This window comes from Dromiciops gliroides, chromosome 2 (assembly GCF_019393635.1).
Source record: "Dromiciops gliroides isolate mDroGli1 chromosome 2, mDroGli1.pri, whole genome shotgun sequence".
NCBI classification, from domain to species: domain Eukaryota; kingdom Metazoa; phylum Chordata; class Mammalia; order Microbiotheria; family Microbiotheriidae; genus Dromiciops; species Dromiciops gliroides.
Window position 1 is genome coordinate 354,926,184 of NC_057862.1, and position 288,358 is coordinate 355,214,541.

At 40.7% G+C, this 288,358-nt stretch overlaps 3 protein-coding genes and 1 pseudogene across 6 annotated transcripts; 3 read left to right on the plus strand and 1 right to left on the minus strand.

Moving 5' to 3' along the window:
- Window positions 1-8,279: 8,279 nt before the first annotated feature.
- UIMC1 (ubiquitin interaction motif containing 1) lies at window positions 8,280-149,139 on the minus strand. Of its 3 annotated transcripts, XM_043981649.1 has the most exons (14): window positions 148,967-149,139; window positions 124,582-124,709; window positions 104,888-104,975; window positions 89,891-90,015; window positions 87,805-88,920; window positions 84,754-84,818; window positions 69,068-69,153; window positions 65,731-65,807; window positions 61,455-61,620; window positions 20,305-20,383; window positions 18,495-18,663; window positions 13,099-13,162; window positions 12,245-12,284; window positions 8,280-11,041 (listed from the first exon to the last, which is right to left on the minus strand). In XM_043981649.1, the coding sequence occupies exons 2-14, from the start codon at window positions 124,699-124,701 to the stop codon at window positions 10,840-10,842; spliced, it is 2,397 nt and encodes a 798-aa protein (XP_043837584.1). In that variant the 5' UTR covers window positions 124,702-124,709; window positions 148,967-149,139; the 3' UTR covers window positions 8,280-10,839. The 3 variants fall into 3 exon arrangements, with proteins under 3 accessions (XP_043837584.1, XP_043837586.1, XP_043837585.1); XM_043981651.1 differs by lacking the exon at window positions 87,805-88,920; XM_043981650.1 differs by lacking the exons at window positions 124,582-124,709; window positions 148,967-149,139 and adding an exon at window positions 107,943-108,047.
- LOC122739922 lies at window positions 73,450-73,719 on the plus strand (annotated as a pseudogene).
- Window positions 149,140-179,287: 30,148 nt separating the features above from the next.
- Window positions 179,288-208,041, plus strand: ZNF346 (zinc finger protein 346). Its single transcript, XM_043981087.1, has 7 exons — window positions 179,288-179,428; window positions 184,716-184,819; window positions 187,023-187,118; window positions 188,545-188,689; window positions 195,763-195,987; window positions 203,247-203,340; window positions 204,787-208,041. Exons 1-7 carry the CDS (start codon window positions 179,371-179,373, stop codon window positions 204,890-204,892), a joined length of 828 nt encoding a protein of 275 aa, XP_043837022.1. The 5' UTR covers window positions 179,288-179,370; the 3' UTR covers window positions 204,893-208,041.
- Window positions 208,042-208,102: 61 nt separating this feature from the next.
- Window positions 208,103-245,165, plus strand: FGFR4 (fibroblast growth factor receptor 4). 2 transcript variants are annotated; one of them, XM_043983545.1, is made up of 18 exons: window positions 208,103-210,399; window positions 231,913-232,062; window positions 233,744-234,007; window positions 234,146-234,229; window positions 235,106-235,272; window positions 236,541-236,664; window positions 236,963-237,153; window positions 237,548-237,686; window positions 237,995-238,188; window positions 238,430-238,575; window positions 238,944-239,065; window positions 239,937-240,047; window positions 240,260-240,450; window positions 241,558-241,680; window positions 243,056-243,126; window positions 243,608-243,745; window positions 243,936-244,041; window positions 244,575-245,165. In XM_043983545.1, the coding sequence occupies exons 2-18, from the start codon at window positions 231,972-231,974 to the stop codon at window positions 244,728-244,730; spliced, it is 2,418 nt and encodes an 805-aa protein (XP_043839480.1). In that variant the 5' UTR covers window positions 208,103-210,399; window positions 231,913-231,971; the 3' UTR covers window positions 244,731-245,165. The 2 variants fall into 2 exon arrangements, with proteins under 2 accessions (XP_043839480.1, XP_043839479.1); XM_043983544.1 differs by lacking the exon at window positions 208,103-210,399 and adding an exon at window positions 224,851-225,212.
- Window positions 245,166-288,358: the final 43,193 nt, after the last annotated feature.

Below are 288,358 nucleotides of genomic sequence, written 5' to 3' on the forward strand. Positions count from 1 at the left end.
GCTGTAAGACTTGCAAAGTACTTTACAAATATTATCTCATTTTATCCTCAAAAGAACCCTGGGAGGGGGCAGCTAGGTGGCGCAGAGGATAAAGCACTGGCCTTGGATTCACGAGTACCTGAGTTCAAATCCAGCCTCAGACACTTGACAGTGACTAGCTGTGTGACCCTGTGCAAGTCACTTAACCCTCATTGCCCTCCAGAAGAGAAAAAAAAAACCCTGGGAGGTGGGCACCATTTTATAGATTATTGAGACAAACAGACTTGCTCAGGGCCATATTGCTATTAAGTGTTTGAGGCTAGGTTTGAACTCAGGTCTTCCTGACTCCAAGTCCAGTACGCATTTATTTGCCCTTTTCTAGACTTTAGATCTATAAAATCAAGGGCTGAATGAGGTGGTCGCTAAGGTCCCTTAAAACCCTATTTCAAGGGGCAGCTAGGTGGTGCAGTGGATAGAGCACCGGCCCTGGAGTCAGGAGTACCCGAGTTCAAATCCAGCTTCAGACACTTGACACTTACTAGCTGTGTGACCCTGGGCAAGTCACTTAACCCCAGTTGCCTCACTAAAAAACAAAACAACAACAACAAAAAACCCTATTTCAAGATAGACTCATTATTTTCATTGATTCACTCAACATTAAGTGCCTATTGTATTCTATTCTGAAAATACTGTTCTAAGAATTGGGAAAGCACATGGGACTGGGACTGAAAAGACCTGAATTTGGATCCCACCTCAAACTAGCTGTGGGGCCTTATATAAATCATTTAATGTCTCTGTTTCCTCTTGTGTAAAATAAGGCAGTTGGATTTGATGGCCTGTATGCTTCCTTCCAGCTCTAAATATTAGACCTTCAAGTGCTAAAAAAATGTGACATCGCTTAGGAGAGGCACTGGGAGGAGCCATGGACTCAAGAATTAGGAAACCAAGGTCCAAAAGCTGACTCCATTACTCACCAACTTTAACCCTTCTCTGCCTCTTTCTGTAATAGGTATGATGCCTTTACTCTTCTGTACAAAAATCCTATGTTTGTGGTGAGAGTGGCCGGCAAACTTAAAGTATGTACTACAGAAATGTGAATTGTTACCACAAATGATGCAACAGAAAAGAGAAGTAAATTATCTGAAGTCACACCGATAGTGTATGAGGGAAAGAGCTAGGACTAAAGTACAGCTCTCTTGGCTCTCAGTCCTATGCCCTTCCCCTACCAACTTCCCTCAAACCCTTTCCCCTTTTCAAGGTGATTTACTATTGGCTTAGCCCAAGGTATGCAGGGAAAAGCTTAATGCCACTGATGGCAGTTTTAATTGCAATTTCTGTTGGAGAAGGTGACAGAGATCCATGGACATCCATTCTTCAGGGATAAAAGCAGAATTTGGAAAGACTATCAATATGATGAGCACACAAGAGAGTGTGGCCGAACAGGTAGTCACCCCTATCTTGTTGTTTCTTTCATTCTCAAAGAGGACCATGACACTGAGGTGATGTCATGACTTGCAATGAATTGGATTTAAGTGAAGGAGGGATGTATAAGGTCACCAACCTCGCTCTCTCCTCCAGAGCCATCTGCGTCCAATGGAATGGTATACATCAGGATGAATGGAGATGGCTCCTGATGTTTAAGGCAATGGGGTTAAGTGACTTGCCCAAGGTCACACAGCTAGTAAGTGTCTGAGGTGAGATTTGAACTCAGGTCCTCCCAACATCAGGGCCAGTGTTCTATCCACTGAACCACTTAGCTGTCCCCTCTCTATCTTTTTTTGGGGGAGGGGGTGAGGCAATTGGGGTTAAGTGACTTGCCCAGGGTCACACAGCTAGTAAGTGTCAAGTGTCTGAGGCCGGATTTGAACTCAGGTTCTCCTGACTCCAGGGCTGGGGCTCTATCCACTTTGCCACCTCGCTGCCCTGCCCTCTACCTATCTTACAAGCTGAGGAAAGTTGGTTTTAAAAATTGGGCCATCCAAAGCTTCAAAGAAAAATATGAATTAGTCTCAGGCCATAGAGGCACTCAAAAAGGACTTTGAAGATAAAGAGAGGTAGAGGAAAAAATGGAAAGAAAAATGAGAGTGATGCAGGAGGGTCATGGAAAAAAAGTCAACATCTTGAAAAGCCAAATTGGCCAATTTGAAAAGGAGGTACAAAAGCTCTCTGAAGAAAATCATTGCTTAAAAGTTAGGATTGATGGCCTCAGACACTTGACACTTACTAGCTGTGTGACCCTGGGCAAGTCGCTTAACCCCAATTGTCCTGCAAAAAAAAAGTTAGGATTGAGCAAATAGAAGCTAATGACTTTTTGAGAAATCAAGACACAATAAAACAAATCCGAATGAATAAAAAAAATAGAGGGCAATGTGAAATAGCTCCTTGGAAAAACAGCTGACCTGGAAAATAGATCCAGGAGAGATCATTTGAAAATTATTGGACTACCTGAAAACCATAATCAAGTAAAGAGCTCAGACATCATCTTGCAGGAAACTGTCAGGGAAAATTGCCCTGATATTCTAGAAGTAGAAGGTAAAATAGAAATTGAAAGAATCCACCGATCACCTCCTGAAAGAGATCCCCAAATGAAAACTCCTAGGAATATTATAGCCAAATTCCAGAGCTCCCAAGTCAAGGAGAAAATACTGCAAGCAGCCAAAAAGTCGGGGCACTAGGTGGCACAATGGACAGAGCATCGGACCTGAAGGCAAAAAGACCCTAGTCCAAATTTAGTCTCAGACATTACTTCATAACCCTGGGCAAGTCATTTGTCTGCCTTAGTTTCTTTATCTGTAAAATGAAGATAATAGCACTTTACATGAATAATCAAAGGAGATATTTGGTTTGTTGGGGTTTTTTGTGTGTTTTTTTTGGTGGGGTAATGAGGGTTAAGTGACTTGCCCAGGGTCACACACCTAGTAAGTGTCAAGTGTCTGAAGCCAGATTTGAACTCAGGTACTCCTGAATCCAGAGCTGGTGCTTTATCCACTTTGCCACCTAGCTTCCCCAAAGGAGATATTTGTAAAGAGCTGTGTAAGCCTTTGTTATGGTGGAAAATGGGGTTTGGGTTAGGGGTTCTTAGGAATTCCTCTTTAAAGAATTACACCCTTTTGCACACAAAAGCAGTGAAATTTAAATGGTAGTTTATTTAGGGGCAAGGGAGGGGAAGGGAAACCATGAAAGAAATCCTTGGACTTCTCATGGGGAGAGAGGTATGGAACAAAGCACGTGGCTCTGAGGTACCAATCTCCTCAAGCAGGAGGCTGGTAGGTACTTTTATAGGGGACTGATGGGGGTGACCATCTGCCTGTGGAAAGTTCCTTTAGTGAGGGAGGACCATCCCCCACTGGTAGTGGCTAGAGGAATTGGGTGAGGAGTGGAGGACCATCCCCCACTGGTAGTGACTAGAGGAATTGGGTGAGGGGTGGCTATGGATCTCTCAAGCCATCTCTCTCTTCAGGACACAAAGGCCACAGCCACACCCAAACTTATCTCCCCAGGGGTAAGGGAGATCAGAATGAAGGGTGGAGGTCTCTAGGTGATTCTGTCCTCTGGTTTAGTTTCTCAAGGAGAAGATTCCTTGATGTGCCCCAGAAAACTTCTGGGGTGCTCTGGGCCCACAACACCTTATAATTATTATTGCTTCCTATCCTTTGGGTAACTCTTAGACAAATGTCCTTCTGTGAGCAGTGGCCTGAACTAGCCAAGTACCTGCATAGGATGACACACATAAGCCTCAGAGCTCATCAGCTGGGTAGGCATTGGATGAGTGCCAAGTCTGAAAGGTGGAGAGCCCCTTTCTTTCTGCACCAGGGAAACCCCTTGAGTTTTTTTTTTTTCAAAACAATGGGGCACATCACTTTTTGTCCTGAACAGTTTTCATTTATTATTTCTTGAATATTAGCTCTGAAAAAACCAAGCTTTTAGAAAGCCCACTGAAGAGGCAGCTAGGTGGCACAATAGATAAAGCACTAGTCCTGGAGTCAGGAGTACCTGAGTTCAAATCCAGCCTCAGATACTTGACACTTATTAGCTGTGTGACCCTGGGCAAGTCACTTAACCCTCATAGCCCCACAAAAACAAAAACAAAAAAAGAAAGCCCACTGTGTTTTAAATGGAACTACTTGACTACACCTTTAAACACAAATCACTCAGGCATTCATTGAATGGCCAGTAATAGCCCCCAATCTGAGCCTCATAGGTTAGGTTTTGATGGCTTAGAATGAGTGCAAAATAGCAATCGTTTTCTGTTCAGGCCAGAAACTCTAAGGTGCTTTGCCTCCCAGATTGAAATTTTTGAGGATAAATTGGGCCATCTTTTGTCTCAATTCTTACCTAGCCCTTGGTCACTGAATGGGTGTGGCCTCAGACAAACTGAGAGCTAGTAAAGGCCTTAATTTAGAAAGGCCAAGTCCAGTCACTCCATCCTGGACCATGTCCAATCTTCTTGACTTTTGTCTTGCCACTGGACTTCGATGACTGCACATCAGAGTGAGGCTGACAACTTTATGCAACTCTGTCTCACTTAAATCCAACTCAGGAACATGTCAAAACATCTCTGTAATGATATCCTTGTTCTTCTTCGAAAATGAAGGATGGGGGCAAGCTAGGTGACACAGTGGATAGAGCACCAGCCCTGGATTCAGGAGGACCTGAGTTCAAATCCGGCCTCAGACACTTAACGCTTACTAGCTGTGTGACCCTGGGCAAGTCACCTAGTCCCAATTGCCTCATACACACAAACAAAAAAAAAAGGGGGCAGCTAGGTGGTGCAGTGGATAAAACACTGGCCTTGGATTCAGGAGGACCTGAGTTCAAATCCAACCTCAGACACTTGACACTTACTAGCTCTGTGACCCTGGGAAAGTCACTTAACCCCCATTGCCCCACAAAAAAAAAAGAAGAAAAAGAAAGAAAATGAAGGATGAAAAAACAACAGAGAGCCAATCTTCAATGACTTCAGTCACATACTGACCAATGGTGCACTGAGTAATTGATTCAAAAAGGCAGTGAGTCTTTGGAGAACCTCAAGAGTGAGGCACTGAGGGACAGCTAGGTGGTGCAGTGGATAGAGCAGTCTGGAGTCAGAAGGACATGAGTTCAAATCTGGCCTCAATCACTTGACACTAGCTGTGTGACCCTGGGCAAGTCACTTAACCCCCATTGCCTCACCAAAAAAAAAAAAAAAAAGAGTGAGGCACTGAATTCCACACTGAGCTAAAGGCCTGAAGTAGCAGCCTTACCTCATCTTCTACCAAGTCAAAGCAGGATCCACTCGAATACATTACCTTTGCTGCTCTCCTAAGGTTTGTGACAACACCAGACTTTTTCTTCTCTTCTCCACAGATCCTAGTTCAATACAAATTCACTCTCTCACATTTGCATCTCTCTACTTTGTCTGAGATGGGTATGGACAGACACATCATCTCTCTGTTTCTGATTTTGGATTCAGTCTTCCTGTACACAAAATCGTCCAAAGTTAGGTGAGTAACAAAAGAAAAAGCCCAGGCTAGAGAATATGAAGAGGCAGTAGGGAACAAGGGGAGTCAGACTCAAAAACTTGGGTACAAATTCTGGTTTTGCTACTTTTTTTTTGTTTGTTTGTTTTTGCAGGGCAATGGGGGTTAAGTGACTTGCCCAGGGTCACACAGCTAGTAAGTGTCAAGTGTCTGAGGTCGGATTTGAACTCAGGTACTCCTGAATCCAAGGCCGGTGCTTTATCCACTGCGCCACCTAGCCGCCCCTGGTTTTGCTACTTTTCTTAAGCAAATTACTTCTCTATGAATATCAATTTCTCCATCTACAAAATTAGGGGGTTTGACTTGAAAGAACTGAGGGAAGAATGCCTCCAATGACCTCCTGGAGAAAGATGGGCTCCAGTCCAGTGTTTTTTCTTGAGGGAACACATTGAGAAGAGGGGGTCCCAAAGACTCCCTTTAGAGCAGAGGGCAACAAAACAAGGTGTCAGTAGCTCATTCCTAGCATCAAAGGTTAGTGACCAACAAGAGGAAGAACAAATCCTGACATAGCTCAAAGTTGTTCATTTAACTTCCAACTCTAGCTGGTAAGGAAGACTGAAGTATAAAGGAGGAGGACACTAAGACCTACCATTGTCAAGTCTGGGGCCAAATCTGATAGTTCTGGGACTTGTTCTTGACACTTACTAGCTATGTGACCCTAGGCAAGTCACTTAACCCCAATTGCCTCAAAAAACAAAACAAAACAAAAAAAATCCCAAAACCCCCAAACCCCAAATCTGACAGTTCTATCATCACATCATCCATGATTTCTGAATCTTCTAGCTCGGAACCTGTCCTGTGGGCAGAACTTAATCTAACCAGATGTTGTAAGGCTTTAAAAACAAAGAGACAAGGGGCAGCTAGGTGAAGCAGTGGATAAAGCACTGGCCCTGGATTCAGGATGACTTGAGTTCAAATTTGATCTCAGACACTTGTCACTTACTAGCTGTGTGACCCTGGGTAAGTCACTTAACCCTCATTGCCCTGCAAAAAAAAATTAAACAAATAAAAATAAAAACAAGGAGACAATTTTATAAATAGTATCTTTTTGCTAAGTGTGGTTAATTGGTCCCCTTCCAAAGCTAAGATTCTTTACTCTTCTTTGTATTTCCCATGGCTAACATGCACTCAAGGTAACTTAAATCTAGTGTATTTTCAATAAATCCTTAGCTCGATGAATTGTGCAGAACTAGGAGGGGCCTCAGAATGCACATCTATAGTTGTTATTCTGAGTTTCAGAGCAGTTATATGATTTGTCCAAGGTCAAACAGTGACAGAGGGGGCAGCTAGGTGGCGCAATGGATAGCGCACCAGCCCTGGATTCAGGAGTACCTGAGTTCAAATCCAGCCTCAGACACTTAACACTTACTAGCTGTGTGACCCTGGGCAAGTCACTTAACCCCAATTGCCTCACTAAAAAAAAAAAAAAAAGTGACAGAAGTGAGAGTGGAACCCCAATCCTCTGGTCTTAAATCCAGTGCTCCTGATACTACATAAGGACAGTGAAGCCTGGAGGCAAGGCTCTCCCTCCCAGTTCCTCATTTCTCCACTGTTCTTCAACTGTTCCAAGAGCTCAGAAAATATGAGGTTGGGGGAAGTAACTCACTCAAATCTAGGAACCAGAAGAATAAGGAAGCATGATGCTGGGAAAAACACAGGACACAGGGACCTAGGTTCAAGTCTCTGCTCCCACACGTGGCAACTTTGGACTGATCACTTCATTGATAACTGTTTCTTCTTCTAAAAGATGTCTCCTACTTTCCATGAACCCTTCCAAACACCAACATCCTATCTTTTCATCCTTACACTACATACCTCACAGGGTTGTACCAAAGAATGTCATAAATAAGTGGGTTGTTACAGGGAGGTACATTTTGGCTTCATTCAACACAAGTACTGGTTTTTATACTAGCTGTGTAATCTTAGGAAAATCACTTAAGGTCTCTAAGTTCTAGTCTCCTCATTTGCAAAATGGGTATAACTGTTATATTATCTACTTCAGGATTACTATAAGGAAAACACTTTGTAAGTCCCAAAGTTTTATATAGACAGCTGGGTGGCACAGTGGATAGAGAGCACTGAACCTGGAGTCAGGAAGACCAGAGTTTGAATCTGGCCTCAGACACTTACTAGTGGTGTACCCTGAGAAAGGCACTTCACCTCAATTGCTTCAGTTTCCTCATCTGTAAAATGAGGATCATAGCGGGTGGCTAGGTGGCACAGTGGATAAAGCACTGGCCCTGGATTCAGGAGTTACTAAGTTCAAATCCGGCCTCAGACACTTGACACTTACTAGCTGTGTGACCTTGGGCAAGTCACTTAACCCCCACTGCCCTGCAAAAAAAAAAAAAAAATGAGGATCATAATAGCACCTACCTCCAAGGGTTGTTGTGAAGATCAAATGAGATCATTGTAAAGTAATTAGCCTAGTATCTGGCACATAGTTAAGTGCTATTATACCAGTGTAGTTGATTGTATTTTAAGGTCCCTTTTGGCTCTGACAACAGATGTTCGAAGGTTCTTTGAGTCATCAAAGATCCCTTCCAGTTCTACCATTCTAGATCCTTTGTGGTAGTACAAATAATAAAAAAAAATCTTTTAGTACTTACAAGTTCAACTAAATTGTAAAGTAGTCATTTCTATTGGTAGCTTCCCCATCTAACAAATAGGAACCTCCTGAGTTGAGATCCCTAAGGCAAGAAAAACCCAAGAGGACAGTTTGACTTCATTACTAACACTGGTAAGGCAAGGCAAAGCAAGGAAACAAGAATTTATTAGGCATTCATTATGTGTTAGGCACTAGGCTAAACTCTGGGGATACAAATAAATATAAGCAAGAAGACAGACCTTGCCCTCAGGGAGCTTACAATCTTATGGGAGAAGACAACATACAAAAGAAAGCTGGAACAGTCGAGGAGAGATGAAAGGACCTGGCACAGGCATATGGTGTTTAGGTCTGGAAAGTCAGAAGCCTCAGATTCCCCCCCCCCCAAACAGAAGCACCGGGAGGAACTTGCCGATGAGATGTTCTAGGGTGAGAAGGCCCCAGGTGCTGTGGGAGATTCTAGAGTAAGACTGAAGCTGATGTACGGTGTTGGTGAAAGATTTAAATTATTCTCTACCCCTAAAAAGTAAATATTAAGAGGAACCCTGCCCCCCCAAAACCCCCAAATTCCTGTTTGTGAATTCGTGATATAACTGCCACTCTTTGGTTTCCATTTTCTTAATCCATATCCTCCTTCAATTGACCCAAACTTGCATGGTGACTACTCAACCTTAAGGAAAAGTAATTCATTTTCCGGGACCAGCTCTTTGTTTCCTTTATCTTCAAAGAAATAAACACTACATCCCCTGTTTATGGAGATCTACCTTCAATAAATTGCCATTTAATGAGAGAGAAAACTAGCATGAGTTGAGCTGATGGTGCATAACTGATAAACTGCTTTTCGTTATGAGGAAAAACAGGGCAAGAATCAATACCACAGTCAAAATGCAACATTTTTCTTAGAACCAAAGAGAAGTAGAGGGGTCTCCCTCTCATGAGTACAGAATGACTGCTTGGTACAGGTCACAATACCCCCAGTGAATGGTGCCATTGTCACACTGCTACCCCTTGGGGACACGAGGGAGCACTTTGGAAGAAGCAAGAGTGACAGCATACATTTAGGTTGCCCCACAGTCTTGCCTTCTTTCACCAAAAAAGAACCCAGGCTTTTGTGTTTCCTTATTTCCCATCTTTCCAAAAGAGTAAAAACTAAATGGCAGCACCCCACACCCTGAAACAATATGGGGGTAGTTTCAGTCAGAACTTAGACCTGAATTGTGTCTTTTAACCCACATGCCTTTGGAAATCTAGACCAAATCTTCCCAGACCCAATAAAAATTGCAGTCCACTTCTCAAAAACAAAAATTTTGGACTTCAAAAGTAGAAGTCAGAGGAAACCAAGTCTGGCTGAGGCTTCCCTGGTCAAAGGTCCATTCTCAGTCAGGTGCCACTTCCTTTACCTTCCTGGTGTGCCTTCAAAGAGGCTTTGACCAAACCTAGCTCTCTGTCAATATCTCTTATCAGCTGAATTTGGGGATTTATTGCCACAAAGAATCTTACAGAACAATCACAGGATTTAGTACTGGAAGGAACCGTAGAGATTATGTAGTCCAAACCTCCATGTTAAAGGTGAGGAAACTGAGGCCTAACGTTAATGACTTCTCCAAGGTCACCTCGGTATTAAGGAGAGCCAGGATTCAAAACTGCCCCCACCCCACCCCCATTCCAAGGACCAGAGTTTGAATCTGGCCTCAGACACTAATGGTGTAGCCTGGGAAAGGCACTTAACCTTGCTTCAGTTTCCTCATCTGTAAAATGGGGATAATCCTGGCTCCATTACACCCAGCTTCCTCTTTCATATACCTTGCACACCTTTTCCTATTATGTTTTATCATCTTTAGATTTAAATCCTGCTAGGATATTAGATAAAGTTTGGGCCACATCTCTGCTCTACACTGGAAGCATCCAATGGTGCAACTCACCAGGAAATCAAGAGATGCTCTCTGCTGCCTCTGTTACCTCTGATATTAAGCAGAGCTGAGCTAATTTCTAACTGAGAACATTAGACCTAACATTCCCACTGGCTATGCTGTGAAGGGGAAATGGCTACATCTAACAGGAGTCTAGTAAGACTGGACAAATGACTGATTTCAAAGTACTCTCTTATTTTAGGAAGAAATGCTGCTAGGAATGGCCAACTATAATTTTGTCTGGTGTGTAGACTATAGAATGATGCCAGGAAACATCAAGCAGATGAAGAATGTTGCAGACAGATGGAGCTTCTTGGAATGAAACTCAGGGGGAGAGCGCTAAAAAGTTCAAGGGAGTGACCACAGAAAGGGCTTGGGAATATACAATGCACACTGACTTAAGATCAAGAAGAATATTGGTGACACATCCAAAGCCAATGCTGCATTTAATTCTGAAATACATGATCTGTAATATTCCCTATCTCCAAAACTAGTACATCTGACATTAGGAACCAAAGACAAAGACAAGAAAGGAAAACCTTACTGCCTCAGAGTTTCATAGAAACATACATAAATATATTTAAATTTTCTTTGAACTATAAGCAATTTCAAACAAGCAATTAGAAAACACAAATTCTATACATCATTTCCCTATACAGATCATAGAAAATATTTTTTTTAAAGACTGTGTAATTGTGCTAGCAATGACAGGCGGTATGGAGTGACCCTAACCAACAGGAAAAAAAAGAATAGTGGAGGGCCTGCTGAAAAGAAGTCCAGCCATATATTTCTTCTCAGAATTTGTCAATCCTCCATTCTGAGAGGTTCAAGATTTTCTCCTCTTTCCTCTGCTCGCTTTGGTCCGTTTCCGATTGCCTGGTCGAATGGAAAGTTGCTTTTTAAAGTCCACCAGGCAATCCTTGGCTTCCGAAATAGAAACAAAAGACTTGATAGGAGAGTCATTTAAGTTAAAGGAGCTCTGGTCTCCTCTGCTACCATCTGCCTTCTCCATCTCTGAGGGAAGAGACCTGATGAGGAGGAGAAAATGAACAGAAGTTCAAAGGGGTCCAAGGAACCACCAGCACATTTTCTCAGCTAATCTCTATCCCAATTTTATGGTCAACCAAGTTTTAGAAATCTTTTTTTCCTGTGCTAACCCTGAGGCTTATGATACAGGCTCACAAGACTAGATAATACAGGTTAAGTTGTAAAATAACTTCACACAAAGAGTTTCCTAAAAGACCCTTTGGAAACAAGTACTGGGCACCTTTAGGGAATGAAACAGGATTATTTTTTAAATGCTTTCTCTGTTACCTATTTATGATGTGGAACTGCTGTCTGCTTGCTTTTTCTGCAATCACTATTCAGAGAATCCGGAAAAGGTAGGGAAGCCTAAGCTGTCATAGTCTGCCTCTGGATACACAAAGCAGTTCCAAATGCCAATCCACATATTTACAGGGAAAACTCGAGCCCCCCATTTTCTAAAGAAAAAGCCTCCAAAGATGGGTATTGATACCACAGCAGAATAGCCCTGGGTACCCTGCCCACCTAAGAAGCCCATTGTCTTCCTGTTCATACTGTCCTCTTTGCCTGAAATACCTTCGCTCCCCTCTCTTCACCTAATCGATTTCTCCCTATCCTTTAAAATGCAACTCAAATGCCACCTCCTCAATGAAGCTTTAACCTCCATTGATGACCTTCTCTCAGTAACATTGCAAAGTACATTATTAGCAATTTTCTAATGTCGTTATCATGTAACATTGTACATTATGGTTATACATGTTTCTCTCTCTCTTCCTAGAATGTATGCTCCATGAGAGGATGGATGAACATATCTTCTCTAAGCTGCATATCTCTCCTAGTAGCTAGCACAGTGCTCTGCACCATCGGGTATTTAATAAATGTTTGTTCAATAACTGTCGCCTCAAGGGGTCTACTATATGAACCTCAGCCACCAAATCTCTGAAAGCTGCATCTCCTTTTGACTAAAATTCCCAGGCTCTGGTAACACTAGTCAGAAATCTAAGACTACATTCCAGCCTTGTCCACCTTCTTTTACTTGGATTATGAACTCTGTCCCAAACACACTTTGATCACAGAGACATATCCAGCTGTGTGGTGCTTTCTATATTACCAATTTACATAATGAGACAGATGTCACATCACATAAACAAGATAACCAGGTATGTCTTTCCCAGGTTCTCAAAGTATTACAGCAGTTCTGAATTCACCTGAAAGCTTCTCCTGATGACTCTGGCTTCATATTAATATCTGTGATAAGAGAAGAAAGAGAGAACTTGGTTTTTCATCATACTTTGCTTCAGATCACGTAATTCAGTATCACATACTCTGCTCTACACTTTTCCAATAAGGTTGGCAGTTCTCTGACTTCGGATTTGTTGGGTGGGAACAAATTAGGGAATCACTGGAGGAATCAGGTGATTCAGTAAATATTGATATTTGATCAAAAGTTCCTTGGCTCACCTGTATGTACCTACTCTATGAGAAAACTTCCTAGTAAGATTAGGATAGAGCTCTGATCTAATGTTCAACTACAGCATATATAAATTGAGCACAAGGTATTAGGAGAATCAATCAAAAATGTTTGAATGGGCAGCTGGTGGTGCAGTGGATAAAGCACTGGTCCTGGATTCAGGAGGACCTGAGTTCAAATCCGACCTCAGACACTTGACACTTACTAGCTTTGTGACCCTGGACAAGTCACTTAACTCCAATTGCCTCACCAAAAAAAAAAAAAAAAAAAGGTTGAGGGGTAAAGGAGACAGAGGTGTCTTCCTTACGGTAATACAAGATCTAAAGCTGGAACAGAGCTCAAAGATCAAGCCCAAACCATCATTTCACATTAGAAGAAACTGGATTAGCAACACAATTGGAATTCATACTCGAGAATTCTGAATCCAGTTCTTTTTCTTCTACACAGCACCAATGTGGAATGAATCTGAAGGATTAAATGGCTGAGCCAAATTGTCACCTAAATAACTCCCCAAAATGGCCAGGACTTCTACCTGATAGTCTTTATAAGAAAACACTTTGAGCTTGTTAGTGAAAGTGGTTCTATGCTCACCTGCAGACTTATGTTCTGACTGCTCCAACAAGCTGAGGAGTCGGCCTTCATTCCTATTGCCTTCCTGAAACAGAGAGACAGAACAGTTACCTTCTTGCAGAATAAGTCACCATGCTACTCAATTCCTAAAATATGACCCTATTACCTCAGATCACACTTTTCTCTGTAGGTAAAAAAAGCTGTAGGATAGTTCCAGAAATAATATTTTGCTTTCTAGCAAATGGGAACATACAGATAAGAAGGACAAACAATGAGTTGTAAGCAATGATGAATATGAAATATTCAAAGAAATATAAAGTGATGAATTGTGAAGAAAGCAGATTTTAAAAATAAAGTAAAAATAGAAAGTAAAGATCAACCTATGAACTGACTACAATTATGTGAGTTAAAGCATCACACAGAAATAATACCACAAACAATGTTGGTACTACTTTAAAGTTAAAGCATATAATTGTTTTCCTTTTAACAAATATATACATTATTACATATACTCTAGTAAATACTCTTGTACTGTTTTAATTAGCAATTTTCCAGAAGTATACTATATGGGGGCAGCTAGGTGGCACAGCGGATAAAGCACCAGTCCTGGATTCAGGAGGACCCGAGTTCAAATCCAACCTCAGACACTTGACACTTACTAGCTGTGACCCTGGGCAAGTTAACCCCAATTGCCTTGCCAAAAAAAGAGAACAAAACAGAAGTATACTATATGGCTTGACTCTTTGTTTTATATTTTTGAGCTGTATTAAAAACAACATTTATTTAAAAAAAAAAAAAGATAAGAAAAAGAAGGCAACCATGGACTATAGGGGATAGACTGGAATGGGTTAACAAAGACCATGTCAGGGTCACTATTTAACAGAGTCACAAATGAGAAGAGCAAGGGTCTCAAGTCATGCACAAGAGACAAAAATCAGTCACAGGATCCTGAATTTATATACACTCTCAGATTCCTGCAGCTTGTCAGTGTGCTTATGCCAGTGGAACAAACTTAATGTAACACAGAACTTTCACGATGATGAAGACAGGAACAAAATATTCTTTATGGGGAATAGATAGTTGTTGTTTTTGAAAATCATAAGTATTTTATTATTTTTAGTTACATTTAGAGATAGTTTTCAACATTTATTTTTATAAGATTTCTAGTTTCAAATTTTTCTCCCTCCCTCCTTTCCCTTCCCCCTCCCCAAGACAGCAGGTACTCTGATATAGATTATATATGTACAATCACATTAAACATGTTTCTGCATTAGTCATGTTATGAGAGAAGAATCAGAGCAAAAAGGAAAAACCTCAAAAAAGAAAAACAACAACAAAAAACAATAGAAATAGTATGTTTCAATCTGCATCTACATTCCACAGTTCTTTTTTATTCTGGATATGGAGAGCATTTTCTATCATGAGTCCTTTGGAACTATCTTGGACCATTGTATTGCTGAGAAGAATCAAGTCTATCACAGTTGATCAATACACAAAGTTGTTGATACTGTGCACAATGTTCTCCTGGTTCTGTTCATCTCATTCAGCTTCAGTTCATGTAAGTCCTTCCAGGTTTCTCTGAAATCTGCCTGCTCATCGTTTCTTACAGCACAATAGTATTCTATTACATTCATATACCACAACTTGTTCAGCCATTCCCCCAATTGATGGGCATCCCCTCAATTTCCAATTCCTTGCCACCACAAAAAGAGCAACTATAAATTTTGGTTTTTGTTTTTTGTTTTTGCAGGCAATGGGGGTTAAGTGACTTGCCCAGGGTCACATAGCTAGTAAGTGTCAAGTGTCTGAGGCTGAATTTGAACTCAGGTACTCCTGAATCCAGGGCCGGTGTTTTAACCACTGCGCCATCTAGCTGCCCCCTATAAATATTTTTGTACATGTGGGTCCTTTTCCCTTTTTTATGATCTCTTTGGGAAAAAGACCCAATAGTGGTATTGCTGACTCAAAGGGTATGCACAGCTTTATAGCCCTTTGGGCATAGTTCCAAACTGCTCTCCAGAATGTTGGATCAGTTCACAGCTCTACCAACAATGTATTAGTGTTCCAATTTTTCCACAGCTTCTCCCATTTATTATTTTCCTTTTTTGTCATATTAGCCAATCTGATCAGTGTAAGGTGGTACCTCAGAGTTGTTTTAATTTGCATTTCTCTAATCAGTAGTGATTTAGAGCATTTTTTCATATGGTAATAGATAGCTTTAATTTCTCCATCAGAAAACTGCCTGTTCATATCCTTTGACCATTTCTCAACTGGGAATGACTTGGATTCTTGTAAATTTGATTTAGTTCCCTATATATTTTAGAAATGAGGCCTTTATCAGAAATACTGGCTATAAAAATTGTTTCCTAGCTTTCTGACTCCCTTCTGATTTTGGATGCATTGCTTCTGTTTGTACAAAAGCTTTTTAATTTAATGTAATAAAAATCATCCATTTTGCATTTTATAATATTCCCTATCTCTTGTTTGGTCATAAACTGTTCTCCTTTCCGTAAATCTGAGAGGTAAACTATTCCTTCCTCTCCTAATTTACCTATGGTATCACCTTTTATGTCTAAATCATGTACCCATTTTGACCTTACTTTAGTATAAGGTGTAAGATGTTGGTCTATGCCTAATTTCTGCCATACTATCTTCCAGTTTTCCCAGCAGTTTTTGTCCAATACTGAGTTCCTATCCCAGAAGTTGGAGTCTTTGGGTTTATCAAACAGTACATTACTAAAATCATTTACTACTGTGTCTCCTGTGCCTAACCTATTCCATTGATCCACCACTCTATTTCTTAGTACCAAATAGTTTTGATGACTGCTGCTTTATAGTAAAGCTTCAAATTTGGTATAGCTAGCCCATCTTCCTGTGCATTTTTCCCATTATTTCCCTTGATACTCTTGACCTTTTGTTCTTCCAGATGAATTCTGTTATTATTTTTTCTAGCTCTATAAAATAATTTTTAGGTAGTCTGATTGGTATGGCACTGAATAAGTAAATTAATTTAGGTAGAACTGTCATTTTTATTATATTAGCTCGCCCTATCCATGAGCAATTGAAATTTTTCCAATTATTTAGATCTAATTTTATTTGTGTGGAAAGTGTTTTGTAATTGTATTCATATAGTTCCTGTGTTTGTCTTGGCAAGTAGACTCCCAAGTATTTTATATTGTCTACTGTTACTTTAAATGGAATTTCTCTCTCTTGCAGCTAGACTTAGTTATGCATAGAAATGCTGATGATTTATGTGGATTTATTTTATATCCTGCAACTTTGCTAAAGTTGTTCATTGTTTCAAGTAGTTTTTTTAGTTGATCCTCTAGGATTCTCTAACTATACCATCATATCATTTGCAAAGAGTGATAGTTTTGTTTCCTCCTTGCCTATTCTAATTCCTTTAATTCCTTTTTCTTCTCTTATTGCTAAAGCTAACATTTCTAGTACAATATTAAATAATAGAGGTGATAATGGACATCCCTGTTTCACCCCTGATCTTACCGGCAATGCCTCTAACTTATTCCCATTACATATAATGTTTACTGATGGTTTTAGGTAGATACTGCTTATTATTTTAAGGAAAGCTCCACCTATTCCTATGCTCCCTAGTGTTTTTATTAGGAATGATTGTTGTATTTTGTCAAAAGCTTTTTTTTGCATCTATTGAGATAATCATATGATTTTGGATAGTTTTCTTATTGATGTGGTTGGTTATGTTGATAGTTTTCCTAACCAGCTCTGCATTCCTGGTATAAATCCCGCGTGGTCATAGTGTATTATCCTGGTGATTACTTGCTGTAATCTCCTTGCTAATATCTTATTTGAGATTTTTGCATCAATATTCATTAGGGAAATTGGTCTATAATTTTCTTTCTCTGTTTTGGCTCTGCCTGGTTTTGTTAACAATGCCATATTTGTGTCATAAAAGGAATTTGGTAGAACTCCTTCTTCACTTATTTTTCCAAATGATTTGTATAGTATTGGAATTAATTATTCTTTAAATGTTTGGTAGAATTCACTTGTATACCCATCTGGCCCTGGAGATTTTTTTCCTAGGGAGTTGATTGATGGCTTGTTCAATTTCTTTTTCTAATATGGGCTTATTTAAGGATTTTATTTTCTCTTCAGTTAACCTGGGCAATTTGTATTTTTGTAAATATTTATCCAGGGAATGGATAGTTTTAACTGAAATACATTGTTCAGTGCATTTTATTTGGTTTATATGTTTGTTTATTTTGGGGGGGTTTTTTTAGGGAGGCAATTGGGGTTAAGTGACTTGTCCAGGGTCACACAGCTAGTAAGTGTTAAGTGTCTGAGGCCAGATTTGAACTCAGGTACTCCTGACTCCAGGGCCAGTGCTCTATCCACTGTGCCACCTAGCTGCCCTATATGTTTGTTAATAAGTATCCTGGCTACAGCCTTGGAGTCATGTTGCCAGTCTTCCAGATGGTGAACCCTGAGATCATTGCTCAGATAGAGTAATCATGCTATATTTTGTTAACCTACTACAATCTATCCCCTACACAATGGACAATTAGAGTACAGATGAGGCAAGAACAATATTATCCAAGGACAGAGACCCCATTCAGACTGGCAGCCATCTGATATTCATAATCAATGACCAGAGTTAAGTTTGTCCAGAATTAGCCCAACATGACTATCTCAAAGACCATAGGTCTGTGGTACACTTGGAAAGGTTAAGATACTAAGTAACACCAGTTCCAGGTAGTAAATGCATACCTTGAAACCAAAAGAACTAACTAGCCCCAAGGAATAAAAATTTTCCTTTAGAATTTGACCTACAATTGGCTGTATATCCCACCTTTGTGCAGTAATTTTCTTTTTTTTTTCTTTTTTTTTTTTTTGTGGGGTGAGGCAATTGGGGTTAAGTGACTTGCCCAGGGTTACACAGCTAGTAAGTGTCTGAGGCTGGATTTGAACTCAGGTACTCCTGAATCCAGGGCTGGTGCTTATCCGCTGCGCCATCTAGCTGCCCCGTGCAGTAATTTTCTTAAAGGGTCTCTTTTACCTCACATGCTAGATTAATGCCTACATTTTGCTCTCTGCTCTAAGATGGTATATTCAGTTAGAATTCAGTACTTGGAAAAGGTCTATGATTTAATCTTTAATCAAGGCTGCCTGCATACTCTCCCTAATTCCCAGTCAAGACACAGCCATCTTTGAGCCGGTGGGTCAGAAGCACCAGCACCTAGGCCTGGACCCCAAGCTGGCTAGCTATCTCCCTGTTCCTCTGAGGTATTCTGACTATTCTGCATGTTTCAGAGTTTCTAACTAGAGATATCAAGAATACAGATAATTCCAAGACAAAAAGAAAATGTGGCCTTAAGTAAGAAGTATAAATTAGTGAAATGAATGATGAACTAAATCCCATCTCAGCCAATCCAGCAACTTACCCTTGTGTTCCTCTGCCTCATGCTTTTTCTGTCACAACCTGAAGGCTCTCCATTGTCTCTTTCCAGTTTGTTTCCTTGGTCATCTGTTGCAATCTGAAGGCACAAGTCTACATGCCTTGGATACTCTTTGAAAGGAATCAGGGATTTGCAGAGGTAACATTTCTCAGTCCTATCCGACCAGGAGAAAAAGAAAGCAGTTTTAGTATTCTGTTGTGCCTCTGAGCTCTTGGCTATGTCTCAAATGGTGTTTTTACTTCTCCAAGTTATTCCACAGAGAAGACATGTCTAGCAATGCAGATTTGCTCAGCGGGATCACCAATAAAACTAACCCGACGCCAATCAAAAGGACTGAGTGATTAGCAGTTTTCCCTGGCTGTTCCTCTGTACCCTGCTGCTGCAGCAGTGGGATGGTAATGAAATCAGCTCTTCTAACTATCTCAAACAATGCTGATTGCTCTTCAGACATAAAACATTCTGTCAAACTCTGCTGAAATTAAGTGTTATGGTTTTTTTCAAAGGAGAGTTAAAATTTCGACAGAAAAAGGAGCAAGTACATTAAATCAAGATGACATTTTACTGGGGGTGGATGTACTCTTCTGATCAGTAAATCAACTCTATGTGCTTACTACATTTCACAACCTGCATCATCAAGTAAGAAGTTCCCCCAAACTCCTGGTTCTGATGGAGAGTTCTACATAATTTTAACATCTCCCATATATTTGTTTCTTTCTGTCTTACTCTAACCACCTGCAGCTTCCAAAGTAGTTAGGGCTAGAGACTGAGGAGAAAGCTGAGTCCATAAAATAATCTAACCAGGGTATCAAGGAGGAAGATGGTATATACCAAAAGAATCATATTAAAGATAAAGGAATGAGGGTCTTGTTTCTCTGGAGCCAAGGGGAAAATCCACATGTAGCAATGCTGTGAAACAATATGATGCCAAATAATTCCAAATAAAGCCTCTCTTGGGCATAATACCATGAGTTTTTCTTTCTGTTCACTTGTGTTTAATAACCATAGTAATATGAGACTGAGATACAGTAGAGAAATTTATATTACTAAGAAAGGTTGCAGACTCCCTTCAATGTACACATTTTTAAGAGATACTCAATTGCATAAACAGTGGACAGTGTCTTGAAAGAGACCCTTAAAGAAATGTTTGTTGAATGAATAAATGAATGCAATGGAGAGGATGCAAGTTTGGTTTTGCCTGAAATAAAAGATGGACCATTTGACCTCTCAAAAGTTCCTTCCGGTCCTAAGATTTGTGATCTAACATCCGTGTCTTGATGCTAAATATTTTTGCCTTTTAATTATCCACTCTAATTTAACATTAGTAGTATCTTAACTATTTCCATGGAAAGGCATTTGCAAACAGCCCCTTCTTCTTCAGGATTCTTTTAGTCAAATCTATATCAATGCATAGCTTTCTGAAACCCAGCCCTCAACTACCAAATGAGAAAATGGCCCACACTTTTCTGAGAGCTGCACAAGGTTCCACACAGGAATGTGATCTCCAAGGAAATGGAAGCCTAAAAGTGGTACGGGAGTGAGGCGAGTATCAGGTTTTATTATTATTATTAATCCTGATTTTTTGGTCTTTTTTTTTTTTTGAGTTTGGAGGAAGGACAATGGGGCCACCTACACTGATGCAAATTGGAATGTAGGAAAAGAAACACAGGCTATCCAAATAATACCATTACTGACGTATGCTGGAAAAGGACTGTTAGAAATAGGGATTGGATTCCTCACTCAGTACAAGCTATCTTGTAAGATACAAGAATGCCAAGAACGTAGCATACCTACTTACTTGTCAATGTCTAGGGAAGGCTGGATCTCTCTCCCATTGTCACTCTTATGCTTGTCCTGTTTCCTTTTCCGAGTTAACACTTCCAAAAGAAAAGAAACCTGTTAAGATTGCAGGAGGTTTTGCTCCTTTTTCCTGCAGTGCTTTGGTGTTTCACTGAATGCCTTGCAAGATGCCCAGGACAGAATTTGAAGGACATGCTGTATGTGCAGCTTTGTCCAAATTCCATTCCTCTAGGGAAGAACACCATATGCAAAGCCACCGTTTCCACTGTGTGGAGTGTAACATCTGTACCAAACACAATGAGGTGGCTCTGGGATTCCATGAAGAAACATTCCTCCTATCAACTCGGGAGATGTGAATAGTCAAATCAATCCACTCAAGTGGTCAGGCTGATATTTCTAGCCCTTCTGGGAAAGATCTTTTTGGTAACAGCCTACTTGAGGCAGATTTATTCAGGGAAAATAAACACTGGTGTTAACTTAAATCACTTAAAAGTTAACTCCTCCTGTCCCCTGCCCCCTCCCCCGTGACACTGAGTTGTTACAAATGCAAGCTAATGAGATAGTACTTTAGCATTTTTGTTCCATTTACTTATTCAACAGACTTCGATTACCTATAGTTTGAAAAGACCTGTGCTAGGTGCTGTGGAAGACGAAGAGTTCAGACTAAGTCAGTCCCTGCTATCAAGCAGCAAAGGGACACAAAAAACCACAAGACACAATATTAAGTGATGACTACACATTACAAAGGTGCAAACCAAAGGAGAAGGTTGTTACCGACCAGGAGACTCATGAAAAATGTTATGGAGGATATGGTATTTGAAATGGGTTTTAAAACAAAGCTTCTTAAACTATGGGTTGTAACCCCATATGGGGTTGCATAACTGAATAGGGGGGGGGTCATGAAAAATTTGGCAACAGTAAAAGATTACGTATACCTATTTTTATATCTATATACCTGGGGTCTTGTAAAAATTTCTCGGGCAAAAAAGGGGTGGCGAGAGGAAAAAGTTTAAGAAGCTTTGTTTTAAAAGATGGGTGGGAATTCAAGAGACAGAAGAGGTAGGGCATTCATTCCAGGGACAAGAAACAGCATGAACAAAGGCAGAGAGGCAGGGGAGTACATTATGTGTTGAGGGAAGAGGGATGTCTAAGTTTGGTTTGGGTACAGGGAATATGGAGACAAGTGATATGAAATGAGGCTGGAAAGAGGTGGGGATGGGAGGGTAGAAGGCATCAGAATACAGAATACCCTGAATGCCCAGATAAAGGAACATGAATTTGGAAAGGAAACAGGAAGCACTGAAGATTTCTGCACTAATATCACATGACTATATCAAGTGCTCATCCAACTTTGAGGACTCATCACCTTTCTAAGGGAGTTCATGGTTTTTGTTTTTTTGTTTTTAAATCTCAAGCACCTATCACCATACCTAAAAGAGTAGCTTAATAAATGTTCACTTTTTGACTGATTTTATTGATTAAAGGGGGAACAAGTCAAAGCAAAAAAACAAACAAAAAAACCCCACACACACATATGCACACAGGTTACTGCCAAAAGTCTAGGCAAGTAATATTTCAGGCCTTTACTAAGTTTATGGCATAAGGAAAGAGGGGGGAGGACAAAAGTTCAGCATCTATCACAGAGGTGGAATGGATAGGACTTAGTAACTTGAATATGAGAAGAAAGAATTAAAGATAAAACCAAAATTATGGATGGGGAGAGAGGGTAAATTATGGTGCCTTTGCTCAGACACATCTAGAGATGAAGAGCTTACTACTGCATGAAGGAGCTCATTCCATTTTTGGACAGTTGTATTAGGAACTTCAACCTTATATTTAGCTGAAAACGGCCTCCCTACAAATTCTACAAATCGATTCTAGTTGAATCCCACTGGAGTCATATAGAACAAATCTATTTCCTTTTTTTCATGACAGGCCTTCAGATATCTGAAGACAGCCCTCTAAATCTTTTCTTGTCCAGTTCCTTCATTTGCTGCTTGTGTGATATAGTTTCTAGATCTTTAACCACTTCAGTAGCCCTAGTCAGAAATAATCCAATCAGTCAGTCTTCTTCTTATAATGTGGTACCTAGAATCAAATGCAATACTCTAGACATGACTCTATCAGTGCAGAGGATTATTAGATAATTACCTTCCTTGATCTGGGCAACAGGATTCTACAGCTACATACTAAGTATCTTCACTATAGTTTTAGTTCACAATGAGCTACTACTTCCCCATATTGGAGCCAAACACCTGTGTGTGTGTGTGTGGGGGGGGGGGTGTTGTTGTTGCTGTTGTTGTTGTTGTGTGTGTTTTAACCTAAATGGAAGACTTTACCTTTGGCAATAGTTAAGTTTCAATTTGTTAGTTTGGACCCAGAATTCCAGCCTGTTAAAGTAATTTTGGTTTTGTTTTTGTTGTTTTTTTGCAGGCAATGGGGGTTAAGTGACTTGCCCAGGGTCACACAGCTAGTAAGTGTCAAGTGTCTGAGGCCAGATTTGAACTCAGGTCCTCCTGAATCCAGGGTCGGTGCTTTAACCACTGCGCCATCTAGCTGCCCCCTGTTAAAGTAATTTATAATCTTAATTCCATCAACTAACATTAGCTATCTCACCCTGGTTTGTGTTATCCAAAAGATAAGAAAAAAATATACAACAATGGATGTAAACAATTGCTGCAGAGTCTTAGTGATGCTTTATATGTGAAAAATGGCATAAAAGACAAAAGAACTTACACAACCAAAAAAGAAGGCAAGTTGGTCTTGTGACAAGAGTGAAGGACAACAATGAATGTTACACTGATTATCCATGAAATAAATGCCTCAAGCAGGCTGAGCATAGTAGGCATATAATAAATGTTAATTAATATGTATTATTTCCAGGAAAAAAATGGAAGGAAAAAGAAAATCATAAAAACTCAGAGGTCATCTGGTCAAATACATTTCTAGATGGGAATCCCCTTCACAAAATTCTTGAAAAGTGTTCATCCAATTTCTGTATGAAAATATCTAGTAACGGGGGCTTACCACCATCTTAGGCAGCTCATTCTATTTAGTTACTTGAAAGTATTTTCATTTATATCGAGCCCAAGTCTGCCTCTCCATACCACCTTACCTTGGGTTCAAGAAGAAAGAAAAAAGTTTGAAGTAGCTATTGAAGAAGGCTTCTTGATCTTCATCCAAATAATATATACAAAGTTTGAACAAGACAAGGCCAGGAAGAGAATCTACTGGCTACAACTAGAGACTTTATCCCAGGCTGACATGGATCCATGCATCAACATACTTTGGGCACGAATCAGCTTCAAATATATCAAAATTGTACTAACATTTGGCCCACACTTCACCACCTGCCTACAAGGATAACATAAGACTTTCAAATGTCTAGCTGAAATTAATCCTTTAAGATTGTACATTCTACAGGTACTAAGCATTCAAAAACTTTCCTGTCCTCAACCAGAAGCATTAAAGAAATATATATTCAGGACCCAATCTACAGGAAGAGTTGGAAGAACTCAGTATTTGCCCATTGGGATGTCTATCATGTGAATAATGCCAGATATTAAGGTAGTCAGTAAAGTTTTGCCTGATACTTTAACTGCTACTCTTCTCCTAAAGATATTGTCACAAGTTAGGAGCAGAGGCTAAAAAACACAGTGGCATTCTATGAAAACAAGGGGCTCTCTAGTTCTAGAAGCCATTCTGAAAATAATGATGCAGGCTCTGGTATAGAGGGAAATACAGACACAATCAGTCAGGGTTAGAGCATGGAGAGACTGCCGGTTATGATTAAGGTCTCTACTGCCAAACGTCCAGCCCTGCTGAACTGCTCTGCTTGGATAGAAACAGGAAAACCATGGTAGTGACTGCTGCTAATTATTATTCTTGAGTCAACCCTACTGCCTCACACATCCTTCCCTTCCAAACCTACAATCTTTCTGCTTGCAAAGGAGCTCTTTCTAGGGAAGCCTATACTTCTGGCAGTAGTCACATACTTCCTAGCATTTGGATCAAATTTCTTGGTTTCCAAGCTAAATCTACTCCTTTCTAGTCCCTAGCAACTTTGTTCCAGCTGGAAAGTCATAGGACACCTTCTTCTCTTGTATACCTGGATATTGTGTACACCTCCTTCTGTACACACACACAATTTATATATTTATATTTATATGTATGTATGTATGTATGTATAAATAAAAAGTGTATGTGTATGTATATATACATATGTGTTTACTGTAACGATTGGAATAACGCCACCTGCTGGATACTTACTGTAGAAGAGTTCTGCCCATGAAGGGAAGGTCTTTGAGGGCAAGACCAGGAGTCAGGAAGTGACGTGAGCTAGTGGGAGGAGGAAGGAAGAGACTGGCGCTGACTCTGGGGCTCTTTCCTTTGGACTCTGGTGGAGAGCGGAGCTAGAAATGTGCTCTCCCTTTAATAGATAGGAATCTAGGCCTTTCTCTCTCTCTTTACCAAATTCTTATTCTCCTTAATAAACGCTTAAAAGTCTAACTCTTGCTAAAGCTTATAATTTATTGGCGACCACTCATTAGATATTTTAGACAGTTTAGCTAGAATTTTATCCCTTAACATTACACACACACAAGCACAGTCCACTTGCCTAGAATTTATTATCTTCCTTTCCAAATTCTACCCATCCTTCAAGATCCACCTAAAGTTTCATACCTCCTATATGAAACTTTCTCCAAACATTCCAACTTCAATTGATATGACTCTCAGTATGGTAAGTAAGTAGAAAAATAGCCCTGAAGTCAGAAGAGCTGGGTTCATATTCCATCTTTAACATTTACTACAAGACAGCCTTTGACATCTCTTCCAACTATAAACCTATGATCTTTTTTGCTGAACTTCTATCTCAATTTAGCACTTGTTAGTTTCTCATTCACAACTATTAATTATAATCTCCTGACCTGTACTATAGGGACCTTGGAGGCAAGGGAACAAATCTAATATTTATTTGTATCCATTATAGTGCTTAAAAAAGTGTAGAGCACATAGAAGGAACTAAATAAATAACTATGTGTCTTTACTCACATACCAAGCAAACGTGCAAGAACCAGTAGAAGAATGGATAGAAAACAGTGACAAGTAGTTACTAGTTGATACTATTTAATATTAAATTTCAACTTACAAAAAAAGGGGTCAGGGGGTTGGCTAGGTGACACAGTAGATAAAGCACCAACCCTGGATTCAGGAGGATCTGAGTTCAAATCCAGCCTCAGACACTTGACACTTACTGTATGACCCTGGGCAAGTCACTTAACCCTCATTGCCCCGCCCCCCCCAAATAAATAAATTTCAACTTACACAGTAGAGTATATGGGGTAGCTCATCTGGAATTCCCATGGAACCCCACTGCCTTCTTATGATAAATGCTAATATAAATCCCTTCACAAAGACTATTATACTATTCTAAAACAGCACTTTGAATCAATTTGTAGGTAGATATCTCAACTTCTAACAAAAAAAAAGATCACTATATGCTCTTATCAGCCATTTCTGAGTTTGGTGAGCCAAGAAACAAAGTATTAGAACTTTTGTTGCCTTATTTCAGAGTTTCATCAACAAGACAAGAGGAAGAGGAGCAAAAGGGAGAAGAGGATGGTAATGTGAGCAAATCCTTTGAAGCTCTGCCTTTGGGACGTCTTGCCACTGGCAGCCCAGTTTTCCCCAGAAACCTTATCTGGTGGCTTGACACTCTGGAAAGCTTCTTGATCTCTTCCAAGAACTTAGCCTGACCTTGAATTCAGGAGCTTCAACAATTAAAACCCAACACATCAAATTTGTGCTGGACATCAATTTTAAAAGACAGATATAATATAAGTTTTAGCATGTAACTGTAAGTATAGATATTTATACAGATCACAGGAACAAATAGGTGATTTAAGAAACCTAGAAGAACTATTCACATTTTAAAGGAAGCAGTAGCTTAGCTTCCAGCCTCTTCCAACTGCACCCATCCCAGCCCCAGACAAGCAATAATAAAGTGACGTATGTAGTTAAATAACAAAGATACAGAACCATACAACTTTAGTAAGAGTATTATCAATTACTCAAATTGAGAGGAATCACAGGATAATAGCTTTTGAGCTGAAAGAGACCTTAAAGGTAATCTAATTCAATTTCTTCATGTTACAGATGAGGAAACTGAGGTGCAGACAAGGGAAGTTACCTACCATGGTCATACAGGTTGTGAGTGATATATCTGGGATTTGAACTCAAGTTCTAGGCCTCTCAATCCAAAACTCTTCTCTGATCCATGCTGTCTACATAGAGGAGTATCTGGAATAACCAATATTCAAACTTTTTCTTCATAATATAAATGTGGCTACAGCCCTTCAAGAAGGAATGTAAAGTAAATGGTGATGTTCTAAATTACACTATTTGGGGATGATTTGTCACAGTTGTTTCTAAATTTGCAGGTAAAACCACTAAGGGGAAAAAGTTGGGGCTTGAGTGAGACAGTAGAAATAGATTGGGAATACAGGATTACACAACAATTCTTGTGAAAATGGGTAAAAAATTAACAGAATCTTAAGAAGCATTAACAAAATACATCATCCAAAAGATAAAAAGTGATAATGGTTCCAATCTCCTCTGCCTTGGGCTGACCAAATCTACAATATTCCATCTAGCTTCTAAGTGTCACATTTTATTTAGCAAGAACACTGACAAACTGGAATACAAGTAGGAGAATGAATAGGATGGTGAAAGAACTTAAAAGCATAAGATAGAAGAACAGCTGGAATAACTAGAAATGTTTAGCCTACAGAAGAAAAAATTTAGGAGGCAAATTAGTACTTACCTATAAGAATTTAAGTTAACTGTCATAGGGAAGACAGATTCCTCATCTGTAAAATGAGGGGTTTGGCCTAAGATTGTCTGTGAAGTCTATTCTACCTTCAGGTGTATGACCCTATAAAGATAGAGGCTTGTTTTGCTTGGTTCCAAAGGACACAACTAGGAGCAATGGGTGGAAGTTTCAGAAAGGCAGATTTGGCTCTGGAAAAGCAAAAACCTCCCAGCAGTATTATCCAAGAGGGAAATGAGCTACTTTAGGAGGAGTGAATTCATAGATGGGGTCTTTTACGATTAGACTTGATGTCTACTAAAATTCCTTCTAACTCAAGTTTCTATAATTGTTGTTTCCTAGCTTTAAACTCAAAAGATCATTCTGTCAACCCAAATTAAATGTTTCCAAAGACTGAACTACAGAAAGTCCCAGAAAGGAGAAGTTCTTTCTGCCTTTTTAGTGTATAGTAACAGATTCTTCAAGATTTGCTACCACCTAAACTCCTAAGTACACTAGATTTTATCACTACTCCTCCAGAAAAATCTGGATTTCTAACACAAAAAAAGAGGATACTTTTGTCAGCACTCCAGAAAGAATAAGCAAGCCACAGGACAAAAACACAGTTCTCTTAACCCTGTTTTGGAGTTTCATTAACGGTACACTCTTGGGAGAAAGAGTTTATATAAATTTCATCATTGCTACTGTTTCAGAATATGCTTTTTTTTTTTTTTGGCAGGGCAATGGCAGGGGCGGGTTAAATGACTTGACCAGAGTCACACAGCTAGTGAGTGTCAAGTGGGGTAGGAGAATTTGAATAGGAACAAAAAAGGTCCCTAAACCCTTTGATCCCACTCAAACTGTAGGGATTATTTAGGATTCTGAAATAAACCAGATTTCTCCAGTGATGTAATTGAATGCTCTGCTCTCTAACTTAATCTCTAGTGTTGTTGAATCAGCCCTTCTAATACAAGTTTTACCATCAAACACACAGAGCTTCTGACACAATTACCCCCCAAAACAGCCAAAGACAGATTAAAGGGGGCCATGATGGACTGCAAGAAGAGTCCAACCCCATGACCGAGCTGACACAGACCCCAGGCACGTTGCACCAGAGAAACTTACCCCTGGGGCTCCGAATCAGCTGCAGCACCAGCGTTTTCTGGAACTAAGCTTACAGTAGAGTGAGAGGGTTGAATGGCTGGCCAGGGGGGTGGAAAATACAGGGCTGTCTGCAGGACCTGAAGAGGAATTTGGTTATCCCACCCCAGCAGCAAGCCAGGAAGAAATCTTGAGCAGTGGGAGGCCCAGGTGGGGGAGGGGCACAGGCTCATCGGAAGCTAAGAACCACCACAGCACACAGAGTTCTGCTGGCTGGTTAATTAGCAAATTGGCTTGAGGTTGTCTTTGGGCCAGAGAATAGGCCAGGCAAGAGAAAAACCTGCCATTCCTCAAACCAAAACACCTGGGACCCTCTGAAGCTTAGGACAGTGTAGCTTGGAAGTAGAGCTCCACTGTAAGAGGGAGTTAAAAGTCAAGTAAAAGACAGCAAGATGAGCAAGCAAAGAAAGTTGAGAACTATAGAAAGTTTCTTTAGTGACAAGGAAGATCAAGGTGCACCCTCAGAAGAGGATAGCAACCTCAGGACCCCTACATCCAAAGCTTCCAAGAAAAATATGAATTGGTGTCAGACCATGGAAGTGCTTAAAAGGGAAGAGAAAGTAGGAGAGATGGAAGAAAGATTTAGAGAGGTGGAGGAAAGAATGGAAAGAGGAATGAGAGCAATGCAGGAGAGTCATGAGAAAAAAGTCAACAGCTTGAAAAGCCAAATGGAAAAGGAGATACAAAAGCTCTCAGAAGAAAATAATTGCCTAAGAATTAGGATTGAACAAATGGAAGCTAGTGACTTTATGAGAAACCAAGACACAGTAAAGCAAATCCAAATGAATAAAAAAATAGAGGGTACTATGAAATATCTCCTCGTAAAAACAGCTGACCTGGAAAATAGATCCAGGAGAGCTAGTCTGAAAATCATCACCAAAATAAGAGTTTAGACATCATCTTCCAAGAAATTGTCAGGGAAAATTGTCCTGATATTCTAGAAGCAGAAGGTAAAACACACATTGAAAGAATCCACTGACCACCTCATGTGAGAGATCCCAAAAAGAAAACCTCCAGAAATATTATAGCCAAATTCCAGAGCTCCCAGGTCAAGGAGAAAATATTGCAAGCAGCTAGAAAAAAGGAATTCAAATACTGTGGGGCTGCAATAAGGATAAAACAAGATCTAGCAGCATCTACATTAAAGGATCAGAGGGCATGAAATATGATATTCTAGAGGGTAAAGGAACTGGGATTACAGCCCAAAATCACCTTTCCAGCAAAACTGAGTATAATCTTTCAGGGGGAAAAATGGGACTTCAATGGAAAAAAAGGACTTTTAGGCATTTGTGATGAAAAGACCTGAACTGAATAGAAAATTTGACTTTCAAATACAAGACCCTAGAGAAGCATAAAAAGGCAAACAGAGGGGCAGTTAGGTGGCGCAGTGGATAGAGCACTGGCCCTGGAGTCAGGAGGACCTGAGTTCAAACCCGGCCTCAGACACTTAACATTTACTTGGCTGTGTGACCCTGGGCAAGTCACTTAACCCCAATTGCCCCACCCCCCCCAAAAAAAAAGGCAAACAGGAAAAAGAAATCATGAGGGATATTAAAAGTTTTAGCTGTTTACATTCCTACATGGGAAGATAATACTTCTAACTCATAAGAACTTTCTCAGTATTAAGGCAGCTGAATACACTTAGAGAACACAGGTCTGAACTGAATATGAAGGGATGATATCTGTAAAGCATTTATGTTTTGTTTAACCTTGTTTTTTGTGGCGCAGGCAGGGTGGGATGGCTTATGTCTGGGGCCAGATTTGGGCTTGGGGCCTCCTGGGTCTAGAGCTGGTGCCTTGTCCTAGCTAACCCATGATGACATCTTTAAAATAAAGTTAAGGAGTAGGAGGAATGCACTGGAAGAAAGGGAAAGGGAGAGGTAGACTGGGGAAATGTAGCTCACATAAAACAAACAAGAAAAAGCTTACAGAAAGGAGGGGAAGAAGGGGGAGGAGTGGGGGAGGAGTGGGGGAGTGAGTAAACCTTACTATCATCAGAATTGGCTCAGAGAGGGAATAACATACATACTCAAATGAATATAGTAATATATTTTGCCCTGTAGGAAAGTGGGAGGGGAAGGAGATAAGGTGGGGGGGGGGGAGAGGGGAAGGAAGGAAGAGAAGATTGGGGGAAGGAGCAGTAAAAAGCAAAACACTTTCAAGGAGGGTGAAGATGTTCTGTGTAACTGCACATGTATGACTTATACTGAATTGCTTGATTTCATAGGGAGGGTTGAGGAGGGAGGGAGGAAGAAAATTTAGAACACAGAATTAGCTCAAAGACCTTAATCTCATCAGAGTTGGTTCAAGGAGGGAATAACATACACACCCAATTGGGAGGAGTAATCTATCTGACCCTGCAGGAAAGTAGGAGGGGAAGAGGGGAAGAAGGGAAGGCAGAGCAGGGGAGGGGGCAGTCAGAAGGAAAACACTTCTGAGGAGGAATAGGGTAAAAAAAGATAGAAAACAGAGTAAATATCATGGGAAGGGATTAGGATGGAGGGAAATAGTTATGATGATTGATTATAATGGCAAAATGTACGGTAGCTACTTTTGCTGGGCTATTATGAAGGAAATTCTTTGTCAAGTTTAAGGTACTATATAAAGGTTATAATGAACAGGATGCTAACAGAAAAACCTGGAAAGACCTACATGAACTGAAGCAGAGTGAAACACACTGTATACAAAAGAACAGCAATAGTGTAAGATGATCTTCTGGGAAGATGGTTATTTTCAGCAATGCAATGATCCAATATAACTCTCAAGGACTTATGTAAATTGCAATCCATCTACAGAGAAAGAACTTGTAAGAAAATAATGGGCTTTGCCAACTCCCAAAGGCCCCAGCTGGGATTGATTTGGACTGATTGGATTGACTGAGAATTGACTGACTTAGCTGATCAAAGTACTTGAAGTTGACTTGATTGAAACCACACCTGCCTACTCTGAAGAGGGTGTGTTCTCAGAGACTCTGGACTTTGACCTCAACATGGGACCACCCTGAAGTCCAGTGAATCAATGGACTTGAATGCTACCAGCCAATTAGCTTGGAGCAGTGTGTAGGCAGTCCCTCTCTTCTGGCCCCACAGGTAGCTTCCACTCTGACAGGCACAGGAACTTCCTCTTTTTGGTCTGAAACTCATAGGAAGGCAGCTCTTTTTCTCTTCTCTCTCCTGAAGATTCTAGCCAGGCTTTCCTAGCTTTCTGACCCCGGTGTTCTCTTTTTACTAATACCTGGTATGCTTTAATAAATGCTTAATGCCCAAAACTGGTGCTAAAGCTTCTAATTTATAAGTAAATCCTAGCTAATTTTCCCAACACTTGGGACAAAAGACGACCACACATTAGATTTTAAACATCACAAACTGATGGTATCTGAAAACACATTGAAGCATAATTTTTTCTGATAATTCCTTAATCTGAAGTTTTGCTTTTGTCTGGTTTCTTTCACAACCTGGCTAATGTGGAGATGTTTTCCATGACTACTCATGTATAACATATTGAGTTACTTGAGTTCTTGGGGGTGGGGGGGTGGGGGGGGTGGGAAGGGAGGGAGGGAGGAAGAGAAGTTGGAACACAAAGTTTTTAAAAATTGATGTCAAAATTTGGTTTTGCATGTAATTTGGAAAATAATATTCTAAACAGAAAAGAAAAAAATACTTACAGATCTTTTTTGAGGTCAGTGAAGAAAGAGTCTGCATGGGAAAAATCCAACTAAACCTAAAAGTCCCAGGAAACTCTAAGGAATTACTAAATTGTGAATCTTTGTATTTAATCAAACAGTGTGAAAGAAAGCCATTCTTTTTAGGTCTAAAAGACACTGCCAGGAATGTGCATCAACCACCTATTTAACTATGTAACTCACATATATATAGTGATCTACGGTTTAGAAACTATTTCCCTAACAAGTACCCTGTTAGAACAATTCTTGTCCACTTTACAGAAGAAGAAACTGAAGGTCAGAGAGATGAAGCAGTCTGTGCAATATCATACAGCTCAGAAGCAGAAGAACCTATTGAGTTCAGTACTCCCTGAGCTACTGCCTGGCCCTGCCAAAAGTCCCTGCTGGGAAGAAAGGGAGGTGAAGCACTCAAACCTAAGCCTTTTGCTTCCAAATGCAGTGTTCTTTTCACTATACCACATTATTGCTGGGACTTACAAAATAGGTTTATGATTTAAAATGGGTTATCATTCAATGTTGAATAATAATTTGGAGACATTTATCCCCTCTATAAGAGAAGCTAGGGAAATCAAACACTGAATGTTCTTGTATTAAGAAAAAGCATTAATCAAAAATAATTGACCATTTCACCTTTTGTAAAGGGAGGGTTATGAAAGAATGCTGTTGTTGTTGTCTGTCCTTCCTTCTCGAAGAAGACCATGACATCAATAGGAGATATTATGACTTGCATTGAATTGGATTTAAGTAAGGGAGGGCTGTGCAAAGTCACCAACCTCACTCTCTCCTCCAGAGCCATCTGGGTCCAGTGGAAAGATATACATCAGGATGAGTGGAGATGGCCCCAGATGTTTAAGGCAATTGGGATTAAGTGACTTGCCCAGGGTCACACAGCTAGTAAGTCTGAGGTGAGATTTGAACTCAAGTCCTCAACTCCAGGGTCAGCATTCTATCCATTCCACCACCTAGAGAACAGGATGGGAGTGGGATCATAGAGACAGCTGGTAGTGCAATGGATAAAGCACTGGACCTAGAGTCAAGAAGACCTATTCAAATCTGACCTCAAACAATTACTACCTGTGTGGGCAAGTTACCTGGGCAAGTCACTTAACCTATGTCTGTCTCAGTTTTAATTAACTGTAAAATGAGGAAAAATATCACCAGTCTTCCAGGGTTGTTGTGAAAATCAAATTAGAGACTACTTGTAAATCACTTGATATAAAAAGGCTAAGGGACTTGTCCTAATAAGTGTTTAGGACAGAGTTTGAACTCAATTCTTCCTGACTCAAAGTCTTACACTCTATCTACTGTACCACCTACCTACTAAGAAATTAAGTTCTCTTACTGTTGAATTCAGTTCTTTCATTTGGTAAATGGAGGAACAGAAGACCAGAGAAGGAAAATGACTTGCCCTAAAGTCATGCAACCATCTTTTTTCATCCTCTTTCCAGGAACCTATATTCTACTAAGTGGAACAACATGTCAGTCACAGAATGAACTTGATGATTTAAGGAGGGTGAGCACAAACAACCAGGGGCATCAGAAAAGGAAACAGCTTGGGAGGAAGCACATCCCACATTTATGGGACAGCCTGAGAGCAAAGGCAAAGTGAGGCACAGGGATTCCAGTCTTGGCTGACTTGGGTGGCTTAAAACCACAGTCTGTGATGAGGAGCTCTGTTTGGTGTAAGGACAGGCAGGCCAAGCTCAGCCTGTGATAGGCTTTCAACTCTGATCTGAGAGGTGTATGTTATCACAGAGACAATAGGAACTAGTATGGGAGGAAGAATAACCTCCAAAAGAAGAGTCAGAAAGATTATTTTGGCAGTGGTATGGAGTTTGGATCAGAGAAGGAAAGGACCAGAAACTGGAAAATATAACTGGGAGACAGTAGAAGCAGTACAGGCTACAGGGCCTCAGGGGCACTGACTAAAATGGGGGAGGAGAGAGTAGTGGGTGAATTCTATAAGCCTTTCCAACTAGCACTGTGCACCTGCCTGGAACATGCTCTCCCTCACGTCACCTCACGGAAAAACTGGTTCCCTCAAGACTTAGTTCCAAACACCACCTTCTACACCTGCTCCCTCAAAATATAAAAGCCTTCCCTCCCAAAATTACTTTATATTCGTTTTACAAATATATTCTATGTATGTGTATGTATACACATGATGTATCCACCACTAGAATGTAATGTCCTTGAAGTAGGGATTGTTTTTGTACTTCCAGTGCCTAGAACAATGTCACAGAGTCTTACTAAATGCTGGTTGGTTTGTTGACTGATTGATTGTGCTTCTAACCACCTTCAAATTTGAGCCTTAAAAGACCCTCCAGAATTCAGGCCCACAGTTAGCTTATCCCATTTATTCACTATGTGACCAAGACCAATTAAATTTAACTCAAAAAAATATTTATGAAACATTACATGAAAGACACTATGATAAATACTAAAGATATAAAGACAAAAGCAAAGAGTGCATGTCTTCAAAGAGTTACAATTGTACATACATTCTGTTTTCTAAAGTCTCTTCCAGCTCTTGTGAACTTTGGTCACTTTCAGCTTCTATGGTCTCAACTCCCTTCCAAAGGGGAAACAAAGTGATTTTGTTACTAACTTGTTAAATTCTCTTCCTCTGTATGTGCATGTGAAACATATAAGCAGCCACTTATATTTAAACACAAATAATAAGTGGCTGCTTATTATTATCCTAATTTCACAGATGAGAAAACAGAGATCAAAAGAAGTTAAGTGGCTTGCTCAGGCCCACACAGATACTTAAGTGTTGGAAGCAAAACTAGAACACAAGTCTTAATATTCTTTCCACCTCCAGACAGAGGGTTGATGACCTCAAGACTGAAGATTAAAGCACTTTTTGGGGAGGACAAGGCTATATATATAGAGAGAATATATGTGTGTGTGTGTGTGTGTGTGTGTGTGTGTATATATATATATATATATATATGTATGTATATTTATATATATATTTGAAAGGTAGTAACCAATTGAATAGACAGTGAAGACAAAATAACTTAATCCTAAAGAATTGGTAGGTCAAAGAATAAACCATGAAAATAATAGAGAATTTCATCAGAGAAAATAACAAAGATACAGTAAACCAGAACTTTTGGGATGAAGCCAAACTGTCCTCAGGGGAATTTTTTTTAATCTCTGAACAGTTTCATCAACAAAAAAGATAAATAGATTAGTGAATTTGGCATGGAACTAAAAAAGAAATCTAGAAAGCCAATACATTTTAAAAACTGAAACAGAAATTCTAAAAATCAGAGGAGAATAAAAAAACTGAAAGCAAAAAAAATTTACTGAACTGATAAGCATTTTTTCTCTCCATCCATTATCACCACTATTATTTGAGAATGCTAGAAATGACAGAATAAAACAAACAAAAAAGAAATGGAGGTGAATTAGCATAGACAAAGAGGAAACAAAATGATCACTTTTGCAGATCACATGATGACCTACATAGAAAATGTAAAGAATCAAGTAAAAATTAATTCAAACAATAACTTCATCAAAATAGCAGTCTAATAACAATTTAACTTTTATATAATGCAAACCATGAGAAAAAGAGAGCACCATGTATACACACACACACACACACACCACTTTTATATATAGGGTATCCCAAAAATCTTAGTTCAGTCTTAAGCTACTAAAGCTTGGGGACACCCTATTTTAACTCATTTGATCTTCATGTTAGCATTGTAAAGCAGCTGCTTTTTCTTGTCCTAATTACAGATAAGAAAACAGAGGCCACAAGAGATTAAGTGACTTGCTCAGGCTCACACAGCTAGTTAAGTGCTGAAGGCAAAATTGGAACACAGGTCTTAATATCCTACTGAAGGACATTTTTTGGGAGGACATGGCTAATGCAGTAATATGTTTTGTTTGATGATACATATTTGTAATAATTTTGTTTCTCTTGCTTTCTCAATATGTGGGGCAGAGGTAGGTAGGTAGAAAGGAGAGAATTGAGAACCAAAAATAAAACTGAATGAAAAAAGAATTCCATTCTTCCTTACTCCAAGCCTAACACTTTTATTCAATATACTACCTAAACATCCTATTCAAAATAACTGAGAAAATCATTAGCCTTTCTCTATATTACCAACAAAACCTAGCAGGAAGAAAGAAAGACAAATTCCATTAAAAACGGCCAAAGAATATATAAAATATTCAGAAGTCTATTCATGAAGACTCATACACAGAACCTAAATGAATACAACTATAAACACTTTTTATAAAAATATAAAACTAAATAATTAGTAAAATATTGATTACTCATGATTAAGATAAGTCAATATAAATAAAAATACTATCTAAATTATTTTATTTATTTAGTGCAATGCCAATGAAAGTACTAAGGGATTGTTTTCAAAAGATGAAAAAATAACCAAATTTATTTAGAAAAAAAAAGTCAAGAATTTAAGGGTAATAATGAAAAAAGAAATGGAGAAAAGGGGGCCTAGTAGTACCTCTCAAACTATACTATAAAGTAGTAACCACCAAAATAATTCAGCATTGGTTAAAAAATTGAAAGTTCAATCAGACAACAAAAGCGTTCATGACCAAATAAGGAATAAGAAAGATCATAGGAAACAAAAAGCATATAAAACAAAAAAGTTTTACACAAATAAAATTGAGGCAGTTAAAATTAGAAGGGAAACAGTAAACTGAAAAAAAAAATCAAGCAAGTTTCTCTCATAAAGGTCTCATTCCCAAGATATGTAAAGAACTGATTCAAATATATAAGAATAAGAGCCATTCCCCAAATAGCCATATTAAAAAATGTTCCAAACCACTAAGAAATAGAAACTGAAGTTCTACCTCACACTATCAGATGGGCAAAGATGACAGAGGAAAATAACAAGTATTGGAAGGGCACATTAGTGTACTGCTAGAGTTGTGTGAACTGGTCCAGCCATCCTGAAAAATAATTTGGAACTATGCCTGCAAAGTCACCAACCTATGTATATCCTTTGACCCAGCAATACTATTATTAGTCTAATATCCCGGGGGAAGGGGGGGGAATGAAAAAGGCAAATCATGGTATAGTAGGATTGTAATGGAATGAATAGAATGGAATATAACTGTACTATAAGAAATGGTTAAAATTTATTTAAAAAAAAAGGTTGTTTCAGGGAATCCTGGGTAGTTTGAACTCATGCATATTGAAGTGAACAGAACCGGGAGAAAAGAAATGTGTTGATGATGAATCATGATACCTACACTGCCTGACACAGTGAGTGACACGTTTCTGGACATGGTCAATGGTACAGATTTGTTTTATTTGATTATATGCTTATTTGTTACAAGGATTGTGATTAATTTCCCCCCTCACAGAGAGGAACTACAAGAAATAATAGGGTCATTTAAGGATTTTTTTTTTTAATGTGCAAAAGAAAACAGAAGATCAGAAGGAAACATAGACAAGCAGGACAGCTTTCAAAGTACCACAATGAATTTATCATATAATTTTTCTTAAAAGCAAATTGTAAGTAATAGAAACCAATGGTTCCACCTATAATCTTTACCCATTCTACTTTGTATATGGAATATTGGCTTTTTTGTGTATTTGTGAAATTTCGGTTAGGAAAGAAAATGTCCACCTGAAGTATAGGAGAAGAGAACATGGGATGAAGGTAGAACCTAAGAGTGGAGCTGGGACCAAGTCTCCTGACTTCTCTGTCAATGCTTTATCCATTATATCACCTTACTTTTGATGTGGCAATAGTTACGCCTCATTCAATCCAAAATTTAGAGAGGTGGTCAAAGATGTCTCTAGAGATGGGCTTACTGAACATTAGACCCCTTAGAGCCCACTGTAATCTAGCTGAACAAGTCTTTTCCTTCCCTATTCTCTATTTCTCTTCATCTCAAAATTCCTTGATTTTGCCCCTTCCACTCTCTTACCATCTGATAAGAAAATGGACCTTCTCCCTGCCAAAGCCAAGCCCCCCTACACGTGCTCCTTACCCCCATTCCCTCCCATCTTCTCCAACTGATTTCACCCTCAATTATTCCCCTCTTTCTAATATTCGATCTCTCCATAGATACTCCATATCCTTTCCTATATGTCCAAGTCTATCCTTTCTATAAAAACTTCCACTGTATCCTACCATTCCCTCACCCTCTGCCTTTCCTTTATTTCTCAGCAAAAGTCCTAGAAGAAAAGCTATTTATATTCACTGGCCTCCAATTCTCCTCTCACTCCTTAAACCTCTGCAGTTGGGCTTCTAAACTCATTATTTAATTTATATTGCTCTCTTTAAGTCACCAGTTACCTCTTACAATGGTCTTTTTTCCGCCAGTCCTCATCCTTCTTGACCTCTCTGCTACATCTGACGCAACTGCCCACCCTCTCCTTCTAGCTACTTTATCCTCTCTAGGTTTTTGATACTACCCAACCGGGTCCTATCCCTACCTATCTGACCATTTCTTTTCAGTCTCTTCAGCTGGTTTGCCCTTATTGTGCTCTATAAATGTATGTATACCCCCAAGGCTTCTTCCTGGACCCTTCTCTTCTCCGCGTTTTATCTCTTGAGGAATCTCATTAATTCTCATAGGTTTAATTATCATCTCTAGTCAGAGAAGATGACATATCTTTATATCTAGTTCTAGTCTCTTCTCCAAGTTGTTGTTGTTTTTTTAAAATAAACATTTTTATTTAAAATTTTGAGTTCCCAATTCCATCTCTCCCTCCCTTCCTCTCCTACCTGCCCAGGCAGTAAGCAATTAGATATAGGTTATACATGTTCTGCTCCAAGTATTAATCAAACATTAATTACCAATTGCCTAGACAATCAGACATTTCAAAATGGATGTCACAGAGATATCAAACTCAACATGTTCAAAAGAAAACTCACTATTTCCCCTCCAAAATCCACTCTATTTTCAAACATCTATTTCTGTCAAAGGCACCACCACACCACCATGCTTCCAGTATTCCAGGTTCATAACCTGAGCATTGTTTTCAATTCCTCACTCACCCTGCAAAATCAATCAGTTGCTAAATATTGCAACCTCTGAAATCCACCTCCACAGCATCTCTTTCCACCAAATCCTTCTCTGTACCCACTCAGTCACTATTCTAGTTTACCTCTTACTTAGACTGCTATGACGACCTCTGGTCTTTCTGCCGCTAGTTTTTCCCCATTCCTGTGCATCCTCCACACAGCTACTAAACAGACTTTAATTAAGTACAAATCTGATCATGTCTCCTAATTCAATAAACTCCAGTCCTCCTGTCTCTAAGATAAAATATAAACTTTTTTTTAGTTTTCAAAACCCTCTACAACCTAGCTCCAACCCATCTTACAGCCTCATTGCACATTATTCTTCTTCACAGGCACTGTAATCTAGCTGAATAGGCCTTTGCTCTGTTTGTCACATAGGGCCCAACATGTCTCATTCTCTGTGCTTTTGCACTAAATGTCCCTCATGCCTGGAATGTACTCCCTCCTAGAATTTCTCTCTTCCTTTAAGATACAGCTTAAGTAACACCTTCTATATAAAGCCTTTCCAGACCCTTCGTGCTTTTTCCCTAACTAGCTTTTAATTCTTTATATTTCTTCTATATAAATATCCACATGAACTGGTCCAGCCATCCTGAAAAGTAATTTGGAACTATGCCTGCAAAGTCACCAACCTATGTATATCCTTTGACCCAGCAATACTATTATTAGTCTAATATATACTGGGGGTGGGGGTGGGGGTGGGGGACCTTTTTTTATATGGTTATTCTTATATATGCACTCATGGGCTCCTCTAATAAAAATGTGAGCTCTCTAATAAGAAATCGTTTTTCTCACTTTTTATATCTTTATTCCAAGCATACAACATAGTGTCATACCTGGCACAGAGCAGGAACTTAATAATGTGTGCTAATTGGTTGAAATATAAAGCATTGTCCATTAGGAACAGGTCTAAACCCATCAAATTATTTCACTATGGCAAACGAAAGCTGGCCAGATTCAGATTTCAAGTTTATATTAAGATGCTAGCGACAGCAATAAAACAAGGAATTAAAGGAATAAAGATAGAGAAAGAGAAGATAATAAAACTATCCCTGTCTGCTGATGATGCAATGGTTTATTTAGAAAACCCCAGGGAATCAGCAAAGGTACTGAGACAATTAATGGCTTCAGTAAAATTGCAAGCTACAAAATAAAATCCTCAAACATCAACAGCATTTCTACATAATAACAAAACACAAGAAGCAATAATAGAAAGGGAAATCTTATTCTAAATAACTACAAAATTCATACACTATATGAGAATCAAATCTATATTCAGAGGTGAAATGCTCTAAGTTACAATGTTCTTAAAATTGTCTAAATGAAGGCTTCCATAGATATTCACCATCTTCCTAACTTTTTTTTTTTTAGTGAGGCAATTGGGGTTAAGTGACTTGCCCAGGGTCACACAGCTAGTTAAGTGTCTGAGGCTGGATTTGAACTCAGGTACTCCTGACTCCAGGGCCGGTGCTCTATCCACTGCGCCATCTAGCTGCCCCATCTTCCTAACTTTTTAAGTATGTGACACAGATATTATCCCAGGGATGCCCACTTTTTTTCTCCCATCTCTATTTAGGAATAGGGGATCTGACAAAAGAAAAAGCATCAATGAATTTTATATTTTCACACATATACTTCAAGGAGACATAATTTCAATGATATAAGCCCTTCACTAACAAAGATCACAATTTCTCCATACCTTTATGACTTTTATGAGTTATTTTAGTTTAAGAAAAAAAGTATCCCTTAGTGGCTAAACTGGTGGTGAGAAGCCGCCGAGCATTTAGCCAAGATGATCCTTAGTAGATAGAGCACCGGCCCTGGAGTCAGGAGTACCTGAGTTCAAATCCGGCCTCAGACACTTAACATTTACTAGCTGTGTGACCCTGGGCAAGTCACTTAACCCCAACTGCCTCACTTTAAAAAAACAACAACAACAACAAAAAAGATGATCCTTGGCAGACAACATACAAGGCATTACTGTCACATGCACAATGCTGGGTGCTAAGAACCTCTTTCCCAAGTATAAATACAATTAGTACAACTGAGAGAGGTAGCCCCAAGGAGGCTCTGAAACAGAGCTTCAGTATCATTTCTACAACCTAGAACAAACTAGTTTGGCTCTGAAGCAGCATAATTTTCAATCATGCCTCAATACAGATACATATTAATATCCTCCCACTTGCTATAATAAGAAAAAAGAAGAGATCCAAGACTAATGTGGTGACCACCTGCACACACATAAGCGACATTTTCTCTCTAGTTTAATAAATTATCAAGAATTAGAAGGGGCCTTGGAAATCATTTTGTCCAAACAACCCTCTTATCTTGATTTATAGAAGAGGAAATTAAATCTCAACTTGCCCAAGATTATACAGCTAGTGGCAGAACTAGGACTCAAATCCAGATATCCTGACTGCTAGTCTAGTATTCCTTCCAACATATGGCTTCTATACTGACAGTTACTACATCCATACTTAAGCATCTCTAAGCTTAGTAGGTTCTTCTAGACTTGCAAAGCCCTTAAGAATTCCAAGCTTCACTCCCACCATACAATAAAATACCCTGGGTAATGCTTGTGGTACCTAGTTCAAAGGTCTATTCTTAAGGATTGAATGAGATAATCCAAGTTTGGACTTGTTTGTTTTTTTAAAGACCTCAGGGATTACAATAATAAAACCGAAAAATGCCTGAGAATAGACTGCATGGGCTATTGATGTATGCAAATCATATACACAATTACATATGGGCTTATTTCAAAGTCCTGCTTGTAATTCCAGGAAAATTATAATGGAGATCATTGCTCTTATACTTAATACCATGAACTATCCAATTTCTTAAAATGTTCCGGGTACCTAAATAAAAATTGTGACTAGATATAGCACAGTGAGAGAACTTCTCCAAAATGGGTGCTTAGTTGTTAATATTCCTTCAACACATAATACTTTGGGTATTAACTCAAGTGTTAATCAGATCTATTTTTTCCAGAAAACAGTGAGCAAAGCACATCTGGCAGAAGGAACCTGTTAAAGAAATCTTGAGGACTGGCTATCTTTAGCAGCAAGTCAGAATGGGAAGGCCACCAGCTGGGGTGTCAGCAGTAATGATAAAGTCAAAGATAATAAGAGAAAGACAAAAGAATTTAAGACTCTGATGGGTTCAAGCAAACAAAGTTAAAGAGAAAGCCATTCCAAAAGTTCTATTATATAACCAATCTACTAATGCATTTTTATAAATTTTACATGATAAAATGATTCAGTAACTTGACAGTAAAGTATATATATATAAAACAAGCAGCAAAAGGGGGAAAAAGATAACACCTGAAATATTATCAAAAAGGTCAGAGTTCAGAAATAACATGTCTGGGATAGGATACTAATCATTAATTCTAAGATTTTCTGAAAGCTTTTCCAGTTGCAAAACGTCTTTGAATTTCTAAGCACCACAATACCTATCAACAAATTGTTTCATCACGAAATACCAAAAAAATAGCTATCAGAATATCTATCCTCTGTTCAAACCTCAAGCATCTCTGGGATACTAGCTAAAGTACCTACTTCAAAAGTTTATTCTATGAAGTAATGTTTATGAAGCCCTTTTTAACCCCAAAGTGTTATGAAAATATCAGCTGTTGTTATTGTTATTGTTAATCATCATCACTTCTGAAGATCATCATCTATCCTACCATATAGAGGTGCAACCTGCATTTATTCTTAGATATACTGATATATCAGTGCCCAGGTCTTTCCCTCTGGCTCCCCCCCACCCCACCCCCGCCTCAGGCTGCTTGGGACCTTTGGTTTTCCTTGTTACAAACATCCTCAGCAAATCTGCAGCTCTTTCCTAATGCCCCTAAATACATTGTTTGGGGCAAAAGACTTCCTGATGGCACTCTGCATGAAGTGGTCTTTTTTGATCTTTCACTGCAATGGCGAAGGTTTCTTCTAACTCCTTATAGCAATTGCCATCCTTACACATTACTCCTCTGTTTCTCTACATCAGTTCTCATATTCTTTCTCTTAGACAGTGCCACTCCTCTTCATAGTGATTGAGGTTTTTTGCAAAATCAGCTTCACCTCTGTCTCAAACACTGGAGGCTTTGTCAATTTCTATTCTAATCCACTTTAGGAGAAAATAAGGGGCTCCCTGACCCAGGGTTCTAGACTCAATCTGCAAAAGAGACTATTAGAGGGGCCTTAGAATAATCTTTCTAAAGTACCATTCTTTTTAAGCTTTTTCATGAATCTCTATTACGCACTGAATAAATTGCTGATCTTGACCCTTTAAAATTTGTCTCAAACCCACCAAATCCAAACATATCTCATTCTACCCCACTTCATAAACTCTATTTTCCCCTCATAATCTCCATCACCTATTCTTGTCCTGTCCTCTCCTAATTCTGAGTTAGGTGGCCAAGAGTATTGGACTTACAATCAAGGCCCACTTCCAATACTAACTGTGTGATTGTAGGCGAGTCACTGAGAGTCATAAAGCTCTCAGCCTTAATCTCCTCATCTGTAAAATAGGAAAAATAATAGCACCTACCCCACAGAGTATATTGTGAGAATCAAAGGAGAGAATATGTACAGTGTTTTGCAAACCTTAAACTGCTATATAAATCTGAGGTATTGTTATTTTTGTTGTCCATGTTCTTCCCAATGCCTGGAATCACTTCTTCCTCTCCCCTGCCATGTCCCAATTCTAAAGTCCCCCCCCACCTCATTTCAAGGCCCAAATCAAGTGCCAGCCTCCTTCAACAATCCTTGTCTGAAATTCTAGCTTTTCCCCATCACCCCCATTTCAGAGGAAAGTGATTTCCAACTCCTCACATGTCCCACAGAATCTTACCTGGCCATCGCCTCTGTTCTTACCTAACATACCTTGGCTCATAGCCAGTTATCTGGGTACAGGGCTTTTTCCCCCTTCTACCCCCATAAAGCTGAGTTCAGCCTGAAAAAAAAGGTCTACACTATAGACTTTTTTTATCCCCAGCACCAAGCAGAGTATTTGCATACATAGGCACTTAATGGATACTGGAATATTAGAGACAACTAGTTTGAAACCACTAAAATGCATCAAGTTAAGTCTTTAGCTCTTCATTCGGAATTTCTGGAAAGTACTCAGGACTGATGCATGGCACTGTACTAGGCTTCTGAGAAAACGTAATGTAAACTTCCAAGAAACCACACATTTCTCTACTGTACTGCAAATACATGGTATACAGCACTCTTTTTTATATCAACGAGACAAGTGAGGTTTGAAAAATTTTTAATGTAGAAATGGGAGGGGTTGTGAGGGAATGGGGATTAGGACAATATTTCATTTGAAACTTTACATTTTTATTCTATACAAGGAAAAGGGTTTGGTTGGTTTGATCAAAGAGGAAAATGAAGGCAGTACTCTTAGAAATTGTGCTCTTTGGGGGCAGCTAGGTGGAACAGTGGATAAAGCACTGGCCCTGGATTCAGGAGGACCTGAGTTCAAATCTGGCCTCAGACACTTGACACACTTACTAGCTGTGTGACCCTGGGCAAGTCACTTAACCTTAATTGCCCTGCAAAAAAAACAAAACAAAACAAAACAAAGAAATAGTGCTCTTTGATTTCTCCCTCATTTGTACCTTTACCACACTGTGAAGACTTATTCCTATTTGTATTAGTTATTTGGAACTATGGCTTAGCACCCCACTAAAATATCCAGAATAAGACAAGTAATGTTTTGGTTTTTTAAAGGAAGTATTGTATTCTTCCTCACTAGAGTCTTCCAAAAGAGGGTAGATGACTACTTGTTGGGGACACTGTAAAGGGGTTACTTAGACTAAGTTAACCAGATTGCCCCAGAGGCCCCAAATTTTGAGAATACATGATTCTAAAAACCTTAAATAACACTATCTTTTATAGTAGATAGACAGCTATAGCGCTTATTAAGTGGTTGCCATGTGCTAAATTATAGGAATACAGGTAAAAGCATGCTAGACATGGTAGAGAGGGCAGAGTATAGAACAATGTTCTTCCTTTTGAATTTCTGGAAAGCATATCACTTCATGAGGTCTCTGGGAGAAAATTGTGCTAACCCTCTAAACCCCAACAATTTCAAGAAACTTACATTCTAAAGGGGAAATACAACACATATAAGGAAACTAGGAAGAGAAAGGGAAAGGAGGTGGGGGGGGGTGGAGGGAGAAAGGTGGACAGTGGAGATGATGACCGAAGTAAAAAGGACACAAAGATGTCTAGAGAGTTCTGTGGAGTCACGAAACTAGACAGCAATACTAAACTCCTTTATCTGGCTTTCAAGACTCTTGATAACTTGGTCTCACTTACTGAACCTTCCTCACTGCTCCCAACATAAATCCTTTATTCATATAAAGCTGGCTGCCTCCTTATACTGCCAACACTTTAGAGAATCCTGGGTTGTATGAACTAATTCAGAGTGAAGTGAGGAGGAAGAAGTAACAATTTATACAAGGACAACAACATTTTAAAGAAAAATAACTTTGGAGCAAGCAGATTTCAGAAAAACTGGAAAGACTTACATGAACTGATGGGGAATAAAGTAAGCAGAACCAAGAGTACATAGTAACAGAAACACTGTGTGATGATCCAACTATGATTGACTTAGCTTGTCAGCAATACAATGATCCAAGACAATTGTGACAGACTCATGATGGAAAATGTTCTCCACATCCAGAGAAAGAACTATGGAACCTGCATTCAGGCCAAAGCATATTAATGTCACAGTTTTTTGTGGCTTTTCCTTTTTGTTGTTTCTTCTTTCATAACATGACTAAAGTGGAAATATGTTTACATGATTGTGCATGTATAACTTATATCAGATTGTTTGCCATCTTGGGGAGGGAAGATGGGAGAAAGGGAAGGAGAAAAAATGTGAAACTCAAAATCTAATAAAAATGAATGTTGAAAACTATCTTTATATGTAATTAATTTGAAAAAATTAAAATTCTATAACTTTGAAAGATCTAAGAATTATGATCAATGTAATGACCAATCAACTTATCCACAAATGATGGACACAAAGTACAAAAACAGATTTACATTTCTAGATATGGCCACTATGTAGATTCATTTTGCTTAACTATACTTCATTATAGCATAGGACTATTTGCCCTCCTTTCTCTCCATTAACAAGAAATGAGTATAGAACAGAGTATGACTAGCAGTAATGACGCCAAATAAAAAAAGGCCAATGAAACATGTTTTGTAACCAAGAAAATTCAAGAAGTAGCATAGAAAATCAGGGCAGTTTTGAAAAAATAGCATAGAATTTATCATATAACTTTTTTTAAGTAATAAACATTTTTCTACAGTTTTGGGTTCCAATTTTTATCCCTCCTTCTCTCCCCTCCACTCCTTCTCCCTGAGGCAGTAAGCAATCAGATATGAGTTATACATAATATACCTTTTTTTTTTTAAGGCAAGTGGTATGAAATGGTGAATCAATATATTTCATAGAGATTCCTCTTTGTATTCAGCTATGTACATGGAAATGCTTTTCTGGGGTAGTTATTTTAGGAATTTATGTTCAGACTAAAAAATTTTTTAAATTCAAACTTTTATTAAGTATTTAATATCTGCAAAGTACTATTCTAGATACTCGTTAAGATACAAAGATAAAAAGTTTCTTGGAAAAAGAAGTTCAAGAGATAAAACAGAATTTTAGAAAAGTTATATACATGACCGACCACTGGACAATACTGAATGGGAATAGAAAGTATATGATGCATGGCATCATCATAAAAAATTCACTGCGTATGAGGGTATGAAAACCTCAAAAACAAATGGAGAACAGCAAAAATAACAAATTAATCCTTTTCTGAGTATAATGTAATAAAAGTTACATTTAATAAAGGGCATTTCAAGTACAGATTAAAAATTAACTGGAATCTAAATAACCTAATCCTAAAGAAGTGGGTCCAAGAACAAATCATAGAAACAATCAATAATTGCGTTCAAGATAATGTTAACAATGAGACATATGAAATGTGATGCAACCAAGTAGTAATTAGGAGAAAATTTATATCATTAAACACATATCAATAAAAGAGTGAAAGAACATATCAACAAACTGGACACAGAAGTAAAAACAACAACAGACTAAGACACCTCTCTCCATTAAACAATAAAATTGAAACCCTGAAAATTATAGGAGAGATTAGCAAAACAAAGTTAAAAACCACTAATAAAATTAGGAGTTTGTTGGGTTTATTGGGGGGGGGGCAGGGCAATGAGGGTTAAGTGACTGGCCCAGGGTCACACAGCCAGTGTCAAGTGTTTGGGGCCGGATTTGAACTCAGGTCCTCCTGAATCCAGGGCCGGCCCCACTTGCCACCTAGCTGCCCCACTGTTGGGTTTATTTTTAAAACAAACTATGGGCTAATTTAATTTTTTTTAATTCACAAAAAAATGAAAAAAAAAGCAGTTGTTAGGAGCTATTTTGCCCAACTAAATGCCAATAAAAGTAACAATCTGAATAAAATGGATGAAAATTAACAAAAAATAAACTGCTCAGATTAACAGAACAGGAAATAAAATATATAAAACTGTCTTAGAAAAAGAAACTGAGCAAGCTATAAATGAGCTCCCTAAGGGGGAAAAAAAAAATCCCAGGATCAAATGGATCAAAAGCTCCGCCTTGAGGAGAAGGTGTCTGAGGACAAGCCATGGGGTCAGGTCCTTGGCGTCAGGAAGTGACGTTTGCTGGGGGGGGGGGGGGTGTTCTTGCTCTTTTGGTTCCTGACCTCGCCATGGCGGGTCAGATGATGGGGTCTCTTAGAAATAGTTAGATTTTTACCTTTCTCTCTGATCCTAAATACTTAGACACTTAAATACTCTTGCTAAAGCTTATAATTTATTGGCGACCACTCATTAGATTTTAGATAGTATAGCTAGAATTTTAGCCCCTTACACCAAGAAGAGATAAACCAGAGGAAAAAAATATATAAACTACTTTTCCTAATAAATACTGATGTAAAGCTTCTTTGAAATACTAACAAGGAAATTACAACAATATGTCAAAATTGGTTGTTGTCCTTCATACTTGAAGACTTCAAAGTGACATCACTCTATTGGGATCAATGTACAAGTGTGTCTGACCATGGCTGATCAGACCAAGCTCAAAAGGTTCTACCACAGGTCAGACACAAATAGTCCAAATGAACATTTGGAATTGGAGATACCTCTAAATTTGCACATCTCATGTTTCTTTTTAACTACTGCAATTCTGCTTTGTTCATAGAATTCAGCACCTTATTTGATCTGGGCACACTATGCTGGAAAGTAAGTATCTTTGCAGAAGTTTTTGTACTTTTTTTGTGTTTCAACTGCTGGGTATGATCCCTGCCTGCCCTGGTAAGCAGGCCAGGGTTAGGTTAGGTGAAGCAGACAATATTTAGGGCACCTTTTCTAGCACCTTCCTCACACTAGGAGTCAAGCAATGTGGTTCTTTTTATTTTTAAAACATTTCCCCCCCCCTTAATACTATCCCCCCAATTACATGTAAAGATAGTTTTCAACATTCATTTTTGTAATATTTTGAGTTCCAAGTTTTTCTTCCTCCCTTCCCTCCCCTCTCCCCAAGACAGCAAGCAATATTATATAGGTTACATATATACAATCATGTTAAACATATTTCCACATTAGTCATGTTATGAAAGAAGAATCAGGACAAAAGGGAAAACCACAAGAAAGAAAAAACAAAAAACGAAACAAAACAAAAACCCCAACAGATAAAGTGAAAATACTATGCTTTCATCTGCATTTAGACTCCACAGTTCTTTTTCTGGATGTGGAAAACATTTTCCATCATGAGTCTTTTAAAACTGCTGAGAAGGGCTAAGTCTTTCACAGTTGATCATCACACAATGTTGCTGTTACTATGTACAATGATCTCCTGGCTCTGTTCACTTCGTAAGTCTTTCTAGGTTTTTCTGAAATCTGGTAAGCAGTGTGGTTCTTTAAAAAGACTGCTCAGACACCCAGAGGGCTGCCAAATCTCACTGCTGCTTCATTCCAGTGAGATGACCCTATGATCTGGGCCACCTATGTGCAGGGTTGAGACTACAGCTCTCAGTATAACTGCACCTGCTGCTTTATCACTCGCCTTTCGCCACAGAACTTCAAGGTAGATAAAATAATAAATTATCAAAGTTTCAGAATACAAAACAAACTCATATTAAATCATCAGCATTTCTATATGTTAGCAACAAAACCAAACAGGAAGAAACAGAAAATATTCCACTTAAAATAACTTGTACAGGGGGCAGCTAGGTGGCGCAGTGGAAAAAGCACCAGCCCTGGATTCAGGAGACCCCGAGTTCAAATCCGGCCTCAGACACTTGACACTTACTAGCTGTGTGACCCTGGGCAAGTCACTTAACCCTCACTTCCCCGCAATAAATAAATGAACAAACAAATGAATGAATAAATGAATGAATGAATAGAATAGAATAGAATAGAATAGAATAGAATAGAATAGAATAGAACAGAATAGAACAGAATAGAACAGAATAGAACAGAATAGAACAGAATAGAACAGAATAGAACAGAATAGAACAGAATAGAATAGAATAGAATAGAATAGAATAGAATAGAATAGAATAGAATAGAATAGAATAGAATAGAATAGAATAGAATAGAATAGAATAGAATAGAATAGAATAGAATAGAATAGAATAGAATAACTGCACAGTATAAAATGCCTGGGAATCTACCTGCCACGACATAGACAGGAACTATATGAACACAATTTTCACACAAATACAGATTTAAACAACTGGAGAAATATGAATTGCTCATGGGTAGGGCAAGCCACTATAATAAAAATGACAATACTATTCAAGTTAATTTACTAATTCAGTGCCACACCACTCAAACTACTAAAAGATTATTTTATAGATCTAGAAAAAGTATTTAAAAAAAAATAAAGTAAGGAGGCCAAGAAGTACCAGAACTCAAATTATACTACAAAACAATAATCCTCAAAACAATCTGGTACTAGATAAGAAACAAAGTTTTTGACCAATAAATAGATTAGGTACACAATATATGGAAGTAAATGCCCACAGTAACCTACTGTTTGATAAATCCAAAGATTCATGCTATTGAGGTAAGAATTCACTACTCAACAAAAATTGCTGAGTAAACAGGAAAGACCACTGGCAGAAACTAAGCACAGACCAACATCTCATAACAATATAAGCTCAAAATGGGTACGTGACTTAGATACAAAGAGTGATATAAGCAAATTAGGAGAGTATGGGAAAAATTACCTGTCAGATCTATAGATAAGAGTTCACGACCAAACAAGTGATAGAGAGAATAACAGGAGGTAAAATGGATAATTTTGATTACTTGAAATTTTTTAAGTTTTTGTATAAACAAAACCAATGCAGCCAAAGTTAGAAGGAAAACAAGAAAGGGGGGGGGATTTTTTTCCAGAAAGCTTCTCTGATGAAGATCTCATTTCTCAAATATACTGGGAAACTGAGGCAAATATATGAAAATAAACCATTTCCCAATTGATAGTCAAAGGATGTGAACAAGCAGTTTTCAGAAGAAATCAAAGCTATCATTTGTCATTAAAAAATGTCCTAAATCACTAATAATTTGAGAAATGCAAATTAAAACAACTCTGAGGTGTCACCTCACATGTGTCAAGTAAGTTAATATGACAGAAGATAAAAATAACATGCTGGAGAGGATATAGGTACACTAATGCACTGTTGGTGAAACTATGAACCAGTCCAGCCATTTTGGAGAACAATCTGTTACTGTGTCCAAAGGTCTATACAACTATGCATGCTTTTGATCCAGCAATATCCACATGTACAAAAATATTTATAGCAGCTCTTATTGTGATAGCAAAGAATTGAAAACTGAGGGGATGTCCCTCAATTGGGAAATGGCTGAACAAGTTATTGTAAATAAATGTGATGGGATACTGTAAGAAATGATGAAGGGGACAGTCTAAGAAAAATCTGGGAAAACAAATGAACTGATACAAAGTGAAGTTAAAAAAAAACTAGGAGAACAATCTACACAGTAACAGCAATATTGTAAAGATCTTTAAAACCTTTGAACCTCTGAAAGACTTAGTAACTCTGATTACCAAAATGACCCACTACAATTCCAAAGGACTCATGATGAAACATGTTATCCAATTCTAAATAGAAAGCTGATGTATTCAAAACAGAGACCAAAATATTTTTTCCTTTATTTCTTTTTTTGTGGGAGGTATCTAATATAAAATTTTTTCCCATAATTATACACATTAGTAATAGGTTTTTTCTTTCCCTCTCATTGGAAGAGTGGAAGGGGAGGAAGAAAATGTGGAACTGAAAAAAATGAATAAAAAGTCTACTTTAAAATAAATAAAAGAAAAAGATCTCAGAGTTTTAGGAAACTGCAAGCACAATGTATGTCAATACAAGGACAAAAACTAATACTGCAACAAAATGGAAATAATAAAACAATCAAAACTGAATACTGTAAAATCATAATGACAAAACTTGTCCTGAAAGAAAAATGAGAAGGTACTCTAAACAGGGGTGTGCTAGAGCCAGCACAAACCAGCTCTTGAGAACAGATTGTTAAAATTAAAGTGTGAGCATTTCTCCTCAGAATTTGGTAAATGTGGTAAGTCAGGGCTTTATTTATTGTTTTGTTGATTTTCTGGACTTAAAATGATGGAAGAAATGTTAATAATTCATATTAACTTTAAAAATGAGTCAATGCATGAATCCCACCCTGCCCCCGCCGTCCCCCAGAGAGCCAAATGTTAAACATTTACCAGCACATCTCTGACTATAAGTTTGTGATGCTTCATATATTGCCAAGTTATTTTCATATGTTGGTTAATTTTGATGAACTGAGCTTTTCCCCCTTCTTATTCTTTGCTATAAGGAATTGCTCTCTAGGAGGGGAAGGAGATAGAATAAATTTAGAAATGTAGATAACATAAAAACAAAAGAGAGAACTAAAGTTTAAAAAAAAATCCAATACTATCCTGGGGAACACTAAAAAGAAATATAATGTCCAAAGCAAGGGAAGAATATTCCACTAAATTCTGCCCTGCTCAGGCCACATCTGGAACATTCAGTGAGAAGTATCGTTTTACTAAAGACACGGCCAATAATAATGAGAACAATAGCAATAACAATAATATCACCACTACTACCACCACCATCAGCAATAAAAGCTAACATTTACATAGAGTCTATTATGTGTCAGGTACTGTCCTAAGCACTTTACAAATATGATGTCATGTGATCCTCACAATAATCTAGGGAGGTAGGTGCTAATACCACTCCCCAGGCAACCTAGAACATGTCTAATAGAAGGTGACTTGGATAGTGAGGAGATTAGAGAATGTTCTATTTGAGGATGATGTGAAGGAACTAGGTTTGTTTAGCTTAGAGGAGATGAGATTTAAAGGGGCCATGATACCTACCAATAAGTATCTAAAAGTATAGGGATTAGACTTGATTAGCTTGGCTCAAGGGGCAATTTGTAGTTACAATGTGTAGAAAACTACACTGAGGTAGACCTAGGCTTAATGCAAAAAAAAGTATCCTAGCAACTAGAGATAAAGTGGAATGGGATGTCTTGGGGTAAAATTATTTCCTCTTAGTGAAGGTCATTATGAAGCAGCTAGACAATAATTTGTTAAAGATAAAAATTGTCCTCCCTTGTGTCCCCAGAGAACAATCATTTATAGCAAAGAATAATTTATTTTTTTTAATTAATAAAGTATTTTATTTTTTCCGTTACATGTAAAGATAGTTCTCAACTTTTGTTTATACAAGCTTTACAATTTCAGATTTTTCTCCCTCCCTCCCCTAGACAGCAGGTAATCTGATATAGGTTATATTTATATAACCTATTTATATTTATATATATATATATACACACACACACACACACACATAACAACATTAAACATATTTCTGCATTAGTCATGTTATAAGAGAAAAATCAGAGCAATGATGAAAAACCTTAAAATAGAAAAAAACAGCATCAAAAACAAAAGAAATAGTATGGTTCATTCAGCATCTATACTCCGCAGTTCTTTTTTTTTTTTGAATTTGGAGATCCTCTTCCATCACAAGTTCCCTGGAACTCTTCTGTGCCATTGCATTGGTGAGAAGAATATAGTCCATCACAGTAGATCAACACTCAATGTTGATGATACTGTGTACAATGTTCTTCTGGTTCTGCTCATCTCACTCATCATCAGCTCACGCAAGACCCTCCAGGTTTCTCTGAAATCCTCCTGCTCATCATTTCTTTTTTTTAGTGAGGCAATTGGGGTTAAGTGACTTGCCCAGGGTCACACAGCTAGTAAGTGTCAAGTGTCTGAGGCCGGATTTGAACTCAGGTACTCCTGACTCCAGGGCCAGTGCTCTATCCACTGCGCCACCTAGCTGCCCCTTCATCATTTCTTACAGCACAATAGTATTCCATTTTATTCATATACCACAACTTGTCCAGCCATTCCCCAATTGATGGGCACCCCCTCAACTTCCAATTCCTTGCCACCACGTAAAGAGCAGCTATAAATATTTTTGTACATGTGGGTCCCTTTCCCCTTGCCATGATTTCTTTGGGAAAAAGACCCAAAAGTGGCATTGCTGGGTCAAAGGGTATGCACAGCTTTATCGCCCTTTGGGCATAATTCCAAATTGCTCTCCAGAATGGTTGGATCAGTTCACAGCTCCACCAACAATGCATTAGTGTTCCAATTTTCCCACAGCTTCTCCAACATTTATTATTTTCCTTTTTTGTCATCTTAGCCAATCTGATAGGTGTCAGGTGGTACCTCAGAGTTGTTTTTATTTGCATCTCTCTAATCATTAGAGATTTAGAGCATTTTTTCATATGGGAATAGATAGCTTTGGTTTCTTCATCAGAAAACGAACAGGCAGTTTTCTGATGAAGAAATAAAAGCTATCTACTGCCATAGGAAAAAATGCTCTAAATCACTATTGATTAGGGAAATGCAAATTAAAACAACTCTGAGGTACCACTTCACACCTATCAGATTGGCTAATATGACAAAAAAGGAAAATAATAAATGTGGGAGCTGTGGAAAAATTGGAACACTAATACATTGTTGGTAGAGCTGTGAACTGATCCAACATTCTGGAGAGCAGTTTGGAACTATGCCCAAAGGGCTATAAAGCTGTGCATACCCTTTGAGTCAGCAATACCACTATTAGGTCTTTTTCCCAAAGAGATCATAAAAAAGGGAAAAGGACCCACATGTACAAAAGTATTTATAGCTGCTCTTTTTGTGGTGGCAAGGAATTGGAAATTGAGGGGATGCCCATCAACTGGGGAATGGCTGAACAAGTTGTGGTATATGAATGTAATAGAATACTATTGTGCTGTAAGAAACGATGAGCAGGCAGATTTCAGAGAAACCTGGAAGGACTTACATGAACTGATGCTGAATGAGATGAACAGAACCAGGAGAACATTGTGCACAGTATCAACAACTTTGTGTATTGATCAACTGTGATAGACTTGACTCTTCTCATCAATACAATGGTCCAAGAGAGTTCCAAAGGACTCCTGATGGAAAATGCTCTCCAAATCCAGAGAAAAAGAACTATGGAATCTAGATACAGATTGAACCATACTATTTCTATGTTTTTTGGTTTTCTTTTTTGAGGTTTTTTCTTTTTGCTCTGATTCTTCTTTCACAGAATGACTAATGTATAAATATGTTTAATGTGACTGTACGTATACGACCTATATCAGATTGCTTGCTGTCTTGGGGAGAAGGGAGGGAAAGGAGGGAGGGAGGGAGAAAAATTTGAAACGAGAAATCTTATAAAAATAAATGTTGAAAATTATTGCTACATGTAACTGGAAAATAATAAAATACTTTTATGAAAAAAATTACTTTCCATTTATTAGGACACATGTTTAGTGTATCAATAATGTGTATCATTATCAAAAACAATAAAAACAAATTCTTTTTTTTTTTTAAGTGAGGCAATTGGGGTTAAGTGACTTGCCCAGGGTCACACAGCTAGTAAGTGTTAAGTGTCTGAAGCCGGATTTGAACTCAGGTACTCCTGACTCCAGGGCCGGTGCTCTATACACTGCACCACCTAGCTGCCCCAACAAATTTTATCTTTAAAAAAAAAAGAAACAGAAACAAAGCAAATGTCCATCAACTGGGGAATGACTAAACAAACTATAAATGTAATGGAATATTACTGTATTGTAAGAAATGGATATAAAAAATACTGAGAAGCATGGGAAGACTTACAGGAATTGATACAAAATGAAGAAAACAGAACCAGGATGACAACATGCACAATGACAACATGCACAATGACAACAATGTGCAAATAGAACAAACAACAAAACAACTGAAACTGAATGCTGTGAGATTTTACCATCTAAGCCTATATCCAGAGAAGAAATAAGAGAATGAATCGCCCATCTTCGAAGAGGTGGAAGACTATGATTATGGAACACTGCATATAACATTGTACTTGGTTGAAGTATATTGGTAAATTTTGCTGAACTTCTTCCCCACCCTTTATTGTTTGTTATGAGGGATGGCTCTCTCAGAAAAGGATGTAAAAGAGAGAAATATATTAGGAAATGAAAGAGTTATAAACACAAAAATTACCAGCAAAAATTTGCATTTTAAAAAAATCTAAGAAAAACAAGTTGAAATCATTAAAAAACCCACCAATGCACCCAAACTTCCTTGCAAAGAAACTAGTGTTAATAGGGTATAGTGGGCTGCTTCTTCAGATGAAAGCCTCAGAGACTTAGTTCAAAGCTACTGAAGATACAGAATTAAAGACTTGAAGATTCCTATTATAAGGGGAAACACTGGAGTCTATAATGGTTTAAATGGTCCTTTAAACCTAGAGTAAATCCAATTAAAAAGCAGAGATTAGGTTACTGACCCTGGGCCCAGAGGAATAAGGAGAACCTGAAGCATTTTCCCTGAATGGATTATGAAGACACTCTGAACACATCACTTAGATTCTATTCTGTATTATGCTATCAATACACTGGATTCCTGCTGCTAAGGTTAGAGAGTTCAGAGGAAGTAAGATTTACATTTGGTTGAAAAAGATTCTGAAACAAAGATGCAAGCTCAAAGTCAATTTCAAGGTCAAGTATACGAAACTGCTGGGTTTTTCTTTATCTTGAGTGGGGGAGAACAAGATTAAGAACAAATTTCATACTGGTGAAAGGTAACTGACAGGCATGGAGAATAAAGTTTGATGCTGTGCCACAAGATAGCTGTTCAATGTAGAAGGGTGGTAGCTGGGTTAGTTTTTCCATATTAGCCCACATTTAATCAGCCTTAATCCTGATCTGAAAAAAACTAGCCCATGTAACTCCTGAAATTTAGTAATTTCTGGGCCTCTACCTTTATTTCGAGATCACCAAACAAGGTAACAATCTGCCTTTGTGAGTATGTCTGACAAGGTGTCCCCTCATCTTTCTGAGATTATCCCCCTAAAAGAGCTTTTTTTCTTCACTGCAATTCAGCAAACATTTATTAAACACCTACTATGTGTAAGGCATTAAACTAAGGGATGGAGAGACCAAAATGAAATTGATAGTCTCTGATATCAAAGGAATTTGTCATCTAATAGTTGGAATAAGGTAAAGAAAACATAACACAAGGCAGAATGTGCTAAGGTTTAAGAAGAGATCCAAACAAATTGCTCTAAGAAAATATGAGTAGAAAGATATTACTTTCAATGGGGGCTGGGGGACGGAGGGAGAAGCATGGATCAGAAAAGGCTTCATGGGGAAGGAGGTTCCTGAGCTGCGTTTTGAAGGAAGAGTTGAGGCAGCAATGAATAGGAACTGTGTTCTAGGTACAATAGGATTAATTTACAGGAATGCACGGTTAATAGGTTTTAACAGCCATCTAACAACTACTAGTCTAGACTGGTTAGAACATGATACATGTGAAAAGAATGGGTGATGCAAAATACAGTTGTAAAGAGAGATCAGCACAGATTGAGGAGGGCTTTAAATGAAGGATGTATTTTGTCCTATAAAAATTAAGACAAAATAACATTCATTTCTGTTTGTTCTACACTAAGTCCAAACTGAAGAGTCTTATCCAAAGAAGTTCCCATCTGTCCTGATTAAGTTCCTCAGATTTCACTGAGTAAAAGACTATATGTTTAGGCACTTCCTTATTTAATGAATAAGCAGTATTGCTTCAGCAGAAGTTGAGAACTCTGCCTTTCCTTCCTGGCAATTTAACTCACCCTTTTCAATTGCTTTATAATGACACAATTTGAGATGTTATCCTCTGCAAATTAGTGGCGGTCAAGCACGTTGAGAAATGCAGCAAACACTCTCAAGAGTCTATCATATAGACAGAATACATCATGTTTAGGTGGACTGATTTTTTTTTAGGGAGTGTGCTTATGTTCTTTTGGAGAGCACAAAGGGGAAACAACAAAGAAAGTGATGTCTCCAGGGTCAATAATCAAAGTTCACATCATTCAATACTCAGCAAACAATTAAACACCAATTCTGTACAGCATACTGGGCATGGTGCTGGGAGAGGTGAGATTCAAAGTTCTGATCACAGGATAAGCTGGAAGAAACTTTTTTAGATCATCAAGTACAACCTTCTTATTTTGACAAATGTTGCCTAAGGCCACATTTAATAAGAGGCAGAGGTAGGATTAGAATCCCAGTCTCCCCCCCCCCCATTAGCTTATAGAAACTCTGAATACATTTTGTATTCAAGAAGATATATATACATATATACACACACATACATATATGTGTATACATGTATATATGTGGGCGTGGGTGTGTATATGTATATGTATGTGTATGTGTATGTGTGTATATATATATTCCCCCCCCCCAAAGAATGTAAGTTACTTAAGGACAGGAGCTGCTTAATTTTTGTCTTGGTGTTCCCAGGGGCTACCACAGTATGTAGCATACAGCAGGCACTTAAATGTTTGTTGGTTGGTTGATACAAATCCAATTCTCTTTACACTGTACCATACTATCTCATGATACCACATGGATACCAGAGTCTGGTACAGGAATAAGAAACAGTTAAACAAAATAGATGGGTATATTAGAGAGGTACAAGCAAAATGGTGTATGAGATCCAACAAGCAAAGTAGGGGAGGCTATAAGGACAAAAACATCCAAAGCGCTAATGCAGGACAGCTTAAGATGTGTTTGGAGGAAGAAATAAGTTTGGCCAGAACACTCAGTATTTGAAAGAATAAAATGAAATAAAGCTTAAAAAAGTAGGATGGTGCCAGACTTAAGGTTTTGAATGACAAGCAAAAGATGTTTTACTCCACTCCAATCTAGCTTCTACATAGCTATCAGTGTAATTTTCCTTAAGCAAGTCTGACCATAACAATTCCCTGTTCAATAAAATCCCATGGCAGCCTATCACCTCTACGATCAAATACAAATATGTACATGTGTATAAATGTGGGTATATGAAATGTATGCATGTGACCACATAGATGTGCAGATTAAAATATAGATGTGTTAGTTAAAAAGCATTTATTGTTCATTATGTTCCAAACACTATGCTAAGTGCCAAGGATTCGAGATAGTCTCTGCTCTCAAGGAGCTTACATCCTAATGGGGGAATAGTACATATAAAGGATTTGGCTTCAGGGTAGATGGCAAGGGCTGGTGGTCTTTAAGATTCAGTGACAGATATAAGAAATGACAAGCAGAATGATTTCAGAAAGGCCTGGAAAGACTTGTATGAACTGATGTATAGTGAAGTGAGCAGAACTAGGAGAACATTGTGCACAGAGACAGCAACACCGTTCCATGAAGAACTGTGAATGACTGAACTATTCTCAGCAATACAATGATCCAAGACAATCCCAAAGGACTAATAATGAAGCATACTATCCACCTCCCAAAAAAGAACTGATACTGATTGAACAAAGACTAAAGCATGCTATTTTTCACTTTCTTTCATTTTTTTCTTTTATCCAAGTTTTCTTGTACAAAACAACTAATATAGTAATGTTTGACATAACCCATATCTGATTGCTTACCACCTATGGGAGAGGGGAGGAGGAAAAAAATTTAAACCCCCAAACTTTGAAAATGCTTGTTATTCTTTTTTTTTAAGTCTTTTTAAAAAATTTTTTATTTTTTTGGTGAGATAATTGGGGTTAAGTGACTTGCCCAGGGTCACACAAGCTAGTAAGTGTTAAGTGTCTGAGGTCAGATTTGAACTCAGGTCCTCCGGACTCCAGGGCTGGTGCTTTATCCACTGTGCCACCTAACTGCCCCCTGAAAATGTTTGTTATTCTTAAAAAAAAACTCAGTGGCAGAGTATATGGAAAGTGCTCGTAGCTTTAGAAAGCACTGGGAAGACCAGGGGTCAACAAACTATAGCTGCAGTCTGCTTTTGTACTGCCTGGGAGCTAATATGATTTTTTAAATAAAGTTTTACTATATTTAAAAATAGAAAAAAAAATTCTTAGAACTAAGAATGTGGAGGGCTAGATTTGGTCATTAAGCTATAATTTGAAAAACCCTGGGGAAGACTGATGTTTATGTATGTAAACACACACACACACACACACACACACAAATAAAGTTTGGCAGGTAAAACACCAGGAGCTAGAAGCTAAAGAGCTCAGGAAAGGTTAAAGTAAGGAGATGGTGCTGAGCTTGCCTTGAAAGAAACCAGGGATCTGGCTGGGTAGAAATGAGGAGAGAATATATTACAGGTGAGGGGGACATCTAGTGTGAAGGCACTGAGATGGGAAATACTGTGCATGAGGAACACTAAAAGAGCCAGTTAATCTAGACAACCATAGTGTGAATGAGAAGAAGTAACATATACTAAGGACTTAGAGGTAAATTGGGACTGGATTATGAAGGTAATAGAGAGCCAGTGGGTTTCTAAAGGAAGGAACAGTTTCACTTTTATTTGTGTCCCCAGAGCCTCATAGAGTGATTGGCATATAGTAGATGCTTATTGTTGGCAGGAAACAGGCAGCCACTGGAAATTTTTGAGCCTACAAGTGACATGGTCATCTGTATACAGAAAAAAGACTATTTGGGTAGAAATAAAAAAAACCTAGCCGTGTGGAGCTGGAAAAAAGGAGGAAGACAGGAAGAGTCTCCTGTGCTAGTTCAGATAGGCAGGCACAAGGGGAATGGACAAGTTGGTGGCAGTGGGAATAGAGAAGAGGGGAAGGATAAAAAAGATGGTGTCCCTTCCTAGGCTCCTCTGATAAGAAAAGGAGGAAATGTGTAGTAATTAAACATAAATTTTATTCACCTGCTAGCCTGTTTCAGTTTTAACCTTACTAAGTACAACCCAAAGGGTAATTTTTTTTTTTTTAGTGAGGCAATTGGGGTTAAGTGACTTGCCCAGGGTCACACAGCTAGTAAGTGTCAAGTGTCTGAGACCGGATTTGAACTCAGGTACTCCTGACTCCAGGGCCAGTGCTCTATCCACTGTGCCACCTAGCTGCCCCCAAAGGGTAATTTTTTGTTTTGTTTTGTTTGTGTTTTTTTTTGAGGGGCAATTGGGGTTAAGTGCTCTATCCACTGCGCCATCTAGCTGCCCCCAAAGGGTAATTTTTAAAGTCTGAATCTCTGCAATTATGTCCCCCATGTCCTAAAGAAGCTTCAAAAGGCTACTAAAGAGACAATCATTCCATTGCATTCGTCATTGGCAAAAGTTAAGCTGAGGGACAGCTAGGTGGCACAGTGGATAAAGCACTGGCCTTGGATTCAGGAGGACCTGAGTTCAAATCCAGCCTCAGACACCTGACACTAGCTGTGTGACCCTGGGCAAGTCACTTAACCTTCATTTCCCGGACAAAACAACAACAACAACAACAACAACAACGTTAAGCTGGGGCTCCCCATGTGCCAAAGTGCAAAAGAACACAGTAGGTGTGAGTGAAATTACCAGGAAAAACAACTTCTTCTACCTATACACATCCTGCTGATTTTCACATGTATTGCACTAGATTACAAAACAATCATACAGATATTATGAAGCAAAGATATCTTATAATGAATGGATCTGAGATATTTTATGAGGCAGTTCTGAAGATCTGGTCTGCTTGTACAAACTTCCTTAAGAAATAAAATCCCAAGAAGAATGGGAGAACACACATGCTAGAACTTGAACTTTGGAACAAATAAGTAAAAAGTTCTCTTTCACAAAGCTATTCAACAAAAGCAACTAGAGAGCAAAATGCCACAGTAAAAGCTTAAGCACTGGCATCTGCAAATCTGGTCACATATAGACCAAGGTTAAAGAAAATCTAGTCAGAAGTCATTTTTAACCACTCTTTTCACATAAAACACTATACTTACTGACTTTTCTCAGAAGTTTATAAAAGTAGCTAAGGACAAGAAGAGAAGAGTAAAGGAGATTCTGTGGCAGAAGCTCACAGAAATCAGGGTTTGGCTGACCTGGTGAGTGTCTGCTTTCCTCCCCCACTAAACCATTGCAATACATGGCATGCAGCTCAATTTCTGTGGGCGGGAAACCCTGGTCACACATTGGGCAGGACACCTGGATGTGAGCCGAGAAGATGGAGGCAGACATTTCCTTCTCAATATTTTCATTGACAGCAGCCTGAAGGACACAAAGAACATAATTATCACAAAAAAAGAATCATGATATCTTCAATTTATAAAGCAAGGAAGTCTAAGTGTTTCCCACTCATTCAATTCAATACACATTACACGCCACACATTGTGCTAGGTCCTTGGGACACAAAAATGGAAAACGATATAATCCCTGACCTAAAGGAGTTTACAACCTTTTGGGGGTGCCCCAGAAGGGGAGTTGGGAGGGAATGACATTCATATGAAAATTAAGCTATCTTTCCTTTTCAATCTAACTCATTTTTCACCAAGGCAGAAAAGTATGGTGGAAAGAGTAGGCTTGGAATAAGATGACTTAGGTTCAAATTCTGCTTTGTGCAAGTCATTTCACCTCACTAAGCCTCACTTTCTCCTTCTATTAAGTGTTGATAATAATACTTACACCACCTACCTTATGGTTTGCAAGGAAAGCATTTATAACCTTAAAGCACTAAAGAAATGTGAGCTCTTATTATCATCACTGTCATGCAGCTGTTATTCCTCCTATAATGCTTACATCTCACCTGTACAGTCAGAGCTGGGAGCTCTGCAGTTATTAACTCAGCAGCATGAATGAGCACTGCAGCACAACTACCTAATGCTTGTTTCCAAGGACAGCATGTCCCAGCCAATCAATATTGAGGCTGCCCTGGATATCCACTGTTTCCATTTAAAGCAAGGATCACCTGTGCTGCTACAATACCTCACAGGGGGGAAAAATTAAATCTCTCTCTGGTCTAGAAACAAAATGAGCTCAAAACTAAGATAGAATGAAAATTCAGACAAGCCAAATCACCATTTTGGGCTGTAAAATCAGGCCACCTTCAAAACAGGCTGCATTGTTTATGAACTGAAACTAAATAAAGCATAAAGGCCATGCAAAAAGATTAGTGAATTTGGAGTCAGAAGGCCTGGGTTCAAATCCTAGGCCAAATGAATACTTCTTGTGTGAGCCTGTACAAGTTAGTTATCTCCTCCCTACTCTTCTCCCTATCCCAACTTCCTTGTCTATAAACTGAGATGGTTCACATGGGTAATTAAAGTACTTTCTAGCTATAAGTCCAATATTCTTAAATAAAACCACTTTCAACAATCCTGAAAAAGTATCCCAATTTTTAAGGAACAGAATAACTTAACTGAGTAGGCAAGACCTCAAATCTCTTCCCAACAACGTTGGCTCATTAAGTGTCCTTTTCCCCTCATTGTGTTTAGAAAGGTCAATCAGAAATGGGCCACACATATGAAACTTCTGCCATAACAACATGCAGGCAGTTATGAATGCCTCAGAATTGGTGGCTATCTCCAACACTCACTTAGCATTCAAAGTTCACTAAACACGCTTGTGTTATGTGACATGCATCTCACTAAAACACACACCCCAGCACTATTCTCTTTGTATTCATAACCATCTCTGTAAAATGCTGAGAATATGCCTTCAACTATTAATGTATGAGAGGAAGAAGTCTATTATTGCCTTACTGTGAATACTAGAACACTTCCAAATATGTTCCCAAGCAATCCAGAAGATATCAGAATATTTTTATATTGAAAAAAGATTTCTTTCTGGCACCATTTAAAAAGTCTGTTTAAGTATTAACTACCACAAAGGAACCTCAAGAGGGAAAAATATAACAAAAGCAGCTTTTATTAAGCTCATGTAGCAGAATTTTCAGCCTTGGCTGAAATTCTACCTCTACTTTCTATCACATAACTACTTCGTAATCAGACACTGTGAGAAAGCTTCTTAAATAGGTGACCCTTAATATTCTGGCCCCAAGTCCACTGCAGTGGAAATTAAAAAACAAAAAATAATTTTAAAAATCCTTTTCTAAGTTTTGAAATGAGATTATCATCTAGGCTGGTTGCTATACAACCCCCCTTCTCCCCCCTATCTACCAACTCAACAAGTAGCCCAAGTAACTTCCACTGAAATTACTGGAGAAGAGGGAATTGATCTAGCACCTGAAAGACAAGTTTCCAAATACAACATTGAGGAAATGAACATGATTCCTGCGGGAAAACAAATTGAGAGGGTTCTCAGTTCAAGTGCCTGTTTTTCAGCTACCTCACAGATGCTGTCAAAGCAGTTTTCTGGTATTTGCAATCTGGTGTCACTGAAGAGTCATACATATCAAGTATGACATTTCAGATCAAATGGTTCATGCTCAGATATTAGAGACCACACCCTTGTGGTCTTCAATATGAAAGGTTCAAAGAGCTTCCACAGCCCTACTATATAACTTAAAACTAATTAAGTAACAGGTTTACAATAATTAAAAAGCTAAATCTTTCTTACTGGAACCTTCCAAGATACTTAGGGAAGTAAACACAAACCACAACCACATTCTTCTGACATGTAATGGTGCAGACATATCCACTGTAAATTCTAAACAGGGTTCATGCTCTTTGATCCATAAAAAAACAGTGTCCTTTGCCACTGTGGTTACATAGGGAATCATCTTTGATTAACCTCAGGCTTGCAAAGACTTCTATGTGACAGAATGACTTAACATTATTCTTCCCATCCCAGAATGCAAAGGGTTCAGGTCCCTCACAGGGACATGGGTCCAGAGGCCATGTTTACAAAATTGCCCAGCAGGGTCTGCGAATGGGCACTATGCTATAAGAAATGCCATCTTCACATCTACCACCCCTGGACACCAGGAATCTGTCAACTGTCAGTAGTGATAGATCATGTTCCAACATACCAGGTTGTGTGAATGATTAATGAAAGAGGTGGTCATGTGGCTACCTGAAGCAGACACTAGAGAGGAGATCTAACCCACTGCTGCAAAAATAACTTTAAGAATCATGGAACACTAAAGAAAGGCATGATGGAAAGGAGAATTCTGTTCTCTGAGACTCTTCAAGGTAGCAGAGGACAAAACAATTAGGTATACAAAGGCAACCAAATCTCTGTATCCACATGAGAATGAATTTGTTTCACTCACAGATCCTCTTGTCACAGCCTCACATATCTGAAGCACACCAACAGAACTTACTGACGGTCACATTTCTTTGTCAGAGTCACAAGAACATACATAGGGAGTCTTGAACAAAAGGAGGAACTTGAATTACATTCCGTTATTGCAGTAGCTGCATTGTTCTTACTGAAGATGTCTTAAGACAGGAAATGTAATCATGAAAATAAGAGGCTAATTTTTACCATGTCTTCATTTTTTTACTTTAGGTTCAGGCTGTCAAGTCAGACACCAAGATTCAAAAGAAAATCCCCATAGTGAATTTAGAGGCACTTCATTTCCCTTCCTTGCAAAGTGGGAGATCATGGATGTAGAACACCACAGAAGACAGCAGGTTTTTTTAGTGTGTTGGTTATAGTATTACTGAACTTTTTTTTTTCTCTTTTGTATTCTTTGTTATGAGGAATAGCTCTTGTAGGAAAGATACATTGAGAAAGGTATTGATATTAAAAAACAAAAGATAGCTATAAAAATGAACTTTTAACATTCACTTTTTTTTTTTTGGTGAGGCAAATGGGGTTAAGTGACTTGGCCAGCTAGTAAGTGTCAAGTGCCTGAGGCCAGATTTGAACTCAGGACCTCCTGAATCCAGGCTCAGTGCTTTATCCACTGCACCACCTAGCTGCCCCAAAAATGAACTTAAAAAAAAAAAAGATAGTGAGTTCATTCTGAAATCGTCCTGGTAAATGCATTACTAGCAACAATGTACAAGTGATCTGCCAAAAGGAATTTTTCCTCCCAACTATTAAATATAGAATCTTAGAGCTGAAGGAGACCTTAGAGTTCCTCTAATCCAATCTCCTCATTTTATAGAGGGTGAAAATGAACCCCAGGAAGCCAATAACACCTGCCCAAAGTCATACAGCTAGTCAATGAAAGAGTGAAGTTCTCCTAATTCACAGTCCAAAAGTTCTCTTTTCACTATACCACACTGATTCTTGGTGGTATACCAACATGGGGAAATCAAAAGCTACAAAGTCCTACTATTTCTTCTCTGAGAAGTCAAAAGTCGTGTTGCTTCAGAGGTGGGGGTGACTTACAAAAAGAAAACACTAAGTAAAATTTTAGAGGAGAAGTTAAAGTCCTACACACTCCCTACCTGACCCCACTGCTCTTACCTTAGGTCTTTCTTTAGTAGATAGGCACTCCTCTTCTCTTTCTAGTTCAAGAACTTCAGATGGACTTAGTTGGGTCTCTGCAACACAAGAACAAATTCTTCCACATTATTTCTATTCTCCAAACTAAAACTTTATTAAATAATAATTCACTTTTCATTTTGTTGTGCTGTCACAGTGTCTACAAATCAATCATTTTTTCTCTAAGGGTTATTAATAGCACTATAGATATATGACTATACCTATCTATACACACACGTTTATTCACTTAGTAGAAGCTACTCATATTACTGCTGATGTTGAAGGTCCAGCAGGGAGTTACTAAAAGAATGATGTGGAAATTTGTAAAAGAGACATCAATTCAGAATAAAGGCAAACTAAACAAAGCTACTGAGCCTTTCTTATATGGTTCTTTTACCTGTCTATCTACTTTTTAAGAATTAGCAGATACAATGGCTAGAATACTGGGCCTGGAATCAGGAAGATCTGAGTTCAAATCCAGCCTCAGACACTTACTAGCTAGATGTGTGACCTTGAGCAAGTCACCTAACCTCTATATGCCTTAGTTTTTTCATCTGCAAAATGAGGATAATAAAAGCATTTATCTCAAAGGGTTGATGTGAAAAGCAGTGAGATAATATTTGCAAAGCACTTAGTATGATGGCTGGCACATAGCAAGCACTATATAAATGCTTATTGTAAAAAAGACACACACATATAAGCACTTATATATGTCCATTTGTGTGCATATGCATGGACATACACACACAAAAGCTACATTCTACCTACACTAGGCAAAGTAGTAAACAAGTATGGCAAAGAGCTTTGTGTCACTACACAAAGTAAATAATCTCTCAGCTATATGGAATTTAATCAAGTACAATGATAGTTGATATACATAATGATGATGTGGCAAGATCCTTAAGTGCCCCCTATGTTATCAAACTAAGATTAAATTGTGGTCAGTACAATTTTAAGATTAAATGTCTTTTACTGTATGCTAGTATTATGAAATTAGTAATTGCACAGAAACATTATTATCCAGAATATTTGAGCACTCTATTTATTCCCCACTATGCTGCAAAAAATAGAACTTGCTGTATATCCACTACAGCATTTTCTTTGTCAGGTTTTACTGAGAAATGTTATGAGAAAACACAGTCAGTCTCTTCAAAGGCAAGGGCTGATTACTGCTTGGACTACTGCAATCATAAAAAGTCTTCACTTCTGATTTTGAGAAATGACTGAAATATCTGACATTACTGATGGCTAAAGTGGGCATGGCTCCCCATAAAAACACGACACTGGAAGAGTACACAACAGTATAGCTCTATGCTACAATACTGATATTTTACCCCAAAGAGGGTAGAGTGCTAGAAGCTTAGAACTGCCAGAGATCCTAGACAACAAGATGCAGAAAACACAGACTAATCTTCTTTGTGTTTCACCTATAAGGACCAAAACATACAGCATCGATTCATATGTGGCATACATGTTAAAAAAAAAAAAAAGGTTGGCTTCTCTGGTAGGGTCCTTACTCTCTTTAGGCAAAAAGAATTTTAATGGTATAGAAACCCTTTACAATCTCACTTTGTGGTAGTTTATGTCAGCTAACGTTTGGACTTAATTACCAGGCTAATGACAGTGAGTCATGATCGTAAAAGCCATCCAACCTCAGTCATGGAGTGTTTGCCTTTTTCTCTCATTAATTGTGGCTTTTGAGATCATTGTTATTTCCAGGTTCCTCTCAGTTGGAGCCTGCCATGATGTCAGATGCTATCATTCTAGATAATGGAGTTAGTGACTTGGGTTGGTGTAAGACAGTGGGCACTCAGCAAAGAGAACTAAAGTTTTCTTTTTCATAGCCTTCCTAGGGAGCACAATCCTGGCAAAAGCAGAGTGATTAGCAGATACGTCTTCTGCAAAAACCTCATTTTAACCAAATTTGGGGGAAAAAATCTGTAAAAACCTACTTCTAACCCTAGCTTCTTAATTTAAAACAATTAAGATCTTTATAATACCCCAGTGTCACTATAGTGTCAGATGTATGTCTGAGTCCCTAAGGACAAAGACTAAAAAAACAAAAGTCTCCTTGATGAACCTAACAGGACCTTACAAAAGCCAGAAATGATGATACCTAGGTACAGAAGGGAAAAACAAACCAAAAACAGTCATCCAAATTCCACTTGAAAATCTCTACTATAGAAGGACTTGTTAGGTGGTAGACTAGATAGAGCAGTATATGGAGTCAGGAAAAGACCCAAGTTTGAATTGTGCCTTATGGACTTGCTAGTTGTGTGATGCCCGGCAAATCACTTGACTTCTCTCACCTTCAGTTTTTTCATCTGTAAAATGGAGACATAACGCATACCTCACGAAATTGTTGTAAGAATCAAATGAGGTAGTGATAGGACTTGAACCTTAAAGCACTACACACATGTGCACATGTGTACACACACACACACACACACACACACACACACATACACACACACACAAAAGAATCTCAGTGCAGTTAAGCTATGAAAGCTTAAAACTATACTGATATTTTTGGCATACCCCGATCAACATCATCACAACAATCATATAATAATGTATATAATAAGTAGAGCTATTCTAAAATAGAAAGGACTACCTTTAGGAGGTAATGAGTTCTCTATCACTGGAAATTCTTATTATTATATATTAATTATATAATTATTATAATTATTATTCTCAGTGGTGAGAAACTCATCACCTCCCAAGGAAGCCCCTTCTACTTTAGGGTAGCTCTGATTATTATGTAGTTTTCCCTTACAACCTTATTTCTATAATTTAGAAAAGGGTACGATGAGGCAACCAGCAAGGTTAACTGTCTTATCTGAAATGAAGGAAAAGTCAAAAGGCCCGAGTTGTAGTACAAATTCAGCCTCCTGAATTCCTATGCAATAATACCACACTGACCCACAACACAAAAAAAGAAAAATACTGCAAAGAATCCATATTTAATGACAAATAATGCATCATACCAGATTTGCAGGATACAAAAAACCAACACATAAGATCCAGTGTTTCCTGAAGCTGTAGTTAATTAAGCAAATGCTATTCCTGGTGCTATGCTGGCATCTCTGAGGAGGATGGTATGTAAACAAACAAACAAGAGTCATGTTAATTCCAATACTAAAAAAAAAAATTCCCTGTGACAAGAGGGGGAGGAGAAGAATTGGAGTTAGAGATAGTCTACCAAATGGACTGTGGATTTAAAACAAATCAAAAGAACTTTTAAAAAGTGTACTGAAGGGGGTTTTGAAAACCAAGCAGAGGAACATGCAAATATTTGCAAAGTTAGTGGGGCTCTTACCTGGGCAAACAGTGATCTCTTCTGCAGAGCTTCCCCTGGCAATGACTGGGCTTCTCTTACTGGTCAGTGGGCTTAGAGCAGTGGAGCTGAAAAAAGACCAACAGTCAAAATAAATTCCCAGTGAAATAAATCAGAGAGCAAGAACAAAGTAATGCTGAGTGACAGAATATCAGACAATATATTTGGTAATACAAAGTGACAGAATATTCAACACCTGCAATCCTACAAAAAACAATGGGAATATGAAAAGCAATGGTGGAAATACCAGGAGAAAAATGTGGGGAAAAAACCCAAACACACTTGCAACTTCAGTTCCAGGGAAATCACTACATGAAAAGGAGCTCCTTCTAGAGAATTCACAAAGGAAGGTTGGAGGGTAAGCACTGCCTGTGTGCATCAGAGAAGGCAAAAATCTCCACTCCAATCTAAAGATGTCAAAGGTTTGTTTTATATTGCTTATCTTGAGTAAGCCTGAACATTGCAGTGATTTGTACACTCAGAGAAAAGAACTTGGAGAGCCTCCTGACATTGCACTAGTTTCTTCCCACCTTTCTGTTAATTTTCTTTTTTATCTCAAGATACTTCTTTCTAAAGCAGCAAAAAAAAAAAAAAAAATAGACTACAACTCTCCAAGCTGCCCTACAGCAAAAATCTGCCCACACAAGTTGAGCATCTATTTTGTGCAGAACTTAACTATGCATGGCTTCTCCCTATCTGACCTTCTGGTTCTCCCTGCCCGTTCACAGAATGCAATCTCTTCCTGACATAAGAACACGTGGTTTAGGGATGTGGGCATTCAGAGCTGGCCCCCTCCTGCTTCACTGAGCTTTACGATTAGTTTGATCAAGTATGCAAGAAAACACTTTAAAAAAAAAACAACACAAATCCCCATGTCAACCAAGAACCACAGAGAAGAGAGAACAGCCACCATTGATTCATGATAAATAACTAAATCCTGATAGGAAACCACAAGTGATTTCTCTCTCTAAATAAAACATCTCAAAGCATTTGTTAGAAACCCAAGCCAGGCACAGTTTACTCTGCGTGTAACATCAGGGCTCTATTCAAAGGGTCCATCACAAAACAATTTGCTGACATTTATAAAATGGGCTAATCAATTTGAAGTCAAACCACATTGCCTGCTACTCCAACTATCTCCTGGTGACAAAGCGTATAATCATTTATTAAAACCTACATCTGCTCTGCACAGAGCTCACCACAACAAAGCAAAGAGGCCCGCAGGAAGCAGAAAGCCTTCTCCAGTTAAAACCACTTCCAAAACCGTTTGAATAGCCTGAAAATTCAACCAAAGCCATATTTTCCATCATTGGAAGAAATTCTTCTAGGCTGGTGCACAGGCTATACTACCCTTCTGTTCCACCTAACCAAATCCGACCTAGGTTCGAAGGCCTGGCTCCAATTGCAAAGAGTTTTCCTTGACGCTTCCAACCTTCTTTGATCTCTCTCTGGTCACAGAACTTATGTGGACTCACCATCACCACAATTTGAACTGGGACTTGGGTCAGATTTGGCTATATGGAGAAAAGGAAACAGTGTGAGCAAAGACAGTTTAGAGGGGAGCACGAATGGGTCTGGCAGATAGTGAGGATAACACTATCAGCTTGTGAAAAACACAGACTACACATATGTTATAACCACTAGAGTGTGTGATAGCTAGGCCTCATCTTCAAAACAGGAATACCAACCACTCAACCCAAAAGAACAACTCTTGAAATTCCCAACAGTTTGGAGCAGTGTCCAGTCAGTCAGAAGTATGGCTAGACATCACAATTAGCCAGTAACCAGATTCCATGACATTGTTATAAAGAATCACGGTGACTATCCCAAACCAAATTTATGGGAGATACCTGGGGAAAAGACAGCCCCTGTCTTTAAGGAGCTTATAATTTACTCAGGGAGACATGAATAGAAAATAAAGAGAAAAATAATACAAGACTATATATAATTGTGTTAAATCATATAACAGAGATTATCAGAGGAGCCCATAAAATGGAGATTATAACCAGAAGGTAGAAGAATCAAGGAAAGCTTCATGGAAGCTATGAAACTGAAGCGGGGCTTTGGAGGAGAACTAGTACTTAGCCACGGAAAAAGGCATGTGGGGAAAGCACAGGGACAAGGAGAAAAGAATTAACATGGTATAAAATTAACATATGGTCAGATGGAGGAAAGCTAAGGGGGAAAAACCAGGAAAATACCATCATATTGGAGCTGAGGTTCCTAGAAATACAATAAGCCAGCCTCTGCGAAGGCCATGCCAGGTGCTGTTTAAACAGGAAAGACTCTACCCTCAAGAAGCTTAGAGTCTAAGGAGGAAGAAAAGGCATCAAGGTAGATAATAATGACAAAGTACGTTAAAAAAAAATTCAAAGAAAAAATGGGTTCAAAATCCAAAGCAGATCATCATTATGAACTGGGGCAAAAATCAGGGCAGTCTTCCTAGAAGTGAGAGTAGAATTGGGCTTTAAAGGATGGGTAGAAATGTAGTACACTATGCTGAGTGAGATGAGCAGAAGCAGGAGAAAATCGTACACAGTATCAACAACACTGTGTGTTGATCAACTGTGACAGACTCGACTCTTCTCAGCAATACAATGGTCCAAGATAATTCCAAAGGACTCATGATGGAAAATGCTCTCCACATCCAGAAAAAACAAACTGTTGAATCTGGATGGAGATCAAACCATACTATTTCTATTGTTTTTGTTGTTGTTTTTCTTTTTTGAGATTTTTCCTTTTTGTTCTGATTCTTCTCTCATTACAAGACTAATACAGAAATATGTTTAATGTGACTGTACATATATAACCCATATCAGATTGCTTGCTGTCTTGGGGAGGGGTGAGGTAGGGAAAAAATTTGAATCAAGAAAAACAAATATTGAAAACTATCTCTACGTGTAACTGGAAATTAATAAAATATATGGAGGGGGGGAAGAAATGTAGTACACTGGGAGGAGAGGGGGGAAGGGTGTTGATGAGATTGGACAGAGAAAAGAGTCCAAGCACAGGGAACAGCATGAACCAAGGCAGACAAACATGAAAATCCAGTGTGTTGGGAAAGCAGAGAGCACAATATGTGTAGAAGGAGAGTAATATGAAATAATGGCTAGAAAGGGGGATAGACTTCCAGAGTCTGAACCAGAGGAAAACTGCCTAGTTCCCACATATGTGACCATTAAAACCCTAAAGTTCACATAAGAGTAAATAATAATCAAGAAAAACAATGAGAAAAAAAAAGAAAAACAATGAGAAACTACAGCAAATAATTTCTTCTATCCCAGAACTATATACTAAGTCAACCAGAAGCCTAAAGGCTATAAAACAGGGGGCCCTACAAGTAACACAAGCACCAACCCAGAGCAGGATCCTGGAGTGCCCTGAGAGGGGCAGCCTGCAAGGTACTACATCCAGAAGTGAAGGACGTGGTAGGTTTGGTATGACTATATACTTGTGATGGGCTCTGTTTTTTCTTGCCTTCTCAGTAGACAGAAGAGGCGAAAGGAGAGAATTTGGAACTGACAATAAAATGAAACTGGGGGGGGGGGGGTCAGAACACAACCAGGCCCAAAAGCCCAGCAGGGGGTAGGAACCAGGCCCAGGAACAAAGCTCCAATTCAGGAACTAAAGTTTTAGAGATGAGTAAATCAAAGACAACACTGACCAGTTTCAAAAATTATTGCAAATCCAGAGATCACCTAAAAGGGACAAGTCACTCCAAGCAGAGACTCAAAGGAAAAAACAGATTTCACTAGGACTACATGAATATATAGAAGAAATGAAACAGTAAACACAAAAAATTGGAATAAAATAAAAACTCCAAAGAATTGTTAGGAGAATAAGTAGCTTGCTTGAAATAGAAAGTGATAACCCTTACCCAAGAATTGGATCCCCTGAAAACCAGAAGAGACCAATGAGAAACTACATATGTTATCAAGAAATATTAAAATGAAATCAAAAGGCTGAAAAAATAGAAGAAAATTTAGAATAACTGAGATTTTTTTTTTAATTTAGAAAACAAGTCAAGGAAAAATTATTTTAAGAATCAATGTTCTGGGGGGCAGCTAGGTGGTGCAGTGGATAAAGCACCGGCCCTGGATTCAGGAGTACCTGAGTTCAAATCTGACCTCAGACACTTGACACTTAACTAGCTGTGTGACCCTGGGCAAGTCACTTAACCCCCATTGCCCCGCAAAAAAAAAAAAAAAAGGAGAAAAGTACTATGGAAACATATTAAGAAATAACCCCCCCCCCAAAAAAAAACCCTCAAAAAAAAAAATCAATGTTCTGGAGATGCGCACTGCCTCTTCCCCCTCCAGCTGGAACCCATAACGGCCTGCCAGTGCCCCTGACCCTCAGTAACCATGTGTGACCGCGTGGCCATAATAAAAAATGTGGACATGTAGGAGAAGATGCAGCAGGACTCCGTGGAGTGTGCCACCCAGGCCCTGGAGAAGTATAACACAGAGAAGGACATAGCAGCCCACATCAAGAAGGAGTTTGACAAGAAGTATAACCCCACCTGGCACTACATCGTGGGGAGGAACTTTGGCAGGTAGGTGACACATGAGACAAAGCACTTCATCTACTTCTACATGGGCCAGGTTGCCATTCTCCTGTTCAAGTCTGGTTAGAGCAAGGCCTGTGCCTCCTGCCCCAAGAGCCATCCAAATCACAAGGACTGTAGCCTAAATTCCAAATACCAGAGACTGAACTATCTTCAGCATTGCCATGGGAACACCTCAAGCTTTAAGTCTTTATTGGGTTGTTGTTGTACAAGGCATCCTATGGACTCGTTTGTTGTGGTTACAAAACAATTAGAAAAAAAAAAGATCAATGTTCTGTCTGAGATCCATGATGAAAAAAATGAACACTATGTCTTAAAAAATCATAAATAAAAACTGCTCAGATCTATGAGAAGCAAAGGAAAATAAAAATAAAAAACAATGTACTAATCATCCCCTAAAAGAAGTCCCAAAAGAAAAAAGTCATAGACAAAATCCTAAGCTTCCATGTCAAAGAAAAGAAAATTCTGCAACAACCTAGAAAGAAGCATAAGTACTGAGAGACAACAATCAAGCTCACACAAAACCTAGCAGCTTCGACAAGAAATATTCTAAAAGGCAAAGGACACAGACTTACAAACAAAAGTAATTTACCCTGCAAAGCTAAGTATCATCTTACTGGGGTAGTTGAGTTGGTAGGGGGAGGGAGAAGGAAATGGAACTTTTAATGGAAGACTTTGAAGCATTTCTGATGAGAATGCCAGAGCTAAGTAAGAACTTTGAAATACAAACACAAAGAGTCCAGAGAAAACCTAGAAAACCAAAATTATTTGAGCAACTAAAAGGAGCTGCATGATAACATAGTGTAACATTTTAAAAGGGGAAAGAGAAACAAATATCCCTTCCAAATCTCAAATTCCTCAAAAAGTAGTAAAGTAATGAATTAAATAATAAAAACAAAGGCCCTAGAGGTGGTTGTTCATGTCCTGAGGGTTTGAAGAGGAACATGAGAAAGGAAAGTAAAAAAGAATAAATTGGTACAGAAATGATGAAGAGGGTAGAACTTGCTATTTATTCTCATAATTAGGGTTTATGACAAGAATATACAAACATGGAGGAAAAAGGTGGGTTAGGGAAATAGGCCTCAGATGAGCCTCACTCCTGTCTGAAATGGACAATAGAGGATTAATAAGAACACATACACACAAGGAGGCAGCTAGGTGGCACAGTGGATAAAGCACGGGCCCTGGATTCAGGAGGACCTGAGTTCAAATGTGATCTCAGACACTTGACACTTACTAGCTGTGTGACTCTGGGCAAGTCACTTAACCCTCATTGCCCTGCCCCCAAAAAAACCAAACAAACAAAACACACACACACATATACTTTGGTGTAGAAAATAGAAAACTCAAAAGCGCACAGATAGGGAGAGGGAAATAAAACTAGGCAAGGAATGTAGTTCAGTCGTGTTCAACTCTTCATGTCCCCATGGACTACAGCACACCAGACCCTTCAATCTTTAACTCTCTCTTAAAGTCTAAGTTCATGTTGTTTCCATAACACCATCTATCGCATCATCTGCGGGCCTCTTTTCCTTTTGCCTTCAATCTTTCCCAACACCAGGGTCTTTTCCAATAAATCTCATCTTCTCATTATGTAGCTAAAGTATTTACAGTTCAGCTTCAGTATTTGACCTTCCAGTGAATAGCCTGAATTAACTTCTTTAAGCATCAACTGATTTGCTCTCCTTGCTGTCCAAAGGACTCTCAAAAGTTTTCTCCAACACCACAATTCAAAAGCATCAATTGTGCAGGCACTCAGCTTTCCAAATTTCACAGCCATATATTGCTATTGGAAAAACCATAGCTTTGACCATATGGACCTTTGTGAGCAAGGTGATGCCTCTAATTTTTAGTATGCTGTCCAGATTTGCCATAGCTTTCCTACCAAAAAATGAGCATCTTTTAACTCATGGCTGCAGTCACTGTCTGCAGTGATCTTTGAGCCCAAAAACATAAAATCTGATACCACTTCCATTTTTTTCTCCATTTCCCAGTAAGTGATGGGACTAGTTGCAAAGATCTTAGGGTTTGGTTTTTTTGGTTTTTTTTAAATATTAAGCTTCAAGCCAACCTTTTCCATTCTCCTCTTTCACCGTCATCAAGAGGCTTCTTCATTCCTCTTCACTTTCTACCATTAGAAGGCAAGGAATAGAGAGCAGCTAGGTGGCACAGTGGATAAAGCACTGGCCCTGGATTCGGGAGGACCTGAGTTCAAATCTGGCCTCAGACACCTGACACTTACTAGCTGTGTGACCCTGGGCAAGTCACTTAACTCTCATTGCCCTGGAAGAAGAAAGAAGAAGGAAGGAGGAGGAGAAGGAAGGAGGAGGAGGAGGAGGAGGAAGGAAGAGGAGAAGGAAAAAGGAGGAGGAGGAGGAGAAGGAGGAGGAGAAAGAGGAGAAGGAGGAGGAGGAGGAGGAGGAGGAAGGAAGAGGAGAAGGAAAAAGGAGGAGGAGGAGGAGGAGAAGAAGAAGGAGGCAAGGAACAGCTACAAACAAGACAAACTTCCCAGAAAGGAAAGGGGTAAAAATGGAAGAAAAAACTAAGAAATGGCACAGTGCATAGAGTACCAGGCCTAAAAGTCAAAAGACTCATCTTCCTGAGTTTAAATATGGCCTCAGATGCTTACTAGCTATGTGATCCTGGGTAAGTCACTTAACTCTGTTTGACTCAGTTCCTCATCTGTAAAATGACCTGAAGAAGGAAATGACAAACCACTCCAGTATCTCTGCCTAGAAAACCCCAAATGGAGTCATGAACAGTTGGACACAACTGGAAAACGACCAAAAAAGGGGTCCTTCAACAACTAGAGAATAGCTGAACAAATCGTGGTATCTGAATCTAATACTATTACATTATAAGAAATGATGAAATAAATGATCGAAGAGAATCCTGGGTAGAGTGAATTGAAGCAGGGTTAAGTGAGCAGAATCATGGTCTAATTATATATAAGGACAGTGACATTATAAAGAAAATTAATTTTTGAAAGATTTAAGAATTCTCAATGCAATGATGTCCCATTTCTCCAGAGGACACATGATAAGATAATTACCCACCAGACAGGCAGCCATAGGACTCAAGATGCAGAAAGAGACATGAATTTCTGGACTTGGACAACTATGTGGATTCATTTTGCTTGTTATACTTATTTGTATAAAAAGGATGGTTTTTTGCTCTTTCTTTCTCCAAGTTTTTAATTAGGAGAGAACACGGGGGCAGGAGTCCCAGGGTTAATAACATAGCCACTAAGGGGCAGCTAGGTGGCACAGTGGCTAAAAGCACTGTGTAACCCTGGGCAAGTCACTTAAACCCTAATTGCCCCGCCCAAAAAAGTCTCTTCTGGGGCGGCTAGGTGGGGCAGTGGATAAAGCACCAGCCCTGGATTCAGGAGTTCCTGAGTTCAAATCCAGCCTCAGACACTTGACACTTACTAGCTGTGTGACCCTGGGCAAGTCATTTAACCCCATTGCCCCGTAAAACAAAACAAAATAACATAGCCACTAAAAACAAAAAAGGCTAATGAAATACTCTTAATTATGCACAGAAATTCAGAAAAAAAAACCCAGATGAGCAGAAAAATTTTCAAAGTTATATGTAGAATTGATTATATTCTTCTCAAAGCAAGTCATATAAAATGGAACATTCAGTTTTATATAGCATCCTTTTTCTTTATTCTGCTGTGTGTATTTCTATACATTGGGGGCATTGGGGGCAATGGTACAGAAGAGTTCCAGGGGACTCGTGATGGAAGAGGATCTCCAAATCCAGCCAAAAAAAAAAAGAACCGCGGAGTATAGCTGCTGATTGGACCATACTATTTCTTTTGTTTTGGGTGCTGTTGTTTTTCTATTTTGAGGTTTTTCCTCATTGCTCTGATTTTTCTCTTATAACATGACTAATGCAGAAATATGTTTAATGTTATTATATATATATAAAAAACCTATTATCATATTACCTGCTGTCTAGGGGAGGGGGGAGCAAGGGGAGGGAGGGAGAAAAATCTGAAATGTTAAGCTTGTAAAATGTTGAGAACTATCTTTACATGTAACTGGGAAAAAAATACTTTTATCAGAAAAAAAAATGCATTGGGGGGAGGGAAGAAAAATTCCAGACTGTAAAAGGACATATATAAAGAAGTAGATGAAAATTAGGTTGGCTAGATTATGATGGAACCAAGTATGAAAGGTGCTTAAAAAATCACTGAAGTTTCTTAAGCAGCAGAAAGATTTGGCACTGAAATTCCAGAGTCTGAATCCCTTCTCTACTACTTATTAACCAAGGCGATCTAAACTCCTGAACCAGTTCCTCAACTGTAAAATGAAGGATTTAGGCTAGATGATGTCTAAGATTCCTTCCAGATCAAAATTCTGAGATATGAAGACCATTGTAACTGCTGCCTAGATTCTTGCAATGTCTTTCTAGTTAATTTCCCTGCCTCAAGTCTCACCCCAGCCTAATTAATTCTCCACTCTACAACCAAAGCAATATTCCTAAAGGACAGGTCTCAGTGTGTCACTCACCTATTCCACAAACTGACTCCAGTGTACTCAATTACTTCAAAGATCAATATAATATCCTGTTTTTTCTTTTTAAAATTTATTTAGTTATATTTTGAGTTCCAAGTTGTCCCTTCCCCTCCCTCCCAACCCCACATTAGAGAAGGCCAACATTTGAGAGACCTTTCATATATATGTGTGTGTGTGTGTGTGTGTGTGTGTGTGTGTGTGTGTGTGTGTGTGTGTGTGTGTGTGTGTGTGTGTGTATATATATATATATGGAACCATACAATATATACTTCCATACATCAGTTCTTTCTCTGAAGGTGGATAGCATTTTCCTTTATAAGGCCTTCACAGTGGATCTGAATGTTCATATTACTCAGAATAGCTTAGTCATTCAGTGACTTTTCAAACAATACTGCTGTTATACAATATTCTCTTGGTTTTCATTTCACTCTGCATTATTTCATGCAAGTCTTTCCACGTTTTTCTAAAATCAACCTGCTCATCATTTCTTACATCACATATCACCACAACCTACTCGGCCATTCCCCAATCGATGGGCATCCCCTCAATTTCCAGTTCTTTGCTACCACAAAGAGAGCTGCTATAAATATTTTAGAACTTAGGCATTCTTTTCCTTTTTCCCTTATCACCTGGGGAAATAGACATTAATAGTGGTACTGCTGGGTCAAAGGGTATATACACAGTTTTATAATTCTTTGGGCATAATTACAAATTACTCTACAAAATGGTTGTATTAGTTCACAATTCCACCAATAGTGCTTTAGTGTTCCAATTTTTCCACATTCCCTCCAACATGTGTCATTTTCCCCTTCTATCATTTTAACTACTCTGATAGGTGTGAGATGCTAACTCGGAGTTGTTGTTTTTTAATAATAAACATTTTTATTTAAAATTCTGAGGGGGCAGCTAGGTGGCTCAGTGGATAGAGCACTGGTCCTGGAGTCAGGAAGACCTGAGTTCAAATCCGGCCTCAGACACTTGACACTTACTAGCTGTGTGACCCTGAGCAAGTCACTTAACCCCCCATTGCCTCACTAAAAAAAATTTAATTAAAAAAAATTTTTTTTTAAATAATAAGATTGAAAACTTTCTGTATCAGGGCAGCTAGGTGGCACAGTGGATAGAGCACCAGCCCTGGAGTCAGGAGTACCTGAGTTCAAATCTGGCCTCAGACACTTGACACTTACTAGCTGTGTGACCCTGAGCAAGTCACTTAACCCCCCATTGCCTCACTAAAAAAAATTTAATTAAAAAAAAATTTTTTTTTAAATAATAAGATTGAAAACTTTCTGTATCAGGGCAGCTAGGTGGCACAGTGGATAGAGCACCAGCCCTGGAGTCAGGAGTACCTGAGTTCAAATCTGGCCTCAGACACTTAACACTTACTAGCTGTGTGACCCTGGGCAAGTCACTTAACCCCAATTGCCTCACTAAAAGAAAAAATAAAATAAAATAAAATTCTGAGTTCCAAATTCTATCCCTCTTTCATTCCCTTCCCCTCCCTTTCCTTGAGGCACTAAGCAATCAGATATAGGTTATACACGTGCAATTATGTAAAGCATTACCATATTAGTCATTCTGTACAAGAAAACTCAAGTGAAAGAAATAAAGGGAAAATAGTATACTTCAGTCTGTGTTCAATCAATATCAGTTCTTTCTTTGGAGGTGGATAGTATACTTCATCATTAGTCCTTTGGGATTGTCTTGGATCACTGTATTGCTGAGAACAGTTAAGTCATTTACAATTCTTCATTGAACAATATTGCTGTCACTGTGCACATTGTTCTCTTGGTTCTGTTCACTTTACTATGCATCAATTCATGTAATTCTTTCCAGGTTTTTCTGAAATTATCCTGTTTATCATTTCTTATAACACAATAATATTACACTACAATCATATACCACAGCTTGTTCAGCCATTCCAATTGATGAGCATCCCTTTCATTTCCAATTCTCAGCCACCACAAAAAGAGCTACTATAAATATTTCTGTGTAAATAGGCCTTTTTTCTCTTTTTTGGGATGTCTTTGGGATATAAACCTAGCAGTGATATTGCTGGATTAAAGGGTATTCATATACCCTTTGACCCAGTAATACCACTACTAATACCACTACTATCCCAAAGAGATCATGAAAAAGGGAAAAGGACCCACATGTTCAAAAATATTTATAGCAGCTCTCTCTGTGGTGGCAAAGAACTGGAAATTGAAGGGATGCCCATCAACCGGGAAATAGCTGAACAAGTTGTGGTATATGAATGTAATAGAATACTATTGTGCTATAAGAAATGATGAGCAGGTAGATTTCAAAAAAAAAACCTGGAAAAACTTAAGTAAACTGATGCTGAGTGAGGTAAGCAGAACCAGGAGAACATTGTACACAGTAACAGCAACATTGTGTGATCATCAACTGTGATAGACTTAGCTCTTCTCAGCAAGACAATTCTAAAGGACCCATGATGAAAAATGCTCTCTACATCCAAAAAAAAACACTGTAGAATCTGAATGCAGATTGAACCATACTGCTTCTACTTTTTTTTTCTTTTTTGAGGTTTTTCCCCTTTAGTTCCAATTTTTTTCAAAACATGACTAAGGCAGAAATATGTTTAACGTGATTGTATATATATATAACCTATATCAGATTGCTTTCTGTCTTGGGGAGGGGGGAGGGAGGGAGAAAAATTTGGAACTCAAAATTTTATAAAAACAAATGTTGAAAACTATCTTTACATGTAACTAGAAAATAATTTTAAAATTAATTTTAAAAAAGGGTATGCGGGACAGCTAGGTGGCACAGTGGATAGAGCACTGGCCCTGGATTCAGGAGGACCTGAATTCAAATCCAGCTTCAGACACTTAACACTTACTAGCTGTGTGACCCTGGGCAAGTCATTTAACCCCAATTGCCCTGCCAAAAAGAAAAAAGGGTATGCACAGTTTGATAGCATTTGGGCATAGTTCCAAATTGCTTTTCGGAACAGTTGGATCTGTTCACAACTCCACCAACAGTGAATTAGTGGCCCAGTTTTCCCACATCCCCTCCAACATCCAACATTTTCCTTTGTTATATTTGACACTCTCATAGGTGTGAGGTAGTACCTAAGAATTGTTTTAATTTGCATTTCTCTTATCAATGAAGACAGCTAGGTGGCGCAGTGGATCAAGCACCAAGCATGGAATCAGGAAAACCTGAGTTCAAATCAGACCTCAGACATTTACTAGCTGTGTAACCCTGAGCAAGTCACTTAACCCTGTTTGCCTCAGTTCCTCATTTGTAAAGAGGGCTGGAGAAGAAAATGGCAAACCACTCCAGAATCTTTGTCAAGAAAACTGCAAATGGGATCATGAAGAGTCAGACACTACTAAAATGACTCAACAACAACAACAAATGAAGAGCATTTTCTTCATATGACTATATAAGCTTTGATTTCTTCTATCAAAAAAAATGCCTGCTCATATCATTTGACTATCAATTGGGAAATGATATTCTTATACATTTGACTCAGTTCTCTATATATTTCAGATATGAGGCCTTTATCCAACAAACTGTCCACAAATTTTTTCCTGAATTTTATGCTTTCTTTCTAATCTTGGCTACACTGATTTTATTTGTACAAAACTTTTTAAATTTAATGTAATCAAAATTATCCACTTTACATCCCACAATGCTATCTCTTATTTATTCATAAATTCTTATCCTATCCACAAATCTGATAAATAATATATTACATACTCTTCTAATTTACTTATGATAGCTCCCTTTATGTCCAGGTCATGTATCCATTTTGACCTTATCTTGGTAAATGGTACAAGATATCATTCTATACCTAGTTTCTGCCAAACTACTTTCTGTTTTTCCAAATAGTGAGTTCTCATCCCAAAAGCTTAGATCTTTACATTAAATGTTACTATAATCATGTACTACTGTGTATTGTATAACTATTTCATTGATCCACCATTCTATTTCTTAGCCAGTACTAGATAGTTGATAATTACTTTTTAATACAGTTTAATATCTGGTACTATTAGACTTCTTTTCTTTACATTTTTTCCATTAATTCCTTTGATATTCTTGACTTCTTGTTCTTTCAAATGCATTTTATTGTTTTTTTCAGCTCGAAATATTTTTTGGTAGTTTGACTGGGATAGCACAGAATAAGTAGATTAGTTTAGGTAGCATTGTCATTTTTATTATATTAGCTTAGCCCATCATGAACAATTAGTATTTCGCTAATTACTTAAAGCTGACTTTATTTGTATAAAAGTATTTTACAATTATGTTCATATAGTTCCTGAGTTTGTCTTGGCAGGTACACTCCCAAGTATTTTATATTGTTCTATGGTTATTTAAATGAAATATATCTTTTGTTAATGATATACAGAAATCCTAATTATTTATGTGGGTTTATTTTATCTCCTTCTACTTTTATAAAAAGGACTGGTTCAACTAATTTTTAGTTGAATCTCTAGGATTTCCCAAGTATACCATCTTATCTGCAAAAGAGATAGTTTTGGGGCAGCTAGGTGGTGCAGTGGATAAAGCACCAGCCCTGGAGTCAGGAGTACCTGAGTTCAAATCTGGCCTCAGACACTTAACACTTACTAGCTGTGTGACCCTGGGCAAGTCACTTAACCCCAATTGCCTCACCAAAAAAAAAAAGAGAGAGAGAGAGAGAGAGTTTTATTTCCTCACTGTTCATTTTGATTCCTTCAATTTATTTTTCTTCTCTTATTGCAATCGATGGCATTTCTAGAACAATAATGAATAATATTGGTGATAATAAGTATCTTTTGTTTCATTCCTAATCTTATTAGGAAGACTTCTAGCTTATCTCCAATACAGATAATGCCCGCTGACAATTTTAGGTAGATTATTGATGTTCAGTCATTTCAGTCCTGTCCAACTCTTCATGACCCCATTTGGGGTTTTCTTGAAAAAGATAGTGGAGTGATTTTCCATTTCCTTTTCCAGCTCATTTTATAGGTGAGGAAACAGAAGTAAACAGGGCTAACTGACTTGTTCAGGGTCAGCTTAATAAATAAACAGTAAGTGTTTAAAACTGGATTAGAACACAAGTCTTCCTGACTCCAGGTCCAGTGTTCTATCCACCTATCCACTGCACCACCTGCCCCTTTTAGGTTTATGCATCTTATAATTTTTTTGGTTTTTGTTTTTAATGAGGCAACTGGGGTTAAGTGACTTGCCCAGGGTCACACAGCTAGCAAGTGTTAAGTGTCTGAGGCCGGATTTGAACTCAGGTACTCCTGACTCTAGGGCTGGTGCTCTATCCACTGCGCCACCTAGCTGCCCCCGCATCTTATAATTTTAAGGAAAAATCCATATATACCTATGCTTTCAAGTGTTGTTGGGGTTTTTTTGTTTTTTGTTTTACTTTTTTGCAGGGCAGTGAGGGTTAAGTGACTTGCCCAAGGTCACACAGCTAGTAAGTGTCAAGTGTCTGAGGCTGGATTTGAACTCAGGTCCTCCTGAATCCAAGGCCAGTGCTTTATCCACTGCGCCATCTAGCTGCCTCTTTCAAGTGTTTTTAATTAGAATGAATGCTATATTTTGTCAAAAGCTTTTTCTGCATCTATTAATATAATCATGATTTTTGTTGATTTTGTTATAATCAATTAAGTCAGTAGTTTTCCTAATATTAAAACAAGCTCCACATTCCTGGTATAAATCCCACTTGGTCAATGTACAAACTTTATGATATATTGCAATAGTCTCCTAGGTAATAATTTATTTAGGATTTTTGTATCCACATTCATTAGTGAAATTGGTCTAGAATTTTCTTTCTGTTTTAACTCTTCTAACACCACCAAATTGTTTTAAAAAGCCCTTCAAAACCTGATCCTTCCTAGCTCTAGTCTTCTTAACATTTGACTCCCCCTTCACACTAGTCTTCTTGTAGTTCATGTTGCAAGACACTCCATCTCTACATGCATTTCCTCTGGCTCTCTCTCTAGTGGGGAACTCTCTCCCTCCTCATCTCTGCTTCCTGGTGGCTCCCTTCAGGTCTCAGCTAAAATCCCACATTCTACAGGAAGTCATTCCTATGCCATTCTTCTGAGATTAAATATCTTATCTGCATATAGTTGTTTGCATCCTGGCTCCCCCATTATAATGAGTATTTTGAGATTAGGGAATATTTTTGCCTTTTTTTGTATTGTCAGGAATTTGGCACAGTGTCTGGTACATAGTAAGTGCTTAATATTAAGTCAGTATGTTGACTTCAACTTGTGTACTTGTCTTATCCTGACCCTCTCTCCCCTCAAAACAGATACTCCTACACATACATTTAAACTGTAAATTCCTTGAGAGCAGCGACTATGCGTATCCCATTTTTATGACCCCCGAAAGAACCCAGCAGAACACCTTCAATGTGAATGGTACTCAATTGAGTCAATTTCACTGAACTGACTTAAATTTCGTATAAAGTTTACAATGAAAATACCAGAAGCACAATGGCAATTTTCTTTGTCTTACCCCACTTGTGCAGTACATCTTCCAATTATTGCTGTGAGTAGAGAACTCAGCCCTAAAGCAACACAAGTCAGATATAATCTCACCTTGATGTAATCGTCATAACTTCATCCTCTTCAGGTATATCCTCAGCAAATAAGACCTGGGAATTCTGCAATGAAATGGACAGTAATTTAATATGTATATACAGTCAAACTGGTTTTTCTCCATTCCTTCATTTTGTTTTTCAGCCCTACCACCAAGCAAACAGGAAAAGAAAATTATATATAAAGTATAACTCTTAAAGTGAATAGTGAATTAGGAGCTAATTTTCAATTTGGCTTACAAATGAGATATTTTAAGCACTTTGTATACAATAGAGCTAAAACAGAACATCTATAAGAGTCTAGAAATATTGCAAGTTAATGTACAGTCTGTCACTATGGTTCTGATGTCTCACTTTTGTGTATGTGGTCAGATGTCTGGAATATTGTGCTCAGTCCTAAGCACTTCATTTTAAGAAGGAAAATGACAAAACCAAAGCTTGACCAAAGGAAGGTTATCAGGATGGTGAAGGGTCTGGAAATCACTCACATGTACAAAAACTATTTACTATAGGAACTGAGTATCTCACTCCCTACTATGTTTCCAGCACATCATGAGGAGGTGAAAGAACTAGAGATCTTTGGTCTGGAGAAAGATTTTTATTTTGAGGGAAGGAGAAATAATAATGAAACATGATGGCTATCTTCAAATATCTAAAGTTATCATTTGGAGAAGAGCTTGGCTCCAGAGGAAAGAACCAGGAACCATGGGTTGAAGTTATTGAGGCACATTTTTTTCTCAAAACAAAGAATTTTCTAAAAATCTTAACTGTCTGAAAATGGAATAAGCTTCCTCATTGTGAGTTAGTGGGCTCCCCATCACTTGAAGGGTTTGACCAAAAGCTCAGTAACTACTTATTTGTCTAGAGTATTATAAAAATGACTTGGCCTTTTAATAGATGACCCTGTGGACTCCCATAACTTTTTTTTTTTGGCTGGGCAATGAGTACCCAGGGTCACACAGCTAGTAAGTGTCAAGTGTCTACGGTCAGATTTGAACTCAGGTCCTCCTGAATCCAGGGCCGGTGCTTTATCTGCTGTGTCGCCTAGCTGCCCCCTCCCATGACTTTTTAAGAGGTATAGGAAGATGGGGGAGAAGACAGGCAAAAATGCTATTTTCTTTGATTAAAAGTAAAACCAGATTAACATAAATTCACTGAATACAGGTATATAGGAAGAAGCCACAGGAACAAGATCAGGGAACACTAATGACAAGGGGCTCTGCTACAACTCAGCTGCTTAGTGAAAGATGACCAAATCACCTACCAGAACACAAGTAACACAACACACTAGGTATCTTTTTATCCTTCATGTAAATGATTAAGTACATTCAAAACAGGAATAAAAATTGAACTTTCAGTTACAGAGAACATAGTTATACAATGATCCAGGAGTGAAGTCATCAGGAAAATGAGAGAGAAAAAAACTGTAAAAAAATGAAAATATGAGAGCAATAAATACTGCACTTGACTATCTGTTTAAACTTGGGAGTAACAAAATGATGTTCTACCCCACAGAAGGAAAAGAAAAAAGAGAAACAACACTGACATCTAGTGTCTATCTAACATTGTATTATGGCAGAAAGAATGCAAAACCCTAATGACAGAGAAGTTTCCCCCCATAAGAACAGTGTTCTGGATGACCATGGTAAAACAGCCTGGCTGCTCTTCTGCAGGACCCACAACATCATCAAGCTTTTCTTTCCAAAGTCAGATTCTGCCCCATCAATTTCCATGAGTCCTTTCCCAGAAAAAATCTATCTTTGTCAATCAATAGCTGATTATGTTACTTTACAACCAATTTCTCTCTCATTCGAAAAACTTTCCAAAATTTGCATAGATTAGATTTACCTGGAGACCACTTTGTTTTCTGAGGACTGTCACCTCACTTTTCACTACTTTGTTTTTCTACCATCTCTACAATTTTCCATTAAGGAGGACCAAATGTGGCCTCTCCCCATTAAAAGCACATGCTCACTGGTAAGTGCTTGATAGTGCTAACCACCATAAAGTCCTTCCTCCCTCTGTGAAACACTCAGCTCTAAAAATGGAAAAATCCAGAGAAGGTATAGAAAGTTATGTTACCCATTTCTCTAATATTCCATCACACCCTCAGTTAAAAAAATTAAGACAAATGGAGAAAATGGAATTCTGCCTGCCACTGTCACTTACAGAATGTTAGGGCTGCAAGGGGCTTCTGAGATCAATGTAATCCAAACTCCAACATTATGAAGATAACAAAATTGAAATTAAAAAAGGAAATGGCTTGTCTAAGGTCATCTATCAAAGAAATAAGAGAACTAGACTTCAACCCAGATCTTTCCATTTGAAATCCTATACTGTTCTACTACCCTATAGCTCATAAAACTTTTCTGCTCTTCAAGCCAGAAAAATTCTAAAAAAAAAAAAAAAGTATTGGCTCTCCAATACTTTTGTAGTTGTTCAAAGGTTACTGCTCTATTCTTGCCTTTAGACCAAACAAGTTGCAACTAATCTGCTCTCCTCAGCACTCAAGCCCCTAGTGTGTTTTTTTCCCCAAGCCAGCAATGCGAATGACAATAAATCATTAAGTGTTGACTATTCTGGAGTTAATATATTCCTTTAAAGGGATATCTCTGGGTTCCAGAGTATTATCAATTAACACATCTTATCATATCTAAACTTCCCTTCTGGAAGAAAAAAAAGTGTCTTCTAGCAGTGGCTGGATTGACCACTTGGTAAGCATACTGTAGAGGGAAGACTCCTTGGATACAAGTTGGACCAGATGACCGGTAAGGTCCCTTCCAACTCTCAGGTTCTATGATTCTATAGTACCCAGAGAACTCTGGGAATAAGATATGAAGGAAGAAGACTTCACTTCCTTTCCAGGAATCTTTCCAGACTCTATGAAACAAGCTGATAAAGACAGTGAGTGACTCCCAAAGAAGTGATAAGTCTCAGCTAATTTAACAATACTAGGTTTCTAGTCCCTTTTAAGGGATAAAGTGATGTGTTAAAGGTAGTCCATTTTCCTACTCATCTGCAGGTAAAATACCCTAACATTCCTGATACTTACCTGATGATGACTGGTTGTTGGTTTTTCCTCTAACAAAGGCTTTTCTTTCAAATTCTCCAATGGACTCCTGTAGGTATTCTTACTTTTTTGGCGCAAGGTGGATGCCCGTAATTCTTTCCTTGCTTCTCTGTTATTTCCTATCTCTTCTGTGGTAGCTTCAGTTACTCCTTTGACTTGCTTTCCTGCATCATGATCCTTTTGCGACAGGGAATAAGAGCTGGGCAATACTGGGTCTCCAAACTCTTTTTTCTGCAAAAGATGCCTCTGAGCCAATTTCAGGCTTTTCTGATAAACCTCTAGCTGACACAGAATAATCTTAGTAAACAGGGTAGGGTCCACTCCAGCAGGACAGAATGGAATGCCCCAGTAATAGTGTACACGGCTTCCAATTTCCTCCCGCAGAAACTTAGCATCAATTGCATTAGGGAGGCAGGGTTGAAATGTCTTTTCTTTCCCTTGTGTAGCCATGAAAGAACCACAGCCTAGTTTACTATTTTCTTTAGGCTGTTTATACTTTGTATCCTCAGCCCACTGGCTAGTCCCACCATCAAAAAGGTTAGAGCTCTTACTCTCAACAACTGCCTGGTTAAGTTTATCCCCAGTTCCTGGACTGCCAACGACTGGCTGCACCTCCAAGTTTCCAGTGTGATCCAAACACTTCTCTCTTTCCTCCATTTCCTCTTCTTGGCTAACACATGAGTCTGCAAACAATTTTCGAGGTACCAGCTGCCACGTTCCTATAGGTACTCGAGAAAAGGTAGGACTCAGGACAAATTGTTTTTTACAAGGAGGACTTGATAAATTATCACTAGAGTCACTTAACATGGGTGAGGAAGGTGCTTCATTGGATTTAAGCGAACATTGGCTCTTTTCTTGAGATAAGATTATGCCTGATAATGAGTTTTCAACTATTTCTTGACTTAACCTCTTCAGCATCACAAGAGGGCTTTTAGGCATTTCTGTCTGTTCTGACTGAGATCCCTGTGACAGGGATGGGACAGATGAGTGTGGAGATTCAGGACAAGGAAACAAGCATTCGGGAGTCTCAGAAACCACTGGTTTCTCTTGGTGGTACTGTGCAGGTCTTGCAGGAGAAGAATCAGAAGGCTGGCAACTCTGAAACAAGTTACCCCACCCACCATAAAATTATTAATATAGATGCACATGAGGAAAAACATTTTTTTAAGTGGAGAATACTGCCCCTATAATAAGTTCTTCCTCTCCAACATCTGGACGCTCAATCTTTCTTCCATAAGCAGTGTTGACTGACATAAATGATGGCTTAGGAATGCTATTATCGCCAACTACATTCCATATCTTTCCATTTAATTTTTGTTTGCCCACTAAAGAGTTTATATCCATATATTAATACATATTTATATGAATATAATTTGAATCCTCAGAAAAGCTGCCAAATCTTATTTTTAATCTTCATATTATATCCTATCTCCCTGTCTCCACCAATTCCCACCCCAATCTTTACTCTCTCTGCTTTCCTCACAGGAGAATGCTATCCTGCATCCCATTCTTTTTAGTCTTTTATACCCAAATACACTTATTTTGAGAGTAATGTTAGCTAATAACTTTAAAGTTCGCAAAGGACTTTCCTCATAACAACCCTGTGGAGCAGGAACTTCTTATCCCCATTTAACAGAAGAGGAAAATGAGACTTAAGAGAGGTTAAATTATTTGTCTACAGTCTCACAACTAATAAGGACCAGAGTTTATAAATGAAGACAGACAGATCTTTTAGCTCCAAGTCTTATTAATCTTTCTTTTCCATGATACCACACTAAAGTAGGAAAGTACTTTTTATGAACTATTAGACTCTATTCTTCTACAACAGCCTAAAAAATCTACCAAGTAAATGCTTTCATATAAAAATTAACAACAATTCAAATAATGCTCACTCCCAGTGCCTCATGGGTTCTTTCTCATATGGATTTATAAACTATTCCTTGTTATTTTAGGTAATACTGTAAAATACTGGAGATTACACTCTTTCTAGTCACAAGTCTATGATTAAAGGAGTGAAAGAATACAGCTGTCCAACCCCATTACAACTTTTAAGGAGAAGTATAATTACATTCAGGCTCTCAGCAATGGCCTTCCTTAAGAGCTCCTCTTCTTCTTCCACCTGGTCATTCACTTGCTGCGCTTCCTGTTCACTCATTTTCAGAGCCAAAGCAAACTGTTCTTCTTCTGTCATCTCTGAAATGTAAAGGGGGAAAACAAATCATGTATTTGTTTGAATGCAAAGAATGGAATCACCAACTATTAGGAGCTGGACAATACCTCAGGGATCATCTAATCCAGTCAGTCACATACACTGCAATTTTCCCTCAGTCTAGAACTCTATCTGGGCGTCCGTGCCTCCAAGGCCTGAGCTCTCTCCACTATATCATGTTTTACATTTGCACAGGTTTAGTTTTTAAGTCTCCAACAATAGCCGTCCCACAGCATGGACCTGACCCCAAGCTCTCAAAAGCTATTCCCATGAAGCACAAGCAAAGTTGGAAACATTTCAAGTAAAATCCTGGAGATGGAGCCTGTGTGTCACTGGAAGACCAGCCTAGCTAATTTTGGAAAGGTTCATTACCAAAGGTCTGAGCCACCAGATTTCAGGTTTTTTGACAATACTTCAAAGGAAGGCGTCACTGATGAGTGTATTCTTTCCCTCCAATGATGTAAATTGCAACCTAGCAATACCTTCCTACTATGAAATTTCATTCATTCTATATATTCACCATAGAGGAAGAAAAAAATATCCTGGAATTTTTTGAACTCAGGGGTTTTCCCTAGGCTTACCTTTATGCTATGAAGAGCAGCTAGGTAGCACAATAGACTTGAAACAGGTATATATGAGTTCAATCCTATCTCAGACACTTACTAGCTATGTGATCCCTGTATAACCAACAAAATCTTTCAGCCTCAGTTTCCTCACCTGCAAAATGTGGATAAAAATTGTAACTCTCACACAGCTGTCATGAAACTCAAATGAGCCAACATAAGTAAAGCAGTTTACAAATCTTAAAGCATCATATAAGTGGGAGCAATGATAAGTATCCGAGGAAGACTTTAGTGGAGGTCCTAGTACATACTGAATTAATGTTTGAACCTGTGTTGTTGATGATAAAAAAAAATCTGCCAAAGGAAATTCTTGTGCTGGATTTGTGCTCCAGTACAATGTGCTGGAGTCTTTCCTCAAGCTCTTTAGATATTCCATGAATACCAATGAAGCACTTAGGCTATCTATCTCTTACTCTCACAATGTGTGTGATGAGCCCATTTTCCCCCCAGTTATACACTGCTCTAATGACATCTTATATACAGCCACCTGTCCTACAAAATTCCTCACTTACAATGTAGTACAGATTATCCCTGTCCTCTACAATGCCCTTTGAATGATATTCTACTTTAATAATTCAGACTACAGTATTTCATGACTTGAAGTCATACAACATCACCAGAACACTGGTATTAAAAGGACTTTGTTTAGGAAAAAGCCTGGGGTTATTAAAATAACTTAGGTAGTTTCTTAAAGGCAATACAATCCGCTCTCCTCCTCCTATTCAATTCTAGACCCAAATCACTGTCCATTGCAGTAAATGTCCAAGATAAATATACTAGACAAGCTCCGTAGGCTTTCCTTCCCTACTGCATAATCAAATAATTATTTTTCATCCACTTGGTTTTTTCTTGTGTGGCTATTTAGGACAAACTCTTTTGAGCAATTACGTATCTCACTGAATGAATGTATTTCATTTAGGAAGCTCTATAATGTTTCAAGACTTCATGAAACCAGCACACTATCATTCACAAACAGGAACACCTGGAAGAACTCATGATTCACAAAGAATACAGCTTTTGTTTGAACTGATTTGGCATTCTACCACATCCAACACGATGTTGAGGAATACTTCTGGTGAGCACACATATGTTTCTATCCCTTGTTTCATAACATTGCTGAATGTAGTTTTCTCTATTGTTCTAACTTTCAATGTATCTTGTTTATTCTGACATGTACATGAGAGATACCTTGTCAGAGGATGAATGCTAAGGAAACATTACTCAAACTGAATTATGAAAAAAAGTATAGTAGGATTTTTTTTTCTTTATATCATTTATTTGGTCAGCTGTTATTGTAAAGATGTGACCTAGTGCAGTATAATTTTGGAAATCTTTGCATCTCCTTTCTAGTGTCTTCATCAAGGACACCCTCAATCTGAGTGTTATTATTGTTTATGTCTCACTCTTTGAGATACCACCCCCATCTTTGAGGATTTTCTTCGCTTGCAATTTCCTGCTCCAGTTCATTTCACAGGTGAGGAACTGAGACAAAAAGGGTTAAGTGACTTGCCCAGGGTTACAAGATGGTAAGTGCCTGAGACCAGATTTGAACTCATGAAGATCAGTCTTCCGGATTACATGCCCAGTGCTCTATCTATTGCATCACCTAGATGCCCTATCAATTTGTGTATAAAGTCAAATTAAAATGTTATACAAATGTAAACATACAAACATGAGTCAGTAGTAATGGGTATTTTATTGGTTGCTGGTTTTTTGGTAATAAGGTTCAAGATTTATTTTTTTTTTGCACCTTTAGTGTCTTCCCCTCTTCCATAAACTTTGGGAATCAATCCCTCAATGTCTTCAAAACTTTTTACTTTCAACGTGAACCCCCTTTGTGGACCTTCTTCGTCTAGTACAACTGATTTTTCTATCTTCTGTTCTCCCCAATGCCATATCTACTTTCTCCAGTAACACAACGTGGACTATATGATAATGTCTAAATGTGGTGGTTCCACTATCATTGATCATGAAGACAATTTTATATAAAAATTCTTATGGATTTTCTGTTTTTCATCTGTCATCCTTTCAATTTCATTCTTTTTTTTTTTTTTTTGGTGAGGCAATTTGGGTTAAGTGACTTGCCCAGGGTCACACAGCTAGTAAGTGTTAAGTGTCTGAGGTCGGATTTGAACTCAGGTCCTCCTGAATCCAGGGCAGGTGCTCTATCCACTGCGCCACCTAGCTGCCCCTCAATTTCATTCTTAAATGTTTTATAGATGATCTTGCTTAAACAAACCATTTGCCAAATTTAGTGTAAAGTTATTTTTCTCTCCACTGTTTCTTGCTGGGTTTTTTTGAGGCAATACTGCTCATAATTAACTGCCCACTATTCAGTGTTGCCCTTGACTGCCTTATCTTTGCTTGCCTAGAAGATCAAATGCTATTGACTGGTGCAGTTTCTAGGCTCTTCTGTTTTCCTCACTGTATCAACTCACTTTCATGAATTAAACTTCTGTATAAATTTTTTTTATCGATGTCCTTCATCCATTTCCCATTTTTCAGTAGCAATAACTTGTTGAGATTCATGTTAGGATAGAGTTGTTTCAATTGCATGCCACATCTTTCTTTATTTTTTCATCTGGTTTTGATCTTTGCTCCAACAAATCTACAAGTTTGGCCGCACTCAAGAGTCAGGAACAAGCACCTCTCTCCCTTCTTTGCAGAGGTAAGGAACTATGGTTAAGGAATATTCCACATATGTCAAATACAACTCATTTGTTATTGGTTTTGCTGAACTGATCCTTTTTCCCTCTTTTTTATTCTGTGTTACAAGGGATATTTTGAGTATAGGAGAGATATACTCGAAATTAAAGGTAATGTAAAAAAAATAAAGCTATTAATAAAAATAAAACAAAAGCAGAAAAACTTTTTAAAAAACCTAAATCAATGGTATGATGGTACATAGTCAATGAATTCAGGAATGAATTCCATGTCAGTATTAAGTTGCTTCCCAGCTATTAAAATATAATCAATTTTGGTTTTGGAGATATTATGTTTCTCTCCATATCCATGGTCTGATGATTCTTTTCTCAGAGGTGTTCATGATAGTCTTAAGATTTCTGTGTAGTCTCTAACTCTTTGGCTTCTTATTCCTTACTCCTAAACCATATATTTGTAACATTTATCATATTTGCATTGTAGCCACCAAATATAAAAGCATATAATTTAATTTGGAGAGTTCCCCATAGAATTTCTCCATCTCCTTCTATTATGCAACTGATGAGTCTTGGAGCCATCACTGCACATAGAATCAACATCCTTTTGTCTTACAGTCTCACTAATAGTGAGAATGTCAAGATTCACTCAATTCCTCTAGTAAAGTCCTCTCTTTCAAATCTAAACAAACATAAATGTGATTCTTAGCCTTCCAACATTCTGATATTGTTAAGGCAGAGGTAGAAGATGTCATGTAAGACTAAGGTCTGTTTTATATTTTTCTTTGTTTAATGGGCTTCTGTGGCAAAAGATTTCATCCCCAAGTAGCCAACCTATTCATGAGATAATCTTAATCAACAGGGCTAGCCTTCAAAAAGTTGTTTCCAGTTCTGTAGCCAAAGTTTTGTCCAGCTTATGCACCACTGACATGTTTGAAGAAAACCCAAGATCACTTCTTTGTCGTAATAATGTGCTTGTTGAGTTTTTAGTCACAGCAAAATCATCTACTAAGGCAAAGAGATTTTGATCACTATCACTTACAAAACCATGGATCTTTCAAGTAATTTATTTAAAATCAACTCTGTTCTTTTCTACATCTGCCTTGTGATATGGGCCTTGAATAATCTTAACCTAAAACTTCAGGTGACAACTACAAACAAGCACTAAGTTATTATAAAAATAAAATCATATGCTTAATTTAAACAACTAAGTTTTATTAGGAAACCAAAGGCAATCTGGGGGGAAAAAGAATGATATTCCAAAATAATAAATTTATACAAGAAAATAATTAAAATGAACTGGCATTTTCCATTGACATCATTTATCTATTTTACCATAGTATACATGTGTATACTACAATATATATGTATATATGCACATATATGTATGTATCCAACCCTAATTTCTCTCTTGAACTGCATTCCTGAATTACCAGCAGCCTGATGGGTAAAATCCATCTGGATGTCCTACAGTACTCTCAAATCAATATTTTTTTTCTTTTTTTTTTTTTGGTGGAGCAATGAGGATTAAGTGACTTGCCCAGGGTCTGAGGTCAGATTTGAACTCAGGCCCTCCTGAATCCAGGGCTAGTGCTTTATCCACTGTGCCACCTAGCTGCCCCCTCAAATCAATATTTCTAAAACACAACTTCTTATATTTCCCCCAAAACTCATTCTTCCTCCAATGCTCCTTAATTCAGTTGAGGGTACCCCCTCATCCTTCAATATCATCTAAGTTCCTGACTAACTTTTCCCTCTCACTTGCCATATCCTTTCATTTGTTAAGCCCTGTCAATTCAGACTCCACAATTTTTCTCATATACAACTCCTTTTCACTATTCACATAGGCTATAACCTAATTCAAGCTCTCATCACCTCTCATTTGGATTACTTTAATATGGTCCTAATAATTGTTCTTCCCATTTCCAATTTGTGCCCTCTCCAATTTATCCTCTATTGGATGGTCAAAGTGATCTCCCTAAAACACAGATCTGCTCTTGTCACCACCATTTCCAAACTAAGCTGACTGTACACTGGCCATCATGCTCAACTCCTTCCCCCTCACCAGAACCCCGGACTGTGCCCTTGGGATGCCAAGCTTTGAAAGGCAAACCTTATTTTTTTTTCCATTTTTAATATTTTATTTTCCCCCAATTACATGTAAAAATACTTTTAACATTCAGGTTTTTTAAAGTTTTGAGTTCCAAATTCCACCCACACACACACACACCTCCCTGAAATGGTAAACACTCTGATATTGGTTATATATATATGCAATCATATAAAACATTTCCATTAGTCCTTTTGTGGAAAAAAAAACTTGAAAAAACAAAGGAAGGAAGAAAGGGAGGGAGGGAAGAAAGGAGGGAGGGGGAGGGAGGGAGAGGGAGGGGGGAGAGGGGGATGGGGGAGAGAGGGAAGGAAGAAACAGAGGGAGGGAGGACAAGGGGGAGAAAGGGAAGAAAGAAATAGAGGGAGGGAGGAGAAGATAGGGGGAGGGAAAACAGTATGCTTCAGTATGTATTCAGACACCATCAGTTCTTTCTCCAGAGGCAGATAGCATTTTTCATCATTAGTTATTTGGGATTATTTTGGATTGCTATATTGTTGAGAATAGCTAAGTCTAACATAGTTGATTATCACACAACATGGCTATTACTGTGTACAATGTTCTCCTAGTTCTGCTCACTTCACTTTGTATCAGTTCATGTAAGTCTTTCCACATTTTTCTGAAATCATCCTGCTCATCATTTCTTATAGCACAATAGTATTCCATTACAATCATATACCACAACTTGTTCAGCCATTCTCCAATTGATGGCATCCTCTCAATTTCCAACACTTAGCCACTACAAAAAGAGTTGCTATAAATATTTTTGAACAAATAGGTTCTTTTCCCTTAAAAAAAAAAAATCTCGGGGCAGCTAGGTGGCGCAGTGGATAGAGCACCGGCCCTGGAGTCAGGAGTACCTGAGTTCAAATCCGGCCTCAGACACTTAACACTTACAAGCTGTGTGACCCTGGGCAAGTCACTTAACCCCAATTGCCTCACTAAAAAAAAAAAAAATTAAAAAAAAATCTCTTTGAGATATAAACCTAGCAGTGGTATTGCTGGATCAAAGTTTGAAAGCCCTTTGGGCATAGTTCCAAATTGCTCTCCAGAATGGCTGGATCAGTTCACAGCTCCCCCAACAGTCCATTAGTGTCCCAGTTTTCCCACATCCCCACCAACATTTATCATCTTCCTTTTCTATCACATTAGACAATCTGACTGCTGTGAAGTGGTACCTCAGAGTTGTTTTAATTTGCATTTCTTTAATCAATAGTGATCCAAAGCATTTTTTCATATGACTATAGATAGCTTTGATTTCTTTGTCTGAAAACTGCCTGTTTATATCCTTTGACCATTTATCAACGGGGGAATGACTTGTATTCAGGCAAACCTTATCTTTTGGGGGGTTTTTTGTTTTGTTTTAGTAAGGCAATTGGGGTTAAGTGACTTGCCCAGGGTCACACAGCTAGTAAGTGTTAAATGTCTGAGGCCGGATTTGAACTCAGGTACTCCTGAATCCAGGGCCGGTGCTCTATCCACTGTGCCATCTAGCTGCCCCAGGCAAACCTTATCTTGCCTAGGAATCTCTACACCACTTCCTGGTCACCATTTCCAAACCATGCAGTCACTTCTATCTCCCTTCCCTTTATGTTTTGTCTTCTCCCATTAAAATGTAAGCTTCTTGAGGACAGGTATTATTTTGCTTGCTCGTATTTATCAATCAGTCAGCAAACATCGAGTGCTACAGTGTTACCAGCTATTACAGAGGATACAAAGAAAGGCAAAAATATATTCTTGCTCTCATGAAGTTAACATTGTAATGGGAAAAACAATATGAAAATAACTACATACATATAAAATACACACAGTGTAAATGGAAGGTTACATCAGAAAGAAAGGACTAGTAAATAGAAAGGGCCAGGAAAAGCCTCCTAAACAAGATAGGATTGAACTGAGTATAAAGGAAGCCAGAGAAGCTAATATTTGGAGCCAAGGAGGAAGTATGGGAGACAACTAGTAAAAATACACTAGCTAGAGGACTAATGTAAAAACACACCAGAGGCCAAATCGCTAACTGCTCAGGATGTCTCAAAAGGGATTCCTATATAGATGAAGGTAGGTGAATGGAACTCAGAGGTCCCTACCAAGTCTGAAATTCTGAGATCCCATGAGGCTAAAATGCCTTTGCTTCAGTTCTTGGCCAAGAGGGACTGGTTGGTTGATTATATTTTGATTAGGGATGAAAGTTGTTTTCTTTAGGTTTGTGATCGATGATTTGGAGAAAAGCTTTTTAAAGCACTGAGGCATATAAACACGGCAGTTTTAGTCAAAAAAACAATAAATAAATATTTACTAAGCATCAGATACTATATTAGCCACTGGGCATAGAAAAATAAAAATTATATTGCTCCTGCCTTCAAGAAGCTTACATTCAATGGAGGAGACAAAACATACATAAGACAGATGGATAGGACAGAGCACTTATCAAGCTCTTATTTTGTGCCAGGCACTGCACTAAGTAATGGACCTCAAATAGGTTTCTCTGCATCAAATGCCTAATCCATCCTCCATTCAACTACCAAAGTGATTTTCCTAAAGCGTAGGTCCACCAAAACACAATAAACTCCAATATCTCCCTATTATCTTCAAGAACATATATAACATTAGCTGTTTGGCATTTACAGCCCTTTACAACCTGGTCTCTTCCTACATTTCTAGTCTTACATTTTATTACTTTCCCTGCAAGGAAGCTATGATTCAGCTAGCCCTTATCACAATTCCATGCATTTTTTACTGGATGTCCACCATGCCTAGGATTCTTTCTTTCCTTGTCTCTGCCTCCTGGCTTCCCTGGTATGTTTCAGATGACTTAAATCCCATATTCTTCAAGAAGCCTTTCTTAAGCCCCCAATGCTAGTGTCTTCCCTCTCAGATTATCCCCCGTTTATGACCGGTACATATTTGTTTGCAAGTTGTCTCCCCCATTAGAATGTGAACTACTCGAGGGCAGGACCCCTTCTTTGTATCCCAAATGCTTAGCATAGTGCCTGATGCATAATGAACACTAATTGACTGATTACTGCTCTACTTTTGCTCTAAGGGGCAAAGGAGAACAAAGGTAACCCCTCTTTCACATGACAATTTTCAAATTGTAAAGACTGCCCTGTTCATTCAAACCTCTTCTAAATATTCTCAGTTCTCTTCAAGTAGTTCTAAAGATAAAATAATTTATGTGGGAAGCATTGTAAACAATTAAAAGACATTTGGCATAGATATCCTGTTCCTATCATCTGTTCTTCAACTATAAGCAGGGATGTTAAATGCCAGGCAAACATCAGAACCAGATTAAAATGCAATGGTGAAAAATTTACAAAAATAAATAAAAACACAATAGAATGTAGATAATGTTAACATGTGGTTTTTAAATTCACATAGGACAATTTAGTGGCCCCTGTTTCTATTTGACTTTGACACCACTGGACTTGCTACTATTATAGCAAGGCATCCCAGAGCTTTCAGTTACTACCTCCTTTGAAAATTATCAAGGAATCAATTGGGAAATGGTCAAACTGTGGTATAATAATGTAATGGATTACAATTTTACTGTAAGAAATTGTGAATATGAAGAGTTCAGAGGAGCAACAAAAAGAAATGAAAGTGAATATTGTGAATAACACCCAAGTTTTCTCCCAAATGAGCCCATAAGAAAATATACCTTGCTCCCTTCTTTGCTGCAGTGGGAGGCTACAGCTGTGAAGCATGGCATATACCATGTAACTAGTATAATATGTTGGTTAATTTGGTCAAAATGCTGTTTTCAATCTTCTTTTTTTTTTCTTTGCTACAAGAGATGGCTTTCCAGGTAAGGTCAGGTGAGAGATCTTTTGGGGAATGAAACATGATATAAAAGCAAAGGCCATCAATAAAATCATTTTTTTTAAAAAGTGCTATGCAGAGATATATAATACATCCACATTATTAAGGACAGTGGAAGGCAGTGGCTGAATTTCTTTTGACGACTTTCTATTTCCTCAGTTAAGGGAAATATCACATTCCAACCCATCATCAGAGATAGCTGAAGGATGTCAGTGTTTTATAGTGCACAGAACAATGTTTACAGTGATGATCAAGTGATCAAGACTTGGTTACATGATGCTCAGCACATTCAGCTCAGTTTGAAAAGGGGAAAAAGTATGTAAATAAAGATTTCTGTCCAAAATGGTTAAAATGAAAAAGACATCAGGCTGCTTAAGGGGGACAAAATTTCAACTTGTTGGACAATTTGGCTCTATAGAACATCATTTCCAAAGCGTTCTAGAGAGCACCAAGGCATCACCTGGGCTCTCTTTGTCATTCCTTAAGATCATGTAGGCAGCATAACAGAGAAGAAAAAGTACCAGTGTTGGAGTCGAGAGTACTGGGTTTCAAATGCTGGCTCTGCAGGGCAGCTAGGTGGCGCAGTGGATAAAGCACTGGCCCAGGATTCAGGAGTACCTGAGTTCAAATCCAGCCTCAGACACTTGACACTAGCTGTGTGACCCTGGGCAAGTCACTTAACCCCCATTGCCCTGCAAAAAACAAAACAAAACAAAAAAAAACAAATGCTAGCTCTGCTACCCATTAGCTGTATAACCACCATCAATTCACTTAACCTCCCATTTTCCTCATTTATAAAATGGGGATAATACTCAAAACCACCTTATCTCACAGGACTGTTGTAAAGAAAACACTTTGTAAACTCTAAAATATTAAAGAGATATAAATTATTTTAATAAGTCCTTTGAAATATGAACATTAGTTTGCACACAGTGTCATTTTGCTTCCCAGAGAATGTAAGAGCCCTATGTTAATCATAATGGATCAAGACCAGACCTGTGATTTTACTGATAATTGGTATTGAAAACTCCCAGGTGAGGAAATGACACAATGCAGGCTGACTGGTCTCTGCTACTTACAATGTTAGAGGATTGCCTAAAGTACGGAAAGGTTGAGTGCCTCTACCTATATCACACAGATGAGGACAGGTCAGAAACAGATCTTCCTGGAACTTTCTGCTCTGAGGCTGGCTCTCTATCCACATTGTCTCTTATTCATAAACAGTCACGAATACGACTATTTTCATGAAGACTTATAATGCTATTATATATTATTAATTTTATCACACTCCACTCTCTCCACCACTTAGAATCACAAGATATTACAGCTGGAAGAGTCATCAAGTCCAAGTCCCTCATTTTACAAATAATGGAGGCCTTAAGAAGAGAAGTAACTTAAGAGGTACTTAATTAATTATGTTGATTGGTTGCTGCCCAAAGTCTGAGCATGTGCATTTGAAACCAGGTCTTCAGTTTTCAAATGCAACGTTTCTTTTCTACTATGCCACACTCCCTCTCAAATACTGTGTGGCAGGGAGATGAACTACTTGGAAAGCAATTATGCTCACCCACCCTCTCTGGGTCTGAGTTTCCTTTTCTATAAATAATCTATCCTAACTACCTTACCAGGCTATAGGAGGATCATATTAACAGCCTGAAAAGCAGTTTCAAAGCAATACAAATATGAGGCATTCACATGGCCATACTGTTTATCCTACCTAACAATAAGTAGCCTCTAGAGAAGAAAAGAAAAAACATTCAGTAACTCATTCCCATCTTTCACACAATTTAACCAAAAATGATGAAGGATTAGGCTGTAGGCCATCACAGCAAGGAGGTAATCAAGACACATGTTACCCCTAATTCTCAACTGTTCAGGAACTTGAGTAGTACAGAGAAGTACTTATAACAATCCCAACAGGAAGCATGCACCCTAAGGGAAAATGTCAAACAGAATTCACCCTCTAGAACCAGAGACTGGTTAGGCTTCAACTAAACTGACTCCTCTGCAAGGTATCCGATAATTCTGCTGGCTGTCTCATCTTTCCAAAGCACTGTGTATATGTACATAACTTGGGAGAGGCTGATGACACCAGTCATAATTTATGATGAACAAGGACTCAAGATGTTCTGTTAGTTTCCCACTGATACGTGGGCAAACAGACTAAGACTTTGTAACACAAAACTAGATGCTTCATTTATCAGGAAGTCCTAGGTACAATCCTCATCCATCAAATGATAATGCCAGATCAAATTTAAAGAACACTTTCAGGCTTACATAATAGTTTCCTCACAATATAGCCCTATAAAGTAAATATAGTAATTATTAGTATATCCATTTAATTAGATAAGGCCCCAAAAGGTTAAGTGACTTGCCTAAGGTCATTCACCTTTGAATCAAGATCTCCTAACTACAAATCCATTGTTCTTACCCACTCCCAACACCATACCACACTAATTCTCCACTATTGCATTTCATAGATTTACTCAATTAAAAAAGACAAGCTCCCTCTTCTCCCTAAATCTTTTTATCTTCATCTCCTTCAAAAATAGCCTTTTTTCCTCTGCTAAGATAAATGCCCTATACAACACACTAAGATTCAGTAATGATGTATTACAACAGCATAATAATGATCTAACATAATGAAAAAATATGACCATCTTATCCAGGAATGATCTAGTTTTGACTACATTAAATCCCTCAAAGAAAATAAGCCACTTCTGAATCTTTGTTGTCAGAAAAATGCTAACAGTAATTATTTAAGTTGTATCATTTTTACTTATATAAATATTTTTATTTTAAAGCATTGGCTTAAAACAAGAGTAGGGAAAAATCTGTTTAGACTGTGTTCCATTTAATCCTGCCTGAATAAAACATCTCACCTACAGACTCCAATGAATAAGTGATGGCACAGACTTAGAAACAGCTTTGACTATAACTGAAAGTCAATGAGAAAACATTAAACTCACAAATGCAAACAAAATACACAAAAGTGTTACCCATACTGTGATCACTGAGAAATGGGCTTTTTGGGATCAAAATATTATCTGCAGTAGAACCAGGAGAACATTGTACACAGGAACAGAAACACTGTACGATGATCAACTGTAATGGACTTCTCAGAAATACAATGATCCAAGACAACTCCAAAGAACTCATGATGAAAAATGTTCTCCACATCCAGAAAAAAAGAACTGGGGATTATGAATGCTGAATGAACTATACTGCTTCTACTTTTTTTTTTGAGGTATTCCCCTTTTGTTCTGATTCTTCTTTTACAACTTGACTAATGCAGAAATATGTTTAATGTGATTACATATATATATATATATATATACATACATATATATATATATGTATATATATATATAAACCTATATGAGATTGCTTTCTGTCTTGGGGAGAGAAGGAGGAAGAAAAATATGGAACTCAAAATCTTTTGAAAACTATCTTTACATGTAACTGGAAAATAATAAAATACTTCTATGATTTAAAAATATATATTATCTGCAATAAACAGGAGAGTATGAACAAAGCCTAAACAGGCTTTCTATGAAGTCAGTATTAGACATGATAAAAAAGACTTGCACTAATGATGAAGATGCATTATTCTATAGGAAGGTGTTAAGTAAAAGGGGCAGTGGACTTAAAGTTAAGAGAAGACCTAGGTGCAAGTCCTGGAACTGCCACTTAGTAATTGCAGTGGTGAAGGTAAGTCATTTAATTAACTTCCTTGAGTTTCAGTTTCTTCTTTTGTAAAATGGGGCTAATACCACTTGCACTACCTTACCTTGAAGTTTTGAAATGAGAGAAATGTTCAATTATACTTTGAAAGATTTAAGCAAGCTGTTCAAAACAATAACCAAGCACAACCCCAGAGGTATGTGCCACTCACCTCCTGACAGAGAGGCGATGGAATATATGGAATATATACTGGGATGTAGATGTTTTGCACATGACCAAAGAGATAACCTGGGATTTGCTTGAATGTGTATTTGTGACAAGGGCTCTGTTTTCCGTATTTTATGTAGATGGGGAAAGTAGAAGGAGGGAACAAGTAGTTGATTAGTACCTCTGATGGGCCAAGCACTTCAGAATAGTACTTCATCTGATCCTCACAGCAATCCTGTGAGGCGGGTGCTATCTTCTCCCCATCTCACAGCTGACTAAGCCAAGACCAAGGTTAAGTGATTTGTCCAGAGAAAGACTTCTAAGTGTCAGAAGCCAATTTCAAATTCAGGTCTTCCAGAGTCCAGGCCTAGTGCTCTATCCACTATGCCACCCAGCTTCCCTTCTGGGTACAAGCAAAAGAAGGAAGATTTTTGTTAAGTGAAAAAAATAATAATAAAATGTAATCTAAAAAACAAAGAAATGTTCACATATGTAAAATGAGCAACGTCTTTGTGGCAAAACGGACAAGTAAAAATTTGTCAACCAATAGCCATAAAATTATAACCATAATTGAAAAAAGGTAGTTCACATACTCTCATTATTTAGTGACAAAATACCAGTCGATTAAACACTGGTTGGGGCAGCTAGGTGGCACAGTGGATAAAGCAAAAGCCCTGGATTCAGGAGGACCTAAGTTCAAATCCAAACTCAGAAACTTGACACTTACTAGCTGTGCGACCCCGGCCAAGTCACTTAACCCTCACTGTCCTCCCCCACTCCCCCCCCCCCCCGAAAAAAGATTAAACACTGGTTTAATCTAACACATTTAGTTTGAATAGGAATAAATTATGTGCTTGGATTAAAAATTCAACTATACAAGTAAAGGAAGTTCTGAAAAAGTTAGATGAGACAGTAGCAGTTCATTGACCTGAGAGTTTTAGTGAAGTGCAAACTCAAAATGTTTTGGTGTTGTCAAGGAAAAGCCACAAAACTTAAAGCAATCTTAGGCTATATTCACAAAAGTCTATACTTTTTGTTATGGACTCCTTTGATGATCTGGTGAAGCTTATGCACCCCTTCTAAAAATAATGTTTGAAAAGTCATAAAAAACATACTATTACAAAGGAAAATAATTACACTGAAACAGAGCTGTGAATTTTTTTTTTTAAACAAGTTCATGGACCCCTGTTAAGAATCCCTGGTCTAGACCCAAGGGAGAGCACAGTCCCAATGTGTTCTGCTATGGTTGACTAAATTTCTAGTCTTTTGTTAAATTTTAGGCACTATATTTTAAGAAACCATAGCACAGGTCTTCTGACTCCTTAAGGATCCATAGGCTAGAAAGGCAAGACAATGACATAAAAGAAGTTCTATTGATTGTTGATAGCCAATGTAAGCTATTCCTGAACCTATTACATGGTACTTTAATTATTTCCATGGTGTGGCACACTTGAAAGTCAGAAGATTAGAGTTTAACTTCAAACCCAACTCTTACTTTTTCTATGATTATGAACAGGTCAGTTAACCTCACCGAGTTAACCTGAGTCTTCTCCTCAGCAAAATGGAAATGATAATAACTCTTACAATTCCTACCTCATAGGATTGGGTGTTAGGGAAATATTTGGTAATCTGAACCACTACAGAAACAGAAGTGGTTACCATGGCACACAGCACATTTAAGTGGAGAAATCAGCAATACAGTAGCATCCAAATTAACTTTAACTAAAGACCTCCTGCTTCCCAATTGAAAACATACGTGTTATTTTTCTTTTGGCTGCACACTTTGCTCTATCCAACTGCTGCATTGTCCTTGTCCTCAGCAATCCATTCTCTTCCCCAGGTTCCTGTTGCAAAACAAGAAAGAGGATAAGTTTAAAAACAAAACTAATGGGGCAGCTAGATGGTGAAGTGGATAGAGCACCAGCCCTGGAGTCAGAAGGACCTGAGTTCAAATCCGGCCTCAGACACTTAACACTTACTAGCTGTGTGACCCTGGGCAAGTCCCTTAACCCCAATTGCCTCACTTAAAAAATTAAATAAATAAATAAAAACTAATTAAGAGTTGTGTTCTTCCTTGCCTTCTCTGGGACCCAAACTCTGTAATAAAAGGCAACAGGTCCCTGACCTGAAAGAAGCTACCATTTTTGGAAAATGGTGATTTCAAACTTGAAAGGATAACAAAAATTCTTTAGTTCTAAGAGCACTGTACTACTAGTAATGCTTCAAGGATCCATGATCTCATCAGTCTCATCAGTGTGAGCATTCCTTCCTTCTTCATAGCCCTCAACCTATTCACTTCCCTCTTTCATCCTGTGATTCATATTCATTGAATTCTAGAAATTCTCAGAATATCCACCCAACAGACTGAAGGCATTCCAGTGGCACTTTTATTATTTTATGGATATTAGTGGGACATTTCCATCTGTTATGTCACACCCTTCAAAAAAAATCAATCAACATTTATTAAGCACCTTTTATGCCAGGCACAGGGCTAAGTTCTTTGGATACAATAAAAGGCAAAAGACAGTTCCTGACCTCAAGGAACTCACAATCTAATAAGGAGGACAACATGCAAATAAATATATACAAAGCAAGCTATGTACAGGATAAATAGGAAATAATTAACAGAGTGCAGCAGAACTAAGAGGGGTTGGGAAAGGCTTCTAGTAAAAGATGGGATTTTAGTTGGGACTTAAAGGAAGCCAAGGAGGTTAGTAGTTGGAGTGGAGGCATGAGAGAATAGCCAGAGTCTCAAAAAGGAGAGTCTTGTTCATGAGATGGCCAGGAAGTCCATGGCACTAGACTGGAGAGTATGTGTTGGGGAGTAAGGTGTATGACTGAAAAGGTAAGAGGGAAATAGGTTATGAAAGGCTTTGAGTGCTAAGCAGAATATTTTGTATTTGACTCAAAAGGGAGCTACTGAAGTTTATTTGCTGAGGGCTGGGGAGCTGGGATGGGGGTGGACATGGGGGGAACAGACATGATTAGACCTGCACTTTAGGAAAATCACATTAGTGACTAAATGGAGAATGGACTGGAGTGAGGAAAGATGAGCTTAGTGGACCCACCAGCAGGTTACTGAAATAATCCAGGTATGAGGTGATGAGGGCCTGGACTAGAGTGGTGGTGACTCTTGCTATATATGACTGGCCCACCTTATTTTCCTAGACATATATATCCTTCATGATGTCTCTAAACCCACTTCCCATGCAGGGCATATCTTCAGTGATTCCCAAGCTGCTGTTGCCAAAGTCCATCTTGGTTAACGCTAATTCACCCAGTGATGCAATATGGCTACGAATCATGGAACACTATCATCTCAGAAGAATCACAACTGTAGGCAACCCAAACTGCAGTGGAAAGACACATATGCAACAGCATATTACTAAGAGAAACACAGACTGAACCTGTAATTTCAACAACATAGGGAGCTCCCAAATGAGGAAAACTATCAATGCCGAGTCAGCACATTCTCTGCAACTTTAAGAGAGTTGCCTAAAGCACTGAGGGATAACTAACTTGCCCTGGATTACAAAGTATGGGTCAGAGGCACAAAGCTTCGTGGGTCTGATGCCAGCTCTTTATACACGATACCAGGCTGTCACTCTATACTAATGTACTGTTAAAAATGACTATTAATATAGGGGAGAGAACAAAAGATTAAACCTCAACCCACCAAAAAGCACAAAAACAATCCCCACGGAGAAAACGGGACCTTTTGTGGACAGAAACTGCCCAAGTACAGAGAAAAAAATCGTGTTTTCGTTTGTTTTGTTTTCAGTAGTTGTTAGGATGGATTTTTATTGAGGTGGGAAAGTTATTTGAAAACAAAATTTCCTCCATAGCATCCTCCTCTACAGCTTCATCACATTGTGGTGAGGACTCAGGGTGTTCAAAGGCATTTCCAGTGAAGCATACGCTGGAAAGATTTTACCTGGCCACAGGCTGTGTCTCTGGAATCCAAGAACCAGTCTACATAAATTGAAAGAGCTTCTTTACCAAAAGAGGACCCACAAAGTGCTAGTTTTATGATTTGCTTTAGTAGGGGTTTTTAACCTGGGGCCCATGAACTTGAATGTGGGAGGAATATATAGAAATATATCCATAAGTTTTCATCAGATTGCCAAAAGATTTCATTACACAAAAAAGGTCAAGAGCTCCTGATTTAGAGGCTTCAATCTATGACAAACAGCTGTGAAATTACAACTCTTTTGAAGTAAAGAATTTCTTTATTAGAACATACTTTCTGTTAGGTTTTTTCTCTGCTTTGTTTTAGTGTTCACTAGGTTTTTATTCTTGAAACAGGCTCTTCTTGCTTTTAGGTAGATTCTTGTCAGTTTGCTAGCCCCTTGCTAAACAGGTTACTCCTTAAAATACCAGTTCATACTTTCCTCAAACCTGTACTAAAGAAGGTTTACTTTTAAGAAATGACAAAGGTAGAAAAAAAATTATGGTAATAGAGACAAAAGAAGGGTGTCCACTCCTACACTGGCACTCCAACCTCAGGATTCATAAACCAAGGATAGTTATTTATCATGTAATTCCCATTCCAGGGCATGCATACCTTTCTAGAACATTACTTCTTTTTTCCCCTCAGCTTATCTTTCACAAATCCGATTTATTCCCCTGACCATGACAAAGCTTAAAGAATATACCTTAATCCCAGTGACCGTTGGTGGCAAAGAATTTATCCAAAATCTAGTCAAATTATTATGTAAAAAAATATATACATATAAACATATATATACACACAGAGATATGTATGTATATGTACATACATATACACATATAGATGAAAAAAACTCACTTACTTGACTAGTTGCCCACTTATTCATATTCTAGCCACTCCCAAGCACACAAAATGCAAAACCTGGAGAAGTAGTTAAGAGACTCAGTAACGTGCATAACAAGGCTCTCCAACCATGAAGAGTGACAGTGACAGCAGGAGAGAGAATGAAGCAATCTTCAAAGCAGAAGGCCAAAATAGCCCTGAAAGGAACACACTAAAGGTCTGCAGAAGCATGGTGAACCAATCTGCCTGGTCTGCAGGCCTACATATCCCCATACAAGGGGGGCTGTTTGTCTTTTTTTTTTAAGGTATTCAACCTGGTTGCGATTTGAGCTTGGTCTGGAATTTCTAATACATACAGAATCCAACCAAAAAAATGTTACTATTACAGTATTAATCATTCCCCAATTGAGAAATGGTCAAAGGATATGAACAGGCAGTTTTCTGATGAAGAAATCAAAGCTATATACTGCCATATGAAAAAATGCTCTAAATCATTATTGATTAGAGAAATGCAAATTAAAACAACTTTGAGGTACCACCTGACACCTATCAGATTGGCTAATATGACAAAAAAGGAAAATAATAAATGCTGGAGAAGCTGTGGAAAAATTGGAACATTAATGCATTGTTGGTGGAGCTGTGAACTGATCCAACCATTCTGGAGAGCAGTTTGGAACTATGCCCAAAGGGCTATAAAGCTGTGCATACCCTTTGACCCAGCAATAAAAAAATTAAATAAAAAAAATTAGCTCTTTTTCCTAAAGAGATCATAAAAAAAGGGAAAAGGACCCACATGTACAAAAATATTTATAGCTGTTCTTTTTGTGGTAGCAAGGAATTGGAAATTGAGAGGATGTCCATCAATTGGGGAATGGCTGAACAAGTTGTGGTATATGAATGTAATAGAATACTATTGTGCTGTAAGAAATGATGAGCAGGCAGATTCCAGAGAAACCTAGAAGGACTTACATGAACTGATGATGAGTGAGATGAGCAGAACCAAGAGAACATTGTACACAGTATCAACAACATTATGTGTTGATCAACTGTTACAGACTTGATTCTTCTCAGCAATACAATGGTCCAAGATAGTTCCAAAGGACTCATGATAGAAAATGCTCTCCATATCCAGAATAAAAAAGAACTGTGGAATCTAGATGCAGATTGAAACATACTATTTCTATTGTTTTTTGTTGTTGTTTTTCTTTTTTTAGGTTTTTCCTTTTTGCTCTGATTTTTCTCTCATAACATGACTAATGCAGAAATAAGTTTAATGTGATTGTACATATATAATCTATATCAGAGTACCTGCTGTCTTGGGGAGGGGGAAGGGAAAGGAGGGAGGGAGAAAATTTGAAACTAGAAATCTTATAAAAACAAATGTTGAAAACTATCTCTAAATGTAACTGGAAAATAATAAAATATTTATATGGAAAAAATATTACAGTACTAATTATAGACAAAATATAACAGAGAAAGTAGAACTGGACTTGAAAATTGAAAGACTTCAAGTCCTGGCTCCAACATTAACTATCTATGATCTTGGGCAGATAACTTCTCTTTTGAGACTTTTATTCAGTTGTAAAATGGGGGCATAACACTTATATTTCCTCATGGAATTGCTTCAAGGGCAATATTTTATAAGCCATAATGTAATATATAAATATTATCTTCATAATGCCTTTCTCACAGGCAAATCATCTTAGAGTTAAGCTTCCTTATAAAACCTTTTAAAGTAAAGCTTTTTTAGGTTGACTGATTATTTACACAATGCTATCGGGTAGGGGGGTGGGGAGCAAGGGTGATTAGAGGGAAATTAAAAACTTCGTGAGGGAAAAAAATTAAGTGCAAAGCTATTTAATGAGTTAAAGAGAAACATTAAGTAAAATTATTCAAAACACACAAATCATTTCACTTTGAACAGCTTCAATCTTTATGAATTTTTAAGTAACTCTAAACTCCCATTTAGCCAAGTTTTACTATTACTTAAGCAGGAAACAGAAAAAAAGAACAATTTATGAACAGGGTTTGTTCCAAAAGTTTTTTTTTTTAGCTAAGTGAAGTTTACAATTTCACTTATAACAATTTTCAAATCACTTGTTCCTTTGTTTTTGGTTAATTTAAAGATTTGTGTTTGTTGATGAATACTAAGAATATGATAAAAATAGTTTATGCTCATTTGCTAGTTGGATGATCAAAAGGCAGAAAGGCACTTTCCCAGAGAGAATATAAATTCCTATGCCAGCCCACAAAACCTACTTGCTTCGATATTTCAAATTATGATTTTACTGGTCTGGGAGCTTCCTCCAAACCATCATAATCAAAAAGATCAAAATCCTCTTCATGCCTTAATAGGCAGTAGCTACATTCTATGGCCAAAAAGATTTATCTGGAAGCCAAACTTCTGGTGATGAGAGCTGAAATAATAAATAAACAGTAACCTATAAAATAACCATATGTAACAATGTTCCTACTGGAAAATTAACTGAGACAAAAAGAAAAAAATCAGGTCAAATATAATGGATTGTATTGATTCTAAATGCAAGTTGAAACATAAAACTTTTCTAAAAATTTTTAAAAGTAAAGTTATATGTGCTGTCAGTTGCAATCACTATATTAGATGGTTATGCTTAAGTGCTTTTTAGTGGTAAGGTCCTACAGGGTGGGGCACAGTGGATAGAGTATCAGGCCTGAAGTCAGGAAGACTCATCTTCATGAGTTCAAATCTGGGCTCAGACACTCACTAGTTGTGCAGTCTTGGGCAAATTACTTAACACTGCTCAGTTCCTCATCTGTAAAAAAAAAAAAAAAAAAGGCTAGAGAAAGGGGACAGCTAAATGGCATAGTAGATAAAGCACTAGCTCTGGATTCAGGAGAACCTGAGTTCAAATCTAGCCTCGGACACTTGACACTTACTAGCTGTGTGACCCTGGGCAAGTCATTTAACCCTCGTTGCCCCACCAAAAGAAAAAAAAAGCTAGAGAAGAAAATGGCAAACCATTCTGGTATCTCTGTCAAAAAAACCCCAAATGGGGTCACAAAGAGTCAGACACAACTGAAATGACTAAACAAAAACAAAAACTATAAGGGGGTTTCTTTATAAGGAAATAAATGTGTCAAAATAAAATGAGTCACTAAAAACATTTTAGTTCAGGGGAAGGGAACAAGCTTTTATATAGCACCTCCTAAGTGCTTTATTCTATGATACAAGAAGGGACTTGATATCTAAACTAGGAAGAAATAAAACAATAAAAATTATATACCAATATCTCTAATGAATATTGACACAAAAATGTCTAATAAAATATTGGCAAAGAAGCTATGTAACCAATATAAAAAAGCATTATAAAAAAGATTATACATATTATGACCAGGTTGTATTTATACAAAGAATGTAGGATTAAATCAATATTAAAAAACTTGTTGTTTGTCTTCATACTCGAAGAGCACCATGACATTGGAAGGTGATATCATGACAAATCCAATTCAGTTCAAGTGAAAAGGGCTGTGCAAGGTCACCAACCTCTCTCTCCTCCAGAGCCATCTGGGTCCACTGGCAAGATAGATACCTGAGTCAAGTGGAGATGGCCCCAGATGTTTAAGGCAATTGGGGTTAAGTGACTTGCCCAGGGTCACACAGCTAGTGTAGTGGGGCAGCTAGGTGGCACCGTGGATAGAGCACTGGCCCAAGAGTCAAGAGGACCTAAGAAAACTACCAACATAACAGATCTTATTAATAACAAAACAATACAATTCACATGATTGTATCAGCAGATATAAAAAAACTTAAAATAAAACACTTATGTTTCAAACATTTTAAAAGTATGAGAACATATGGATCTCTCCTTAAAATAATAAACAGTATCTAACTAAAAGCAAGAGCTAGAATTATCTGTAATACAGAAACACTTATGGTCTTTCCAGGCAGATAAGAAATAGAATAAGAATGTCTATCCTCACCACTATTATTTGATATTGTTCTAAAAATACTAGCTATGGCAATAAAACAACAACAAAAAAAGAAATTCAGTAAATAAGCATGGGCAAAGAAGAAATAATACTAATGATTTTTCAACATCAGTGGAATTTTATTTTAGAGGCAGTCCTCTGACTGGAGCTTATTGTAGGGGCCACTCATTATCATGATACTAAGGACACTCACTAGGATCTATGAGAATCTTGAAACAAGAAGACCTAGCAAGTGAAGGAAGAAAGCTAGAGGAAATCCCTGTGAGAAGAGGAAAAGCAATAGGGAATAGATAAGAGCAAGCAAATACGCTTACAGACTGGCCATGAATCACATACCCAATGAAGAATTCATAGAGAAGATTCTGGGCTACAGAAAATGTGTAAAAAATACTAGGGGTCTAACACTGATGAAACCCAACTTTGTGGAGGTTCCCAAACCAATATATTGTACAGAGCATAGTTATGTCACCTGTGTTAAAGGTCAGTAGTACTGAATTTTTAGTACCAGTGGTTCCCAACAGAGGCAGCACTTCCTTAAGCGCTTCCTCAAGTAGGCAAGCCAGTATCCCTGAAGGAGCGGAAGACTAAAACTGAACATAGGCCAACAATGGTTCAAGTAGGAGCTTTCCTTCATTTTAGTTACCAAGATGTCTAGAATAGAACACTGACTCTGAATACTTCAGACTCTATGCTACCAAAAATGGAAAATATAAATACAAAGCAATATTCTCTGCTGTCAATGACTCAGATTTTGCTACTGTCCCCTCATGAAAGCTCCCTAGAAGATTGTGGTTACTGAAGGATCCATCTTTGTAAGCAATGATGCTGGCTGTGACAGCTTCCAGTTCTATGGCTCAGGTTTTTATTAAGACCTAAATTTCAACATCCAGAAAATCTTCACCATGTAGTAGGTTCCAGTGGTGAAGTATGGCTTTGAACAAAAGAATAAAAATCAGAAAAGATACTAGCTTGTCCAGATGAAAACTGCTCTGAAAACTGAAAGCAATCTAGGAAAAAATAAATATCTGACAACTTATAGCACAATAAGTTGTAAATGGATACATGACCTAGATCTAAAAGGTCATATTGTAAGATAACTGGAAAAAGGAAAGAAGATACCTTTTCACAACTCTAGAGAGGTAAAGAATTCTTGACCAAACAAGGGATGGAAGGATTAAAGGACACAAAATGGGCGATTTTAATTATACAAAATTGAAAAGGTTTTGCACAATCAATGCAGTTAGAAGAGAAAGTTTAAAACATCAATGTATGAGAAACAAGATATTCAGAGAGCTGTTAAAAAAAAATATAAGAGGGACAGCTAGGTGGTGCAGTGGATAAAGCACCAGCCCTGGATTCAGGAGTACCTGAGTTCAAATCCGGCCTCAGACACTTGACACTTACTGGCTGTATGACCCTGGGAAAGTCACTTAACCCCCATTACCCCACCAAAAAAAAAAAAAAAGACATCAAAAATGAAAACTGGGCAGATGGAAGCTAATAACTCCATGAGACACCAAGAATCTGTCAAGCAGAATCAAAAGACTGAAAAAATAGAAGAAAATGTGAAATACTTCATTGGAAAAACAAATGACCTGGAAAATAGATCCAGGAGAAATAATCTAAGAATTATTGGAATACCTGAAAGCCATGATCAAGAAAAGAGTCTAGACATCATATTCCAGGAGATTATCAAGGAGAACTGTCCTGAAATTATAGAATCAGAGGATAAAATCATCATTGAAAGAATTCACCAATCACCTCCTGAAAGAGACCCCAAAAGGAAAACTTCAAGTAATATTGTAGCCAAGAATCATCAAGGGAAAGAGAAAATACTCCAAGCAGCCAGAAAGAAACAATTCAAATATCATGGAGCCACAATCAGGATTGCACAGGACCTAGCAGCTTCGACATTAAAAAATCACAGGGCTTAGAATATGATATTCTGGAAGGCAAAGGAGCTGGGATTACAATCAATAATCAACCACCCAGCAAAACCTATCGTTCTCCTTCAGGGGAAAAGATGGGCATTCAATGAAATAGGGGACTTCCAAGGTTTCCTGAGAAAAAAGACCAGAACTGAACAGAAAATCTGATTTCCAAATACAAGATTCAAGAGAAGTATAAAGGAGGTAAACAAGAGGGGGAGGGGGGGAAGGTTGTTCAATGAGGTTAAACTGCTTACATCCCTATGAGAAGGATAATACTTTTTAACTCTTGGGATCTGTATCTCTATTAAGGTATTGTTACTAAATTGGCTTTGATATGATAATATAAAGAAACATAAGGGGCAAAATAAAAGAAGACTAGGGGAAAGAGAGGATGGCGGAGGAGGAATGGGGTTAATTACATCATATGAAGAAGCACAAAAAAACCCCATTACAATAGAGGGGAAGAAGGGAGAAGTGAGCATTGTTTTGTTTCATCAAGGAACACCTGTTCCTAGAAGAAACAAAGCAAAGGAGATTAGGCAAATGAGGGAAAGTCAGTGGGGGTATTTAAGAGAAAGTCCACTAAATTAGGTGGCTCATGGCCAAACTAGGGAGGGTGGGAGGGTCCTTAAGGTCCCTTCGTGGCCGCCAAACTGTGATGTTTAAAATCTAATTTGTGGTCGCCTCAAATTAAAAAGCTTCAGTACCAGTCTTTGGACATTAAACATTTATTAAAGCATACAGATATTTACAAGGAGTTCAGAAAGTTAAGAAAAAGAAGTCCTACCTAGCCTAGAGTTCCAGCCTGGTTGGGTTCTCCCTCAAGTCCTCCTCCACAAGCCTGCTTTAATCAGGAACTCCTCAGCAAGCTGTTTGTGGAAGCTTTTTATAGGTCTGGAACAGAGGCGGTCCTTACATACTGCTTCAAGGTGATTGGTTGCTGTCCTCCAAATCCATTGGCTTTGAAGGTGTTCTCAAGTTGAGTTCACAGTTTAGTTTCTGAGAACAATACCTTCTTAAGGGCTAGCCAGGTGTGATTACAATCCAGTTAACTTGAAGTAGGCTTAATCAGCAGTCAATCACTCTCACTTGATTCAATCAGTATAGATTAATCTCCAGGTGGGTCTTTGAGTATCTGCTAAATCCCATTATTTCATTACATTTTCAACCTTACTCTCATCAGATTTGGTTCAGGGAGGGAATAAAATACATTCCCATTTGTACAAAGGAACTTATCTTACTCTTTAAGGAAACAAGAAGGAAATGGGAAAAGGGTGGTATTAATAAAAGGGAGGGCAGAAACAGGGGGAAAAGGGGGGGAAAAAGGAAGGGTAGCTGATAAAAGGGAGGGCAAATTGAGGGAGCCAGTGGTCAGAAGCAAAACACTGGTCAGGAGGAATAGGGTGAAAGAAGGGGGAAAAGAGTACAAAGGGGAAAAGAGGATGGAGGGAAATAAACAGTTAATAATCTTAACTGTGAATGTGAATGAGATGTGAATAGCAGAGTGGATTAAAAATCAGAATCCTACAATATGTTGTTTACAAGAAACACATTTGAAGCAGAGAGATACACACAGAGTAAAGATAAAAAGTTGAAGCAGAATATATTATGCTTCAGCTGAAGTAAAAAAAAAAGCAGGGGTAGCAACTCTTATCTCAGACAAAGCAAAAACAGATCTAATTAAAAGAGATAAGGAAGTGTGGTAAAAAATGGAAGTTTCAGCTGAATCATTTGAGAGTTGAGCGCATGCTACTGAAGCGGCTTTTGAAGGACTGCCCTTTTGGGGAGGAGACTTCGACAAACGGCCATGAGCCTGCTGCTGCCCGGAGAGCGTGGCCAAGCACACTGTACTTCCGGGATGCCAACTTAAAACTGAGAGTGGAACGGAACTTCTCACTCACTCTGGCTTCTCAGCTTAGCAGTGGCAGCTTAGCTGTGGAGGCACACGAGTTTAGCGGTGGTCAGCTCTGGTTCTCGGCCTGGCAGGCAGTTTTGGGATTCGGTGAGTTTTTTAATGGAATATAGACTAAGCTTAGATCTAAGATTATTCATTTGTATTTCTACTTTCCTATTTCCCTAATCGGTATCACCTTTTTGTTATCTAATTAACTCCCAAACAATAAAAACTAATCCCTCACTGATTAAAGCTCAGAGGCTTCTTTTTCTTAGTGGTCTGGGAGATATATAAGGGAAAAGTTAAAGGAAGAGTTTAATACTCGTATATCCAATTTTAAATCTCACAGAAGGAAACTACATCTTGCTAAAAGGTATGATAGATAATGAAGTAATATCAATACTAAACATGTATGCACCAAGGGGTATAACAACCAAATTCTTAGGGGAGAAGTTAAATGAGTTACAAGGGGAAATAGACAGTAAAACTATACTAGTGGGGGATCTGAACCTTCCCCTCTCAAAATTAGATAAATCTAACCACAAAATAAATAAGAAAGAAATTAAAGAGGTGAATAGAATGTTAGAAAAGTTAGATATAATAGATATCTGGAGAAAACTGAATGGGGATAGAAAGGAATATACCTTTTTCTCAGGGGTACATGGCACATACCCAAAAACTGACCATGTATTAGAGCACAAAAACCTCATAGCCAAATGTAGAAAGGCAGAAATAGTAAATGCATCCTTCTCAGATCATGATGCAATAAAAATTACATGTAATAAAGAGCCATCGAAAGGTAGACTGAAAATTAATTGGAAACTAATCTCATGGTACAGAATGAATGGGTCAAACAACAAATCATAGAAACAATAACTTCATCCAAGAGAATGACAATAATGAGACAACATATCAAAACCTATGGGATGCAGCCAAAGCAGTGCTTAGGGGAAATTTTATATCTCTAAATGCTTACATGAATAAAAAAGAGAAAGAGGAGATCGATGAATCAGGCATGTAACTAAAAAAGCTAGAAAAATAACAAATTAAGAATCCCGAATTAAATACTAAATTAGAAAGCCTGAAAATCAAAGGATAAATTAATAAAATTGAAAGCAAGAAAACTATAGAATTAATCAATAAAACTAAGAGCTGGTTTTATGGAAAAAAAACAATAAAATAGATAAACCTTTGGTTAATTTGGTTAAAAAAAAAAAGAAAGAAGAAAACCAAATTACCAGTACCAAAAATGAAAGGAGTGGGGCAGCTAGGTGGTACAGTGTTTGATAAAGCACCAGCCCTGGATTCAGGAGGACCTGAGTTTAAATCTGGCCTCAGACACTTGACACTTACTAGCTGTGTGACCCTGGGCAAGTCACTTAACCCTCATTGCCCATCAAAACAAAATTAAAAAATGAAAGGGGTGAATTCATCACCAATGAAGTAGAAATTAAAGCAATAATTAGGAGCTATTTTGGCCAGCTACATGGCAATAAAATGCTCTAAATCACTACTGATTAGGGAAATGCAAATTAAAATAACTCTAAGGTACCACTTCACACCTATCAGATTGGCTCATATGACAAAAAAGGAAAATAATAAATGTTTGAGAAGCAGTGAAAAAAATGGAACACTAATGCTTTGTTGGTAGAGCTGTGAACTGATCCAACCATTCTGGAGAGCAATTTGGAACTATGCCCAAAGGGCTATGGGACTGTTCATAATGCCCTTTGACGCAGTGGTACCATAATACTAGGTCTGTATCCCAAAGAGATCATAAAAAAGGGAAAAGGACTCACATGTACAAAAATATTTACAGCAGCTCTCTTTGTGGTGGCAAAGAATTGAAAATCAAGGGAATGTCCATCAAAAGGGGAATGGCTAAATAAGTTGTGGTATATGAATGTAATGGAATACTATTGTATGAAACAATGAGCAGGAGGAGTTCAGAGAAATCTGGAAGGACTTACATGAACTGATACTGACTGAGAGGAGCAGAACCAGGAGAACACTGTACACAGTAACAGCAACATTGTGTGATGAACAATGGTGATAGACTTGGCTCTTCTCAGCAGTGCAACGATCCAAAACAGTTTCAAAGAACTCATGATGGAAAATGTTCTCCACATCCAGAAAAAAGAACTGTAGATTCTGAATGCAGATTGAACAATAATGTTTCTACTTTTGTTTTTGTTTTTTTGGTTTTTGAGGTTTTTCCCTTGTGCTGATTCTTCTTTCACAAGATGATTAATGCAGAGATATATTTAATGTGATTGTATATATATAACCTATATCAGACTGCTTTCCATCTTGGGGAGGAGGGAAGGAAGGGAGGGTGGGAGAAAAATGTGGAACTAAAAATCCTATGAAAACAAATGTTGAAACTATCCTTATATGTAACTGGAAAATAATAAATACTTTTTTTTTAATGGTGATACAAATTCACAACTCTAAAAAAAATTTAAAAATTAAAAAAAACAAAAAAAAAACAAATTCACAACTCTACCAACAATGCAGTGTGCTTATCTTCCTACAACCTTTCCATCATGGACTATCTTTTGTTATCTTTAAGAATTTGCAGGGCTTGCATTGAAACATCAAGGTTATTTTGATTTGCATTTCTCATTACTGATATGGAGCATTTTTTTAATGTGGCTGTTAGTTTGCAATCCTTCTTCTGAGAAATTTGTTAATAATATCCTTTGACCAGTTACGGATTGCAAAATAGCTTTTGGTCTTATACCTACTAATGAATTGTTTATATACTTTGGATATTAAACACTTATCCAAAAAATGTAATACACAGATTTTTCCCCCATTCAATTGCTTCCCTTTTTATCCTAATACATTCATTTTGTCTGCAGAAACTTTTCAATTTCATGTAATCAGTTATCTAACTTATCTTTTGTAATTGCCTCTATCCCTCATTTGGTTAACAATATATTGCCTGGGGCAGCTAGGTGGCGCAGTGGATAGGGCACCGGCCCTGGAGTCAGGAGGACCTGAGTTCAAATCCGGCCTCAGACACTTAACACTTACTAGCTGTGTGACCCTGGGCAAGTCACTTAACCCCAATTGCCTCACTTAAAAAAAAAAAGGGGGGGGGCAGCTAGATGGTGCAGTGGATAGAGCACCAGCCCTGGATTCAGGAGTACCTGAGTTCAAATCCGGCCTCAGACACTTAACACTTACTAGCTGTGTGACCCTGGGCAAGTCACTTAACCCCAATTGCCCCGCAAAAAAAAAAAAAAAAAAAGAATCTATTACCTACCTATATGATTTGTTTCCTTTCTCATTTTTTAATAGTGTAACAATTGGAATGATACCATCTGCTGGAGAGTTACTATAGGAAAGCTCCACAATGAGGAGAAGGCAAGCCACATAATGTGTTCAGGTCCTTGGTGTCAGGAAGTGACGTTTGCTCATGGGTACTGTCTATCAAAGCTGCCAGCCAATTAGCTTGGAGCTGTGTGGTCCTGTGGAGGGGAAGTTCCCAGCTTCACAGGAGGCGTTGGGTCCTTTTTGTTCCTGACCTCGCCATGGCAGGTCGGATGATAGGGTCTCTTAGAAATAGTTAGATTTTTAACCTTTCTCTCTGATCCCAATGCTCTTTAATAAAAACTTAAACACTTAAATACTCTTGCTAAAGCTTATAATTTATTGGCAACCACTCATTAGGTTTTAGATAGTATAGCTAGAATTTTAGCCCCTTACAATAGTCTATTCTTTAGTATTGAGGTCACATATCTATTTAGAATGTATTGTGAAATACTGTGTAAGGCATAGGCCTAAGCCTAATTTCTGCCAGATATTTTTCCAGTTTTCCCAGAAGCTGTCATCAATAGAAAGTTTTTTCCTAAATAATTTGTGTGATGATATATTATTGGATCTTAAGGGACAATCTGTGACTAATATAAATGACAAAAGGGACAGATTTAGAGAAATCTGGAAGAACTCATAAGGCCTGATGTAAAATGAAATGAGCAAAACTAGAACAATATATACAACTACAACTCTAAGGAACAAATTATGAAGAAAAGAATATGATTGATCCAATGACCAATCATAATTACAGATGATTTACACTGTCTACCTCTTTCTTGTCAGAGAGGCATTGTGCCAGAAGTAATAAATGAAACATACATTCTCAAACATTCCCAATATACATTAGTTTTGCTTGACAACACTAATTTAATAAAAGAAAAGGATTTGGGGGGGGGTTTGAAAGAAAAAATATATTGGAGGGTTTGAATGGGTGACAATAATAATACAAAAAAAGGATTAAAAGAAAAGAGCATCAATAAAACATCTTTTTAAATACAGAAAGAGAGCAGAAATAGGGGCAGCTAGCTGGTACAATAGATAGAGTGCCAGGCCTGATGACAGGAAGACTCCTCTTCATGAGTTTGAATGTAGCCTCAAACACTTATTAGCTGTGTGATCCTGGGCAAGTTATTTAATCCTGTTTGCCTTAGTCTCTCATCAGTAAAATAAGATGAAGAAGGAAATGGCAAACCACTCTGGTATCTTTGCCAAGAAAACCTCAAAATAGGATCACAGAGAGTCAGACAACAATGAAAAGAACAGAAACTTGTAAAAGAAATTGCTAAGAAATAAAGAAAACATACATTAAATTAATAGTCTGCCAGTAATCTAAAACTTGGATAACAAGTTTAAATGAGAGAAAGAAAGAATACTACTAGAAAAAAAAACTTTGAATTTTCAGCAAAATAGTGGTAACTGACCTGTAGTACATCCTTTAAAAAGATGTAGACAGAGGCTGAAAAGAAAAACAAAAGCTGCAAGATTCAGTAAGTGGTTTTCTAAAAGACTGAAGAAAGACTATGGCAGCCTAAGACTGTTTTTCAATGTCTCAGGAAAGCAAAGGCTTTTATCCAAGAGGAATACTTCAAAGTGACAGCTAAGGATCTTAAAATAGAGGATGTGAAAATTGAAATAGACAGAGATAGATAAATCCAATTCATCAACTAGCCACATGAACTGTTTTCACACAGAATCTAACTGGTTAGTGACCTATGTGGGCAAATTTCTTCTGGCAGCATGACAGATACTCTACCAAAATTTTCACAGGTAATTCTACAACAGAATAGACTTTTCAGAAAGATTCGCGTGTAAAGGTATATTTTATGTAGTATCTGAAAAAGGAATGTAGATGTAGATTCAGAGGATCTCAGTTCAAATATGAGTTCCACAATTTACTCCCTGTATAACCTTGGGCAAATAACTTTACCATTCTGGGTATTAGTTTCCCCATCTGTAGAATAATGATGTTAAATTGGATGATCTTTAAGGTACCAATCATTTCTAATCCTATGATCCTACATTTGAAAGTAAGGTACTTAGAAATGAATAGTGACAAACAACAGCATGGAAGCAAATCTGGTCACTTAAGAGAGTGTTATTATTCCCAGGCTCTTGATTCTAGGTGGTCTCCAGCAGTGTCTGAGGGAAAGTGGTGATGAAATGGTTTGGTCTATCTAGCATATGCCAACTCTCCTTCAGGATACCATGCTGATTAAGCAACCATTTTAAGCTAAAAATGTCTTTCTTTATAGGCTAACAAAGTTGTTTTTTCCAGCAGTGATGATGGATTATGTTCATACTTTCACAGTCTCCTACTTTGTCCCCCCGGAACCAGTGGCACACATCTTTAGGGTTTAGTGTTGAAGGTGTGAGAAAATTATTAATGTTATGGGGTTAGGACATGGGTCTGAGATAACTTTCCTTGAGAAGACAGACACACCTTGAAGCCAGAGAGATAAGCCCATTAGATATGGCTGCTGCCTGAGTGGTGCCAGGGGGACTGAGATGGCTGGAGAAATCAGAGCAGCCTCTCGTCCAACTTCTCAAAGCCCACCACCAGTGGGGGATGTTCCACCCTCAGGTGATCACCCCCAATAAGGGAACTTTGTAGTCAGATGATCACCCCATCTGTCCCTCCACCATCTGTCCTCTATAAAAGCTATGGTCTTTCTCCTGCTCGAGGAGACAAGTGTCTCAGAGAACTGTCTCTGTATCTAACTCTCCTTGAGACATGTCTCAAGGTTTCCTTTCTCTAGCGCTCAAACAAAATGTTATTTTATTCTAATTGGTTTGTGTGTGAGAGGGTGTAATTCTTTAAAGAGGAATTCCTAAGGACTCCCACACCAATCATTTCCCATGTGACATTAATAATCGATTTCTTGGGGGACCCAGAGATCACTTTCTCAGTCCTTTCTCCACCCCCACTCCAGAAAGTCCAGTTCTCCTTGAGAAACTTCAAATCCCACCTAGGACAAACCCAAAGGAACAAAAGGAATGGAGACACATTCTTTTGTTTATTGTTTAGATGGGTGAAGGACAGTTGAGATTAAACCAGTCTGGAAAACGGACTTTGCCTTGAGCAACTTGAGAGAAGGGTCTTTTGCATTCTTTTCCCTGATGTCTTCATAGGGTTCCTTTTAATGTAGACCACCTTCAAGTCATGTCAACCAATGGAATTGAATGATGCTAAGCAATCAGCTTTGATTAATGTATAATGATTTATCAAAAGGGATAAAGAACCTGGACAGGCAGCATATTAGTTTCTCTTGGCTCTATGGAAGCACATGGTCTCTATTTCTCTCACTAGCTCTCTTGGGTCTCCTTGAGACTACATGCTGTCTCTGTGGGAGACAGCATGGGTCTTCTGGGGCTTTTCCCCTGCTCATGCTAACTGACATGCAGAAGCTCTCTCCCTGCTTTCTTTACCATATGGCATGAGACCATGAGAAGTTAGGAACATGTGGTCAATCCTTTACTGGTATAATATTGATAAACTAATAATATGCGTACCCAAAACTGATATCTATAGCAATTAATTTCAAAAAACACAAAGGGGAGAAAATACCCACAATCCCTGCTCCACCAATACCAATCACAGACTAGAAGGTAAACCCAAGAGCCCCAAGACCATCTCAGACCATCAATTCTGTTACCAACCCAGTCCCCACAGTAATCAATCAAAAAATCAACTCATGGAAATGAAACCTATCAACTACCCCTGCCTCTTCAGCAGTCACAACTACTTAAGACTCAGAAAATAAAGCTCTTACCACCAAAGTACTTGGCACTGTCAAATGACTTAATAGAAACAGACATGGTTTTATTGATGGAAAAGACATTTACAAGATGCATTACCACTTTATGAAGTGATATAAGAGTGAAGAAAGAAACAAAATACACACAATGATTACAAGGAAGACAATACTAAAAGGAAATAAAACTCAATTCAAATACAATAAACAACCAACAACTAGGTCAAACAAATTTAACCCATATACCAACATATCCTTTCTAAAAATAAGCTACAACAAAGTGTTCCTAAAGAAATAATGAACTTGAATAGCTGGAGGAATATTCAGTGCTCATAGCTAGGTCATGTCAATAAAATAAAAAGCACAACACTACCAGAGTTAACTTAAACTTTTAATGCTATACCAAATGACCAACAAAATACTTCATAGAACCTAAGAAAACAATAAAATTCATTTGGAAAAACAAAAGATCTAGGCTATCAAAGGAAATTGTTAAGCAGCAGTCATCAAAACCATCTGATATTGGTTAAAAATGGAGAGACACTGGGGCAGCTAGGTGGTGCAGTAGATAGAGCACCAGACCTGGAGTCAGGAGGACCTGAGTTCAAATCCGCCCTCAGACACTTAACACTAACTGTGTGACCCTGGGCAAGGCACTTAACCCCAATTGCCTAAAAAAAAAAAGAGAAACAGTTCAGTGAAACAGACTAGACAAGGGAGAATCAGAATCAATAGAATTCAATAATCAAGGGTTTGATAAATTAGAACACAAATTACATAGGAAAAAACTCCTTATCTGATTAAACAATCATAAAAAAAAACTGCTGAGAAAGCTAGAAAGCAGATAGAAATTAGGCTTAGACCACCATCTTACACTATACTCCATAATACATTCCAAATGGACATATGACCTTAATACTGAACATAATTTTCTTTTAAAAAATTAGAAAAGAAGCAGAACATATACTTCTCACAGCTATAGATGTACATTTAACCAAATGAGGGATAAAAACAATTACAGGGGGCAGCTAGGTGGTGCAGTGGATAAAGCACCAGCTCTGGATTCAGGAGGACCTGAGTTCAAATCCAGCCTCAGATACTTGACACTTACTAGCCGTGTGACCCTGGGCAAGTCACTTAGCCCTCACTGCCCTGCCAAAACAAACAAATAAATAAATAAAAGCTAATGAAATAATTACAAAAGATAAAATAGATCACTTAAATTACATAAAACTGAAAAGCTTCTGCACAGACAAAATTAATACACCTAGAATAAGGGAAGTGATCGAATGGAAAAAAATTTTTGTATCAAATTGTTCTGATAAGCATTTGCTATCCAAGATAAAAAGGCAATCTATCTATAAATTTAGGTTTTGAACAATTTTCAAAAAAAGAACTGTCAAGTATTCACAACCATATGAAAGAATGCCCCAAATCATTAATAGTAAGAGAAATGTAAATCAAAACACTGACAAATCATCTGGTACTTTGAAAATTGGCAAAGATGACAAAAGGTGAAGAAAGGTTATGTGACTAAAATGTCCATAACCTTTGACCCAGAAATTAGAATATAGAGTTTATATCTCAAAGAAGCCACTTGAGACATTATCTAATCCAACCTCCTTATATTGCATATCAATATGGAAAATGAGGATCAGAGAGCTTAAGTGACATATTATACAGGTAGTAAATCACAGAGACAGTATCAGAACCCAGGTCTTCTGACTCCAAAACCCAGTTACTATACCACCTTATCTTGCATAGAGTTCTACTTTTCATAATACAAACCTCATCACTATCAGAGATGACAATGAATGAATTTTCGACCTTCTTTACTTCAAGGATTTCATTTTCCTCCAATCTCTCAGATTCAGTAGCTTCTATAACTTTCTTCTTCCTCCGAGGCATCTTTAACTCTGAAATGCATGTAAAATTCAATTATTACAAAATTATTTTTCAAATTTGGTCAATGAAAGGCAGATGGTCCTATCTGCCAAAGTTCAAAATAGTATTAAGTATTCCAGGAATATCAAAAATTTACTACTAATCAATAAAAACTCATACCGTTTCCTACAGAAATAAAAATATTACATTCATCACTGTGACCAAAATCTAATGCAAGATTTTGAAGTTTCTAAAATAATTTCTATTTCAGTTCAAAAAAGGTTACAATTCTGTGAATTACAAAGAATTTCTCAACGTTCTTAGGATCACAAGATTTTAAAGTTGATCCATACAGCCCAAACACTCCATTTGACAAAAGAGAGAACTAAGTACCAAAGAGGGGAAAGGTCTTACTCGTTGTTACAAGGTATTTAGTAGAATTGGGATTTGAATCCTTCTGTAAGGTATTTTGCTCAGATTGGGAAAGAAAGACAACAAAGAGACTATTTTAAGTACAGAGTACAGTCACTTATATAGGTATTTCAGAAAACTTTAAATTCTGTGTGATCTAATGGTTTTCTCAAATGCCCCAACCACTGATGAAAACCATAAATTAATTCCAAAGCATTCAGTCATAATGCATGTTCCATTGTGTCGGCCTACTCCTAGATAAAAAACCATCAACTTTCCCAGCTAAATATGCATAGCTGTATAATTAAATACATTTGAAAGATTTCAAATACTACTCAGTTCCTTCATACCATTATTTATATAGTTCCAGTAACCAATATTATGTGCAGAAGAAAAGTAAATAGCCATCTCTCACAAGTATAAAGATATAATGAAAGAAAAAAAGGACCTATGGAATAAATCTGACTATAGCAAATTCTCTAACTAAAGGTGACCTTATTAGTCTCAGTCAACATTACATTGTAATTATAGTATTAGAGAGTTAAAATAACAGAGTAGTAGGAATAGGCACATTTCAGTTCTCCCCCCAAACACCCTCCACAAAGATCTAGAAAACACACTAAACCTAATCCTGATAAGGAAAATTTTTAAAAATAAATCACAAGTCATTTTTTCAGTCCAGAGTGACATAGGGATACAGACAAAGAGGTCTGCAGGGGAAAGAGTCGAGCCAGGAACATGTCCTGTGGCGTTATCTCAGCACTCAGGACTGAAAGAGGACTCAGTGGCTAATATGACAAAAAAGGAAAATGCTAAATGTTGAAAATGATAGAGGGGATTGTGGGAAAACTGGGATGCTAATTCACTGTTGGTAGAGTTGTGAATTGATCCAACCATTGTGGAGAACAATTTGGAACTACACCCAAAGGGCTATCAAACTGTGCATACCATTTGATCTAGCAATACCATCCCAAAGATATCCAAAAAGAGAGAAAAGGATCATTTGTACAAAAAATATTTATAGCAACTCTTTTTGTAGTAGTTAAGAACTGGAAATCAAAGGAATGCCCATCAATTGGGGAATGGCTAAACAAGTTGTGGTATATTATTGTAATAGAATATTACTGTGCTCTAAAAAATGACAAGAAGGATGATTTCAGAAAAACCTGGAAAGACTCACATGAACTGATGCATAGTGAAGTGAACAGAATCTGGAGAACACTGTACACAATAGCAATACTGTTCAATGAAGAACTGTGAATGACTTAGTCTCAGCAATATAATGATTCAAGACAATCCCAAAGGACTAATGATGAAGCATACTATCCACACCTACAGAGAAAGAAGTGATAGTGATTGAATGGAGACTGAAGCATGCTATTTTTCACTTTCTTTCTCTTATTTTTTTTAATTTGAGTCTTCTTATACAAAATGACTAATACGGAAATGTTTTACAGAAGTATATAACTTGTATAGATGTATTTACACAATATATAACCTATATCTGATTGCTTATTGACTCAGGGAGGAGAGAGGGACAGAACTTGGAACTCAAAATTTTAAACAAAAATATTTCTTTTTTAAAAATTAAATTAACGTTAAAAAAAGAAAGAAAGAAAGAGGACTCAGGCTGTGCAATGGGGCAGGAAGAGGTACTGGGCAGTTCCTGAACTAGTGCAGGATGGAGGAAGGGGTGTTATCTGACAGCTCTGTCACTTACTACTAGTTCCAAGTCACAGATCCTGGGAGGCAGAGAAGAAGACCTGTACCTAGGGATAAGTGAGAAGAGTGGTCACTAGATCATGGGCTTTAGCTGTGTATTAAGCAAGGAACAAGTTCAGAAACAAACAGAAGCTGTGTGGCTACAGTCTCAGGAGCAGAACAGGAATTCAGTTCTAGCCTCCAGCACATGCTGAAGACTACAGGAAGGGGAATAACCAGGGAAGGAATTCCAGACCAAAGGAGAACCTACAATTTGGTTGTTCTGAACCTTACTAGCTGGTAAAAATGATTGAGTCTAGAGGCAAACTACTAGAACCAGGGCAAGCTGATAGACATCTTGTTCAGACCTAAACAAAGATCAGGAACTTGCAGAGCTCAGACCAGGAGGGTCACGAGAAGACTTCATTTTGGATCACATCACACTGAAAGCAATGAAAACTTGGCAAGTTCCCACCATAAGCTGTTCCTGAGATCCTGGGACAAACACTCAGTATCCCCTAAAAAGAAGCAAGAGGACAAAAGAAAAATAAAGCTCAGCCTAGAAATAACCCTGAGAAGTGCACTAAGTCCAGCCCTAACATAATGCCCAAAGTCAAGAAGCAGACCGGAAGAATGAACAAACAAAAAAGAATTCCACCATAAAGAGCTATTATAGTAAAAGGGAACTCAAGATACAAACGCAGAAGAAAAGAATAACTCCAAGATATCCATAAGCAGCAAAGCCTCAAAGGAAAATGTAGCTTGAGCAGAGATCAAAATTCCTGGAGGACATAAAGCAAGAGTTTTGTTGTTTTTTAAAAAAGAACTAAAAGAAGCTGAGAGAAAAGACCCTATTTGAACTCTTCTCAGAGCCCTAAATATAGAGTGAGTCTACTTTCAAGCCCCACAACTTTGTTGCCAGGGGGCCACCCAGCACACAAAGTGCTGAGGGGCCAAGGCCCTGGGACTTAGGCCTGAGCAGGGCCTGGAACAGGGACTGAACTTTGTGGGAGTCGAGCTAAACTGGGAGTTCACCTTGAGGCGCCCGAGGTGATTCCCACATGGACCCAATGTTCAAACCCCAACTTAAGTTTTATTTCTTGACAAATTCTGTATGTTAACACAGTACTGTTCTAGTGAGGAATGGACATTCTTGCCCAGAATAAGGTTAAGGCCTAGTGTCACAATCTGATTGGCAGACAGCTACGATCTGATTGGTTTGATTAACAGGGTAATCTGATTGGTTGATACAGTTACCATATATGGGAGTTTGGTAAAATATGCTGAGATTGGTTGTTTCTGTAATGCTGTATGGATTGTAATACTGTAATGTATATCAAGGGGAACACTTGTTGGGTATAAGTCACAGTGCAGGACGTCATTTCAGTGTATTCTCTGGCACATTCAGAAGACTGCCCATCTTTGCAAAGATGAATAAAGAAGCCTTCACCCATCCTCTGCTTCCTGCTTGGATTCTCTGAGCTGTTAGCAACACTATGAGCTGTTAGCTGCATTTCTAACAAAATGATTTTTAAAATAAGATAGATAAAAAAATGGGAAAATGAGAACTATGGGAGAAAAACAAGTAAAGTAAATGACACAAAGAGGGTTTTGATATATGAAGTATGGAAACCCAAAACTTAAAAGGAAAACTACAGATGTCTCTAATGAACATTGATGCAAAAATTTAAAAGAAAATATTAGCAAAGAGGCTGAAACAGCATATCTCAAAGATTACACACTATGATCAGGTTGGATTCATACCAGTAACACAGAGTTGACTTAATATGAGGAAAACTATAAACTTTAATCATATTAATGCCAAAAACAAAAATAACATGTTTATACCCACAAAGAAAAAGCTTTCATATATAACATCCATTTCTGCTAAATCAAAAGAATAAATAGAACAAAGATTTGAAACAGGGATAAACTAGAAATCTTTCCAATAAAATCAGGAGCAAAACAGGGATGTCTGTCCATTGTCACCACTTCTATTTCACAAAATACAATTACTGGCTATAGCAATAAAATAGTAAAAGAAACTAAAAGAATAAGCATAAGTAAAGAAGAAACGAAATTATGATTTTTGTAGGTGATAAGGATATAAGGAATCCTAGAGAGTCAATTAAAAACTAATTGAAACAATAACTTTGGTGAAGTTGTAGAACAACAAAAAAATCCACACAAATAATCAGTAATTTCTGTATAATACTAATAAAACTCAGGAAGAAAAGACAGAAAGAGAAATTTCATTTAAAATAACTAAGAATGGGGCAACTAGGTGGCACAGTGGATAAAGCACCGGCCCTGGATTCAGGAGGACCCGAGTTCAAATCCGGCCTCAGACACTTGACACTTACTGGCTGTGTGACCCTGGGCAAGTCACTTAACCCTCATTGCCCCACAAAAAAAATTAAAATAAATAAATTAAAATAAAATAAAATAACTAAGAAACATATAAAATACTTGGGAGTCTAACTATCAAGATACACATAAGAACTGTAATAAACTATAAAACACTGTTTACAGAAATACAGATGTAAATAAGTGGAGAAATATTAATTGCTGATCAGGATGAGGCAATATAATAAAAGTTACAATGCCATCTAAATTAATTTGTTGATTCAATGCCATGCCAATCAAACTCCCAAAGGATTACTTGATAGAGGTAGGGAAAAAAAGATATTCATAAATAGAGAATCTCAAAAGAAAAAATGAAAAAAGTAGAAACAAAGGGGGCTGACCTAGCAATAGTGCTACAAAGCAATAAATATAAAAATAATTTGTACTGGTTAAAAAACAGACTGACCAGTGGAACAGATCAGACACTAAATATACAGAAGAGGGACAGCTAGGTTGCACAGTGGATAAAGCACCGGCCCTGGATTCAGGAGGACCTGAGTTCAAATTCAGCCTCTGACACATGACATGTGACATGTGACACTTATTGAGCAAGTCACTTAACCCTCACTGCTCTGCCCTACCCCCCCCCAAAAAAGATGCAGCTAAATATACAGAAGAAAATGAACCTAATAGCCTAGTGTTCAATAAAAACAAAACACTCAGTTACTAGAATAAAGAATTCCTACTGGGATAAAGACTCACTATTTGGGAGTTTTTTAAAAACTCTTGGGAACAACTAACTGTACAGAAGAAATTAAATTTAGAACACCACCTCACATCTTATGCCAACATAAGTGCCAAATGAATACATGACCTAGCTATAGAAGATCACATCATAAACAAATTAGAGAAACAGGGGAAAAAATTACCTCTCACAACTATGGATAAGAAGAAAATTTAATGACCAAACGAGAGAGAATGACAGAAGATAAAGTGAATAATTTTGATTACATAAAATTAAAAAGGTTTTACAAGGATAAATCTAAATTTTAAAGGGAAACCAGTAAGAGAAAAACATCTTTGCAGCAAGTTTCTCTTAAAAAGATCTCATTTCAAAAGTATATAAGAGGGGGCATCTAGGCGGCTCAGTGGATAAAGCATTGGCCCTGAATTCAGGAGGGCCTGAGTTCAAACACTTGACACTAGCTGTGTGACCCTGGGCAAGTCACTTAACCCTCACTGCCCCACCAAAAAAAAAAGTATATAAGAGGGGGCCAGGTAGGTGGCACAGTGGATAGAGCACCAGCCTTGGAGTCAGGAGTACCTGAGTTCAAATCCAGCTTCAGACACTTGACACTTACTAGCTGTGTGACCCTGGGCAAGTCACTTAACCCCAAATGCCTCAAAAAAAAAAAAGATATATATAAGAAACTGATTCAAATTTATAAGAAGTCATTCCCTCAATTGATAAGTGGTTTAAGTATAGGAATAGGCAGAGCTCATGGAAAGAAACCCAGGCTATCTATAGTCTTATAAAAAAAAATGGTCCAAATGATTAAATTAGAGAAACTAAATTAAATCAAGTCTAAGATTATACCTCATGCATACTGGCATATTGAAAAAAAAAAATTATAAATACCAGGGGGCAGGTAGGTGGCGCAGTGGATAAAGCACCAGCCCCGAATTCAGGAGGACCTGAGTTCAAATCTGACCTCAGACACTTGACACTTACTAACTATGTGACCCTGGGCAAGTCACTTAACCCTCACTGCCCCTCAATCAATCAATCAATCAATCAATCAATCAATCAATCAATAATGACTGTGCTGCTCTGGAAAAGGAGGCACACTAATGCGCTACAGGTTAACCTGTCAATGGGTATAACCACTCTGGAAAGCAATTTCAAACTATGCCAAAAAAGTTACTAAACATTGCACATCCTTTGACTCAGCCATACCACTATACCTGAAAGAGATAAGAAAAAAAGTTAAAGCCACAGGTATAAATATATTTTATAGTAGCTCTTTTGGTGGTGGCAAAAAAGTAGAAACTAAAGGGATGCCTATCAATTAAGGAATGGTTAAACAAAATGTGAAATAATAATGGAAGGGAATACTGCTATAAGATATTATGAAGATGATTTCAAAAAGAAATGAAAAGACTTGTAAAAATGAAGTGAGCAGAGAATGAAGAACAATTTAAACTATAACATCAATATTATAAAAATTAACTTTGAAAGCTAACTCTGATCAAGGTGGACTCAGTGAATTTTTTTTTGGACACAGCCAAAAAAGAAGGAATATGTTTTGCTTGATTTTATATTTTTACCAAGTTTTTTTTCTTATTCCTTCCAAGAGAGTGAAGGATATGAGGGAAACAGATTTCTGTTAACTAAATAAAATTTAATTAAAAATTAATTTTCCTAAAGCACAGGTCTGACTACACTATTCTACCCAATAAACTCCAGTGACTTCCTATGCCCAAAGGGTCATTTATATTTGCCTTTGTTTGGTATCTAATGCCAATTTCCAATCTACATTTCCAGCTTTATTATATACATTATTCCCCATAAGATCCTGCCAAGCTCATCTTCATGATGTCCTTATCAAGTACTCTAACTCCTGTCAGTGTGTATTTGTACCTAGAATATACTCCATCCTCTCAGAGTTTTCTTCAAAATTCAGCATAAGCACTGTCTTCTGAATAAGGTCTTTTTTCTCATCTCCTGTCAGGCATTAGCATTTCTCCAAATTTTCCTGTATGTAGTGTGAATCTTAGGTACTTATATACCCTTATGTACATGTTATTTCAGTGTCAATAGAACAAATTCTTTAAGGGCAAATGGCTTTCTTTTGTCTTTGCATCCCTAGCACAAGCACATTCTGACATATAGGTGAAGTTTAATAAATACTTGATTGACTAGTTCTCCTCCTTTGCTCCTTCTCAATCTCCCTCAGAGTATCAAACAGGTACTACTCTATGCATGAGTATACCCCATGGATTTGTCCTGGGGCCATTTCTTTTTCTCACTACATCTTCAGTGATTTCAATTAACCAAATCATAGATCTAAGAGGTGATTTTTTTTCTGTTTCTCTAATTTGTTTATGATGTGATCTTATATAGCTAGGTCATGTATCCATTAAGCGCCTACTATGTGCCAGACATTATGCTAAGCACAGTGATAAAGATAAAAAAGAGGGAAAAGATGGTCCCTGCCCTCAAGAAGCAAACAATCTAAAAGGGAGGCAACATGCAAACAAATATACATAAGCAAGCTATATACAGGATGAATAATAAATACTTTTAACTACAGGAAGGCACTAGAATTAAGTTTGTCATTTCCCTTAAGTTTAACTATTACCTCCATGTAGATAACTCCCAAATTGATATATCTACCAGTTTCCCTGCAACATAGATTAAGCTTACCCTTCCTCCCTCCCTTCCTATAGCAAGAATTAGCAATCCCAAAACCGAATAGGCCCCCATTTCAATGCCACAGCTTCCTGGTCACCTATGGGTATAAAAAGTCCCACTCATGTACAGCTGGGGCCTTCCAGCTTGGTGGATTTTTAAAGACCACAGTAAGTCACCATATTCTTTACCATATCCTGCCCTGATGACAAGAAGTATCTTTACATGGAGATGAGGGAGGCCAAGTCCAGAGAAGCTAAATGCCACTATGTTCTTGTTGCATATCCTTGCCATGTTAGGGCAAAATATACCTCCTTTTGTTAAATGTTCAATGACATGCAAAAGTGCCTCATTCATTCCAACAGTAAGCCTAAACTAAGAAAGTGCTAGCATTAAAGTTACCTCCAACACTAGCCCAGAACTCTTTCCTGAGCTCCAGTATTATCAACTGACTGATAGATATTCCTACCCAGATTGCCCATAAGCATTTCAAACTCATTATTGTCTAACACAAAACTCGCAGGTTTTTTTTTTTCCTTTAACCCACCTATCTTTCAAACTTGCTTATTTCTGTCAAAAATCTCTCTATCCCATCACCAAGAACAGGTTCCCAGGCACCTTTCCCAATGACACAACCTTGGAATCACCTTGATTCTTCACTTTCCTTCCCCATAATATACAATCAGTTACCACTTGCCAATTATTATCAAGTATATCTTCCGGGGGCAGCTAGGTGGCACAGTGGATAGAGCACCGGCCCTGAAGTCAGGAGTACCTGAGTTCAAATCCGGCCTCAGACACTTAACACTTACTAGCTGTGCGACCCTGGGCAAGTCGCTTAACCCCAATTGCCTCACTAAAAAAAAAAAAAGTGTATCTTCCCAGCATTTGGCAAATATGTCCCTTTTTCTCCCCTCACAAGACCACAACATTAGTTCAAGCCCTCATCACCTCTCCCTTGGACTACTGCAATCCTAATAAGTCTTCCTATGCCAGTCTCTCCCTTCTTCAATCCGTACTCCATATTGCTGCTAAAGCTTATATCTGACTACATCACTGCCTTGCTCAATAAACTATAATGACTCCCAATCACAAATAAACTTCTGTTAGGCATTTAAAGTCCTTTATGATCTGATACAAACCTCTCTTTCTAGACTTATTTTACTGTAATCTCAGAATGTCTACATTCTAGACAACCTGGCTTGCTGTTCCACATACACAACATTCCATCACTACACAGACCCTACCTTTCCCCCTTTTCCCCTCAACCCCTGCGCCACCACCTCTCACCCCACTCTGGGAGATTTTCCTTCTAGACAGTTCTTAAAAGCCCTACCTTCTTTAAAGGCGCAGCTCAAATAACATCTTCTACAGGGAGTCCTTTCCTGATTCTTCCTGTTTTTAAGTCTTCCCATCCTCATCCCCAAATTACTTTGTACTTATTTTATATTTATCTTTGTATCTGCTGTTTTTCCAGTAGAACACAAGTTCCATGAAGAAAGAGCCCTATTTAATTTTTTGGGGGGGGCAGGGCAATGGGGGTTAAGTGACTTGTCCAGGGTCACACAGCTGGTAAGTGTCGAGTGTCTGAGGCTGGATTTGAACTCAGGTACTCCTGAATCCAGGGCCGGTGCTTTATCCGCTGTGCCACCTAGCTGCCCCCCTATTTAATTTTTATCTTTATATTTCTGATGTCTGGATCATAGTAGACACTTGATAAATACTAGCTGAATTTGAATCCTCTTTTTCCCAATCGGCAATGATGTATGGAAGGAAAGAAGTGTCTATATGGTAGAGAAAGGAAATGGGTAAAGGCAAAAAACCATCCCAAAAAGATAAATGATCAAAGATATGGTCAAGTCTCAAAAGAATTGCAAACCACTAATAAACTTATGAAAGGATGATCTAAATCACTAAGATCACCAAATCACTAAAGTAATAAGAGAAATTTAAGTTCTTACTTTATACCCAGAAAACTGGCAAAGATCATAAACATGATAGGAATGGTTATTGTTGAAGGAGTTAGGAAAACCCAGATTAACTAATACACTACTAGCAGAACTATAAATTGATAGAAACATTCTGTGAAGCAATCTGAAAGTATTTTTTTAAAGTGACTAAAATGTCTATACCCTGAGAGATCCTACTGCTAGATATATACCCCAAGAAGGTCAATGATAAAAAGGCCCTATATATATATATACTAAAATATTTATATTAGCACGTTTTGCAGGGGCAATTAACTAGAAACCACATATATGCCCATCAACTTAGAAATGATACATGAAGATAATGGAATATTACTGCCCTGTAAGAAAAAAGTATGAAAACCGAAAAGCAGAGGAAGATGGAGAAATTTAGACAATGTTAAAAACGAACAAAAAATCAATTAAAAAAAATTTTTTAAGTAAAAATGATAAGGCAAATGCAAATATAACAGTCTGGCAAGGCTCAGATTGGCTTCTTTGTGAGGGAGTCTAACTCACATAAGTTAGTGAGAGTTACATTTCTTCCAAATCCAGAATAAGAGAACAGGAGTAGAAGGCAAAATTTTCAGCTACAGAAGTAATTTTAAGAAGGAAAAGAGAGGGGCAGCTAGGTGGCGCAATAGATAGAGCACCGGCCCTGGATTCAGGAGGACCTGAGTTCAAATCTGACCTCAGACACTTAACACTTAACTAGCTGTGTGACCCTGGGCAAGTCACTTAACCCCAATTGCCTCAAAAATTTAATTTAATTTAATTTAAAAAAAGGAAAAGAGAAGAAAAAAGGGAAGAAGGAAGGAGACACACCAAGAGGAAGAGATGGCAGTGCTGCCTCTAATATAAAAACATCAGCAGGTCTCCTCAAATCTATGCTTCCTCCAGGAAACCTTGAGAGGCAAAACCTAAAATAGCAAAGTAATAGCAAGGTATCAGACTGTTTTCTTATTCCGGTTGCTCACTCAGGTAATTAGAGTTCTAACGGGAGAAAAAGATACTAAGGAAATGAGTCTTACCTCTTTCTTCTGCTTTACTTAAGATGGGTACAACTGCCACCAATTTCTATATGTGTTCTTTTATTCTGATAAAGACTGCAACTGACTAATCTTATTTCTCATAAGCACTTATAATTGATCCTGTCAAAAATAAACTACCATGAAATTATAATGAATAATCTTGGCTGCAAGGATAAGATATAAGGTATAAGAAAGCACCACAACACCCTTGTTTGAAGAGGTGGGGGACCATAGACAGCACAAAATGTATAATGTCAGACTTTACCGAATTACTGGATATTTCTGCTGACCTATTTTCTTTCCTCTTTATTCTTTGTTATAAGGAATGAATAGTTCTCTAGAAAGGAGGAGAGAGGAATCACTGAAAAATTTAGGTAATTCAAAAATAAAAGATTTAAAATGTGCCACACTGGATAGAGCAAAACTAGGATTTGACCTGGGTTCAAGTCCTACCACTTACAAATACTGACTATGCGACCCTGAGGGGCATGTCACAATCTCTTGATGCTCTAGGTAAATCTCTAGGAGTACAGATTGTACAGATGATGCATTGGTAGAGGTAATTTCCTTATTGAGGAGTTCCTTATAACAATGAAATAAAAAGTCCCATACCTATCCCACTTAAAAATATAGAAAGTATCGAAAAAAGTGAAATAGAAAACAAGAAAAGGTTTTTTCAGCTAAATTATACTGTGGAAAAAAGAAACAAAAAGAGGTTGATCTGCTTCTCAGAGCAGATAAAACTATAACCAACACAAAGGCAGAATCAAATACTTTATGATCCGTAAGTGATCAGAAATAGTAACTTTTTCCCCCCATAAACAGAAAATGGCTTGGAAGTAGGTATGGCATAGCACACCAAGAGTAAGACTATCCCCTCTGGTACTATCAACTCATTCTAAGTTCTCTCACTTTCCTGTCAATGTCTGACTAAAGAAAAGGAAAGCTGAAGGTGATGAAGATGGGGATGGTCAGGCCTGTAAATGGCTTTTTACACTGAAAAACTGAATATGCCCAGCGGAAGGTAACCAGAATGGTGAGAAAGCTGTGCTGGGAAGAAAGAACTAGAGATGTTTAGGTTGGAAAAGACTTACAGAGAAACATGAGGGCTATCTTCAAGTATTTAAAGGGTTATTGTGTAGCAGAGGGGCCATATTTTATCTACTTGGCCTGTCTAGGAAAGAGTTGACCTGAATAAATAAAATTCCTAATTATCAGGATTGCCCAAAGGTAAAATAAGGTTTCCCTTTCACTGAAGTATTCTAGTACAACCTCAATTTTAATTTATTAGTTATTTGTGCTTTAGGTAGCAGGATGGACTAGTTGGCCCCAAAGGTCCTACAAGTTTACTTGATTTTAAGTGTACCTAAAAACTAATCAACTGAACCATGGATTATTTCTTTGTAGCTGAAAGGAATCTTAAATGTTATCTAGCCCAGGAGTATCAAAATTAAATAAAAACTAGAGACACTAAAGCATGCAGAAGGATAATGTAGGGTGCACATTAACTTAGAAAAGCACATATTAATATTATGTTTTATTATTTTTTAATTTGTTTTGTTAACTATTTCCTAATTACATTTTAATCTAGTTCAAATCCACTAGAAAATGTTTGTGGACATCAATGAGTCTTTGACACCTCTGATCTAGTCCAACACTTCCCCATTTTTATCAAACGTTAATTTGGCTTTTTTGTCAAGTAAATAAAATTCCTACTTTATAACACTTTTTGTATCACACAGCAGTATATTAAAACATGAATACAAGTTGATTGTTTGGTAAGGTCTTTAACCCAAAGAGTAACAATTCTGAAGGCCAGTATAGATTTACCACAGACTGAAAACATGCCTTAAAGGCATGTAAATAAATAAAAACTTTCTTCCTTAACCTACAGCCACCAGCAGGCACAAAGAGATCAATATAAGTAGTATTAAGTAGTATTCTGGGGAGACCAACCCAGTATAAATCTCTTAAATTATCAGTATCACAAGAAGGTTTCCAGTTTCATCACAAATTGAAAAACAAAAAGGTTATTCAGAATTCAGATTAATCAGGAAAGGAAATCAGAAAACTGCAGTTCATTATTTATTTTGAATGAGACCCTTCACATTTAAATACCAGCTGTTTGATAAAATGACAATTTATTTACAGTTACAAGCACTAGGGTTAAAGACTAAATTATCACTTCTGAAGAAGGAATATCAAATCTGGTTGCCAGCAAATACTATTTAACCATAAAAGGTTAGGATCAAAAATGGCTTTGAATAAGTAGTAGAGATGACCTCGTAATAAGAGATTCACTATTTACATGTAACATTTTTGATGATGTCCCTGAAAATCCCCAATTTGTGATATTATTTGTCATTTTCTCTACACTTATCCATCGTAAGAGCAATCACTAAGAAGATAATTCACAATCTTGACATTCTAGGTACTAGACCTGTCAAAATTGCTATGATAGCTGGAGAAGGAATAGGGACCTGAAAATTAAACTCCACAAAAGCAAATCAGTTGTAGCTACAGGTTCTTTATTTAAAATGAACTCTGAAATAATCAATATTTTACTCCCAACCAAAGCTTCTGTACCTCTTTAGTCCAAATGAGTAAACAACCATTTATTAAATAGCAACTGCATATTTGGCACTGAGAGAAATATAGACAATTAAAACAGGGTCACCGAACTTATGGCACTTGCAATGTAAAGGAGTATTGAAATGCAATACTACAAAGTAACTGTGGTACAGTCCAGAACAGAAAAGAATAACATAAAGAAGGCAGACATGGGAATCTAGGTGGCACAGATGATAGACCATAGGGCCTGGAGTCAGGAAGAGCCGAGTTCTGATCCAGACTCAGACACACACTAGTTGTGTGACTCTGGGTCAAGTCACTTAGTCACCTTTTGCCTTAGTTTCCTCATCTGTAAAATAGGGATAATAACACCTACCTTGAAAGCTTGCTGTGAGGCTCATATGAGATAATATTTGTAAAATGCTTAGCACAGGACCTGGCACAAAGTAGGTTCTATACAAATGCTAGCTATTATTTGCTACAATTAGGTGTTATTCAAGGATTTAAGCAAAGACCAAATAGGATGCAGACACTGGGGATTTTATAAGGGATAATGGGAAACAACATGAGGTAATTCAATTCCATTACTGCTTATTAAGCACCTGATATGTGAATGGCCCTGTGCTAGCAATGCAAAAATTAAAAAAGTAACAGTCCTTGCCCCTAAAGAGCTTACATGATATTAAAAAGCAACTTGAGGGGCAGCTAGGTGGCGCAGTGCATAAAGCACCAGCCCTGGATTCAGGAGGACCTGAGTTCAAATCCGACCTCAGACACTTGACACTTATTAGCTGTGTGACCCTGGGCAAGTCACTTAACCCTCAATGCTCCTCAAAAAATAATAATAATAACTCTGGGGTTTACAGAGGGTCCCTTAATAAAAATCGGTTAAGTTGGGAGGACCAACAGACAAATAAGGGAAAAGATCATAAGTTCTATTTTTAAGTTGTGAGTTTAAGATGTTTATGAGACATACAGATAGACATGTCCAACAACAATGAAGGACTAGAGATGAAATCATGAAAAAGATGAGGGGGCAGCTAGCTGGTGCAGTGGATAGAGCACTGGCCCTGGATTCAGGAGGACTTGAGTTCAAATCTGGCTTCAGATACTTGATACTTACTAGCTGTGTGACCCTGGGCAAGTCACTTAACCCCAATTGCCTCACTAAAAAAAAAAAAAGAAAAAAAAGAAAAAGATGAGGACTGGATATATCTATCTATATGTATATATGTGTGTATATAAATGTGTTGTATATTGGGAAATTATCAGTTTAGAGATGGTAAATTGAACCCAAAGGGGGTGAGGACACTAAGAGAAAGTAGAAAGAGAAATGAGGGACCAGCACAGAAACCTGGGGCATACTTATGCAGAGGGAATGGGACACGGATGATGAACCAGTAAATGAAAATAACAGGGCATAGTCAAACAGGTAGGGAAACCAGGAAGTGAACTTGGAAGAGAACATTCAAAGTATTCAGAAAGAGAACATGGTAAACAGTATCAAAAGATGCCAAGAGATAAAAAATGATGAGGACTGAGGAAAGGTCAATAAATGTAGCAATTAAGAGTTTGTGGGCATCACTAATAAGAGAAACACACACACAAAAAACTATAAGGTTTGACTTCACATCCACTAGTTTGACACGGGTGAGAAAAAAATGTAAATAGTCAATGTTGGAGGGATAGTAGAAAGATAGACATACTGTTGAAGTGTAAAATGGTACTACCATTCTGGAAAGCAACCTAGAATTATGCAAATAAAGTGAATAAAATAAACTTTAACCCAGAAATTGCACTGCTAGGAATAATATACCCCAAGATCAGACCAAAGGAAAGGGCAGGGGAAAGGAAGAAAATAAGCATTTATATAGCACCTACTAGGTACCAGACTCTGTGCTAAGAGGTTTTTTACAAATATTCTCTCATTTGATCCTCATAACAACCCTGTAAGGTAGGTACTAGTATTTCCCCCATGTTACAGTTGAGGAAATTGAGGCAAACACAGGTTAAGTGACTGAGGCTACATTAGAAATCAGGTCTTCATGGCTCCAGGCTCTCAGCACACTATCTCCTATACTACCTAGAAAGGCCCCATATATACCAGAATATTTAGCACTGTTTTTAGTGTCAAAGTACTGGAAGTTCTTTGTAGCTGCCCATCAACTGGATAACTGATAAAATTATGGGAGATGAAAATTGTGGAATATTACTGTACTATAAGAAACAATTAACATGTTAAATACGGAGAAGCATGGAAAGGCTTATATGAATTCATATAAAGGAAAACAAACGGAACTATGAAAATAAACACGACTACAATAACATCAGCCAATATTTGTATAGTACCTTAAGTTTTGCCAAGTGTTTTTATTTATTTAGAATTTTCCCCCAAGTTACATGTAAAAAAAATTTTTCACAACAATTTTTTAAAACTTTGTGTTTCAAATTCTCTTCCTCCCTCCAAACCCCTCAAGAGCTCAAGCAATTCAATATAAGTTATACATATGTAGTCATGCAAAACATTTCCATATTAGAACAAAAAAAATACTTCAATCTGTTTTCAGATACTATCAGTTATTTCTCTGTAGATGGATTGCATTTTTCATAAGTCTTTCTGATAGCATCCTGCTCATCATTTCTTACAGCACAATAGTGTTCCATCTTAATCTCGTCCCACAATTTGTTCATCCATTACCCAAATGACGGGCACCACCCCAATTTTGAATTCAACTTATTTTAAAAATCTCTTTTAGGGGGGCAGCTAGGTGGCACAGTGGATAGAGCACCGGCCCTGGATTCAGGAGTACCTGAGTTCAAATCCGGCCTCAGACACTTGACACTTACTAGCTATGTGACCCTGGGCAAGTCACTTAACCCCCATTGCCCCGCAAAAAACAAAACAAACAAAAAAACCCCTCTTTTAGGGTACCAACCTAGTAGTGGTATTGCTAGGTCAAAAAGTATGCAGGGTTTTATAGTCCTTTGGCCAAGGTCCCAAATTGCTCTATACAATGTTTGAATCAGTTGACAACTTTACCCACATGTACAAAAATATTTATAGATGCTCTTTATGTGGTGGCAAGGAATTGGAAGTTGAGGAAATGCCCATCAATTGGGGAATGACTGGACAAGTTGTGGTATATGAATACAATGGAATACTATTGTGCTGTAAGAAATGATGAGCAGGAGGAGTTGCGTGAGCTGATGATGAGTGAGATGAGCAGAACCAGAAGAACATTGTACACAGTATCATCAACATTGAGTGTTGACCTACTGTGATGGACTATATTCCTCTCACCAATGCAATGGTACAGAAGAGTTCCAGGGAACTCATGATAGAAGAGGATCTCCAAATCCAGGAAAAAAAAAAAAGAACTGTGGAGTATAGATGCTGAATGAACCATACTATTTCTTTTGTTTTTGGTGCTGATGTTTTTCTATTTTGAGGTTTTTCATCATTGCTCTGATTTTTCTCTTATAACAGCAGAAATATGTTTAATGTTATTATGTGTGTATATACATATATAACCTATATCAGATTACCTGCTGTCTAGGGGAGGGGGGAGGGAGAAAAATCTGAAATTGGAAAGCTTGTATAAACAAAAGTTGAGAACCATCTTTACATGTAATGGGAAAAAAATAAAATAAAATACTTTATTAATTTTTTTAAAAGAGTGTATTAATGTCTCATTTTCCCCATATTCCCCACATTTGTCATTTTCCTCTGCTGTCCTATTATCCAATCCAACAGGTGTGAGGCAGTACCCAGAATTGTTTTCACCTGGATCTCTCCAATCAATAGTTAGAGCATTTTTTCATATGGCTATAGGTGGCTTTGATTATTTCTTCTGAAAACTTCATGTCTTTTGATCATCTATCAATTGGGGAATGGTTCTTTTTAACAAATTTGACTTAGTTCTCTATGTGTTTGAGAACTGAGGCCTGTCAGACAAACTTGCTTAAAATCTTTTTTTTTCACAGTTACTACAGCTAACTGTATTATCCTCCATCCTATCCCCTCCCCTTGATATTTTCTATCTTATTTCACCTTATCCCTCCTCAAAAGTGTTTTGCTTCTTACTGCCCCCTCTCCCAATCTGCTTGCCAAGTGTTTAACATTTGAGTCTCATTATCCTGTAGAGTAGGTGCAGTTATCATCCTCATTTTACAGATAAGGGAAACTCAAGCTCAGGGACCAAGGGACAGCTATTAAGACCCAGAGGTAGGATTTGAACTCAGGCTTTTACTATCAGCATGACTCTTGAAACACTATGCCATCTAATGGAAAGAACAACTGACTGTTTCAAAATTATACTGACCAAGCTTGGCCCTAAAGAGACATGAAAACAGACTTCTTCCCTACTTCTCTTCAGAAGTGGGACAACTGATCTGGAATACAGTAAATATATCATAGTTTTTTGGTTATATTGGTTGGTTTTGCAAAATGATTTTTTTCTGTTTTCCTCTTTTTAAAATCATTATTATAAAGGATAGCCCTAGGAAATGGAGAGGTGAAGAGCCAGTGGGAATTTTATTTTTTTGTTTGTTTGTTTCTTTGTTTTTGCGGGGCAGTGGGGGTTAAGTGACTTGCCCAGGGTCACACAGCTAGTAAGTGTCAAGTGTCTGAGGCCGGATTTGAACTCAGGTACTCCTGAATCCAGGGCTGGTGCTTTATCCACTGCGCCACTTAGCTGCCCCTATTTTTTTTAATAAAGCGTGTTAGGGGCAGCTAGGTAGCTCAGTGGACTGAGCACTGGCCCTGAAGTCAAGAGGACCAGAGTTCAAATTCAGCCTCAGACACTTGACACTTACTAGCTGTGTGACCATGGGCAAGTCACTTAACCCTGACTCACACACACACACACACACACACACACACACACACACACACACACACACAGGAAAAAAGAAAGTGAGTGTTGCTAACTTTACAAAGAGCTGAGTGGTGGGGCAAAAAGTCAGACTATAAAGGGTTAAGAAATAAAATAAGTGTGAGGTAAGAAGGTCAAACCAACCTATGTAGACATAGTTTTCTAGTTTATCTGTGAAAAAGAGCCAAGATATAGGATGATGACATGAGGGTTAGTGAATCAAATCATTTTTAAGAATGGGAAAGACTCAGGTATCTTTATTTATGCAGCAATCAGAGAAAATGCCAGTGGAGAGCTCCATCCATCAATGAGCATTTATTTATTAAGTACCTACTACGTTCTGGGCATTGTATTTAGCACTGTAGATACAAAGATGAAACAGTCTCTGCTCTCAAGGAGCTTCCATTCTTTTAGCAAAATATATAAGTAGATACAACATGCAAAGTAAATAAAAGGTAACTGGGAGGGAATGCCCTATAAGCTGGAAGGTCTCAAGAAAGGTCTAATTCAGAAGATGGCACATAAGCTGAACTCTGAAAGAAGTTGGAGATTCTCAGAAGCTGAGGTGAGGAGGGAGCCCATCATAAGCACAAGGCATAGCCTGTTCAAAATTTGGAGATCAAATGTCTAGAAAGGTAAGTTAAGGCCACATTACAAAGGGTTTTAATGTCAAACAGAAGTCTGTAATACATCCTAAAGATAAGAAGGGACCAATGAGTGGAGGGACTTAATGAGTAGAGGAGGGACATGTTCTGTGCTTTCTGAATAGCATTTTAGCAATTGCTGGGGACAGCTTAGACAGAAGAGAAAATGGAGTCAGAGAAACCAATCAATCAATAAGTATTTATTAAGCTCCTAGTAGGTTGGACATTGTGCTAAGTACTTGACACACAAAGATAAAAGCAACATATCCTTTGACTTCCAAAAGCTTGCACCCTAGTGGGGAAATATGCACGCATGTAGGTGTTTACAAAGGTAATTTTGGGAGAGAAGACAGTAGCAGCTGGGGGTGATGTCATTTAAAGGCCTCATGTAAAAGGTGGAGTATGAGCAGAGTTCTGAAGAAAACCAGGAATTCTAAGAGACAGAGGTAAGGATGGAGTGTGCATTCCAGACATAAGGGACAGCCACTGCTGAGGCACAGAGGTGGGAGGTGCAATGTTCCAGAGGAAGAATGACAAGGAGTTTGACTAGAACATAGAGTATAGGAATAAAATTTACTAAGGATAAACCGTGAATGGCTTTAAATAACAAAGAAGAGTTTAAATTTAATCCTAAAAAATCACAGAGAGCCACTGGAAGCTTGGGGGGGAAGGGGGGGGGGAGAGGAAGGTGCAGAGAGCAGAAAGGTAATATGGTCAGACCTGAGCTTTAGGAAAATCACTAGGAGTTACATGAAGGATGGATTAGATTAAGGAGCAGCTTGAGGTAGAGAACAATTGAGAGGCTACTGCAGTAGTCCACGAGAGAGGTAATAAGGGCCTAAACGAGGGTAGTACATATGAGTGGAAGACCTGTGAAAGATAATGGTGATAATAGTACCTTCAATAGAAATGGAAAGTCAAGTGGAATGGATTTTGAAGGAAAGATAATTTTGTTTTGAACATGCTGAGTTTAAGATGCACATAGTACATCCAATTCAAAATGCCAAATTGGTGATTTTGTCTTGAGACTGGAACTAAGAGAGCTAGCATAGCATTGCTAGAGATCTTTCTAGGAGCCATCTTTGTAAAGATTATAATTTAACTCATGGGCATTTATAAGACTACCAAGAGATAGTAGGGAGAGAAGAAAGCCCAAGGGCTTTTGAGGGGCTAGAGTGTATATTTAAGACCCCAAATGAGTAAAAGGACTGAGAAAGAGTGTCAGCCAAGTACTTAACTCTGTAAGAAAAGGAAAATGACATGAAGGCTCGGTGACTGTCAAGGATCTACAAAGGGTCATTCAGTCAGTAAACATTTATTATATTCCCAGCACTGTACTAAGCTGATATGACATAAATTGATGAACCTAAAAAGAATACATTCATGAGAGGCAGAATGAAGATCTGGAAGTGGCAGCAAGAAGCACAGATGGTTCTAGCTTTATGTAAGTGGACAATTCTGCAGACCACTATGTAAAGTGATTTTTATGTAATGTGAATTTGCCAGTAGACATGAGGAATGGAGGGAGGCAAGAAGGAGGCTGGCACATGGTTCAAGGACATGTGGGAACCATGGACAGAGAAGAGAAGACAAAGCAACAACTGGAACCAGAGCCAGCCACATGGGGGCCATACCAGGACCAAGAAAAGGGGGGAGGGGGCAGCAGCATGCACCAAATATGTTGGGGCCAGACATGTAACAGAAACAAAATTGTGTGGGAGGTCTGAGGCAAAGGTCTCTTCTCTCAGAGTCCTAAGGTCTCAAGGAAAGCCCCTAATCTAGCAGTGTTCTCTTTCCTCCATTCTGCTTTCAGTTGGAGGGGTTTTTTAAGGGTTCTCTTCTTTTGAGTTTTTTAGGGTTAATTTTTAGGGGATTTTTTTGGCAGAGAAGTGAACAGAAACAAAGTTAAAACAGATAGGTTTTTTTTGGAATGTGAATTTCTTTCAAAATTCTTTATATAAAGCTGAATTTGTGAAAATCAAGAACTGTCTATACTGTATATTTATTCCTCCCTCTGGTCCAAGCAGGAGGTAGGGAAGAATACCTGTACAGCATCTTCCCCTCAAGTTTGCATACTGACTTTGAAAACCACAAATTAACATTATCTGTGTTGTATAGTATTTCTATTTTATTAAATTGGGGGGGGGGGTAAGGCAATTGGGGTTAAGTGACTTGCCCAGGGTCATACAGCTAGTAAGTGTTAAGCATCTGAGGCCGGATTTGAACTCAAGTACTCCTGAATCCAGGGCCGGTGATCTATCCACTGTGCCACCTAGCTGCCCATTATTAATTTTTTAAATTAAATTTGTTAAACATATCCTAAATGCATAAAGGTGTTTACATTGCCCAGGAATTTCCAAGAGTACAAGAGAGAGGAAGGATGTGAGAAGAGATCTAAAATGAAAGGAAGTTTATTATCAATAAAAAGGAATCTCCAAAGAGCAAAACAGAAAGGGAGAAATAGGAAAAGAGAAAGTTTAGCTGGCAAGAATGGATAGAGATAAGGGAGATATTTCCCACAGCAATTCAGAATCAAAAGGATTCAGGTTTACAAAGCCCTAAGGCATGGTTTTCTCAGAGAGTGAATGAAGCAAAGTACTCTAGTTCTTTCCTCTCATTTCAACATTGCAGGCAGCTTTGCAGATACCCCTCTCCCCATGAAGAGTGAACTTTGTTCCAAATGAAATTTAGCATACCTGTCCTGGAAGCAAAAAGCCTATAGTCTAGGCATTAGATAGTTACAGTTGAAGTACTGCTTTTCTAAGAAAGTTTTGTTAAACAAGGCAGAACAGGTAGTGTTAAAGCAATGGAAAGCCTTCAAACCTAGTTCCAGGGAGGGATCAAAACTCTACTCTCTAAGGGAAAAAGGAAAAAGTGCTGGACAGAGGTGGGAGAGAAAAGAGAACTAGTGTGTTAGCAATCCTACTTGGAAGTTCCATAGTTACGGAAGCTGCTGTTTTCAAATTGATAGCAGGTACAAAATAAGTTCCTCTTCCACCCTACCTACCTATGATAGCAGTCAGTGGTAAGACTGTCTCTGATGGCTCAGTGGCATAGACCATGCATAGCCTCTAGACATGACAGTCTCCTAAGACAGTAAGTTCCAAGTCAAGGAAGGCTACAAACTGAGTTTCTGAAGGGGGCCTAGGATGGAGCATTAATCCTCATCAGTCGAGTAATAAAAGTTACTACGCCTCCCTGACTTCCCCGAGTCTTTCATACAGAGATAGAGCACATAATCCAACTGAAGGTAGTTTATATACCCCATACATCCATTCAAACTTGGAGAGTTTAGGGCTGGATTTCCATCGCAGTTTGCATTTGTAACCACAACCCACTACCCTCCCTTCTTGGTCAATTCCTTTGAAGGCAGCAGAAAAGTAATTTCCACTAGCTCCCAATTAATCTGGCTTAGCCCAGTACCAGAACACTGGTTTTTTATTTAAAAAGGCCTGTGGGGCAGCTAGGTGGCGTAGTGGATGGAGCACCGGCCCCGGAGTCAGGAAGACCTGGGTTCAAATCTGGCCTCAGACACTTAACAGTTACTAGCTGTGTGACCCTGGGCAAGTCACTTAACCCCAATTGCCTCACCAAAAAAAAATTAATAAAAATAAAAAGGCCTGTGTTTGAACATGAGCTCTACTTATTTAACCAAGTGGTTTAAGCAAGTAATTTGACCATTCTTAACCTGTTTCCTATTCTAAAAAAAATGTTTTAAAAAAAGAAAATTAAATTAAGCTCTAAAGTCTCTTCCAGTTCTAAATCCTATGGTTCTATGAAAGCAAATATTAATCTACAATCAATAAATAAACATTTATTAAGCACCTACTATGTGCCAAGCACTGTGCTAAGCAGTGGAGCAAAACCTCTCTGGTTTTCTAGAGAGTTCACCTTTACCGCAACCACAGAGGTGCTGGGTTAACCTGAGAAAGTAGAGGCTTTAACATTCTGTCAAAGGAGATTTTAATAGAAAGAAAACAGGAGTTAGGATACTTGGGTGTCTCTGTAACCCTAGGAAAAATTCTGTATTTCATTTTTAATCACTCATAAAACAGGTCACTGCCACCATAAAAGCTTGAAGGATCTGCATCCAATGTACATGACTCTAAAAAGTAATAGGTCTGAGGGGCAGCTAGGTGGCGCAGTGGATAAAGCACCAGCCCTGAATCCAGGACAACCTAGTTCAAATCCAGCCTCAGACACTTGACACTTACTAGCTGTGACCCTGGGCAAGTCACTTAACCCCAATTGCCACACACACACACACACACACACACACACACACACAAAAGTAATAGGTCTGCCAAAAAAGAGAAGGTCGTAGAAGAGTGCAGGTAGAATGGAAGATGGGAACAGTACAGGGTACAACAGGGAGGAGATGAACTAAAAGTTATAGTATGATCCATCTTTGGAAGAGACAAAACTAACAGAAAAGAGATGTGTGATAATGTCCTAAAAAGTTTCAGAACACTTTCTGTGAGGAGAGAGATCTAAGGTGGAATCTCTTCTTATACACAAACCAACTTAGAGGGAAGAATGAAGAAATGGGGTTCCAGAGATACCATAAAAAAAACAAAACAGTTGAGAGCTGGAAAAGGCCTCATAAATCACATAGTCCACTCCTCTCTTTTTCCAGTTGAGGAAACTAAGGCCATGGAGGTTTAGTGACTTACCCAAAGTCACCCTAGTAACCTGTAGCAGAGGCAGAATTCAAACCCAGATCTTCTGACTTTAAAACAGATATCCCTTACCCTGTACCAGGTGTAAAAGAATATGGAGGGGGCAGCTAGGTGGCGCAGTGGATAAAGCACTGGCCCTGGATTCAGGAGGGCCTGAGTTCAAATGTGACCTCAGACACTTGACACTTACTAGCTGTGTGACCCTGGGCAAGTCACTTAACCCTCGCTGCCCTGCAAAAAAAAAAAATTATATATATGTGTGTGTGTGTGTGTGTGTGTGTGTGTGTGTATGTATATGTGTGTGTGGATATATAGAGATATATATGGAAAGAGAAATGAGAATGGGGTCCTAGGAAGAGAGAATGGGGTGAGATGGGGGGGGGGGGGGCCGGTGGAAATAATCAACGGTGGTTAAGGGTTTGCGGAGGTGGGGGGGGGGGGGGGAGTCCAGGAAAGAGGCTGGAGGTGTTAAGGGAAGAAAATAAAGGTCCTGGGGAATGAGATTCTGCCCAAGGCATCCAAGTGAGAAAAAATGAAGGGATGGGGAAGGGGGCGAGACTGGGCTGCGGAAGCGCCCGGGCTGAGGCAGTCCTTCACAGGCACAGCAACGAGAGGCCCTCAGGGATGAGAAAAGCCGGGCAACTGTTACTCACCGATTTAAGCCCGAAGAGACCCCGGCCCTTCCCCTGGCGACTCCGGCCTCGCGAGGATAACCTGAGAGAGGCTGGGGCTCCTGACACTCCGGGAGGCACGACACAGGTAGGGTGGAACCACCAAGGTAGACGCAACTGCGCGCGCCCCAGCAGAGCACTACAGGAGGGAGGACCCAAGCGGAACTTCAGGCGCAGGCGCAGGCCTCGCAGACTAAACCAACTTTCTAAAGGAGGAGGGGAATCCGCGGGAGACACCACCTCAAAGTGGGCGGAAAGTGGAAGACTCCAGCAGAGGCGGGCCGAGTTAATCACGACAAAGTGTCTGCCTTTAAGACACTGACAGTCTACCAGAGGAATTAAAACTTCTGGGCAAATCTGTACATTACGAACCAAAATATGATAAAAGTACTCTAGGTACATTCGGGCAGCTCCTCTCCACTAGGGTCCAGGTAGCTGAAAGACTCAAGTTCTATGTTGACAAGCCTAGCACAGGGATGTAGTGCACACAGTGGGTACTTAGCGTTTGTAAGATGTTACAAAGTGCTATGAAGTTAACAGATATTACCCAAGGAAGACACTAATAAGAATAAAGTCCCCATGTACACCAAAATATATATAGCTGCACTTTTTATAATAGCAAAGAATTGAAAACAGCAGATACCCATTGACTGGGGAATGGCTAAACAAATGTGGTAGATGAATAAAATGGGATATGACAGTGCTGTATGAAATGATGTGTGGGATGAATACAAAGACGCAGGGAAAGATCTATATGAACGAATGCAGAGTGAAGTAAGCAGAGCCAAGAAAACAATAACCACAATGAATACAATAATGTAAATGAAAGAACAATGACACACCAAAAATATCAAAAGTGAATATAATAAAATTATAAAGATGAAGCAGGATTCAAATGAAGTGAGAGGACATCCTCAACTTCCCTCTTTATGGAGGTGGGAGGAAGGTCCACAGGTGTTACATATTGCACATGTTTTTAGACTTTTTCAATATGCTGATCAGTTATATCAATTTTTTCCTCTAAAAAATGCCGTTTGCTACATAGGATGGCTCTATTGGAAAGGGAGAGATATTTGGGATACTTATGATAATGTAAGAAACAAGATAGCAATAAAAACTTATTTTTTATAAAAGTTTAACAGAAGAGAAGGGATTCTGCCATATTTTAGATCCCCATGTGTTCTTACCTAACTGGCCTCTCAATTTCCAGTCTCTTACCTCTTCCCTATGTGAGGGCCAAAATTTGATATACAGAGCGTTATTTGGGTGACTCGCCTTAATATTGGGGTCCCAGAAATATGAGGGACCTTTTAGGTTTAACCCTCCTCTCTGAACTGCCCTTTTTAGATATTTCTCCCAGGCCAATAAGAAAGGTGCCTCTAAGCTTTAGTTCACAAAAGGATCAGATTTTATTACTTGAGAATTAATTAAACAAAGGTGAAACTAATAAAAATAAAAGATAAGGAAATAGGAAAATAGAAATATAGATAGATATTCTTTTTTTTTTTTTTTTAGTGAGGCAATTGGGGTTAAGTGACTTGCCCAGGGTCACACAGCTAGTAAGTGTCAAGTGTCTGAGGCCGGATTTGAACTCAGATACTTCTGAATCCAGGGCCGGTGCTTTATCCACTGTGCCATATAGCCGCCCCCCAGATAGATATTCTTAACTCTAAGCTTAACCTATTCACTGCCCAGACTGTTCCCAATTAAGCTAGTTCAAAGGAATTTAGGGTTTTCCATAATTAACTCACCAAACCCCGGACTGTTTACAGTTGCTTGCACCAGCAGTCAGCAGCCACCAAAGATAGTGAGAACACGAACCACTACAAGGGGAGTCGCCTGACAGAGCAAGAACACACACCACCAGTGCAAGGGCCAAGAAGGAAAGGCCCAAGTTCCAGAAGCAGCCTGCCTCCCTTCAGGGAGCATTCAATCTCTCCTCCCCCAAAAGGGGAGGTCCTTCAAAAGCTGCCTTTCTGAGCTCAGTAGCATAAGTAACCTTGGGGTGGGCCAGGTGGGGCCCCTCCCAAATGAGTTAGCTAAAAACAGGAATATTAATCTTTACCACAAATAATTTTTACCACACCTACATCCTTCACATAGTTGCCCAACTAATCTTCCCAATACACTCCCCATTCTCTACCAAATAAAGCATTTATTCATTTAACCAGTATTAAGTACCCATTATGAGCAGTGGGAGCTAGGTGGTACAGTGGTACACCTGAAGTCAGGAAAACTCCTCTTTGTCAGTTCAAATCTAGCCTCAGACACTTACTAACTGTGTGACCCTGGGCAAAGTCACTTAACTCTGTTTGCCTTAGTTTCTTCATCTGCAAAATGAGCTGGGGAAAGAAAGGGCAAATTACTATAGTATCTTTGCCAAGAAAAAGGATTAAAATATACTGCAAAGGGTTAAACCTTTATAAAAGTTAGTGAGGGGGCAGCTAGGTTGCACAGTGGATAGAGCACTAGCCCTGGATTCAGGAGTACCTGAGTTCAAATCCGACCTTAGACACTTGACACTTACTAGCTGTGTGACCCTGGGTAAATCACTTAACCCCAATTGCCCCGCAGCAACAACAACAACCAAAAAAGTTAGTGAGGAAGTATCTGGAGAGAGGTAATCAGAACTACAGCTAAAGAGATTAGGATTATTCAATAAATGACCAAATTTAACTAAAAAGGGAGAAGTGACTTGTGTAGCTGGACAAAATTCATTGATAATACTATGTGTTTTGTATGGAACTACAGTATGTGAACTGTTTCCTTACTTTGTCTGTAGTATTGATATGTATGCTTATATGCCATGTTTTACCTATACTACTGATTTCAAGTCTCTGAGACATACTATTGCTACATATGTGTACTTTGTTGCTACATTATATATCTAGTGTTCAAATTGTAGGACACATAATACAGTGTATAGAGAATGCCATGAAAAATGTATATTCTATCCTGTACTGAACCTGGGTAACCATAGACAATGAGATATAAGGGTGTACCCTGTTCAGACTACAGTGCACCTTGTAAAGGGTGATCCCAATTTAGACATGAGGATCATTTTATACACTGCAAAGGATGTTTTAAGTAGCTAATGAAAGGCCAGGAAATCAACTAAGCAGTCCTGGGAGACAATGGACATAACCCACTCCTAGATCCCCACCCCCCAACCATTCATTTGCATGAATCAACAGGAAACTTTGAATTTTCAGAAGTAGAGGACTTTGAACCCCAGTGAACATACCAATACCCAACAACTGGGAACCAGTAGAATCAGTCTAGACATTCTTTCCAAAGCGTGCAGGGCACAGTCCTAACCTAAAGTCCAAAGTCAGAAGAATAGACAATTGAACAATTTGCACATATTCAGTGCTATTTGGTGACTATTGACAAACAGTTATTGTCCAGTTATGGGCCAGACTACAGAGATGAAGATTTAGGAAATTTACTTTAAGTTATGAAGCAACCAGAGCTTCAGACCTGGGGAACAAAAAAGGGGGCAGAAGGAGAGACGACAGCAGGCAGTGCGTTCTTTTTTTTTTTTTAGTGAGGCAGTTCTTTCTAAAATGCAGTAAGCTCTACTCTACTGCTACTGCTTTATTTCCCAGCTAGCGATTCTCTTATAGTAAAACAAAGCATGAGCTCATGAGAACATTTTTTGAATAACAAAACCATTCATCAAGTTATCAATGACAATTACAGCATATTTCCAGGAATGGTTACAAGATAGTGAGACCACCTGGCTTCTCATTTAATCTTATGGCCCTGAGAACTTTTCCTCCTAGCATTTTGTTATTCTGTCTTCCTCACGCCCTGTCCTTGATTCTCTTTAACAGATCCTTGACATGCCTGAAGGTTTGGACTAGAGCCTGGCATACTTTTAACCATTGCTCCTCAAGCCTAAAGATTTGGGCATAACGCTGGGGAGGAGAACTTCAGAAAAGGCCTCTGGCCCTCTGAGTTCTCTACAAAGTTACTTTCAGTTAGGGTGATGTCTCATCATAACAGAGATCAGCATTATACCAGAAAGACAGGCAGAAATGAAAGGTTAAGCCTAAAGGGTATGGATAATTCTCTTCTCCCTCTTCTCCCTGCCTGGCCATGAAGAACTTTGGGGGTAATATCTGAGACCTAATTTGAACTCAGATCTTCCTGACTCCAGGTCCTGCACTGTGCCACCTAACTGCCTCTGGGTAAACTTGTAGGCAGCAAAACAGGAATTTATAAAGAGGCGATTATTAGAATGAATGAAGGGATGATTAAAGGTGCAAGCCCTATACACTCAGGCCACTGGACAAATATAGTCTGAGTGACTCCCATATTTTAACTTTGTTCAACTTTTGCCTATTATGTTCAACCAGACTGCAAAAGAGGGTGACATCCCCTTAAGGAGCACTCCCATTCGGCACAGACTAAGCCCCTGAGTACTAATCTCATCCCCAAATGATACCTTAATGGAGAGGAGCTAAGAGGACACTTTTCCCACCTCCTCATTAAAATGTCTACCAGTTGTCTGACCCTTATATAGAAATTGTTCTTTTACCATCTATAAAAGCAGGCTGGGGCAAGCAGATTTGGATCGAGGTCCATTCCAACTAGGTGGAGCAGTGGACAGAGTGGCAGCCTAGAGTTAAAGCTAGCCTCAGACACTTACTAACTGTGAGATCCTGGGCAAGTCACTTAAACCCCATTTGCTTCATTTTCCTCAACTACAAAATGAGTGGAGAAGGAAATAGCGAACTTCTCCAGTATCTTTGTCAAGAAAACACCAAATAGGATTCCAAAGAATCAGATGGGATTGAAAAATGACTGAACAGGGGCAGCTAGGTGGCACAGTGTATAAAGAACCAGCCCTGGATTCAGGAGGACCTGAGTTCAAATATGACCTCAGATACTTGACACTTACTAGCTGTGTGACCCTGGGCAAGTCACTTAACCCTCATTGCCCTGCAAGGAAGGAAGGAAAAGAAAAAAATAAAAATGGCTGAACAGCAAATAACCCACTCCAACTGCTTTGATGCCTAACCAGGATTTTTCTTAGAGCAGACAGGGTTCAGGAGCATAAGTATAAGACTTAGCATGGAGAAGGGTCACCTCTTCCTCAGGTTTTGGGGAAAAGGAGAAGAGAATGATGGATGACTTTGAGATGACTTGAGATAAAGATTTGGAGAGAAGAGGAAGCTCAGCTTCAATTTTCTCAGTCAAATAATGGGGCAAGTCATAACAAAAGAAAGTCTGGAACAGATGCAGTGGGGAGTGCAAAAGGGAATCAATCAAGGAGTAAAAAAGGTTATCATGCAGAGGTGAAGGCCCAGATGAAATTAAACAACAAAATATAAACCTTTAATCTTGACATTCAAGGTTTGATCGAGGTACCTTTCTGACCATAATGTACCCATTCTCCTTCAGATTATCTGCCTGCCAGCCAAATTGGACTTTTCTCTATTTTCAGTTCTCCCATCTCCAAACCTTTTATGCCTAGTTCTGTCCTTATGTTTATGTGGGGGGATGTTACCCTTCCAATTGCTCTGGTTTCCAACCGAATCTGCATACTTTCAGAAATAAATTGGAAGCTAAAATGAAGTAAATAGCACTCCAAAAATGCAAGGAATGTCAGTAATTGTCACACTGGTCAGAGGTCTTATACAGAAGTCAATTGTTTTGTGACATTGCTAAGGTAGAAGACAGGGAAAACTCTGAGCAGTGCCCCACCCCTTAGAGTTTTATTGTTGTGTCTTTTTAATTTCTTACAGTAGTTATTCTAAACTACAATGCAAATATGTTTTCCTTTTGGGTCACACAAAATGAAAGAGATAAGAATCTTAATGGGAAACAGTCAATATAGCTAATTTTTGGAGATTTTTCTGGAGTTCTTGATGGGTGTAGGATAACCAATTTTGTGATAAATGTATGGAATATTTCATGCAAATGATTTTTTTAAAAAATATTTTAAGACCTAGACTGAGCCTAGAGGAACCTGAGCTATGATGCAGAAAAAGGGATATACTTGCTATCATTAAGGCAACTTCCTAAACTACATGCACTATAATATCATCTTTTGCCTGAGGACACAGAACCAATTCACCCAATTTTACAGATGGTTTGCACTCTACAACCATACTACCTACTACCATTTAATTTCATCATGAACTTTAATTTGTATAGCATTTCAAGATTTACAAAAGAATGACCTCGATACTTTATTATTTAAAAGCATTATAATCATTATTTTACAGATGGGGAAACTAGTCTAGAATCCAATGGCCAGTAAATAACAGAGATCAAATTTATACTCAGCTCTCCTAAGTCCAAGACCAACCCAGATCTTTCCATTCCACTACATTTCCTTCCAGAAAAGTTGTTTCTCTGCTCTTTGCCTTAGTTTCCCAATTTGTCTACAGAAGTCCATCTCTTCAACACCCAACTCAGGTGCTACTTCTTCTATAAAGTGTTCTGTGAAACCAAGCAGTATGTCCCATTTGATAATGATCTCTCCCTCATTAAGGTTTTCATAGCACTTTGCTTTTCCTTCTCCTTTGCATTTACTTCATTAACCAATCAACAAGCATTTATTAAATACCTACTATGTACCTGGCATGGTTATTTGTATACATGACATTTTCCCCAATATTGGTTTGTAGAAGAGTCAGCCTTGTGTCTGTCTTTTTATCCTAGCACAAATGACTTATACATAGTAGGCATCTCAGTTTCTAGAATTGAATGTTTTATGGACAAAGAAGTATCTGACCAGAATTATAGACAGGATTTCAACAGGCAGAGATTGGAAGGAGAGAACTTCAGAGCAGCTAAGGTGATGCACTGGATAAAGCACTGTCCTGTCCTTGGATTCAGGAGAACCTCAGTTCAAATCCAGCCTCAGACACTTGACAGTTACTAGCTGTGTGACCCTGGGTAAGTCACTTAACCCTCTTTGCCCTGTACCAAAAAAAAAAGAACTCTCTTTCGTGGGGAGGGAGGGAAGAAGAGAATTTGGAAGGAGAGAACTTCATGAAAGACTTTTATAAACCCAGAGAAAGAAAAGCACAGGATATTTTCTAGGAAGGGTGAATACTACAATTTCAAGATTAGTTTGGGAAGGCCAGTACCATTGATTCCCAGATTTTCAGCTGTTCTAAGGAGCTGGGCACTGTACAGGAAGTGTCAACACCTTCAAGCTTTAGGGATAGTTTCAAACTAACTAAACTGAAAAGAGACTGATTTATAAGCCAGAATTCTAATTATTGATTTACCATGTGAGATCCAACTCATCACTACCCTTTGCCTCTCTGACTGGAGGGTGGGGCCATGAACTCCAAACCTCTGTTTAAGAAGGCCCAGCCCAGACATCTCATCTCTCACCTGGATGAATTTCTTGCAGCCTTCTCTGATTGATTTCTGGGTACCCCTGGGTAGGGTGCCTCCTCCCCCCAGCCCTCCAATTTTCAGCCTCCTTTGGTGTGTTGCCTTCCCCTATTTGATGGTAAGCTCTTTGAGGCCAGGGACTACCTTTCTTTTTCTGTATTTGTATCCCCGGCATTTAGTATAGTACCTGGCACATAGTAGGAACTTAATAAACATTTATTAGTTATTGATAAACCTGGCTTTCAGTCCTATTCCACCAACTCATCATGGCCTGGAAATGACCCTGGACTCTTCCTAAAGGTTATGATGCCAGTGCAGCACAAGTCTTGGCAAGACCTATCAAACTTGAAAGACTTCAAGTCCAGGCCAGGAAACAAAATGCACATCGAAGACTAAAAGCCAGTAGGGTTAAGGTCAGAGAGGCTTATAAACCTAAAAGACTAGACAGCAAGGGAGGAATTGTTTCAGCTATAATAACTCATAAAGACCTTCTACTAAGGTGTCAAGATGTTGTGATCCATGGCCAGAGCTATAAAAACACTATACATCTATACATACATAATGTCTCTGCATAAGACATCCACCAAGTAGTTCTTTCTACCAAGATGAAAAGAGAGATAGGGAAGTTTCTTGGAAGATTATCCATCATTTTGTGTGGCTCTGTATTTCATTAGTATGTGTAACTCCTGTTGTGGGAACTCCAGAAATCAACTTATTTATTACTTTTAAGTCTTCGAGAGTTGTCTGGGACACTGAGAGAGAGGTTAAGTGACTTGCCCATGGTCACGCAAGTATGTCAGAGGAAGCACTTAAACCCAGGTCTTCCTGATTCCAAAGCTTGCCTTACATCCACTATGCCAAGCTGACTCCATCTCTATCAGTGTCTAGGATAGCTAAATGAATTTTCTCCTCCACTCAAAAGCTTATTTTGACTAAGGAATTACAACACCCTCTACCCTAGAGTATAAGACGAGTTCTTCATTCTTCAGCTCTCCTTTTTCAACATTATTTTAGAACTCACCCAAAGTGGCTGGTATTAACATTCCAAATGTGTAACAATTAACCAGATTACGGTTTTTTGTCTGTACTAGTTTGCACTGTGGAATGGCATCTTTCTTATTTGAAAGGGGTAACTTGGGCTTCTTGATCAGCCTGGGGAAATAGGTTGCTTTTATCTACTACCTTTACAAATCATTTCAGATGGCTAGAGGTGTCTTATGTCCTAAGAAGATGTCCACATCATCTTTTTTATCCTTTATGTTGATTCTTCTTAATTTCTGTTTCAGAAGGTCCATTTTATGGCCCTATTTCCAAATGTTAGGGTTGACTTCTGTTTAAGAGGGGAGAACCTTTATTCACTATAGTACTGCATTAGGGCATGCCTAAGACTCAATTTCCCAAAGTGAAAAAGGATAAAGCTTTTTAGATTGGCTCGTTGATAATATAATAAGTACGAGATTCTGAAATCCTTCCTTCTACCACTGTGGCTGCTTTCTATCCTTTAGCAAGGGATTTCCCTTGGGACCACTTGTCTTCCATGGCAGTAACACACAGTGGAATGCTTGTTAGAAGATGGTCCCCAAGTGCCCATTTATCAAGCACAAGGAAGAAATTGAAGATAGCAAATACATGTTATTTCTAGTAGTGTCAGTCCCCAACAGGATCCTGGGTCTTGGCATTGCCTGGCATATAATATAGATGGTAGGTTAAAGAATGGGTAAGAATTAAGACTATTAAAATAAATATCCAGCACGGTAGCCAGGAATCCTACTATTAAAACACAAGGGACTACAGTTTTTGAATGCATTTCTTAGAGAATTGAAAACTATTTTGAGCTTCTAATTGGACTCAGGGAATATTCTTTTCTAAATGCACTGCACGGGGCAGCTAGGTGGCACAGTGGATAGAGCACCAGCCCTGGATTCAGGAGGACCTGAGTTCAAATCCGACCTCAGAGCCATGACACTTACTAGCTGTGTGAACCTGGGCAAGTCACTTAACCCCAATTGCCTCACCAAAAAAAAAAAAAAAGACTTCTAAATGCACTGCACAGTAACTTCGGCATTCAATCTTTCTTTGGTGCATGAAAAATGTCCTGAGGTTTATGCCTCTAACAAAAATATCCTTTATCTTCCTTTATTTCTAGCTGAGTAATTCTAAGTGTATAGGACTGGCTTCCCAAGTACTTACATGAATCTATTTATTCACCAGTATTCCCTGCACTTCTTCTGAGCACAAGTCCTCTGAGCCTTGTCATCAACTCACATTGATGTCTTCCTGTAAATTCTCTACCCAGCATACGAGAGACCTTACCCTGAACTTTTAATATGGTCCAGCTCCTCATTAACAATGTCAACTTGTTAATATTTGGACAAAGTTTACACATTTATATGGCAGCCTAGCTAAAGTAGCAAGGCATCCTGAGAAAGAGGCTAGAGGCAACATGAACCAAGCAGTCACATCACTATCACTACTTTCCCCTCAGACCTAGATGGAAACAGGTTAGAACCCTGAGCCTGAGAGCCCCACCCCAAGCCATAGGCTTTGCCTGCTTCCAACCAAACCTCTGTAGCCATTAGCTAGGGAATCAGCCCTTAAGGAAATGACTCATAGTTTTAAGTGTTACACAGCCCCTTCTGCCTTAGCAGCCATTGCTACTAAATCTCCCCCTCCCCCTTCAAAGTCAAGGGCAAATGATTCAACATCAGAAATGGATATAGTCTAGAAATATTAAAAAAAAAATGCATTATCATCTGCTTTACTACTGCACCCTAAGGACCGTAGGCCTTTCCACCTGACTTACAGCTGAAACTTCCTTTAGACACTATCTCCTATTAGAATATAGTAGATAGAGCACCGGCCCTGGATTCAGGAGTACCTGAGTTCAAATCCGACCTGAGACACTTGACACTTAACACTTAACACTTACTAGCTGTGTGACCCTGGGCAAGTCACTTAACCCCAATTGCCTCACACACACAAAAAAGGAAGAAAAAGAAAAAAAGAGAATATAAGCACCTTGGAGCTGTGAACTGATCCAACCATTCTGGAGAGCAATTTGGAACTATGCCCAAAGGGCTATGGGACTGTTCATACCCTTTGACCCAGTGGTACCACTGCTAGGTCTGTATCCCAAAGAGACCATAGAAAAGGGAAAAGGACCCACATGTACAAAAATATTTATAGCAGCTCTCTTTGTGGTGGCAAAGAATTGAAAATAAAGGGAATGCCCATCAAAAGGAGAATGGCTAAACAAGTTGTGGTATATGAATGTAATGGAATACTACTGTGCTGCATGAAACGATGAGCAGGAGGAGTTCAGAGAAACCCGGAAGGACTTACATGAACTGATGCTGCTGAGTGAAATGAGCAGAACCAGAACATTGTACACAGTAACAGCAACATTGTGTGATGAACAACTGTGATAGACTTGGCTCTTCTCAGCAGTGCAATGATCCAAAACAATTTCAAAGAACTCATGATAGAAAATGTTCTCAACATCCAGAAAAAAGAACTGTGGATTATGAATACAGATTGAACTATACTGTTTCTACTTTGGGGCTGTTTTTTTCCTTCTTTATGAGGTTTTTCCCTTGTGCTCTGATTCTTCTTTCACAAGATGACTAATGTAGAAATATGTTTTAATGTGATTGTACATATACAACCTATATCAGACTCCTTTCTGTCTTGGGGAGGAAGGAGGGAAGGGAGAGTGAGAGAAAAAAATTTGGAACTAAAAATCTTGTGAAAACAAATGTTGAAAATTATCCTTATATGTAACTGGAAAATAATAAAATACTTTAAAAAAAAGAATATAAGCACCTTGGGGCAACTAAGTGGCACAGTAGATAAACACCCTCTCTGGATTCAGGAGGACCTGAGTTCAAAACCTGGCCTCAGACACTTGACACTTACTAGCTGTGTGACCCTGGACAAGTCACTTAACCCTCATTGCCCTGCCCCCCCCCCCCAAAAAAAGAATATAAGCACCTTGAAAGCAGGGACTGTCTCACTATTTATATCTCCTATAGTTAGTGGAGGGGTTTGCACATAGTAAGTGCCTAACAGGTTTTTCGCCCCCATTCATTCATTATTTTACCTAGAACATCAGCAGTTAAACTGATTTTGTAGACTAAGAAGTCTCAATAACCCTGCCTCTTTTTGTTTTTGTTTTTGTTTTTGTTTTTGCAGGGCAATGGGGGTTAAATGATTTGCCTAGGGTCACACAGCTAGTAAGTGTTAAGTTTCAGAGGCTGGATTTTAACTCGGGTCCTCCTGAATCCAGGGCCAGTGCTTTATCCACTTCGCTACCTAGCTGCCCCCTACCCTGCCTCTTTTTCTATCTCTTTGTCACTATCACTATGGAAACAGAAGGACGTTGCAAAGACTGAAGACCATTTTATTTCTTTATATTTCGTGAGTCTCCAGGCCAAAAAATTTGTCACTTCTGGTGATAAACAGCATTACACTTAGCTAGCAGGCTCAGTGGGCCTCGGGAATCAGAAACTCCTCACTCAAGGTAGGATCTAGCAATATCTACAATCCAGTGAGATAGCTTTCAAGAATCCAAGGTAAACTTTAAAACATAATGAGGTTTTAAAAGAGGTCTTCTGTGGAAGGGATCTTCAATATAATTCTTTGTTTTGTTTTGGTTTGGTTTTTGGGGAAGCAATTGGGGTTAAGTGACTTACCCAGGGTCACACAGCTAGTAAGTGTCAAGTGTCTAAGGCAGATTTTGAATCCCAGGCCGATGCTATATCCACTGTACCACCTAGCTGTCCCTTCAATATAATTCTTTAAAAGAATCCAGATTTACATATCCATTTGCTTTCAGAAAGAATTTTTACTAATGATTAGCTTTTTTCCTAGGTCAGATTAGGAGTTGACCTAATCAATACAAAAGTCTTGCAAAGCTCCAATCTGTCCTTTATATTCTTGACAAACTAAACTTTCTTAGGCACAAATCTAATGTCATCCTTCCGCTCAAAAATTTTCAGTTGTTCCCTCATGACTATCAAATAAAGTTCAAATTCCAGTCTAGCATCTATGATCCTCCATAATCTGATACCACCTTACCTTTCAAGCCTTATCCCAGATTATTCCCATGTCTATTCTGTATACTCCACTGGAATATTCTCTGATTTTAACATATCCTATACCTTTCTCACTTCTACACTTTTGCTCACGCTGTTCCCTAAACCTGGGTCATCTTCCTCTGTCTGCTGACTCATTCAGTCATGTAATACTTTTTGTTACCCTATAGGGGGTTTTCTTGGCAAGGACACTGAAGTGATTTGCCACTTCCTTCTCCAGTGTGTTAAGCAAACAGAGATGAAGTGGCTTGCTCAGGGTCACACAGCTAGTGAATGTATGAGGCTGGAACTGAACTCAGGACTGACTTCCTGACTCCAAGTCCATAGCTTTATCCATTGAGCCATCTAGCTTCCGATTGTCTGCTCACCACCCACTCATTAAATGCTACCTCCTAAAAAAAAGATTGTACACAATAACAGTAACATTATGTGATAATCAACTGTGATAGACTTAATGATGAAATGATCCAAGACAATTCCAAAATATAGAAAATGATAGAAAATGTTCTCCACATCTAGGAAAAGAACTATGGAGTCTGAATGAAGATAGAAGCATACTATTTTCACTTTTTTTGTTTTTTCTTTCTTGTGCTTTTTCTCTTTTGTTCAGATTCTTCTTTCACAACATGACTAATATAGAAATATGTTTAACATGATTGTACTGTATAACCCATATCAGATTGCTTGCTGTCTTGGTGGGGGGAGAATTTGGACTCAAAATCTCACAAAAATAAATGTTGAAAATTATATTCACATGTAATTGGAAAAAATAAATTATTATTAAGATGAAGGGGAAAAAATGTTACCTCCTTTAGGAGGTCTTGTCTGATCACGTTGTGCTTTGTGTGACAACACTGATATATTTGCTGTGCGATTCTACATAGTATATTTAACTGTATTTATATCATGCCCTTGCAAAGTTATAATCTCCATAAGAGCAGCAACCCTATATTAAAACTGATATATTCAGGGGCAGCTAGGTGGCGCAGTGGATAGAGCACCGGCCCTGGAGTCAGGAGTACCTGAGTTCAAATCCGACCTCAGACACTTAACACTTACTAGCTGTGTGACCCTGGGCAAGTCACTTAACCCTAATTGCCTCACTAAAAAACCAAAAAAAAAAAAAAACTGATATATTCAAAGAAAAAATGTCTTCAGAATAGATAAAAAATATTTCTTAAAATATTTTTGTCCTAAAAGTTGAGAGTTTCTTTTTACCTATAATTCCCTAATACCCAAATCCACATGGGAGAAGCTCTGGAAAATTAAGTTCAATTCAACAAACATCTGCCAAAGCCAGGCTTCTGTGGAGCATGTTGGTACTTGGCAAGGGTCAGAGTATTCAGGAGAATGATATACAGAGCTAAGTAAGATATTGTTTGTGTCTCCAGAGGTTCACAGGGTAGTTAGTTTAGTCCCATATGCAAGGAATATGAGATGTGGCCAAGTCCCACAAATTCTATCTCTAAAAGATCTCTGGAATACCTACTCCATTTCCACTCTGATGTTTATGCCCTTAATACCTTTACCTAGACTACTATAATAGCCTCCAAAATGCAAGGGTTTTAAGAAGTTACTCTGCTAGAGTAATTTGGAAGTATGCCTTAAAAATAACTAAGCTATGCATACGCTTTTATCCAAGATGACTATTACTAGGCCTATGCCCAAAAAACATCCAAGGGGGAAAGAAACCACATGCATAAAAATATTTATAGCAGTTCTTTTTGTGGTGGTAAAGAACTGGAAACTAAAGAAGTATCCCTTTAAAAAAAAAAAAGAAGTATCCCTTTTGGGGGGAATGGCTAAACAAGTTATGGTTATATGAATGTGATGGAATGCTGTTGTGCTATAAGAAATGATGAAGTTCTTTTGTTGAAGTGAAAGTGAAGTGAACAATTTATACACTAACAACAACACTGTGAAGATAACTTTGAAAGACTTAAGAACTCTTATCAACACAATGACCAAACATGATCCCAGGGGACTGATGCTTAAGCATGCTACCCTCTTACCAGAAATGATGGACTTAGGATAAAGAATTTTTGGGACATGGCTAATGTGAGAATTTATTTTGCATTTTTATGATGGTTTTGTTTTTCCTTCTCCTCCTCCCCCCTCCTTCATGGAGGAGTTAGGAGTGAAATAAAAGGTGGCAGCTAGGTGGTGCAGTAGATAGAGCATCGGCCCTGGATTCAGGAGGACCTGAGTTCAAATCTGGACTCAGACACTTGACACTTACTAGCTGTGAAATAAAAGATTTTTCATTGAAAAAAAATTTTTTTTAAAAAGATGTCTTTCTTCTGTTCCTTCAATGGTTCCCAATGCCTACAGATAAAATCCAAACCTTTTTGGACTTTATTCAAGACCTTCCATGACTTTTCTGTATTTTATTTCACCTAACATTCTGTATTTCATGATCTCTATATTCTAGTCAAACTGTATTCCAAGCTGTTTCTCTCGTGCATAGCATTCCATCACATTCATATAACCATAAATTGCAGGTTGTCCCCCCACGCCAAGTACATCTTCTACCTATTGAAACCCTTCTATCCCTTCAATGTTTAGCTCCAGCACCGTAATGGGAAAAGATCTGGATTTGGAGTTAGGGGACCCAGCTTGAACATTTCCTGGGCACTCACCTGTGTAACCTTGGGCAGGTCTCCCTTCTCTGGACTCAAGTTGGTCATTTGTAAAATGAGTAGATTGAACTAGATTACCTCTGAAGTCCCTTCTGGCTCTCAATTTATGATTCTTTGTGAAGCTTTGTATGGGCTTCCTTCAGCTGAATTTGATTTCACTTTCATCAAAACTGTGAAGGTTTGTTAACTGTTCAAAGGAGGTAATTTGTCTTTGACTATTGATTCTCCCCCTGCTCCCAGCCCCACCCTCAGCTGATTTAGTGCCAGAAAGGGAAAGGCATATATGATAGAAGTAGAGTTATTAATGTTAGGAAGGTGCTAAACCAACTGTATGGATATTTCTGTGTTCTCAATCCCAGACTGAAATGGAAGAGGAACTCAAGGTTGCCGGGCTAAAAATTGGCTACATTCCTTGAGGGGATTAAATAAGCAAACCTACAAGCTCTGGAGTCATTTGGTAGTTAGAAAGGACCTATAATTAAGGGCAGCAGCAGTGGGCAAAGGCATTTTGCCCCACAGGGGTATGCATAGCTGACCCTGTTGCCAAGACTGATTCTCCCCTGAATTCATTGTCGCCTCTCTTTTCTCAGTGAGAGGTAGCATTCCTTGAAGCTTTATCTTTCCTCAAGGGACTGACACTATGTACAACTGAAGAGTGTTAAGTCAAACATTTATTAAGCACCTACAATGTGCCACACACTTTGCTAAATGCTGTATATACAAAAAAAAGACCAAAATAAACCAGACCAAACAAACCATCTAACGAGGGAGACAATATCCAAACAAGTAGGTGTAAATAGGGGCAGTTTAGCAGCACAGTGGATAGAGCTCCAGGCCTGGAGTCAGGAAGACTTATCTTCCCTAGATCAAATCTGGTCTCTGACATTTAACTAGCTATGTAACCCTGGGCAGGTCATTTAATCCTGTTTGCCTCAATTCTTTCACATGTAAAATGAGCTAGGGAAGGAAATGGCAAACTACTAGTATCTTTGCCAAGAAAGAACCAGGGGCAGGTACAGTGGATAAAACACTGGCCCTGGATTCAGGAGGACCTGAGTTCAAATCCAGCCTCAGACACTTGACACTAACTAGCTGTGTGACCCTGGACAAGTCACTTAACACTCATTGCCCCGCAAAAAAAAAAAAAGAAAAAACCAAATGGAGTCAGAGTCAGACACAACTGAAAACATGAACAAGCATAAATAACAAATGCAGCATAAATTGGACCTAATCTTACAGAGAAAGCACTATGGCTAAAAAGGACAAAAAAAGCTTCTTCTAGAAGGTGAGATTTTAGCTAAGACTTGAAGGAAGCCAGAAAGCAGAGATAAAGAAGAGAATACAAGGGCATGGGGGACATCCAGTGAAAATGCCCAGAACAGCAAGGTAGCCAATGTCAACAAATCAAAAAGTAGGGTTTAGGGGGCAGCTAGGTGGCACAGTGGATAGAGCACTGGCCCTGGAAGACCCGAGTTCAAATCCGGCCTCAGACACTTAACACTTACTAGCTGTGTGACCCTGGGCAAGTCACTTAACCCCAACTGCCTCACCAAAAAAAAAAAAAATTAAAAAGTAGGGTTTAAGAAGACTGTTTAAAAAAAAAAGAAGAGGTCAGTTTATGAAGGATTTAAAAAGATAAAGGATTTTATATCTGATCCTAGAAGTTACAGGAAGACATTAGAGTTGATTAAATAGAGGGAATGACATGGTTGGGCCTGTACTTAAGGAAGATTAATTTGGGAGCAGCTATGTGACACAGTGGATAAAGCACTGGCCCTGGATTCAGGAGGACCTGAGTTCAAATCTGGCCTCAGACAATTGACACTTACTAGCTGTGTGACCATGGGCAAATCACTTAATCCTCATTGCCCTGCAAAAAAGAGAAGGAAAAAAAAGGAACATCAATTTGCCAGGTCAGTGGAAGATGATTAGAATGGGGAGAGAGACTCCAGGCAGCAGGCTGTTACTAGTCCCAGGGTAAGGTGATGAGCCTAGACTAGGGTGGTGGCAGAATAGAGAAGGGAGCATTTAATCCCTGCTGGATACAGTTCAACCATGCTTTGAACTTATTCAAGATGACTAATGCCTAGGGGCAGCTAGGTGGCTCAGTGGATAAAGCACCAGCCCTGGAGTACCTGAGTTCAAATCCAGCCTCAGACACTTGACACTTACTAGCTGTGTGACCCTGGGCAAGTCACTTAACCCCCATTGCCTTGCAAAAAAAAAAAAAAAAAAGGATGACTAATGCCTGAACTCTGAATGGAGTGTCTCCTACAGATCAAGTGGTTCTACTGCTAGAGGTCTTGGGCAATGGGGAAAAGAGAAAAAAAAAATCCTCCCTATTGTCCTCTACTATAAGCTATGGGGTCACATATCACAAACATGTTTACAACCTAGATTCTCATGAACTGTGTTAAGTGGCTTAAGGGTTGACAAGTCTACCTACTTAAAGGCCTCCAGGGCAGTAGATAATTTTCAGCTAGTCAATTCTACCATTTTAATGAGAAAAACATTTTTCATACTTCCTAAGGACAAAGGACATAAAAAACTTTACAATTTAACATATTAATATCTCATTATCTCTATTATTTGTACTTTTCTTTCTATTACTAAATCAAATGAGGGGAGAGGGGAATCAACTAGTCCAAGTCCAACTACCCCTAGATCTTTTTTTGGTATCTCATATAAATAGTAATAAATGGACTTGCATCCATGCACTAGTACCCATAAAATGTAAAAAGCCCTAGAAGAAAACTATTACAATATTGGGAAAATTTTAAATGGAGAATCTGTAGAACAATGGACAAAAAAAAATGTGAGGGAAGTCATAGGTGGGTTGTGATCTCTAGAAATGTTAAGAAATAGTGATGAGATCACACATCAGTTGAAAAACGGATATACATACACACATTACCCCCACCTCTTACCCAAAGTCCAATTCTTGACTGGAATCTTGTTTGGGGCAAGCCCAAGGGTACAAAAGAAATGGAGAGATTCTTTTGTCTAGCTCATTGAAGGATACCTAGACTTTGCCCTTTGCCCTTCAGAGAGAGTCTTTTGCACACTTCCCCTTATGTCATCTGTAGAGCTCATTTTAATTTGGACCACCCTGAAATCACTTAAACCAATGGAAACGAATGAATGATGTTAACTGTAAGTGGCTAAAATTAGGTTCAGGCACCCCGAACAGGCTGCCCCTCCCCCATCGACTGCTCTCCCCATCACCCCAGGCACATAAGCCTCACTCAACAGGCCCAGCCCATGCCCTGCTCAGTAGGGATGTGCACGAAGGGCCTCAGGCAAGCCCCACCTTCCTGTGCCCAGCCCCGGGCTCCAGGAATGCCCAGCACTGAATCTTAGTGCCCCAAGCTGGCCTTAAGCATGGCCTGGGGCTGCAAACCAATTAGCTTGGTGTGTGTGTGTGTGTGTGTGTGTGTGTGTGTGTGTGTGTGTGTGTGTGTGTGTGTGTGTGTGGGCTTGGCCCCGGGTTCCCAATGAGAGAGGTCTTTTATATACCGGGGAAGTTAGACAGTGAGAGGGACACTACAGGAACAGTAGGGAGAGAGTGGGGGCGGGTGACAGTGAATGAGGTAGTAAAAAGGAGTTGGTTGGTTGGTAGGAGAGAAGGCGATACCCTATGGAGAGCAGGCATGACTGACAGTGAAAGAGGGGAACTGAGAAAGGAGATGCAGGGGGATAGAGAAAGTTAAAGGCAAAGGAGCAGAGTTAGTTGGCCGAGATTTCAGGTCATATATTTCTTGCTTTTATTTCTAAGTTTGTTCCTTATCAATAAACCCTGATATTTGCTTAAATTGAAAAGAGGTGTTTTCTTATCAGTCTGGGAGAAGCAGTTGGGGGATTTTGTAAAAATGGCCCTTACAGACTGGTTTAGGAAGCTAATAGCCTATAGACTAGCCAGCCAGCCAGCCAGCCAGGCGTTCACAGATTAAGACCCAGTTAATATAATTTTTACAAGAATGGCAACCATGAATGGATTTATGGGCCAGTTATAATTTTTCAGATAGCCTATAGTTATAAATTTACAGATTAGTTAGTTATAGTTAATAATATTTTTACATAACCAATTATCATTGATCAATGTATAATGACTATCAAAAGAGGATAAAAAGGGGGACGGAGCCAAGATGGCAAAGGAAAGACATTAAACCCACAGGGCTCCTGATACAGTAACCCCAAAAATAGCAATAAAAGAACCTTTGGGGAAAAAAAAACACACAAAAATATGGGCTGAGAGTTTTTTCCAGCTATAGATAGATTTCAGGGGGCCGTGCTGGGCTACGAATAAAGCCTAACGCTGTGATCAGGCCGACACACCAGACACTCAGAGGAATTTGCCCCAGTGCCTCTGAATGAGCTGCAGCACCGGCATCTTCTGGAACCTAGAGCATGGTTGGATTGAATGGCTGGCGGCGGCAGCAGCGGCGGGGAGGGGGGGGTGGGGTGTTAGTGCAGAGGTACCAGTGGACTGGGGGGAAGGATTCAACTGTCCCACCCCAGTGGGGAACCAGGAAGAAAGCCTGAGTGGCAGGAGACCCAGGTGGGGGAGGGGAGCAGGGGAGCAGTCTCATCAGAAGCTGAGAACCACACCACAGAAAGCTTTGCTGGTTGGTTGCTTAGTAAAGTAGGCCTGAGGTTATCTCCAGACCTGAGAATAGGCCAGGTGAGATTAAAGCCTGCCCCCCTCAACCCAAAACACCTGGGACCCTCGGAAGCTGAGAACAGGAGTGGAGCCGAGAAGCAGCCCCACCCCCCCAGTGGAGAGTTTAAAATCAAATGAAAGTGAGGCCAGGCAAGCTGAGAAGAAGTCCAACCATGCCCCGGGCCGCGCTGTAGCTTGAACAGTGTGTCCTGGAAGCAGCACCACACTTAAAGAAGGAGTTAAAAGCCAAGAAATAGTAAGCCAGGATGAGCAGGCAGAGAAAGCAGAAGACCATCGAAAACTTCTTTGGGGGTAAGGTAGACCACAATACAACCTCAGAAGAAGATAATAACAGGGTCAAAGCTCCAACATCCAAAGCTTCCAAGAAAAATACGAACTGGTCTCAGGCCATGGAAGCTCTCAAAAGGGACTTTGAAGAGAAAGTAGGAGAAATAGAAAGAAGATGTAGAGAAAAGGAGGAAAGAATGGAAAGGGAAATGAGAGTGATGCAGGAGAGTCATGAGAAAAAAGTCAACAGTTTGAAAAGACAAATGGAAAAGGAGATTAAAAAACTGTCTGATGAAAATAACTGCCTAAGAATTAGGACTGAACAAATGGAAGCTAGTGGCCTTGTGAGAAACCAAGACACAGTAAAGCAAATCCAATTGAATGAAAAAATAGAGGGCAATGTGAAATATCTCCTTGGAAAAACAGCTGACCTAGAAAATAAGTCTAGGAGAGAGAATTTGAAAATCATTGGACTACCTGAAAACCATGACCAAAACAAAAGCTTAGACCCCATCCTCCAAGAGATTGTGAGGGAAAATTGCCCTGATATTCTAGAAGCAGAAGCTAAAATAGAAACTGAAAGAATCCACTGATCACCTCCTGAAAGAGATCCCAAAAGGAAAACCTCCAGGAATATTATAGCCAAATTCCAGAACTCCCAGGTCAAGGAGAAAATACTGCAAGCAGCTAGAAAAAAGGAATTCAAATACTGTGGTGCTCCAATAAGGATAAAGCAAGATCTAGTAGCTTCTACATTAAAGGACCAAAGGGCATGGAATATGATATTCCAGAGGGCAAAGGAACTGGGACTTCAGCCAAAAACCACGTACCCAGCAAAACTGAGTAATTTTTCAGAGGCAAAAATGGGATTTCAATGAGAAAGAGGTCTTCCAAGCATTTGTGATGAAAAGACCTAAACTGAATAGAAAATCTGACTTCCTGGAGAAGCATAAAAAGGTAAACAGGAAAAAGACTTCGAGACATATTAAAAGAACTGTTTACATTCCTACATGGGAAGATAATACTTTGAAATCATAAGAACTATCTCAGTAAGAAATTCAGGGGCACCTGGGTGGTGCAATGGATAGAACACCGGCCCTGGACTCAGGAGAACCTGAGTTCAAATGTGATCTCAGACACTTGACAATTACTAGCTGTGTGACCCTAGGCAAGTCACTTAACCCCAATTGCCTCACCAAAACACAAAACAAAACAAAAAAGTCTTCACAAGAAATTCACAGAAGACAGGGCTGAACCGAATATGAAGGGATGATATCTGTATAGCATTTGTTTTGTTCTTTGTAGGGCAGACAGGGTAGGGTGTCTTATGTCTGGGGCTAGATGGGCTTGGGGCCTCCTGGGTCCAAAGCTGGTGCTTTGTCCACTGTGCCACCTAACTAATCCATGATATCATTAAAATAGGGTTGAGGTGTAAAAGGAATAAACTGCGGGAGGGAGAAGGGGAGAGATGGTCTAAGGAAAGGTAGTTCACATGAAGGAAACAAGAAGAAAGCTTATGGAGGAAACTAGAAGAGGAGGAAGGAGTCGGGGAGAGAGTGAACCTTAATATCATCAGAATTGGCTCAAAGAAGGACTAACATACATACTCAAGTAGGTATAATAATATATTTTTGCGGGGGGGGGGAAGGGAAGGAGGAAAGGCAGATTGGGGGAGAGAGCAGTAAAAAGCAAAACATTTTCAAGGAAGATGAAAATGTTCTGCATTACTGCACCAGTATGGCATATTGAATTGCTTGATCTCATAGGGAGGGTTGAGGAGGGAGGGAGGAAGAAAAATCTAGAACACAGAATTAACTCAGGGACCCTGATCTCATTGGAGTGGGCTCATGGAGGGAATAGCTTTCATACCCAATTGGGAGGAGCAATCTATTTAACCCTGCAGGAAAATATAGGAGGGGAAGAGGACAAGGAAGGGTGAAAAAAGGGGGTGCAGAGTGAGGGAGAGGATAGTCAGAAGTAAAACACCTCTGAGGAGGAACAGGTAAAAAGAATATAGAATAAATGTCATGGGAAGGGAGTGGGATAATGGCAAAACGTATGGTACTAAATTCTCTGTCAAGCTTAAGGTACTATATAAAGGTTATGGTGAACAGGATACTATTAGGAAAACCTGGAAAGAGCTACATGAACTGAAGCAGAGTGAAATGTACTGCATACAAAATAACAGCAATAGTGGGGGATGATCTGCTGGGAAGCATGTGGTTATTTTCAGCAAGGCAATGATCCAATATAACCCTGAAAGACTTATAAAGATTGCAGCCCATATGCAGAGAAAGAACTGATAGTATCTGAAAACAGATGGAAACATTAAAAAAAATTTTTTTCATTTCCTCTTTGACAATTCCTTAATCTGAAATTTGGGTTTTTTTGACTGTTTTCTCTTACAACTAGCTAATATGGGAATTTTTCCGTGACTACTCATGTATAACTTATTTTGAATTGATTGAGTTCTTGTGGGTGAGGGGGGAAGAGAAGTTGGAACACAAAGTTTTTAAAAAATTGATGTTAAAATTTTGTTTTTACATATATTTTGGAAAATAAAATTCTATTCAGAATAAAAAAAAAGAATCAAATAAAAGAAAAAGTGGGGGAAAAAAAGAGGATAAAAAGCCTTAGAGAGTGTTACCATCTTGGCTCAGAATTCAGTCACTTGGTGGCAGCTAGGTGGTATAGTGGATAGAGCACTGGCCCTGGAGTCAGGAGGACCTGAGTTCAAATCCAGCCTCAGACACTTATTAGCTGTGGGACCCTGGGCAAGTCACTTAACCCCAATTGCCTCACCAAAAAAAAAAAAGAAAGAAAGAAAGAAAGAAAAATAATTCTGTCACTTGGTGCTCACTCTTCCCCTTAGGTCTTGAGACCACATGCTGTCTCTTGGCTTTTCTCAAGCCTGTGCTGCCACACGGTCAATTCTTTACTTGTATATATGATATTAATTAATAATGAATGCTTACTGGGGCAGCTAGGTGACATAGTGGATAAAGCATCGGTCCTGGATTCAGGAGGGCCTGAGTTCAAATCCAACCTCAGACACTTACTAGCTGTGTGACCATGGGCAAGTCACTTAACCCTCATTGCCCTGCAAAAAAGAGAAGGAAAAAAAATGCTTTACTTCCAAAATGGTGCAATAGCGATTAATATTAAGTAGCAATAGTTTGAGAAAACACAGTTTAGCCACAATTTTTTAATAAAAGTATTTTATTATTTTCCAGTTACATGTAGAGATAGTTTTCAGCATTTGTTTTTATAAGATTTCCAATTTAAAATTTTTCTCCCTCCCTCCCTGTCCAAGACAGCAGGTAATCTGATATAGGTTATATATGTACAATCACATTAAACATATTTCTGCATTAGTCATGTTATAAGAGAAGAATCAGAGCAAAAAGGAAAAACCTCAAAAAAGAAAAACAGCACCAAAGACAAAAGAAATAGTATGGTTCAATCAGCATCCATATTCCACAGTTTGGGTTTGGTTTTTTTTTTCTGGATTTGGATAGTCTTTTCCATCATGAGTCCTTTGGAATTTTCTTGTACCATTGTATTGGTGAGAAGAATCTAGTCTATCACAGTTGATCAACACAATGTTGATGATACTGTGTACAATGTTTTTCTGGTTCTGCTCATCTCACTCATCAATTCATGCAAGTCCTTCCAGGTTTCTCTGAACTCCTCCTGCTCCTCGTTTCTTACAGCACAATAGAATTCCATTACATTCATATACCACAACTTGTTTAGCCATTCCCCAATTGATGGGCATCCCCTCAATTTCCAATTCCTTGCCACCACAAAAAGAGCAGCTATAAATATTTTTGTACATGTGGGTCCTTTTCCCTTTTTTATTATCTCTTTGGGAAAAAGACCCAAAAGTTAGCCACAATAATTTAAAAAGCACACCACCAAGACACCCAACTCCTTCAAGAAGATCTAGAAAAAACACTAGAGCAAGTCCTGATTGTGAAATCCAAGAAAAATACAGTGAGTTATTATTCCAGCCTAGGTCAACATGGGGAGACAGACAGAAAAGTCTATAGATACTGGATACAGGATGTGGTCAGGGACAGCCATCAAGAACAGTGCAGCACAGGGAAGGAGAGGTACTAAATCTAGAAAAAAAGGGGGCTGACATAAACGGGGAACAGGAAAAGGAGCAAACTATTAGTTTTATTGCATACTACTTTACTCAATTCTGCATGACAGATCCAGGACAGATTGAAGACTGACCTTACGGGTAGCATTCCAGAATGAAGAGCAGTCAGTCCCCCAGGCTGGTACTCAACAAGGAGCAAATTCAGAAGCAAGTAGCAGCTATGTGGCCCTGACCCAAAGGGCTGAATGGGGTCTCAGTTCCAGCTTTCAGCCCAGTCTGAAGCCTGAAGAGAATAATCAGGCCAGGAATTTCAAACCAAAGATGGGTCTGCAGTTCTCTTACTCTGAACTAGCAGAGCTTTCCAACCGACTGATAGTGGTCAAGTTCAGCAACTGACTACTAGAACTTCTAACTAGAGACCAGCTGATAGACAAGGGTCAAGTTAGAAGTCAAGAACTTGCAGAGGTCAGACCAGGAGAGCAATGATCAGACTTTTCCCTAATTTAGACCTTTCAGACCATTCAAGAGCACTGAAATCTTGCATGTCCCCATCCTGAACTGTCCTTGAAAGCCTTAAATAACATACCAATATAATATCTAACAATTGGGGACCAGCAAGACCAATCTAGACATTTTTTACAAAGCATGCAGGCCCCAGTCCTAACTTACAGTCTGAAGTCAGAAGAATGGACAAAAAAAATAATCCCATCATAAAGATCTGTTATGATAATAGAGACTCTTAAAACAAATCCAGGAGAAAAGAATGACTCCATAACATCTACAGGCAAAGCCTCAAAGGGAAAAAAAAAAACAGCTTGGACACAAGTTCAGCAATGCCTAGTAGAAATGAAGCAAACGTTTGGGGTTTTTAAAGTTTAAAATGTTCTTATAAATGAAATGAGAGTGCTAGATTAATATACTGGAAAAGAAATGAAAACTATAGATGAAAGAATAACTTGGCACACAAGGTAAAAACTTTTCCCAAACATCAAACTCCCTAAAAGTCAGAATAACCTAAATAGAAGATGACTCCATAAGACAAGAATATGAAAACAAGTCAAAAGACTGGGAAAAAAAGAACAAAATATAAGGCAGTGGATAGAGCATCAGCCCTGGATTCAGGAGGACCTGAGTTCAAATACGGCCTCAGACAATTGACACTTACTGTGTGACCCTGGGCAAGTCACTTAACACCAATTGCCTCACCAAAAAAAAAAGAAAAAATATAAGGCAGCTCATAGTAAAAACAATAAACTTGGAGAACAGATTAAGGAAATATATCTTGAGGAAACCTGACCTAGAAGCTATGTAATTTAAATTTCTAAATGTGGGTTCTAATCTGTCCCCTCAGTTTTGGGGGGAAACTGACTAAAATCACTGATAAACGAGTTTACGTTTTTAAAGGGTTTATTGAAAGATAGTAAAAGAAAGAGAAAGATTGAGAAAAGATTTCTTATAGCCTGAAATCCTCACCTTCCTAAACTCCCCTGTGAAGTTCCCTGCCACCATGCCAATGTTTCGCAGCCAAAAAGGCTGAGCTCTCTTGACAGCCTCCTGCCTCTTCCCCTCCCAGAAATGGGAGGTTCTTCAAGCCGATTGGTTCACTGGGCCTGAAGGTGGTCAAAATTCAAAGTTGTTAGCTTCTGAGAAGAATTACTTTAAGTACCCTTAAGTACCAGCCAGATGTGCTTAACTAGAAGTCAGCCAGTAAACCATTCAGAAGTCAGACACCTTATGCAATTCAATCAGTTTAAATTAATTTCCAGGTGGGCCCCTGAGTATCTGCTAAATATCATCTATCACATTCCATTATCTGGACACAAAGCCATAACAAGGAAAAAAAGTGCTTTGACATCATATTTCAAGAAATCATAAGAGAAAACTGCCTACATCTCTTAGAAACAGAGGGTAAAGTAGAAATAGAATCTACTGGTTTCTTCCTGGAAAAAAAACAACAAAACAAACATTAAATGAAAACTCCAAAGAACATTATAGCCAAAATCCAGAGTTTCCAAGTCAAAGGGGAAAAAAAAAATACTGCAAGCAGCCAGAAAGAATTTAAGTACCAAGTCAGTCAGAATCACACATGATTTAGAAGCCACCAATATAAAGAAATAGAGAGCTTGGAAAATATTCTAGAAGGCAAAAGATATAGGCTTATAACCAAGAATAACTTGCCAATCAAAACTGAGCATAATCCTACAAGGGGAAAATTGGAAATAACAAAATACAGGACTTCCAAGCATTCCTAATGAAAAAAACCAAGGCTGTATAGAACATATGAAATTAAAACACAGAAATGAAGAAAGACATAAAAAGGCAAATAAATATAAGTGAACAATCATAAGGAACTAAACAAGAATAAATTATTTATATTCTAATATAGGGAGATAATGATTCCTCTCAGAACTCTATCAACTTCATTAGAGGAAGTCTAATTATTTAGAGAACCTGGGAGCAGTTCTGTAATGTCTTGACGATCTTAAAAGAAAGAGGAATACACTGCAAGGTGTAGTGGGGAAAGATAGATAATCTTCTCCATCACTGGGGTCCAAAAGTAGAAGTCTATACAGGAAGGAAAAGGGTAAAGGAAGTAAAACTTAAATGTCACTCTTATCTGAACTAGTCAAAGGAGAGAAGAATGAATATACACACACAGTTGAGTCTAGAAATATATTTCATTCAACAAGGAAACAAGGGAAATGGGAGAAGGAAAAAGGGCAAATTAAGGAAAGATTTAATCCTAAATAAAACAAACTCTTAAGGATGTACAAAAATATAGCAGCTTTTTTTCAATGAAAACTGGAAACTGAGGTGGTGTCTATCAACTGGAGAATACTAAACAAGTTATAGCATATAAATGCTATGGAATACTACTGTTCTATAAGAAATACTATAAGAATACTATTGTTCTACAAGAAATTATGAAAGGGATGGTTTCAGAGAAATCTGTTAAGACTTGTATGAGCTTGATGGAATATGCTCTCCACATCCACAAAAAGAACTATGGAGTCCAAATACAGATTGAAACATACTATTTTCATTTTTATTATTATTTTTTTTAATTTTTTTTTTTTTGCGGGGCAATGGGGGTTAAGTGACTTGCCCAGGGTCACACAGCTAGCAAGTGTCAAGTGTCTGAGGCCGGATTTGAACTCAGGTACTCCTGAATCCAGGGCCAGTGCTTTATCCACTGCGCCACCTAGCCGCCCCCCCCCACTTTTATTATTTTTTTAATTGTTTTTCTTTCTTGTTTTTTCCCCCTTTTGTTCTGATTCTTCTCTCACAACATGACTAATGGGGAAATGTTTAACATGATTGTAATGTGTAGCCTATATAGGATTGCTTGCTGGCTTTGGGAGGAGAGAGAAAAATTTGGAACTCAAGATATTACAAAACTGAATGTTAAAAACTATCTTCACATGTAATTGGAAAAAAATAAAATGCTATTTTAAAAAAGACTTGTATGAACTGATGCAAAGTGAAGGGAACAGAACTAGGAGAACAGTTTAAGTGATGTTATACAAACAATTCTGAAATACTTAGGAACTCCAATCAGCACAATAACCAACCATGATTCCAGATGACGCATGATTAAAAATGCTACCCACCTTGCCCATCAGTTGGGGAATGGCTGAACAAGTTGTGGTATATGAATGTAATGGAATTCTATTGTGCTGTGAGAAATGATGAACAGGAGAAGTTCAGAGAAACCTGAAGGACTTACATGAACTGATGATGAGTAAGATGAGCAGAACCAGAAGAACATTGTACACAGTATCATCAACATTATATATTGATCAACTGTGATAGACTGGATTCTTCTCACCAATACAATGGTACAAGAAAGTTCCCGGGGACTCATGATGGAAAAGGATCTCCAAATGCAGGAAAAAAAAAAAAAGAACTGTGGAATATGGATGCTGATTGAACCATACTATTTCTTTTGTTTTTGGTGCTGTTTTTCTATTTTGAGGTTTTTCCTCATTGCTCTGATTCTTCTCTTATAGCATGACTAATGCAGAAATATGATTAATGTTGTTATGTACATATATACACATATTATATGTGTGTGTGTGTGTGTGTGTGTGTGTGTGTGTGTGTGTGTGTGTGTGTGTGTGTGTGTAAAACCTACGTTGGATTGCCTGCTGTCTGGGGGAGAGGGGGAGGGAGGGAGAAAAATTTGAAATTGGAAATCTTACATAAACAAATGCTGAAAGCTATCTTTTCATGTAACTGGAAAATAATAAAATACTCTTATTTTTAAAAAAAATGCTACCCATCTCCTGACAGAGAAGCTAGACTCCAAGTGCAAATTGAGATTTTTTTTCTTTTCGGAGATGGATAATGTGAGAATTTGTTTTGATTGACCATAGATATAACAAAAGTTTTGTTTTTCTTTCTTTTGTTTTCTGTGAGGGGAAAGGGAAGAGGGACAGGTGTATTTTTTGCTGATTGAAAAAATTAAATTTAATTAAAGAAGAAAAACCATCAGTATAAGTACAGTAGTATAATAATATGACATTAATACTACCCACTTGTCTTTGAAAAGCTAGAGAATTTTAACACTGTGTTTAAAAGCTTACATGGCATCAAAATGTGGGGGTGGGGGTGTAGGGAGTGTTCCTATTACAGAGTTGTAATGTGGGTGCTCTTACATCTGGGCAGATGGTATCTCAGATTTCTCCAGATCTTAGTCTGTCCTTGGAAATGTAGTCAGCTTCAGGGCAGCTAGGACAGTGGAAAAAGCACCAGACCTGGATTCAGGAGGACCCAAGTTTAAATCCGGCCTCAGACACTTGACACTTACTAGCTGTGTGACCCTGGGCAAGTCACTTAGCCCTCATTGCCCCACAAAATGTATTTTATATATATATATATATATATATATATATAATTTTTTTATTAAAAAAAAGAAATGAGGTAAGCTTCAGATCTGTCCAGTATCAAGATCACTTGCCACAATTAAGCAGTTACCTTTGGTTACTGCCCGGCCATTATGGACTTATGTTCCCATGGTCTTCCTGGAGACTGTGAAAACTAATTTTTCTTGGAACTGGAAAACTGATTTTGTTTTTGTTTTCCAAAAGAAATTCTTTACCCATTTGTTGATGTGGTTCGTGGAATAACCTTATTAGGGCAATTTCAGGACTGGACAGTCAGCTCATACTCCCTCCCGCTGAGCTCCTCCCCTCTCGCCAATGGCGGGGGGGGGGGGGGGGGGGGTCCTCCCTATGGGGCAAATTTTTTGTTTTTGTTTTTTTTTGAGGGGCAATTGGGGTTAAGTGACTTGCCCAGGGTCACACTGGCGCAGTGGATAGAGTACTGGCCCTGGATTCAGGAGTACCTGAGTTCAGATCTGGCCTCACACTTGACACTTACTGGCTGTGTGACCCTGGGCAAGTCACTTAACCCCAATTGCCTCACTAAAAAAAAATTAAAAAAAAATTTACACAGAGCAGCAGCAACAGAATGAGAAATGGTATTTAGCGTTGGGTATAGCAAACCCATTTAGTTTATCTACCCAGTAGTATTTCCTAGAGAACTTCCTCTTATCTCCGTAACACAACCTCGCATTGCATCTGCGGACTCGGGTCATCTTTCCAAATGGAATGGAAGGTGTTTGAGGAACCGTTTCTTTCATCTTTTTTGTGCACTAGTCACTTATTTCGGGGCCCCTGCGTAGATTGGACACTTAATAATTTTTTTAATTGTAGGGGGGGAAAAAAGGCCAAGACGGGAGGGGGGGGGGGAGAGGAGGGGGAGAGGGAATGTAGCTTCCCACAGCACTGATATTCTCCCTGGGTCACCCCTGGGTACGACCTTAGCCAAGTCTCCCCCTCTCTCAAGGCCTATCTCCCTAATTGTATGTCGTGAAGGTTGGAGCGGATGGTTTCTGCTGGCCCCTCCGGGTTTTAGGATTTTCTGATTCCCCGACTCCCATGCCCAGGTAGCTCACTACCTCTGCAGGTCTCTTAAACCCTTCGAAAAACACAGGTGATAACAGTACCGGGGGACAGCACGCCCCGTCGCCCGTATATCTCGCGAGATAAGCCTTTGGCGCCCGCCTAAAATCTCGCGGTTGTAGTCTCTTGTAGTGGGCGGAGCGGAGGTGGTGGTGGTGGAGGAAATCACGGCCGTTGTTCTCGCGAGATCCGCGACCCGAGCTGGGATTTGGGTCTCGGGACAGGGGCTGAAACCGTTTCTAGCTGCGCTCAGCGGGGTCTTCGGGGAAGATGGCGGACGTGTCCGGCAGCAACGGTGACACGGCGGGGCCCGTGGGGAAGGAGGCGGGTGAGTCTCAGGGCGGGCTTGAGGCCAACGGAGGCGCTTTGTTTACTGTGTCCCCCGGGGCCCATTCATTCCGCCCCCTCTTGGGGAGGGAAGTCGGGGCGACCCGGGGAGACAGGCCCGCCCCCAGCCTCACCTGGACACCCTCCATCCCCTCTGAGCCCCATCTCCAGCCTCGCCTGGACGCCTTTCCCTGTGCCCAATCCTTACTGTCTTGACTTACCGTTAGTTGCACCCGGCTATCGAATCCTGATCGCACGGAGCCTGGCCTCACCTAGACCCTTCTCCCCTCCCCTAGTCTTAGGTCCCGAACTGCCCCAACCTCACCTGGACATCACACCCCCGCACTGAGCCCACGCCTCAGGGGTACACGCCACAGGTTTGCTCCCCACAGCCTCAGTCCAGCCTTACCTGGATGGCTAAACCCTCCCTCGCTTCATCCTGACTGCCCTGATTGGCTCTCAGCCTCACCTAGACATGATACCCCACTCGTGTGCTTGCGCCCCCTTACCCCATGAGCCTACGTCTCACGGGAATACCCTCGGTCCCCACTGAGCCTGGCCCCCAACCTCACCTGGACATCATAGCCCGCTCGTTGCAGGGTGGAGGGGGTGGTGTTTGTGTGGTAGCCAACTGAGCCTCACCTCCAACCTCACTTGAACGGCTTTCTGGCTCCCTCCCATCCTAACTGCCTCAATTAACTCCTACCCTCACCGAGACATATTAGCCCGCGGGGAGGGGGCGGGGCGCGCGGGGCCTCTAAGCCTCACTTAGAACCTCACTTGTATGGCTTTACCCGTTCCCCCCCCCCCCATCCTAACTGCCCTGATTGGCCCCCGGCTTCACCTGGTCATTATACTGGTGTGTGCACGTGCACAACCCTCCCTCCCCCTACGAGCCCACGCCTCGCGAGTACTCCATCTGTCCACACTGAGCCTCGCATCCAGCCTCGCCCGGATGGCTTCTCCCCTGCCCCTCCCCCCGCTGCCTTGATTGACCCCCAGCTGCACTTGGGCATCCTGATCAGCACCTTACTGCCCACGCCTGCCCCCAGCCTCACCTGGACACCCCCCCCCCCCCCCGCAGGCTCCTCCTTACTGCCCAGCCTCTCCTCAACACCCTTCCCTGTTTCCAAACCTTGCTGTCTTGATTCACGATGAACTACAGCTGGATATTGTCTGGCCAGTAGGCTAGACAACTTCACCTCCATGGACACCTTCTATCTGAATTCACCAACAACTGCATCTGGATGTCAAACCCTGACTTCACCGATACTGGGGGATGCTTCCCCCCAACCTCCTGGACATCTTCCCCTTTCCCCTAACCTTCCTTCTTAGACTTCTCCAGCCTCACCTGAAAATCATACCACTTCTCCACCCCTAACCAAACCCCTTGTTCTCCACTGAACCCTCACATCCAGCCTCCCCTAGGCACAGCTTCTGCCCCTTCTCCTAAGCATTACATAAGGGCTTTCAGGCTCTTCCTGATTTGTGTCCCTGGCATAATTGTCTTCTAAGGGGTCCCACTCCCACAACTATCATTCCTTTCCTCACTGCTTACCCTGCTGAGGTCAGCTCCAATCTTTACCCAGACCTGCCAGGCACCTGGACATTACAAGCTTTCTGTACATGTCCTCCTCTAATTATTGGATCAGTCTTACATCTAGCAATACTGCCCTTTTTCCCATTTCTTTTTTCTTTTTTTCCCTAATACCATTTCTTTCTTTTTTCTTTTTTGCGGGGCAGTGGGGGTTAAGTGATTTGCCCAGGGCAATGGGAGTTAAGTGACACACAGCTAGTAACAAGTGTCTGAGGCTGGATTTGAACTCAGGTACTCCTGAATCTAGGGCCAGTGCTTTTTTATCCACTATGCCACCTAGCTGCTCCCCTCTTACCATTTCTAAGGTTACTACATCATCCCTTTCCCCCACCCCGTTTTATGGAAGTCTAGACTGTTTTCCTTCCTCTCTTCTCTCATATTTTCCTTGTATCGGTGCCTTGGATGGGCATTTTGACTCTCTTGTCTGCACCTTTCTTCCTTTCTTTTTTTTCCAGGCTGGTCCCCCTCTAATAGCAGGGTATGAGAATTCAGTCTAGAAGGGTTTAATAAGATAGACCAGTAATTATGTGACATTCTACTTAAGGGTCATAAAGGGATTCTAACTAAGTGCTTTGTGAGTTATCTCTCATATTTTGAAGACAAGGTAATGGAGGAAGTTTCTTGGAGACGGTTTGTAATTTGATCTTTGAAGCATGGGTAGAAATTTAGCAGAATGTAGCAAGGGGAATGAATGGTGATAGTAGCAGATATACAGTACATTAAGGTTTCCATGTTTGTAAAGATAAAAGGGAATGAATTCTAGGTTGATGAAACAAAGGTGACAAGGTGGGAAAGTATGGGTCTTATTCATGAAATAGCCAGTAGTTCAGTTTGGCTGTAGTGTGTGATGCTTGTGGACTCTAGAGATAAATTACTGCCAGCCAGATCAGGTTCTTAAATGATAGGCTGAGACTTTTTGGGCTTGATCTTTCTGTAGAGGATAAGCTAGAGAGCACTCAAGAACATTGAGGAGTTTTGAATGGGAAGAAATGTGTTTTTTTTTTAAATGGCTCTAGTAGCAGTTATAGACTGGAGAAGGACAAAAGTATTTGTTATGAGGAAATTTGTTTTGATGTACATCGATAATAATAATAGCTGTCATTTCTACAAGGCTTCATAGTTTATATGCACAAGTCTATTCACTGTGCGTTATATACATTACTTTATTTGATCCTTACAACAACCCCATGAAGTAGGCAAAGCAGCCAGCTATCCTCAATTGTTGAAGAGGAGAACGAGGTTAAGTGAAATGAATTGAATCAGTCCAGGTCACAAACTAGTCAGTATCAGAAGTGGAGAGGAGATGGTAGGACCCAGTTTCTGACTTTCCAGCTTAGTATTTCCCCCCCTCAACCACAACTGCCTTCCTTTGTGGGAAGCCCTATGGCCTTCTCTGGCTTGTTAGAAGACCAAGATAAAATTTAATAGGGATGAATGTAAAGTCTTAGACATGGGTAAGAAAAAGTCAGTCTCATAAATCCAAGACAAGAGAGGGATGACTAGACAGCAGTATGTCCAGAAAAGATCTGGGGACTTAGAGTAAACTATAAGCTCTGAGTCACCAATGTGTTATGGCAGCCAAGGAAGCTAAGGCAGTCTTAGACATCCAAGAAGCGGGAAGCTATTGCCCTGCTTGTCCACATCCAGAATATTCTGGATGCCACATTTTAGGAAGAACATTGATAAGCTAAAGGGTACTCATAAGGACAACCAGGATGTTAAAGGGCCTCCGATCATATCATATGGGGGTTGGTTAAAGGAAAGAGGAACACAATATCTTCAAGAATTTGAGGGCTATCACATGGAAGAGGAATTTACTCGGCTTGGTCTGAGGGCAGAACTAGGAGCCAATGGGTGCAAACTTCAGAAGGGCAAATTTTGGCTTACTTGATGTAAGGAAAAAGTTTTAACCATCACACTGTCCAAAAATGGAGTTTGTTGCCTTGGTAGTTAGCCCAAGCTTACTGGACATTTTCAAGCAAAGGTTGCATGATCACTTGTAGAAGTCATTGGATATTATACTGGATATTATTGTTAAGGTCCAGTTTGGACCAGATGGCCTTTGAAGTCTCTTTTACCTTCAAGAGTATGCAGTGCTCTTTGAGTAGTTCAAGAGAGATAGAGAACCTAGATCAGGATGGAGAGACAGCAGGAATAAAAGAACGGATTCAGGGGTTGTTGTGAAGGTAGAAACATCACAACTTGGTTACAGAATATGAAGAAGAGGGAGGAATCAGAGTTGACTATGAGGTTTTGTTTCTGGGTGACTGGGAGGTTGGTGGTGCTGCCATGAGGTTCCGAACACTTTGCACTTAATCCCCAACCTTGTGCCTTTGTACCACTGATCTCTTATACCCTCCTTTCTTACCTTCAACTCTTAGATTCCCTCCCTTCAAAATCTGGCTCAGGCATTACCTTCTACATAAAGGTTTTCCTGATCTTTCAGCAGCTGTTAGTGGCCTCCCTCCCTGAATATTTTGTATTTAACTACATTATTGTTATTCCAAAACATGTTCTGTATATACTTACATGTGTATATGTCTCCATTGATGAGGCTAGAGATAGAGCCAGTTGACCTTACCTGGCTGTGTGTAACTTCTTTTTTTTTTTCTTTATAGTGTTTTTTCCACTTATATGTAAATATAGTTTTCAACATTCATTTTTGTAAGATTTTGAATTCCAATTTTTTCTCCTTCCTTTCCTCCTTCCCCCCAAGACAAAAACAAATCTGATTTTATTTTATACAGATTTCCACATCAGTCATGCTGTGAAAAAATGAATCAGAACAAAAGGGAAAAGCCATGAGAAAGAAAAAATCCCCCCCAAAGTGAAAATAGTGTTTTTGATCTGCATTCAGATGTCATAGTTCTTTCTCTGGATATGGATAGCAGCTGTGTAAATTCTTAATTGTGTTCAAATCAAATTCAGAAACACTTAATAGTTGTATGACTGTGGACACAGCATTTGACCTCTTGAACCTCAGTCTCCTCATGTATAAAATGCAAATTTCTCCTACCTGTGCATGATGTTCTGGTTTTTTCTTTTAAGATTTTATCAATTCGGGGCAGCGAGGTGGCACAGTGGATAGAGCACCGGCCCTGGAGTCAGGAGTACCTGAGTTCAAGTCTGGCCTCAGACACTTAACACTAGCTGTGTGACCCTGGGCAAGTCACTTATCCCCAATTGCCTCACTTAAAAAAAAAAAGATTGTCTAAAAAAAAGATTTTATCAATTCCTTTTGGTTTTTACATAAAACATTTCTAAACGCCACCCTACCATAGAATTCTGTCTCATAGCTAAGGAAAACAAATTCAAACAATACAGCTAATGCATTAGACAAGAGTAAATGGTATCCCACACCAATGTTCCCTCATCTCCCAACTAAGGAGAGTAAAGTGTCCTGTGATTTATTATTCGTGGGTTTCAGGGATAATAGCACAGCCCTGTCCCAGGAGGAATGGCAAATGACTTCTTGTGTAACAAAGAGAATTCTTAGCCCCTTTGGCAGAATTGTGGTTTCCCAATTTGACATCCTGCCTGCCTTTGTAAGAAAATCCAGAACATCGTGAGACTGTTTTTGCTATTGTTAGTATAGAGGATATACCAATCAGTTGTGAAGAAGACTGTGTCATGTTATAACCTTGTGGGATGGGTATGAAACAATTAACATGACTTTTCTTTTCCTCCACAGTGGATCGAATGATCCAAGAGAACAACCACCTATTCACAGATGTCCAGTGTAAAGTGTGCAATGCAGTACTCATTTCCGAGTCCCAGAAACTCGCCCATTACCAGGTATCATGCAGTAGTCATTTAAAAGAACCATGGTTACTCCATAGACCCTTTGACAACAGTTCAGAAGTGAGGGTGGGAAGGAGACCTGGGTTACGTTTCTGACTTCTCTTCAGCTTTACCAAGTTTAAAAGGTGACATTCCCTGTTAACTTCTTAGATCTGGTCTGTGGGTATCCATTGATGATGCAGTAATTCAACCATGAGCCTTGGGCATCACTGCCTTTAAGTTATACTCTCAGGCATACTAGATTCTCCTCTCTGAGCAGACCAGGGGAACCTTGCCTCTGCCCCAGACCCTTTTGCCTTTCAACTCTTGTTGCGTTTTCTGCCCTGGAACTATGAACAGTCCTGCTCCACTGTGACTGCAAGCTCTGGTGTGCTTGTGCTTCTCCTTCACCTGCGACCACTACCCAAGACTGTGACCTGGACAAGTATGGACAAACAACAAAGTCCTGACTCAGTGCTAGCAAAGAGATCCCTGTAATCTCCTTCTGGCCAATTGTTCGCCGCCTTACTGTCTTGGGGACTGAGTTCCAGAAGCAGTTGTTACTGCTGCTGATTCGGAGGCTCCCAAGGCCTGCTCCTGGTTTGATGTAGCTGTGGCTGGGTTTGTGCTGGGCTTCACTCCACTTTCACCCTTTCCTGCCAACCTTCTAAGTTGTCTTTCACTGGAAAATTATTTCACCTTGTCTTTTTATGGGTTCTGCTGCTCCAGGAATTGTGTTATGGCATTATTTGGGGAGAGCTCAGGCAAGTCGCTGCCTTTCCTCCACCATCTTGGCTCCACCCTCTCCCACTTTCATTGCATCCCAAGCCAAAGCTCTGAGTCTTCTGGGCTTTCCTGGTCCCTGAACTTTCTTGACTGAGTTCAGAGTCTGCCATGCAAGAAATGTTTATCTGTTCTCCTACTACTATTTTAGGGTACCCCAGTTCCAATATCCATTTTCCTTGTTTCCCTTCTACTGTCATTACACTCTCCAGAAAACAAGAGTATATATCTAGGGTTTCTTAACAAGTTAAAAAACACTCTACATTAAATATACAGGGATAGATCATTAGAAATTTATAAAAAATAAATCCCCTGGTCCTATGCTAGGTGACCCTCAGCTTGCAAACCTATCCTACACTAAAGTTTTCCCAGACTTATTAGTGAACCCTGTCTTTCAGTATGGAGTGTTCACCAAGCTCATTGGTCCAGTAGTCTAATCCCAGCATTAATTTCAGGTCAGTCAGGAAGCCACCAAGTGATCTGTGCTACACTTAACTAACTGGATATATATACTCTTACCTCTCCCCTCTCTTTTTTTGGATGAGGCAGTTGGGGTTAAGTGACTTGCCCAGGGTCACACAGCTAGTAAGTGTTAAGTGTCTGAATCTGGATTTGAACTCAGGTCCTCCTGACTCCAGGGCTGGTGCTCTATCTACTGCACCATCTAGCTGCCCCTTCCCCCTCTATTTTTTAGGGGAAGGAGGCAGCCTGGGATAGTGGAAAAACTTTTGCAGTGGATATCAGGCAACCAGGTCAAGTCCCTGCACAGCTGTTGATGAGCTGTAATATCCAGGACAAGTGACTTCCCCCCCATGAACCTGCATTTCTTCCATCTCTAAAATGAGAGATTGGACCAAATGATCTTGTGATGTCCCCTCCAACTCTATGCTATGGACATACATGGAAATACAAATAAACAAATAGGGTAGTTCTCTTTACCTCAGTTAGAATTCAGTCCAGGGGCAGCTAGATGGTGCAGTAGATAGAGCACCAGTCCTGGAGTCAGGAGTACCTGAGTTCAAATCTGGCCTCAGACACTTAACACTTACTAGCTGTGTGACCCTGAGCAAGTCACTTAACCCCAATTGTCTCACTAAGGAAAAAAAAAGAATTCAGTCCAACACAGAGGGCAATCTCATGTTCACAGTGTACAGCCCCTTCTCTTTACAGTATCTTTGCTATGTTACCATAGGTGACAATTTCCCTATGCCTGATTTTCAATATATTATATTCATTCCTCAATCACTGGTTATTGTGGGAATAAAGTATATAAGAATCATTTTTCTTTCTTTTTTTTTAAAAATAGCAATCTAACAATTAGTCTGAGGCCCTTGGAGAGATGTTCTAGATAGGTATATGCTGTTAGCCAAGCACTATTATGTGACATTTTGTTAAAGAAGTATTTTTTATTTTCTTTCTCCTGGTTTCTTTCCAGAGCAAGAAACATGCAAACAAAGTGAGGAGATACACATCCATTCACAAAGAGGAGGAGTTTAATGATGGGAAAAAATTGAAGCTAGATTCAAAACAGGTAATAATAGCAGGCTTCCCATGGTAAAGGAAGTCCATCCAAACAAAACTTTTCCCTTCTGGAGTAAGTTGGAGCAGGGAAGGGAGGTCACTTAGTGGGTGCTCATTTATTTTCCCAAGAGTATATAAACACCGGTATTCCTCAGAGGTTGTGAGAAGGTTTCCAGGTAACTAGTGATCAAGACAGCTAAACGTGATCCCTTTTGTCAGAACTCCTCATTTCCCAGTCTTCTGGTTCGTGGAACGAGGAAACACATTAGAAGCGCAGGTTTATGGTCTTCATTTCAATTGAAAGAAGTGATCTGTAATAGTTGTCCAACAAGTAGAATGTTCTTCTACTTAATTGCTGTGATTAGGTTCTAATTAGACTTCAATGGGTGATTGCTCTGTCATTTGCTACCTGTGTGGCCCTGGGCAAGTCACTTGATGCATCTGGGCCTGAGCTCCTTCATTTGTAAAATGAAGGAGTTGGTCTAGATGACCTCTTAAGGTCCCTTTCCTTTTTAAATTTTATGCATCAGAAGTCCCAGAGACTACTAACATCATAGAACAATTGCTACTCTGCGATTCGAATCACCTACCTTGTTAACATGATTCCTTGCAAGTTCAGAAGGGCTTTTACTGCCCTGTTCCCCAAATCTAGAAATCCCCATCTCTCCCCCTCCCTCTTCCCCCCACATCCAGAAGTCTGTCCTCTATCACCCCCAGGCATTTAACTGTATGCCTTTAACTGGCTGTCCTGAGTCAAGAGGGCAGTGTAAAGTCTTGGAAAAGATTGATGGGCAAGGCTTTAAGGCCTGGAGTCTGGTTCTGCCACTTAGGAGCTACATGGTCATGTTCCCTCTCTGAATCTGTTTCCTGATCTGTGAAATGGGATTATTTATCGGGGCTATAGTGGTAGAGAGGGTAGAGGAGATCTGTGGGCCAAGGTATCAGGTAAGGGGTGTATTTGAGGGGCTGTCATAGAAAGAATGCTGGATTTGGTGTCAGAGGACCTGGATTCAACTCCCAATCTCTGCTTGCTGCCTTTGTGACCTTGGACAAGCCACTAAAACTCTCTGAGCCTCAGTTTCCTAATTCCTCTCCTGTAAAATAAGGGAGTTGTCCTTGATGATTTTTAAGGTTCCTTGCAGCTCAGGATCCTATGACCCTTTCATCTTTGCTTTGTCTCCCTCACGCTGTTGTGAGACTTAAATGAGCAAAAGCACTTTGAAAATTGTCAATTATCTTACATGTATAGAAGGGAGCATTATTATTGAGCCGCTTGTTCTCCCTACCTTAGGGTTGCCCTCTGTGAGCACTTAAGCCAAGATGAAAACGGAGATGAGGCCAGGGCCCTCCAGACAGAGGGTGGGGTGGCACTGTCTTGTCTTCTAGCCTGGTCCCTGTAATAGCCAGTAAAAGGCACCGTTCTCCCTCCTGAGCAGGAGAGCAGCCGTGGCGATGACAGGGATCGGTGCTGTGCCATCTGCAACATGACCTTTTCTTCCCCCATCGTGGCCCAGTCTCACTACCTGGGGAAGACCCATGCCAAGAACATGAAGTTGAAGCAGAGTAACTCCCAGGTGGAAGGTACTGCTCTTTCTCCGCACTGTCTTCATGCCTGAGGATGGGATGGGGCCAAGGGTCAAAGCAGAATCTTTGGGGGATGGCGGAAAAACAATCAGGAAGCAAGAGCAGCTCCACTCGACCAAATTGTTCATTCAGCAAACCGTTCTTAAGTGTCTGTTGTGAACAAGGGCTGGTCACAGGGGATTTACAGGTAGATATGTCAAAGACCTCACTCTCACAGAGTTTACAGTCTAATAGAAGAGAAAGACATTTAGGCCAGAACACTAACTATGACACATACCTCTAATTCAGTGGGGTCATAAGAGGAGTGAAAAGGAGAGCTGTAATATAGAATGAAACATCTGGGTTGAGCTTTTAAGGGAAAGATTTCAGTGGTACAAGGTGGAAGAAAGGAGGGAAGGAAGACTCTTCCAAGCTCGGGGGTTGTCGTGAGCAAAGAGACAAGACAGGAAGAGGATGGAATGAAGAATATGTGGAAGTTTGGAGTGTGAAGTAAGCGGGGGTGGGGGGTAGGTTGGAGCCAAATTGTACATATAGCACCTTGAATTCTAGATTCAGGGGTATATACTTTATTTGGTAAAGACAGGAGAGGCACTCGAGGTTTCTGAGTAGCAGAATGACATGATTTGAGTCATCTTACAGGGAGATTGTTTAGGTTGCAGGGTGAAGGATAGGTGGGGTTTACTGAACTGGGGAAGCTTGACCAGAAGAAGTCAGTTAAAATAACTAAAGCAAGAACAGATTTGATTCAACAAACATTTAGTACTTACAAGGTAATGTGCTAGGAGGCCCCTTCCCTCAAGGAGCTTGTATTCTACTAAGGGAGTATGATCTGTACAAAAATAAAGTTAATATAGAATGTAATGTTTGGTACAAAATAACTTTGGAAAATTTGAGGGAGGAGATAGCATTTTCAGCTGAGGAAATTAAGAGGAGCTTTATGGAGGACTTGGTGTCTGAGCTGAGCTTTGAAGAAAGGGAAGGATTCTGAAGGGAAATGGGAGCAGAACATTTATTAGGAGTATTAGAAAGGCCTGCTGGGAATGAAGGGAAGCAGGAGACAACTTGGAAAGTTTAGGTGACTTCCCAGTAGTAGTATAGTTTGGGAGATAAGAGTGAATGAGTGGGAATAATATAAAATAATACTCTTAAGGAGAAGAAGGTATTGTACACTCCAGGTGTGGGTAGAGATCTTGGTCAGTGGAAATGTCCAGAAGCAGCAGGTGGAGGGTCAAATCTGAAGAACCAGCAGATAATTGAAGTTGGCTGGAACATACACAATTTGTAAAAGAAAGTTATATGAAAGGGCAGCTAGGTGGTGCAGTGGATGAAGCATTGGCCCTGGATTCAGAAGGACGTGAGTTCAAATCTGGCCTCAAACACTTGACACTTATTAGCTGTGTGACCCTGGGCAAGTCACTTAACCCTCATTGCCCCACAGGAAAAAAAAAAGAAAGAAAAGAAAAAAAAGAAGTAGGTTCAGAGGGAAAGTGATTTGCCCATGGTCACACCAAGGCTTGAGTCCAAGTCTCCTGATGTGAAATCAAATGTTTTTAAGGCACTTGGTCTGCTAACCTCTCCTAGGGCCGGATGGATTTTTCTCTGCAGGAGCTTCATGGCCCCAATCCTTTGTCTGGAATTAGAATGGGATGTTGAAAGTGCAGAAGTTCAGTGGGTATGTTAAGAGTATATTGAGAAATTCCCTCCCGCCTCTTCCACCTCCATCTTCTCTAACAACTTTTATCTTCCCCAGTCACTGTGTGCTCAGACTTGAAAGCAAAATCCTCATCTTTTTGGAGTGTGCAGGTCATGCCCTACTTGCTTTTATCTGCAAATGCAGCCTCTTCTAACTGAGACTGGGAGATTGCCTGTAAAAGCAGAGAACTTCAGTGCACATTTCATTGTCTACCAAATTGTGTTTTCAGCTATTAGGAATTAATTTTCAATCCACATGGTTTGAAAATAGACTCCTTTAACTTCTCACAATGAAAATTCATCCCTGGGTTTCATTCACCCTATTAATACCAGGTTTCCTCTCTTAGGTATCTTCTTTGAACCCATGAGAAGGAATGATTGGTTGATATCCTTATTGGAATTTTTTATAGTAATTTGAAACTTCCATTTTGTTTTGAACTAAGCAGCATAGCTGTGTTCATGATATTCATTATTTCATGAATAATTTGGCTGATGCCAAATCATGGCCTAGGGAGCTCATGTTTTTAGAATCTCAGAATCAGACTTCCAGAGCTGGAAAGGACCTTAGTGGATGTCTAATCCAAGCCCTATCTGAAGTATAAATCCCATCTATAGATATACATAACAAGTGGTTATTCTCTGAACAGCTCTACTGACTGGGAGCTCAGTACTTACTGAGCAACTCACTCTATTTTTTGAAGGTTTTAATTAAGTTTCTCCTTTATATGGAGTGTATATCTGCTTCTTAGTAACTTCCTGGGACAGCTAGATGGCACAGTGAACACTCATAAGTTACTTACTTGCTATGTGACCCTGAATAAGTCACTTAACCCTGTTTTTCTCAGGTTCCTCATCTATAAAATGAGCTGGAAAAGGAAATGGCAAACCATTCCAGTATCTGTGCTAAGAAAATTCCAAATGGGGTCACGAAGAGTTGGACATGGCTAAAACAACTCAACAATAACAACAAAACATTGATCCCTATGGAGCCAAGTAGAACAAGTCTAAGCCTTCTTACCCAAGAAAGTCTTTCACATATTTATATATATAAAATAAAGGTGGGAGAGAGAAAGTTTTAACTTGGGTTAAAGGAAAAAAGTGCTGTAAAAATAAAGGATGGGGAAACCTAGCGACAAAATATTTAAATGTGAAAAAGCCCCCAGAGTTCTAATGCACTTCCAACTCGAGATGAATTAATAGAGTGGCATGACTACCAAAAGAGTTAATGCATTTTTCAGCACTTTTCTTCACTATGGATATCCTACCAATGTAGGTCACAACCCCTTACAATTTAGTAGGTAGTTTTTGAGATTGTCTATAACCAAAAAAACCATCCCAAAGGGAGACCTTCCAAACTTAGCTAGACTTGTCCTCAGAAAACAGAAATATAGTCCTGGCAGTGGATCCGCACTCATTGCCTTTCCAGTTTGGGAGGACTTTTCAGCATTCCCTCCATGTCATGTTGAGGAACCAGAGACAATGTAAAGTTTAGAATTCTGTAACCCTCCTGGACATGGTTTTTCTAAATTAGGTACTACACTAAATTAAGCAAGCACTTTCCACTTGACTTGTCAAAAATGCTTAGAAAAATGTTATTTTGGAAAGAAAAATAACATGGGTTTGACTGGAGAATCTTGGTAGGTATGGGCTGTACTCTTTATATGTACCATGTTGCTGCTCATCTATGCCTCTGATTTACAATATGTCTGATCAAGATGAAAGGGGCTGTCTGTGATGAATTGAGTGAAGGGAATCAGCTCCACAAAGGGAGCAAACCCATGCATATTTTATCACTAATACTATGTTCTAATCTGCTGAGTACACTGAGCCTGGACTCAATAAATATATACTGTCTCATGGTTCAGTTAGGAGCCATAGCCCTTGACTCTGTCCTAGCTCTTTCAGGGATATATAGAAGGCAAGACAAAGTTTGGGTCCCATTTCTGGACAACCTTTAACAAGAGGAAACAATTGTCATCTAGTAGAAAGAGCATTCAATTTAGAGTCAAGTGACCTGAGTTCACTTCTCACTCCACAACTTACTTGTTTTTTTACTTTGGATAAATCATTTCTCAACTCAGTGTTGTTTTCAGATTCCAAAGAAAAGAAGTTATCAGAAGCATTTTCTTATTTTCTTCTTAGTATTTTATTTTTCTCCAATTACATGTAAAGATAGTTTTCAACATTCATTTTTGTAAGATTTTGAGTTCTGAATTTTTCTCCCACCCTCCCTCCCTTCCCCCTTCCTGAAGCCAGCAAGCAATCTGATATAGGTTATATGTTACTTTCATGTTAAACGTATTTCCACGGGGGCACCTAGGTGGCGCAGTGGATAAAGCACCGGCTCTGGATTCAGGAGGACCTGAGTTCAAATGTGGCCTCAGATACTTGACACTAGCTGTGTGACCCTGGACAAATCACTTAACCCTCATTGTCCCGCAAAAAAACCCCAACAAAAACATATTTCCACATTAGTCATGTTGTGAGAGAAGGATCAGAACAAAAGGAAAAATAAACACAAGAAAGAAGAAACAACTACTAAAAAAAAACCAACCACATAAGTGAAAATCATATACTGCATTCAGATTCTGTAGTTCTTTTTCTGGGTGTGGGTAGTTTTTTCCATCATGAGTCTTTTGACATCATCTTGGATCATTGTATTGCTGAGAAAAGCTAAGTCTATCACAGTTGATCAGAAGCATTTTATAAAATATAAAGTACCATATAAATGTCAGTTATTATTATTGTTGATTTACTTTGCTTTGGATTTAGGAGACCTGGGTTCAGATCTCTGTTCTGTCATTTAATAGCTATATGATATTGAGAAAAATAATTCCACCCCTAGCCTCATTTTCCCATTTATTGAATGGAGCTAATAACCCATGTAGTACCCACTTCAGAGGATTGAATGAAGATCAGATGAGAAAATGGATGCCATGTGCTTCAAGGCATCTGGGGGCCTGGTGAACAGAGTGCTGGGCCTGGAGTTAGAAAGACCTGAGTTTAAATCTAGCTGTGTGACCTTGGGGAATTTACTTAATCTCTGTCTCAGTTTCCTCAACTGTAAAATGGGGATAATAATATCACCTACCACATTGATTGTTATGAGCATCAAATGAGCTATTTGTTATTTTAGAAGGTACAAGTGCCTGGCACAAGGATGTCATATAAACAATTCTTTCCTTCCCTTCTCTTTGTAAATTACAAATAAATATTGATCCCATTTATATATTGGCCTCTGGACACTATAACTGGGATGTTTTGAGGATGCATAACATTATTTTGCTTAACATATTTTGAAAAAGGACAGCTAGGTGGCACAGTAGATAAAGCATCAGCCCTGAATTCAGGAGAACCCAAGTTCAAATTTGGCCTCAGACATTTGACACTTATTAGCTGTGTGACCCTGGATAAGTCACTTAACCCTCATTGCCCTGCAAAAAACAAAACAAAAAAAAATATTTTGAAACGTTTCTATATCAGTTTTATGGGACTTAAGGGGAGAGAAGCGTTACAAAGGCACATATCACCAGTGTCGCAGTTGGGCTTTTGTCAGGCACTTAATTCACAAGCATTCATTCAAAACTGACTGTATTCCATTGCAAGTGTTAGGTGATAGAGATACAGGAACAAAAATAAATTCTAGTCTCTGCCCTCAAGGAATTTATATCCTTACATTCTCCCAGGACAGTTTCAAGAGATCCAGGCCAAGCGCTACAGAGATTGAGCAGGATTTGGGTTGGAGTTCCAGCTGATATTCATACCTCTTTGATATTGGACAGATTACTTAACCTACGTGTACATTTATTTATAATTGCAAAGTAAATACAAAATAAATTCAGGGGGAGATACAGTGGTAACTAGAGGCGTCAGGAAAGTTCTTATATAGGAAGTGGTACTTGAACTAAACTTTGAAGAGGCTATGGATTTTAAGTTGCAGAGGTGAGGAGACAATATATTCAAAGCTTGTGGACAGAGAGCTGATCCCAAGGAACAGAGCAGGCAGATGGAATGTTTTGTGTACAAGATAGTAGAAAGGCAAGTTTGGCTGGACTATAAAGTGCATGAAGTGAGTAAGTGGGAGCTACTGGAGTTTCTTGAACAGCAGGAGGTATCCTCCCTCATCAGACCTATGCTTTAGAAATATCACTTAGGGGCAACTAGGGGGCGCAGTGGATAAAGCACTGGCCCTGGATTCAGGAGGACCTGAGTTTGTTTTGTTTTTTGTTTTTGTTTTTCTTTTTTAGTGAGGCAATTAGGGTTAAGTGACTTGCCCAGGGTCACAAAGTAAGTGTCAAGTGTCTGAGGCTGGATTTGAACTCAGGTACTCCTGACTCCAGGGCTGGTGCTCTATCCACTGCGCCACCTAGATGCCCCAGGACCATGAGTTCAAATCCCGCCTCAGACACTTGACACTTACTAGTTGTGTGACCCTGGGTAAGTCACTTAACCCCCATTGCCCCACAAAAAAAAGAAAGAAAGAAAGAAAGAAATATCACTTAGGCAGCTGTCTGGAGTATGAATTGGTGAGGGGAGAGAATGTAGGCAACGGAACCATTGAAAAAGTTGTTGCTGTCTAGGTGAGAGGACTTGAACTAATGTTGTGGCCATGTGAGTGGAGAGAAGGGGATGTATGTTAAAGATGCTATGGAAGAATAATTGACAAAGACTTGGAAAATATTTGGATGTGGGGCGTGGGGCCAAAGGAAGCAAGGATGACCCAAGGGTCACGAATCTTGGTAACTTGGAAAGCTGGTGGTACCCTCTACAGAAAAAGGGAGATTTGGAAGAGGTGGTATTTGGTATGAAAGTTAATGATTTCTGTTTTAGACCTGTTGGGTTTTGAGGTACCATTTTGAAACAATTGGTGATGTGATTGAGGAATTTAGGGGAATGACTAGGGTTAGACCTTCTAAGGTTTTGGATCTCAGATCTAGGGCTAAGATCTAAGAGTCATCAGCATAGAGATAATTTAATCCATGGAGCTGGTGAGATCACCAAATGAGGAGTATGTAGAGAGAAGACAAGAGAGCCCAGGACAGCCTTCATGGATGCCCACAGTTAGGGTACAGAATTTGGATAATGATAAAGAAAGGAGTGAAATCAAAGTTTTTTTTTCAGAATGTTAGAGAACCAAGCTCAGTCTATGTCTCACTTGTTAAATTGTAATTCAAAATGAAGGGCTTAATTATTATTGCTCCATATACCTTTTGGCAAGTACCATTATCCCTTTCATTCTGCAACAGCAAGAGGAAACCTCTTTCACGGAGGCATTCCCAGATTAGCTGTTACACTGTTTCCTTTTGTCTAAGTTAATGTAAAACCTACTAGCCCCTGAGACTTTTCATTGTGTATTTTTGTGTTCTCCTTGTGCATAGTTCCAGCAAAACTGCACATAAATGCTATAACCCCTAGTCTCAGTGAAGACAGTGGTGACACATCTGATCCGGACAAGTTCTGCAACCTCTGCCATGCCACTTTCAACAATCCCTCCATGGCCAAGCAGCACTATGTTGGCAAGAAGCACAGAAAACAAGAGACCAAAGTCAAGCTGATGGCTCATTATGGCAAGAGCAAGGATTCCCCCATTACAACTTCAGAAGGTGAGAACATCTTATCTTGGGATACAGGCCAGGCAAAAGGAGAGTATCATAGAGCAATGAAAACATCATTTGATTTGAAGTCATGTGACTTAGATTTGAATCCCAGCTTTGTTATTCCTCCCTGTGGGTTATTGGACAATCTTGGCTTAACATATCTTGTCTTCAGTTTCCTCAACAGTAAAATAAGCAGTCTTAGCCCAGTTGATTTCTAAGGTTCTTTCCAGCTTTAAATCCTAGGATCCTATTCTGATTTTTTTTTCTGGGAGCCAGTTTTCTTTAAGAAGGATGTTGACGAGCTAGAGCATATCCAATGGGGAATCCTGCAGCCCCAGGGCTTAAAGGGACCTCAGAGAATGTTTGTCTACCCCATACCAAAGTAGAGATCCCTTATATGATATCTTCAGCATATGATGTTCAGAAGTTCCAAGGGTTATGTTTTTGTTTCAATAAAACATAGTATCTGCTCTCCAAAACCTAGCTAGAAGCCTCAAGAATCAGCTTTAGCCTCCCACTTCACTTAGCATCCACACTCACCAACTCTACTTGTCTTGAGGTGGTGCTTGTACCTACTCTCTGACTTCTGTACTCTGTTACTGTTCCTCCTGGAACTTACCTTAGGTTTGGGGAGGGATAGGTTGGGGGGATGCCCAGGGTGCCCAGACTCTTTAAGGCTACATAACCCATTCCATCCAACAGCTGAGGTTACCTGGTTGAAGGCCACTTTCTCTAGCCTGCTGATTATAGTTCAGCTTGGGGGCAGAAATCTGTTTACATAGTAGAGGTACTGAAAGTTGCCTATTCTGACTTAGAAAATTCTGTCACAGCTCTTCTGTGGGTACCTGGAACATAACAGAGCCTGAACTTTTCAGAATGCATGATGTAGGAGGTCAAGGAAGACCCTCCTACCAGATGGATTGGGTGAGGTCTGTTAGTTACATTCTAAGCAGACCTAATATTCATCCTCAACTATCTCAAAAGCAACCCCTCCTCCCAACTCTTCCCCAATATGTGGTTACTCACTGGTGATAAGACTATTTTGAGGACTTCTTCCATCTCGTTCCTTTGCTGTGGTCATAAGGCAGTAGTCCAGAGATTTCTGAAAGGGAGTAAAATACATCTACTACTGTCCTTTTGTTATTTTATCTGATCAAGATCATATCCTTTCATCAGTACCTCTCTATTAGTAGTAGTGAGAACCATGGGCAGATGAAAAACCATTAGACTATTGAAGACTTTGGTCTTCATTGTTATTCTGCTTAACTACATTCCCACCTAGGAAGCCCTCTCCCCACCCTTCCTTTCTTAGTGGAATGAGACTTCTTGTTCTTGGTGTTTGTCCTTTGTTCTCAAAGAGGACCATGACATTGGGAGGTGGTGTTATGACCTGCAGTGAATTGGATTTCAGTGAAGGGGGCTATGCAAAATCTCCAGCCTTACTCACCCCTCCAGAGTCATCTGGGTCCAGTGGCAAGATATACATCAGGATGACTGGAGATGGGCCCGAATGCAGTGAGAGATCTTGGCCTTTTTAAGCTTGAGCAGAGTTGAGGGAGGTCCCCTTCAGGACCCATCTTCCTGAACACATAATTCCTAGCATAAACAAACTGGCTTTTCCCCCCCATAGGAATTACAAGGTTTTTTGTTGTTTTTTTGTTTTGTTTTGTTTTGGGGCAGTGAGGGTTAAGTGACTTGCCCAGGGTCACACAAATAATAAGTGTCAAGTGTCTGAGGCTGGGTTTGAACTCAGGTCCTCCTGAATCCAGGGCTGGTGCTTTATCCACTGTGCCACCTAGCTGCCCCCCAAGGGTTTTTTTTTAATTAATTTAACATTTTCACTCCTTATTAATAAATTTTTATTTAATATAGCAGGCAAATAGAAACTCACAAACTATCCCAAAACAAAGTATACTCCCTAAGATCTATTAAGCAAAACAACTTCAGTGACCATGACTGATGGTGCATTTCATTCAGCTTACACTTTTGTAAGTATGCTACAAAACTTTTGTAGTATAGTCTGTAACTTGACACGGTAGCACCAATTTATTCCATTGTATTTAAATTGAATTTTGTTTCCGTTTAATGTTACCTTCTTTCGTATAGCTGTAGTCAGGGTGTTATCTTGAAACTTTTTTTTTCTATCTTGTAAGTCTTCACATATTTCTTGAAATTTTTCATACTTATTGTTATTGGTGCCATAGTAAAATTTCATAACTTTCATATACTGTAATCTATTTAGCAATTCTTGATTTGCTGGCCACATGTGTTTACAACTTTTTGCCTTTTACAGATAGTGATGCATGGAATTTTTATATAGCTAGGTCTTTTCTACCTGTCAGCAAATTTCTAGTAGGTTAACAGTATGAAAAATGTTACTATCTTAAACACTTCTATATTGTTCTCCAAAACAGTCAGACCAATTCACAACTTCTTCAACCCTGAATTAGTTCTCCTTTTTTCTAAAAGCTCCACCAACTTATAATTTTTCTTTTTCCATCTTTATCAATTTGGTTATAAGATGACACCTCAGAATTGTTTTACTTTGTTTTCCTATTGTTATTAGTGATTTCAAACATTTTTACATGGTGATTTTCAGTTTGCGTTTCTCCTAACCAAAACTGCTTGGTCATATTTTTTTTTTGTTTTTTAATTTTATTTATTTATTTATTTTTCTGTTGGTCATATCTTTTAATCATTAGAGAATCACACTTGGTCTTTTAGATTTCTGTCAATTCCCTGTAGGTTTTATTTTTACTTGGATGACTTTTATCAAATCATAGGATTATAGGCTTAGATCTGGAAGGGATCATAAGTACCATTTACCCAACACCCCTCAATTTGCAAATGAGAAAACTGAGGCTAAGCGAGATTAAGTCCCAGGGTCACACAGATAGAATTTGAACTCAACTCTTCTGACTCCAAATCTAGTTCCCTATCTAGTATCCATCCAACATATTGTATGGCTTTCCACTGGTTCTTTTTAATATTGTTTAATTACTACTTCAGGATTCATGTTGGCCGTCTCTTATATCCCTCCCTCTCAGTACATGAACACCCACCTCCTTTTCCAATCATGTGTTCTAGGTAGTGACTTTTGCATCATTTCTCTTATGTAAGTCATTTTGGTGACATAAAGCAGTCTCCTTACTTAACAATTATGCCCTTTTTGGTTCCTCAAAGTTTGGTTCCTTTGAGATCATCACACAAGTTCCCCACATAAATAATAGTAAATTATACTAAACCTTTATATAGCAGTCTTTAGTTTACAAAGCCTTTTTAATGTATTTGATCCATACAACAGGCCTGTGAGGGAGGTGGGGCAGCTCTCATTTCAAAAGAAGAAAGAGGATCTGAGAGAGGAAGAATGAGCCCAAGCAGTTGAGTGCTAGAACCAGGACTTGAACTCTGGTCTTATGACTCCTAATTTGCTATTCTTGATACTCTATGATACTGCCTTTCCCCTGAAGCTTAATTACTCTGAGCAGCAGGTATATCTCTGGCTGTTGACAGCTGTGGATGAAGAGGAGGTGGGCTTCCCAACTGCTGTTCTCACAGTACTTCCACAGAGTGTCCCGAGGATCCAGGAGCTTTTCTTCTAGGTCCATCCCACCACTCCATAGTCCCTGACCAGTCAGTCTCCTATGGCATCATCCCCACCAAGTAAGTGAAAATAGGGTCTATATGGATTTGTAATCTTCTCTTCTTTAACAAACAGAATAGAATCATAGATGTAGGGCTGAATGGACCTTAAGGACCATCTAGTCCAATCCACTGAGACCTGGAGCAATCTAAGCCCTAAGGTCACACACATAAGTGAGCCAGGATTTGGAACCATGGCTTTTTCCACTATAGCATCTTCAAAACTTCAGAGACCATCTTGATTTAATAGGAATTGAACACCATGGGGTAGCTAGGATTACATCTATTTTTCAATTTCTATTTTATCTTCTGCTTCTAGAATATCAGGGCAGTTTTCCCTGACAGTTTCTTGGAAGATGATGTTTAAGCTCTTTCCTCGTTCATGTTTTTCAGGTAGACCAATAATTTTCAGATTATCTCTCCTGGACCTATTTTCCAGGTCAGCAGTTTTTCCCAGAAGATATGTCACGTTGCCCTCTATTTTTTATTCATTTGGATTTGCTTTATTGTGTCTTGGTTTCTCATAAAGTCACTAGCTTCCATTTGTTCAATCCTAATTCTTAGGCAATTATTTTCGTCAGAGAGCTTTTGTGCCTCCTTTTCCATTTGGCCAATTTGGCTTTACAAACCGTTGACTTTTTTCTCATGTCTTTCCTGCATCACCCTCATTTCTCTTTCCATTTTTTCCTCTGCCTCTCTAACTTTATCTTCAAAGTCCTTTTTGAGCACCTCTATGGCCTGAGACCAATTCATATTTTTCTTGGAAGCTTTAGATATAGGGGCCCTGACATTGAGATCTTCCTCTGAGGGTGCACCTCGATCTTCCTTGTCACTAAATAAAATTTCTATGGTCCTCACCTTTCTCTGTCTGCTCATCTTGCCTTTATTTTACTTGACTTTTAGCTCCTTAAAGTGAAGCACTGTTTCTAGGCTGCACTATCTAAGCTTCAGGAGGTCCCAGATGGTATGATTTAAGGAGGAGCAGGTTCTTCACTCACCTGGCCTGTTCCCTGGTCTATAGATGACCCCAGACCAACTTGCCAATCAACCTGCTTTGTGTGTTGTGGTTGTCAGCTCCAACAGACCTGTACCCTTCCCCCTTCCTCCACATAGGCCACTGCTACTGAAGCCTACCTCCTGGTTCCCAGCAGGGGTGAAAAACCCAAGTTCTGCCTCAGCACCAGCATAGACCCCTGTAATCTCCCTCTGCCAAGGGCTCAGCCCTCTCACCAGACTGTGAGCTTAGTTCCAGATGACACTGGTGCTTCACCTATTTCAGAGGCTCTTGGGGGTCTCTTTCTCTGGCGAGGCCTTCCTGGGACTGGATCTGTGTCAGGGTGACTGTGGGGTTGGGCTCCACTCCTGTCTCAGCACAGCAGCTCCCTCCTTCCAACTTCCAGGCCGTTCGTGGTTAGAAGATGATTTCAGCACATTTTTCTGTGGGTTTTGCTGCTCCAGGAATTGTCCTATGGCATTATTTCGATGTTTTTTGGAGCAATCGTGTCATGAGTTCGAGAGCTCACTGCCTTTCCTCCGCCATCTTGGCTCCACCATCTTGACTCCACCCCGGAAGTCTAGAGGACAGGATTACATCTGTTTTAATCATAGACAAACACATGTTTGAGAAGGTTAGATGTCAGGGGCAGCTAGGTGGCACAGTGGATTGAGCACTGGCCCTGGAGTCAGGAGGACCTGAGTTCAAATCCGGTCTCAGACACTTAACACTTACTAGCTGTGTGACCCTAGGCAAGTCACTTAACCCCAGTTGCCTCACCAAAAAAAAAAAAAAGGGAGAAGGTTAGATGTCTTGTCCAAGGTCCCATAGGCCTATGTTTGGTCTCTGGAGAAAGTTCTACCTGTCTTGTGCCTGAAGGTTGCTCAGTGTGTATCAGTAATGACCCTGACTGTGGCAGCAGTTGCCAACTGCTTTTATTGGGCGGGGTCCCAGACAGAAGCTTGACACCCCACCCTGCCTCCATCTCCAAGCATTGGATAGTCAAGTCCTCAGTAGACCAGATATGACACTTCTAAATCCAGGCTCTCAAAGAAAACTGGCTTCATTTTTTTACTGTCTCATGTAGCACATACACAGCTAGTATACAAAATAAAGCCGACTTCCATAGGAAGGGGTGAAATAGCCCCTCTTTTCCTCCCATAATCTTCTGGGGATGCTGATGGTTCCAAGTTATGTTGATGATACCTTATCCTTCTGAAAAATGGTCTATTTATACGGGCCTTGGACTAAGAGATTTGGCATCTGAGGGTAGCAATTTACCTCTTAGTAGATGTATAGTTACTTTGTCTCAAAGGAGGTATAAAACTTAGGCAAAACATTTTAGTGGAAGACATTAATTTTCTAGGTATCAAGATTTAAAATGGGGTCTCATGACTCCTGATTCAATGTTCTTTCAATAAATGCCTTAAAAAATATCTGCCACTACCACATAATTCTTTGAGTTGGTAATGTTGTACAAGGCATTGTGAAATGAAGAGGATGGGTTGCTGAACAAGTCATAAAACCATGCAGTGAAAAAACAAAGCCATGCAGTGTCTAAAGGACCTTAGAACACAGACTGTCAGAGTAACACATTACAACATGAAATGTTAGACCTCAAAAGAACCATCATTAGAACAGACTGTGGAATATAGAACAGCAGAACCAGAAGGGTCCTCAGCATGTAGAACTTTACAATATAGAATGTTAGAGCTGGAAAGGATCCTTTAGCTATCATCTAATGCAACTGAAGCCAAGAAAATGGACTAGTTCATGATTAGACTGTAAGTTATCAACAAATCCTGGACTAAACTCTCTAGGTCCCTGCTTTCTTAAGTAAGAACTCTTTAGGTTATACCACACCACTAAAGACCACTCTAAATTTGGAGCTAGCCTAGCTACAAAGCAGACTCTCTCCAAGCCCTCGGGTAGATAGATTGGGTTGTCAAGATAATGATTTTTAAAAAATGAATGACTGTTATTATAAACCCAAGAAGAATAGCACCTTCTAGAGATTAATTTGATTGAAGGACACCGTCAACTAGGACACTTAGAATGGAACATTATGAGAGCCTAAAGCTGACTCTTTTTGAAGGTGGGGGGGAGGGGCAATGGGAGTTAAGTGACTTGCCCAGAGTCACACAGCTAGCAAGTGTCAAGTGTCTGAAGATGGATTTGAACTCAGGTCCTCCTGAATCCAAGGCCAGTGCTTTATCCACTGTGCCACCTCTACCTGCCCTCTAAAGGTGACTTTTAAAGAAACTTCCTCTGAATAGAAAACACACTCAGTTCAGTGTCAGAAGATCTGGGTTTGAATTCTGCTTGAGAGCCTAAGCTGTGTAACATTGGTTAGATCACATTAACTCTGATGCTTAGCTGCCCCATCTGTCCAACTATCACAGAGTTTGTATCTGGCTTGGTCCTGCTCTCCTTATTCATCAGTCAAAGCTGAAATGTTTGAGGGGTAAGAGGGAGGTAGAAAAAAAGGGACCATGGATATCATCCATTATGCTCATTACTCAAAAGTATTTAACAGATGCATGGCCATTTATAAACTATCTTGCTAATTTCATTCACAAGCCTTAAGTTGTAGAATCACAATTTGCTTTAACAATCCTGTCTGTTTCAGCTGGGTGGGGCTACCCCTGCAACACGTGCAAAATCATACTGAATTCCATAGAACAGTACCAGGCGCACATCAGTGGCTTCAAGCACAGGAACCAGTAAGTGAGCTTTGCTTTTCAATATGGGCATGGGTTGGTTAGGTTACTGGGAGAGGCTGTGGAATGGCATGTTGTGCCAGTGCTCAGTTCTACCACCTCTCCTAAACAGACATTTGGCTCATTCTTTCAAGAACCTTGGCATAGAATTATGGCAGCATCCAGGAGCCCCCTGTGACAGTTTGGAAAGAATTTACCAAGGTGCCTCCAAAAAGGGGGAGGGGCACTATCCCATCTGGGTCAGCATCTTGGAGGAGCATTACTGAACAATTTGCCCATAGCTAAAAACGATAAGTACCTTGGAAAGAGTCCTGAATTTCGAGGACCTAGATTCAAATCCTGGTTCTGCTACTTATTACTATGGGATATTGTACAAGTTATTTCTCAGAACCCTCATTTCCTCATCTACAAAATAAAAGGGTTGAACTAGGTCGTATCCCAGGCCCCTTCCATCTTTAACTCCATGATCTTAAGACCAGAAGGAAGTTGCTTTGGTTTCCATGACGTGATAATCCTTCTAGTCTTAACCATATATTGAGTGGCCTTCTAGTTGGCCATCATTCAGTTTCTTCTCAATTTTTTTTTTTATTAGTGAGGCATTTGGGGTTAAGTGACTTGCCCAGGGTCACACAGCTAGTAAGTGTTAAGTGTCTGAGGCCAGATTTAAACTCAGGTATTCCTGACTCCAGGGCTGGTGCTCTATCCACTGTGCCATCTAGCTGCCCGTCTTCTCTATTTTAAGAGACAGAAAGGGCTGATTGGCTGAGGGTAGTGTCTCAGTGCCTTGATCTTCTTTCTCAATACCTGTAACTAGCTAGACATGCCGGTCCTTAGAATCACTTTAAATTATTTCTTTTTTTTTTTTCAATTAAAAAAAAAAGCTATTTTCTTTCCTTCCCACCACCCCTCTGTCAGGATGTAAATGTGTTTTGATGAACACATTTCATAGAGGATAATGGTAGGTCTTCCTCCTTGATTTTGCTCAGTTGATTTTTATATGTGCAGTTGGTTGCAGGGGTTAGGTTCTCCCAAGACAGCTCATTTAGTTTGTGACATTCTGCTCAGTATTGTTAGCAACACCTTAAATACACTACCAGGTAACTTGCTCGTAATCAGACTGGTGAGCAGAATCAAAGGATTGAAAGCAAGATAGATCCTTAGAAATTACTCAGTCCAACCTCCTTATTTTGCAGATGAGGAAATTAAATCCCACAGATAATAAGTAACAAAGCTAAGATGCAAACCCTGGCTCAGTGACCCAAAAATTCAGCATCTTTATCGCTCCACCCCATAATGTCTTGACTTGATCATGTTCCAGGAAAGTAGCTTTGCTACTAACCAATTTAGGGAGGTTGGGAGTCCAGGCTTTTGCAGAGATTCTGACACACCTATCTCCTTTCCCCTTCTCTTTCCTTCCTCTACTCCTCCTTCTCCCAACCTCCCCCACAGTATACCAGGAGCTGTGCCGATCCTAGGACGCTTTCCAAAGCAGCAGTATGTTCGAGAAGAAACAGTGTCCTCAGGAGACTACAGTTACTTTAGCCAAGACTCCTAGAGCCAGTGGCAATACTGTTCTCTTCAAGTTGGTGTCAGCCAAGAACAAGCAGCTAGTGCCAACTCTCAACGGCTCTGTTATCTGGTCAGAGACTGTCCTGCACCTCCCTCTCCTAGTGACTGAGCAGGACAAAAGCAGAAATGACTTAGTTTGGAAAGGATCTGATGTAGCAAGTTTTGCTCCATCTTGTATGATCCATTAGGAAGCTCCTTTGGCATAGTCTGTTAATTGACATCTTGTTCTGTGTGTTTCTCAAACATACAGGTGGTGTCCCTCCTTTATATGTTACTTCTTGCCACTCCTCTGCCTCTAAGCTGTGTCCCTGCCCTCTACAAACAGTGCAGAACTCTGGGGTTTCAAGAACAGCACCTTGACTAGTTTCTCTTAGATCAGGAGTAATAACGTAGAGCTGGATGTTTGCAACATTGTTCTTCCCAACTCCCACTTGAACTTGTGTGTCTAGGCGTGTCTTACTTTATCTCCCTGTATTTGAAGAGACACATCCTTGGGTTTTTCCTAGTGCCTTGACCACCTACTAGGGAAACCATGGAATGTGAATGCCAATGGCAGGGGTAGAGAACAAAAAACTTACTAGCAAGGTATTGGCCAGCTGTGTGTATTTATCCCTCAAAAGAAAGACACCTTAGACCAAGTTATTCCCAGTTGTTCAAGAGGGTCTCCCTTTTAAATCTAATTGATCTATTGAGATGTTTTCTGTCTTGGTTGGGAGCCTCAGCTATTCACTCTTCACAATATCTACAAGGGAGGCCATGCTGCTCTGGGCATACTCAGTGGTCAGATGAGTATGGGCAGCACAAGGTTCTTTCCCCTCACAGTTATTGCTGCTCCCAGTCCCATGCCATCACTGGACAGCTACTCTGAGGGTACAGGTTAAAGGAGGTCACTTGGTAGCAGCTCTGCTTGCTGCTTGCCCGAGGTCTGCTGCCCAACTACTTTATAGATATAAACCACATTAAAGTCACATGACCCTTCAGACCTCCTCCTTCCCTTGGTTCTGCAGTCGCTTGGCAGATGAGAATTCACTGATCAATGGAATCTGTGGAATGAATAGGAAGGGTTCTTTCCAGGAGTAGGCCCCTAGCTATTAGGGGACTGACTGGTGTTACAGTTTTTTAATCCATAGATCTTTCAGGCTAGAGAGAGTGATTTTCAAATAATCAAGAAGAAACAAGAGGGAGGGGAAAGAAGTTGACCTGGACTATACCATGCAAACAAGTAAGCAAGGGGTCCCTTCCCTTCCCAGAAACAGAGGGACTACTTCATCACAGAACCCGAATCAGAAGGTGCCTTGGAGGCCTTCTGGTCCACTCCATACTGAACAAAAGTACACTGTACAGAATCCCTGACAAGTGGCCAGCCAGCCTTTGCTTGAAGATCTCTGATGGAGAAGAACCCACTGCTGCCTGGGGCAGCCCATTCTACTGGACAATTCTGATGGTTGGAAAATGTTCCTTATATAAGGCTGAAAGCAGCCTTTTTGCGGCTCCCACCCATTGTTTCTAGTTCTCCCCTACCCCATTACAGCCCTTCACATATTGAAGGCAGGCACTTTGTCCCCCCAAGTTTTGTCTTCTCCAGGCAGAAGCATACCCAGTTCCTTCACCTGATTGTCATATGACATCATCTTGAGGTCCTTCTGGTCTCCCTCTTCTGACTTCTCCAGTTTAGCAATATCCTTCACAAACTATGACTCCTAGAATTGGGCAGTGCTCCAGGTATGATGTGACTATGGCAGATGAAAGATAAACTTTCACTTCCCTAGTGTCCCAAACACTCTGCCTCTCAGCGTAGCCCTAAGATTGCTTTTTGGCTGTCTTTTCTCAGTGTTGACTCATATTGAGTTTAAAGTCCACTCAAACTGACGAAACTTCTTCAGATGAACTGTCTAGCTGTATCTTCCTTATCTTGACTTTTTTTCCCCTGATTGCATTTTTTTAATCTAAATGTAAAGTCTTACATTTATCCCTGTAAAAATTCAGCTTGCTCCATTCATCCCAGTGTTTTGGACTTGTGAGATATTTTGAATCCTGATTGTAATCCAATCTGTTAGCTATCCCTCCTAGTTTCGTTTTGTCTGCAAATTTGATAAACATGCCATCTTTCACCTTTGTTAAGTCATTGATAAAAATGTTGAACTGGCCTTATGCCAGTAACCTCTCTGGGGCATTCTGTTAATGGCCTTCTTCAAATAATGACCTAATCATTAATGATCACTCTTTCAGTTTGGCCATTCATCCAGTGCCAAATCCATTAATTGCTAAAATCTTGGTAAATTAAATCCATAGCATCTCCCTGATCTATTGATCTATTAAATCTGTCCAAAAAAAAAAAGGAAGTGAGGTTGATCAGATATGACCTGTTCTTCATGAAGTCATCCTGGCTCTTTGGTGATTACTGCTTCCTTTTCTCTACAATCCTTAACCACTTCTTTAATATTATGCAGAATTTTGACAGAAATTGAAGTTATACTTATTGGTCTACAGTTTGCCAAGTCGGTAATATTCCATTTTTTAAAATGCAGGCATTTGCCTTTTCCTAGTCCTGTTGCACTTATCCCATTCATCTTGATCTTTCAAAGATTCACAACAGTGATTCAGCAGTCAAATCTCCCAGGTCTCTGGGATATAGGTTATCTGGGCCTGGTGACTTAAAGGGCAGGTAGGTATTCTGCTAAACTTGGATCTTAATATCCTGTTAGCCATTTTTGTTGAGTCCTTTCCAATCCAAAGATCATTGACCTTGGTGGACAAAGCAGAAAGTCAGGCAGCCTTTCTTTCTCGTCTCATCAATTATGATTGGTCTGTCTACTTTGAGCAGCAATGCCATCTTGTCTTTAATAATCCTTTTGCTCATCACAGCATTTTAATAATTTGGGGGGGGGTGTTAATTTTTTAGCTTTTCCTACCAGTCTTAGCTTATTCTGAGCTTGGATGTTCCTGACATTTCTTACAGGCCCATGCCATGCTTCATATTTATTACCTTCCATCACCTGCCTTTGCTCCCATCTTCTATACTCATCTTTTTTTTTCCCCCTTGGTGAGGCAGTTGGGGTTAAGTGACTTGCCCAGGGTCACACAGCTAGTAAGTGTCAAGTGTCTGAGGCCAGATTTGAACTCAGGTGCTCCTGAATCCAGGGCTGGTGCTCTATCCACTGCACCACCTAGCTGCCCTTTATACGCATCTTTTTAAAAAAAAATCTAAGTTGCTTAAGTTCCATTTGCTTATACATTTCTTTTTTTCCTCATTGGAATGATTTTATGGCTCCAGAATTTCATTCTTGAAAACTTCCTTTTCCTCTTGGTATGACTTCTGTCAAATTTTGATCCATAGGATCCTGCCTATCCTTTTCTCTGAATCTTTCAAAATCTTTTCTCCAGTAGCCTTGCATGCATGTCAGACTATGCTCAGTTTTCTTCTCCTTTTTCAAAATTGAAGTGATCACTTTGCTCTTGATTTCCCTCATATCTTCTTTAGGACCCGGTTCCTTTTTGGTAAATGTCTGATCCAGAATAGCAGTTTCCCATCTTCCTCCATCTTTTTACAGATGAAGTTATCATTAGTGCAAGCTAAGAAGTTATTAGCTGCGGCTCTGCTTTTTCAGAGCATGAACTCCAGCAGGAGTCCAGTTGATGACTACTGCATTCTCATTTCACAGTACCAGGCTTGTGATCTGTTTCCAAAACTTAAGTGTTTCCTCTCTCCACCTGGATGTTCTGTAGTAGATTCTGAATATTTATTTCTTTGAGTCTTACAGTTTTCTTTCTGACCCGACAGTATCTCTGTGTCTATATCACCATTCCCTTGAGGACAAATAGCTGCTTCCTCCTCACAGGGTCCCCTTCCCTCCTCTTCAGGAAGTGTCATATCTGTTACTTAGCTCCAGGTACTCAGTTGTCCTTCCCTTTCTCTTTTGTCACCATCCTCCTGTCGAAGATGAGTTTTCTCTGACTTTACATATTCCCTTTCTTCATCTTTGTATGAAAGCTTTCAGTTTTTTAAGGAAGACTGCATTCTTCCTGATAACAGGGATTGGAGAGGTGTTCCTCAAGGCCCTTTACTTTGTCTTCTAAAAAGGAGACCAACCTGCACTTCGTACATAGATAATTGTCACTTGGCCACGGCAGAAAGACAGATGTCATGTGGTCTGTGCAAATTACTACCAGATTTTCTGTGCTCTTATGAATTGCCAGAAACATGAGTTTCTTGGACCTTTTTTTTTTTTTTTAAACTAGTTGTGGTCAACTCCCTTGGAGAATTACTGTGGCCAGTGGGGGTCTTGAAATCCAAAGTTTTCATTCTCACCTCTGCAGTATTATATGTATATTATATACTACTATATATACAAATAGTGCTATATACACCCAACTTCCTTTCCTTTGTCTTCCTAACCTTCTCCTTGAGTCCCCTATTGTCCTCAGGTCTTCATTTTTGAGTCTTCGGGTTCTATTCTTCTTCCTTTCTTCTTTGTCTTGGAGTCCACATAGCATAAGTGATTCTCCTGACTAACCAAACCTTCTAGTCCTGAAGCCAGCTTGTAGCAAGGGGCAGACCCTGCAGTGGAGAAGGTAACTTACTTTCTATTCTGACTTAGCAAGGCTTCCAGGATGTCCCCTAGGAAGATCATTTGAAGAGAATTACTCCCTCCCCATACTAGGAAACAGAGAAAGCCTGCTATATATTTACGGAGCCTTTCCTGCTTCTCTCTAAAACTCCAACCTCTCTTGCTTTGTGAAGAAAAGTCTTTTGTGTGTGGATGTGTCTACTCTGCCACATGGGAGAAAAGCCTCCCAATAAAGAATGACTCCTCTGACTACCAGGGGTGTGTGTTCTGTGCCAAAGCTTGTACTGATTATCAGCAAGATGCCATTATGTTTATGGTTTCTGAGTTTAGGCAGCCGTCTTCCTCTCATAATAACATATGCTTTGTAAATTTTCATGATAGTAGTAACTCTGAAGTATGTGACGCAATGTGATTTTATTGATGAGAAAACTGAGGTTCAAAGAGGTTGATATACCCAGGATCACATAGCTAGAAGATGTCAGAGTTGGGATTTGAACCAGTCTTCTGATTCCAAATCCAGACACATGAGTGCCACCCCCATGGACTCCATGTCCCCATGCAGGAGTGTCCAAGGAGCAAAACTTTTTTCTGATCTTTGAGAGGTTTTAAGGAGGTAAACTATTCAGCTTCATTCAGACTAAGATGTGAATAGCTTATAGAGTTGCCAGTGGAGTGGAGGATAGTTGTGTTATAAGACCGAAGGTTGTAAATCTAATGAATTTCTGGTTAGAGGTTGGACCTAGTCTGTTCTTTAAACCAAATTTTGAATCTACCTCTGCATTATCTGTGATAAGCTTTTCCTCTCCCACAGGCCACATTGGGAGATCCACAACCTGCCACTCCTTTCTACATTATTGTGACACTTCCTATTGCCTAGATTCTCAGCCTGGGTGGGCCATTACACAGACAGAACCTGGGAGCAAAGGTATTGTTCTTTTTCTGGGATTTTTGCCCTCTACCACCACCTAACCCTGTCAGAGAAAGGAAGCCATGGTGGATCTTAAGAGTTTATGTGGCTCATTGGATTCATAGTTTTTCTGGTCCTCATTGTTATTTCCCTGCTATTGCCACCATCATTGGATTATTGATCTTGGCATCCTCTTCATCCATTCCCTCTTCCCTATCTCCACAAACTCTAGAGCATAGCAGTACATTTTTTTGTTTGTTTATCTACAAGGGAAGAGAATGCAGAAATTGAGATGTAATGTACCAGAGTATGGGAATTAGTGGTATGTAAATATCTACCCTGTCTTGAGATCAGGCAGGAGCTAAACTTTCTAAATTATTTCTGAGCTAAGTTCCATAAGACTAGCCTGGGAGATCCATTTGCTTGGAACATTGTCACCCCACCCTCATCCCCCCAGTCACCCTAAAGGATAATGGCATCTGTGCCCTCCATATTCTACATCGTCTCCTAAACCAATTTTGGGTGGACTTGGATTGAGTTTATTCACCTGTTCTACAAGCCTCTGCACTGCATGGTGGGTTTGGTGTTTTTAATCCACACTACTGCCTAAGCAAATGTTGTCTTCCCCCTGACAGGCATAGAAAACGTAGAAAATTAAAATTTGGAATAGAAAGGAACATCAGAGATCATCTAGTCCAGTCTGTATCTGAACAAGAATAATAAGATCAGAGATTTAGAGCTGGAAGGGACCTTAGAGTACCCATCCCCTCATTCTACAGACAAGGAAATAGAGGAGCCCCAAGTGGGTTTAAGTGACTTGCAGATACCAATGTAGCAGTTAGTCTATCTGTTCACTGGTTACCTCTCAGTACATAACTGGTTCATCTCCTATTCTGCTTAAGTATTCCCCTGGTTGTACCCTTACCCCACCTCTGCAGTGGAATTGTTTGTTATTAATATGTTATTGCTTATTCACATTCACACTGTACTTCTCCATTGTCCTTTGGATGACCCATAACTTTTAATTGCATGGAGACTGATATCCCATGTAACACTACTGGAAGACTATTGAAAGATAGATGGGCTTTTGTTTCAGGGAGAAGTGTAGGGTCATTAAAAATATCTTTCCAAATGTCTGAGAGAGGGGAGACAGAGGGGAATGGTATGAGGAAAAGGTGTTTGGATCCAAGAAGTCACAGGGATTGTGAGTAGAGCCTTAGGGCTCTGTAAACCTTAAGATACTATAGCACTGTGGGTTACTGACGTTATTATGCGGAGGAGCCTCCAACCAAGTTCTTCACTACCTACCTCATCAGAGCATGGAGGGGATGCTGAGTTCGGGAAGGTAATGCCAAAATACAGGCTGGTGAGGCTTTGACTATAGACCTGAGGATGGGCTGGGTGTTTTCACACCAGCCTGCACAGCAACCTGGCTACATTCATAGGGGCAAGGTGATGAACTGACCACAGCTTTTTTTGAAGATGGCCCTTTACATTGGAAGGGGTTCTCGATTTAGAAGTATGGGACAAGCAAGTCTCCCTGTTACCACCAGAGGGCACCAGTGGCCCAGTAATTATAGAAAAATCTCTCCTCCCCATCCCCATCCCCGCCTCCCTCCATTTTCCAAAGCTGGAAAAATCTTAGTTGTACAACCTTATCAATTTTCAGATGAAGAACTAGGGCCCAGGGATTTGGACATTTGCCCAAGGTCTCAGTGAGTGGAAGAGCTGGTCCAGTGCTACTTCTGGGAGTCCCTCCCTCTTTATCTCCCCAACTCCCACTCCCATTCCTGCTCCTTTCCACCTTCAAGCCTTACCCTGGAGGTCAGGAGGGTGAGGTGGTTCAAGTGTCTACCCACTAACCTAAACCAGGACTCTCAAACTCTTTGGTTTTAGGACCCCTTTGCACTCTTAAAAATTGAGAACCCCAAAGAGCTTTTGTTTATGTGGGTTATGTCTATATTTACCATGTTAGAAATCAAAATTGATCATTTAAAAAATACTTATTGATGTATTATGAAAAAAACACTATTTTCCAAAGCAAAAAAATATATATTAGGAGAGTGGCATTGTTTTACTTTTTTGTTTTTTCAAATCTCTTTAATGTTTGTTTTAATAGAAGATAGTTGGATTCTCATATCTGCTTCTGCATTGTCTGTTTCAATGTGTTGTTATGGTGAAGTATGTGAAGGAAATATAACCTCACACAGATATGTAGTTGAAAAAGGGAGGAGTATTTTTTTTTTTTTCAATTTTTGTGGGGCAAGGTCACACAGCTAGTGTCAAGTGTCTGAGGCTGGATTCGAACTCAGGTCCTCCTGAATCCAAGGCCAGTGCTTTATCCACTGAGCCACCTAGCTTTCCCCGGGAGGAGTATTTTAATGGGCAAATAATATCTTAGCATTATTATGAAGATAGTTTTGACCTAACAGACCCCTAGAAAGTATTTCAGGATGCTTCGGAATTCTAAACCACACTTTGAGAACCACTGGCTTAAACCCAAGCCAGAGACAAAGTGGGGAGAGAGAAGGCCAAACCACGGGGACTGGAGCTGGAAGTATAGAGCACTTGGCTATTCTTTGCATACTTCCTGCCCCACTCAAGCAGAGCCCTGTGATCATAAGCTTATAGGATTTAGAGTTGGAGGGAATAAGGAAACTGAGGCCCAAAGTAAAAGTAGTTTGCCCAAGGTCACATAGCTTATAATAAGTCACAGAATTGAAGTCTTCTGACTCCAAATCTAGTCTTCTTTATACCATATCACCATTGCCTGTGTGTATATACACTGTTCAGCAAGGGGGTTAGACTAGATTTCTCAGCCCCCTCTGCCTCAGACAGATTAGGATTCCATAACAGGAATGCTGAAGCCAAGCCAGACTGAGGGCCCATCTCTCCAGGCTGCAATCAGCCAACCACATCACCAGCAACAGGAGAGGTGAAAAACATAGTATCTCAGCCCTAGGTTTCTCCACTGCCTAGGTCCAGGCCTTCTCTTTCTCCAGATTAGCTTCAGCTAAATTCCTCCTTCCCCTCCTCCCCTTTACTCTCTCCTGACTGGATCTGGGGCAGAGAATTATCAGGTTAACTACAGCTGGAGACATCAAATTCAAGCCCAGGAGGAAGCAGCAACAGATCCAGGATGCGACTACGAAGGTGACAGAATCTTCCCGTCTACCGCCCTGACCCTCGAGGTGCCTTTATCCTTCCACCACCACTCCCTCCCTCCCTCCCCTCAGCAACCCAGCAAGCAATGCTTGTCTAAGGTTCCTCTCTAAACTTTTTTTTTCTTTCTTTTTTTTTTTTTGGGGGGGGGGGCCAGGGCAATGAGGGTTAAGTGACTTGCCCAGGGACACACAGCTAGTAAGTGTCAAGTTTCTGAGTCTAGATTTGAACTCAGGTCCTCCTGAATCCAGGGCCGGTGCTTTATCCACTCTAAACAGAATTATAGACTTGGAAATAAGAGAAACATTGGAGATAACCTTGTTCACCCCCTTTTAATACAACCATTTCAGATCTCCACCCTCTTCTAATGGAAGATGTCTTTTCTCCAATTAAGGAGGTGTCATGGTATTATGGAGTCAGAATCTGAATTTCCACTCTGACCCCTTGCTACCTATATGACAAGTCATTTTATTGATCTAGTCTCCAGTTCATTTGGAAAATTGAAGAGGGCGGGGGCCTTTGCACCTCTATTCTATGGTTCTTTGTACCTCAGAATCACCAATTGACTAGTGGTCTCTAAGGTCTTTTCCTACAAAAATAGTCTATGTTTCATAATGCCAAGAACTTTTCTTATTCTAACCCCCTATGTCCTAAGGACCCTTCCTTTTTGAAACCCTGAATCTCTGAGGATGGGTTATTCCTCCTAAAAGCCATATTTTCCAAACCAAAATTCTGGACCCACAGTCTGACAAACCTCCCCACAGGGGCAGCTAGGTGGCGCAGTGGATAGAGCACTGGCCCTGGAGTCAGGAGGACCTGAGTTCAAATGTGACCTCAGACACTTAACACTTACTAGCTGTGTGACCTTGGGCAAGTCACTTAACCCTCATTGATACCCCCCCCCAAAAAAAAAAAACCCTCCCCACTGCGGGGGTCTTGTTCACTGTACATGAGTACATAAGATCATTGATTTAGAGCAGAGACAGGACCTTATAAGTCATCTAGCCCACTGTACTTCATTATTAAGGAAACTGAAGCTCAGATGATTTGCTCAAGATCACACAGGTAATGAGTGTTAAGAGAGTTTGAACCTATATCCTCTGACTTAAAATCCAACTCTTTCCCATTGTGCACTGCTGATCACCTTTCCATCATTAAAGTCTGACTTTAGGGTCTGTTTTGAGAGACATCTGGACCTGCTGAAAGTTCCTGGTCCCCCAAGGCTGGTAGCCTTAGACTTTCCCTCCAAGAACTTGATCAGACCCCACCTCAGCCTCCTTGTCTCCACTCTAGCTTTGGTGGTTTGAGGAAGAATGGCTTCCACAGCCCCTCCCATCCTTTGTGGCTTTGCCGTCTTCATTTTAGAAATTGGCTGCAGATGTGCCCAGAGGAAGAGGAGGAAGAGGATAGTCTTTGGAGACAGATAAAAAAAATTCTTAATGTCAGGGATATAAATGGAGAGATCTAGCTCTGGTATCCAGTACTAGAGAAGGCATAGCCTTGCAGGGACTCCTGTTTCTAAGCTTCCAAGGAGGCAGAGAGCTCAGAGTTTCTCCAACTTCCACTATCTCACTGCCGCGCCCCTCCCCCCCCCAGTAGCAAAGAAGAAAGAGAAGTGGTGGGACAGCCATCTTTGTTTTTTGTTTTTTGGTGAGGCAATTGGGGTTAAGTGACTTGCCCAGGGTCACACAGTAAGTGTCAAGTGTCTGAGGCCAGATTTGAACTCAGGTCCTCCTGAATCCAGGGCTGGTGCACTATCCACTGCGCCACCTAGCTGCCCCTCATTTTTTTGTTTGTTTTTTGTTTTGGGGGACAGCCATCTTTGGGGATCTCCAGATGATTCCCCTCAGGGCCGACTAGAAGCCATGCTCTGATCCACTAAAGGCAGAAGTTTGTCAAGCAGGACAGGAAACTGGCATCCCCGAGCCAGGCTTTAGAGCTCCCAAGGGCTTGGCCCAAGCCTCAGGGCCTGGGACTGGGGTTGGGCCTAAGGTACTGGAGCTGGGCAAGCAAGCAACTTGCTGCTCTGGAATAACAAAGTCAGTAGTGTTCCCCAAGCTGGTCATTGAAGCCGACTGCCATCCAAGAGCAATATTGTTGGCACCGAGGCGAGACCTAGAAGCCGGTTCTGCCCTGACCTCCTTGTAGAGAACCCCTCACTTGAATTCATAAGCCCAGCCCAAGGGCAAGGAAGGACTCCATGTTTAGTACCTGATTCTTTTAGGGAGAAACAGATAAAATTGTCCTGGTGACTTTTCTAAGAACCAGTAGGTGTAAGGCTGAGGCTAGAACCCAGACCTCCAAGCTCTCTCTCCCCCCAAGACACCTCCATTCACACAAGAGCCTTTCCTGTCCCTGTCAGAAGGGAACTTGAAGAGAAGGAAAAACCTCAGGAGACGGGGCCCCAAGGCTCTGGGAGAGCTGTAAAGTGCCCCTCTTACAGCGTCAGGGCCCTGCTGCCAAAGGGTGGGGTGAGATGGAGCCCTGGGAAGGTGGGAAAGGGAACACCAGAGGAGGAGAACCCTGGTGAATGCTTGCTAACCTGGGGGAACTTTCTGTTATTCAGGAGACAGGGAGGCGGCAGCGGCCACAGTGGGAGCCAGACATATGAAGGGGTTTTTGTTTGACTCTGGCTCTGGTTATAAATCTGGGGAAAGGCTCCAGCCCGCCCAACTTCCCCTCCCTTCTCTTCCTCCTCCTCGGCCCCCCTCCCTGAGTGCCAGGGAGGGCCTAGCCTGTGGTACTTGGGATAGGGTCGGGCTAGGACCACCCCAAGGTCCAAACTGGAGGTGTCTTAGGCCCAGGTCACTGTCCAAGGCCAGAGGAGCCTCTGAGTCCTTCAGGAGCCCAGCCCACTCCAAAAACAAAGCTTGGAATGGAAGGAGGGGTGAAGGCTCACTCAGCCAATGAGAAACTCCTAGGAGGGGCCAGACTAAGGCCAGTTTTTCATGAAACTCCTTTCTGGGAGCAAAGGGGAACTCGTGCCCCAAGGAAACCAGAGCCCCAGCTCCCCTACATCCCTCAGAGCTTTCTACCCGCCCCACCCCCACCCGGCCAATAATGCCCCTTAGGCTTCCCTTCAATGCCCACCCCCTTTCCCTTCTAGGCCTCATTTTATTTTAACTGCACATCTATCGTGAACATGGCTTTGTAGTGGTCAGTGAAAAGACATACAGATAGGCACATGTGTGTGTATGTATATTTTTATAAATAACAAACTTTGTTCTCAAGGAGCCTACAATCTAATGGGGCCTTAGAGAAGAGAATTACACAAATAATTCATACAAGGTGAAAAGAAGACAAATGCAAAGGGGGCATCCAAGCAAGGAAAGTTAGGTTCTAAGAGAATGTGGAGAGGGGTAGATCACCTTCACTGAGGGTGATCTATCTGAGAAAGCTTCCTGGAAAAGGAGGCGTCTGAATTGGGCCTTAAAGTAAGACTCTTCAACAGATGAAAATGCTAAGGGAGAGTTTACTCTAGGCACCAAGGATAACTTGAGCAGCGACACAGAAAGGAAAGGGTAGACTACCATAGCTCAGAAACTAGTTGGACTGGAACTCTGAGCAAGCAGGCCCCGACCTCAGAGGCCACCCGTTGTGACCTGAATCTGAATAGTTCCAATATGACCCTCCAGCTTTTGACTGAAGATCTGTCATGAGCAGAAACAGACTGCCTCCCAAAGCAGCCTCTTGGGTTTCCCTGAGAGAGGAGGCCATGCCGCTTAGTGGAGCTGCCTCCTGAGCCAGAGAGACCTGGCTTCAAACCCTACTTCAAATAGATGCCGCTTGAGCAAGTGACATGATCACTCAATGCTCTCTAAAACCCCAAGTCAGAAAAGGTTCCAACCTGCATTAACAGGAAGTTTCCTCACCCAGTCAGATGACAGGGTGCAATCCCTACTCTAGTCCAACTGTTAAAGGAGGAAAGAAAGGGGCATTTATCAAGTACCTACTGTGTGCCAGACACTCTGCTGAGTGCTTTACAAATATCTCATATAATCCTTACAGCAACCCTCGTAAGTAGTTGTTATTTTTATTATCCCCATTTTACAGATGAGGAAATTGAGGGAGACAGATTAAGTGACTTGCCTGAGGTTACATAGCTAATACGTATCCCAAGGCTGGGATTTGAACTCGGGTCTTCCTGACTCAAACACAAAGCTCCCAATGTGATTTAAACAGGGCAAAGTCCAACAGAATTATCTTATACCCTCCTGTATTCTGATATTATGCCTGTGCTATTTCTGCCTAAATACAGCATAGGATAGTATTGGTCTTTTTGATTGCCAGCTTAATTTCAGCTTGCATTCCACTAAACCCTCCAGATTTTCTTTTCTTTTTCAAAATAATCTTTAGATTTTTACAGTGACTAAATTTTCCCTTTTATCTTCCTCCTTTCCACACTCCCACTGAGCCATGCCATATAACAAAGAATCTGTTAAAGAAAAGGAGGAAAAGAATTAGCGTAACAGATCCATGGATTGAAAAAATCTGAAAACCCATAGGCCTTCCACCTCGGTGAAGGAGTTTAAGAATAGGGGGCAAGGAGGAAAAAAAAAAAAGAGTAGGGGGCAGAGGAATGGAGAAGGGTTCTTCTGTCTCTTCTTTGAAGCTATACTTGTTCTTTATAATTTTGCAGCATTCATTTTTGATTGTTTTGTAGTCACAGTTCTTTCCACTTGCATTGTTATAGTCATTGAATGTTTTCTTTGATCTGCTTACTTCATTCTGCATCAATTCATTTAGACCTTTCCCTACTTCTCTATGCTCATCATATTTGTCATTTCTTACAACACGCTCATATTGCATTAAATTCATGTACCATGACACTCCCTAACTGATGGGCATACACCCCCCCAATTCTTTACTACCACAAAAAAAATGCTAATATAAATATTTTGGTACATATGACGCTTTCTTTTATCAATGACTTCCTTGGGATATAAGCCCAGTGCTGGGATAAAGGGTATAGACATTTTAGTCACTTTATTTGCATAATTCCAAATTTCCAAAATGGTCATACCAATTCACATCTCCACTAACAAGCTTCAGATCTTTTTCAGGCAAATTGCTGTATATATGTCCCATTTTATACTTAGAAAATTTATTTTGGAAACCCAGGCATAGCACTTTACATTTATCTTCATTAAATTTCATCTTACTAAAGTAGATTCATTCCTTTTCTAGCCTTTCTAGATCTTATGGGATCCTGATTTTGTCAACCAATGTATTGGCTATCCTTTCAAGCTTTTGTCATCCTCAAATTTGCATTAGCATACATTAGCATACATATCCTCTGTGCCTTTCTCCAAACCATTGATAAAAATGTTGAACAGAACAGGTCCAAGGACAGAGATCCTTGAGGGCACACCTCTAGAGGCCTTTCTCCAAGCTGATGTCATTTGATTTATAATCTTTGAGTCCAGTCATTCCACTGGTTCTGCATCTAACTGTATTATGATTTAACCCATATCTTTACATATCGGCAGGTGGTGCAGTGGAGTGGGCCTGGAGTCAGGAAGCTGTTGTTCAGTCACATCAGTACTATCCTACTCCTCATGACCCTCAGGTCAGGAAGATAGGAGTTCAAACCCAGCCTCAGACACTCATTAGTTCTGTGACTGTGGTCAAGTCACTTAACTTCTCTCTGTTTCCTCATCTATAAAGTGGAGCTAATAATAGTGCCTGCTCCCCAGAGTTGTTGTGAAGATCAGATGTGATACTATTTGTAAAAGCACTTAGCCTGGCACATAATAGGCACTGTATAAATGCTAGCTATCATCATCGTTATTGATGTCCACAAGAATAGCATCAACTAACACAAGTGCTTTCTTAAGCAGCTACTACAATTTACAGGCACCTATCCATGTGTGTTGTCTCCCCGAATAGAACATGAGCTCCTTGAGGAGAAAGGGATTGTTTTACTTTTCTGTTTGTATCCCCAGCATTTAGCATAGTGCTTTGCACATAGTAATTACTTACTAATGCTTCATTCATTCATTCATTGATTCACTGTGGTAGGTACTTATTAAATTACAGACTGACTGACTTGGACTACAAATACCGAAAAATGAAGCAATCAGTATTCAGGAATTTACATGTCTATCTAATCAAGAAAGATTATATTAAAAGTTTTGGTGAAATCTAAATCTAAACCCTGTCTCTAGCATTCCCTTGATTTGCCAGTCTAGCAGTCATCCTGTCAAAGAGAAAATAAAAGTCAGCTGCCATAAGTTGTCTTTGATGAAGTCTTATTTGGCTTTTAGGTATCACTACCTCTCTTTCTAAATACTAATCACCTTTGAAGAGGGGGAGTACATATCTAAAGATAAGGCCCTATTGGAGTCAGATTTTAGAAATGGTGTGTCATGATCAGAACAGTAATATTAACAAGATTGCTTGTACAACTAAAAGGCTATTAGGAAAGTCTAGGAAGAGAAAAAAATCAAGTCATAAAATAATTTTTAAAAAAAGAGGTGAGGGGACAGCTAGGTGGTGCAGTAGATAAAGTGCTGGCCCTGGATTCAGGAGGACCTGAGTTCAAATCCAGCCTCAGACACTTGACACTAGCTATGTGACCCTAGGCAAATCACTTAACCCTCATTGCCCTGCCAAAAAAAAAAAAGGTGAGAAACAAGTAGTGGTAGCATGAGTAAAGAAAAAAGGATGGGTGAAGCTTGGTCCTGAAGAAGAGATGGGAAAATGCACCTCTTTCCCTCCTTTTGCAGAGGTGGGAGAGGGGAAAGTGGGGAGAAGGGTGTCTGTGGGTGTGGAACATTGCGTTTTCTCAAATACCCATTATGTGTTGGTTAGTTTTGTTAAACTACCTTTTTTTTTCCTCTTCATACTTTGTCATAAGGGATGGCTTGCTGAGTAGGTGAAAGGGAAAGGATATATGTGAAAATAAAGGTGATGTAAAAACAAAATATCTCAATAATTGACAAGACTCCTGGCAGTTGGAGGGTGAGGGAGAGGAAGGAGTCAAAGTTGACTAGCTCCAAGGATTTGAATAATGAATGAGAGGATGGGGATGCTATAAACTGAGACAGGGAGTTTGGGAGGAAAGGAGGCCACAGTCTTAGGCATAAGTTTTGAGTGCTAGTCGAACATCTAGATGAAGCTAAATGTATAGCAGGTGATCAGTGACGTGTGACTCAATTAAAGAAAGAGATTTGGGATGAAGATGTGGATTTGGGGGATGTCCATATAGAAGAGATCAAAATCCTGGGAGTAAATAAGATTACCTTGAGAGAATATAAGAAGGAAGAGAAAGTTGGGATAACCACCATGAAGGGGCAAGAGGAAGATGAGTGGGCAAAAAAGTTGCTCTAGAAGGGGCCAAGGAGCTAGGTACCACAGGCAGCAAGAGGATAAAAGAGGATATCAGAGGTGTAGTTAACAATGCCACATGCTGCTATGGGTTTAAGGAGGATGAAGACAAAAGGTAAAGCCACTGGATTTGGTGATTGAGTCATTGGAGAGAAGAGTGGCAGAGGAGAAGAGAGACTAGAGTGTTGGGGGTTTTTTGGTTTGTTTTTGTTTTGTTGGGCAATGAGGGGACATCACTTCCACCTCCAGGGCTGGAGAGATGGGGAGAAGAAAAGAATCCACATTAGGGAAGGCAGCTAGAGAAATGGACTCCTCGGGAGAAAGCCTGGTTTCAGTTCTTATGAAGAGACCAAATGAGTAGAGGAAAAAAACCAGGATGAAGTCGAATTTGTCTGGGACAGAATGATTTCCAAAGGGCCCCGTGGAAGAAGGGAGAATAAGGACTGAGTGAGAGTAGAGTTGGGATGAACAGGGATGAAGTTACTGGTGGAAGCAGCATTCAGGGTGGGGGGCCTAGCTGAATTGGATTAATGGAATAGCATAGCAGGAGGTGAACTGGAAGGACCTGTTAGCCAGGAGGGAACTTAAGAGGAAGCATCGATTGGCTTGTTACAATTACAGGAAGAGCTGATAGGGTTAAACAACTCCAAGGGTTCTCTTTAGGGTATTGGTATGACAGAGTTTCAGAAGTCAGGGCCCCCATACGCACCCCACAAATCTTCCCCAAATCCTGGCCCCACATTCTCAGGTCCTCCCCACCTCCCCTAGAATTCCCCAAATGCCCCATACTCATTTTCAGGGTCCTTCCCTTCTTCACTATTTCTCCTCCCCCACCACAGGGCCCCTAATAGCACCCCAGGGGCCTGAACGGTGATGCTCAGGGTCTGTTTAGAACTACAGTGAGGCAGCAGGATGGGACAGGAACAGACTGTGCTGACCCCTCAGCATCTCAGCCTTCTGCCCATGTGGAGACCTGAACAACAGCTGCCTGACCTTTGACCCAGGGTCAGAGTGCAGGAGAAAGGATCAGGAGACAGTGGAGTCTCAGGACAGCTGTCTTCAGAACCAAAGAGTGAACCATCTGCCCACTTTCCCTGCTCCAGGACAGAAACTAGAGATAATAATAGCTAGAATTTATATAGCATTTTATGGTCTGCAGAATGCCTTACCAATATTACTTTATACTTATAACAATGCTGGGAAGCAAGTGCTGTTGTCATCCTCATTTTTACAGATGAGGAAACTGAGGCAGACAGGAGTTTAGCCACATATAGGGTCCAGAAGGTCAGATTCTTTGTTCTACATTCAGATTAGTAACTTCTACAGAGGAGGACGTGGGTAACAGAGGGAAGGCATGGAGAAATGCACGGGGCAGCATGATGCCGTTGGAATAGCAATGATCTTCGAGTCAGGCAAGACCTGGTTTTAAACCTATCTAACACTAGCTGTGTGACCCCAGCAAATCTCTCCTTTCTTATCTTTGGCTCATGACTTCTTTTTTTTTTGGTGAGGTAATTGGGGTTAAGTGACTTGCCCAGAGTCACACAGCTAGTGTCAAGTGTCTGAGGCTGGATTTGAACTCAGGTCCTCCTGACTCTGGGGCCTGTGCTTTATCCACTTCGCCACCTAGCTGCCCTGCTCTTGACTTCTTTCAAGTTTCAGCTCCTACCTGCTACAGGAAGCCTTTCTGAATTCCCCTTAATGCTGAATTCCCTCTGTTAATTTTCTCCGGTTTATCTCGTCTGTATCTTGTTTGTACATATTTGTTCAAGCTATGGATGCATGGGGCAGCTAGTTGGTGCAGTGGATAGAGCTCCAGGCCTGGAGTCAGGAAGACTTGAGTTCAAATAAGGCTTCAGACACTGCCTAGCTGTGTGACCCTGGGCAAGTCACTTCACCCTGTTTGCCTCAGTTGCCTCATCTGTAAAATGGGCTGGAGAAGGAAATGGCAACTCACTCTAGTATCTTTGTGAAGAAAAACCCAAACGGGATCACAAAGAGTCTGACATGACTGAACTACCACAACCATATGCATGGTGTCCTGCCCTTTAGACTGTAAGCTCCTTGAGGGCAGGGACTGTCTTTTGCCTATCTTCATATTCCCAGTGCTTAGCACAATGCCTGGCATGGAAAAGACATTTAATAAATGTTTGTTGTTGACTAAGTCACCTACCTCCCTGAACCCATTTCCTCATCTGTTATAAGAAGTATAATATTCATCTTACAAACTTCTTTTTAGGAACAAATGAGACAAAGTATGCATTTTGCGGAGGTCAAAGTTCAACAACTCTCCCCTATGGTTATTATAATGAGGAAAACTCTTGGAGTAAACAATGGGGCTTCCCATCCATACAGACTTAATGATCTCAAAAGTATAACCATAGACAAGAGGTTCTCAAAGTATGGTTCTGGGACCCTTTCAGAGGATCCACAAAGTTAAAAGTATTTTCATAGGGGCGGCTAGGTGGCACAGTGGATCAAGCACCGGCCCTGGATTCAGGAGTACCTGAGTTCAAATCCGGCCTCAGACACTTAACACTTACTAGCTGTGTGACCCCGGGCAAGTCACTTGACCTCAATTGCCTCACCAAAAAAAAAAAAAGTATTTTCATAATAATATTGAAATGTCTTAATTTCTAACATGGTAAATATTGCTAGAGATAACCCACATACACAAAAACTCTCTGAAGGATCCTCAATATTTCTTGGTTTTGCAGGGCAATGAGGGTTAAGTGACTTGCCCAGGGTCACACAGCTAGTAAGTGTCTGAGGCCGGATTTGAACTCAGGTCCTCCTGAATCTAAGACCAGTGCTTTATTCACTGCATCACCTAGCTGCCCAGATCCTCGATACTTCTTAAGAGTGGAAAGGGATCTAGAAACCAAAAAGTTTGAGAACCCCAGCTGATGACCAATCACTTGGCCAAGTTGAGTTGGTTGGCCAGTTGGTTTCCCTAGGGTCACTTCACTTACATAGCCACTCAGTCTGCCTTAGTTGAATCAGTCTACCTCACTGGGCCTCATTTTCCTCACCTGTGAAGGTAAATGGGTTAGACTAAATAATACCTCCGAAACCTTCCAGCTCTGACATTGTAGAATGCTGATTCCTGTATCCTCTACCCCTCTTCTCTCAATCAACTTCCCACTCAGTCTAAATAGTGAGTTTCAAGGGACTGGGAGTTTGGCTTAGGCCTCTCTGTATTCTCCTCGGGGCCCTGTAATAAGGGCTCTGGAAAGATTTGTTAGTGAAGGTTGCAACCTGACTGGATCTTATCTAAACCTATCTCCCTAAGCCTAACTCTGGCCACACAATGGGCAACTAAGAAATGGTTGCTGAATTTTAAGTTGGTGTACTGGAGATCTTATTAACTCCTGGTTGCCTGAGAAAGCAAGGGGGTGATAACGAATGGGAAGCTTTTACTTGGAGGAAGAAATAATGGGGTGGCCTTGACTGAGAATGCAACTCCTACAATAAGAGGAAACCACCGGGGGCTTAGGGTGAGCTGAGACCCATGGAAAGGGGCAGGATCCCCCTCCCCCACCAGTATCTGACCAGTGGAGCTGCAGGACGTCCCGACCGACCGAGCATTCTGCTTGTTACCCTAACCCCCAAGGGTCACCTGCCGAACCCCACCCCTCTTCACTAACCCTCTCACCACTGCAACCCAGGCTAAACCCAAATTCAAAACCAGTCCCACTCTAGAGCTACCGAATATCAGAGCAAGAAACGACCTTGGAGATAATCTTGCCCAACAAACCCCCTCATTTTAGTGGAGAGAAAACATACCCAGAAAGGAGCAAAGTGACTTGCCCCAGGTCACAGAGCTTTTTAGTGGCAAGGCCAGGACTACCCAGAGGGGAAGGGCTTAAGGGAGGGATAGGGGATGAAAAGTGGAGGGAAGAGGTGGAGAGGAGGGGAAGATGAGAGAATAGGGAAGCGAGCAGGGCGGGGCGGGGCTGAAAGGAGAGAGGAGGGGTCCACACTGGGATTCCCCCCCCTCCCCTGCCTGTTGCTGGGTCTTCCCCACGGGCAGCTGTTGGCTCCGCAGCTTGGGGGCGGATCTCAACGGGCAGTGACCCAGTGACCGGAGCCAGGCGTCCTTAGAGCCTAAGCAGGGGGACCCAGAGAGCCGGGGCGAAGCGGGGCGGTCCTGGCCCCCGGCACTGGCCGCCCCTCGCAGGAGCTGCGCCCCTGACTGTGTAGCGGAGCCGGAGCCAGAGCGTGGCAGGGAACGTCAGCCGTGCTCACCGTAGCTGATGGGAGCCACCGCCCCGGGGGCCCTGCAGCGTGGCTCCAGGGGGGACTAGCCAGGCGAGCAGCAACGGCGGAGAGCCTCGGAGGTGAGGAGCCGGGCAGGGCTGGGCGGGAGAGCCCAGGACTCCTGGGGCAGGGAGGAGGAGCTGGAGTTTAGGTGGCTCAGAGGACGAGTCCCGCGGGGCTGAGGCAGGGGACACACTTCGAGCATGGATGGAGACTCTAGCAAAGGCGACTTGGGGACCAAGGCTGGGGTGCGGGACTGGGGTGCAGCAGCATCCCTATGGGATAAGCCCAGTTGGGGAGCAAAGGGCTCCTGAATCGTGAAATAAGGAGGTCATCTGAAACGTGCAGTGGGGTTATGGAAAGGGGGGGGGCACTCCTGTTCCAAGTCTATCCAGAAGGGACAGGTGTGTGTTTGATGTTTCTGGGGGGGAGACACGGGAACAGTGATGGGGGCCTGGCTATGGTTCAGGTCCCTGGGTCAGGGCGCCCCTAGTGGATCGGGTTAGTGGCCTTGGTGGTGATGGTATGGAATGGGGGGAGGGTGGCAGTGAGGGAAGAGTAAGTAAATGAGTAACCAGAACCCAGAGCACACAAAGCCCTTTGTCACCCTGTCCAAAGAGCAAATCAGAGCTAGTACTTATTGGCCATAGAGCCTCTTCCCCCCTCTCTCTTTTTCCTCAGAGACTGGTGGGCAGGGGGCTCCTGACTTCACTCTCCCCCCTCTCCTCTCCCCCCCCCCACAACAGTGTCCTGCTTGACTGAAGCCCCAGTTGACACCTTGACTAAGTGGGAGGCAATGCCTCTTGTTCTTTCCGCATGAAGATGGGGGCAGTCACGATCCCCTCATAGGCCATTTTCAAGGCCAGCCCGGAACTTGGGAGAGCTCCAGCTTCTCCTCTGGTTCCCGACACCAGAATGATCTATTCCCTTTCTCTCTAAGCACCTCTTGACTCTGCAGTTACTGCTTCTGCCTGCAATGTCCTTGACTTCTCCACTTGTGAAATTCTCATTTTTCAAGAAATAGCTCAAATGCCTCCTCCTCTAGGAAGTCTTCCCAGATTCCCTTTCCTTACCCGGCTTTCGCTCACCTTTTCCTGGAGCAGGAAGTAAACTCATTCCTCATAACACAATGCGTTTTGTCCCAGGAGCCTCCTGTGCTAATTCCCTGGGGCTCTCACACTGGACTCCTGGGCATTTTCTCTGGCTGTCCCAGATGCCTGAAATTCTCTCTCTCATTCCTCCTCCTTGCTTCCTTCATTTCCTAGCTAAAATCCCACCAGCTACAAGAAATCTTTTCCAATCTGCCCTAACGAATGCTAATGTCTTCCCTCTGTCGTTTATCTCCAATGTATTATGTATATAATGTGTGTGTATAAAATACTTTGTTTTGCATAGTTTGCATGTTTTCTCTCCCATTTGACTATGAGCTCCTGGAGAGCAGCCTTTCAGTGACTGGCACATAGTAGGTACTTAATAAATGCTCAATGACTCACCAAGAGAGAACCTAGCTAACCTGCTTGCTAAGGCTGTAGGTTTACCCCCCAGGCCTTCCCTCCTCCAGTCTTAATATGCTATGGCAGTATAGCATGGTGGATAGAGAGTTATACTGGTAGTCAGTAATTCTTGGGTTTTAGCACCAGTGCCTGGCACATAGTAGGAACTTAACAAATTCTTATTGATTGATTCAAATCTCTCTCTGACATATCATATCTGGGCAAATCAATTTAACCTCTCAGTACCCCAGGCAACTCTGATCCTATAAAAACTGCCATTTACCCGGGTGCAGAGAGTTTCTTTACCAAGAGTTCCATATATGAGTGGAAACATATATTTGAACCAGACAGCTAGACCTATGATTTCACTGGTACATGGAACTCTTGGTGAGGAACCCTCTCCCCACCCCACCCCCAGGGCAGATGGGCAGCTTACATTATCAGAGAAATTGCCCAGGACAGGGAAGGTTAAGTGACTTTTCCTGGGTCACACATTTAACAAACATTTATTAAGCACCTACAATGTGCATAGCCCTGTGCTGCTAGGGGAAATCATAGGTTGTTAGAATTTTGAATTGGAAAGAACCTTAGAAATAATTTAGCAATGCAAAATTTAAATGTCACTGTCTCTTCCCTCAAGGAGCTTACAGTCTAAAGGGTGAACAACACAAACATAATAGTAATTGATTTTTACAAAGCTTTAACTCTTTTATTCCTAACGGCTCTGTAAGATAAGTCATATATGCACATATGTCCACATATACATGTGTGTATATATGTGTGTGTATATACACACATACACATAATATCCATTGTTCCACTTAGCTGACATATATGTATGTGTGTATATGTGTGTATACATACATATATATGTGTACACACACACAGAGCAGCTAGGTGGAACAATGGATAGGGCTGGGCCTGGAGTCAGGAAGACCTGAGTTCAGATCAGGGCTCAGACACTTATTAGATATGTGACCCTGGGTAAATCTGTTTGCCTTGGTTTTTTCATTTGTAAAATTAAAACCCCAAATGAGGTTATGAAGAGTCAGACAGGACTGAACAACAACATATGTATATAAATATATAAAATTTGGTCCAGACCTGGGAATTTAAGGGGATGAAACTTAATTTACCGAAGTAGCCTACATAGTCTTGGAGAACTAACTGCCTGGAGATTCTGAGATTCAGTGACTTGCCCAAGGTCACACTGCTAGAGTATCTGAGGTGGCACTTGAAGTGTGAAGTCTCCCCATGGAGGATGTTGCTCCATCATGCTACCTCCCAGAGAGTATATTGTTATCCTCGTAAACACTTAATAAATGCTTGTTGACTAACTCACATTTGACTGGAGAATTAATGAGGATCAGAGATGGGAAGTCAAATCAATTAACACTCATTAAGCACTTACCATGTGCCTGGTACTGTGCTAAGTGCTAAGAAGACTAATTCAAGCAAAATGACTTGCCTAAGGTCACACAGTTGGTAAGTGGAAAGAAGTGAGACTTGAACCCAAATCTTCTAATTCCAAGTCCCAGACTTTTCTTACTGCACCACAATTCTTTGAACTTGTAGGGAAGCAAGATAAGCAGCCCCTGAAGATGACACACACACACTCAGGAGCCAGATCAGCAATAATCTTGCTTTAGTTGAACCAGAAATCTAGAGCATTTTTTCTTTAACATTACTTCTTATAAAGAGCCATGCTTTTCATACCTGAAAGTACAACTAACCAGGTCCTCCAATGGCTGATTTCATGATTAAATCAAGTTCTACCACGATATACTGGAAAGAGACCACTTGAAAAGCCTGATTTTTTTTTTATCCCATCTCTGATACTTATAATTGGTGTGGATCTCAGGCAAGTCACTTCCTCTCTGTGTGCCTCAGTTTTCTCATTGGTAAAATTAAGGAGCTGGCCCCATGCTTTTGCAAAGGTTGGGGAGGGGAGCATGTACGAGTATGGAACGTTACATGGATCGTCAGATTTTTTTTAACATACTAATCAGGTTTGCTGATTTTTCCTTCCCCCCTCCCTTTTTTTTTCTTTTCCTCTTTTTCTTTTTATTCTTTGTTATGTGGGATAGCTCCCTAGGATGGGGATGTGTACAAGGGAAAACTTAGGCTATGTAAAAATAAGACATCAATAAAATTTTATTTATTTATTTTTAAATTTTATTTTATTTTATTCTGACAGGGCAATAAGGGTTAAGTGACCTGCTCAGGGTCACGCAGCTAGTAAGTGTCAAGTGTCTGAGGCCAGATTTGAACTCAGGTCCTCCTGAATCCAGGGCCAGTGCTTTATCCACTGTGCCACCTAGCTGCCCCCTATTTATTTATTTTAATGTAATAAACATGTTTATTTATAGTTCCAATTTTTATCCCTCCTTCCTCTCTTCCCTCTCCCCTCTCTGAAGCAGCAAGCAATCAGATATGGGTTAAACATGTATGATTATGTAAAATATTACAATATTTGTCATTTTGTATAAGAAAACTTGATTAAAAGGGAAAAAATGAAAGAAAGTGAAAAAATAGCATGCTTCAGTTTGTTCCATCAATATCAGTTCTTTCTTTGGAGGTGGATAGTATGTTTTATCATTAGTCCTTTGAGATTGTCTTAGATCGTTGTATTGTTGAGAAAAGTCAAGTCATTCACAGTTCTTCATCAAACAATATTGCTGTCTCTGTGCACGATGTTCTCTTGGTTCTGCTCACTTCACAATACATCATTTCATACAAGTCTTTTCAGGCCTTTCTGAAGCCATCCTGCTTGTCATTTCTTATAGCGCAATAATATTCCATCACCATCACCATCATATACCACAGTTTGTTTAGCCATTCCCCAATTGAGGGTCATTCCTTTAATTTCCAATTCTTAGCCACCACAAAAAGAGCAGCTATAAATATTAAAAATCTATTTTTTTAAATGAAGGGATTGGACTAACCGATCACCAAAATCCTTTCTAGCTCTCCTTGTCAGAGCAATGGGGAGGCCCTGGTTCTCAAAGACCATGCCAGTCAAATGCAAGTTCTGCCCTGCTGGAGGGGATCCTAGGATTTACCCTGGAAGATGCAAAAATCCATCTAGTGCAAAGCTTCTTAAATTTTTTCTGCTCACAACCCCTTTTTGCCCAAGAAATTCTTATGAGACCCCAGGTACATAGGTATATAAAATAGGTATACATAACGGTTTACTGTTGCTAAATTTTTGCGACCCCCCCATATTCAGTTACAAGACCCCATATGGGGTTGAGACCCACAGTTTAAGAAGCTTTGATCTAGTGGACCCCTTTCCTTTTACAGGTGGGGAAACTGAGGGCCAGAGAGGGGAAAGAACTTGGCCCAAGAAGGCCACACAGCTAGTGTTAAGTAGCAAAGATAGGATTTGAATCTGGCTCTTCTGGCTTTAAAAATCCAAAGTTCTTTTCAAGAACTGAGAAAGGACTTGTGTGTTGTCAGAGAACTAGCCTGCTTATCTCCCTAGGGTAGCTACTAGAGGATGCATTTCTTTGACTTTTCAAGATCTTTGTTAGGGCTTCACCCATATTAATTTGTATGTATGTATGTATGTATAATGTACCCCATTGTTTACCCCCCACCCCATTAAAATGTAAGCTCCTCAGGGGGAGGACTGCTCTGTTTTTATCTTTGTATCTGGGACCCTGCATAGCATAGTGCCTGGTACATAAATGCTTAATAAAGGCCTTTTAGAATGAACAAATAAATGATTGGCCAGGGCAGTTCTTGCCGCCATCTACTGAGGAAGGAGTGGAGGAGGGGGGAGGGTTGTGACCTGAGAAGGTGGAGGTAGGACCCATACTGTGGTATTGAAGGGAGTATGTAAATTCGTATACAGATTCATCTGAAAGGGACTTCACTTCTGCTGCCCCACTGCGGGGAAGGATTGATGAGCCTTGACTTGGGGTCAGGATGTGTTGGGGGCCCTGAAAAGGGCTCCAGCCCTGGTCTGCTCAGCAGGGACATGGGGATCACGCTGCAGGAAGCCTTAGGGAAAGCAGAAGGAGCAAATATTCACCGTCCCTGCGCCTTCTTGGTAGGGATGCCTGTACTGAGAGCCCAAAGGTGGGCAGGTGGATCCAACTTGGGAGTGTGCACAGCTGAGAGGGACAGGGAATCTGCAGGGAGGCTGGAAGGGTCTCTCAAGCAAGCTGAACTGTAACAGGAACCCATGTACTTTGTGTGTATGAGCCCCGGACCACAATCTCAACAGGAATCAGAGGCCAAAGAAACGGCTACTTTTAGGCTGTGATAATAGAATCTGATGATCTAGCACTAAGGAGGCAGGTGGCCATTCCCTGTATTCTGTCCTGAGCAAAGCAGATCTGTCTCTCTGTGTTTTAGTTCGAAGACAAATATTTTTTTAAATTAAAAAAAAAATTGGTGGGGGGGGGGGTAGCTAGGTGGCGCAGTGGATAGAGCATCGGCCCTGGCATCAGGAGTACCTGAGCTCAGATCCAGCCTCAGACACTTAACACTTACTTAGTTAGCTGTGTGACCCTGGGCAAGTCACTTAACCCCAATTGTCTCACTAAAATAAAAAAATTTACAACTACTTAAGACAAATATTGACAAACTAGAGCACTTGTTGACAAAGATGGTAAAGGGACCAAAAACCACCTCAGGAGGAGGATCCCATAAAGGAACTGGAGATGCTTCACTAAAGGACGAATTAAGCTGAAAGAAAAATGAGACACAATTGTCTTCCTGTATTTGAAAGGGCTGTAGTCCGAAAGAAGATAATAAATTTGTGCTGCCTGTGGGTTCGGTGGACCTAACTAGTTAGCAATGGACACTAGTAGGAGAATTCCTTGGGGCAGATTTTAATTCCATAGAAAGGGCATCTTAATCAGAGCTCCCCCCAAGTGAACCTGGCTTTCCCTTACAAGAGGGAGCTCCCCCTCTATCACTAGAAGTGTGCGTGCACAAACAGGACGAGTCTGTGACGGATGCTGGTGTGCCACTCGGGCACCAGATAGGAGATGGAACTCACTGACCCTTGAGGTCGACTCTGGTTTGGAGATTCTATGGACCAAGGGTTGTTGTTCCATCAGTAGGTTTCTTCAGTCAACAACTGTGAGTGCACACTGAGGACCCACTGTGCACTCAGTCTTATACTAAATACTCTTTGAGAATATTCAGAGGAAGTAGAAGACCTTGTCTCTGCATCGGTTCCCATACATACCTTTGGGGTTCCTCTTTGGTCCATGGCCAGGCTCTCTCTGGTTTCTCCTGCCAAGCTCACACTCCCTATTTTGGGTTTCTCCAGGGAAGTAACTGTTCTGGCCAGAGGTCTTAATTCCAGCTGGGAGGACTCAGGACTGGAAGATGCAGCCACTGCCGTTGGTGTTGGGGGCTCTCTTGGTGGCTGCTGGATTCCTGGCCATTCATGCCTTTACCTCTGAAGAGGTGGAACAAGGTAAGGCTCTTGGGGAAGGAGAGAGTGTAAGGTAAGGTGGGGGGGTAGGTCAAAATGAGGGAAGATGCAAGGGGGTGTTTCCTGGTGAAGCCACAGGGTTCAAGGTACAGAAGCAGGATTCCAGATTCACATTCTGGCTGTGCCACTAACAAGCTCTGCGACTTTGTCCTTTTGTCCAAGACATTTCCTTCTCTCTGATCCTCAGTCTCTTTATGTCAAAGGAGGAGGTTGGACTAAATGACCTTTAAAGTTCCTTAGTTCCAATATTCTCTTTTAAAATTTCCAACTCTGACATTTGGTATTCTAAAATACCATTTAGCTGTGAAATTCTATGTTCTTGGGGCAGCTAGGTGGCACAATGGATAGAGCCCTGGCCCCAGAGTCAGAAGGACCTGAGTTCAAATCTGACCCTGAGACACTTACTAACTGTGTGACCCTGGGCAAGTCACTTACCCCTGATTGCCTTTTTTTTTTCCTGATTGCCTTTTTTTAAAAAAAGAAATTCTATTTTCTAAGATACCCTCTGGCTCTAACATTCTATGTTCCTAGGAACCTCTCAGCTCTTCACATTTTATGTCCTAAAATCTGTATTCTAATATCCCTTTAATCTCTGACACTTCGTGCATCCATAAGCTTCTAGGTAGTAACCAAGAAAGTGGACGAAATATCCCTGTGACATATTATAGGTGCTGGCCGTTGGGGGAAGCCAGAGGTGGGGCTAGCCCCACCCCAGGTCCCAGGGCTGCCTGGGAGGAGACCCAATTTCCCCTGCCCCTTGTAAGTCTCCAGCTCTGGCTTGTTTGAGTGGCTGGGCCTTGCAAGGTGTGGGACCCCAGATTTGCATGCTGAGGCTGGCATGAGACCCTGCATGACAAGCCTGGGACCAACCTTTGGCTTTGGGCATGAAAGCATCTCAAAGTGTGTTCCTGCCTGGAGGAGGAGAGTGACATTAGGTAGTGTGCATGGGCAAGTAGGGATTTGGAGCAATGGGAAGAGGAACATATATGATGTAAACTTTTGCTGGCAAGACAGGATGAAGAATTTCCATAAATTCATTCAGTGGAGTGTGTAGCTTTAATTCCCAGAAGTAAGGGGCCTTGGACGTGTTGGATGAATGAGTTGGAGAACTCCTGAGTCCTGAGAGGATGGATCTTGGAGAGTGAGGCCCAGGATAAGAATCTTGGAGAGTGGGGCAGCTGGGTGGCGCAGTGGATAGAGCACCGGCCCTGGAGTCAGGAGTACCTGAGTTCAAATCCGGCCTTAGACACTTAACACTTACTAGCTGTGTGATCCTGGGCAAGTCACTTAACCCCAATTGCCTCACAAAAAAAAAAAAAAGAATCTTGGAGAGCGAGGGGGGTAGGAAGGAGAGTGTCCAGGTAAATAGGTCCAGATTGAGAGAGCCCAGAAGGGGAACCTGGGGGTGAATATGCTTAGGTGTAAAAGGAAGGGGGTGAGCCATACTCCCCCAAGCAGCCCTGGGGAAGAGGGACAGAAGGATGGAAGAAAGGAGATGACTATTCATTTCATTCTTATAGTAATAACTCTCCAAAGTTAGAGAGCCCTGGGAACTCACCCGGCCAGGCTCCTTTAGGTCTTCCCATAAGCCCTTGGGGAATGAGAAGGCAGGGCTCAAATCCAGGCCCTGGCTTCTCCTTATCCCCTTGTGGTTTGCCTACAGAGCCCTGCCAAGCCCCAGGCCCAGATGAGGTAGAACAGCACCTGACTCTGGCCCTGGGCCAGGCACTTCGACTCTGCTGTGGTCGTGCCAATCGAGGTGGCCACTGGTATAAAGAAGGCAGTCGCCTGGCACCATCAGGCCGGGTTCGAGCCTGGAGAGGCCGTCTGGAAATTGCCACTCTAGTATATGAGGATGCTGGCCTCTACCTGTGCGTGTCGAGAGGATCTGGCCAAGTTCTGTACAACCTTACCATCTCTGTCATAGGTAGGAGGGGAGGGAATGAAGGGAGAGAAGGGAGGGGACCCAGGCCAGGCCTAGGTCTTGCCCCTTCCTTGGATTTTACCTTGAGCCTGGGCCCTTTGCCTCCATGCTCCAAATTGACCACTTCTCTTTGGTTAACAGACTCCCTGGCCTCCGGGGATGATGACGAAGACAGTGATGGCCCCCATAGGGACTCTCCCAAGGGGCACATTTATCCACAGCAAGGTCAGTAACTCATTCCTCCACCCTACTCGAACTTAGAAACTGAGCCAAGGAAGGGAATCCTGGGGCCCGACTGAGGTTTCTAGACTGGGAAGCCAAACAAAAGAAAATGGCATTTGCAAGGAGGGACCTGACAGGCATCTCCAGGAACTTAGAGGACTATCCCTTGGGGAAGAGATGGACTGGAGTCATTCTGCTTAGCCTTGTTGGGGGTGGGGGGGACGGAGTAGTGCCTGTAACTGGAGAGGTTCCAGAGAGGCAGGGTTTTAGCTCCCTACGGGGAAGTATTTCCTAATATGAGTTATCCAAACATGGAATGGATGGACCCTAGAGGAAGACCTCCCCATCACTGGGGGCTCTTCAAGGAAAGGTTGCATGAAAGCCCCGTTGGCAGTGTTGTCCAAGGGATTCCTGCTTCAGAACCGATGGGATTGGGTGATCTTCGAGGTCCCTTCCCAATTCAGAGATTTCGTGTGCTAGGCATGTTAAGACCAGAAGACTTAGGAAGGAAACGATCACTGTGTCCAAGAATTTGAAGGCTTGTCATACTAAAGAGAAATTAGACTTACTGTCCTTAGTCTCCGAGAGAAGTTCTAAGGCAGTGGAGTATAGACGCAGGAAGGCGGGTTTCAAAACGCTCCAAGAAGACACAACTTTCCTAACAATCTTAAGTAGTGAGTTCCCTGCCACTGAAAGTGTTCGAGCAAGTTCTACAATACCACTGCCTTCAAATATAAAGGAAATACCCCTTCAGGTTTACATTGGACCAGGTGAACTCCAAGGCCCTTTCCCACTCCGACATTCCTGGGCCAGTGGAGATGGAAATGTCCCTTTCCACTGAGATGGCCCTCCAGCCTTCCTGGGCTTTGTTCCCCTTAGGCCCCTACTGGACACATCCCCATCGCATGGAGAAGAAGCTGCATGCTGTGCCCGCAGGCAACACGGTCAAGTTCCGGTGCCCAGCTGCGGGTAACCCCATGCCCACCATCCGTTGGCTGAAGAATGGAGAAGACTTCCATGGAGAGCACCGAATTGGGGGCATCCGGGTGAGAACCTGGGAGACAGAGCAGGAAATCTTGGCCTGGACCTCACCCCTGCCCAGCCTTGCTCCCAGCTGCTCTTTGTGGGTAGAGCAGTGGGGGCCCTGTAACCTGGCGAGTAAACTAAACCAAACCTCTTGGGAGTCTCATGATAAGAACAATTCTTCCCAATCATCCTGTGGATTATGTTACATAGGGCAAGCATTATCCTCCCTTTTATGGGTGAGGGAAACTGAGGCCCAGAGATATAGTGATTTATTTGTCCAAGGTAAGCTAAGTGGCAGAGCTGGGCCCTAAACTCAGGTCCTAGCCCAAGCTGCTACAGTCTACTGCTTCTGGTACCCCCCTTACCCCTCCCCACCCTCCTGCCCTGGGAAAAATTGTGAGCAAGGCAGAATGTGTCTGTCCACCTGAGCTTCCCTTTCAGAATTCTCCATGCCTTAGAGAGCTCTAGCGGCAGCCTCCCTAAGCAGCTGACCTGTCCTACTGAGAACAGGGTGTGTGTCTCAGCCTAGAAACTGTGTGTGCACTCTCTTTGATCTCTTATGTGTGAACACACACTGGGGAATCACCCGCACGAGGAGGGGCTGTGGGGATGTTTCTGCATTTATAAGGACTGTAGGAAGTGTGACCGTGTCTGCCACCATCCCATTGATGCTGCCTCTACAGCCCACATGTATCTGCACACATATCTGCGTCAAGAAACACGTTTTCTGCGTGTCTGCATGTGTGAAGACTGCAGATATGTGGGGACCAGAGTTTTTAACTCCTGCCCTCCCACCAACAAGGCCCAGCAATGCAGGGGTCTTTGCATGGGTGTGGTTTTTTTTGTTTGTTTGTTTGTTTGTTTTGTGAGGCAATTGGGGTTAAGTGACTTGCCCAGGATCACACAGCTAGTAAGTGTTAAGTGTCTGAGGCCGGATTTGAACTCAGGTACTCCTGACTCCAGGGCCGGTGCTCTATCCACTGTGCCACCTAGCTGCCCCCCCCCTTTTTTTTTTGCATGGGTGTGTTTTTATGAGGACATGTATGCAGGTGTGCATGTGTTGATGTGAATGATGGCTAAGGGTCTGCATAGACAGGTGAGCAGTTTCTGCTCTTCTAGCCAGAGGGCTGTGGGAGTGGGACAATGTCTATACCCACATCTGTGTGTTGGAACATACGTGTGCACATGTACTTGTAAATGTAAGGCCTACGGACGTGTGTGGATAAATCCTCCTGGCTGCCATGCTGTCCCTGATGGGGCCCGGCTGAGCCACTCATTCTCCTTGTAGCTCAGACATCAGCACTGGAGTCTCGTCATGGAAAGCGTGGTGCCCTCAGACCGTGGAACTTACACCTGCGTGGTAGAGAATGCCCTGGGGAGTCTGCGATACAACTACCTCCTGGATGTGCTGGGTGAGCAGCGGTCTGGGGTCCTGGGGAGGGACAAGGCAGGAAGCAGGTGCCCTGGGCTGGTCTCCTCTGAAGTAGGGAAGGGGAAGCATGAAGGCTAGAAGCCAAAAGATCCCTGACTCTGCTATCCCATAGCTATGCGACCAGGTAAGTCACTTCCCTTCCCTAGACCTCCGTATCTTCTGTTAAATGATGGGGAAAGGGGAGATGACCCAGCTCTAAATGCTGTGTGCTTTGGATCCTTTGCTGGCCTTGGGATGGGGGCCAGGGGCTGGCTTTGACATTGCTCCCCACCCTGCAGAGCGCTCCCCACACCGGCCCATCCTGCAGGCTGGCCTGCCCGCCAACACCACAGCTGTGGTTGGCAGCGATGTTGAGCTGCTGTGCAAAGTTTACAGCGATGCCCAACCCCACATCCAGTGGCTGAAGCACATCGAGGTCAATGGGAGCAGCTTTGGGGCTGATGGCTTCCCCTTCGTGCAGGTGCTCAAGGTAGGCATGGAGGCCCAGCCAGCCTGGGAATATTCTCCCCCTACTTCCTGGTTTCCCTGAAGATCCGGTTCTAAGGCCCTTCCCTGATATTGCTATGCCCACCGAATATATCTAGTATGTACGTGGCTGTCTGCATGTTGTCACCCATTAGAATGTGAGCTCCTTGAGGGCAGGGACCCTCTTTTTACCTTTCTTTGTACCCCCAGTGCTTGGGACAGTCCCTGGTACATGGTAAGCCTTTAGAAGATGCTTGTTGCCTGACTGGCAGAGGGAGGCGGGGTGGGGAAAGGGGGACCCAGCCAGCCTGGGGGAGGGGCAAAGAAGGGTTCTGTACGGCTTGGGGCATCCATAGTATTCTGGCCTGGCCCTGCCCACCCCCATCTTTTCCCTGCAGACTGCTGATATCAACAGCTCAGAAGTAGAGGTCTTGTACTTACGTAACGTGTCAGCGGAGGATGCAGGTGAATACACCTGCCTGGCTGGCAACTCCATTGGCCTTTCCTACCAATCAGCCTGGCTCACAGTGCTTCCCGGTAAGGCCCTGGCAGCTGGGAGGTTGCAGACAGGGTGTGGTGCAGGGTTCCAGGCCCAGGAGATGCTGGCATGGGGGTCTGTGCTCATGTGGGTATACTTCTGCTTCCTATGTGGATACACACAAGTGGTAGTTGGTATGTGCATCTGAGTTGGTATATACACATGTGCATATAGCAGAGAATTCAATCTGTAAGTTTTCTGAGGAGAGGTGTGTTGGGAGGGGGAACGCTGTGTAGATGATGAGACCCCACCCTCTGAAGTACTAAGGCAGTGTTTACTTGTATGTGTGCCGGCCCACGTGGGATAGAGGAGGAGCTGGCGTGGGAAGCTGCCGCATCCGAGGTTAAGGTCACAGACATCATCATGTACACACTGGGCTCGTTGACTGTAGTTGTGATCCTGCTCATTGCCGGGCTGTGCCGGGGGCAGACACTGTCCAGCCGCTCGTCCCACCAGCCCCTCGCTGTGCAGAAACTCTCACGCTTCCCCCTTATCAGACAGGTATGTGGCTGGCCCAGCCCAGCTCCTGCTAGGGAGAGGGAGCCCCAAGATACAGGCCCTGGGGACCTCCTGGCCTCTTCCAGTCCTGTGTGCCACTTACTGTCCCCCAGACTTTCACTGACCAGGGTCTCTCCCCTTATACCCTCTTGGTCTGACCCAGCCTTGTTGGCCTGGTCTTCTCGTGCCCCATTCCCTTTCTGTACATTTCACCTTCATCTGTCTGTTATCTCTACCCTGCCAGTTCTCCCTGGAGTCAGGCTCATCAGGGAAGCTGAGTTCTTCCCTCGTTCGGGGTGGCCGCCTGTCTTCCAGCTGTACCCCTATGCTCCCCGGCCTTGTGGAGTTGGACCTGCCTCTTGATGCCAAGTGGGAGTTTCCCCGGGACAGGTGGGTTCCATATAACAAGCCACCAGCTAGTCCTTGGGCCTGACACAGATCATTCTCTCCCATCCCTGCCCTTGGGGCCTACATAAATTCTCCTGTTTTTTTCTACCTACCTGTGGAGTGGAGGGCAGGAAGAAAATGAAGGGGGGTAGAGGGTGATGGGGAGGTATGAGCAGGGCTTGAGTTGGAGGGGGAATAGGTCTGAGCAGGGCAGGAGGCAAGCATGTAGGAGCAGGAGGCGAATCCGAGTAAACCAGCTTTGACTCCAGGGGAGCCTGGCAGAAGATGGGCAGCACCACCAAATACTTTGACTCCCTGCTTCCCATTCCTCATGGACGTGAAGCTAAGGCCTTTCGTCTCTCTCTCTCTAGGCTGGTGCTAGGGAAGCCCCTCGGTGAGGGGTGTTTTGGGCAGGTGGTACGGGCAGAGGCCTATAGCATGGACCCTCAGCAACTAGACGGGGCCACCACGGTGGCCATCAAAATGCTCAAAGGTGAGTGAGAAGCATGGCCCCAGGGCCGTGTCTCTGTGTCCCATGTAACCCTCTGTGTCTTCTACCACAGCCTTTAGCCCTCTATTCCCCACCAGCACAATGGACCAAACTTCTTTTTTGTTGTTTTTTTGTGGGGCTATGGGGGTTAAATGACTTGCCCAGGGTCACACAGCTAGTAAGTATCAAGTGTCTGAGGCTGGATTTGAATTCAGGTATGCCTGAATCCAGGGCCGGTGCTTTATCCACTGCGCCACCTAGCTGCCCCTGGAACAAACTTCTAATCAGTTCCTACTGGGTGCAGGACTTCTGTGCTCAGTACCATGTATACACACCTGGGTATGACATAGATCCTGCCCTCCAGAAGCTTACAGTCAGTGGGGGGTGGGGGATGGGGAGAGGAGGTATACACTGAGTTTAGAGAACCTAAAAGGGAATGAATAAAATGGCTTGGGTGGGAAAGGCAGCTGTGGGACAGTGGAAGGAGCTCTGGGTTTGGTGCTGGATATGGGTTCAAATCCAGGCTCTGCTACATAATATCTGTGTGAAATTCAGCAAGTCACTTCCCCTCTCTGGGCCTCATTTTCTTATCTGTAAAATCATCAGGTTGGTCTATGTGACCTTGAAGGCCCCTTTCAGCCCTAATACCCTATGTTTTATGTTCTGAGAAAGCTCCTGCCCAGCTTCAAATCCTATGAATCAAGGAAGAAGGGATCGCTTCTTCCTGGGAGGAGAAGGGGGAGGGGAATCAGGGAAGGCTTCCTGGAGGAGATGGCACTGGAGCTGGGCCCTGAAGGAGGAGTACCTGCCCTCCCCACTTCTACAGTGCTTATACTCCCTGCCCCAGCTCCATCCCCTCCCTTCTCTGCTACAGACAATGCCTCTGACAAAGACCTGGCAGACCTGATCTCTGAGATGGAAATGATGAAGCTCATTGGCCGGCACAAGAATATTATCAATCTGCTGGGTGTCTGCACCCAGGAAGGTGGGACCAGGGGGGGGCAAGAAGAGGGAGAGAAGAGAGAATCCACTGGGTTGTGAGAAGGCAGTACTGAATTTAGAATCAGAGGACCTGGGTTTGAATTTTAGTTTGGCCACTTACTTGATCTCAGACAAGTCACTTATCGTCCCTGGGGCTGGAGGTGATCTCAGAGCACCCTTCCAATTCGATCTCTGATCTCACCACTCCCACCTCAGGGCCCTTGTACGTGATCGTAGAATTTGCTGCCAAAGGCAACCTCCGAGAATACCTTCGGGCACGAAGACCACCTAGTCCTGACTATGCCTTGGATGCCCCCAGGACCCCCGACGAACAGCTGTCTTTCCAGGCCCTGGTCTCTTGTGCCTACCAAGTGGCCCGGGGCATGGAATATCTGGAGTCTCGGAAGGTGAGGGCAGGTGGGAGGACAACCTCCTGCCCAACATCTTAGGCACTGTTAGGAACAATCACAATGATGATAATCCTTCACTAACCTTCTCCTGTGATACCCAATCATGGGCTGGATGGAGTGGGGCAGGCTGGCCATGCCAGCTTTAGATCTTACAAAGCTAGAAAGGCAAGTGACAGGCTATATGTTTCTTGTCTGAGGACCAACCTAAGTGCAGGTGAATTCATCACCAGAGAGGCTGGGCCCCAGCAAACCTTGAAACTAAGGCATGGGGGCAGCTAGGTGGCGCAGTGGATAGAGCACCAGCCCTGGAGTCAGGAGGACCTGAGTTCAAATCCGGCCTCAGACCCTTGATACTTACTAGCTGTGTGACCCTGGGCAAGTCACTTAACCCCAATTGCCTCACCAAAAAAAAAAAAAAAAGAAACTAAGGCATGGAGGGAGGGGGCTGTGATGTACAGCAATGAAGGGACTGCCTGCACTGGTGACATCCCAGACCTTTTCAAGTTCAATACTAATGACAGCTCCCATTTCTATAGCACAAAAAGGTGTAGAAATCACTTCCCTCATAAAATCCTGTGAGGCCCATTACAGATGAGGAAACTGATGCTTAGAGAGATAACATATAGCTACTAAGGATCAGAGCCAGAATTCCAACCCGGTTTTCCTGGAGACAATGTAGTAAGGTAGAAAGAGCACTGGATTTGGAGTTAAAAGTTGTGGGTTCCAATCCAGCCTCTGTGGTCTCTTCAGTTTCTAAAATCTTGTCATTCTACTAATCTAGAGCTCTTTCTATTACAATGTCTATGGCTGTCTCCGAGTTTCTCCAAAGACACTTCTAAAGGACCTTGAGTTTTTATGTCCTTGCCCTTTGGAGAAGGATAGGGTGAGCACTCTCTATTCATGCCCCCCACCCCCGAGTAGAAGGCTCCAGTCACATGTTTGTTTCCACATCTAGAAAAGGAAGCTCAGGCTGTGGTATAGTGAGGGGCTGGGGGGGGGGGCACTTCAGACTTAGAAAACAACCTCTCTGTCTGTGATAGAGGCCTGAGAATGAGGGGGAGGGGGTGCCAGCCTGAGACTTTTCCCTGGGCACCCCCATCCCAGTGCATACACAGGGATCTGGCTGCCCGAAACGTGCTGGTTACAGAGGACAGTGTGATGAAGATCGCGGACTTTGGCCTGGCCCGAGGTGTCCATGACATTGACTACTACAAGAAGACCAGCAACGTGAGTGAGCCAGGAAGGCCTGCCCAGAGGGCAGGGGAGGGGGCAGGAGGACACGTAGGCAAAGGGGAAATCGGAGGAGGGTGACCATCTGCAAAAGGCACCCATGAGCACCGAATGCAAGGGGCTTTCAACCTCCGATCCGGGCCCAGCAGAGAAAATAGGGAAAGGACTCAGAAGTGACTTCCCTTGGGACTGACGCACCAGTGCCCATCCTTTTGGTATATAGTCTGTGTCTGAGACTCTGGGCAACTTCTAAGACATGCCAGTGCAGGAGACTTTCCCTGCAACAAACTGAAGAATGCAAAGCCACCCCAGAGCGGCGCTGCCCTCCGTACCAAAGTCCTGCTTGTCTCTGCTCTCCTTCCTTCCAACACAGTCACCTCTAGTTACATTGTAAGGGTCGGGGGCAGCTAGGTGTTGCAGTGGATAGAGCACCAGCCCTGGAGTCAGGAGTACCTGAGTTCAAATCCAGCCTCAGACACTTAACACTTACTAGCTGTGTGACCCTGGGCAAGTCACTTAACCCCAATTGCCTCACTAAAAGAACAAAACAAAACAAAACATTGTAAGGGGCAGCTTAGGGCCATCTAGGGTTCTTGGAGGAGTGTGACCTAGGCCCCAACTCCCTCTTCCTTCTCTCCCTTTTCTCTTCCTCCCTTCCTCCCTCTTCTCTCTCCCCTTCCCTCCCTCTCTCTTCTCTCTTTCCCACTCCCTCCCTCTTCTGTTTCTGATTCTCTTTCCCTCCCTTTTTTCTCTCTCCCTTTCCCTCCCTCTTCTGTCTCTCCCTCTTCCCTCCCTCTCTCTTCTTTTTCTCTCTTTCCCACTCCATCCCTTTTCTATTTCTGATTCTCTGTCCCTCTCTCTTCTCTCCCCTTCCCTTCCTCTTCTGTCCCTTCCTCTTCTCTCTTTGTCTCTGATTCTGTCTCTCTTTTCCTCTCCTCTCTTTTCTTTCTCTCCCCCGCCCTCTTCTCTGTCTCTTATTCTGTCTCTCTCTTCCTTCCCTTCCTCTTTTCTCTGCCTCTGCCTCTTCCGCTTCTTTCTTTGTCTCAGACTCTCTCTCTTTTCCTCTTTCTTCTTTCTCTCCCCCACCCTCTTCTGTTACTGATTCTCTGTCTCTCTTCCTCTCTCTTCTCTTTCTCTCCCTCCTCTCTCCTTCCCTCCCTCTCTTCTCTCTGTCTCTCTCAGTCTCTCTCTGTCTTCCTCCCTCCTTCCCTCCCCCTCCCCCTCACACACATACACACACATGCATCCCAAAGCTGCCTTTCTCAATACATCACAGGCAGGGCTGGAGGTTCCTGCACAGGGCACCTGCAATCTCACCGTGCTCAGGCAGGGACCCCGACTATCAGTAGCTTTGTCCTGTTCTCCACTGCAGGGCCGCCTACCTGTCAAGTGGATGGCACCAGAAGCCCTGTTCGACCGAGTCTACACTCACCAGAGTGACGTGTAAGTTCTGGGAGGGTGGGAGGGTTGAGCCCTAATCCTGACTCCACCACTGACTTACTGTAGGACTCCAGGCACGTCACTCTGCTTCACTTGTGAGTGCCTTCACTGTGCCTCAGTTTCCTCCTCCATAAAATGGAAGGGTTGGGTTGGATGATGTTTAAGGTCCCTTCCAGCTTTGCTGTTCTATCACTCTGTACCATGTTTCAGTTAGCCAGTTGTTAGGTATTTAGCAAGTGTACATTATTTTTCCCTCTAACCTAGGATCTTTAGGCCTGGAGGTCCTAGTTTCAGACCAAGGATCCCCAGTTTCCAGCCCCACCATTCCTCTCCTCCTCTGGGGTCTCTGTCCAAGTCTTCCTAATTTGAAGTCAGTGATGGTTTCCCCTGGATCTTCAGGGGTGGGGTGGGGTGGAGCGGGCACGGTATAGACTCCTTCATGGCTCAGGCTAACTCCTGATCCTGCCCTCCGTCTCTCCCCCAGGTGGTCCTTTGGGATCCTGCTGTGGGAGATCTTTACCCTGGGTGGCTCCCCATACCCTGGCATCCCCGTAGAAGAGCTCTTCTCCCTGCTGAGAGAAGGACACCGTATGGACCGGCCTTCCCACTGCCCCCCAGAGCTGTGAGCCCCCCTCCCCATTCTCTAACTCTCCCTTTCCTTCCCCCATGGGCCCTTTTTTCTTTGGAGCCATAATCCCTCTCATTCCCCTGGTACTCTGAGCCCCCTTTCTTCTTCCTCTTTCCCTCTTAGCCCACAGTTTCTTCCTCCCCTCCAGGCCCTTGACCCCTTCCCTTCCCTCTTTCTGCCCCAGGTACATGCTGATGCGAGAGTGCTGGCACGCAATACCCTCCCAGAGACCCACCTTCAAGCAACTGGTTGAGGCCCTGAACAAGATCTTGACAGCCATCTCTGAGGAGGTGCGCACCTGGCGGGCACTCATCCCAGGCCTGGCCTCCTCCCTGTCCTCCCCTCCCCCAAACACACCCAATTACTATTTTCCCCATGCCTCAGTCAAGGGCTAGGGTGAGAGCATTAGCCCTAGTCCCTTAACCTCTCTGAACCTCAGATTCCTCCTCTGTAAAACAGAGAGAATCCCCTTCACACCTCAGAAGGCTATCCTAGGAAAGGTGGTTTGTGCTATGGAAATGGAAGTTATTGTTTTTATTATTTTATTTCTCCCTCTTCTAGCTGGGTCCCCACCCCAAGCCAGATAGAGGACCTAGGCACAGTAAGGAAGGAACCCAGCCTCTCTCTCTCTGGGATCCATCAGGATACTATGGTTGAAAGGAGGGAGAGAGAAAGAAGAGGCCCAGAACCTGCCTAGGGTTGGGTCTCTGAGGTCAGAGAGAGCAGGTGTGGGGTGGAGCCTCCAGGAGAACCAGAGTAGACCTCGTTTTCCTCATGGGCCAGCAGAGCTAAGACCACCTCTCCTCTCTCCTCCTTGCCACAGTACCTGGACCTCTCGATGCCCTTTGAGCAGTACTCCCCAGCGGGCGAGGACACCAGCAGCACTTGCTCTTCCAATGACTCTGTTTTCACCCATGAGCCCCTGGCTCCAGGGAGTCTGGGCCCAAGCCCCTTCACTTACCACAGTGTAAGGACATGAGGTGAACCAAACCAGCTGTGAACCGAGACGGCAGTGATATGAATGAATGAATACCCTGCTCTTGGGCTCTGTTTCTGATCTCAAGAACTTGACTCTGCCTTAGGACTTTCTCTCTGGTCCCTGCTCATCCCCTAAGAAGGGGAAGACTAGGCCTGACCTTGGATGGCTGCCTATTCAATACAGTTGTGCCTTGATTTTTTTTTTGTTTTTAAACCAGAGCCCAGTATCACTAAGGAACAGACACAGGTCCTTTCCACCTGAAGTTGTCCCTGGAAGGACCCAACCCTGCCTAAAGCCTTTCCTGCCCTCCCCTCCCCTCTTCTCCCTTCTCCCTCCCTTCCTTTCCCCTTCCCTTGACCCCAGGGAATGTTGATGTACATAATGTGTCTATGCATATATATATATGACCTTTGATAAATTATTTTTTGGAATACATCTTTGCATGCCTGGCTTTTGCCCTAGGGCAAGATTAGGGCTTGGGGGTGAGAAACTATAGCCTGAGGGATGGAATTGAGGCTTGGCAGAGTGGGATAGGCCCAGGGGAGGCAAGAGGGAGTAGGAAGGAAGCCTGGCAGCAACAGGTGACTCTTAAGACATTGGGGGGCAAAGATGAAAGGACTGACCAAGAATCCGGTTGCATTCCCTTCAGCCTCTGTGCTTCTCCAGGCATGGGGAGGGGAAGGGATTTGTCCAAGGTCATACAAGGTCGGCAAGTCATTGGCAGAGCTGGGACTAGGAGCCCAGCACTCTAGACTCCCTCCCAGCAGTCTTTCTCCTCATCAGAGGAGGGCAAGGTTGGATTAGGCCGGCCTGAGATCTAGCTCAGGAGTATCTTTTCCTGGTTCTAGACATGTTCCTGCTGAGGTCAGTGCCTGGATTAACTCTTGGAAACCTCTTTCTCTCCACCCCAGAAGTCTCTTAAACTGACTATGTTGGGCCAGCTCACTCATGGCTGTATGTCTTTCATCCATGGTCATCTTTCTGGGTTCTAGCATTAACTTACTGTGTGACCTCCCTTCACCAGCCCTGTTTCTTCTCTACAATGAATGGACTGGGCAAGATGTTCTCAGGTCTCTTCCAGCTCTGACATTCTATTTTCTACATTCCAAATTTCCCATACATCTTTTTGGTGGTTTGGGGTTTTGGGGGGTTTTTTGCAGGGCAATGAGGGTTAAGTGACTTGCCCAGGGTCACACAGCTAGTAGGTGTCAAGTGTTTGAGGCGGGGTTTGAACTCAGGTCCTCCTGAATCCAGAGCCCATGCTTTATCCACTGCGCCACCTAGCTGCCTCTCCCATACATCTTGAATGCCTAGGAGGTGAGTGAAGCAATTATTATTGTATCCATTTTACAGATAAGGAAAATTAAAATTTGGAGAGGTTTAGGGGACCTGCCAGTCCTCACACAGCTACAAATTACAAGAGTCAAGATTCCAAATTTCCCACACACTTCTAATATCTTGTTCTCTCTTCTGAGGTTCATTCCACTTCAGTTCTAAGGACTCTCCCAGCTCTGACTTTCCATTCTGTATATTTCAAGGCTCTGTTCAGCTCTAACATTCTATGTTCCAAGGTTCATTTCAGCTCTAGGTCCTGTGATTATCTGTGCCTATCTACATGTATGTCTGTGATGTGGGCTAGTCTTTGACACTGAACTGTGCTCCTGGGGACTAGGAGCTGGGGCAGGGTGTGAGATCCTGTTCCCGTGGGATCTGGTCAGGGACAGTTGGGATAGGACCCTCCCCCCACATCAACTCCACCCATGCCCACAATCCTCCCCCATCTGTTTGGTATTAACTCAGCCGCCCCATTAACCCAGCGTGACCAGGAAGCCTAGCCAGGTCTGAAACTGAGCCCACTGGCTCTGCTGCTCCCACGCTGGGAAAGTCAGCTTCGACTACAGGCTCCTGGGGATGGCCCGCCTGCCCCGCCCACCACCTGGCCAGCCTCCTGGGCACCAAGCAGCCTGGAGTGTGGGAGGAGGCGTAGGGCGGTGTGGGGGGCCTAGGCCACAGCTGTTCCTGTCCCTGAGTCCTGGGCTGGGGTTTCAGCTCAGGCTGGGCCAGGCAGCACGTCCTTATTCTCAAAGGATGGATCAGGTTTCCCTGGGCCCTGATCCCTTGGATCTCCTCTCTCTGCTTTGCCCCTGCCCCATGAAAGTCCCAATGGCAGCTGCTGCCCAGCCGTCCTGTAGTCGAGGGAGCCCGGGCCCAGTGTGCAGATGATGGCCCCCTCGTGGTAGCCTTCTTCCAGCACTCTCCCTCAGGCTTGGAAGACCCAGCAAAGACCATCTTCAGGGGTGTGAAAGGCCTGGATGGAGGAACCCCAGCCTCCAGACACACTCGGCGTGCTGAGAGCACTTTACAGAGCTCGGCCCACATTACCAGCCCTTCTCATTCCTGCACACTTCTAGATTCTCCCCACAATGAGCCCGTGAGCATCACACAGTCAGAGCCAAGTATGAAGTTCAAGTTCTGACTGAGAGCAGTCTGAATTTCCTCATCTTTAACAGGCTTGGGATGGACCTGCAGGTCCCTTGTGGTTCTAAATCCTCTGACTTCAAGGTCCACCAGAACTTCCTACACTATTCCAATCAGCCTTATTATCTCACTGGAACCTTCCCAACTGCCATAGGAGAGCAGAAGAACAGGATTACTACCTCCATTTTGTAGAAGAAGCAATTGGGCTTCAGGCACAAGTGATTTGTCCAAAATCATGTGACCCAGAACTAATAATTCATATTTGTAGAATTCTTTAAAGATTTACAAAGCCCTTTCCCCACAAAAGCCCTAGGAGGGTGGATAAAGCACTGGCCCTACATTCAGGAGTACCTGAATTCAAATCCGGCCTTAGACACTTGACACTTATTGGCTGTGTGACCCTTGGGCAAGTCATTTAACCCTCATTGCCCTAGGAGGTTAAGTGGTTCAATTATTATTGTTTCCCATTTTATAGATGAGGAAAATTAAGACTTGGAGAGGCTAGATAACCTTGCCAGTCCTCACATAGCTACTAATTATGAGGGCTAAGATTCAAACCCAGGTCTCATCTGTCCAATTCCAGCATTTAATGTTCTGGTCCCCAAGTCTCCCTCCTCCATTACAGCAAGACATAAACATGGACCTCATTAGTTATAAGATGGATATGGGTGAGATGATCTGAATATAAACAGGTTCAAGGATGGATTAGCCTTTTGGTTCACAATCTGCACCTTGGAAATTATTCTGAAGCTTGTGCCTGGCATTCTGATTTTTTCTGCCAATCCCTAAGTATAGGTACTATACCCTTTTCTTTCTCTTCTTTCTCTTCTCTCTTTTGCTTGACTAGTAAAGTCATCTACACTCATATCTTTGAGATGATTCCCAAATCTCTATGTCCAGTCCTGACCTCTCTTTTTTTTCTTTGTAATTTAATATTTTTCCCAATAACATGTAAAAACAATTTTAACATTCTTTCTTCAAATTTTGAGTCCAAATTCTCTGTCTCCTCTTCCACATTGAGAAGGCAAGCAATTTGACATAGGTTATACATGTGTAGTCATGCAAAACACATTTCTATATAAGTCATGCTGCTAAAGAAAACACACAAAGAAAAAGTACCTTTCATCTAAATTCAGGCTCTACCAGTTCTTTCTCTGAAGATGGACAGCACCTTTCATCATAAATCTTTCAGAACTGTCTTGGATCATTGTATTGCTGGAAATAACTAAGTCATTCACAGTAGATCATTGTACAGTATTGCTATTACTATGTTCAATGTTCTCCTGTTTCTGTTCATTTCACTTTGCATCAGTTCATGTAAGTCTTTCCGGATTTTTCTGAAATCTGCCTGGTTTCATTTTCTGACTTCTCTCTTGAGCCCCAGGGCCACAACTTCTGACTGTTGGACATTGACTATAGGGAGGGATAGATAGAGAGGGAAGAACACTGAATTTAGAGTTCGAGGAGCTGCGGTCAAGGTTCAGTTCTAGCCCTTAGCAGCTGTGTGACAATGGACAAGTCACTTCTCTCTGAGCCTCAGTTCCTTGGGGAATAATAATACTTCCCTCATGGAGTTTGTGGGGAAAGTGCCTCTGGAAACCCGGAGGTGATACAAAACTGCATTATTGTCTCTACCTGGATATCAACCAGCATCTCAAATTCAACAGGTCCCAGACAAATTATTCATCTTCTCCCCTGCCCCAAAACTGCTTCTCCTTCCACATTCTCAGTTTCTAATGATTACATGCATCACTGCTTTCCCAGATTCTCAGGCTAAAAATCCCAGTCTTATTGGACTCCTTTGCTCCTTACCCCACATCCAGTCTGTTCTGGCAATTCTTGCTCCAAGATGTCTCTTCACCTCCTCTCCATTCTCAGTGCCAACATCCTCATCACCAAGCTCTCATCAACCCTCCCCTGGATTACTGCAGCAGCCTTCTCAATTCTCTCTTTGGTTCCAGTTCCTCTCAACAATTATTCAACCCTGAAAATGCTAAGATTAGGACTCTAGGATTTTTAAAACTGGAAGGAAACTTGGGGCAGCTAGGTGGCACAGTGGATAGAGCACCGGTGTTGGATTCATGAGTACCTGAGTTCAAAGCTGGCCTCAGACACTTAACACTTACTAGTTGTGTGACCCTGGGCAAGTCACTTAACCCCAATTGCCCTGCAAAAAAACAAAACAAAACAAAACAAAAAAACTGGAAGGCAACTTAATCCAGCTCCTTAACTTTACAGATAAGGAAATTGCGACTCAGTGAGGTTAAGTGACTTGCCCAGGATCATCCAGGTAGCAATGTGCATGCAGGTCTGATTAAAATGTTATTTTTGTTGTTCAGTCATGTCCAACTCTTCATGACCCCATTTGGAGTTTTCTTGGCAAAGATACTAGACTGGTTTGCCATTTCCTAAATAAGTCAAGTGACTTGCCCAGGGTCACACAGCTAGTGTCTAAGGCCAAATTTGAACTGAGGTCTTCCTGATTCCAGGCCCAGTACTCTATCTGCTGAGCCACTTAGCTGCCTCCATGCCTGTGCTTAAAAAGATATAGCGCTACCTTATTGACTAACCAAAACTGGCCTTTTCTAGGCCCTCTACAGTTTGTCACTACCACCCGCCCCAGCCACAACTTTATCTCTGTCTCCTCCCCAAATAATCATTTCCCAGCTCCATGTTTTTGCTCATGCTGTTCTCTCTCTCCTCCATCCATCCGAAATATGCCACACTGAATGCTGCCTAGCCACTCCCCCATCCCCCACCCAGTCTTTAAGGCTTGGTCACACCTCTTCCAGGGAGCCTTCAGACACTCATAGAATCCCTGAGCCAGAAGGGTCCTTAGGAGTCCAACCTAAAGACCTGGACTGGAATCCCCTCTAGAAAATCTCCCAACAAATAGTCATCCAGAGTCTGCTCAAAGATCTCTAGTGACAGAGAACTCACTATCAGCCAAGACAGGACATTCATCTCACTCTCGGACACTCTAATTGATGGGAAGCTTCTCTTTAAATTGAACTCAAATCTGTCTCTGCCATTCTCCTACTGTCACTCGCCAATGGCTCCTTGTTCTCCCTTTCTGAGGGCATATGGATCTTCCCCATGAAAAGGGTGCATGTCACTCCACTTCCCCCAACCCCTAGGCTTGACGCTCATAGTTCCTTCAGCCAGTCTTTCTCTAACACGGTCTACAGCCCTGTCCCCATACTGGTTGTCTTTTTGTGCATGTGATACTCAGAAGCAAGCACAGTATTCCAGATGGCATCAGACCCAGACACCAGACAGTAATGGAATCATCACCTCCCTTTCTCTGGACACTCTACCACTCACCACTGCCTAAGACTAATGACCTTCTCTGAACACTCCAGCTGAAACCCATCTCCCTCCTCTGAAACCTCACTGTATTTAGCATCTTATCCAGCTCCCTCACTGCTTCTAGAGTGGGCACACAGACTGAATCCAAAGGAGTAGGATGACATGAGATGTATAAACTCATTGTGAGGGATGGGAAGATATGGGGTAAGATCAATAAACACAAATTTCATGGGATGAGATGAAATGGGATAACATAAGATCCATATACACAGCATAAATGGCACTGGAAAGGAAAGAATCAATAAAATATTGGATAGGGAGAAGACGGAATAAGTAAATAAATGAAAAGGGTTAGAGTATAGGATGGGTTCGATAAACACATTAATGGGATGGAATGAAAAGCAATGGGATAGGACCAACAAATACACATTTCATGAAATGAAATGGAGTGAGATGGGATGGGATCAATAAACAGATTAGCTGGGAAGGAGCAGGATGGGTCCAACTCTCTTACAGCCTACTCTGTATTGGATAAAGTATTTGATGCAAGGTGTCCAAGTTGGGCAGCCTGGGCTTCTCCCCTGCCTCCATCTCATTAGAATCCTAGCTCACAGATTTATAATGCTTCAAGGTTTGCAAATCACTTTCTACCCAACACCCAGCAAGGGAAGAAGCATGAACATTGTTATCTCCCTTTTTACAATAGCCAAAACTGAATTTCGGGGAGGTGAAGTCCAAGGTGAATGCCTAAGACTATTTAGCTAACAAGTGTCAGAACTAGGACCCAAACACAGGTCTCTTGAATTCCAGTCTACGTAAGGGTATGCTGGTAAATGTTTAACAACTGGCTCTGGAAAATATACACACACTTATGTAAAAATATACATATGTGTGTGTATACACACACAAACACATTTAAGTTTAGTCTGCATTATTAAGATTTTCTCCATCACTTTCTTAGGTCTAGACAGTCAACCTAACAAACCAAGCACTGATAGGTAGTGTTTGCCAATTTCAGCAGTGTAAATGCTCATAATGAAATTTTAACAATCAGCTCTCTAGTCAAGCTGGCTCTAACACAGCTGAGTCCAGGGTACTTCCTACTGCACTACTACACAGCCTACCTGAAACCCTCTGCAGTATCTTCAGCACAGCATGGCACAAGCTCCATCAAGTGGTCAGGGAGCAAAATTGCTTCCCTGTAGTTTGAGAGACAATGTATGACTTTATGGAGATCATTTGCCAGCTATGAGCCTCAGTTTCCTCCTGTAAAATGAAAGGGTTGGACTGCAGGGCTTCTGAAGTCCCTTGCAGATATAAAGATTCTATTATCCTATTTGGATAGGGAAAGAGCCTCATCTTGGGCCCTGAGTTGCCACCTAAGCTGAAGGTCCCAAAAGCCAGGTTGATGAACAAGCTGAACCTGGTCCTTTATCCTGGTCCATCTGGTGGGAACCTTGGAGTAAGTAAAGCAGGTCTGCATAAGACTGGGAAAGTCCCTTCTTTTTCTTAAGCCTCAATTGCTTCTTTTGTAAAATGGGGTTAATTCTTACATTAGAAATTAGAACAACTTGACAGGGAGCCAGGAGATGGCTGAGTGCACCTTGCGACCCTACTCCAAGGTTCACTGCCCCCTCCTTTCAAGGGCTTGCAGGTCTAGCAGCTGGAAGAGAAGAGGTTCTTTCCCTCGGGGGCTGGGGCCAGCTGCTGGCATCTGGCTCCAGGCCAGTGGAATGAGCTCAGCCTGGGAATGAAGGATTGAACCAGCTGCAAGATAGACAGGCCAAGGAGAAAGGGTCACTGAGCCATGAAGGGTCCCAGGCAGAGGCAGACAAGCCAGGGAGCAGATGCCCTGTGTCTGTCCTTCCTTTGACTCTTCATCCCCTTCCCAACCCCTGCATTTTTGAAGACAGTGTGGTACAGTGGTTAGAGAGCACTGCCTCCAGGGTCAAAGGACGTGTGTTCAAGTCCTGCCTCGTCTCTTTACTACCTGTGTTACCTTGGACAAGTCATCCTCTCTGGACCTCATTCCTTGTCTGTAAAATTCAGGGAGGGGGCAGCTAGGTGGCACAGTCGATAGAGCATTGGCCCTGGATTCAGGAGGACCTGAGTTCAAATCCAGCCTCAGACACTTGACACTTACTAGCTGTGTGACCCTGGGCAAGTCACTTAACCCCAATTGCCTCACAAAAAAAATTTTTTTAATGCGGGGAGAACCAGGGACTGAATGGTTTCTGAGGTTCTTCAAGCTCTAAATTTATGATTTCATGTAGGTGTTCCCCCGAGGTCCAGCCTGAGCCCTTGTATTTTCTCTACATACACTCCCATCCCTCTCACTCACTCACTTCTGCTCTGAGCTCCCTTCTGCACTCTAAATCCATATCTTCACCTGTCTGCTGGAGGCCATCGCCATCTGAATGTTCCCCTGATGCCTCAAACTCAGCATGCTTAAAATCAAGCTGAACATGTGTACCATGGATAGGGTCAATGTCACTCCTCCACTCAAACATCATCATTCTTCCTTGTTGCTTACGACTTTTTGTGACTCCATCTGGGGCTTTCTTGGCAAACATACTGGACTCTGGCTCATTTTACAGATGAGGAAACTGAGGCAAAGTGACTTACCCAGAGTCTCACAGGTAGTAATTGTCTGAGGCTGGATTTGAACTCTGGTCTTCCTGACTCCAGGGCCAGCACTACTCTATCCACTGCACCACATAGCTGCCCTTCATTGTTCTTAGTTCCCTACTAAATCAAGCTCAGATTCCTTGATCTGGCATTCAAGGCCCTCCACAGCTTGATTATATTTCCTGCCCTGTCTCATGTTACTCCCTTCCTCTCATTCTATGCTTCAGCCAAACTCCTTGATTCTCTAAACCCACCCAGCATTTTTCTGTCTCTGAATCTTTATTTATACCATTCTGTAGGTCTAGAATTCCCTCTTTCTACTGAACCACACACCTACTGGACTAAAAGTTTATCTAAAACTGGTATCTCTCTCTATATATATATTTTTGTGAGGCAATTGGGGTTAAGTGACTTGCCCAGGGTCACACAGCTAGTAAGTGTCAAGTGTCTAAAGCTGGATTTGAACTCAGGTCCTCCTGACTCCAGGGCCAATGCTCTATCCACTGTGCCACCTAGCTGCCTCTAACACTGGTATCTCTCCCAGCATGGGGAGAAGGATTGGGCAAACAATAAGTATTTAATATAAGGTTTTTTACAATGGTTCCTCCAAATGACATGTGGGGCTTAGATGGAGAACATCAGTTTCACACACAGCTATAACAGGGAGAGAGAGGTTAAGGGTGGCTGCTGGTCCTGGATGGAAAGAGGATACGTCCCTCACCTCCAAAACTGCCCACTCTCTGCAGCCCGCCTCCTCCCCTCAGAGACCAGTAGATACTGGTCCTTACTGGCTGGTCTTGTCAGACTTAAGTTCGAGGCCTTACATCCAGCCGCAGCTCTGCCATCGGTTGGCTAGATGACCCAGCGATTCGCTTCACATCTACATCATGTTGTCCAGTTTACAAAGTCCAGTCCTTTAACTCACATTATGACATTCAGTTCTCCCTATAACCTTGGGAGGTAAGTAGGATAAGTATTCTAAGTTCCATTTTACAGATGAGGAAACTGATCTTCAGTGAGCCAACCCAGTAACTTGCCCAGAGATTCAACATGGTCCATAGATTTAGAACCAGAAAGGGACTTTAAAGGGCATCTAGTCCAATGCCTTTCTTTTACAGAAGAAATTCAAGTCAAGTTGAAATAACTTGCCCAAGGTCACATACGGAGTACACAGAAGAAGAAGTGGGGCAGCTAGGTGGCGCAGTGGATAAAGCACGGGCCCTGGAGTCAGGAGTACCTGAGTTCAAATCTGGCCTCAGACACTTGACACTTACTAGCTGTGTGACCCTGGGCAAGTCACAACCCAATTGCCTCACTAAAAATTAAAAAACAAAAACAAAAACAGAAAAACAGAAGAGGAAGCATTCAAGGCTAGGTTCTCTAATTCTGCATTCGGTGCTTTTTTTCCTTTTGGCTATGCCGTATTATTCCATCTCTCTAAGCCTGTTTCTTCATCTCTACACTAAGTATAATAACATTTACTATACCTTGCCTCATAAGGTTGTTGTGAGGGAGTATATTGTACAAGTCTTGAAGCACTTCTGAAATATCATTATCATTGAACATGAACTTATATAACTTTGTGGAATTGAGTTCAAATGATTTCCCCAAGGTCCCAGAATTAATAAGTGGCAAAACTGGCACTTGAACCATGTAAGGGAGGTTAATAGCAGGCGTTATTATCTCCATTCTGTTGATGAGAAAATTGAGGCCCAGAGACAGAAAGTAACTGGCCAAAGAGTGTAAATGACAACTAGGACTTGAAACCAGATTTTCTGAATCTGAACTCTTTGCCCAATACAGTTTCCAGGGAAATGGGAGAAGGACCAATGTTTGGAGGACCTACAGCCAGAATAGTCCACAGTGATTCCAGTATCCTGCCTTCACAGACCCTTTGTGCTATCCTGACAGCCGGGTTGGGGTCCATGCTGCAGCCTGGCTTCTCCTACTACTACTACTGAGAATTTGGGCTTGGAGCTGGGCCTTCCTTGTTCTGATTCCCATCAGAAGAGCCCCAGCCCCAGCCCGTCACCAACTTCCCCCCCAGGTCAAGGTCTTGGCTGGGGAAGAGAGGAAGAATGATGGCGTGTATGGGAGCCCTGGCACAGGGTGTGCTTGTTCCACATTCCCAATATTCTATGTCAGGCCAGAACGGATTGTCCTAATCCACCAAGCTCTTCACTGGGCCTGGCTCCATCCACTCTCTTCTTTCACACCCCCTCTCCTTCCTGTCCCCCTCCTTCCTCTCCCTTCTCTCCCCTCCTCGCTTGGCCTCAGGAGAATATTCTCAAATAGGGAGGAGGAAAGGGGGGATGGGAATGCTAGGTCCTGGTCCCTCTACTCCCCTCCCAACAATCCTCCAGGAGCCCAGAGTCAGGTTCAGGAGTATGTTAAAAACTACAACAAAACAACTCCTATCTCTATTTCCCTAAGCTACGGGTCCTACTTCTGGTAGTACCGATTAGTTAAGTTATTGGTGTCTCATTACTACCACTACGTGTAACAGGTTAGTCAAGCCCTCCATCTTAGGCTGAGTGTCCTTTGGATTCTTGGATCCCAAAGTCTTTACCATTTACTACTTTCTAAACTTTCATGATCCCTAAACTGCTCCCTATAAGAAGTATTCCAAGCCTCCTGACCTTTCTGGCTCCAAAGTCTGCTTGGGTGCCCTGCCCTAACCCTCCCTCCCCAATCCCTGATACCCTCTCTCCCTTCTAACCAACATGTTACCATCTCTAGGATGCCTTGGTCTTTTTTTTTTTTTTTTTTTTTTTTAGTGAGGCAATTGGGGTTAAGTGACTTGCCCAGGGTCACACAGCTAGTAAGTGTTAAGTGTCTGAGGTCGGATTTGAACTCAGGTACTCCTGACTCCAGGGCCGGTGCTCTATCCACTGCGCCACCTAGCCGCCCCCAGGATGCCTTGGTCTTAACACCCACTTTCATCATTCCCTTCTGCCCCAATCTCTTCACATTCATCACAAAAGTACATTTCTAGGATTTATTGACAAGATAAAAGAAGACTCCACAAATGAAGAAATAACACCACAGGGAAAAAATGCAGGAAAAATCAGGCCCAGACTAAAAGGAATTTAATTTCTAAGCTATTATATCTAGTTACAATTCTGTGGACCTAGATTGACTTACCCTGCCAATCCTTTTAGCTAGAGACATTTCTCACTCAGATATATTTCACCTCTCCATAACCTAGCTGACCTGGAATCGGCCCAGTGAGGCACTCTGCCTCAAGCTGATTGTCCCATTCTACAATTACAGGATCAATCAGAATGCCCTGGCAAACAATGGTGTTTCACTCAAAATCCAATTTAACCATCAGATTCACTTACTTAGAAGAGATGGGTTCAAATAAGAATACTTCTACTACCCATTTCACAGAGTTTTTGTGAAGAAAGTACTTTGCCAAAAAAAAAAATGTTTTTAAAGACAAGGTTAGGGGCAGCTAGGTGGCAAAGTGGATAGAGCACCAGCCCTGGAGTCAGGAGGACCTGAGTTCAAATTCGGCTCAGACACTTGACACTTACTAGCTGTGTGACCCTGGGCAAGTCACTTAACCCCAATTGCCTCACAAAAAAAAAAAAAAAAAGGAATAAGATTCCAAGCTCAGGGTTAGGGAGAGAAGATTAGGGCAGAGTTAAGATGAGGATTTTAGGGGACAAAAGTTTAGGAAGGATGATCAGGATGCTTAGAGAATGGGAAATCATATTAGATGAGGATGGATTAAAGAACAGGGGTGTAAGGCAATCTGGAATAGTGGAAAGAATGCTGGATTTGGTGAACAGGTTGTTGTTCAGTCATGTCTGATTCTTTGTGATCCTGTGGACCAAATCATGCCAGTGCTGTCCGTGGGGTTTTCTTGGCAAAGATACTGGAGGGGTTTGCCATTTCCTTCTCCAGTGGATTAAGACAAACAGAAGTCAAGTGACTTGCCCAGGTTCACATAGGTAGTAAGTGCCTGAGGCTAAATTTGAACTCAGGTCTTCCTGACTTCTGGCTCAACACCACCTAGCTGCTTAGTGAGCAAGTAAGTACCTGGATTTAAATCCCAGCTCTTCCACTTACCAGCTATATGACATTGGGGGGCAGGAAGGTGGCACAGTAGATGAAGCACTAGCCCTGGAGTCAGGAGGGCCTGAGTTCAAATCTCACCTCATACACTTACAAGCTGTGTGACCCTGGACAAGTCACTTAACCCTGTTTGCCTCAGTTTCCTCATCTGTAAGATGATTTGGAAAAGAAAATGGCAAACCACCACACTATCTCTGCCAAGAAAGCCCCAAGTGGGGTCACAAAGAGTCAGACATGACTGAATAACTCAACAACAGCATCGACAATCATTAAGGGGAAGAAGTGTGGTAATATTGGGAAAAGCACTGGGATTGGAGACAGAACATCTGCTGCTTACTGTGTGACCTATAATAATATGTTGCCTGTTTCCCAGAGTAGCTGTGAGGAGGTAATAGCTGGCATTTACATATAAGATTTAAGGTTTGCAAAGCATTTTATAAATATTATCTCAATCTATCCTCACAACAACCCTGGGAGGTAAGTGTCACATAAATTTATTCCCCATTTTATAGGTAAGGAAACTGAGGTGAACAAAAGCCAAGTCAGTTGCCCAGGGTCACTCAGCTAGTAGGTGTCAACTCAGGTCCAAGGCTCTATTCATTGTACCACCTGGCTGCCTCAATCAAAGGAAATCACTCTGTAAACCTTAAAGCACTATGCAAATGAGAGCAAATATTCTAATTTATTATATTTAATGTACTAAAGAGAAAATGTAGGGAGGACATAATAGCAATCTTGTAATAACTGGAAAGGGCAGCTACTTGGCACAGTACATAGAGCTCCAGGCCTGGAATCAGAAAGATTCATCTTCCTGACTTCAAATCTGGCCTTAGACCCTGGGCAAGTCACTTAACTCTTTGCCTCAGTTTCATCATCTCTAAAATAAGCTGGAGAAGGAAATGGCAAACCCAAACCACTCCAGTATCTCTGCCAAGAAAACACCAAGAGGGGTGACAAAGAGTCAGGCACAACTTATATGACTGAACAATAATAGCAACAACAAAAATCACCCGGAAAACATGTAGGAGAGTTTTTCCTAGGGGCTGATATTCAGCAATGACATAGCTTCCTTGAGGTCCAATAGAATATAAGCTCCTTGAGAGTAGGGACTGTTGGGGCAGCGCAGTGGATAAAGCACTGGCCCTGGATTCAGGAGGACCTGAGTTCAAATCTGGCCTCAGACACTTGACACTTGCTAGCTGTGTGACCCTGGGCAAGTCACTTAACCCTCATTGCCTAGAAAAAAAAAGAGAGAGAGTAAGGACTGTTAAATGTTTTGGTCTTTATATTCCCCAGTGCCTAGCACAGCTTCAAGCAGACAGAAAGGAATGGAAACATATTCATTAAGCACTTATTATGTGTCAAGCACATGCTAAGGGCTGGGAATGCCAATACAAAAAGAGAGACAGTCCTTGTTCCCATAGAACTAACTCCCAAGTGGATTGAAGGAAAGAGTAGGAGCTGGTCCTTAGATCAGTGGTAGGACAAATTGGAAGGTCCAGAGGTCTTTAGGTTGCACTTTGGAGAAGGGGGACAACCTGGTGGGATCTTGGTGTGCAGGATTTGGAGAAGAGCCACTGAGGTGTGGAAGCATTTTTTTTTTTGCAGGTCAATGAGGGTTAAGTGATTTGCCCAAGGTCACGTAGCTAGTAAGTGTCATTTGAACTCAGGTCCTCCTGAATCCAGGGCTGGTGCTTTATCCACTGCACCACATAGCGGCCCCAAGAAGGAATTCTTTTTAGTCCTTAAGGGGAATGGTCCAGAGAAGAGCTGAATGGTAACTATTCAGGAATGTTACTGTTTTTAACCTATTAACTTTTCCATATAGATTGCTATGAATGTTATTTCCCCCATAACAAAATCATCTTGGGGCAGAGGACATCACACAAGACTCCAACATAGCTCTCTATAAATGTATTAGAACTTGGTTCAAAATTATATGATTGCATTCCAATTATTTGATACCAAATTGGGGGGGGGGGTTAAATTTAAAGTTTTCCCTTAAGAAATAGGAGAATAAGAAAGTACTCCCAGAAACAGTAAAAATTGCTATGGTGGACTAGTTGAAAGTGAAAATTTAATTATAGTTTTCATACCCATCCTCCTACAAGATAATAAACAGGTCAGAGACATCAATAATATCTCCTATAATTCGTTCACCCAGATCAGAGAAGGCTATTTCTGCCTCTCCTACCAGAAGTAGGTACCTCTCAGAAACCAGATCAGAGACAGACAGGAAAAACATAATAACAATTTATTTTGTCCCAAGAAGAAAGAACCATGATTATGTGGAGACCCTTCCCAAAAGGACTCAGGGACTCCCTCTTTCTGAGGTTATATAAGGGGTTTTTTGTCTATGGGTTACAGATTGTTATCAGTTTCAATAGTATGATACAGAAGCAAAGGCAGTTTAACAATTTCAGTTATAGCAAGTATGGAGGAAATACTGAAGCATCAGGATAAGATTACAGGATTCCAAAAAAGGGTTTGGCAAGGATGAGGACACCCAGATTTCCCCATAAGATAAGAACTTACTTATCCTGAGGAAAGAATTCACCAGGTAGGGACTTTTATCAGCTAGCTATCTGGGTTTGGTTTGGAGTTCAGTTGAAGGGCAATTTGCTCCTACTAACCTAGGGTTTCATAAAAAATACTTTTGGATAATAAGGTACTTCCATCAAATCCAGGCGATCCATATATTCATATTAACCAAAGATGCTCAACCACTTGGAACATCTCTATCTCTTTTGATTTCTGTCTTTGTCTCTTCCTCTCAGCTAAACATGAGTAATATTAAATTCAATAAAATTGTTTCTGAAGAACTTTAACCTAAATTGCAGGGTACATTATTAGTATTGTTTATTTTTCCTTTGACAGAGGAATGATTCCTGTAGTTCTGATGCTAGGACCCCACAGTAGTGTCTGGGCTACCATGTTTGTAATGTGTCAACAGAAGATTGCTAGATAGAGAGGTAAGACAGTAGTTACCCTAGGGAGGAGACATAACCCTCCCTCCCCGGCATAGTGGCCTCCTGTGACAAAGCCTCATGCTAGTTACTGCTCATGCTGCCCTAGGTCTCTTCTCTAAGCTAAGTATCATTATTTTCTTCAACTGATACACTTATATATCATGATTTCCAGTTTTCTCACAATCCCACTAGTCTTTATTGCATACACTTCAATAGATCTGTGTGATGTCATCGATATAGATTTAGCTTTCCACAGAGTTTATCTCAATCTATTCATGACTACCTAGGATCTACCTAGCAGGCAAAAAAGCCTTCCTCTGGCTCTTTCTTTCTTTTTTTTCCCTCTGGCTCTTTCAACATTCCGATGGCTTATTGTGGCTCTCAGATGTCCCTGAAAACTCAAAGTCCATGGAAGCTCTGGCAGGTCCTATTGAACTGGAAAGGTTTCAACTGTGACCACAGAATCAAGGAATCATACGGTTTTTTTTTGTTTGTTTGGGGGTTTTTGCGGAGCATTGAGGGTTAAGTGACTTGCCCAGGGTCTGAGGCTGGATCAAGGAATCATATATTAAGAGCTAAATGGGACCCCAGAGACCACCTAGTCCAACCTCCCTCAATATACATATAAAGAAACAGGAGGTTTAGTGACTTGTCCAAAATCACACAGGCATAAAGATCAGAGGCAGGATTTAAACTCAGATCCACAGTCAGTACTCTCCACATTACCAGTGATTGACTGGAGCAACTGTCAAAAGAGCAGGCTAGCTAAGGATGAGGAGGCTCTTTGCCATTACATTGGCCAGTGAATAATGAATTATTTGACCATGATAACCCATCCAGTTTTCCAAGATTCTTTCTAAAATAGTGTATCCAGGGGGCAGCTAGGTGGTGAGGTGGATAAAGCATCAGACCTAGATTCAGGAGGACCTGAGTTCAAATCCAGCCTCAGATGCTTGACATGTACTAGCTGTGTGACCCTGGGCAAGTCACTTAACCCTCATTGCCCCCCACAAAAATAAATAAATAAATACAAATACAAATACAAGTAGAAAAATAAAATAGTGTATCCAGAGCTATACAGAATCTTCCAGGAGTGGTCTGTACATATATACATATATATGCTTATATGAGAGCATATATGTATACATTTATATACTATATACATGCAAGTCTTTTTCATATTGTCTTTGTTGAATTTTTTTTAAACCAAGAATAGGACTTTATATTTATCCTTAATCAAATTTCATCTTTGCCTCTTGTTCCTATGGAGATATTTTTGGATCTCAGTTTTGAAATCCAGCAAATGAGCAATGTCTTCCATGAATTTCTGCTGTCCAATCCCTGATCATCAGTCAATAAACATTATTAAATCAGCCACTATGTATCAGGTACTTTTCTAAGTGCTGGGGCTGCGATGGCAAAAATAAAACAGTCCCTTCTCTCAAGGAGTTTAAATTTTTTTTTTTTTTTTTTTTTTTTTGCTGGGCAATGGGGGTTAAGTGACTTGCCCAGGGTCACATGGCTAGTAAATCAAGTGTCTAAGGCCGGATTTGAACTCAGGTACTCCTGAATCCAAGGCTGGTGCTTTATCCACTGAGCCACCTAGCCGCCCCAAGGAGTTTAAATTCTAAAGGAGGAGGCTCTAAGAGCAGGGAGAGAGAGAGAATGAGAAAGAGAAAAAACAGAGAGAGAGAGACAGGAAGAGAGAGGGAGGAAGACAGAGGGAAAGAAAGAGAAAGGGGAAAATAGAGAATGAGAAAGAGAAAAAACATAGAGACAGGAAGAGAGAGGCTAAGTCAGTTAAACTCAGTGAGCCTGTTTCCTTTTCTGTAAAATTTTGGAAATAGTACTTTAATACTAGGTACACCGAGTATTCCATAAGGCTGTTGTGAGGAAAGGGTTTTGTCAACTTAAAGCCCTCAAGAAATAGGAGCTATTAGTAGCAGGGTTAATACATAGATAGCTCCAAAGACCTTATTTGACCGGTTCATAGAGGTAAGAATAAAAAGAATAGCTAGCACTGTGCATTTTGTCTCATTTGATCATCATAACAATCCTACTATTATTATCTCCAGTTTATAGATGAGGAAAGACTGAGACTTGTCCAGGGTCACATAGCTAATAAGCACCTGAGGTGTGTTTGTTTGTTTGTTTGTTTGGTTTTTGGTTTGTGTGTGTGTAAGATTGGGGGGGGGGGCAGGGCAATGAGAGTTAAGTGACTTGCCCAGGATCACACAACTAGTAAGTGTCAAGCATCTGAGGTCGTATTTGAACTCAGGTCCTCCTGAATCCAGGGCCTGTGCTTTATCCACTGTGCCACCTAGCTGCCCCAACATGAGGTGTTTTGGAATTCAGCTTTTCCTAACTCCCAAGATGAGTGTTACCCACTGTGCCACCTAGCCACCAAATAAAAAACATTCAACCACCAGCCATGGTTTGATGGTAAGACCAATTTCCATCCTATTTGGCATGTGTATTCTGAATAAGTGCTCCTGAATTCTCAGCAGCTTCTAGTCAAGACATCATCACTCCCTTGATGCCATTGGTCCTCTTCAAGAACAAAGGACCACCACCAATAACAAACAACATCTATAGGGTAAAGAAAAGGTCTTAGTCTTGCTGCTTTTGAAGGCTTCTACCACAGGGTGACCATAGGGGACATTGAGAATAAAATGACAATCTGTTATATCCAGGCAGATACTACGGGTCCTGTAGCCTAGCATCCAAGGTCACTTGGCCCTCAGCCTGGCCAGGTCGTCATTGAGGCTGGACTATCCAAGTCTTTGAGAGCCCCCAAGCATAGATAGCAGAAAGAGCAAATTTCTTGTTGGCTGTGGCGATTAGCTGGAGGAATTAGCAGCAGGTGCACTGACAATTAAAGAGTTCAGGTTCATCAGGTATCATCCATTCTCTCCTCTCCATTCATGTAGTCACCTTCTTCCTAGTTCAGGCCCTTAGCAACCTCCCTCACCTGGATCATGACAATAGCCTTCTACTAGATCTCCCTGCCTGGAGCCTCCTCCTTTCCTACCTACCCTCCCCACAGTGGTCACAGACATGCCTAAAGCTCAGATCAAACCATGCCATCTCAAGAAACTTCATTGGCTCCCTATTGCCTCTAGGATAACATCAACTCCTATGTCATCTAAAACCCTTGATAGTCTTACTCCAACCAATCCTTTCAGTTTGATTTTATATTTCTCCCTTTCTCTCCCAACTCATGAATGCTACATTCCAGCCAAAATGGTCTACTTGGTGCTCATATGTTTTTTTTTTATTTGGGGGGGGTGGTGGGCAATGAGAGTTAAGTGACTTGCCCAAGGTCACACAGCTAATAAGTGTCAAGTGTCTGAGATCAGATTTGAACTCCTGACTCCAGGGCCAGTGCTCTATCCACTGTACCACCTAGCTGCCCCCTTTGGTGCTCATATATGACTTGCCTTTATATACCACATACTGAAGAGGCTCTCTGTCACTGCACCCCCACCCCCACCCCACCACACACACCTTGAAATTCCTAACTCAAGGACTCAGCTTAAGTGCTACCTCCTGATATTCCAGCTCTTGCTCTGCCCCACACATTTCTTTGTATACACTTGGTATCTACTTATCCATGAACCTGTTGTTTTCCCCCAGTAGAATGTAAGCTCTTTAAGGGGAAGAGATGTTTTGTTACTGTCTTTGTATCTCCAACAACTAACACATAATAACTAAAAAATGTCGAATTAGAATGAATTGGGAATGCGCTATGTTTGCGTTTCTTCCAGGACCAGTAGAGAACTATCTATGTACAAAATGCTGGCTGATGTCACTAAATTGACAAATAGCAGCATTTTATAGGAGCTTCTAGGGAGGGGAGACTGGAGCTGGGGTTGGTTGCCCTTGTAGCAGTAGGACTATACCATGCTCAGGAGTAGTTTGAAGGGCTCTATTCAAGGTGATGAGGTCAAATTTGGTAAAGGGAGGGTGGGGAAGAGGTTCACAGAGAGAGAGAGAGAGAGAGAGAGAGAGAGAGAGAGAGAGAGAGAAGGTAAGGAGAGCAATGTGGCTTCCCCAGGCAAAAAAGGGAGATGGGCAGGAGGCATAACACCATGGATCCTTATTCTCAGTATTTGAATATTAGGATCCCACTAAAACATCATTTACCAACATTGTCTCCTTCACCCTTATCCCATCACTGTGAAATAAGAATACATGTTAAGTCTTCTCATTTGTCTGATATATTAAATAAATAAATGCCTTAAAACTAAGAACTTTGGGATCTTTGGCAACCTCTGTCCCATTTTCTGCAAATTTGTTGCCATCATTATAGAAACAAAAAGAAAATATAAAGAATTAAAGATAAAAAAAGGAAAGCAGGGGGGCGGCTAGGTGGTGCCGTGGATAAAGCACCAGCCCTGGATTCAGGAGTACCTGAGTTCAAATACGGCCTCAGACACTTGACACTTACTAGCTGTGTGACCCTGGGCAAGTCACTTAACCCCCACTGACCTGCAAAAAAAAAAAATTTATTTATTGGGGCAGTTAATTGGCACAGTGGATAGAGCACCGCCCTGGAGTCAGGAGTTCCTGAGTTCAAATCCGGCCTCAGACACTTAACACTTACTAGCTGTGTGACCCTGGGCAAGTCACTTAACCCCAATTGCCTCACTAAAAAAAAAAAAAGGAAAGCAACATGAGCCTTGAAAACTATGATTTAGGGCAAGTTAACAGTGTCTCAGTATAACGTAATTGAACAGCAGGCGAAAAAGGAGTTAGAAAGGGCAAATGTCCCCTTTTTGCTTTCAGAGAGTCTGCTGGAGAGACTGATGAGCTCTGAATTTTCTATCCAGAAACAAACAAAAAAAGATCCCTGCAATCCATCACCCAAGGTATTTTCTAATTTTTTCGTTTTAACTGCAGTGAAGAATGAAACATGTGGGGAATAAATACGCATTGTGACCTTTAAAAAAAAAAAAAAACAAGCTGAGCTCCCTGCTGAAAAGAGAAGGAAAATGAGCATGTTGGAAGATAGAATTGAGATCCTAAAAGTTCTCCACAGGCTAGAAGGATGGGTTAAATCTAATAGGATGAAACTTAATAGGAATAAAAGTAAAGACTCCACTTGGGCTCAAACATTCATCAGGTTTTTAAAAAATTGTAACATTCATTTTAAAATTCTGTTTCAAATTCTCTCTCTCCTTCCAGCCCCTCCCCTACCCATTGAGAAGGCAAGCAATATGATACCCATTATACATGTGAAGTCAAGCAAAACATATTTCCATTTTAACCATGTTGCAAAAAAAAAAAGGCAAGAAAAATAAAGAAAGTTTAAAATGCTTCAGTGTGCCCTCAGAGTTCATCTCTTCTCTCTTTGGAGGTGGATAGCATTTTTCATCATGAATTCTTTGGAAATGTAGATTATTGTATCGATCAGGGTAGCTGTCTTTCACAGATGAGTATCATTAAGATATTGCTAGGTAGCACGGTGGATAGAGCATTCAGCTTAGAATCAGGATGACTAAAATTCATGAGTTCAAATCTAGCCTCAGATACTTACTAGCTGTGTGACTCTGGGTAAGTGACTTAATCCTGTTTGCCTCAGTTCAGTATCTGTGAAATGAGCTAGGGGAGAAAATGGCACACCACTCCAGAATCTTTGCCAAGAAAACCTCAAATGGTGTCAGGAAAAGTCAGATAGGACTGAACAACAATAATTGCTTTACAATTGTTCTTCTTTATTTTATTTATTTTTTTGTGTGGGGAGAGCCATGAGGGTTAAGTGACTTGCCCAGGGTCACACAGCTAGTAAGTGTCAAGTGTCTGAGACTGGATTTGAACTCAGGTCCTCCTGACTCCAGGGCCAGTGCTTTATCCACTGCACCACCTAGCTGCCCACAATTGTTCTTCTAGTTCTGCTCACTTCACTTTGCAAGTTCTCAAACATTTATCTGCAAAAATAGAAGAGAAAGAAGTGACTAGATAGCAATTCATGTATAAAAAAAGGGGGTTGGGGTGAACAAAGCCAAGATCGTGGAGAAAAGGCAGAGACTCACCTGAACTCTCCCCGAAACCTCTCCAAACAATTTAAAATAATATCTCAAAACAAATTCTGGAGTGGCAGAACCCACAAAAGGGATGGGGTAGAACAATTTTCCTGCCTAAGACAATTTAAAAGGTTGACAGGAAAGGTCTATTGCACTAGGGTAAGAGTGGAAATCAGTGCAGCACAGCCCATGCCCCAGCAAACCAGCAGGAGGTCTTGGTGGGGCGGTGACTGAATCAGTGGCAGCAATGGTGGTTTCTAGAGCTTTCAGCCCACAGACAGCAAGGGGGTCAGATAACCAGTCAGAAATAGAGTATAGTTCCCTTGCTGGCACTGAGGGCCAGACTCGGTTGCATTGCCTATACTTGGATCTAGGTTGCTAAGCTGGTAGTTGCTACCCAGTTCCAGGGTGAGGAGGCACAGTAGCACAACAGAGCTTGGGGCCACAGTGAAACTGGGACCCTGGTCACATTTCTATGGTGGAAAAAAGTGCTTATGATCACTCACAGACCAATGCACTGTAACTTGTATGTATGTAACTCTCTCTAGGGAGAGTAGTAAACATACCTCTCCCTAGATCACACCACCCTGGAAGAACCAAAACCTTATAGGTTCCCAGAATTATCTCTGAAAATAGCTGCACAAAAAACATGAAGTTTGAGACACTGCCCTCTCCACTCCAGAAGCAGAGCCCCACTTTAGCACAGAGTCAAAAGTCAGGAAATAAGCTGGGAAATGAGCAAACATCAGAAAAAGATACCAAGTATAGAGAGTTACTATGGTGATAGGGAAAATCAAAGCACAAACTCAGAAGAAGACACCTAAGTAAAAACTACTACATCAAAAGCTTCAAATTAAAATGTGGATTGTTCTCAGGCCATGGAAGAACTCAAAAAGGATTTTTAAAATTAAGTAAGAGAGGTAGAGGAAAAATTGGGAAGAGAAATGAGAATGATTCAAGAAAATCATGAAAAAAGAATCAACAGCTTGGTAAGGAGGCACAAAAAATATTGAAGAAAATAGCACCTTTAAAAAAAGAATAGGGAGGCGGCTATGTGGTGCAGTGGATAGAGCGCCGGCCCTGGATTCAGAGAACCTGAGTTCAAATCCGGCCTCAGACACTTAACAATTACTTGCTGTTTGACCCTGGGCAAGTCACTTAACCCCAGTTGCCTCACCAGGAAAAAAAAAAAGGAATAGGCCAAATGGTAAAAGAGGCACGGAAATCCAATAAAGAAAAGAATGCCTTGAAAAGTAAAATTGGCCAAATGGAAAAAGACATACAAAAATTCCTTGAAGAAAAGAACTCTTTAAAAAGTAAAATGAGTCAAATGCAAAAGGAGATACAAAAGCTCACTGAAGAAAAGAATTCCTTAAAAGTTACAACTGAAAAAAAAAAGTTACAACTGTACAAGGAGAAGATAATGACTTTATGAGACATCAAGAAACAATAAAATCAAAATAATGAAAATAATAGAAGACAATGTGAAATATCTCATTGGAAAAATAACTGACCCAGAAAAAAGATCTAGGAGAAATAATTTGAGAATTATTGAACTACCTGAAAGCCATGAATCAAAAAAGAGCCTAGACATAATCTTTTTTTTTTCTCCAAATTCCCATAAAGATTTTCTTAAACTTGCTACAGCCTCCATTTCTTTCTTTTTTTTTTTTTTTTACGGGGCAATGGGGTTAAGTGACTTGCCCAGGGTCACACAGCTAGTAAGTGTCAAGTGTCTGAGGCCGGATTTGAACTCAGGAACTCCTGAATCCAGGGCCGGTGCTCTATCCACTGCGCCACCTAGCCGCCCCTCCATTTCTTCATTCTTAAATTTTCACTGAAAGGTAAAAGTTTCCATACATTTTTTTTTTACATATAAGGTATTTTATTTTTTCCGTTACATGTAAAGATAGTTCTCAACTTTTGTTTATACAAGCTTTACAATTTCAGATTTTTCTCCCTCCCTCCCCTCCCTCCCCCCTCCCCTAGACAGCAGGTAATCTGATATAGGTTATATCTATATATCTATATATCTATATATCTATATATCATATCCATATCCATATAGATAGATAGATATACACACATATATATACACATAATAACATTAATCCTATTTCTGCATTAATCCTGTTACAAGAGAAAAAATCAGAGCAGTGATGCAAAACCTCAAAATAGAAAAAAAAAACAACAGCACCCAAAACAAAAGAAATGGTATGGTTCAATCAGCATCTATACTCCACAGTTCTTTCTTTCTTTTTTTTTTTCTTGGATTTGGAGATCCTCTTCTATCATGAGTTCCCTGGAACTCTTCTGTACCACTGCATTGGTGAGAAGAATATAGTCCATCACAGTAGGTCAACACTTAATGTTGATGATACTGTGTACAATGTTCTTCTGATTCTGCTCATCTCACTCATCATCAGCTCACATAAGACCCTCCAGGTTTCTCTGAACTCCTCCTGCTCATCATTTCTTACAGCACAATAGTATTCCATTGTATTCATATACCACAACTTGTCCAGCCATTCCCCAATTGATGGGCACCCCCTCAACTTCCAATTCCTTGCTACCACGTAAAGAGCAGCTATAAATATTTTTGTACATGTGGGTCCCTTTCCCCCTTCCATGATTTCTTTGGGAAAAAGACCTAAAAGTGGAATTGCTGGGTCAAAGGGTATGCACAGCTTTATCGCCCTTTGGGCATAATTCCAAATTGCTCTCCAGAATGGTTGGATCAGTTCACAGCTCCACCAACAATGCATTAGTGTTCCATACATTTTTAAAAGCAGACACATTCTCCCACCCTGGATGACTACTGACAACGATTCTATTTTGCAATAGATGCCAGGGAATCCTTCATCTTATTGGTCATGGTGGGGATGAGGTGCATATGGTCATCAACACATTTGGTCACACAGGATTCTAGCTGCCTCTTCACTTACTGTTCCTTGCTCCCAGCATCCATCAGTTCTTTGGCTTTGTCATTGCAGTACATGGTGCATTGAGCCAGATAGTCCTGGAATTTCCAGTTCGCAGGTCACAAGGGCCTGTGCTTGGGACAAGTGTGCATGGCAGTGCTCAATGCACTGATGAACCTGGAGCATGGAGGCCTGGGTATCCTCACAGCAGCTGACACTGCATCAGAACATGGTACCCTGCATCTTGCAGATATTCTCCCACTCCAGCCCCTTCATCATGGTGTCCACCACCTCCTGTACCCACAACCGCTGCGACTCTGCCGTGGTGCACACACCAACCCCCAGGCCCCATTCCCTGCATAACTCCGCCGAGCACACTACCCCAGCTCCACATGGAGCCCTGAGAGTGGCCCCACCCACCTTGGGCTGCCCACTTCCGGCATCTGCCACTTGTGCTACTTCCCAACCCTAGACATAATCTTTCAAGAAATTACCTAGGAAAACTGCCATGATATTCTAGAACCAAAGGGTAAAATAGAAATTGAAAGAATCCACTGATCACCTCCTGAAAGAAATTGCAGAAAGGAAAATTCCCAGGAATATTATAGCCAAATTCCAGAACTTCCAGGTCAAGGAGAAAATATTGCAAGCAGCTAAAAAGAAACAATTCAGATAACTTGGAACCCACAGTCAGGATCACACAAGAGTTAATAGTTTCTACATTAAAGCATAAGAGGGCTTGGAATATGATATTCCAGAAGGCAAAAGAGCTAAGATTACAACCAGGAATCACTTACCCAGAAAAACTGAGTATAATCCTTCAGGGGGCGGGGAATGGATGTTCAATGTAACAGAGGACTTTCAAGCATTCCTGATGAAAAGATCAGAACTGAATAGAAAATTTGACTTTCAAATATAAGACTCAAGACAAGCGCAAAAAGGTAAAAAGGAAGGAGAAATCATAAGGGATTCAGTAAGTTAAACTGTTTACATTAGTACATAGGGAAATGATACTTGTAATTCCTTTCTCATTATTAGGACAGTTAGGATTATACATAGACAGAAGCCATGGGTGTGAATTGAATGATGGGATAAATATCTAAAAAAAAATTAAGGAATAAGAAAAAGGAATGCATTGGTAGAAAGGGAAAGGAAAAGATTGAATGGAGTAAATTGTCTGACATTTTAAAAAAAAGGTGCAAAAGAGTGGAGGGGATAATAGGAAAAGTAGGGTGGAGCATGTGAACTTTATTCTCACTGGAATTGGCTCAAAGATGAAATAACATTCACACTCAATAGGGTATAGAAATCTATCCTACAATAAAGGAAATTAGGAAGGGAAAGGGATAAGAGAAATGCCAAGGGGTTACAGGAGAGATGCTGATAGAAGGGAGGGTAGATTGGGGGAGGTAAAAGTCAGAAGCAAAACAGTTTTGGGAATGGACAGAGTGAAAGGAGAGAGAGAGTGTGGGATAAATGGGGAAATAGGACAAAGAGAAATACATAGTAAAAATAACTGTGAAAAAATTTACAGTCTATTTCTCTGATAAAGACCTCATTTCTCAAATATATAGAGAGAACTAAGTCATATTTTTAAAAAATAAGAGCCATTCCTCAATTAATAAATAGTTAAAGTATATGAACAGGCAGTTTTCAGATGAAGTAATCAAAGCTATCTATAATCATATAAAAATGCTCTAAATTATTACTGATTAGAGAAATGCAAAATTAAAACAACTCTGAGCTACCACCCCCATACCTATTAGGTTGGCCAATATGATAGAAAAGCAAAATGACAAATGTTGGAGGGGATGTGGAAAAATTAAGACATTAATGCACTGTTGGTGAAGTTGTATACCAATTCAACCATTCTGTAGAGCAATTTGGAACTATGTCCAAAAGGGTATAAAACCATGCATACCCTTTGGCCAAGAAATACCACTACTAGGTCTGTATCCTAAAGAGATTTTTTTTTTTAAAAAAAGGAAAAGGACCTATATGTACAAAAATATTTATAGCAGCTCTTTTAGTGGTGGCAAAGAAATGGAAATTGATGGGATGTCCATCAATTGGCTGAATGAGTTGTTGTATAAGAAATGACAGGCAGGATATTCTCAGAAAAAAAACAGGAAAGACTCACATGAACTGATGCAAAGTGAAATGAACAGAACCAGCAGAATACTGTATACTGTAACAGCAATATTGTATGATGATCAACTGTGAATAACCTAGCTATTCTCAACAATAGAATGATCCAAGACAATTCTGAAAGTGTTATGATGAAAGGTGCTGTTCATCTCCAGAGAAAGAACAGATGGAGTCTGAATGCAGATAGATGCATACTTTTCCCTTACTTTCTTTATTTTTCTCAGTTGTTGTTGTTATTGTGGTTGTTTGTGTTTTCTTTTACAACAAGACTAACATGGAAATATGTTTTGCATGACTGCACATGTGTAATCTATATCAAATGGCTTGCCTTCTCAGTGTGGGGAGGAAGGGAAGGAGAAAATTTGGAACTCAAAAGTTTAAAAAAAAAAACCAAACAAATGTTAAAAATTGCTTTCAGGGGGGCAGCTAGGTGGCGCAGTGGATAAAGCACTGGTCCTGGACTCAGGAGGACCTGAGTTCAAAGCCAGCCTCAGACACTTGACACGTGCTAGCTGTGTGACCCTGGGCAAGTCACTTAAACCCCATTGCCCCACAAAAAAAAAAATGCTTTCAGGTGGCAGCTAGGTGGCACAGTGGATAGAGCACCAGCCCTGGATTCAGGAGGACCGGAATTCAAATGCGGCCTCAGACACTTGACACTTACTAACTGTGTGACCCTGGGCAAGTCACTTAACCCCCACTGCCCCACCCCCCAAAAAATTGCTTTTACATGAAAATGGGGGGAAAAGAAAACATTAAGTTAAAAATATATACCTGGGGGGCAGCTAGGTGGCGCAGTGGATAGAGCACCGGCCCTGGAGTCAGGAGTACCTGAGTTCAAATCTGGCCTCAGACACTTATCACTAGCTGTGTGACCCCGGGCAAGTCACTTAACCCCAATTGCTTCACTAAAATATATATATATACCTGGAGGTTTTAGTGATTTGAGTCCACAATATGACATGGCAGTCAACAAAGGCAATGTGAGCTGCATTAACAGAAGCATAATGAATGAAAAATTTATCAAGTGCTTACTATGTAGCAAGCACTGTTCTGGGGATACAATTACAAAAGTGAGATAGTCAGTCCATGTCCTCAAGGAACTTACATTCTAATAGGAGGAGGTCACATATAAAGGGAGTTATGGCCAGGAAAAGTATTGTGGTTTGGAAAATTCCAAGAATGGTGAATGGTAGCATAGGAGAGCACATTGATGTGTCCATTCCAGTAGTAATGGCAATGCCGATTTGATTGTGTGGTTCCATAACTGGGAAGCAGTGGAGGTGGGAGTAGGGGTGGAAGAGAAAGAATAGGAACAGTTTAGAGAACACACAAAGTGGCAGGGGAGCTAGAGAGGAGATGGTTGGGGAGTAAAGTGTAACCTTTGCATCAGAGGGTCCTGATGAAAAAAGCCTGGGCACACTCTGGGGAAATCTTTCATTTCTTTTGCTTACATAGATTCTCTGGGAGTTTTAGCATTCAGCACCCCTTCCTCACTCTCCCAAGTAGCTACCAACTCACCTTATAAGCAAACAGACTCACAAGATTCAAATTATGAAGTTTTATTTAAAGTAGATAGAAATGGGGGCAGCTAGGTGGCTCAGTGGATAAAGCACCGGCCCTGGATTCAGGAGGACCTGAGTTCAAATCTGGCTTCAGACACTTGACACTAGCTCTGTGACCCTGGGCAAGTCACTTAACCCCCATTGCCCTGCAAAAAAAAAAAAAAGTAGATAGAAATGGATGACTTGCTTGAGCCCATAGAAAGTAACTTTAGCACCCAGTGTGCAACTCTTCCCCAGAGACCTGTATTGTTAAGGGCTAAAATTCTAGCTAAACTGTCTAAAATATCTAATGAGTGGTCGCCAATAAATTATAAGCTTTAGCAAGAGTTAGACTTTTAAGCATTTATTAAAGAGAATAAGAATTTGGTAAAGACAGAAGAAAGGCCTAGATTCCTCTATCTATTAAAGGGAGAGCGCATTTCTAGCTGCCTTCTCCACCAGCATCCCCAGGAAAGAGCCCGAGACCAAGCACCAGTCTCTTCCTTCTTCCTCCCACTAGCCAACATCACTTCCTGATGCCAAAGAAAAGATTCCTGGTCTTGCCCTCAAAGACCTTCTCTTCATGGGCGGAACTCTTCTACAGTAAGTCTCCAGCAGGTGGCATTATTCCAATTGTTTACAGTATAGTATCCATGACTCATAGTATTGCCCTGGATGGGGATTCAGTTGGAGACAAAGATGGTTTTCCTGTATTAGAGTTCTTCTCCACAGCTTCTCTAAGACATGTTACTTGTCTTATGCAGCAACTCTCTACTCTTAGCAGATGTCACCTGTCATTGTCCCCATCATTTGTCTATCACTGCCCTACTTTATTTCTCTTCTCCTCTGAGCAGGTGGTGGTTCTCTCAACATCTCTGTCCTCAGCTTTACTGATCTCTAAAGTACAGCACTTCTGGGGCAGCTAGGTGACACAGTGAATAAAGCACCAGCCCTGGATTCAGGAGGACCTGAGTTCAAATTTGACCTCAGACACTTGACACTAGCTGTGTGACCTTGGGCAAGTCACTTAATCCTCAATGCCCCGGGGGGAAAAAAAACAACCCAAAAAACAAAAAAAAGTTCAGTACTTCTAAAGTTTAGCAGATAATTCTTGTCATTCATTTTCTCAGCCCTGCTTACCAAGATCTCTCTTTCCTACAGCAGATACAACTCATTCCCTTTTTTTTTTTTTTTAATTGGTCAGGGCAATGAGGGTTAAGTGATTTGCCCAGGGTCACACAGCTAGTAAGTGTCAAGTGTTTTAGGTCGGATTTGAACTCAGATCCTCCTGAATCCAGGGCCAGTGCTTTATCCACTGCTCCACCTAGCTGCCCCCCAACACTCATTCCCTTTCTCCAGGAACTGGCTCACTAAACTGCCCAACCACCCATCCAAATTGACAGTCTGAGAATATTTTTCATTGCTCAAAAAAAAACACAACCCAACATCACTGCCACTGGTTGTAAGCCTTTAAAAAAGACAACCCAGGGCAGCTAGGTGGCGCAGTGGTTGGAGCACCGGCCCTGGAGTCAGGAGTACCTGAGTTCAAATCCGGCCTCAGACACTTGACACTTACTAGCTGTGTGACCCGGAGCAAGTCACTTAACCCCAATTGCCTCACTAAAAAAAAAAAAAAAAGACACCCCCCCCCAACTCCTTCATCTAATATCTCCAGATGGGTTTCTGTATTCAACACCCATCTAATTTTATGGTGTAGGATTGCCACCTGACTCCTTTTTCTCCCAATGGCCAGTCATTGTGTCTCCTGCTTGTGCTGGTATCCCCTTCTGATTTGGGGGGGCTTTAGGGACACTCCCACTTTGCCCCCATTGTCCTTATGTCCCCTAATTCCCAAGGGTATCTGAGCCAGGTTATTCAAATCTCTAGGGCTGCTCTGTGAAAGCTATCTAAAAAGGAGGGGAGAAAATGGAGCTAACTACTCCCTAGGCACCTACAATGGAGGTAAGGGGGATCTTTCCAAAACAATGGAGATTACAATAATGCCCACCAGAACTCGCCAACCTCTGACTCAGGCTCACTCAAGAAAATAGGGAAACATAATTGTACATGTATAACCTATATCTGATTGCTTATTGCCTCAGGAAGGGGTGAGGGGAGGGAGGAAAGGAGGGAGAGAATTTGGAACTCAAAACTTTAAATAAAAATGTTTATTTTTTTTTAAAGAAGAAAAAAAGAAAATAGAGAAGACCCAAGAAGGTATTGTCAGGGATACAGAAATAACTCACCTGGCTTAAAATAAATTAAAAAATAAGTCCTCGGGGCAGCTAGGTGGTGCAGTGGATAAAGCACCAGCCCTGGAGTCAGGAGTACCTGAGTTCAAATCCGGCCTCAGACACTTAACACTTACTAGCTGTGTGACCCTGGGCAAGTCACTTAACCCCAATTGCCTCACTAAAAAAAAAAAAAAATTAAAAAATAAGTCCTCATAGTCCAGCCCTTCAATAATCTGTTTGTGTAAGACCCTGGGCAGCTTATGGTATGATAATGTCCTTCTACATGTTCCCATATATATATATATATATATATATATATATATATATACACACACACACATATATACACACATATATATATATACATATACATATATATATATGGGGAACATGTAGAAGGACATTCAAGGAAAGCTATCCAGGATCATTTCCAGAGCCCAGGACTAGGGTGAGATGGGGATTCAGCACAGATAGAGTCAACATCCCGTAGCTTAGCTTTGCTTAGCTCAGCAAGGGGAGGGAATATGTCCAAGTGTATGGCATAATTATCTACTTCAGCCTGTATGAATCTAGCTAGCATCCAGTAAAAAGAAGGCAATCATCTTACTCTTCTCTTTCTGGTCTGGAATACTGAAGGGCCCCTCACCACCACCACCACTATGAGCCTATTCAATGCAAACCAGAGAAGTTCTCTTTCTTCACACCCATGTGGGAGTCCACACACATACATTAGGTGTAGACCTGCACATGTGATCTGTACATATACAAATGAAAAAGAATACTGTTCTGAGAGTCAAGAGACCTGGGTTGCCATCACATTTGGGGCCCTTATCAGCTATGTGTGACCATATAAGAGACACTTTACTTAACTGAGCCTCAGTTTTCTCATTTGTAAAATGAAGATAATAATAGTTGTTCACCTCAAAGTTGTTGTAAGAATAGGATGGAAAGCTTTAATTCATCTAGAAATGGGACTTCTTGTTTGTTGTAGATGCTCTTTAATGTTTTATGGGTAAACTAATGAACAAATGAGAGGATAAATGAAGTATCCCCCAAGTTTAACTCTCTGTAGCCAGACTAGGAGACCTGAGCCTGGCCCTCTCCCACACTCTTATCCAAGGGGTTGGATAAGGTCAGTGCCCTTCCCTCCCACAACAGATTTCAGCCTTTAGTGATTTAATGACTCCCATGGGGATTGGGCCATGGCTTCCTGAGAAGGACAGAGAAAATAACCAGCCGTTAGTCCCAGGTGCAGCCTGAGTTCAGATTTCGGCATTGAGAGAATAAAGAAATATTTCCTCCAATTTGCTGCCCCTGCCCCTTCAAAAACAGCCACACCTGCTGCCCCTTCCACCCACATTCTCTTGGATTAATCATAATCCCTCAGCAGATGGCAGAAACAGGCAGCCAACACTGCAAGCTTTGCTGTTACGGTCACCCCCAGACAGCAGCGCCAGGCATCCACTGGGAGTATGGGAGTGTCTGTACATGTGAACATATAAGTCTTTTCCGGCCTGTGCCTCTTTGTATATGGTGGCACATATGCATGTCTGTTTGCATATTTATCTATACGTTTGAATGTCTATATAGCTAAATATATGTGAGCATAATCAGGACATATATGTAAACATATGTGAATGTGTACTTGCATGTGTGTGTGTCTGCTTGTGCACACATGTTTCTCTCTGTGCATCTATATATGTGAATGTCTACTATAATCCCTATATGTGTATCCTCTGCATGCCCATATAGGTAAGAGTGTGTGCATGGAGATACTCTTCAACACACTCTCTTGGGTCCTCTTCTCTGTTGTCTGGTCATGTCCGATTTTTTTTTTTTTTTTAGTGTGGCAATTGGGGTTAAGTGACTTGCCCAGGGTCACACAGCTAGTAAGTGTTAAGTGTCTGAGGCAAGATTTGAACTCAGGTACTCCTGACTCCAGGGCTGGTGTTCTATACACTGTGCCATCTAGCTGCCCCATGTCCGAGTCTTTATGATCCCACGGACCATATTGTCTGTGGGATTTTCTTTTTTTTTTTCTTATTTTGATTTTCTTGGCAAAGATCCTGGAGTGGTTGGCTATTTCCTTCACCAGTGGATTAAAGCCAACAGAAGTTAAATGACCTGCCTAAGGTCACAGAGTGTCTGAGGCCAGATTAGAACTCAGTTCTTTCTGAGTCCAGGCCCAGAGCTCTATCCACAGAGCCACCTAACTGCCTTTTCTTGCTATACTCTATCACTTAAACACTCTCCTCCATTTCCGTGGTTTCATCTACCATCTCTACACGGATGACTTCCAGATTTGTATCTCACCATATCTATATCTCTAGCCCCAGTCTCTCTTCTGAGCTCCAGTTAACACGTGTCCAACTGCCTGCAGGACATCAGTGTTTGTCCCTCTGTCATCTCAAACTCAACTTGTTCCAAATAGAATTCACTATTCCCCACCCCACCCCACCTCCACCAAAAAAATATTACTTTCATCCCATTATCCCTACTCTTGTTTAGGGCAACATCGGCATCCCTGTCAATTAAGCTCCTATGGTCAGTCATCTTTCCATCTTCTCTCTCCCACCCCACTGTCTTGTTCAATCCATTGCTGGCACTTGTGAGTTGCCTCTGAAAACCTCTGTCATCTCTCTCCCTACCCCTCCATTCCCATGAATCTCACTCTAGTTTAGGCCTTCAGCATCTCTTGCCTAGACTAGTGGTATCAACCTCAAACAGAAGTAAGGGACACCCATCTGTACATAAGGATCCCTATGGGCCACATATTGACTTAGTTTTAAAATGTGATATCATTTATATTTTATTATATTCTTAATTATTTTGTTAAATATTTCCCAATTGGGGGGTGGCTAGGTGGCACAGTGGATAAAGCACCAGCCCTAGATTCAGGAGTTCCTGAGTTCAAATCCGGCCTCAGACGCTTGACACTTACTAGCTGTGTGGCCTTGGGCAAGTCACTTAAGCCCCATTGCCCTGCCAAAAAAAAAAAAAAAAGAAATATTTCCCAATTGGGACAGCTAGGTGGTGCAGCAGATAAAGCACTGGCCCTGGATTCAGGAGAACCTGAGTTTAAACCTGGCCTCAGACACTTGACACTCACTAGCTGTGTGATCCTGGGCAAGTCACTTGACCTTCATTGCCCTGCAAAAAAAAATCCCAATTACATTTTTTTTGTGGGACAATGAGGGTTAAGCGATTTGCCCACAGTCACACAGCTAGTAAGTGTCAAGTGTCTGAGGTCAGATAGGGTCTCCTGAATCCAGAGCCAGTGCTTTATCTACTGTACCACCTAGCTGTCCCTCCCAATTACATTTTTTTTTAAGTGAGGCAATTGGGGTTTAGTGACTTGCCCAGGGTCACACAGCTAGTAAGTGTTAAGTGTCTGAGGCCAGATTTGAACTTAGGTCCTCCTGACTCCAGGGCCGGTGCTCTATCCACTGCGCCACCTAGCTGCCCCTCCCAATTACATTTTTTTGTTTGTTTGGTTTTGTTTTTGTTTTTGTTTTTTGGGGGGTTTTTAGTGAGGCAATTGGGGTTAAGTGACTTGCCCAGGGTCACACAGCTAGTAAGTGTTAAGTGTCTGAGGCCGGATTTGAACCCAGGTACTCCTGACTCCAGAGCCAGTGCTTTATCTACTGTACCACCTAGCTGCCCCTCCCAATTACTTTTTTTGTGTGTGTGTGAGGCAATTGGGGTTAAGTGACTTGCTCAGGATCACACAGCTAGTAAGTGTTAAGTGTCTGAGGCCAGATTTGAACTCAGGTACTCTTGACTCCAGGGCCGGTGCTCTATCCACTTCGCCACCTAGCTGCCCCCCCAATTACATTTTAATCTGCTTCAGGGTCACTCAAGTGCTGTGGACTCGACCATTACAACAGCCCCTTAACTGGTCTTCTATCCTTCAGTCTCTCCCCTTGCATGCTCTGCCAGAGATATCTTCCTAATGTGTTTCCTTTATCACAACGCTCTCCTGCTCATTACCCTTTTGTGGTTCCCCACTGAATAAAGGATAAGTTTATATTCAGCCTGCTACTTAAGGCTTTTCACTTAATTTTCCAGCCGCATCCTCCTCTACTCCCTTCCACATAGCTTATGTTTTACCCCCAAATGGACTATTCACTATTGTTCACTCATTCCTAGACATTTCCTCCCTCCTCAAATACTCTCTTCCCAATCTCCACTTATCCAAATTCTACCATCCAAGACCCTACTCCAGTCCCTATCTTCCGCATAAAACCTTCCCTGAGCACCACCTCCGCAAGTCAGAAACAAGCCTAAATTGTACTTTGTACCTTTCTCATATGCTTTCATATTCTATTTTGTGTTAAATTTCTTTTCACATGTGTCACATCCTTCCTATTAGACTATGAGTTTCCTGAGGGTAGAGACAAGATTTTATGTATTTTTGTATCCACCATAGTAGATTCCCAGAGAAAGCAGCACTTGGGTGAGGTACTGAAGGCTAGTTAAGATATATCTGTCTTGGTGTTGTGTCCTACTTGTCTAGAGTGTTTCTCCTCTCGGTCCCAGTGAAGGGGTGGGGTAGGGGGAAACTCCCAATATTGAAACCCAGCCTTACTTCCCTTCCACCCCTTAACATTGGTGTTTTGGGCTGGTCACAAGTCCCAGCATGCCTAGCTCTCCAGCCAGGCAGCTTGACTTACAGGACAATGCTGGGATATGTAGTTTCCCCAGATCTCCCCATAATCATTACGGCTGTGATCAAGTACTTTTGTTCCAGAGTACTATCAGCCAATTCCACTTTTAGCACAGGACCCTCTTCTCCCCATCCTTGATACCTGGAGTAGCCACCTCCGACGATCAGTTGACTCCGTTTTTTCACTGGGTAGTAGAAAACAAGAACATCAACTTTTTCATGGTTGTATTTTTAAAATATACTCTTTCCTAAGGGGAAGAAGTATTTTTTTGAGTCCCAGGTGCCTGCTGAGAAAGCATTTGTGTTTTCAATGCTCCCTTCTTCATGTTAAGTGAAGCCTCTAAATGCCCAAGTTACTGCCTTGTAAACTCACAAAGGAATTTTTATAAAGGAAGAAGTATTTTTTTTTGCTACTTATTAAACAGATTCGGGACAACGTTTTTTGTAAAAAAAAAAAAAGATATATCTGTCTTGAAATAGGGTAGTACACTCACTGGTCCTCAAAATGTGGTCTCAGGGTCTCTGGTAGTAGTTCCTGCTTTCAGAGGATCCATGAGGTCAAAACTAGTCTCATCATAATACGAAGATGTTTTCATTTTTAATATGGTCAATATCAGTAGATATAACCCACATAAACATAAAGCTCTTTGGACCTTTTTTAAGTTTTTAAAAATTTTTATTTATTTAAAAATCTATTATTTATTCATTTGTTCATCTAACTCCATTTATTTGTTTGTTTTTATTTAATTATCCATTTATCTAGCTATCTATTAATTTATTCATCTATCTAAATATCTATCTATTCATCTATTTATCTATCATCTATTTTTCCTTCGGACTTTTTCAGAGTGTAAAGGGGTCCAGAGGACAAACACTTGAGAACCACTGGAGTAGGGCATTCCAGGCAGAGAGGAAAGACTTTTGACCCAGATCTTCTGACTCCTTGTCCAGCAGCCTGACTGGGGCACCACTTCCTCCTCCTCCCGCTAGTCCTCTCTATCCCCTTCTCCACCCCCATCACTAATCCTATTGCCTCTCCAGAGCACGGTGGACGCTGGCAGAAACTCTGAACTGTTTTCGAATCAGCTTGGGGAGAGTAGAGATAAGAACGGTGGGGATAGGGGTGAGGACGAGGGGGAAGGTGAGGACCTGGGACCTGGTCTGAAGGATTGGAAGAAAAAGACCTGTGTGAGGGCGCCACCTGCCGATAGGCAGGATGAGCTCAGTGACTGTTGCCTAGACAGACCTAGGGCCCACTCAAGGGATGCTATTTATTTAGATTTAGAGTTGGAAGGGGCCCTGGAACATAGAAAGTGTTCTCCTTGTTTCTCGGGCCTCATCTTCCTTAACCTGTTGACCAACTGAATCCAATTCAGCAAACCTATGATCCAGGCACAGCAATGAAATAATTCTTGTCCTCAAAGAGCTTACTTTCTCCTGGAGGAGGAGTACAATGTGCACAGTCATAAGTGCAGTATAAGAGAAACTATGGAAGAGAACAAGAGGGGAAGGGGGAAGGATTAGGAAAGGCCTCGAAGAACAGAAACACTTGAACTGAGCCTTAAAGGCAACTGAGAATTCTAAGAGGTTGAGATGAAGAAGGAATACTGTACATCCTGGGCTTGTGGGCTTAGGGGATGGCTTGTGCAAATCCAAGGAGAGGGAATAGAGTATCAGTTACCTTCCTGTTTAATTAGACTCTAGAAAAAACAAAGAGAGTAGTATAGAATAAGACTGGAAAGGTAAGCAGAAAACAGATTGTGGAGGGCATTAAATATTAGGCCGGAAAAAAGGCCCTTGGGGGCTGGAGGAGAGAAGAGGAGATTTGGAGCAGTTGCTGAGAGGACTGGGAAAGATTCAAAGAGGAAAAAGAACCATTTTGGCACACAGCACTGTGGGCCCAGATGAGATTAGATATCGTGAATCTGTGATGGTCAGCTAAGGTGGTGTGATTTCTCTCCGGTGACATTCAGCAGCTCAGGAATGTAAGGCAATAAAACCAATGGTGGGGGTGATCCAGCTGGGGATAGACAGGCTGTGAATGGTCAAGGGGACAGGAAGCGAGAGGTACAAGACAATAAGCAAGTCAATAATTGGGTCAAGAGACAAAAGTGAGATCAGAGTAGGGGAAGGGATGGGAGAACAGAGAGAGATGGAAGAAGTGGAAGATAATGAACCTCCCCCCTCACCCTCAATACACACAAAGGTTATAATAGAAGTGAGTTAGGGGGCAGCTAGGCGGCATAGTGCATAAAGCACTGGTCCTGGATTCAGGAGGACCTGAGTTCAAATCTGACCTCAGACACTTGACACATTAGCTGTGTGACCCTGGGCAAGTCACTTAACCCCAATTGCCTCACCAAAAAAAAAAAAATTTAAAAAAGGAGTTAGAGGGAGAGATGGAAGGAGAGGAGTTGGGGATCCAAGAAGAGAATTTCCTAGTTCACAGTCAAAGAAGCAGCAAAGCTATGTTTATTGAGGATAATGAGATTTGGGGTTTGCCTATCCCTTAGGTTGCTAAGATACAATGAAGCTATGAGGCAAAGGAATTGAGGAGGTTGGAGAACTAGGAGGCTAAGATAATTGAGGGTCCATCCTTTGACTTGGGGAGACTTCAGCGTATGGTTTTGGAGAAAAAATCCTGAGCCCCTTGAGACAGGATGATAAATGACCTGATGACTTGCTGACCACTCCTTCCTCCTCCTGGATGCTTTCTCCTCCTTAGGGTTCCATAGAACTGCTTTCTTCTGGCGCTCCGACTACCTGGCCGATTGTTCTTTCTGGGATTTCCCTAGTACCCATAGGTACTGTAGGTATTCTCCCCAGGCTCTGTCTTAGGGCCTCTTTTCTTGCCCTCTACACTCTCTCCTTAGCTTGGTTAAGTGATCACATCTAAGCAGATATTTCTCCATATATGAAACCCTACATATACATACAGGACAGTCAGGTAGTGAGGTGGATAGAGCATCTGACTAGAAGTCAGGAAGACATCTTCCTGAGTTCAAATTTGGCCTCAGGAACTTACTTAATAGCTGTGTGATTCTGGGCAAGTCACTTAACCCTGTTTTCCTCAGTTTCCTCATCTATAAAATGAGTTGGAGAAGGAAATGGCAAACCACTCCAGTATCTTTGCCAAGAAAACCCCAAATGGGGTCACAACTGAACATACAGACGTATTCGTTCCACTGAACTTCAATTGCTTATTTCCAACTGCCTGCTATACTTATCAACCTGGATATCATCTCAAACTGAACATAGCCAACAATATCTTCTCCCTTAAACCTCCTAACATCCCTATTTTTATTCAGGGTATTGCCATTCTCCCTCTTTCCCAGGCTCCAAACTTCCAAGTCATCTTTGACTCTCTCCTCACCCTGGCCCCCCACATTCAATCATTTATTAAATCCCGAGGATGTGACCTCCACAATATTCCTCACATCCATATCTGGTATCCCTTCTGTCCATTCAGACGGCCATCATCCTAGTTCAGGACCATATCAGCTCCTGCCTGGACTACTCCAGCATCCTTCCTAGATCCCCTTATTCCATCCCCTCCCCCTTCCAATAAGGCTTCCGCCCAGCTGTCAAGATAAGCTTCCAGGGGGCAGCTAGGTGGTACAGTGTATATAGCACTGGCCCTGGATTCAGGAGGACCTGAGTTCAAATCCAGCCTCAGACACTTGACACTCACTAGCTGTGTCACTTAACCTTCGTTGCCCTGCAAAAATAAAAATAAAATAAGCTTCCGAAAGCACCCAGACCTTACTACATAATTCCCTTGCTCAGAAACTTTCAAGGGCTCCTCATGCCTATAGGATTATATACAACTCCTCAGTTTGTGCATAATCCTCTGCAACCAGGCTCCTATTTAGCATTACTACCTTTTATTCATTTTCTGCTCTAGCCAAATCAGGCAGCTACATGTTACACATCATGCCTTCCACCTCAGCATATTAATGCAGGCAATATTCCAGGTCTGAAACATACCCCTTCCACACCTCTACCTTTTAAAAAATACAATTTTATTTTATCTTCTCTCCCTTCTGCCTTCCCCTTCCCATACACATTGTAAAAACAAGCCTTTCCTGATCACCTCAGCTGAAGGTATTCTCTTCCTTTCCAAATTTTCCTTGAGCATTTTATATCTTTCTTTGGCACACTCTATCTTAGAATATACTTCTGTGTATGTGTATTATTTTATTATATATCTATATCTAAATATCTATATATATATATATAGATATATATCTTATTATTCCTCTCCCAGTAGGATATAAATTCCTTGAGGGAAGACTGTCATTTTTTATCTTTGCATACCCAACACCCTAGTATAATGCCTTGCACACAGTGGGCATTTAGTAAATATATATTATTGAATTAGATCTGTTGCATCTCAGAGGTAGAACACAAAATGTAGCTGTAAAGAAATTAAAAGGCCATCTAGTTTATTCTCCTCTATTTTCCTCAAAGAAGGAAACTCAGGTTCTGATAAATAAAGGGATTTAGTGCAAGGGTATTTATCTCAGCATGTATGAATCTGATATCCGGAACAAAGGAGGAATAATCTCACTGTTCTCTGTTCTGATGGAAACACACATGGAATACTGTCTAGTACTTTAGGAAGAATATTGGTCAACCAAAGCACATCTAGAAGAAGGTAACCAAGATGGTGAGGAGACTGGAAACTGTACCAAGCCAGAACTGGTTGTAAATTGTGTACAATAAAGTAAATGGAGAATGTTCAGGCTGAAGAAGAGAAAGTTCAGTGGGGATGTGATTACTTTCCTCAAGTATGAGAAAAGCCTTCACTAGGAGGGAGAGTGGATTTGTTTGTCTTGGCCCCCAAGGGCAGAATTAGGAGCAATAAGGGAAAGTGACAGGGAAAAATACCAGTTTGAGGGACTGGAGGACTGATAATAAGGGTTATCCAGCAACAGAAAGGACAGCTTCAGAAGGTTAAGGGGCTCACCATCTCTGAAGGTTTTAAAAGATATTAAAACTAGGAATTCAGGACCAAAAGGAACCTCAGAGTGTATCTGAACCACCTCACCATCTGATGGAGAAATTTCCTCTACAGCCTACTCAGTAGAAGGTTATGCAGTCTCTGCTTAAACAGTCGGGGGGGGGGGGGGGGCAGGGGGAGGGGATGCAGCTAGGTGGCACAGTGGATAGAACACTGGCCCTGGATTTAGGAGTGCCTGAGTTCAAATCCAACCTCAGACACTTTGACACTTACTAGCTGTGTGACCCTGGGCAAGTCACTTAACCCCCATTGCCCCACAAAAACAAAAACAAAAACAAAAACAAAAAAGCAATGTCTTCCCACTCCCCAGCCCTTCAAATTTCCAGGATTACACCAAAATAAAAGTATTTAAACAGTCACAGAGACCTCACCACCATTCAAAGCAACTCATGTTGTTTGGGGGCAGCTAGGTGATACAGTGGCTAGAGCCCTGATCCTGGAGTCATGAAGTCCTGAGTTCAAATCTAGCCTCAGACACACTTCCTAGCTATATGACCCTGGGCAAGTCACTTAACCTCCATTTGCTTCAGTTTCCTCAATTGAGAAAATATAATATATTTTGACTCAGTGACGGATAATAACAGTACCTATCTGGCAGGGTTGTTGTGAAGATCGAATGAGATAATATTTGTAAAGTACTTAGCCCAGTGCCTGACACATAGTAGGTGATATAAATGTTTATTCCTTTTCTCTACCCACGGGTTGAATGAGATGTCTTCCAAGGTTCCTCCCAGTTCTGTGATTATGCAATTCTAAGAGCCTGGCTGGTGACCTGCCTATCCCCTGTTTACCTAGGCATGGTCCTGAGGCCGTAAGAGCCCCACCTGGGATCCCCTCAGAGGCCCTTAAGTGCCCTTGTATATCCTGGTCCCAGAGCCTCCTCCTCCCCAGCGATGTGCTAGTCAGTTCAACAACTGGTTCTCTGAAAAACAGTGTATGCATTCAATTTAAGCTGCATTGTTAACATTTTCATAATCATGGTCTTAAGTCTAGCGGATCACCAAAACAATCTAGGCCTGATTTGGAGCATTTGCAGGTTTTCAAAGTGTAAATGCTCACACTGAAACTTTAACAAAGGGCCAGGTCAAGCTGGCTCCAGCACATCCTACCCCTCCCCCATCCCAAGGCTCCCAGTTGCCAAGACTCCCTCCCTCATTACCCATGCACTTCCTAAACCCCAGCCCCAGGAAATGGCATAAGTGCTTACCTGGCACAGCCACCTGTTTCCAAGGCAGAGTAGCCAGAATTAATGGCTGGGGAACAGGGTGGAGGTGGGGGTAGGAAAAGGGGAGGGAAGGGAGGAAGGGAAGGAGGGGACAGCCAGGGAACATTCCCTGGAGCAGGGACTTTGACCTGGTACTGGAACAATGGGGAAGATTTGACCAGATGGAGCTGAGAAGGGAACAGCAGGGATTCAGCATAGAGATGGCTCTTCTGGCTGAGTGACAAGTCTCAGTTTCCTCATCTGCTCTTGCACCTCCTACTTCACAGGGCTGTTTTGAGGAAAATTTAATAGCAACTCGAGTCTTTGTTATTATCGTTCCTGTCAAGGTGAACTGTATGTGCAAAAAAAGCCCAAGGCAGGAGCCACAAATAAGATGAAAAGAGAGAGCAGAGTGCAACCTAGCAGCCTGATAGCCCAGGCAAAGGAGGATGAGTGGCAGATAAGGAACCAATGTCGGTCCCAGCCAGATTTTGGAGGGCCCTGAAGGCCAGGCCATGTAGTTTGCCTTTTTTCTCAACGGGCTTGAAGGTTTTTGAGCCTGTGAAGGACCAATTGGAGAGAGAGAAATTGAAGGCAGCGGGTTGGGGATAGGAAGAAGGCTATTAATATAAAGGGGAGAGGGCAGCTAGGTGGCGCAGTGGATAGAGCACCGGCCCTGGAGTCAGGAGGACCTGAGTTCAAATCCATCCTCAGACACTTAATACTTATTAACTGTGTGACCCTGGGCAAGTCACTTAACCCCAATTGCCTCATAAATATGTATATATATATGTGTGTATATATGTGTGTGTGTATATATGTATGTGTGTATACATATATACATTTATATACATACACACATATACATATACACGCACACACACATATATATATATATATATATATACACACACATATATATGTGTGTGTATATATAGGGGAAGGGGACGAGAACCTAGGGCAGGCTTTAGGAGGTACTCCCAGGCAGAGAAACCTGAGTTCCAATCCAGCCTCAGACAATTCCTAGCTAGGCAAGTCATTTAACCTCTGTCTGACTCAATTTCCTCAACTGTAGAATTATTCCAATAATAACATCTATATCCCAGGGTTGTTGTGAAGATCAAATGAGATATATCTAAAAAGAGCTTGTCACAGTGCCTGGCACATAACAGGCATTTAATAAATGCTTATTTCCTTCTTAAATCCTTTGCTTATCTGGGAAAACATTTATTTCTGAGATAAAGCATGACTGGTAATTTTGTCCAAAGCCACAAGATGGGGCTGATACTCCATGGGGATGTGGGTGTGCCAGTGAGCCTGTGGAAAGGTTTGTGAGTGAGGCTCAGCGGTGTCTGAATGTGCATAGGCATGGGTGAGGATCTCCGCATGTTCAATGGTGAATGTTCTTCATTATATGAGTGACAACCTGTGTGTCTAATTTTCATGGGGAATCATGTGTTATTATTATATGTATTAGCGTTTATTACTCCCCAACTCCCTGGATCTTTATTTCTGTTCCAGCCTCTCCAACTCCTTCCCTTTCTCCCTAATTCTCTCTGTCTGGCTCGCTCCTATTGTGTGGATCCCTCTCTTGCTTTGTCTGTCTCATAGGTCCATGATCTCATAGATGGGGTAATCCTTCCAAGCATGAGATTAAAGTCATCTAAACGTTTCTAATCCTTAGGTTGAGAGACCTAGAGCTGGAAGGAATCCCAGAAGCCATCTAGTCCCAACCCCCTCCCCCACTCATTTTTACACAGGATGGGAAACTGAGGCCCAGAGAATGTAAGTGACTTGCCCAACATCACAGAGTTAGTAAAACTAGGAGTCAAAATTTGAACCCAGTTACTGAACCACACTCCCCCCTCATACCGTTTCTCTTTTTCATTCCTTTTTTTTTCCTGCCCTTCTCTCCCACCTCATCCTAAAATAGACCTGGCAAGACTCTCATTATCTTCTCTGTTTCTTAATTAGAGTTAGCTATTTCTGTTTCTAATTGTTAAATTGTAAAAGAAGCAGTGAGGAAGAAGTAGAGGAATATGCAGAAAATGGATTCAAAGAAAATTGTTTGAATCCCTCCTCTGGTACTTAATACCTCCGCAGTTCTTCCCATATGCGCCTCAGTTTCCCTACCTATAAAATGAAAGGGTTGGCTAAATATTCTCCCAGTTAACCTTCTATAAGGTCCCTTGCAGCTCTGGCTTCTTATGTTGTAGGAGAGAATTCTGAAAACCCTTAAACTTAACCTGGAGTAAAATTATTGTAATATAATAAAAATAGCTGTCCTTTGAAAAATATAGTATTTGTACTACCTGCCTCTCAGGATTGTGAAGAAGGCATCTTTTACACTTTCCCCTTAACCTTAAGATGTAGATTGACAGGGCATACCTTCTGT

Excerpts from the sequence above, each read along its gene's own strand:
- ZNF346 (XM_043981087.1), top strand. The coding sequence starts at position 179,371 with ATGGCGGACGTGTCCGGCAGCAACGGTGACACGGCGGGGCCCGTGGGG. Across the intron at positions 187,119-188,544 it reads TGAAGCTAGATTCAAAACAG|GAGAGCAGCCGTGGCGATGA; the intron begins GTAATAATAGCA and ends CCTCCTGAGCAG. Across the intron at positions 203,341-204,786 it reads GGCTTCAAGCACAGGAACCA|TATACCAGGAGCTGTGCCGA; the intron begins GTAAGTGAGCTT and ends CCTCCCCCACAG.
- UIMC1 (XM_043981649.1), bottom strand. The coding sequence starts at position 124,701 with ATGCCTCGGAGGAAGAAGAAAGTTATAGAAGCTACTGAATCTGAGAGA. Across the intron at positions 88,921-89,890 it reads CCATTGCTGAGAGCCTGAAT|AGTTGCCAGCCTTCTGATTC; the intron begins GTAATTATACTT and ends AACTTGTTTCAG. Across the intron at positions 65,808-69,067 it reads AGAGATCACTGTTTGCCCAG|AGACCCAACTAAGTCCATCT; the intron begins GTAAGAGCCCCA and ends CTTGTGTTGCAG.
- FGFR4 (XM_043983545.1), top strand. The coding sequence starts at position 231,972 with ATGCAGCCACTGCCGTTGGTGTTGGGGGCTCTCTTGGTGGCTGCTGGA. Across the intron at positions 240,451-241,557 it reads AATATCTGGAGTCTCGGAAG|TGCATACACAGGGATCTGGC; the intron begins GTGAGGGCAGGT and ends CCCCCATCCCAG. Across the intron at positions 244,042-244,574 it reads TGACAGCCATCTCTGAGGAG|TACCTGGACCTCTCGATGCC; the intron begins GTGCGCACCTGG and ends TCCTTGCCACAG.